Genomic DNA, 279,926 nt, shown 5'->3' on the forward strand with positions numbered 1-279,926 from the left:
GGCAGAAAACTACCTTTTCCACTAATAAGGTGGAGTAGATATACTGCTAAAGCAATGCTAAATAAAACATCTAAAAACATTGAATACAAAAACATTTATTTATTTATTTATTTATCTGAGATGGAGTCTCATTCTGTCACCCAGGCTGGGGTGCATGATCGCCACTCACTGAAACGTCCACCTCTGAGGTTTCAGCAATTCTCCTGCCTAAGCCTCCTGAGTAGCTGGGATTACAGGAGCCCACCACCACATCTGGATAATTTTTGTATTTTTAGTAGAGACAGGGCTTTCACCATGTTGGCCAGGTCCGTCTCAAACTCCTTACCTCAAGTGATCTACCCACCTCAGCCTCCCAAATTGCCGGGATTACAGGCTTGAGCCACCTCACCTGGACTGAATACAGTAATTTTTTAAACTTTTTTTTTTTTTTTTTTTTTTTTGAGACGGAGTTTCGCTCTTGTTACCCAGGCTGGAGTGCAATGGCGCGATCTCGGCTCACCGCAACCTCCGCCTCCTGGGTTCAGGCAATTCTCCTGCCTCAGCCTCCTGAGTAGCTGGGATTGCAGGCACGCGCCACCATGCCCAGCTAGTTTTTTGTATGTTTAGTAGAGACGGGGTTTCACCATGTTGACCAGGATGGTCTCGATCTCTTGACCTCGTGATCCACCCGCCTCGGCCTCCCAAAGTGCTGGGATTACAGGCCTGAACCACCACGCCTGACCTTTTTTTTTTTTTTAATTGACTGCCCTTTCAAGACAGCAGGGGCAATTCTCAGGAGTTGGAAATGAAGAGACCAGGACACTATGGCGGTAAGCAGGTCTGTCAGCCTCTGTCCGTAGACCCTATGAAGGAGTTTACCATTCTCAGTTTTCCAAGCCCTGAGTTTGAATGGCCTCATGAGGTAAGGAGACAAGGCCTTGGGTCCACACAATTTGGGAAGGTGGAAATGAGACGTAGCACATATATTTGCCACGCTCAGCGAAAAGGTGGGCCTGAAAACTCCACACCCTGAAACGACAGAGAAATGTATCTGCTTTGGCCTTGGCTCCAGGTGCAGGAGAAAAAGGGCCCCAAACATTTGCATAACCATAGCCTTCCGACACGTGGATTTGGGGAATGAATTTAAATCGCCTAGGCTGTCCAGAAACCCCAGAGCTAAGAACGACCTTAGAGGGGTCTTGGGTTGAGGGCAGCTAGCAGAAGGTAAAAGTAAATCCTTTTTGGAGGTTTGCACACTCAACCAAAGCTGCTCAAAATTCCACATTTAGAGCCCAAAGGCCACGAGCTCACAGCCCCAGTCACAAACACACAAGTGAACAAGCTACCATGAGCAAGAGGCAACAGAAATGACCGCCACCAAGCTAGGTCCCCAGGGGCAACAGATAGGGGACTTATCCCATACAGAATATAAAATAACCCTGCTTACACTGTTTAAAGAAATAAAAGGGATTCAAACACATATACAAAAAATCAGAGTTAGCCAGGCATGGTGGCACATACCTGTAGTCCCAGCTACTCGGCAGGCTGAAGCACAAGAACTGCTTGAGCCCAGGAGGCAGAGATTGCAGTGAGCTGAGATCGCACCACTGCACTCTAGCTTGGGCCACAAGCAAGACTCTGTCTCAAAAAAAAAAAAAAGAAGATGGTATCAAAAGGATCAGACAGACTTGGAAAAAGAAACATAGTGCTTCTAAAAATAATAAAATAAAATAAATAGTGGAAATTAAAACTCAATCGATAGGTTAAAAAAACAACTGAAAGAATTAGGCGATAATTTCCTGGGCCTGGAAAATTCAGGTTTTTGCCTTGAGAATGTTTAGGCTAAGAAGCACCCAGCTGGATCTGTGTCCCTTTGGAGCTGGGGTCCTGCAGCAGCACTGATTGTCTGCGGGACAGAAGGAACATCCACCCTGTGTCAAGCAGGACAGAAATGATGACCCCAGCCCTAGAGTTCCCATGGACTTCTAAGAGAAAAGTTTTTTTTTTTTTTTTTACTTTTTAAAATGTTTTTTTATTTAAAGCTGCTGAGAACAAAAGTCTTCAGAAGCCATCCACATAATTTTCTACTTAGGAGAAGATATCTTCCCCTTAACCGAATAAAAAACATCTGAAACTTGATGTGCACAAATGTTTAATGCTGAAGTCTGCAGGTGTGTGCGTGTGCATATGTGTGTATGTAAGTTTTAAAGTAAGACTTTACTACGCTTTAACAGAATATTTTGTTGAAAACAGAAGAGACAGGAAGAATTATGAACAGCAAAATACACGAAGATCTTACCCAGAATTCAACACAGAGACAAAATAAATGAAAAATATGGAAGAGAAAAGCAAATATGCTGATGGATGGAATGAGAAGATTGGAAGCACGGTGACTAGAAATTCCTTAAGAAAGAATCATCAAACATTCAATGGCAGGAAATTCTCCAGAGTTGATGAAAGATACAAATCCCCAGATTTAGGAAAGAAGTGAATCTCAAGCTAAACAGCAAAAAATGAAGCCCAGGTCACATCATTGTGAAACTAGATCCCCAAAACAAAGAGAAGGTCTTAGGAGTGGCCAGGGAGAAAAGACAGTTTATCTATAAGGGCATAAAAATCAGACTGTCAGCAGAGCTATCTCATTGACAGTCATAAGACAGAGGTACAATATTTTTCAAGTGTGAAAAAATAACTGTCAACCTAGACAACCTATCATTCAAGAACAAGGACAAAAATAAGATATTCTCCTCTCTCTCTCTCTCTCTCTCTTTCTCTCTTTCCCCATATATACACATATATGTCCTTGTTCTATGTCCTTATAGTTTATTGCGGCTCAAAATTAAAGCATTCCAAGGTCTTAGAGTATCGTGGAGCCGTGCAATATGGAAGACAGTTGACTATCTCCCAGAGTGTGCTCTGCTCTGCTCTTTGTCCTTCTAGTAATAGAATTCCCCCCACCCTGCATTTTAACTGGGCACAACAGTTAGAGACTACATTTTCCAATGCCCAGCTGGTATGGTTTAAGGGGTGAATGAGAAAGGAGAAATCTGAGACAGAGAATAAAGACAAACTATCAAGAAGAAATAGGAGACAATAGCTGGAAGGGAATATGTATTCCAGAAACAGTTTTGCTTTTTTTTTTTTTTTTTCCTTTTAAAGATGGGGTCTCACTGTGTCGCCCAGGTTAGTCTTGAACTCCTGGCTTCAAACAGTCTTCTTTTCTCAATCTCCTGAGTCGCTGAGATTACAGGCACAAGCCACCACACCTGGCTCAGTTTGGCTATTTTTAAAGACAATCGATACTAGAGCATGTTTGTGTGTATGATCTAATGAGAGAGAGAAAATGTTGCAAAATAGACAGGGGAAGCTGCAAGAGGGAAAGCTGAAAGAAGGAAGGTCTTGAAGGCAAGAAGAGGTCCGGAGCTTGTGTGGTAGCAGAGGCTGGCCTTTGACAGAGCTGGGGCCTACGCAATTAGATAACCAGATAATTTTCCAGCATCCATGCCATCTCATCACATTTTAATAATTCAATGAAACATCTTGAACATTAATTGCTTTTCCTAAAAGGAGAAACTCTGTATTCTTTCAGAGTAGACATCATTAGTGAGACTTAGAATCTCCAAGTAAAAGAAGATGATTCATGTTTAAGATGTAAACCAGAGTGATCCCAGACAACGGGGAATGTTGAAGGAACCCAAAATGTGTATGTGAAAGCATTTAAGCAAAGATGCCTAGGTTCATTGCTGGTTATTTTTCCTTGCTTTTCTATAATGCAGATCTGAGAATGAGTTCTCTGAAGGTCAGACAAAGGACTCACAGAAGAAAGTTGTTGAGGAGGTAACAGGACAAAGAGATAACTCTGTGAGGATGTCTCATGTGTGGGACCCTAGGAAAGACTGAATAAAAGGTAGAGGTGCTAACAGAGCCAGAAGTACCCACACCTTGAGCTGACAGAATGAGGCAAGGGACAGGGTGAGAGGGAATTATTCTGGTGCTATAATTTAGTAAGGACTTTCTGAAACTCCAGTTGTGTTGAGATTAAGTAGTTATGGCCTAGTGGCAACTTCATGGGAAAAAGCCAGAGGGAAAATTAACTTGCATTTGACATGAAACACATACTCTGTGAGTATTCATCAGAGTAAATTATATGCATTGGGGACGTTCAAAAGCACTTCCTTTTTTTTCCTTAATGAATATGTACTGTTGGATAACATTGTACTGCCCTCTTGGCTTTCAGTGACAATCAACAATTTCTGATGCCTATAATCTAGCGTTTAACTGTCTATACTTATGATTAAATTGAGGATACATACACATTACCATAATCCCCAGGAATTGCATATTATTTCCTACCAATCCTTAGTTCCTTGCTCCTCAGCAAAACGCAGGATTCCAGCCAGACTGGCGGGCAATGCCGTGGGAGAGCCCAGTGCTGGGAAGAAGACCCAGCCTCAGGGGGAGCCTGGGAGGCCGGGTGAGCTGGCCCAGCTGCCAACCAAGGAATGGAAGCGTCAGACTGGGAAAGTGCTGGGCCAGAGGGGTGGGAGAGGGCCAGGATGGGCATTTCCACGCCTCTCTCTGTCACCTTGAGAAGATGGGACGTTGGCTATTAATAACCGGCAGCTTCGTCCTGCCGTCCTGGGGAAACCATGACTAGGAAGGCAGCCGGGCTGGAGGGAGTGACGGTTGCAGCTTGGCCCCGGCCTTCCTCCTCTTCCTGCGGCGCCTCCCTTGGTGCTTTTCTCCATGGCTCTGTGAGCATGCAGAACACAGGCACGTGAGGCGCTCTGTTTACAAGATGGAAAGAGCCAGGTAGTTCTAAGAGGTCTTTTTTAAAGGAGGAGGCTGTAATCCCAGCACTTTGGGAGGCCGAAGTGGGTGGATTGCTTGAGCTCAGGAGTTCTCCACCACCCTGGGAATCATGACAAAACCCCATTTCAACAAAGGATACAAAAATTAGCCAGGTATGGTGGCATGTGCCTGTAATCCCAGCTACTTGGGAGGCTCAGGTGGGAGGATCACTTGAGCCCATGAGGTCGAGGCTGCCGTGAGCTATGATCTTGCCACTGCACTCCAGCCTGATGACAGAGTGAGACCCTGCCTCCAAAAAAAAAAAAAAAAAACTAAAAAAAAAGCAGGCAAAGGAGCACTGCCATGTACCCAGCTTCTGCTCACAGCAAAGCAGGGGGCAGGTGGCAGAGACGCAATCACTCACATTTCAGAGAAAGGGCACTGAAAGGGCACTCCCGGTCAGTGGCAAACAGGGATCAGGCTCCAGGTCTCTGGGGTCATCTCAAGGACTGGTTCCATCAGGGCTCAGAATTGGAAGTATCTTAATTAGCAGATGTGCCTTAATGAAGATGTGAAGGCAGGGACCTGACATTAATTGCTACCTCCTCAATTATGCTTTGATGAGCCAGCATCCAAGAGGGACGGACTACCTAACATAAGTAGTTTCCTAGAACTGTAACTGAAAATAGTCATTTTAATGTCCATCGCTTGACCAGCATAGGCCTAAAGCACTATCCAGGGTGGTTTATGAAAGCACTTCCCATTCTGTGTCCACAGACCTGGAAAGTGGGCAGCAGTCCTGAAAATTGTATATATTCTGCAGAATTAAGAGGATCTGACAGCAGCAGATCACACATACAGGAGCATCACACGTTATGACCTCATCACACGTTATGTTACTCAGGACTGTAACAGTTGTTACAGTCCTGAGTCTTAGCCCAAGCAGACACCAGTAACCACGATAAAAGTGGGCAGAGAGACACGGAACGGAGGAAGATTCCACAAATCCATTTCCCATCAACTGGTTCTGCCGCCACTTCTCCCTGGCTACAGACACTTTTGGCTTCTATTTCAAAAAGTGTGGAAGGGACGCAGAAAGAGCAAAGACCCAGCCTCTTCCCATGGGCCTGTGGGAGAAGTCTAGACACTGCTCCTGCGTCAACCTCCCATCCTGGCTGGAATGAAGGGAAGGAGCCCTCCAACCCTGGGTGGCCTATGCCCTCTTCCCCTTTCCACAATCCCAGCTCCTCCTGCCCAGATTGAAACTCCTACTGTTAGAAGCGGGGTAGGTCGAGGAAAGGGATCGCTGGGAATAAACTTGATGAGGAACGTCCAAGGCACCTCATGAACAGGCGTTGGTTTATTGTCATGAGCTAATAATTGCTTCTTTAACAAGTTTTTAATGAATTTCTGCTGCAGACTCGGTGTTATGGGAGGCACTGAGGGGCCACAGAACTTTCTAAAGGGCTTGCAGTGCAGTTAAGGACATGATATGCGTATGGCACAGGAAGCTTCAATGGATAACACCAAAAAATATAACTAAGGCACAGACTGCAACAGGAACCTTAAGAACAACTAGGGAATTAAAGAGAAAGGGACCAGCTGAGCCTGGTGGCTCACACCTGTAATCCCAGCACTTTGGGAGGCTGAGGTGGGCAAAATCACCTGAGGTCAGGAGTTTGAGACCAGCCTGGCCAACATGGTGAAACTCTGTCCCTACTAAAATTACAAAAATTAGCTGGCATGCTGGTGGACGCCTGTAATTTCGGCTCCTAGGGAAGTTGAGGCAGGAGAACTGCTTGAACCCAGCTGCAGTGAGCCAAGACCACACCACCGCACTCCAGCCTGAGTGACAAGAGCAAAACTCTGCCAAAAAAAAAAAAAAAAAAAGGCTGGGTGCAGTGGCTCACACCTGTAATCCCAGCACTCTGAGAGGCTGAAGTGGGCGGATCACCTGAGGTCAGGAGTTTGAGACCAGCCTGGCCAACATGGTAAAACGTCATCTCTACTAAAAATACAAAAATTATCTGGACGTGGTGGCGTGTGCCAGTAATCACAGCTGGTCAGGAGGCTGAGACAGGAGAATCACTTGAACCTGGGAGGCTGAGGTTGCAGTGAGCTGAGACTGTGCCACTGCATTCCCGCCTGGGCAACAGAGCGAGACTCAGTTTCAATATAAATAAATATAAATAAATAAGAGAGAGAGAGAGAGAGAGACCAAAGAGGGCTTCCTCACACCCGGGAGGAATTCACAAAAACATTTCCAGAGCAAAAAGTGAAAGTGTCTATAAACGGGTACATCCTCCCCTGGACTATGAATTGCTTACGGGCAGGAACCAGTAAAATGATAGACGGTTCACTGGGAGTGAAGGGAATGGTATAAATTTGACTACATCAGAATTTTGTCCAGAATCAACCTTGCCTACCTCCACCTGATTTAGTTAGAATACCGTAGTGTGAGTGGCGGTCTGGACAAATTTGCCTGAGTAAATCCTGAACAGGTAAGTATCCTGAAGTTTTTGGCTTAAACACAAACACAACTTCACAGTCTCTCTGGTGGCCCAGGAACAGTGACCTTTCTTGGTGTCTGCCGGAGATACACATGAAGCCAGTGTCGCCTGAGCCAGGGGCTTATTGGCAAGTTTCCAGGTGAAGGTGCGGGGCTAAACCCCAAGCACGGCTCCACCTCGGCACTACTAGGCTGGATCATTCTCTGTTGTTGGGGCTGCCCTGTGTGTTCTTAGTGGCATCCCTAACCTTTGCCACTCTGTGCCAGTAGCGCCAACCCCTCCCCAACCCGGTCCAACAATCATCAGTGTCTCTAGCAGCATCAACATCCCCCTGGCTCTAGGGATCAGGATCCCATACTACCATGCCACGAGAGGGTGTCTGCAACCAAAGGGTCTATGCCCTGCTCATCATTCACACAATCCCCTGACAAAGCCACTTTGCTTCTGCTGATAGCATTCCTTTAAATCTGAAGGGAACTTAGACTTCCTGTAATTCTAGGATCTCTTTTTAAGGAGATTAAGGCCCAGGAGGGACTTCCACGTGGAGCTGCCCTGTACGTGTGTGTGGGGGACAGACAGGGCCTGGAGATCCAGGGTGGGAATGGTGAAAGGAGAGTAGACAGATGTGGGGTGCATTCATGAAATGGGGTGACATCACAGCAGTTCATAGAGCAAAAACTGTAGAATCTGCCACCTGGCCCTTGCAAGGCTGCTCCCCACCACAAAGCAGGAAGTAGGGTGCCAGCTCCCCTCCCCTCCAGCGGTGCCCAGCAGGCCCCTTGCTGGAGATGGGCATATCACACTATGGATATTTGTTTTAGAAATAGTTCTTGAAGACCAAAAGGTAAGCTGAAGTCATTTATTCATCATTCAGGAAACATTTTTGATGTGCTTTTGTTGACTACTGAGGACACAAGTCTCTGTTCACAGGTAAGTGCATGCAGCAGGCATGAAGAGATCCTCCTAAAACAAGGACACATGTGAGGCGACAGGGCACGTTGTGGGGGCTGAGGGTGCAGTGGCGCTGCATCCAACCCAACAGGAAAGACAAGAACCACATTCAGCAGCTGCGAACCTCCGAGCTAAGTCTCAGAGGATGATTTCAGCAGTTACAGAGTGAGAAATCGAGGCTGGAGAAGGGCACGGGACGTGTAAGGGAAAGCTCACAAAAGCCTGTGGCCCATCAGGCACAGCAACCTCAGGCCTGTAATTCCAGCACTTTGGGAGGCCGAGACGGGTGGATCACCTGAGGTCAGGAGTTTGAGACCAACCTGACCAACATGGCAAAACCCCTTCTCTACTAAAAGTACAACAATTAGCTGGGCATGGTGGCGGGCGTGTGTAATCCCAGCTACTCAGGAGGCCGAGGCAGGGAAATCGATTGAACTTTGGTGGTAGAGGCTGCAGTGAGCTGAGATTGTGCCGCTGCACTCCAGCCCCGGCGACAGAGCAAGACTCTGTCTGGAAGCCATGCGGTGGGCGTGCAGAACCCCAGCACTCCACCTCAGCAGGATGTAAGAGTCGAGTCAGAAGACAGAAATCAGACTGAAAGGCCGTGACTGCGGTCTCGAAGAACTTGCATTTCATCTCTAAGGCAGTGAGGAGCCACTGAGGGATAGAATCAGGGAGCACAAGGTCAGGCCGGAGCAGCAGGTAGGAGAATGCTGCAGTGAGGGGAGACGGGGGAGACCCGCAGGCAGGGTGGAGAGAGGGGAGTCAGGGATGCATCTGAGGATGCCTAGAAGAGCTGAGAATGATGCTCAGGGCTGGGCGTGGTGGCTCAAGCCTGCAATCCCGACACTTTGGGAGGCCAAGTTGGGAGGATCACTTGAGGCTAAGAGTTCAAGATGTTCAAGATTGAGGTCTCGCTATGTTGACCAGGTTGTCAACATAGCGAGACCTCAATTCTATTTAAAAATACAAAAGCAGCCGGGCGCGGTGGCTCAAGCCTGTAATCCCAGCACTTTGGGAGGCCAAGGCAGGTGGATCACAAGGTCAAGAGATCGAGACCATCCTGGTCAACATGGTGAAACCCGGTCTCTACTAAAAATACAAAAACTAGCTGGGCATGGTGGCGCGTGCCTGTAATCCCAGCTACTCAGAAGACTGAGGCAGGAGAATTGCCTGAACCCAGGAGGCGGAGGTTGCGGTGAGCCGAGATCGCGCCACTGCACTCCAGCCTGGGTAACAAGAGTGAACTCAGTCTCAAAAAAAAAAAAAAGCAGATGCTCAGGTGTCTAGCTGTGACTTAAATGAGGCAGTGCACACAGAAGGAGCAGGTGAGCCACGGGAGCTCTGGACCTCCAGGTAGGACGCGTGACATCTGAAAGACTCCACATGGAGCTGCCCAGTACAGGTGTGTATGGGACAGATGGGACTGGAGATCTAGGGTGGGAATGGTACAGGGGGAGCAAACGGACAGAAGTGCGTTCATGAAATGGGGTGACATCATGACGGGCTGGGGTGTGGGCACAAGGAATAAAAGCAGGGAGCCAACTCTTCTAGGGAACAGTAGCAACATCTAAAAGAGGCACCCCCGACCAGAAACCAACTTCCTAATCAGCCCAGCCACTCTGTTAGGTAGGATCCTCTTGCGAGACCTGCCCCCTCACCCCCACCCTTGCCCCTACCTCCACCCCCCAGGCCAAAGCAGTGATGCTGGTCTCCTCTGAGCTGCAGAGGGAGCTGGAATCTGAACACAGAGGGGAAGTGCTCAGACTACTCGTCAACCTTTGTTTCCCAATTGCCCAGGCAGCTCCAAGACTTTCATTTCCCACCACCATACTCTCCCCAAGGCACCAGAATGTGAGCTGGCACCACGGTGAGGACTTGGGACCTACTAATGGACTGTGAACCTAACATTTGTGGAAAACGTTGCACAATTTCTAAGGTCTGTGGTCAGATGGGTTCATCCACAGCCTAATCGTAAATGTAGACGCTTAAGAACTAGATTATAGCTTACAGAAGCGGTTGGTTGCGAAGTGTGCTACCAGAGGGTAGTGCAGTTTTGCTACATATTTGCAGTCCTGTACATTTGTGGGGGGTGGGGGGGGTGGGGAATAAGGCTCTCTGAGCAGCCTCTCCGTGTGTCACGCCCTCTAATGAATACCCACAGTGTCCCCATTTCTCATGAACTAGGACTTGAAGTTTCCCCAAGGATAGCTCTCATAGACTGCACCCTCTCTGTAGGACAGAGACAAGAGCATTTACTCAAATCCTTCCTGAATTCTTTTCGACCCTTGGATATTTCAGTCCTTTTGACAGTAATCACACCTTTCAGCCACTGAGTTTTCAACCTGAGATTCAGAGGCCTGTCCTGGGAGGAAAACGATGGTTTAAATAAGGAGCATTTCCTAAAGCATTTTGCATTTTATTTCTTACTCCAATTTTCCAAGTACTTCTGTGTATAGAAATTTTTACTCTTTCCCTAAAGCTTTGTAGTCTCTCCTTTCTACTGAAGGGAAATGAAAGTGCAGCATTGGCGTCAGGGCCCAGAGCGTAGAATGTGCCTTCAGGTGGGTCCAGGCATGGGTGTGGCCCCAGGTCATGACCCCTGGTCCTGTCCATCCTCTGGTATTACTGCTTGGAGAAGGATTTTGTGGTAGCTGGAGTGCAAGGACAAAGAGGTTTGGTATTTTACCTGTTTAAAAATGAAATGCAGTTAGGCATGGTGGCTCACAACTGTAATCCCAGCATTTTGGGACGCAGAGGTGGGTGGGTCAACTGAGGTCAGGAGTTCGAGATCAGCCTAGCCAACATGGTGAAACCCCATCTCTATTAAAAATACAAAAATTAGGCTGGGCATGGTGGCTTGTGCCTGTAATCCCAGAACTTTGGGAGGCAGAGGCAAGTGGATCACAAGGTCAGGAAATCAAAACCATCCTGGCCAACACAGTGAAACCCTGTCTCTATTAAAAATGCAAAAAAATAGCCAGATGCGGTGGTGGGCACCTGTAGTCCCAGCTACTCAGGAGGCTGAGGCAGGGGAATCACTTGAACCTGGGAGGTGGAGGTTGCTGAGATCGCACCGCTGCACTCCAGCCTGACCGACTGAGCAAGATTCTGTCTCAAAAAAAAAAAAATGTATACACACACACACACACACACACACACACAAATTAGCCAGGCATAATGGCATGTGCCTGCGTCACTGCACTGTAGAGTGAGATTCTGTCTCAAAAAAAAGAACAAAATGCTTCCTGGCAGAATGAAGTCTCTCCTCCATCCACAGTAGACTCTCTTTATTATGACTGTGATGTGTTTGGGGTACACAAGCTGGTGTCTTCTCCAAGGTCAGCTGAGGAGCACTCTGTCAACACAAGTCCATTGTGAAATCCTCAGCAATTCCTCACAGCAGAATATCACCCTGTGAGAAACGTAGGAATCTAAACCCTGCAATTCACAGCCAGTCTGGTGAAGCATCCGGACAAGGAGACTAAGACTTAATCTTGATTCTCCACTAATTGGCACTGTAGTGTTCCCAGAAGTCACTTCTGCTCACTGAGTCTCAATTTTCTAATCTATAAAATGAAGGGTTGCAGTAGATCACTGTTTCTCACGCTGCAGGATATAGACACATTCTTGGGAGCTGTGAGCTCTCTATAAGAATTTTTTTTCCTGAAAAAAAAAAAAAAAAAAAACATTTTTCTTGAGAAAAAAAAAAAACATTCTTATCACTCTGTCACCCAGGCTGTAGCGCAGCTTACTGCAACCTCCGTCTCCCACATTCAAGCGACTCTCCAGCCTCATCCTCCCAAGTAGCTGGGATTACAGGCGCATGCCACCACATCTGGCTAATTTTTGTATTTTTAGTAGAGATGGGGTTTTGTCATGTTGGCCAGGCTAGTCCTGAACTCCTAACCTCAGGTGATCCACCTGCCTTGGTCTCTCTAAGTGCTGAGATTATAGGTGTGAGCCACTGTGCTCAACCTTTTTGTTTTCTAAATGTTTAATTTTATTTATTTATTATTTTCTTTAAACTATCTCCCCCAGGAAGGATTATTTATTTTTGATGTCTTGCTCTCACATCAAGGCTGAGTCATACGATCTTGTGGCGGCTCAAGCAATCCTCTTGCCTCAGCCTCCCGAGTAGGGGAGATTACACTGAGCTAATTTTTTATTTTAATTTTTTTTAGATATAGTGTCTCCCTGTGTTGCCGAGGCTGGTCCCAAACTCCTGGCCCCCAGTGATCCTCCTGCCTCAGCCTCTCAAAATGTTTAGAATTACAGGTGTGAGCCATCACACCCGGACAATCCAACTTTCTAATTCAAAACAGTTCAGACTTACAGAATAGTTGTAAAAATAAAATAAGAACATTCACACACCCTTCGCATGGATTCACTAATTAACAGCATTTTGCTACGCAAGTCTATTCCCTTCTACGGGTATTTTCATGTTGATGAAAATGGGCTGGGCATGGTGGCTCAGGCCTGTAATCCCAGCACTTTGGGAGGCCAAGGCAGGCAGATCATCTGAGGTCAGGAATTCGAGACCAGCCTGGTCAACATGGTGAAACCCCATCTCTACTAACTATACAAAAATCAGCCTTGCGTAGTGGTGCACACCTGTAATCCCAGCTACTCAGGTGGCTGAAGAAGGAGAATTGCTTGAATTCGGGAGGCAGAGGTTGCAGTGTGCCAAGATCACGTCACTGCTCTCCAGCCTGGGCATCAGAGCAAGACTCTGTCTCTAAATAAATAAATAGATAATAAACACATGTAAGCTTCTATCTAAATTATAACAGGGGCTACTGCCTACCCCAGGGCTTGGGGGTCTTGTGTCTACCTTCCCTTTGGCATCAGGCAATAGTGCTTTAATTTTTACGAGATATCCAGAAAAGAAATGAAGAGATCTCCACAATATCCACACCAAATGATACCATGAAGTCCCACATAATGAAGGTTGTTCAGTAATTTTAAAGGGAAAAGCGCATGGGAAATTCTTTCTCATTTCATACATTTGCAATATAGTAAAGGCGTGTCAAACACACACACAAACTTCTCCAGAAGGCATTTTCATATTGATGTTACCAGTAACAATTTAGTTTGAGCAAAACATCATTTGGCAAATTAAATTAATGTTACTAAATTAAATTTTTGTGGTTTGAAAGGAATGTTTTTACTGACTTTGTAAATTTGTCTTATTATAATTGTTCAAGAGCTATGAACATAAGGACTTTATTTATTTATTTATTTATTTTTAAGACGGAGTCTCGCTCTATTGCTAGGCTGGCATGCATGGCGTGATCTCGGCTCACTGCAACCTCCGCCTCCCAGGTTTAAGTGATTCTCCTGCCTCTCCCTCCTAAGTAGTTGGGACTACAGGCACGTACCACCGTGCCCAGATAATTTTTGTATTTTTAGTAGAGACGGGGGTTTCACCATGTTGGCCAAGATGGTCTAGATCTTTTGACCTTGTGATCCGCCTGCCTCGGCCTCCCAGAGTGCTGGGATTACGGGCGTGAGCCACTGTGCCCCACTGAGCATAAGGAATGTATCATGTTGGTGTAGACCTGAGCAGCACTATAATAAAAGTAAACTTGAGGTCATGCTAGAGTATCACTGGGGAGACTTGCATTCATCTTGTTTATAAACAATGGACCATAACAAGTTCAGATGTGCCTCAAGAGGATCAGGCAGTTAAGTAAGTATACCCATTTTGTTATATTGAGATTCTACATCGGATTTTGTTTGGAAAAAGTCTGAATATCACCTATCTAGATTAATTTGATGAATCCATTCATCTTTAGCAACTAAACCCATTTATTTTCACTCCGAAAGTACTGTTAGCTGCTGACCATCTTTCATCCCCATGCCTTTTGAGGTAACATTTTCTCTTTTCTTTTTTATTATTATTATTATTTTAGACAGGTTCTCAGTCTGTTGCCCAGGCTGGAATACAGTGGTGCGATCATAGCTCACTGCAGCCTTGACCTCCTGGGTTCAAGCAATCCTCCCACCTCAACCACCCAAGTAGCTCGGACTACCTGCCACCACACCTGGCTAATTTTTTAAACAATTTTTTTTTTTTTTTAGAGATAGGATCTTGCTATGTTGCCCAGGCTGGTCTTGAACCCCTGGCGTCAACTGATCCTCCCACCTTGGCCTCTCAAAGTGCTGAGATTACAAATATAAGCCACCACACCTGGCCTCTCTTCCTTTCTTGTGTATTACTCGGGAGGCTGAGGCAAGAGAATCTCTTGAACCTGGGAGGCAGTGGTTGCAATGAGCAGAGATCATGCCACTGCACTCCAGCCTGGGCGACAGAGCGAGACTGTCAAATAAAAAAAAAGAGAAGACTAACCTGAGAAATACGTAAAAGGTGTAAGTGTTCTCACCAAAAAATAAAGGTGACCATGTGAGGTGATGGATGTGTTAATCAATCTCCCAAGAAGCATAGCCCACAGGCCTGTACCACCACTCTTAGCTAAGTTCTGAAATTTTTCTAGAGACAGAGTTTCACTATGTTGCCTAGGCTGGCAGAACTTTAATTTTCTAAAAGCAATAGAATATCAAGGTGGCTGCCCCATCACACCCCTCAGCCAAGGCTGCTCCCAGAGGCGAGCAAGTGGAGTGAGTGAGGCTTAGGCACCAGTGCCTAAGGCCAGGCTTTGAGTCAAAGCTTGGGGTCTGCAGACCTTGTGATCAATTCTCATTTAGCTTTGATTACATTATTTTCCCAGAGCTTAGGATAAAAGCCATTTAAGAAACAAAAGGGAAATCTGGGTTGGGACCAGGACCACCAAGGAGCTCCTGAGCTGGCTTGGTGGCATCCCGAGCCCGTGCCAGGACCCGGCAGGGCTGGTTTCCATGGGCATGAATAGGCCCACATCAGAATTCCAGGGCACCGGCAAGGATTACAAACAGAAAGTGACCTTCTGAACAGAGGGCGAGCCTCTGAGTGTTCACATTTCTTCTCCATGCCCACACTCGGAAGTGCCTCTTAACCCTTTAATCACCGGCAAGCTTGCTCACTCGTATGGGGGGTGGGGGTCACACCTCTGCAGCCTGGTTTGCCTCCCATGTAACATCAAAAGGGGAGGGGTGTTTCTCCTGGGAACCTCAGCACCCTGTCCTGAGAGGAAACGAGTGTATGGTAACACGAAGCTACCACTCTGAGCCATCTTGTCTAGTTCTGATGTGTCGCATGAAATGAGACAGCCAGCAGTGCCTTGGCCCTTGGCCAGCCCTGAAGTTGGATTCAGCCAGCAGCTGAGGTTATAATTCCATGGGGAGGGAGTCAAAAGCACATTTCTTATTACACAATTATTCTCTAATTTAATTTTTTTGTTTGTTTGTTTCTGTAGAGAAGAGGGTTTTGCTATGTTGCCCGGGCTTGTCTTGAACTCCTGGCCTCAAGCAATTCTCTGGCCTCCCCAGGTGCTGGGATTATAGACATGAGCCACTGTGCCTGGCCCTCTAATTTAAATGTAAAGCAATTTGGTGAAAAAGACACCTCTTTTTCAGACACCTCTATCAGACTCTCCAAAGCTTCAGAATACCTTTTATTCCAGTCTACGGGGTCCAACCCAGATCACAAGACATATACAATTCACAAGGTCTACAGGGCTGCCCATTAATTCCTTTAGGTTTTGGTCTTTTCAAGAGAAAAGGTGAAATGTGACCGGGTGGGGTGGCTCACACCTGTAATCCCAGCACTTAGAGAGGCCAAGGCAGGTGGATCACCTGAGGTCAGGAGTTCGAGACCAGCCTGGCCAACAAGTCAAAACCCTGTCTCTACTAAAAATACGAAAATTAGCCAGCTGTGGTAGCACACACATGTAATCCCAGCTACTCAGGAGGCTGAGGCGGGAGAATCGCTTGAATCTGGGAGGCAGAGGTTGCCGTGAGTGGAGATCACGCCCCTGCACTCCAGCCTGGGCAACAGAGCAAGACTCTGTCTCAAAAAAAAAAAGAAAAGAAAAGAAAAAAGAAAAAGAAAAGGTGAAATGCCAAATGTATTAGTATTGAATGTACCATTTTCATGGATGAGGCACTAAAGGCTGCTTATATGACAAGCAACAATTTCTGAATAATATTTGGACAGCACTCTACTGTTTTCAAATCATATACGCACAGCCTCATTTGCTTGTTTTGATTTGCAGTGCTTACTGCCTGCTGGTGAGTTTCTCTCCATAGACGGCGACTCCTGGGCAGCTGCCCTGTTTCATCTCAGGTTGCTACACGCTGTGCAGAACGGTCTTGCTTCTGGCATTTCACAGCTGTGAAGTATAACCTCTAGGAGGATTAGTTTGAAACACATGAAATTGCCATTTTTTTAAGTAAAAAAAGGTTTGGTTAATGGTAACTCCATATGATCCAACCTAATATTTTGGTCTAAACAAAGTTTGTGACCAAAGATGCCATTCCATGAATGTTCACTTTGTCTGATTCCTATTTTTATGGATTCAGGGAACTGGCTCTAAATGCTTTAAATGGGCCGGGTGCGGTGGCTCACTCCTGTAATCCCAGCACTAAGGCTGAGGTGGGAGGATCACCTGAGGTCAGGAGTTCAAGACCAGCCTGGCCAAAATGGTGAAACCTTGTCTTTACAAAAAATACAAAAATTAGCCAGACATGGTGGTGAGCTCCTGTAATCCCAGCTACTTGGGAAACTGAGGCAGGAGAATCGCTTGAACCCAGGAGGTGGAGGTTGCGCTGAGCTGAGATCATGCCACTGCACTCCAGCCTGGACGAGAGAGCGAGACTGTCTCAAAAATAAAAAATAAAAGAAGCTTTAAATATATTAGTTCCGTTAGTCTGTCCTATCACCCTATGAAACAGTCCTCCTGTTAGCCACCGTTCACGAGTGAGGAAACCAAGACACAAAGAAGTTACACAAAGATAACTCAGCCGTTGCCCAGTCTCAACAGAGAGGATGCCGCTGAGCTCAGCCTTGGACCCATGCAGTCTGGATCTGAAGCCTATCTTCTTCACTCTGGCTTCCCACTCAAAAAAAACAAAACAAAACAAAAAAAAACAGAAAATGGAGAGCCAGATGGGAGTGGGAGGAGACAAAGAAAACTGATTTGTATTAATGTCCAGCGGGATTTGCATATTTTCATCTAAAGGTAAATGCAGACCCTCACTAAAATAGCTTAAGCTGTAGGAAATGCATTAGTTACCTAATAAGAAATATAGGCCAGGCACGGTGGCTCACGCCTGTAATCCCAGCACTTTCGGGGGCCACGGCAGGAGGATCACCTGAGGTCATGAGTTTGAGACCAGCCTGGACAACATGGCAAAACCTGTCTCTATTAAAAGTACAAAAATTAGCTGGGCGTAGTGGCGGGTGCCTGTAATCCCAGCTATTCAGGAGGCTGAAGCAGGATAATCACTTGAACCCCGTACGTGGAGGTTGCAGTGAGCTGAGATCATGCCACTGCACTCCAGCGTCGGTGACAAGTGTGATACTCCATCTCCAAAACAAAAAGAAGAAAGAAGGAAGGGAAGGGGAGGGTGAAGAGGGGAGGGGAGGGGAGAGGAGGGGAGGGGAGGGTAGAAGAGGGGAGTAGAAGGAAGGGGAGGGGGGAGGAGAAGGAAGGGGAGGGGAGGGGAGAGGAGGGGAGAGGAAGGGAGGGCAGGGTAGAAGAGGGGAGGAGAAGGAAGGGAAGGGGAGGGGAGAGGAGGGGAGAGGAGGGGAGGGTAGGGGAGGGTAGAAGAGGGGAGGAGAAGAAAGGGGAGGGGGCAGGAGAAGGAAGGGGAGGGGAGGGGAGAGAAGGGGAGAGGAGGGGAGGGTAGAAGAGGGGAGGAGAAGAAAGGGGAGGGGAGGGGAGAGGAGGGAAGAGGAGGGGAGGGGAGGGAAGGAAGGGAAGGGGAGGGGAGAGGAGGGGAGAGGAGGGGAGGGGAGGGGAGGGTAGAAGAGGGGAGGAGAAGAAAGGGGAGGGGAGGGGAGAGGAGGGGAGAGGAGGGAAGGAGAAGGGAGGAAAGGGGAGGAGAAGGGGGGAAGGGGAAGGGGGAAGGAGAGGGGAGGGATGGGGAGTGGAAGGAAGGAAGGAAGGATTAGTTGGGTGTGGTGGCAGGTGCCCATAATTCCAGCCACTCAGGAAGCTGGGGTGGGAGGATTGCTTTCCCTGTGGGAGGTTTTTTTTTGAGACAGAACCCTGTCTCAAAAAAAGAAAAGAACTCTAGAGCTTGGGCCTGGCAGGATTCATTGATTTCACAGAACAATGATGTCATCAAGGGACAGTTGCCTCTGTCTTTGTGCTCTGCGTCCTCCACACGCTGGTGTGTTTACCAGGCTGTTTCTCACACAGGCCCCAAATGACTGCCGCAGTCCAGCCTTCGTGTGCCAATAACAATAGCCGGTAGAAAGAGTGGATCAACCCTATTTTATGTCCCATTTTAAGACTGAAGAAAATCAGGACCGGGCACAGAGGCTCATGCCTGCAATCCCAACATTCTGGGAGGCTGGGGTGGGCAGATCATTTGAGGTCAGGAGTTTTAGACCAGCCTGGCCAACATGGTCAAACCCCAACTCCATTAAAAATACAAAAATATTTGCCAGGCATGGTGGTGAGTGCCTGTAGTCTCAGCTACTTGGGAGGCTGAGGCAGGAAAATTGCTTGAACCCAAGAGGTAGAGGTTGCAGTGAGCCAAGATTGCACCACTGCACTCTAGCCTGGGTGACAGAGTGAGACTGTCTCAAAATAAAATAAAATAAAATAAGAAATAACAATAATAGACCATTGCGCAATAACACAGATGGCATTCCTTAAACTATATATACATTTTTTTTAAATGTTACTTTAAGTTCTGGGGCTATATTTTCTCAAATAAAAGAAAATTTAGTAGAATAGTAGCTTTGTTTGCTATTTTTACAAATCTCTGTAATGTCTGAGCTAAAAAAAGATACCCTTCACATCCGCTTCTGCATTTAGTCTGTGGTGATGTGTTATTTTGGTTGAAGATGAAGAAAATTCACTGTCACACAGATAAATAGCTGGGAAAGGGAGGATCATTTAAATAGCCTTTCAAGATAATCGTGGATATTTTTCTTTAATTCTGCACTAACCATCAGCAAATGGTACCCCTTATTTGAAATGTCTGGAACCAGAAGCATTCAGATTTCAGACAGTTTCCATTTTGGAATATTTGCATATGCATAATGAGATACCTTGAGGATGAGATCCAAGTCTAAACATAAAATTTATTCGTTTCATATACAGCTTACTCATATAGTCTGAAAGTCATTTTTATATAATATTTTAGATAATTTTATATACAAAACAATTTTCACTGCATTGACTATGACCCGTCACATGAGGTCACACGAGGAATTTTTCCATGTGTGGCATCATGTTGGTTCTCAAAAAATTTCAGATCTTGGAGCATTCTGGATTTTGGATTTTTAGATTAGGGAAGTTCAATCTGTAGCATTTAATGGTTAGTTGCAAAGTGGAATCAGAAACCATAATAATGAACTTTTCATACTATAATATTAAAATCTATTCATCAGTCGGGTGCAGTAGCTCATGCCTGTAATCCCAGCACTTTGAGGGGCTGAAGCAGATGGATCATCCGAGGTCAAGAGTTCAAGACCAGCCTGGCCAACATGGTGAAACCCTGTCTCTACTAAAATGCAAAAATTAGCTGGGCATGTGGTGTGTGCCTGTAATCTCAGCTACTCATGAGGCTGAAGCAGGAGAATCATTTGAATCCAGGATGCAGAGGTAGCAGTGAGCCGAGATCACACTGCTGTGCTCCAGCCTGGATGACAGAGTGAGACTCTGTCTCAAAAAAAAAAAAATGCATTCAGCTATTTGAAATTTTATTTATGAATGTTTCTATAGCATCACACATTTTTCACTTAGAAAGTATTGGCTTGGGCTGGGCATGGTGGCTCATGCCTGTAATCCAAGCATTTTGGAGGCCAAGGCAGGTGGATCACCTGAGGTCGGGAGTTCAAGACCAGCCTGAGCAACATGGTGAAACCCCATCTTTTAAATAAAAAAAATATATATATATATGGGCCGGGCATGGTGGCTCAAGCCTGTAATCCCAGCACTTTGGGAGGCCGAGCCAGGTGGATCACGAGGTCAACAGATCAAGACCATCCTGGTCAACATGGCGAAACCCCATCTCTACTCAAAATACAAAAAAATTAGCTGGGCATGGTGGCACATGCCTGGAATCCCAGCTACTCAGGAGGCTGAGGCAGGAGAATTGCCTAAACCCAGGAAGCAGAGGTTGCGGTGAGCCGAGAATGCGCCATTGCACTCCAGTCTGGGTAACAAGAGCGAAACTCCGTCTCAAAAAAAAAAAAGATTACATATATATATGTATATATATATATACACACACACACACACACACACATATTGGCTTACTGAGTTATGCAGATCTTCCAAATATTGATATATTTCACAATACCAAAAAATTCATTCATGCCACTACCTATCTTTATAATGAAAGTATTAAGAAGCCATCAGACTTACAGTGGTGGATTCAAGTTTTACGGTATTCCAATTTTTCATGAAATGTTCAAATTTTATCATTGGCAAGGAAAACATATCCATTGTTTTCACTTAAATAAAATGTCCACTTTGTTCATTTTTAACAAAACACCTCCCCCAAATACCCAAGTCTAAATAATCATAATTTGTCCACCTGCTGTTCTTTCAAGTCAAATGGTGCTCCATGATCCAAGTAGCTTGTTTAGCTTATAATTCAAGTGGTTGCTGATATGGTTGGGCTGTGTCCCCACCCAAATCTCATCTTGTAGCTCTCTTAATTCCCATGTGTTGTGGGAGGGTCCTGGTTGGAGATGACGAATCATGGGGCGAGTCTTTCCTGTGGTGTTCTTGTGATAGTAAATGGGTCTCACGAGATCTGATGGTTTTAAAATGGGAGTTTCCCTGAACAAGCTCTCACTTTGCCTGCTGCCATCCATGAAAGATGTGACCTGCTCTTCCTTGCCTTCCGTTGTGGGAAGAAAGTTGCCCAGGTGCCATGGCAAGAGACTGAAGGCACAATCTGTCCCAGTATAATAAATAACTGATTACTTAGATATAGCAATGATAACAAATATATTTACTGATTACTTATAGCATAATAAATAACTGATTACTTAGATATAGCAATGATATCAAATATATTTACTGATTACTTAGTTATAGCATAATAAATAACTGATTACTCAGTTACAGCAATGACACCAATTAGACTTAGATACAATCACATAATCAATTATATGCTCAATCTTCTTACATTATTATTCTCTATTATTAACCTTTGCTTTAGTATTACAGTGTAGGAACATTTTTGGCCTTATAGTATAGAAATAATCTGGTGAAATATAATTTGGAACTGAAGGGACATTGTGAGAAGTGATCAGGAGGAGAGAGTAAATGCCTTAAGGTAGCGCCAGTGCCTGGGAAAGCTCCTGTTACCTAGCAGGCAGGTCTTGCTGGTAATGCCAGCGCCTGGGGAGGCGCCTGCCCATTGCTTAGCAGGCTGTGAGGGGGAATTTCCCTTTCACTGGTGAGTTCAGAGAACACTCGGCTTCTTCCAGCTCTCGAGGAAGGTCTGACACTAGCCAGGCCGGCCAGCAGACAGCCAGGGGCTTAAACACCTCTCCGTGGTGCTGTGCTCCAATGGTCACCATCCTTGTCCACTTTTATGTTCCACTTTCCCACCCAACGCTCCCTTGTAAATTCTTATAAGAATAGAGAAATTCTAAAAGCCTTTGATCTCTCTGATAAGTGCATAGAAAGATACTGACTTATGTGCCTCCCCTCCTTGCAGCGGCAACCTGAGAGGGAGGGGTCCTCTGTACTGTTCCCATGTGGCCCCCCATATTGTAAAAATGTGATTTGCTTGAGCGCTATCAATCAGGTCACTGTCCTGACCCTGCCCCCTGCCTTGTATACAATAAATATCAGCATGTCCAGGCATTCGGGGCCACTACTAGACTCCATGCCTTGGTAGTAGTGGTCCCCCGGGCCCCACTGAATTCTGTTACTCTGTGTCCTTGTGTCTTTCTTTCCTGTGATCTGTCATCTCCACACACAATAGAACACCCACTAGATCAGGCGTCCCCAGACTTTTTACACAGGGGGCCAGTTCACTGTCCCTCAGACCGTTGGAGGGCTGCCACATACTGTGCTCCTCTCACTGACCACCAATGAAAGAGGTGCCCCTTTCTGAAGTGCGGCGGAAGGCCGGATAAATGGCCTCAGGCGGCTGCATGCGGCGCGCGGGCCGTAGTTTGGGGACGCCTGCACTAGATCATGCAGGGCTGGACCCTGCATTCCACCATGATTGTGAAGCGTCCCCAGCCATGTGGAGCTGTAAGTCCCATAAACCTCCCTTGCAAATTGCCCAGTCTGGGTAATGTCTTCATTAGCAGCATGAAAATGGAGTAGTACAGTTGCACAGGTGCTTTTCCTGAGACAACCTTCATACTTCAGTATGCAGCAAAAGTACCTCATGTACACTTCCCATTTGGTCTAATAAAAAGGTATGTGTTCAAAATGTTAAGATTTGGCCAGGTACGGTAGCTCACGCCTGTAATTCCAGCACTTTGGGAGGTCAAGGCGGGTGGATCACCTGAGGTCAGGAGTTCCAGATCAGCCTGGACAACATGGTGAAACGTTGTCTCTATTAAAAATACAAAAAAGTTAGCCGGCATGATGGTGGGCACTTGTAGTCCCAGCTACTTGTGAGGCTGAGGGAGGAGAATCGCTCGAACTCAGGAGGTAGAGGTTGCAGTGAGCAGAAATCGTTCTACTGCCCTCCAACTTGGGCCACAAGAGTGAAACTCCATTTCAAAAAAAACAAAAGAAAATAAAGTTAAGATTTAACGGAATTATCTGCTTTTACAGCTTCATCAGGGACATTCTGAAGTGAAACTGTCTTGTCCTTTATTAACTGCACATATGGGCCGGTGGAGAACATACGGTACTTCTGGTACGGAGACAGCTGGATTCATGCTGAGGAGCCGGCCGTTGTATTCACCTCAGCTTTTGTATCATGCGTGCAAATGTCAATAGACTTGTTCCAGGATACAATGGGAGGTTCATATGAGGCTTTTCAAAGCTTTGTATTTCTTACTAAGCAGCAAATCGTTGTCAAAGGAGTTATTCCACGACTTGCATTTGTTGCCAAGTAATTCCCATGAAGGATCTTTGGTGATTATTAGTTGGGGCTGATACCGGTTGATTACATGCACAACAGCAAGCCCAGTCAAATTTCCAGATTCGTCCCAGTGGTAAGCAGAAGTACAATTCTGCAGAAGAGGTGTTGATTCACTTATTACTTTTATAGCCAAATCTTTAATGCAACAAGTTACCGGGTCATTGGAAAGTGGCATTACCGTAATTTCCTTTACTGACTTTTCATCTAGCAGACATCCAGCAATGTCATCTATAAAAGGCTTTGTAAGGCTTTCAAATACTATGTGCTGAAGGCACAATCTGTCCCAGCATAATAAATAACTGATTACTTAGATATAGCAATGATATCAAATATATTTACTGATTACTTATAGCATAATAAATAACTGATTACTTAGATATAGCAATGATACCAAATATATTTACGGATTACTTAGTTATAGCATAATAAATAAGTGATTACTTAGTTCTGCAGCCTGTGTAATAAAATCGCTTAACTCTGCAAGGTGCTTTGGACATTATCTCATTTCTAACAGGAAAAGCCGTGACAAACAACTTTTAGCTTTTAAACAACTCGTCATATCTGTATTTAATATATTTAATCTAGAGGATAAGGGGGTGGTGGGGATGGTTAATGAGTACTTAAAAATAGAAAAAATGAGTAAGACCTACTATTAAATAGTACAACAGGGTGACTACAGTGAATAATCATTGTACCTTTTAAAACAACTAATTGGATTTTTTGTAACACAAAGGATAAATGCTTGAGGGGAGATGTGATCATTAATATCTAGTATCTGATAGTACGATAGGGTGACTATAGTAAAAATATTTTAATTGTATATTTAAAAATAAAATCATCTGGTTGCGGTGGCTCACGCCTGTAATCCCAGCACTTTGGGAGGCTGAGGTGGGTGGATCACGAGGTCAAGAGATCAAGACCATCCTGGCCAACATGACAAAACCCCATCTCTACTAAAAACACAAAAAAATTAGCTAGGCATGGTGACAAGTGCCTGTAGTCCCAGCTACTTGGAAGGCTGAGGCAGGAGAATCGCTTGAACCCAGGACATGGAGATCACAGTGAGCTGAGATTGTGCCACTGCACTCCAGCCTGATTAAAGAGTGAGACTGTCTCCAAAAAAATAAATAAATAAAAATAGTATAATTGGATTGTTTGTAAGACAAATGAGAAATGCTTGAAGGGATGGATACTCCATTCTCCATGATGTGATTATTTCATATTTCATGCCTGTATCAAAACATCTCATTTACCCCATGAACTATGCACCTATGGCCAAGCATGTTGGCTCACGCCTATAATCCCAGCACTTTGGGAGGCCAAGGCAGGTGGATCACTTAAGGTTGGAAGTTCAAGACCAGTCTGACCAACATGGAGAAACCCTCTCTCTAATACAAAATTACAAATACAAAATTAGCCGGGCATGGTGGCGCATGCACCTGTAATCCCGGCTACAGGAGGCTGAGGCAGGAGAATTGCTTGAATGTGGGAAGCAGAGGCTGCACTGAGCCAAGACCACACCATTGCACTCCAGCCTGGGTAACAAGAGTGAAACTCCCTTGCAAAAAGAAACAAAAAACTATGTACCTACTGTCTACCCACAAAATTTAAAAATTAAAAACTTTTTAAAGAAAAAGAAAATAAAAGGAAAAAATAAAATAAAATAAATATTTAATTCATTTTTCTTTTTCTTTTCTTTTCTTTTTTTTTTTTGAGATGGAGTTTCGCTCTTGTTACCCAGGCTGGAGTGCAATGGCTCAACCTTGGCTCACCGCAACCTCTGCCTCCTGGGTTCAGGCAATTCTCCTGCCTCAGCCTCCTGAGTAGCTGGGATTATAGGCACATGCCACCGTGCCCAGCTAATTTTTTGTATTTTGAGTAGAGATGGGGTTTCACCATGTTGACCAGGATGGTCTCGATCTCTTCACCTCGTGATCCACCCGCCTCAGCCTCCCAAAGTGCTGGAATTACAGGCTTGAGCCACTGCACCTGGCTAATTCATTTTTCTTTAAATTCTGAGTGGTCTTCAAGTGATGCCACAACTTAATTGGCACCATAATACTTTATCTTGTCTTATTAATAAGCTTTATTTGTTAGAGAAGTTTTAGGTTCACAGCAGTGCTGGGGAAAAGTACTGAGAATTCCCACATACACACTGTCCCCTGACTTGAACAACCTTCCCCATTATCAACATCCCACACCACAGTGGTGCATTTGTTACAGTCAATGAACCTACACCGTGACACATCAGTATCACCCAAAGTCCATAGTTTCCATGAGGGTTCTCTCCTGGTGTTGCACATTCTGTGGGTTGGACAAGTGTATCATGACACGCATCTACCATTGTAGTATCATACGCAGTACTTTTACTGCCCTAACAATTCTCTGCGCTGTGTATTCATCCTTCCCCTCTCCCTAATCCCTGGCAACCACTGATCTTTTTCCCATCCCCCTAGTTTTCCCTTTTCCAGAATGTCACATAGTTGGAATCATACAGTATGGAGCCTTTTCAGATTGGCTTTGTTCTGTTATGCATTTAAGGGGGGAAGGGGTGGGGACCAAAAAAAAAAGTAATATGCATTTAAGTTTCCTCCATGTCATTTCATGGCTTGAAAGCTCATTTCTTTTTACCACTGAACAATATTCCATTGTCTGGATGTATAAAAGTTTATTTTTTCACTCCCCTATTAAAGGGCATCTTTATTGCTTCTAGGTTTTGTAAATGATGAATAAAGCTGCTGTCAACCTCCACGTATGAGTTTTTGTGACATTTTCAACTCCTGTGGGTAAATACCCATGAGTGCCATGATTGGATTATATGGTAAAAGTAGGTTTTCTTCTGTAAGCAACTGCCAAACGGTCTTCCAAAGTGGCTGTGTCATTTAGCATTGCCACTATCAGTGAATGAGAGTTCCTGTTGCTTCACATCCTTCCTGGCACTTGGTGGTGTCCCTGTTTTGGATTTTGGCCAATCTAATACACATGTAGTGGAATTTCATTTTAATTTGCAATTCCCTAATGATATGTGATATTGAATATCTTTTCAAATGTTTACTTGCCATTTACATATTTTCCTTAAGGAAGTATCTGTTCAGGTTTTTGGCCCATTTTTTAAGTTGTTCATTTTTTACCGTTGAGTTTAAGAGTTCTTAGATTTTTCGGCAACAGTTTTTCTTTATCAGTTGTCTATTTTGCAGAATTTCTATGGCTTGTCTTTTCATTCTCTTGATATTTTTTGTAGAGCATGAGTTTGTAACTTTCATGAAGTCCAGCTCATCAGTTACGTATTTCATGGATTGTAACCTTGGTATTGTGTCTAAAAAGTCGTTACCACATCCACAGTCATCTAGCTTTTCTCCTGTGTTATCTTCCAATAATTTTATCGTTTTGCATTTTACATTTAGGTCTAAGATTCATTTGGGGTTATTTTTGTGAATTTTCTTCTTTAAACCTTTGGATGTGGTAGATAATATTAATTGATTTTCAAATGTTGTGCCTTGTATACTGAAATAAATTCCACTAGGTTGTGGTATACAATTTGTTCTACACATTATTGGATTCTATTTGCTAACATTTTGTGGGGCATTTTACCAATCTATGTTCATGGTAGATATTGGTCTTATAATTTTGTTGTAATGTCTGTCTGTCTTTCATATGTCTATGTTGCACTCATAGAATGAGTTAGGAGATATTCCCTCTGCTTCTGTCTTCTGGAGGAGATTTTAGAGAATTGGTATAATTTCTTCCCTTAATGTTTGGTAGAATTCACCAAAAAAGGTTCCCACCCTGGTCTTGAACTCCTGACCTCAAGTGGTCCACCTGCCTCAGCCTCCCAAAGTGCTGCGATTACAGGCATGAGTCACCATGCTCAGACATCTTTTTCCTTTTTTTAAGAGGTAGTCTCCGTCACTCGGGCTGGAGTGCAGCGATGTGATCTTGGCTCACTGCAACCTGTCTCCTGGGTTTAAGTGATTCTCATGCCTCAGCCTCCCAAGTAGCTGGGAATACAGGTGCTGACTACACCTGGCTAATTGTTGTTTTGTATTTTTAGTAGAGACGGGGTTTCTTTTCTTTTTTTTTTTTTTGAGACGGAGTTTCACTCTTATTACCCAGGCTGGAGTGCAGTGGCGCGATCTCAGGTCACGGCAACCTCCGCCTCCTGGGTTCAGGCAATTCTCCTGCCTCAGCCTCCTGAGTAGCTGGGATTACAGGCACGCGCCACCATGCCCAGCTAATTTTTTATTTTTAGTAGAGTCGGGGTTTCACCATGTTGACCAGGATGGTCTCGATTTCTTGACCTCATGATCCACCCACCTCAGCCTCCCAAAGTGCTGGGATTACAGGCTTGAGCCATCGCGCCCAGCGGAGACGGGGTTTCACAATGTTGGTCAGGCTGGTCTCAAACTCCTGACCTCAGGTGATCCACCTGCCTTGGCCTCCCAAAGTGCTGGGATTACAAGGACAAGCCACCGCGCCTAGTCCATTTTTTACTTTCTCTTGAGATTTCCCTTTGAACTATATGTTACACAGAAGTGTGTTATTTAATCTCCATGTATTTTGGAATTTTTGAGTGTTCTTTCTGCTACTGATTTCTACTTTAATTCCACAGCAGATATTGCATGATTTCCATTATTAAATTTATTAAGACACATTTTATGGTCCAGAATGTGGTTCTAGCTTGATGAATGCTCTAGGTGAGCTTGAGAAGTGTAATCTGCTGTTATTAGGTAAAGTAATCTATACATGTAACTATATCCAGTTGATTTAGGATGCCATTTATTTCAAGAATGCCCTTACTGATATTCTGCCTGCTGGATCTGTTCATTTCTGATAGAGGAGCACTAAAGTCTCTAAGAATAATGGTCATCTATTTCTCCTTGTAGTTCTATCAGTTTGTGCCTCACATATTTTGATGCTCTGTTGTTAGATGCATATACATGAAGGATTATTATGTCTTCTTGGAGAATTAATCCCTTGGTCATTATGTACTCCACCATTTTATTCCTGTTAAGTTTCCTTGCTCTGAAGTCTGTTCCAACTTTCTTTTGATTAGTGTTAGCATGGTATATCTTTCCCCTCTCTTTACTTTCCATCTCTATGTGTCTGAATATTTAATGTGAGTTTCTTGTAGACAGCACATAGTTGAACCTTATTGATCCACTCTGACAATCTCTGTCTTTCAGTTGGTGTTTTTGGACCATTTGTCATTTAAAGTGATTCCTGCTGTGGTAGATATTGTATCTGTTAATGTTTTCTATTTGTTGCCCTTGCCTTTTGTTCCTATTTTTGCCCACCACTCTTTTTCCTGACTTTTGAGATTTCGTTCATTTCTTTAGACACAGGGTTTATTCTGTTGCCCAAGCTGGAATTCGGTGGAGCAATCATAGCTCACTGCAGCCTTGACCTTCTGGGTTCAAGCAATCCTCCCAACTTAGCCTCCCAAGTAAGCTGGGACTACAGATGTAAGCCATCATGCCTGGCTAATTTTTTTTTTTTTTTTTTTTTTTTTTTTTTTTTTTTTTTTTAAGTAGAGACAAGGTCTCGCTCTGTTGTCCTGGCTGGTCTTCAACTCCTGGGCTCAAGCAATCTTTCTGCCTACACCTCCCAAAGTGCTGGGATTACAGGTGTGAGCCACTGAGCCCAGCTGCCTTTTGAAGTTTTAAGTGAGCACTTTATACAATTCCATTATCTCTACTTTTTGAACATTATCAATAATGCTTCTTCAAAAAAAAATTTTAGTTGCTTCCCTGGTGTTTGCAATTCCACTTTGAAATAAAACTATACCACTTCACAAGTAATGCAAGTTACCTTTGTAATAACAAAATATTCCTAATTCCTCCCTCCTATCTTATGTCACTGCTGTCATTTAATTTCACTTACATGTAAGCATACATAAGCATTCATATTTTAATACATTATTGCTATTACATGAACTGTCATCTGTTAGACTAACCAGGAATAAGAAAAATAAAAGTTTTTTTTTTTTTTTTTTTTTTTTTTTGAGATGGAGTTTCGCTCTTGTTACCCAGGCTGGAGTGCAATGGCGCGATCTCGGCTCACGGCAACCTCCGCCTCCTAGGTTCAGGCAATTCTCCTGCCTCAGCCTCCTGAGTAGCTGGGATTACAGGCACACGCCACCATGCCCAGCTAATTTTTTGTATTTTGAGTAGAGACGGGGTTTCACCATGTTGACCAGGATGGTCTCGATCTCTTGACCTTGTGATCCACCTGCCTCGGCCTCCCAAAGTGCTGGGATTACAGGCTTGAGCCACCGCGCCTGGCCTAAAATAAAAGTATTTTACCTCAATTTCTTCCTTCTTCAAAACTCTTCCTTTATGTTGATCCAAATTTATGACTTATATTATTTTCCTTCTACTAAAGAATTTCTTTTAACATTTTATTGCAAGGCAGGTCTACTGGCTACAAATTGCCTTTTTGTTTGGCTGGAATGTTTTTATTTCTCCCTCCGTTTTTTTTTTTTTTTTTTTTTTGAGATGGAGTTTCATTCTGTCACCCAGGCTGGACTGCGGTGGCATGATCTTGACTCACTGCAACCTCTGCCTTCTGGGTTAAAGCAATTCTCCTGCCTCAGCCTCCCAAGTAGCTGGGATTACAGACATGCGCCACGATGCCTGGCTGCGTGGCTAATTTTTGTATTATTAGTAGAGATGGAGTTTTGCTATGTTGGCCAGACTGGTCTCGAACTCCTGACCTCGTGATCTGCCCACCTCTACCTCCCAAAGTGCTGGGATTGCAGGTGTGAGCCTCCATGCCCAACCCTTCTTCACTTTTAAAAGATAATTTGAGAATTCTAGGTTAATAGGGCTTCCCCCCCACCTTCTCAATACTTTAAATATTTCACCCCACTCCCTTCATGCTTACATAACTACTACGGAGAAGTCAGCTCTAATTCTTCATTTGCTGCTCTCTAGGTAAGGTGCTTTTTGCCTGTGGCTTCTTTCAGGATTTTTTATCTTTGATTTTTTGTAGTTTAAATATGATATGGCTACGTGTAGTGCAAGGTTTGTTTTGTTGTTGTTGTTGTTGTTTGTTTGTTTGTGTGGAGTCCTTTTGGCAGTTATTCTGGTTGGTACTCTCTGAGCTTCTTGGATCTGCAGTTTAGTGTCTATCATTAATTTTGGACAATTCTCAGTCATTGCTTAAAATATTTCCTCTGTTCCTTTCTTTTTCTCCTGTTATTCTCATTATGTGTATGTTATACCTTTTGCTGCTGTCCTGAAGTTCTCGAATATTACGGGGTTTTTTCCATTTTTTTCTGCTTGCTTTTCAGGGTTGGAGATTTCTATTTTTAGTTGTTGTTGTTGTTCCTGTTGAGATGGAGTCTCGCTCCGCCACCCAGGCTGGAGTGGAAGGCAGTGGCACACATCTCAGCTCACTGCAACCTCCGCCTCCTAGGTTCAAGCAATTCTCCTGCCTCAGCCTCCCTAGGAGCTGGGATTATAGGCATGCAGCACCACATCTGGCTAATTTTTGTATTTTTAGTAGAGATGGGGTTTCACCATATTGGTCAGGCTGGTCTCGAGATCCTGACCTTGTGATCTGCTAGCCTTGGCCTCCCAAAGTACTAGGATTACAGGTGTTAGCCACCGCGCCCAGCCAGAGGTTTCTATTATTTTATCCTTAAGCTTGGAGATTCTTTTATCAGCTGTGTCCAAGCTACTAATAAGCCCATCAAAGGCATTCTTCATTTCTGTTATGGTATTTTTATCTTTGGAATGATTTCTTCTTTCTTAGGATTTCCATCTCTCTGCTTACATTGTCCAACTGTTCTTGCATGCTGTCTACTTTATCCATTAGAGATCTTAGCAAACGAATCATAGTTGTTTTATTTTATTTCATTTTTTGTTTTTTTGAGAGGGAATCTCACTCTGTTGCTCAGGCTGGAGTGCAGTGGCACAATCTTGATTAATTGCAACCTCCACCTCCCAGGTTCGAGTGATTCTCCTACCTCAGCCTCCTGAGTAGCTGGGATTACAGGTGCCCAACACCATGCCCAACTAATTTTTATATTTTTAGTATAGATAGGGTTTCATCATGTTGGCCGGTCTGGTCTTAAACTCCTGACCTCAGGTGATCCACCCACCTTGGCCTTCCAAAGTGCTGGGATTACAGGTGTGACCCACTGTGCCCGGCCTCATTCTTTATTTTTTAACTGTAGGTGACATGTCTCTTCAACATGGCCTTCTTTACCTGCAAAATGAAAATTTTAAACCATATATATGATCTCAAAAGTCCCTTACTGTTCTAACCACTTCTAATTAATTAATGTGATGAAAGTGAAGTAATTTTAATACTCCAAGCACTGCACAGTTGTTTCAGTTCACAAAAGGGTACAAAAATATAGCCTTAGCAATTTTCATAGACTTGCACAATGACTTGCTCCAGTGGGTTCCTCGGAACAGATAACAGCACTGCCGCCCAGCACCCTGAGTGCTCAGTTTGGAGGCTTGATGAGATCAAACTCCAATTTTAACCCAAAATATCCCTACTATTTGGCCTGCAGAACAAAAGCATAAACAAAAACCTTGATTTGACTAAAATACCAGCAGAGAGGGACACCATCTGTGACCTTGCTAAGGAATTTTAGAACTGAGCTGCTAAGAGAGAAATCTGCAAGAGAGCTGAAGTACTGAATTCACTGTTTTTAAGACTGCTTGGGAAACCTACAAAGAAAAAAAAATAGCAAGAATAATAGTAGGACATTGGTCTGCCAATCGTTTAGTTCAAATATGCTCCCCCTTAAGAATCCAATGGAAAAATACTGTGTATTAGTCATAGCCAATTGGAAAATATAATGGAAGAAAAGACATATCTTGTCTCAAAAAAGATAAAAATAGCTAAAAATTAATTTATCAATAAATGTGCAGTTTCCATAAAAAATTTTTTATAATTTACTCTTGGACACAAAAGCTAATCACATAGAAAGATACACTATGTTCTTAGCTAGGAAGACTCCGTATCTGAAAGATATCAACTCTCACTAAGTTGATCTATAAATTTAACACAATTCCAGTAAGATTTTTAAATGGATTTTTAAATCACAGAAGTATAGTCTAAACCTTGAATGTAAAAATAAATGATTTGCCAATAAAATTCTGAAAAAAGAAGAGTAAGGAGAATTGGAACTAGAGCAAGCAGATATTTTTAAATATTAAAAACTTCAATAAATAATGCTACACATAAATCAGCAGAAAGGATTAGAAAGTTGATAAATAGAAATACATACAGAAATGGATAACATAATGAAGGTACATTAAAATCAATGAGAAAAAACAATATTTACAATCAATGGTCTTAGAACTACCGGGTAAAGAAACACATGGACATGTTCCAAAGAGGCCACTTTTTTTTTTTTTTTTTTTTTTTTAAACAGTCTCACTCTGTCACTCAGGCTGGAGTGCAGTGGTGCAATCTCTGCTCACTGCAACCTCCGCCTCCGGGGTTCAAGCAATTCTCTTGCTTCAGCCTCCAGAGTAGCTGGGATTACAGGCGCGTGCCACCACGCCCTGCTTTTTTTTTTGTATTTTTAGTAGAGACGGGTTTTGCCATATTAGCCAGGATGATCTCAATCTTCTGGTCTCGTGATCCGCCTGCCTTAGCCTCCTAAAGTGCTGAGATTATAGGCGTGAGCCGCTGCGCCTGGCCTGGGCCACATATTTAAACATAAAAATGTAAGCTGTACTTTGGGAGGCCAAGGCGGGTGAATCACTTGAGGTCAGGAGTTCGGCACCAGCCTGATCAACATGATGAAACCCTGTCTCTACTAAAAATACAAAATTAGCCAGGTGTGGTGATGTGTGCCTATAATCTCAGTTGCTTAGGCGGCTGAGGCAGGAGAATCGCTTGAACCCAGGAGATGGAGATTGCAGTGAGCCAAGATTGTGCCACTGCACTCCAGCATGGGTAACAAGAGCGAAACTCCGTCTCAAAAAAAAAAAAAAAAAAAAAAAATGAAAAAGTTCTACACAGCACGAAAACTACATGAAACAACAAAGAAAAAAAAAAAAAGAAGAAAAAGTTCTATTAACGTAAGTTTCCAAAAAATTGTGTCAATTGAGAAAGGGAGTTGAAACCAGTAGGTTTGAAAGAAGAAAGAAAATGTATTCTGATTTACTTGAATATGCATAAAATATCTCTGCATTATTAAGAAAGCCTTAATATTCATAGACTCCAGGAGGGAAAACAGCAGCTGAAGAAGAGGGGCCGAAAGAAGATATCCTTTCATTCCTACTAAATTTTGAGTCATATAAATTGATCTATTTTTTAATTAGTATATTTTTTTTGAAAAAAGGAAACTATCTAAAGAGTGTGTATTGGATATCCTAATGTATGCAGCACAGTGCTAGGTATTATCTAGTCACAGAGATAAATCCGACTTGGAACCTCTCTTGTCCTGAAGAAGCTTGGCATGTTCTAGCAGAGATGGGATTTTGTCATGTTGACCAGGCTGGTCTCTAACTCCTGACCTCAGGGGATTCGCCCACCTTGGCCTTCCAAAGTGCTGGGATTGCAGGCATGAGCCACTGCATATGGCCTCTTCTGGATTTTTCTTCCTCCATGTTCCTTAAATGTCAGTGTTCTGCAGGGTTCTGAGGACCACTTCTTTTCTCATTCCTGTGTAATCCCATCCACTCTAGTAAGTTTATTAATAACTATCATCAGCAAGCTGAGTTCTCTGACACGTATGTCTCAATCTCATCCCTACTGGGCTGCAGAACCATGCATGTGTATCCATCTCTAATTCATTTCCACAGAGTGTTCACACACGTATCAATATGTCTAAAATCAAATCATCATTTTCTCCACCTGCAAGGATAACGCCTAGAAGTCCCAATCCTGATATTCCTCCCAAATCTTTTAATCTCAATGGATTTTTCATCTTGTACTTCATTATTATTTACTATTTATTTACTGTTAATAAAACAAAAGGATTGGCCAGGCATGGTGGCTCACACCCGTAACCTCAGCACTTTGGGAGGTCGAGTCGGTTGGTTCACCTGAGGTCAGGGGTTTGAGACCCTGTCCCTACTAAAAAATACAAAAAATTAGCTGAGCATGGTGGACACCTGTAATCTCAGCTTCTTGGGAGGCTGCGGCAGGAGAATCACTTGGACCTGGCAGTCAGAGATTGCAGTGAGCAGTGATTGCACCACTGCACTCCAGCCTGAGCGACAGTGTGAGACTTCATCTCACACAAACAAAAACAACACACAGAAGGGTTAACTTTTTCCAAGTCTGTCTTTTTTGTTTGCTTGTTTTCTGCTTTTGCTGAATGCTAAGAAAAGCCTTTCCTACTCTCAAATCAGATAAAATTTTGTCCATACCTTTATTTATTCCCTTTACAGTTTAATTAAATCTTTCATTTTGCTGAAAGTTATTTTGGTATGAGGTAGGGATCTACTACTCTAATACCATTTGTTGGGAAAAAAATCCATCCTTCCTCTATTTGTTTGAATTAGTGTTCAGCTTATTCTCTGGGGTTTTCCAAGTAATAAATGTAATTAATAAAAGTTCCACTTTCCTTTCCAATGTTTATACTGCTTATATTTTTTTGGGTTGGCAGCAATAGAAATATAGAAACTGAGCCAGACACTGCAGCTCATACCTGTAATCCCAGCCCTTTGGGAGGCCGCTGTGGGAGGATCACCCGAGCACAGGAGTTCAAGGCCAGCCTGGGCAACATCATGAGATCTTGTCTCTACAAAAAATCAAAACAAAAACATTAGCCAGGTGTGGTGGGACATGCCTATAGTCCTAGCTACTTTGGAGGCTGAAGCAGGAGGATCCCTTGAGCCCAAAAGTTCAAGGCTGCAGTGAGCTTTGATTGCATTGTCGCACCCCAGCCTGGACGTCAGAGACCTTGTCATAAAGGAAGGAACGGAGGAGGGAGGGACGGAGAGGGAGGAATCCAACACTGATAGGATTTGGATATTTGTCTTCTCCAAATCTCATGCTCGTCTCCCCAGAACTGCAGGTGGGAGGTGACTGGACCATGGGGGCAGATCCCTCCTGAATGGTTTCACACCATCCCCTTGGTGGTAAGCTGGTTCTCACTCAGTTCATGTGAAAGCTGGTTGTTTAAGAGCCTGGGACCTCCCCCACTCACTCTCTGGCTCCCATCCTCACCATGGAAGGTGCCTGCTCCACTTCACCTTCTGCCAGGAGTAAAAACTCACCAGAAGCAGATGCCAGCACCATGCCTCCTGTACAGCCTGCAGAACTGTGAGCCAATTAAACCTCTTTTCTTTATGACTTACCCAGCCTCAGGTATTTCTTTATGCCAGCATAAGAATGAGTATAAGAATGGCCTAATACACTATCTTAAGCAGGAAACAATAGTACCGACTGGATGCAAGTCGCTTGAGTCATGACTGAATTGGGGAAGTCATATGACATCTTAGTTCATCTGCCTCACTATCCCGCCGCTCTTCTTACTGTGTGGTTCTCATTTTCAGACAGGTACATCATAAACAGAGGCAAGATATTTAAGTCCAACCACAGGTCCCACTTATCAGCCTCTTTTTTTTTTTTTTGAGTTGAGTTTCGCTCTTTTTGCCCAAGCTGGAGTGCGATGGCATGATCTTGGCTCACCGCAACCTCCGCCTCCCTGGTTCAAGTGATTCTCCTGCCTCAGCCTCCAAAGTAGCTGAGACTGCATGTGTGCACCACCACACCCAGCTATTTTTGTATTTCTAGTAGAGACGGGGTTTCTCTATGCTGGTCAAGCTGGTCTTGAACTCCCAACCTCAGGTGATCCACCCGCTTCAGACACCCAAAGTCATGGGATTACAGGCGTGAGCCACCTCGCCTGGCTATCAGCCTCTTTTTCCTAGTGACATAACTCCTTGGAGCCTAAGGAGGCTGCCTGGCAATGTTATTCGTGGTCACTTTTTTCACCACAATCCAAAACAGACATTATCATCTTGTCCTGCTGAGCCAGGCAGCTCTGTGAGTGACTTGAACACAGCTGGAGCGGAACCACACCTTGTCTAGTTTCTCGACAGAAATAGTTGGCTGAGCTCTGCTTCCCACCAAAATCCTGTAGTCTCAGGATATGGACAGGAAGAACTGACGGGGTAGTTTGCAAAAGGGGCCTTTCCTTTGCATAAATACCTGCTTAGGCTGTATTTCAACCCTGTCATCCAAAGAGATTTCCTAAAGTTTCCTCCCTGCATTTGTACAGCAGTGCTGCATGAGGGAAGTGCTCCAGCAAGACCCAGGCCTGGCTGCCCCAGGAATTTGGGTTTGCTCATCGCTCACGTTCCTACCATGGACCCTCCATTGCAATTGCCAGAGTTTAAATTGAAGGTTAAACCGCAGCCACATAGTTAGAAGCAAAGTACAGAATTCATTTATTGCAGGTCGGCGTGATTACGAAACTGGTTCTCATTTTCAGATATTTGGCTCAGTCTTTTCTGTTTCCAGCCAAGCCACCTTGGTCTGGAATCTGTCACTTTAATGATACGTTTTGCTGAAGGCTTTGATATCTGAGTTAGAGTTCCAGTTTAAGGGGCCTGTGATCCCGCAAAGCTCCGAGCATCCCAAGGGCCTTGATTGCTGACTTAATAGATTATGGGCTGCCTCCCTGCTGTGGGAGGAATCCACAGGAGCCCCCAACTTCACATTTTCCCTGAAAGCCTTTTCTCTGTAGAAACTCACTCTCTGTACCAATTTTTTTGTTTGCTTTGGTTTTTTTTTTTTTTTTTTGAGACAGTCTCCATCTGTCAGTCAGGCTGGAGTGTGGTAGCACAATCTTGGCTCACTACAGCCTCTGCCTCCTGGGTTCAAGCGAGATTCTCTTGCCTCTGCCTCTCGAGTAGCTGGGATTACAGGCATGCACCAGCACGCCCAGCTCATTTTTGTATTTTTAGTACAGTTGGAGTTTCACCTTGTTGGCCAGGCTGGTCTCGAACTCTTGACCTCAAGTGATTTCACCCACCTCGGCCTCCCAAACTGCTGAGAATACAGGCGTGAGCCACCGCACCCAACCTCTCTGTACCAATTTGTGCCTTCATGAAGGCCTTTCTCCTGAAGCCTAGTGGAGTTTTGTGCTCGCTGCACCATCTCCAGTTTCTTCAGTGGGCTGAGCTCCTGCCTCTTCTGCACTCCCCCAGCCAGGAACTCCACCTGAGGACTATCCTCCCCTATGACCTCATGAGGTGTCAATGTCACCTACAGGTTTACAGTTTTGGAAGTTATCACGGGGAAGCCAGATGGCAGCAGGGCAGACACCTGTGGCAGAGGCCGGTGGGGGGGGGGTCTCCCCGACCCTGTGGTCAGCTGATGAGGGTGGTCGTGGCAGATAAAGTGAGGTTTCTGCCTTTGTGAACATGGGCATCTGCCTGGCACAAGCTCTGAGTGCAGGCAATTTGAATTCTCTAACTGCATGGAGAAGCAGAGGCCACGGGGAAAAATAAGAGTGAGATCAGAGTGGGAGAAGATACTTGTAGCTTCTTAAAGCAAACGTGGACTAATATCTAGAGCATACAGGGAAAGAAAAGATAGGAATTTCAGATGAAAAACAGAGAGAAAGAGAAGGGTATGAACTCAAGCAAGTGCGACAGCAACAACAGCAGCAACCACGGGCCGTGACAGAAGAGGAAGCCCGAAAGGCGAATAGGCCCACGAAGATAAGCAGGGAAATAAAACTAAAACAAGAATATAGCCCTTCAGACTTGCTAGGGCATGACACGGAAAGCTGACAATGGCCGGGCACGGTGGCTCACGCCTGTAATCCCAGCACTTTGGGAGGCCGAAGCGGGTGGATCACTTGAGGTTAGGAGTTCAAAACCAGCCTGATCAACATGGTGAAACCCAGTCTCTAATAAAAATACAAAATTAGCTGGGTGTGGCAATGCATGCCTGTAGTCCCAGCTACTTGGAAGGCAGAAGCAGGAGAATAGATTGAACCCAGGAGGCAGAAGTTGCAGTGAGCTGAGATCGTTCCATTGCACTCCAGTCTGGGCAATAAGAGTGAAACTCCATCTAAAACAAACAAACACACACAACAACAATAACAACAAAAAAGCTCATAATATTGAGAGCCCAGGAAAGCCAGTGAGTACTGCAGCGAGACTGTGGACTGGAGCAGCTATTCTAGACAGCTACCTGGTGGAAGTTGGTCAAGTCAGGGATTAGCCTGTGCCTGGCAATTCCTCTCCAAAAGAGCAATTACTTCATCTTTCAGGTTCCTGCCACGGACCTGCCATTGTAATTGCCAGACTCCAACTCTCAGGTTAAACCTTATCTAGTTGTCCCACGGCAGAAATGAAACAGGTTGTTCACTGCAGCATTGGTGGTTACCATGGGAATGTGGAGACAGCCTAGGTGTCTGTCACAGAGGGAATGGATAAGAAAAACAGTGGCAGATGTACGCTATGGAATATTCCATAGCAGTTAGAAGCAATAAGCCAGATGCACATGCACTAGCATAAATTGACTTTAAAAATACAGCGATTGATGACAATCACAGGAAATAGAATGACAATACAGCACAATACCTTTATATAAATTAGTAATATGAGTACTGGCTAGCACGGTGGCTCATGCCTGTAATCCCAAGCACTTTAGGAGGCTGAGGCAGGAGGATCACTTGAGTCTAGGAGATCGAGGTCAGCCTTGGCAACATAGTGAGACCCTGTCTCCACCAGAAATAAAAAAAGTAGTCAGACATGGTTGTACGCACCTGTAGTCCCAGCTACTTGGGAGGCTGAGGTAGGCGAATCACTTGAGCCTGGGAGGTCGAGGCTGCAGTGAACTGTGATTTCAACACTGCACTCCAGTCTTGGTGACAGACGAGATCCTCTAGTCTCAAAAATAAATAGGCCAGGCGCAGTGGCTCATGCCTATAATCTCAGCACTTTGGGAGGCTGGGGCGGGTGGATCACCTGAGGTCAGGAGTTCAAGACCAGCCTGACCAATATGGTGAAACCAGGTCTCTACTAAAAATACAAGCACCTATAGTCCCAACTGCTCGGGAGGCTGAGATGAAAATGGCTTAAATCTGGAGGCAGAGGTTGCAGTGAGCCAAGATGGTGCCACTGCACTCCTGCCTAGGCAACAGAGCGATATTCTGTCTCAAAATTAAATTAAATTAAATTAAAATAAATCAATAAATAGTACATACATGATAGCAGTGATGTTTCCACAATAGAGTGAATATACTAAAAACCATTGAGTTGTACATGCTAAAATGGTAAATTATATGTTATGTGAATTATATATCTAAATTAAAAATGTGTCCTTTGCAGGGACATGGATGAACCTGGAAACCATCATTCTCAGCACACTGACACAAGAACTGAAAATCAACCGCCACATGTTCTCAGTCATAGACGGGTGTTGAACAATGACAACGCATGGACACAGGGAGGGGAGCATCACACACTAGGGTCTGTTGGGGGGGGCTAGGGGAGGGACGGTAGGGGGTGGGGAGGGATAACATGGGAGAAATGCCAGATATAGGTGATGGGGGTATGGAGGCAGCAAACCACCTTGCCATGTATGTACCTATGCAACAATCCTGCATGATCTGCACATGTACCTCAGAACCTGAAGTACAATAAGAAATAAAAATAAATTTTAAAAGTATGTATAGGCCAGGTGCGCTAGCTCACGCCTGTATTCCCAGCACTGGGAGGCCAAGGCGGGTGGCTCACGAGGTCAGGAGATCGAGACCATCTTGGCCAACATGGTGAAACCCCATCGCTACTAAAAAAAAAAAAAAATGCAAAAATAGCTGGGCATGGTGGCGCGTGCCTGTAGTCCCAGCTATTCGGGAGGCTGAGACAGGAGAATTGCTTGAACCCAGGAGGTGGAGGTTGCAGTGAGCCAAGATCGCGCCCCTGCACTCCAGCCTGGGCAACAGTGTGCGACTCTGTCTCAAAAAAAAAAAAAAAAGTAAATGGTTTAGTAAGAACAAATAAAAAGATATTTAATTTCAAATACATTAGGACAGTTTGGGGGTTAGGCAAAGGGGAGTAAGAAGCAAAAATAAATAAAAGAATAAAGCTTTGTGCAAGTCCGTAATTAAAAATAGGGGTTGTTGGCCGGGAACGGTGGCTCACGCCTATAATCGCAGCACTTTGGGAGCCCAAGGCAGGTAGATCATGAGGTCAAGAGTTCAAGACCAGCCTGGCCAAGATGGTGAAATCCTGTCTTTACTAGAAATACAAAAATTCCCCGGGCATGATGGCAGGTGCCTGTAATCCCAGCTACTTAGGAGGCTGAGGCAGAGAATCGCTTGCACCCGGGAGGCGGAGGTTGCAGTGAGCCGAGATCACGCCGCTGCACTCCAGCCTGGGCGACAGAATGAGACTCCGTCTCAAAAACAACAACTATCAAACACACACACAGACACACACAAAAAACCTGAGTTGTTGCCAGTGAGGTCTGTCTCTGACGCAGCACAGCTCCCAGAGGCCCGAGTCCTCCACCGGCGGAGGTCCCTCCATTCCCGCTTGCCTGGCGCTTCCCGGAACACAGCCCCATTTGAGAACCTCACCAGTTCCAACTTCTTTCCCAGCCTCCTCTAACTTTGAGCCCTAGTCTCTCTCCACACCAGAACGCCTTATTACCCTCTTTTCTTTTATACTAGCTCTTTTTTTTTTTTTTTGAGGCGGAGTTTCACTCTTGTTACCCAGGCTGTAGTGCAACCTCCGCCTCCTGGGTTCAGGCAATTCTCCTGCCTCAGCCTCCTGAGTAGCTGGGATTACAGGCACACGCCACCATGCCCAGCTAATTTTTTGTATTTTTAGTAGAGAAGGGGTTTCACCATGTTGACCAGGATGGTCTCGATCTCTTGACCTCGTGATCCACCCGCCTCGGCCTCCCAAAGTGCTGGGATTACAGGCGTGAGCCACCGCGCCCGGCCTATACTAGCTCTTGATTCTAAATTAGGAAAAGCCCTGATTGTCAAGAAAAATGGACTAGTTTTCCTCTTTGCCGTGGACAAAGAGGGCTCAGTATTTAGATACCACCGTTCTCTGATCGTCCCTGTCTGGCAGGGAGAGCCACTGTTGGCCCCCCTGCAGTGGAGCTCTCTCTCTTGCCTCTAATGAAGCAAAGACAAACAGTTTGGTTTTACGTCCAAATAGACTGAACCTTCAGACCTTGCTTACACAGGTAATGGAAATCTACTGAAACTATCTCTCTCGCTCTCCCTCTCTCTCTCTCTCTCTCTCTCTCCCCCTCCTCTCCTCGGCACAAGATATAATGTGGGTTCTCCCAATTTGCAGAGATCTGTATCAAGTCACTAAACCTCAACTCCCAATCCCTGAGAGTAAAAAACCTGATAGGCTCAGCTTGGGTGAGGCATCTCCCAATCCAGGTAGCCACTGGGGAGGTGGAGGCAGCTGTGATGTAGGGAGTGGAAAGCGGGGTGGCATGCTGCAGAAACCCGCCCTGAACAGAGTACAGTTCTCAAAGAAAGTGGGTCTAAGCAGACCAGAAGTCCCTGGGCGCCTACAAAACTCCAAAGATCCATTCTCCATTCATCAGAAATAAACACTTAATTTCAAAAACAACAACAACAACAAAAAAAAACACCAAAATTTTTTAGTCCACATTCTATTATCACAGTACAATATTAGAAATTAAAAGTAGGTCGGGTGCGGTGGCTGAAGCCTGTAATCCCAGCACTTTGGGAGGCTGAGGCGGGTGGATCATGAGGTCGAGAGATCTAGACCATCCTGGTCAACATGGTGAAACCCCATCTCTACGTAAAATGCAAAAAATTAGCTGGGCATGGTGGCGCGTGCCTGTAATCCCAGCTACTCAGGAGGCTGAGGCAGGAGAATTGCCTGAACCCAGGAGGCAGAGGTTGTGGTGGGTGGAGATCGCGCCATTGCACTCCAGCCTGGGTAACAAGAGCGAGAAACTCTGTCTCGAGAAAAAAAAAAAAAAGAAGAAGAAGAAATTAAAAATAAAAATGTAAATGAAAAGCAGTCAATAAACATTTAAGACCCTCCAATTATGGAATAAGATAAAACTATTCTAGAACACGACATGAAATGATTTTATTAATTAGGAAAAATTTAAAATAAATAATTTCCCTCAATTAGAAAAGAAACAGGAAAAAATTAAGTCTAAGGAAAGTAGAAGGAAAAAACCGAGAAAGATAAGAGGTAAAATAAATTTTTAAGTGCAAAAATGATATTAAATAAATTCAGGAGCTATCTCTCTGAAACAAAATAGTTGCATCCCTGGCAAATATAATTCATACAATACGAATATTTAACATTAAAAAAATAATAAATCAAACAGAAGTAATTTTCAAAAGTGTAGAAAATAAAAATAAAAGTTCCTCTTCAAAATTTTTCTCTTAGTTCATTATAAATAATAGCTTCTTTAAAAGTTAATTTGCTCTAGACCTTTTGCTAATACTCCTGAGTAGCTGTTAGTCTTAATAAAGAAATAAGTGTATCCAGTGTCCTTAGTTCTTACATTTTAACCTAGCTATTTGCCTTGATGTGCCTAGACAAGCCCAGGCAAGTCTTAGATCATGGCTTATTCCTCTTCCTTATTTGGAAGTAGTTACTTCCTCTTTTCTTTTGTTCTCCTCTGCCTTTACCTAGTCTGGAAAGTTTTAAGTTGTTAGCTAACCAGGTGCAGCCTGGACTGTGAGGTCCAGTTCCAGCCAAAGGAATCAGGACACAGCAGTAGGACGGATGTGTTCGATATAAATGGTCAGGCCTCCTTTGTTTCGGGTACTCTGGTGGGAAACCCTTGGCAAGTGTACCCTTTCTGCAGAAAGTAAAGTTGCCTTGCTGAAAAAAAATTTATATTCGAGTGCTACTTCTTTTGCAGCACCAAAAATTTACATATAACAAAAAGCAAAAAACAAAACAAATCCTGGGCTGAAGTCAAGTTATGTATTCAGATTAAAATTGTTCATTGGATTTAAGACAAAAGGCTTGTACTGTAATATAGTCTTGAAAACTCTGAATTGCAAGAATACTTTTTCTTTAATTAATTAATATAGCAAATTACGCTTTTTTTTTTTTTTTTGAAATGGAGTGTTGCTCTGTCATCCAGGCTGGAGTGCAGCGGAGCAATCTCGGCACATTGCGCTCGCCTCCTAGGTTCAAGTGATTCTGGTGTCTCAGCCTCCCAAGTAGCTGGGATTACAGGTGCCCACCACCACACCTGGTAACTTTAAGACTAACAGCTACTCAGGAGTATTAGCAAAAGGTCTAGAGTAAATTAACTTTTAAAGAAGCTATTATTTATAATGAACTAAGAGAAAAATTTTGAAGAGGAACTTTTATTTATTTTTATTTTCTACACTTTTGAAAATTACTTCTGTTTGATTTATTTATTTATTTATTTTCAGGAATACTGGTTATCCATATGTTGGATTTCCTGGCTGTCTAGCATAGCTGATGTTGAAATGACTCGGTTCTACTCCAGGCGTCACTCACCCTCTCCAAGGCAAGCCTGCACACGATCTCATGTCAAAGACAGAGGCGCAGTAAAGATGGAAAATGTTCAAGTCCCCGTGTAGGTGAAGGGACTTCAAAGTTACAGGACAAAGGGCAAGGATGGAGGAAGACTATTAATTAGTGCCATTAATGTGATCAGTCTACCACTTTTTTTTCTTTTCTTTTCTTTATTTATTTATTTTTTTTGAGACAGAGTTTTGCTCTTCTTGCCCAGGCTGGAATGCAATGGTTTGATCTCAGCTCACTGCAATCTCAACCTCCCGGGTTCAAGCAATTCTCCTGCCTCTGCTTCCCAAGTAGCTGGGACTACAGGCAAATGCCACCATGCCCAACTAATTTTTGTATTTTTAGTAGACACGGGGTTTCACCATGTTGGCCAGGTTGGTTTCAAACTCCTGACCTCAGGCGATCCACCTGCCTCGGCCTCTGAAAGTGCTGGGATTACAGGCATGAGCCACTGTGTCTGACCCACATTTTTTCTTTCTTTATTGATTTTTCTGCAGAATCAACTCTGTAGACTATATATTTTGTTACTATGTTTTCAGTTTCCACATTGTTGAAGGAGAACACGGTCAGAGGACTGACACCACCTGGCTTCAAGACATACTACAGTGCTACCGTAATCTAGACAGTGTGGTGTTGGTGACAGAATAGACAAATAAGTCAATGGAACAGAACAGAAAGCTCAGAAATAGTCCCACATAAATAAAATCAACTGATATTTGACAAAGGCTCAAGGGCAATGCAATGGAGAAAGACAGTCTTTTCAATGTTGGTGCTGGAAGCAACTGGGCATCCACATGGGGAAAAAAATGAATCCATACACAGCCTTTACACACTTCACAAACATTAACTCAAAATGGATCATGGAACTAAATGTAAAACGAAAAACAATGAAACTCCTAGAAGATAACATGGGAGAAAGCCTAGATAACTTTGGTTTGGAGATTATTTTTATTTATTTATTTGTGTATTTTTGAGACAGAGTCTCTCTTTGTTGCCCAGGCTGGAGTGCAGTGACATGATCTCAACTCGCTGTAACCTGGGCCTCCCTGCCTCAGCCTTATAAGTAGCTGCAACAACTGATGTGCGCCACATGCCCGGCTAATGTTTTTTGTATTTTTAGTAGAGACAGGCTTTCACCATATTGGCCAGGCTGGTCTTGAACTCCTGACTTCAAGTGATCCACCTGCCTCAGCCTCCCAAAGTGCTGGGATTACAGGCATGAGCCACGGTGGCTGGCCTTGGAGATGACTTTAGATATAACACTGAAGGCATGATCCATGAAAGAATTGCTAAGTTGGACATCACTAAAGTTAAAATTTTATCTCTGTGGAAGGTACTTTCAAGAGAGTGAAAAGACAAGCCAGAGACTGGGAGAAAATACCTGCAAAAGACATATCTGATAAAGGAATGTTATGTGAAACATGGGGAAAAGAAAAAACACCACTCTTAAAATACTACCACAATAAGGAAATGAACAGCCCAATTTAAAAATGGGCCAAGGACTTCAACAGACCTCTCACCAAGGAAAATACACAGAAAGCAAATAAGCAAATGCAAAGATGCTCCACATCACAGGTCATCATGGAAACGCAAATTAAAACAATGAGGTACCACTACACACCTATTAGAATTGCCTTAATTAAGCATACTGACAACATCACATGCTGATGAGAATGTGTAGTAACAGAAACTCATTCATTGCTGGTGGGAATGCAAAATGGTCCAGCCACTTTGAAAGACAATTTGGTAGTTTCTTAGAAAACGAAACTAACTACCACGTGATCCAGCAATCACACTCCTTGGCATTTACCCAAAGAAGTTGAAAACACAGGTTGACACCAGAATCTGCACTGATGTTTGTACCAGCCTTATTTGTAAACGCCAAAACTTGGAAGCAACTGAGGTGCCCTTTAGTGAGTGGGAAAATAAACTTGTGTACCTCCAGACAATGGAATATTATTAAGTGCTAAAGAGAAATTAGCTGTCAAGCCATGAAATGAAGTGGAAGAAACTTAAATCCATATTACTAAGTGAGGAAAGCCAATCTGAAATGCCTGCATAATGTATGATTCCAACTATATGACATTCTAAAAAAGGCAGAACTGTGGGACAGAAAAAAGATCAGTGATTGCTAGGGATTTGGGGAGGGAGGAATGAATAGGTGGAGCACAGAGGTTTAGGGCACTGAAAATGCTCTGTATGAAACTTATGGTGGATGCATGTCAATATATATTTGCCCAAACCCATAGAATGCACACCACCAAGTGTGAGCCCCAGTGCAAACTATGGACTTCCGTGGTAATGATTTGTCAATGTAATTTTCAACAGTTGTAACAAATGTATCAGCCTGATGACAAGAAGGAGGCTACCATGTGTGGGGGCAGAAGGTATATGGAAAATCTCTGTACTTTCTACTTAGCTGCAATCCTAAAACTGCTATATATATATATATATATATATATATATTTTTTTTTTTTTTTTTTTTTTTTTTTTTGAGATGGAGTCTTGCTCTGTTGCCCAGGCTGGAGTGCAGTGGCCCGATCTCAGCTCACTTCAACCTCTGCCTCCCGGGTTCCAGAGAATCTCTTCCCTCAGTCTCCCTGGGACATGCCACCACACCCGGCTAATATTTTGTATTTTTAATAGAGATGGGGTTTCACCATGTTGGCCAAGCTGGTCTTGAACTCCTGACCTCAAGTGATCTGCTCACCTTGGCCTCACAAAATGTTAGGATTACAGGCGTGAGCCAGCGCACCCAGCCCTAAAACTGCTATTTAAAATATCTGGTTTTTTTTTAATATATTTTTTTTAAAAGACGGGGTTTCACCATATTGGTCAGGCTGGTCTTGAACTCCTGACCTCAGGTGATCCGCCCACCTCAGCCTTCCAAAGTGCTGGAATTACAGGCATGAGCCACTGCGCCTGGCAAAATATCTTTTTTAAAAAGTCAACTAGTGCGTAAGAATTATTACAAAAAATAATACTCCTCCTTGCTACTGACCCCTAATCTTGCTATGGGAAATTACGTTCTATTCTTTTGTTTCTTCATCTATTTCTATTTCTCCATGTTTATAAACATTATAGTAAGTATTTAAATTCTTATTTCCATTATGAACATTATCCATTAAGTTTTTCTAACTCCCACATTTAGATGGCATACAAAGAGCTAGTGAATGAGATGGAGAAGGTCAGAGAAGTAGGAGGAGAATCAAGAGAGGGTAATTTTGGAAGACAAGGCCAAGTGCGAGTCTCAAGAAAAGGGAGTAACCAGTGTTGTCAGATGCTTGAAACTGATCAGGAGGTGAGCACCGAATGGAGCCTACTCTTGTCTACGTGTTGACTTGGACTTCTAGCTACATCAGTGTCAAGAAGTGTAGGGATTTCCTGTGAATAAACTGGACTGCTTCCCAGTAACTAAGGGAACTCATTCTAGGTCCTCCAGCTGCTGATGGCTCTCAACTGAGAGCTTGAATCTCTGGACCCGAGCTCAGCTTCCCATGGGACTTGGAACTTCCTTACCCCAGCAAGGTTGACTGTAACATTTCATGAGCCCCAGAGTCTCCCCAAGCTGGGCATCTGAAGTTCCCTGATAACTCGGTCACTCAGGCACCCAAATCCTTCAAACAAGACAGGTTTTCCTAACTTGCCCTCCAAAACCCATGGAGAGGGAATCCCTCACTTGGGACAAGGACCCCACTGGACTTCTCTGTATAGGATGATGGAAGAATCAGGACACCCACGTCTAGCCTTCTCTTCATTATCCTTGGCCTATGTAAGTTTCCCCAAGGAAGCATCTTTCAAAAATTCCTGCCGTGTGCTTTAACAGACATCATACTGTGTTCTTGTGAATGAATAGAGGGGACCAGCGGGGAGCATACTAGCATGACAGGGATTTTAGGAGGGAAGGACATGAGTGTCAGATTTCAGGAGGTTGAGGAGGAACTGGAAAGTATGAAAGTAGAGACTGAAAGCCAAGTCTAGTTGTTCAAGAAGTTGGTTGAGGCCAGGCGCGGTGGCTCATGCCTGTAATCCAAGCACTTTGGAGGCCAAGGCGAGCGGATCACCTGAGGTCGGGAGTTCAAGACCAGCCTGACCGACATGGTGAAACCCCATCTTAAAAACAAAAAAACAAACAAACAAACAAACAAACAAAGAAGTTGGTTGACAGTGGGATGAAGAGAATGGGAAAAGCTGAAAGAATAAGTTCCTGAGGGATTCAAGAGAGGACAAATAAAAAGTATTAGGCTGGGTGCAGTGGCTCAAGCCTGTAATCCCAGCACTTTGGAAGGCCAAGGTGGGCAGATCACGAGGTAAAGAGATCAAGACCATCCTGGCCAACATGGTGAAACCCTGTCTCTACTAAAAATACAAAAATTAGCTGGGCATGGTGGCATGCACCTGTAGTCCCAGCTACTCGGGAGGCTGAGGCAAGAGAATTGCTTGAAGCCAGGAGGCAGAGGTTGCAGTGAGCCGAGATCGCACCACTGCACTCCAGCCTGGCAACAGAGCGAGATTCTGTCTTAAAAAAAAAAAAGTATTGACTTTGTCAAATGACCAATCTAACTAGTGGGGAAATTTTTCTGTATGCTTCTTTTAAGGTTCAAGCCATCAGAACTCAAATCCAGCTCATCCCAGTTTCAGAATGGACCACACTGTCAGCCTCAGGAGTGAGGATCCCAACAGCCTGGATCCTGAAGGTGATTTGAAAATAAATTATTTAAATCAGAGATAATAAGGCATGCACTTTCAGATAGCCTTAGAAATGTGTACCATGCTTTGCTGCATCAAAGAAACTGTCTGCTGAAACAAGAGGAGAAAGTGTCAAGAGCAGAATGATGGTAGAGCACCTGAAATTAAAACAAGAGGTACTTCTTTTAAAAAAAATGTTTTTTTAGAACCTGCTCTTTTTTCTATTAATTTTTTTTTACAAATCAAAAAGACCTTATTAATATTAAATTATTAAGTGTGGTGTCTTAAATTAATTTTAAATTACCAAGCATGGTGTCTCACACCTGAAATCTCAGCACTTTGAAAGGCCAAGGCAGGACAATTGCTTGAGCTCAGAAGTTTGAGACCAGCCTGGGCAACATAGTGAGACTCTGTCTCCCTGAAATTCTTTTTTAATTAGCTGGGTGTGGTAGCACACACCTGTAGTCCTAGCTACTCAGTAGGCTGAGACGGGAGGATTGCTTGAATCCAGGAGTTCAAGGCTGCAGTGAGCTATGATCTCACCACTGGACTCCAGCTTGGGTGACAGAGCAAGACCCTGTCTGACTTGGATGTAAGAATACTTGGGCATGGGGGCAGATGGGTGCCTACATGCTGGGGATGGGGATGGAGGCTACCTGAGAGCAAAAATGATGAGCTTGCCTAGATCGCTTTTCTAGAAATCCTTTAAGTCCGCAGGGAGAACTCTTGTAGAAATCTCTCATCACAGATATTGCCTTCTTTAAAATATTCCTATAAGTATGATTTATTTCTTCTGATCCTGCAATGTGTAACATTATACTCTTGGAGCCTCAGAGAAAAATCCCTCCCACTGTCTCTACTCTTCAGGAAACTTACACACTTTACCTGAGTCTTGGCAAATCGGGCTGACAGTCATCTGAATGATGAAGTCACTCCATAAAGAAGAGCTTCTCCCTGGGCTAGCATTCTGGTTCTACTCTTGGGAACTGCACAGCATCAAGGGACTTACTGAACATCTCTAAGCCTCTGTAGCATGTCCTATCTGGACCTAGTTTTTTGGTTGCTGTGCGCGTGTGTGTGTGTGTGTTTTAATTTTTGAGATGGAGTCTTGCTGTCACCCAGGCTGGAGTGCAATGGCACAATCTCGGCTCACTGCAACCTTCACCTCCTGGGTGCAACCGATTCTCCTGCCTCAGCCTCCCGAGTACCTGGGATTACAGGCATGTGCCACCCTGCCCAGCTAATTTTTGTATTTTTTGTAGAGACAGGGTTTCACCACATTGGCCAGGCAGGTCTCAAACTCCTGACCTCAGGCGATCCGCCCGCCTCGGTCTCCCAGTGTTGGGATTACAGGTGTGAGCCGCCGCACCCGGCTCAACCTAGTTTTCTGCCAGGACTGTTGCAAAGCTGTCATGATGGGACTGTTCTTTGATACTTTCCTGGGTCACACTCACTGTATCCTAGATCCTGCTCCTTATTTTACCGGAAAACCTTCCCAAGCTTTTCCAGCAAAGGGATGGGCAAGAAATAAGTTTTCTGGGTATTGTCTGCCTAAGAGAGGCTTTATTCTGCCATCGCCCGAGCAGAATAACTGTCGTATAGACTTCTTCCTTTTTGTTTTACTCGCTTACCCTCAGAAAGAAGACCCATGGAGAGGGAGCGCCTCCCTTGGGATGAAGACCTCCACTGTACCTCTGTATGGAATCATGGAAGAATCAGGAGACCCATGAGGCTTTTACAATTTTTTTAATCTTGAAGGTTCTCAAATTTCACAGTGAAATTTCTAGATGTGGCTTTTTTTTTTTCTTATCTTCCTAGACATCCTGTAGTCTGTTTCTCTACAAGTTCCGAAGCTTATGTGTTTTTTTTTTTTTTTTTGGTGGGGGAGGGGTGTGTGTTTTTTTGAGATGGGGTCTCATCCAATAGCCCAGGCTGGAGTGCAGTGGCATGATCTCAGCTCACTGCAACCTCTGCCTCCTGGGTCCCAGTTCAAGCAATTCTCCTGCCTCAGCCTCTGGAGCAGCTGGGATTACAGACATGTGCCACCATGCCCAGTTAGTTTTTTTATCTTTAGTAGAGACAGCGTTTCACCATGTTATCCAAGCTGGTCTTGAACTCCTGACCTCATGATCTGCCCACCTCGGCCTCCCAAAGTGCTGGGATTACAGGCGTGAGCCACCGTGCCTGGCCACTTACGCTATTTTTAAAATAAATTCATCTCTTTCATTTTCTTTGTCCTAGAATTCTTATTTTTCTTTTCTTTCTTTCTTTCTTTTTTGAGACCAGTTTTGCTCCTGTCACCCAGGCTCAAGTGCCCAGAAATTCAAGACTAGCCTGGGCAACACAGGGAGACCCTGTCTCTACAGAAAGTTTAAAAATTGGCTGGGCGTGGTGGTGTGCACCTCTTGTCGTAGGTACTTGGGAGGCTTAGGTGGGAGGATCACTTGAGCCCGGGAGGTTGAAGCTACCGTGAGCCATAATGGCACCACTGCATTCCAGCCTGGGTGACAGAGCAAGAACCTGTCTCTAAGTAAATAAAGAAATAAAGAAACCTGGCTGGGCATGGTGGTTCACACCTGTAATCCCAGCACTTTGGGAGGCAGAGGTGAGCAGATCTCCTGAGGTCAGGAGTTCAAGACCAGCCTGGCCAACATGGTGAAATCCTGTCTCTACTAAAATTACAAAATAAAAAACATTAGCTGGGCATGGTAGAGAGTGCCTGTAATCCCAACTACTCAGGAGGCTGAGGCAGGAGAATCGCTTTAACCCAGGAGGTGGAGGTTGCAGTAAGCTGCAGTCATGCCACTGCACTCCAGCATGGGCAACAAGAAAGAAACACCATCTAAAAAAAAAAAAAAAAAAAAGCAGGATGTGGTGGCTGGCACCTCTAATCCCAGCTACTTTTGTGAGGCTGAGGCAGGAGAATTCCTTGAACCTGGGAGGCGGAGGTTGCAGTGAGCCGAGATCGCGCCATTGCACTAGCCTGGGGGGCAAGAGAGAGGCTTCGTCTCAAAAACATAGAAAAAATAAATAAAGAAATCCATGATAAATCCCCCTGAAAATGTGTACGAAGGCTTTCTAGGCTCTGCTCTCCAGGTCATGCGCAGCCCCAGCCCTGCAGTTTCAGCCCCGGCCAGCAGTAACTTAGGTTTCCACCCATCCCATCTCTTACTGCCACTTCTATTCAGTCTGTGTTCTACAGAAATTTGTTGAACTCTCTTGTTTGTTGATGATACTCCTTTCTATTCTCTTTATTGTTGGAGTTTTTAAAATATTAGTAATTAGCATTATAATAGAATTTCTAAATTTATGTATTCAGTCGGCCATCTGAGATGGAAAATCTTCCATTTCCTTTAGTAATCAAGAAATAATTTCATTGTGGTTTCTAAGGAAGAAAAGAAAGGATATTCTGAATCACAGGCAGTTTTGATGGCTAAGATGACTAGAGTTGAGGAAATCCATGAAAGCGGAGATTATCTTTCTTCTCATTTCCAAAACAGCTCTTTAAGATGTAAGAATGGGCAGAAATATTGGCCATTCCCAAGCCATGTTAGATGTATTTGGGTTCTTTTCTCTCACATCTATATAGACCTGAATTTGGCACTGATAGTTCCTTCAATGAATGCTTGTTATAGAACATGTATAATACACACATTATTTTATTTTAGCCACCCTACAAATTAGAGATTATCTTCATTTTGTAGTTGACCAAATAGAAACCCAGTGAGGTTAAGTATCGTATCCAAGCTCACACAGTAAGTGGTAGAGCAAGAGTTTCAGCCAAAATTGTTTGCCCTGAAGCCAATACTCTTCCACTTTGTACCACAATGGGAAAAAAACATATTAATGTGTAAGCGCTCATCTCCTCTTTCCTTCCCCACTCCCAAAGTCTCAGGTAGCTTGGTGCAGTAGAAAATGTACCCATTTATAAGTCAGAAAACATGGATTTTAGTTTTGCCTCTGTCATATTTGGTAATGTTGCCCATTGCTAAACTTTTCAGATCCTTAGCTTTCTCATCTACATAGAAAAGAACAATAAAATCAGTTCTCTGTCAACCACAGAGCTGCAAAAAGGATCACACAAGAATGTGTATATTAAAAGGCCCTTGGGTTGGGCGAGGTGGCTCACGCCTTAAATCCCCAGCGCTTTGGGAGGCCAAGGTGGGCAGATCACAAGGTCAGGAAATCACGACCATCCTGGCTAACACAGTGAAATCCCGTCTCTACTAAAAATACAAAAATTAACTGAGTGTGGTGGCAGGCGCCTGTAGTCCCAGCTATTCGGGAGGCTAAGGCAGGAGAATCGCTTGAATCTGGGAGGCAAAGGTTGCAGTGAGCCAAGATTGTCCCACTACACTCCAGCCTGGGTGACAGAATGAGACTCAGTCTCAAAAATAAAAATTAAAAAATAAAATAAAAGGCTCTGGGCCAGGTGTGGTGGCTCACGCCTGTAATCCTAACACTTCGAGAAGGCTGAGGCGAGTGGATCGCTTGAGGTCAGGAGTTCAAGACCAGATTGACCAAAATGGTGAAAACTCATATTTTTGGTATGAGTGTTTTTTGACACTCATATCAAAAATATAAAAATTAGCCAAGCCTGGTGATGGGTGCCTGTAATCCCAGGTACTTGGGAGGCAGATGCAGGAGAATCACTTGAACCTGGGAAGAGGAGACTGCAGTGAGTTGAGATTACATCATTGCACTCCAGCCTGGGCAACAAGAGCAGAACTCTGTCTCAAAAAAAAGGCTCTGCAGATCATTATGGCAGCAGCTCATACTTGCGTAGTACTTTATCATTTGCAAAGTGTTGTGAAATAATTATGGTTTTACAGATAAAAACTGTGGCTAAGACTGTTTAGATATAATCCAGCTCAACTTTGCAAAATCAGGGATGAAGCTTGGCTTTTACTTCTCCAAATCCCATTATTTCCCCCACTTTGTCATGCTGCCACCTTGTTTTACCAGATCAGTGTTTAATTATTAAATAATCAACAACAGAGTTCCTTCACAGAACTTAGTCAATTGAAGTTCTATTCTTCCTATTCAAAATTTTATTTATATTTCTTTTCTGGAACTCACCTATTAAGTAGAATGCAGCTATGTTCATTATTTATTGTTCAATTATTACTCAATTTTTTTTTTTTAAGATGGAGTCTCGCTCTGTCGGCAGGCTGGAGTGCAGTGGCACGATCTCGGCTCACTGTAACCTCCGCCACCTGGGTTTAAGCAGTTCTTCTGCCTCAGCCTCCCCAGTAGCTGGGACTACAGATATACACCACCATGCCCAGCTAATTTTTGTATTTTTAGTGGAGACAGGGTTTCACCATGTTGGCCAGGGTGATCTTGATCTCTTGACCTCGTGATCCACCTGCCTTGGCCTCCCAAAGTGCTGAGATTATAGGCGTGAGCCACTGTGCTCAGCCTACTTCAATATTTGAAGCTAATATATAATGACTGAAAACTATGAAGCAATTCTTTAAAAGTGCTTAAATTAAAACCAGTAAGAAAATTAGGCCTAATGCTGGGCATGGCGGCTCACGCCTATAATCTCACCATTTTGGGAGGCTGAGGCGGGCAGATTACCTGAGGTCAGGAGTTTCAGATGAGCCTGGCCAACATGATGAAACACGGTCTTTACTAAAAACACAAAAATTAGCTGAGCATATTGGCACACACCTGTAATTCCAGCTACTCGAAAGGCTGAAGCATGAGAATCTCTGGAACCTAGGAAGTAGAAGTTGCAGTGAGCCGAGATGGCACCGCTGCACTCCAGCCTGGACTCTGTCTCTAAAAAAAAAAAAAAGAAAGGAAGAAAAAGAAAATGAAGCCTGACGCAATGACACAATCTGGCACATATCATGATCCCTGGCACCACTGAATACCAGATAAAAAGCTAGCCTACATACTAAGCATCTGATTTTTTTTTTTTTCGGGTGCAGTGGCTCCCAGCACTTTGGGAGGCTGAGGTCAGGAGTTTGAGACCAGCCTGGCCAACATGGTGAAACTCCATCACTATTAAAAACACAAATTTAGCCAGGTGTGATGGCAAGCCCCTGTAATCCCAACTACGCTGGAGGCTTAGGCAGGAGAATCGCTTGAGCCCGGGAGGTGGAGGTTGCAGTGCGTCATGATTGTGCACTCCAGCCTGGGCAACAAGAGTGAAACACTCCATCTCAAAAGAAAAAAAAAAAAAAGTTATCTAATTTTTTTTTTAACATCCTAGCAAGTGACATCATGTGTGCATGGTCTTGGACATTTGTTCAAGTACTTCATTTTCAGATGAGCTGGATTATAGCCTCCAACCGGATCTCCTCATGAAGTCGGGTTGGAGATCTCAGGACATCCTTCTTTAGAGGGTCCGTTTGTCCGGACTGCATCTAGGTCTCCATGCATCCTGCTCGCGGATGAGTGAGGACATAGCCACTGAGCCTAGGACACAGGGTACAAAAGGAAAGACAGAGACTGGGGCTCACACAAAACAGGAACTGAGGCAGAGAGAGAAAGCGAAGTTAGAAAACTAGAAGCAAATAAGAAAAAGGACTTTGTGTTTTCTCGGTGTTGGCATTGCTCTGAGATGGGGAGATGTACCGGAAAGAGAATGGGATGCTAATTAATATTCAGGTTACAGAAGCCAAAATGAACATTTTTTAAGAGTAGAGGTAATTAAATCTCTGCACATACAAAGCAGAAACTAACAAGCACTTATTGGCAGTCTACTTCATCGGGCTGGTGAGCCTCATGCCTTTAAAATCACAAGAATTGCATAGGTGCCATCACTGCAGAGAACCTGCCCGTAGCTGGGGCCTCACTTTCCTCCCCTCCTCGGGGAGCCAGCTGCTCTGCCTACCCTGTGATTGGGCACCAGTGACATCAGCTGCCAGGTGGATAACCAGTTAGCGTCACAGAGAGACTGGGTACAGCTTAAGGGTAGAGATATAACTTCATTATAGACACCTTAGGAACTTTTTCAAAAGACATTTTGAAAAATTACCCATAATCTCATAAACTCAGAGCAGTTGCATTCTGTAAAGAGTGATTTATGTATAATTAGGCTTTACATTTTATTTATTTATTTATAAGACAAGGTCCTGCCGTGACTCAGGCTAGAATGTAGTGGTATGATTATGGCTCACTGCAGCCTCAAACTTTGGGGCTCAAGCGATCTGCTGACCTCAGCCTCCCAAGAAGCTAGGACCAGAGGTATGCCACCATGCTCAGCTAACTTTTTTATTTTTTGTAGAGATAGGGTCTCACTATGTTGCCCAGGCTGGAGTGCAATGGTGAGATGATAGCTCACTGCAGCCTCAAACTCCTGGCCTCAAGCAGTCCTCCCCCTTCAGCCTGCTGCGTAGCTAGGACTGCAGGCATACACCACCACTTCAGCTAATTTTTTAAAAATTTTTGTAGAGACAGCGTCCCACTATGTTGCCCAGGCTGATCTTGAGCTCCTGGCCTCAGGCAATCCTCCCACCTCGGCCTTCCAAAGCATTGGTATTACAGGCATGAACCATTATGCCTGGCTTAAATTTTCATAACTGTCATATAAAAAACAACTATCAGGGCCGCAATGGCTCATGTCTGTAATCCCAGCACTTTGGGAGGCTGAGGTGGGCAGATCACGTGAGGTCGGGAGGTCCAGACCAGCCTGACCAATATGGAGAAACCCTGTCTCTACTAAAAATACATAAATTAGCCAGGCCTGGTGGTACACCCCTGTAGTCCCAGCTACTTGGGAGACTGAGGCAGGAGAATTGCTCGAACCCGGGAGGTGGAGGTTGTAGTGAGTGGAAATCAAGCCGTTGCACTCCAGCCTGGGCAACAAGAGTGAAACTCCTTCTCAAAAAGTAATAATAATAATTGTCAGAAACCACCAAAGTCTGCGGAGCCTTCACCTGTCAGACAAGATCAAAGAGTAATAACTCTAGACTTAAGCTCTGTGTACTTTTTGTTTGTTTAAGTAACACTCTTAATGTTTAGGTCCCAGGATTCTAAACAGTATTTTGTACAATTAAAAAATATATATATAAACAGGCTGCTACCTGGGAAAAAAGAACCCTTTGAATGTTAAACATGATATTCTCGATTACAGATTCACTTCTGATCTTTAGTAAACACACTCTGCCAATCTTAACAATAATCACTAGTCTCTGCATACAATTTTGCATTCTTTATTCACGTATGTAATTCATTTCCTAAACAGCCACCCCTGTCTCCACTCTGTTTTTAACCCCGCGTTGCATCGGTTTTGTTCTGGTTGTGTCGCGGGTCTGCTGAGAATCTTCTCTTGATTTTCCATTGTCCTTGGAATCAAAACAAGCTTAGAAGTCAGAACACTCTTCTGAGCTGGTTCCTCGCCCTATCCTCGTCTTCCTTGAGAAGCCCTGCTAGGACAGACGGACTGGTCAGCCCTCCCCAGCCCAGAGCACAAGCCCTGCCCACACTGGGCGCCTGCAGCTTACTGGTTTTGCTGGTCTTGCTGGTGTAAAGTGATCGTGGATGAGTGTTATCATTTCTTCAGGCACCTGATGCTTTTTGTTCTCTCCTCTGCTGTGAACGTTACTTGTGCATAACGCATGCCCGTCTCCCAGTGGAGTGCCCATCATTTTCTTACTGATTTGCATTAAATCCCTGTCAGATTCAATGATTGGGAGAGTCTCTTCTTGCACCTATCATTTGTGGTCACTTTGTCCATAGTGTCCTTCATGGAAGAGCAATTCCAAAATTGATATAAGTGAACTCATGTTTAGCCTAATGTATGTGCTTTGCGAATTTATAATGCATTCTTCCAGATCTTTCTGCTGTTACACCCTCTATCAAATTAGTCATCAACTCCCCTAGAGTCCTGAGTGATTTTATTCATATTTCTTGTCAAGATTTTGTCCTCGTTCAAGTGATTCTTTAGTTGTCCTGTCTCGTTTTCTGAAGTCTGGCCTCCTCAAGGCTAGGGACTGGGAATTATTCATCCTTGAGTCCCCAGCCCAGCCTGACTCATGATAGTTAGGGCTGGTGGAAGGAAGGAAGGACCCATTTGTTTGGCCATGTCATTGTCTGTGTTGAATTCTAGGGAGTCATTTCCTCTCACCCCGACAATGCCTCAGCCAAGGACCCGCCACTCCCATGGTCTCTTGCTCACAGTAAATTGGACCATTTGTGGACACTTGAGAGAATTAGAATTTCTCTCCTAAGAATTTAGAACTGGGGCTCAGACAGTCAGTTTGCATCTGATGCTGGCCCCGAGGAGTCGAGTAGCATCAAGCAGCCAGGCAGGGACACCCGTGCCAATGGTCAGGGATTCAGACTGAGAGGGAGTATTCAGGGGGAAAACTGTCCTGCAGAGTAAAACAGAGCAAGAGCCCATGAGGGGAAGGGTAGAGAGACTGGTTGTTCCTTGGTTCCTGACAGGTTTCCAGTTCCTGGTTCTGATTCCTTGTGAAGCCTTGGAGTTCATACCTCTGTCTTCTTTGACCTTGAGAATGCTTTAATAGGTCTTTTTTTTCCTTATAAGCATAGAATCCCTACAATAGTGATTCATATATTTTCTACATAGAGAATACTTGCAATTTTCACATTGTTCACTGGAGACAGTATTAGCTTGTTCAATATATATTTATTATAGGTGAGGCATCTTGTCAGCTCTTATAGTCACACAAAAGTGGACTTACAGGCTGGGCAGTGGCTTACGTCTGTAATACTAGCACTTTGGGAGGCTGAGGCGAGCGGATCATCTGAGGCTGGAAGTTCGAGATCTCACCACTGCACTCCAGCTTGGGTGACAGAGTGAGACTCTGTCAAAAATAAACAGACACCAACAAGCACACAAAACAAATATATAGCTTAATGAGTGAATATAAGGCACACACCCTTGTAACTGTCACCTAGGTCAAGAAATAGCAGTTTACCACTCACTTCAGAGGCTACTGATTTGCTTAGATTTGCATTAGGTATAAGAAAATACCTGTCGTCCGGGCACGGTGGCTCAAGCCTGTAATCCCAGCACTTTGGGAGACCGAGGCGGGTGGATCACAAGGTTGAGAGATCGAGACCATCCTGGTCAACATGATGAAACCCCGTCTCTACTCAAAATACAAAAAAACTAGCTGGGCGTGGTGGCGCATGCCTGTAATCCCAGCTACTCAGGAGGCTGAGGCAGGAGAATTGCCTGAGCCCAGGAGGCGGAGGTTGTGGTGAGCCGAGATCGCGCCATTGCACTCCAGCCTGGGTAACAAGGGTGAAACTCCGTCTCAAAAAAAAAAGAAAATACCTGTCTGGACCTGTCATTTGCATGACTTTATCCATAGTATCTTCATTGAAGGAAATTCCCAATTTGAATGTGAGTAAATTAACCCATTCTGGTTTTATGCCTAAAGTGTGTGCTTTGTGACCTTTAGTACTCATTCTTCCAGATTGTTCTGCTGTTGCCCCTCTGTGACATTAGTCACCACCTCCCTTAGAATCCTGAATGACTCTAAGCCCCACCGCAATCACAAGCCCTAGAGGTTAAGTGTGAATTATATAAATGATAAAAGAATTAGGTAAGCAATAATGCAAAGAAGTTTGCAAAGTAAACGTTTATATATATATATATATATATATATATATATATATATATATATGATGAATTTTTACTTCTTAAAACAATTTTTGCAGGGCAATGGAGGAAATGGGGAGATATAGGTCAAAGGGTACAAAGATGCAGTTATCACAGGTGATTAAGTGGAGAGATACAGGCCAGGCACAGTGCTTGTAATCAAGCGAGCACGAAATCACCACTGAGACAAAGACTGGGCCAAATTACAGGGTCTTTATTGCCGGCGGCCATGGAGGACTCCCATCTCTCTAACCCGTGGCCCTGAAAGGAAGGTATCAAGACATTTTATGCCTGTAAACCACCTCCTGGGTGGGGGTGGGGGTGAGGGGCTTTGGACATCCGGAGGGCCAGGGGACTTTGGACATTCTATAAACCACCTCCTGGGCGGGGGTGAGGGCGAGAGGCTTTGGACATTCCAAGGGCCAGGGGACTTTGGACATTCTGATTGTTACTTAAGTGGTTCACAGAAGTCAAGATAAGCCTTAGTTTACATATTGTCTGGGTAGGATGGAAATTACAGATCTTAGTTACTTATTACAAGTCTTAAAATGGCGCAGGGGCCAAAATGGCACTGGTTTGGACTGCTTGCCTGTCACATTAGGGTTAGAGAGAGCAGTTTCAACAGAAAACTGAGGTATGGTTGAGGTATGCAGTTTATGGGACATTTACCGTGTCACACAGTGGCTCACAGCTGTAATCCAGCACTGTGGGAGGCGGGGTGGCAGGATCACTTGAGCTCAGGAGTTCGAGGCCAGCTTGGGCAACATAACAAGACTTCATCTCTACTAAAAATCAAGAACATTATCTTGGTGTGGTGGTGGATCCCTGTGGTCCCAGCTACTCAGGAGGCTGAAGTGGGAGGATTTTTCCAGCCCAGGAGGGAGAGGCTGTAGTGAGCCATGATCATACCACTGCACTCCAGCCTGGGTGACAGAGCAAGACTCTGTCTCAGAAAAGGAAAAAATAAAGGTCCACACCAGTCATCTCAGCACTTTGGGAGGCCGAGGCAGGTGGTGAAACCCCATCTCTACTAAAAATACAAAAACTTAGCTGGGTGTAGTGGCACGTGTCTGTAATCCCAGCTACTTGGGAGGCTTAGGCAGGAGAATCGCTTGAACCTGGGAGGTGGAGGTTGCAGTGAGCTGAGATCACACCATTGCACTCTAGCCTGGGCTACAAGAGCAAAACTCCGTCTCAAAGAAAGAAAAAAAAAGTCTAGAGATCTAATGTACAATATGAAGACTACAGTTAATAATAATATTGTATTGTATACCAGAAGTTTTCTAAGAGAGTAGATTTCAGGCACTCTAATAACACAAAAAAAGAGAGGAACTATGTAAGATGATGGATATGGTAATTTACTTGACTGTAGTAATCACTTCACTATGTGTGTGTGTATATACATGAATATATATTACATACACATATATGTATCAACATTATGTTGGACACAATAAAAATAAATAATTTTAAAACCTACCCACAGCCAAAGATTTATTGTAATGCTGGGATAATCACTATTCTACATAGTTCATTGTGTGAGACAGATAGGTCAGCTATAGGTAGAGCTACACACATGCAGTATTAATATGCAAGGTGTTAATATAAAAGGTGTTAATTTCTTTTCTTTTTTCTTTTTTTTTTTTTTTTTTTGAGATGGAGTCTCACTCTGTTGCCCAGTTCCCGAAAGGTGTTAATTTAACAAATAAGAAAGCCAAATGTCAGCGATAAAGAAATTGCAAAAGGGATAAAGCTAGACTTGAAATCAAGATCTGGGCCAGGCACAGTGGCTCATGCCTGTAATCCCAGCACTTTGGGAGGCTGAGGTGGGTGGATCACGAGGTCAGGCGTTGAAGACCAGACTGGCCAAGATGGTGAAACCCCATTTCTACTAAAAATACAAAAATTAGCCGGATGTGGTGGCGAGCACCTGTAACCCCAGCTACTTGGGAGGCTGAGGCAGGAGAATTGCTTGAACCCAGGCGGCAGAGGTTGTAGTGAGCCAAGATCATGCCACTGTACTCCAGCCTGGGCAACAGAGTAAGACTCTGTCTCCAAAAAAAAAAAAGAAAGAAAGAAAATCAAGATCTAACACCCTTTAAATCCTGCTATGGTAATTCTAAGGGGTTTTTAATCTATTCATTCAAGTAGCTTTGGCATAACATATACATGTTACTACATGCATATGTCATTGAAAGTATGAAACTTTATTATTTTTTAAATTATATAATACAAATATTTTACTCCTAAGAATGATTTTTTCCCTGATTTATCTTAGTAATGTCTTTCTCTTTTTTTGGAGATGGAGTCTTGCTCTGTGTCCCAGGCCGGAGTGCAGTGGCGTTATCTCAGTTCGCTGCAACCTCCACCTCCCAGGTTCAAGCAATTCTCCCGCCTCAGCCTCCCGAGTAGCTGGGATTACAAGTGCACACCACCACGCCTGGCTAATTTTTGTATTTTTTTAGTAGAGACAGGGTTTCACCATGTTGGCCAGGCTGATCTCGAACTCCTGACCCCAAGTGATCTGCCCGCCTTAGCCTCCCAAAGTGCTGGTATTACAGGCGTGAGCCACCATGGCCACCCTCTCCTGGTAATGTCTTATTTATTTATTTGCTTACTTTAAAGGCAGGGTCTTGGTCTGTCACCCAAGCTGGAGTGCAGTGGTGTGATCATAGCTCATTGCAGCCTCAAACTCCTGGGCTCAAGTGATCCCCCGACCTCAGCCTCCTGAGTAGCAGGCAGGCACCACCACATCTGGCTAATAAATTACTTTTTGAGATGGAGTCTCGCTGTGTTGCCCAGCCTGACCTCAAACTCCTGGCATCAATTGATTCTCCTGCCTTGACCTCCCAAAGAACTGGGATTACAGGCATGAGCCACTATGCCCACCTCTCACTATATTTTTTAGTATAATTTATGTAGAGTGGCTCAGAGCAAGTATAACACCAATAATAATATCTCTAATGGAATACATATTCTGTCAGACACTGTGCCAAGCAGTTAACATTGGGTATTTTATTTAATCCTGAAAATAATTCTTTATCATCTCCATTTTATAGATGAGGCCACAGGGCACTGCTGGTAAGAAAAAGCTGGGGCCAGGCATGGAGGCTCATGCCTCTAATCCTAGCACTTTGGGATGCCAAGGTGGGTGGATCACTTGAAGTCAGGAGTTCAAGACTACCCGGGCCAACATGGTGAAACTGTCTCTACTAAAAATACAAAAAATTAGCCAAGTGTGGTTGCAGGCACCTGTAATCCCAGCTACTCTGGAGACTGAGGCTCAAAAATTACTTGAATCCGGGAAGCGGAGGTTGCAGTGAGCCGAGATCGCACCACTGCACTCCAGCCTGGGTGACAGAGTGAAACTCTGATTCAAGAAAAAAGAAAAAAGAAAAAGAGCTGGGATTTAAATCCAGGTCCCCAGGGCTGTCTCTGGCCATAGCTTGCATTACTAATCCCTCCAATATATGCCTAGGGGATGTAGCTACTGACTTCAGTGCTCTGGCTTACTGCATATACTGCAGGGGAGTCTTTTTTTTTTTTTTTTTTTTCTCTTTTAACTTGGACATTCTTGAAACACTGAACTGAAGCTATAGTGAAAAGAGCCGTTAGTGGAAGAAAATGAACAAACTTCAAATCTTATCTGTGCTCCTATGGCTATGACTGTTGATTCTCTTTCTGTGATTTATAACGTGTCAGAGTAACTGCTTTAGAGGAAAAGCTAGACTTCATCCAGTCATGAGTTGGAACCCTGGGTGGCTGCAGACTCAGTGACTCACAGAAAGAATACACAGGAGAGAAGAAGAAGGTACTGAAATTTTCATGTCATACTTATAAATTATTGACAAAATACTTTCTGATATTTTTTTAAATATCAGAAAATATATGGTAGAGTGTCAGTAAAAGAATGACTTTTTCAGCATGAAGTTGTTCTGAATTCAGTTTATGCAACAATTTATGTAAACCTGCCTATCACTGGAAAAGAGTTTGCCTTCTTTTGTTCTCAGTCATAACCTAAATGACAACCAAGTATGTTAAGTAGCTTTTGTGAACTTGCTACAATCTTTTCCTGCCCAGACTTGCCTGGTACAAAGTGTACAAAATAGACCTGTGATTTCTAAACTGTGGGATAATCACGTGAACACAAAGGGAAAAAAAAATAATCCCTTGTCTTTGAGTGTTTGAAAATGATACTTTAAAAACATTGTAAGAAAAAATTACTTGCTGTCACTTGACTTTTTTTTTTTTTTTAATCTCAAAGGGACTTGAATAATAAGGTTGCTTTGTTATCTGATAAATTAGGCATGTTACATTATTCCCAAGGAAAAAATATCTGTGTGATTTTTCTCCTGAAACAATGCTTGGACCTCTAAATCTTTCTATTAGGAGAGTCACAGAGACATCGAGTAGAAAGGCTCTTAAGAGATGACCCAGTTCTAGTTTTGAATGTTGCCTCTCCTCTAACTTCTCTGCGCCTGTATTTCCATCTGAAAAACAGGGATATGAAGGATGATACAGAAGATTGAAAGCTTTTTATTTTATTTATTTATTTATTTATTTATTTTGCCTCGGAGTTTCACTCGTTACCCAGGCTAGAGTGCAATGGTACGATCTCGGCTCACCGCAACCTCCGCCTCCTGGGTTCAGGCAATTCTCCTGCCTCAGCCTCCTGAGTAGCTGGGATTACAGACACGTGCCACCATGCCCAGCTAATTTTTTGTATTTTTTTAGTAGAGACGGGGTTTCACCATGTTAACCAGGATGGTCTTGATCTCTTGACCTCGTGATCCACCTGCCTCGGCCTCCCAAAGTGCTGGGATTACAGGCTTGAGCCACCGCGCTAGGCCCCTGAAAGCTTTAAAAATGTGTTCAGAGTCAAGGATACCTGGCTATGTGTTCATACATGGCAGTTTGTTGAGATGGCTTGCTTCCTGAACTTCAGAAGATTTCATTTGCCAGTGCCTTTACCTAGGATGGCAGGGAAAGCTAGAAAATGCAAATTCTCACAGCCTGGAGGGATTAGAGACTCCACACATACCTGATTTTGCTCTTCCAGACTTCTGAGTATATACATTGGTAACCTATTAAAAACTACATTAAATAACAACAAAGGATTTTTGCATTGTCTTCCAAGGGGCTTAAATTGTGTATCGCTTGAATGAACATCTTTAGGGTAAAGATAGTCTTATTCTTACTTAGCAGATGAACAAAGTGAAGCCTACCAAGGTTAATGATATGCTCAAATTCAAACAGATACAGCATAGATTGGAACGTGCTGGAACTGTTTCTAGTCCTCTGTTCTATTAACTAAATCATTACCTAACTCATTTTCTACCTATATTGGTGCTTTTAAACTCATCCTATAAAACACAGAAATGTAGAGTTGCCTTTGATTGAATTAAATATATGAAATCAAACTGAGAAAAAGTCAAATTTTACTTTAATTCCTTAGGAGAAAGATAAACTCGATCCTTTCAGCTGGCCAGTAACGATAAGCAATAATAAGAGTTCAGAAGGAAAAAGATAATTTGGACCATGAAGTGATTTCCCTCCATTCAGAACTGTTTCAAGCTCAATTTACTCTCAAAGAGCTTGAAAAAGCAAATGTCAAGCTTCAGTCAAAGCTTTTAGCTTTGACTCAAAAAAAAAAAAGTAATAATAATTAGCCAGGCATGATGGTACACATCTGTAATCCCAGCTACTCACAAGACTGAGGTGGGAGGACTGCTTGAGCCCAGGAGGTTGAGGCTACAGTGAATTCTGATCATGCTACTATACTCCAGCCTGGTTGACAGAGCCAAACTTTATCTTTAAAAAATAAAAAATAGGCCAGGTGTGGTGGCTCACACCCATAATCTCAGCACTTTGGGAGGCAGAGGTGAGTGGATCAGGAGATCAGGAGTTCAAGACCAGCCTGGCCAACATGGTAAAATCTCATCTCTATTAAAAATACAAAGATTAGCTGGGCATGATGGTGGGCACCTGTAATCCCAGCTACTCAGGAGACTGAGGCAGAGAATTGCTTGAACCCGGGAGGCGAAGATTGCGGTGAGCTGAGATCATGCCACTGCATTCCAGCCTGGAGAGCAGAGACTCCGTCTCAAAATAAAATAAAACAAATAAACTATAAATTGTGGAAGATGGTGACTTAAATAAATTCAAAACATGATGTCATGACACTTGGACTAATGTGGTGATTTGCTAAGTCTGAATATAAAAATGGAAAAAATTAATGTGTAAAAATAATCACCTGCACCATTACTACTGTTTTTCTTTCTTTCTTTCCTTCCTTCCTTCCTTCCTTCCTTCCTTCCTTCCTTCCTTCCTTCCTTTCTTTTTTTGAGACAGAGTCTTGCTCTGTCACCAGGCTAGAGTGCTGTGGTCTGATCTCAGCTCACTGCAACTTTCACCTCCCGGGTTCAAGCCAGTCTCCTGCCTCAACCTCCCAAGAAGCTGGGATTATAGGCACCTGCCAACAAGCCCAGCTAATTTTTGTGTTTTTAGTAGAGATGGGTTTCACCATTTTGGCCAGGATGGTCTCGATCTCCTGACCTCATGATCCACCCGCCTTGGCCTCTGCAAGTGCTGGGATTACAGGTGTGAGCCACCACGCCCGGCCCTGGTTTCCATCAGTGTTAAAATGGGACATAGGATAGGGTTAAACATGTGATTGGTCCACCCAGCCTTGCCCAAATACCAGCTAGGAAGTTTCTAAATCACCTGCAACTGCTTTATAGTTCCTTCCCTTTGGAATGCAAATAGCTTTGTGTTCCATTATCATTAATTGTAAGTGTTTAGAGCTGACAAACCAATTAAAATACTGGTAGAGCAAACTAATTTGCAAAGGCAAATGTGTAATTTGGATTGTTTGCTTTTACAAGTTTTTCATGTAACCACTTTCATTGGCACGATAAATTGAGAATTTGTTGCTAAACTCTTTTGAAGAACAATTATATATATATATATATATATATATATGTACATATATATATATATTTTTAATTATAATTTCTAGCTGGGTGAGGTGACTCATGCCTGTAATCCCTACACTTTGGGAAGCTGAGGAAGATGGATCACTTGAGGTCGGGAGTTCGAGACCAGCCTGGCCAACATGGTGAAACCCCATCTCTACTAAAACTACAAAAAATTAGCCGGGCGTGGTGGCAGGCATCTGACATCCCAGCTACTCTGGAGGCTGAGGCAGGAGAATCGCTTGAACCCGAGAGGTGGAGGTTGCAGTGAGCTGAGATTGCACCACTGCACTTCAGTCTGGGCGACAGAGTGAGACTCCATCTCAAAAAAAAAAAAAGAAAACCCAAAAAAACCTATCCTATGAGAATAGAGTTATCCATAGACCCACTGCTTTCCGAGACAGCATGGCACTGGATTCAACCTGATTTGATTAAGTAAATATTTGTTAAACACCTACTATCTCAAGGTACTACAGTGGATCAAGGAAAAACTTGACATGAGAGGAAAGGAAATCATGTTTTATTTGTGTGTGTGTTTTTCTAAAAAACCATTCATATATATAATATTCTACCATATGTTTGTCAGAAACCATCTTTTTATATACCTGCCTTTGTAACTCTCCCATTTGCCCCTGGGCTAGCATTTCTTCCCTGTCTAATCTTCACATTTCTCAATATTGCAAAAGTTCAGGACTGGAAGAGTCACTCACACATTCACTTTTACTCATGTCTAACGTGGTGACCAAAAGGTTATCTGCTGTCCTCTGTCTTCCTGTCTCAAGGGGATGAGACAATAGAGTTGACAGCTCTGTTTTAAATGGATTCAAAACCATAGAATCACTTTTTTTTTTTTCTTTTTTTAGACAGAGTTTCGCTCTTGTTGCACAGGCTGGAGTGCAATGGTGCAATATCAGCTCACTGCCACCTTCGCCTCCTGGATTCAAGTGATTCTCCTGCTTCAGCTCCTGAGTAGCTGGAATTACAAGCAATGTGCCACCACACCCAGTTAATTTTGTATTTTTAGTAGAGACAGGGTTTCTCCATGTTGGTCAGGCTGGTCTTGAACTCCCGACCTCAGGTGATCTGCCTGCTTCGACCTCCCTAAGTGGTGGGATTACAGGCGTGAGCCACTGTGCCCAGCCAGAATCAATTTTTTTTAAAGGAGTTCCGGTGCATTTAATAATCTTGATGGGGAAGAGTTGACATTCTGATTGCTAATGTTTAAGATGATAGAGGAGGGCTGACTACGGTGGCTCACGCCTATAATCCCAGCACTTTGGGAGGTTGGGAGTTTGAGACCAGCTTGACCAATATAGTGAAATCCTGTCTCTACTAAAAAGGCAACAATTAGTCAGGCATGATGGTGCATGCCTGCAATCCCAGCTACTCAGGAGGTTGTGGCAGGAGAATCACTTAAACCTGGGAGGTGGAGGTTGCAGTGAGCCAAGATCGCCCCATTGCACTCCAGCCTGGGCAACAAGAGCAAAACTCCGTCTCGATTAAAAAAAAAAAAAAATGAGAGCGGAGCAGAATCGGAAGTGGTCACCAAACAAGAAGCTGGTGTTAAGTTAATTGCTTACCCGATGTGATTTCAGAGGCCATAAAGACTTTCTTATCTCTAAGAATGACCACTGCTCTCTAATGTCTAAAAACTTCATTTCCCTCCTATTGAAAGCTCTGTTAAAATACAGACCAAACACCCTGTAGGTGTAATGCTTTGACTGATATCGGTCATCCAGACTTTTGTGGAAGTGTTTTAGATTCCTTTTTGGAAGTAGATTTTGGTAGGGAACAGGAGGATATTGGATACTATGGGACTCAGTAGAGAAGAAAGGAGCGTAAGCTTGTCTAAGACACCTTAGGTACCTCACCTGTTTTTCAGTTTTATTGATGACTGGTATGAGAGGAAAAACAAAACCTGGTTTAATAAGAAATTGATTCACAAATGCTTTTTCTATAAATTAACAAACTTCAAGCTTATAGAAAAAGTTATTCCAGTGCAATAAACTCCTACACGATTTTAATCCCGCTTGGTAAACGCCCCTCTTGCTTTATCCGTGTTTTTCCTCATCTGTTCATTCATATGCCTGTAGTTGGCTAAGAACTGAGTTTCTTTTTATTTATTTATTTATTTATTTATTTATTTATTTAATTTTATTTTTAAGATGGGGTTTCACCACGTTGGTCAGGCTGGTCTTGAACTCCCAACCTCAGGTGATCCGCCCGCCTTGGCCTCCAAAGTTCTTGGATTACAGGCATGAGCCACCACACCCAGCCAAGAACTGAGTTTCTATCTGCTGTCACTTCTCTTTAAGCCAAATAGTTTTCTTGAGTATTTCTTGTATAACAGATCTGCTGCTGATAAATCCTTTCAATGATTATTTATCTAAAAGTATTTCATTTATCTGAACGTATTTGTAATAGCTGCTTTAAAGTTCTTATCTGTTGGACGGGCACAGTAGCACACATCTGAGAAGGGCAGATGGCTTGAGTCCAGGAATTGGAGACCAGCCTGGGCAACATGGCAAAACCCCATCTCTACTGAAAACACAAAAAATTAGCTTGGCATGGTGGTGTGTGACTGTAGTCCCAGCTACTTAAGAGGCAGAGTTGGGAGGATCACCTGAGCCCAGGAGGTCAAGGCTACAGTGAGCTGTGATTGTGCCACTGCACCCCAGCCTGGGTGACAGAGTGAGACTCTGACTCAAAAAAAAAAAAACAAAAAAACAAAAAACGAAAAATAAACATAAATTTCTTACCTGCTAATCCAATATCTGGGTCATTTTGACCTGGTTTTCTATTGACTGCTTTTTCTCGGCTATAATGGCATTGTCCCATTTTATTTCCTATCTTTGACTGTGGGTCTTATTTTCTGTTCTGATCTCATTTTCCTGTTCTTCTCAAATTCCTGTAATTTTTGATTGCATATTGGACATCGTGAATGATATAAAGTCTCTAGGTCAGGCGTCCCCAAACTTTCTACACAGGGAGCCAGTTCACTGTCCCTCAGACCGTTGGAGGGCCACCACATACTGTGCTCCTCTCACTGACCACCAATGAAAGAGGTTCCCCTTCCTGAAGTGCCTCGGGGGGCCGGATAAATGGCCTTAGGGGGCCGCATGCGGCCCGCGGGCCATAGTTTGGGGACGCCTGTGAGTCTAGATTCTGTTATCTTCTTCCGAAAAGTGCTGATTTTTGTTCTAGCAAGCAAAATTAATTTGGCAAGACTCAAATGGCAATTCCTATGGTGGAAGCAGCTGAAAACTGCTCAGTTCTTTCAGGTTTTTTTTTTTTTTTTTTTTTGAGATGGAGTCTTGCTCTGTCACCCATGCTAGGGTGCAAAGGTGCAATCTCGGCTCACTGCAACCTCAGCCTCTTTAGCGATTTGCTTCCTGCCAGGCTCCTGAGAGACTACAGATGCATAGTTCAAGGATCACCCAAAGACTTGCCCAAATTTACATGCATTTCTTCTGTGGTTCAGTTCTTTCTGGGATGTCCCTGTCACTGTCATCTCTCCAGAGTCCCTGAGCACTGACCTCAGACTCCTCCACCCATAGGACTGTGGCTTTCTGCCTGTATTCTCCCATATTCCTGAGCTGTGGACTGGGAAATGTCTTCAGGCAAAAAACCCATAGAAATGAGAATCTCAACCGGTGCCCTTACAAGGGTCATCTTCCTTCTGGTTTGTCTGCCTAGGGTTACCTCTGAATAGTTATTTTTTAAAAATATTTTGTCCTGAACTCACTGTCACTATCTCCAAGAGTCAGTGTGACACGATTACCTCTGCCATTATCAGCAGAGACTACACTTTTAAAAAACACCCAAAAAATCACCACTGTAAACTATTACAAGTAAGTTAATTAATTCAAGTAGTTACTGAGCACTTACTTTGGGCTAGTTACTATGCCAATACTAGGTACTAGAAATCCTTTCAGTTATAAAGAATTATGTTAAAGTCAACTTGAATGGGGTTAGTTCTTTAGACCTCAAAATAAAGATATTATTCAGAGACATTACAATCCCTTCTCCCTACCCACTGAAAAGGAATAACGCGCACGTTTACTTGCTTTCTCATAGGCATTTTACACTTACGTGGTTCACTTTCTCAAGAAATTCTGATTGCTGAGCCCAAAAGCATTCGCAGTTAACACCACCAAATCAGTTATAGTTAAAAATGCTCAATTTTCTTTGGCTAGTTTGAAATCTGTCAAAACATATATTCATATAAACCTCAGAGACAGAACATTCGTTGCTAACAGTAAGACCTCTGTCACGTCTCCATTTGAAAGAAAGGAAACTCTGGAGCTAGAAACATCACCCTGAAAGAGGTGAAAGCATAGTGCTTCTTCAGCATCAAAACTGGGGCCTGGGCGGGGCCTCCGCTTTGACTTTCCCAACTTCGTATCTGGATTGTAGAATGATACTCCCCTCCATAAATGGCCTTAGTTTCTTACTATATCTAAATAAAATAAAGGTAAGGCTGGGCTCGGTGGCTCATGCCTGTAATTTCAGCACTTCGGGAGGTGGAGGTGGGTGGATCATCCGAGGTCAGGAATTGGAGACCAGCCTGGCCAACACAGTGAAACCCCATCTCTATGAAAACTACAAAAGTTAGCCAGCTGTGGTGGCACATTCCAGTAATCCCAGCTACTCAGGAGGCTGAGGCAGAAAAATCGCTTGAACCCAGGAGGCAGAGCTTGCAGTGAACCGAGATTATGCCCATGCACTCCAGCCTGGGCGACAGAGTGAGACTCCGACTCAAACAAATAAATTAAAAGGGTAGAGGTTTCACTGATATAAGGTCCAATGCTGAATGCCACTTATTTAGGGTTAGAGGTCAAAGAAGGCTTGCATTTCTGCTATGGGAGTGTATAGGGTTCACCACCTTAGTTCCGAGTTCCTCATTCCCACTCTTAAATCTTTCTTCAAGACCTGTCTCACTCACACAGACGTATGGGATAAAGAGGGATGTAAAAAAGAGAGGTAGGACATTTTCCCAGCTTTATATCTTTGTCTACGTTTGGCGCTGGCTTCATTAGGGAGCCACACGGGAAATACACTCACTGAGCTCCTGCCCCCACCCTCTGGTCCTCACTATCTTGAACATGTTGGAGGTTGTTCGGTGTCCTATTTCCACTGGTTTTCTGGCACCTACTCAGCTATGAGAATAGCCTATGGAAGAGAATCACATACAGCAAGCAAAGGAGAAACACTCCAGAACCAACCCCTGAATGAATGACTTGCCTCTATACAATGTTCTTTTGTTCCTTCTCCCTTTCTTTTCTAGGTTAAATTTATTCTTATATCATCTTAACATTTGAAACTATGTTTTATTACTATTTTATCTGATTTCTAGTGAATACTTAAAATACTTCTGATGTTACAGCAGTTTTACCATAAACCTTGCATGTCATTTTCCGATGAATCATGAATAACTCAACCAGACACAGCGTGAGGTCAACAGCAAACATCTGTGCCCTTGGAGGCGGCCTTCTCCCCTTTGCGCAGCTGCCTGGCATCAGCTAAACAGCCAGTTACTTAACACACTCAAGCTGTGCACCAGGGCAGGCTGACCAGTGCTTACTACCGAGTATCTTACACATCAAAACGGGAAGATGAAACCAGAAAAAGAATACAAGGGTTAATTACTAGCTTATTAGTCGTTCCATTTTTCTTCCAAAGAAAACAGTTCCGTTGAGTCTCAGGTGGATGTGGGTAGAAGCAGGACAGCCAGGCAGCGCAGCTTTGAAGTGTGGCTCCAGAGCTTGCGCTCTCCCCAGTTCAGCTGTTGAAGCAAGGAACACTTCAAAGCCGGCTTCCTGTTGTTCCTGCCAGTGGGGTGTGTGCAATTCCCATCAGTTTGCTTTAAGGAAAAATCAGAGAGGAATTTATCCTCTCATTTGCCAGGGTTTGATACTCACCAAACAATCTACTAGAATTTGTAGTTATGACCATCTCTATCTAGTGGACACAAATAAATCAATTCATTTCATTGTGTGGCTTATATTTATGTACATTAATTGTATAAATCTGATAGCCAGTTTGTGTAATTTGTCCAGATTGTGCCTCATGTCAGTGACAAGGAAACCACTCCAGCTGCTGATTAAATTCACTGTTCATGGAAATATACAGTAATTCTAGGCAAAGGAAAGTTTAGAAGACTGTCCCCTTGCTGCTCTGCTACTCCAGCCCATAATTACAGCTGTTTATAATCCTTTAGTCAGATTTAAATTCTACATATAGGCAGTATACTCAAACTCCTTTGTGAGTTAAAAAGAATTATTCTATTTGGTCAATTCACCTTGTACAATATATTTTTGTACAACATATTTGTTCAAAAATGTTTTTGAACACATTTTTTAAAGTAAATGCCATTTCCCTGAATGATTTGATTTGGTCTAAACCTTAATTTTTATTTCAAATATATATTTCATTTTACAATAACAAAGGGAAAAAGAGATAATACTTGAAGTCATTAACTTTTTTTTGTGTGTGTGTGAGATGAAGTCTTGCTCTGTTGCCTAAGCTGGAGTGTAGCGGAACGATCTCGGCTCACTGCAACCTCCGCCTCTCGGGTTTAAGTAATTCTCCTGCCTCAGCTTCCCAAGTAGCTGGGATTACAGGTGTGAGCCACTGCACCCGGCCAACTAACTCTTATAATTGAAAATAGCTCTAGTTCAAAAACAGATTCTGTGAGTTACATGGACAATTAAACTTCCCCACCACTACCCAGTCAGCTTTTATTTAAATAAATATGAAAAATTAGGGAAAAACAGAATGGGAAAAGATATGAGGCTTTGGGAAAGTTTAGCGTGCTAAAAATGCAGAAGTAACCAGACAGCAACATTCACTAGTGGTAGTAATAACGCCTCGCCAGTGGTAGCACTACTACCGCAGAGTTGCTAACACCAATACAGAGGCATCCATTCATTCAACAGCAGGGCCCCAGTATGGCCTAAAATAGAGCTACCTGGTGGAAATGAAAGTTCTCACAGCATAATTAATAAGGAAAAAATCTAGTTACAGAAAGCTTGTAAAATTATCACAGGAATATGCATCATGATGTAGAAAGGACAGTCTACAAGTTCTGAAGAAGCAAAGATTATCAATTAAAAAGCTGTCAACAGCATCTTCAGGAGGCTGAGGCAAAAGAATCACTTAAACCCAGGAGGCGGAAGCTGCAGCGAGCTGAGATTGTGCCACTGCACTCCAGCCTGGGTGACAATGAGAGATTCAGTCTCAGAAAAAAAAAAACACACACACACACACAAACAACTGTTAACAACAATAACAAATTAATCTGTTATTAATATCACACCACAGAATATAATCAAAGAGGAAGTTATTCCAATGGCTGCATTTTTATTTTTTAATATTGCAAAATGTTCTAATCACAACAAATTAATCTGTTATTGATATCACACTTATCGCAGAATATAATCAAAGAGGAAGTTATTCCAATGGCTGCATTTTTATTTTTTAACATTGCAAAACGTTCTAATCACAGTGGCATAAACTCCAGGATTCCCGCTTCCCAAGATGTGTTTTTATTTCTGATTGTATCCTGAAGGAATCAGAGGTCTTTGCAAGGTAAAGTCATCATCACTGGTTACATAGATCCTTGATATGTGCAGGCTTCCTGTGTCAAGGCCTTCTGAGCCATTTGTATTTACCTAACAATGACTTGGAGACGCAATTTAAAAAAGCAAAAAGGACAAAACAGTTGGGAAAAAGTCACAAGTAAAATAATTTTATGCAGACAGAAGTTGTTTTTAAAGCTGTTCATGATTTAGTAGAAAGAATTAGGAGCTTGCAACAATTACTTATGTTGCTCATTTTCTGAGGTTTCATTCCAATGAGAGCTGCACACTGTCAGCCTGGTTTTGTGGCTGCTGACAGTCGTACTTCCTTGCTATTCACAAAAACAACAATAAGAAAAAGAGGCAACATTAATAAAACTGCAAAATGATTACTACCTAACATCATTAAATTACAGTAAAGTCATAGTTTCAATAAAGAATTCGTTTATGTTTGTTTGTTTTAGAGACAGAATCTCACTCCGATGTCCAGGGGTGCAGTGCAGTGGGGCCATCACAGCTCACTGCAGCCTCAACCTCTTGGGCTCAAGCAATCCACCCACCTCAATTCTCAAGTAGCTGGGACCACAGACAGACACCACCACATCCAGCTAATATTTTATCTTTTTTGCAAAGATAAGGTCTTGCCACGTTGCCTAGGCTGGTCTTGAACTCCTGGCCTCAAGTGATCCTCTCACCTCAGCTTCTTAAAGTGCTGCGATTACAGGTGTAAGCCACTGTGCCCAGCTAAGTAATTAGTTTTCTATCTTTCCATCAAAAACAAAAAACCAAAACTGTGGGTTTATAATTGTATCTGCTGTGTTACTGAGCATATTACTAACAGCAGATAACTTGTTTTGCATAGGTATCAACAAAAACTTAGTTCTTATAATTTTTCAGAGCTCCGGGCTCTGTATGTATGTATGTATGTATTTATGTACGTATGTATGTATCTATGTATGTATGTATTTGTAAGATGAAGTTTCGCTCTTGTCCCCCAGGCTGGAGTGCAATGGTGCAATCTTGGCTCACTGCAACCTGTCTCCTGGGCTCCAGCAATTCTCCTGCCTCAGCCTCCCGAGTAGCTGGGATTACAGGCATGTGCCACCACCCCTGGCTAAGTTTTGTATTTTTAGTAGAGACGGGGTTTCACCATGTTGGCCAGGCTGGTCTTGAACTCCTGACCTCAAGTGATCTGCCTGCCACGGCCTCCCAAAGTCCTAGGATTGCAGGTGTGAGCCACCACGCCTGGCCCCAGGCTCTGAATTTTTTTTTTTTTTTTAACAATACTTATTTTTTTTAAAAGGATGTTTTTTAATGTGGTAAAATATACATAACATAAACTTTACCATTTTAACCATTTGTAAGTGTAGAGTTCAGTGGCATTACACACATTCATGTTGCTGTGACCATCACTATCATCCATCCACAGAGCTGGATGAAATAAACTCCCTATTCCCCTCTTCTGTAACCCCTGGCAACCACCATTCTACTTCGAGTCTCTATGATTTGCCTCACATAAGTGAAATAACCCAACATTTGTCCTGTTGCGATTGGCTTATTTCACTTAGTATACTGTCTTCAAGGTTCTTCCACGTGTAGCAGCATGTCAGAATGTCCTTCCTTTTAGGGGCTGAATAACATTCTATGGTATGCACCATACTTTGTTTATTCATTCATCTGTTGAGGACATGAGAGTGATTTCCACCTTTTGGCTATTGTGAATAATGCTGCCATGTTGAATTAAGTTATATGTCTTATTTTGAGCCAGTAACAAATGAAATGGTGTAAAATACAAAAGGAACAAAGGATATCTGAAAAACATATTAAGTATCTGAAAATAGTACTAAATTTTCTTTTTTTTTTTTTTTTTTTGAGACAGAGTCACACTCTGTCACCCAGGCTGAAGTGCAGTGGCGTGATCCTGGCTCACTGCTACCTCTGCTGCCCAGGTTCAAGCAATTCTCCTGACTCAGCCTCCTGAGTAGTTGGGATTACAGGCACCTGCCACAGCACCTGGCTATTGAGTTTCATTACTTACAATTTTTAATAGTAACCTTTTGCTAAATGAACTCAATTCCACATGCATATGCATATCTTTCAGTACAGAATATACTTACAAATGGAATACATTTCCAGTTGTTGTCTTAAACGAATCTTGCTTATCGTGTCATAGAAGTTGGGCTCCGACAAAGTTTCTTCTGTAGGTGGCACGCTGAATATCCTCATAATTCTCCTTTTGTTCCTAAAACGCAAAATCCATGCAGAAGAGATATTTGTATTAATGTCATGTTGTAATATGCTCATGATCCTGGTCACCAGAAGTTCTGGTGAAAGGACTTAAATGACAACAAGCCCATTTTACTTTCCATTTTGTCTTTGGGAGCTGCTTCCTTGGCTCAAAGTATTTTTTCTTTCGCTAAAAAGTATGAGGCTATAAGTGAGAAAAGTAAGTAGCTGAACACATCCATTTAACACAACAAAATGAAGTTCCTCCAACTGTGATTCTCCTCAATCCCCCAAAAGCCAAATATCCTAAGAGAAAATCAGAAACAAGAAAACAGCTGATTTTTCCTCCCTCTCATGTCATCCAGATAAAGCTAAATTACTGCCCAAGGGAATAAACTGAATGTGAACACAACTTAATTTTGGAAAGTAATGAATAAACATATTTCTTAAATACAATAGCATGGCCTTAGTGGAGACGTCTTTTTAAAATTAAGAACAGCATGCCTCCGCTTTTAAAAGAAATGTGGGAAGGTGGCAGTGGCTGTTTTTAGAGGAAAGTGGTCACCAGCCTGGTGATCAGTGATGGTCAGGGAGTCTCTTCTCACCAGCCCGAGTTCAGGAGCCCACAGGCCAGCAGCTCCAGGAGGGTTCAGCTGAGATCTGGGCGCAAGTGCGGGCTCTGAACAATTCCTCAGACCAAACTTAAATTATTTCTGGATTACTAATTACCTTGAACTCTCTAATGCCTTTTTACCTTGGGAGAGGATACCTGTAAGCAAGTATCTGCAGAACCAATCCAATCTAACACTGCTCTTCCTCTTTAAAGCCTCCCCGTACCACCCCCTTTTTACTGTACTTCTGGGAAAGGAGCCAGGGAGTGTGGAAAAGCAGTTAAATTAAGCTACAACATCTGGAATTAAGGCAGGAAATAATATTTATTGAAGATTTACACTATGTGGCACACCAAGGACCCAAAGGTAAAAGACAAAAAAGACATGTCGTGGAATGGACAAGTCATCAGGTAAGACTAACACTGTTTAATAAGTGCTATGATAGAGTCATGCACAAAAAAACAAGGAAAAGCTTATACTGGCTGAAGGGAGACTTGCTAAGACACAGGAGTCAGTGCTTCTGCATTCAGGGACGTAAGCCAAAAAAATGTGCTCAACGTAGGGTGACAATGTTATCTATCATCCCAGGCTAGATGATAAAATTGGGCTATATTAGAAATTACAAAATTGAGGGTTTAGAGCAGCTGGCCTGGGGGCTGAGAGCGGTACTTAAGTCTCCATTTCGTAAAGCAATGGGTTGTTTTTTTTGTTTTTTTTTTTTGAAACGGAGTCTTAAACTTTGTCGCCCAGGCTGGAGTGCAGTGGCACAATCTCAGCTCACTCCATCCTCCTCCCAGGTTCAAGCAATTCTCCTGCCTCCGCCTCCCGAGTAGCTAGAGTCACAGGCTCATGCCATCACGCCCAGCTAATTGTATTTTTAGTAGAGATAGGGTTTCACCATGTTGACCCAGCTGGTCCTGAACTCCTGACCTCAGGTGATTCACCTGCCTTGGCCTCTCAAAATGATGGGAATACAGGTGTGAGCCACCATGCCCTGCCAGCAATGAGGTTTTCAGAGTCAAACTTTGGCCACCAATGCTTGAGACCACAGTGGACCATGTCTTTCAGCACTAGAACAAAAATGGTAATTTTTTTTTTTTTTTCAGATGGAGTCTCGTTCTGTTGCCAGGCTGGAGTGCAGTGGCGCAGTCTAGGCTCACTGCAACCTCCAACTCCCTGGTTCAAGCAATTCTTCTGCCTCAGCCTCCTGAGTAGCTGGGATTACAGGCATACGCCACCACGTCCAGCTAATTTTTGTATTTTTCGTAGAGACGGGGTTTCACCATGTTGGCCAGGAAGTTCTTAATCTCCTGACCTCATGATCTGCCTGCCTCAGCCTCCCAAAATGCTGGGATTACAGGCGTGAGCCACCTTGCCTGGCCTGATGAAATTATTTTTATGCATTCATTTCTTATTTCTTAAACTTGCAAAACTTGTAAATGCAGAGTTTTTATCTACCCTGAGAAACAAAAATTTACCTTTTGGCATACATGAAGAGACCGAAGCTAACAAGGATAACTATCAAGTAAACGTTGGTGGCTTCATTCCAGGCTTCGTGAACAGTATAATCAATAGAACCATCGTCACCCATCACTCCATAACCCCCAGCCATGGGGCTGTAAGAGAGAAAAGAAAGCAAGGTTTATTTTAATTAATGATGGTAACACTGTTTGGGGAAGGGCTGGCAAACATATGGCCTGCTGGCCAAATCCAGTCCACCACCTGTTTGTGTGTGGCCCATGAGCCAAGAATGGGATTTACATTCCTAAATGGCACATTTAAATGGTGCAGTTGGCCCTCTATATCTGAGGGTTCTGCATCCAAATAATCAACCAACTGTGGATGGAAAGTATTTGGAAAAAAAAAATACAAAATTTTAAAAGTACATTATACCAGCTATTTACATAACATTTACATTGTATTAGGTATTATAAATGCTTAGAGATGATTTAGAGTATACAGAGGATGTGCTTAGGTTACATGCAAATACTACGCCATTTTATATCAGGACTTGGGCATCCACAGATTTTGATTATCTGAGGGGGTCCTGGCACCAATCTCCCAAATACCAAGGAACAACTGCACCTACACAATATCGATTTTGTTTCACAGTCCACAAAACCTAAAATATTTAAAATCTGGCCCTTTAAGAAAAAGTTTAAGGCTGGGCATGGTGGCTCACGCCTATAATCCCAGCACTTTCGGAGTGCAGGGCGGGTGAATCAAGTGGTCAGGAGATCGAGACCATCCTGGCCAACGTGGTGAAGATCTGTCTCTAATAAAAATGCAAACATTAACTGGGTGTGGTGGCTCGAGCCTGTAATCTCAGTTTCTCAGGAGGCTGAGGCAGGAGAATCGCTTAAACTCAGGAGGCAGAGATTGCAGTGAGCCAAGATTGCACCACTGCACTCCAGCCTGGCGACAGAGGAAGACTCTGTTTCAAAAAAGAAAAAAAGAAAAAGTTTAACAATCAGAGGGCTACATAATTAGGGCACATTATGCATTTCCCCTTATGTTTGACTTTGATAGCTCCTATAGAATGCTTAAAATTTGGGATATAAAATAATATTATGAAAAGGACAGAGCTTGAAATGTTATTGCAGTTTCCAAAGTGTTACACCCAGAGGAAAGCAACAGAATACTTTAAAATAGAGACTTGGTCAGGCATAGTGGCACACACCTATAATCCCAAAACTCTAGGAGGCTGAGGCAGGCGGATCACCTGAGGTCAGGAGTTCAAGACCAGTCTGGCTAACTTGGTGAAACCCTATCTCTACTAAAAATACAAAAATTAGCTGGGCATGATGGTGGGTGCCTATAATCCCAGCTACTTGGCAGCTAAGGCAGAACTGAAACTGAGAGGTGGAGGTTACAGTGAGCCGAGATTGTGCCACTGCACTGCAGCCTGGGCAACAGAGCGAGACTCCATCTCAAAACAAACAAACAAAACACAGAGGCTCAACACCTGGCTGTGCTACTAGAACAGTGTTGCATAGCAGCCTAGCAAAAATGTGACAGCCAGAACACGGCTCTCTCACCCCCCATGCCTCCCACACTGGAAAACGTTTGGAGCTTTATCTAGTTTTGGCCTCCTGGCCAAATTTGGTTGAAAGCAGCTACGGGATGAAAAGACACATTTTGTTATTGACACAGCTGTGACATCTACCCTAGGAAAAGCATTCTCTGGACATTCCCACAGAAAGTTAGTGGTCACAGCAAGTGCATCAAACAGCAAGTAAAAGTAATGACTTCTTATTTGTGTTTGAGAAGCCAAGTGAATTTTTCCTTAAAGAGAAAGTTCCTATTGTGTGTTGGGACATAAAAGGTAAGTCTAAGTAAAATGACATAATACGTAATGAAAAGACACTCTATATACAAGAGAAAAATGGACAAATACCGGTGATAACTGCACTGTAGTTTCTGAGAACCAAGAAAAAAAGTCTAAAAAGTTCTTTGGCGATTTTTTTCTATGCTGCCTACTACAATAAAGGGATTGCAAAAATTCTTCTACTAAAATGGCCTGCAGGAGTCCAAGCTGTAAGCCTCCACAGTGTTCATTAGTGTAGATTTGGCCAGGTAGTTAATATGTATGTATTGGGGGCAGGGTTCTTTCTTCTAGTTTTGCCTATCTATAAAAAGAATAAAATTTCAGGAGAGGTCTATTCCTAAGCCATGTGGCGTGTTTCTGCCTTTCTGACAACTTGTCTTTGTCAGATGTTTAGGGACACACTGGACTCCTTTAGAATAAAGTGAGTATCATGAACAGCCATTTAACTTAAACTCTTCCCACTGAGGGCAGGAGTGATTTCACTGAAGTAACTATTGGTGTCTGTTGAATATAAAGACTGGTCTTGTGAAAATTAGCCAGGCAACAATAAAGACAGAACTTAAATTGTAAAAATTTGTAGAACGCAATATCTAAATATTATTTAAACACCACACTATATCCAATTCCTAGATACTGAAGACTGGCTGTGGATTTTTTTGGAGTTAGAGGTATTTGGCATATTGACAGTTTCAATTCTTATTCCTCAAAACTAAATTCTAGAGTTCCTCTCAATGTAACTTTATGATTTATAGTAAGTAATCAGCCTACTTTAGACATGGAAACTTTTGGAAGCCCAGACACTATAACTGTCTTTATAATTTATGGAATCTCAAACTTCATTGGTGCCAAAGTGTAAAATAGCAACAACCACCACCGGGTTTGGCAAAAATAAGATGACTTTATGTGTCTGATTTGAGATGCTCCAGAAGGCTCAGGACAATTATGCAGCAAGGGAAGCAGCTTTCAGGATTGGGACTTATTATCAAATTAGGCAAGAAACAGGGAGCCATACAGCACTAGCCACTAGAACATTTCACGGGTGCCATTTATCTGACAAATTACAAAATGCTTCCTATTTTTTAGTGACAAAAGGGATCTGAACCAGGTTAATTTCTTGATGTAATTTTTCACACGTTTCTGTTCATGTGCCACTCAGCAAACGGTATATTCCTACCCAAAGTGTGACTTCCTCCTGCCTCAAATATGCAGGCCTTTAATTACACTTAGGAAAAAATCTCTAATTACTGCTGACACAGAATGGTAAAATTTTAACGTGAATTATACAACCTCTTTATACAACATGATTGGTATGTCATGAGGTCACTCTTCCGTGCTTTCAGGGACAGGCACTTGAGTTATTTTTAGGAGTGTAGTTGTGAAAGATTTACAGGGGGGAGGCCTTTACCACCCAGTCCTCAATCATGACCAATGGCATGACTTGGTAAGGCTGCCAGGAGTAAGGAGTGGTCTGTTCCTGAGTCACAGGACAGACCCATGGCCCACATGCAGCCTGAACTACGACCCCGTCCCCTCCTCCCCGGCATGCCACAGTGTAACCAAGTGTACACATACACACCTGCTGCCTGCTTACTGCATACCACCACAGCCTTCCTTGGGAATCTAAAGCAAAACACCTTTTTTCGTACTTTCCTGTGAGGTAACGCTTAAACTATTTTAGCAAGGAGAGGCTAGGATGGGCTGAATTAAGTCCCAAGTAAACATCAGTATCTAATGTCACCAATACATGGCAACTAGGGGTTGGTTTTAGGCTGACAAACTTTTAAGATGAGAACGACCTTTTTCCTTTCATAGAAACAGGGTCTTGCTCTGTCACCCAGGCTGGAGGGCAGTGGTTCGATCTCAGCTTACTGCAGCCTCGACCTCCCGGAATCAAGCAATTCTCTTGTCTCAGCCTCCCAAGTGGTTGAGAATACAGGTGAATGCTACCAGGTCCGGCTATTTTTTTTTTTTTTTAAGACGGGAAGGGTGTTGGTTATGTTCGTCTCACTATGCTGCCCAGGCTGGTCTCGAGATCCTGAGCTCAGACGATCAGCCGCCTCAGCCTCCCAAAGTGCTGGGATTACAGGCGTGAGCCACCATGCGCAGCTGAGAGCTACTTTTTCTAGGGACTAAGTGAATGTATCAAAAGCTTTAAAATCTGTGTCGTGATTTTGGGATCCTGATGCCATGTCTAGGTGGTTCTAAAATTGATCACCGCTTGTCATCCTGCCTTGAATGTTAATCATTGTCTCTCACTTAGAACTTTGCGAATACACTGGAAGCACTTAGTTCCCAGAGTCCCTTACAACAAAACCCCCTGCATCAATAAATGGGACTTCCTTCTATCATCCCTCTGAAACACTAAAGGCTTGGGATCCTGAAGCAGAAGGGCACACGCTCACAGGCCTTCACCCAACATCGAGGAAAGCAATTCACATGTGCTGGGCAGTCAACAGAGTCACTGAATTATCCCAACAACCCTGCTGGGCGGCACTAAAGCTCCATTTCACAGGAGAAGAAACTGGGCTGAGGGCAGTGGTTATATAACCTGCCCAAAGCCACACGGGCCAGGGCGTGGAGGCGCGGAGCTGTTACACACGCGACTCCCAAACCTGAACTCTTCCAGCTTATGCCCCGATGCTGAGAAACACGCTCCTGCCGGAAGAAAGTCAAGTGGAGAGGAGAGAAAATGCAATCTTCTCCCAGGAAGCGGCCCGGGCTCGGGGCGGCTAGGCTCTGGGACGTTTCTGCCGCCCGCAGGCTGCGCGTGATTCAGCCTCAACCCTCCCGCTGAGCCCCCGCCGCCCCGGCAGATGGGTCGACGCGACTGGCCCGTGTGCGCTTCCGGAAGCGGGCGCCTGGCTGCTCCCCGCGACGCTGAGGGGCTCCGCGCCGGGGACAAGCAGGTGCTCGGAGCGTCGGGGACCGCGCGGGATCGGGGGCGGGCAGCGACCTCCTTCCCCCCGCGTCCGGGGCGGAGCGGGGCGGGGCCGGGTGACGCGGCCCCGTCGGGAACCGGGAGGCGCGGGGACGCGGGGCCACTCACGCTGCCGGCTCCGGAGGCGGCACGCGGCCAGTGCTGCTCGGCTCCGGGGCTCTTTCCCCCGGGGTCGGGGCCGGGCGCGCGGGAAACGGTTACCGAGCGGACCTGGACGCCCTCTGCCTTCGTCATTTCCTGCCGGCCGGTCGGTTTCCGGATGAAACGAAGAGCCAGGTCTTTTTTTTTTTTTTTTTTTTTTTTCCTCCCCCCCCCCCACCTTTCCCCTTTTCAGTTTTTTGAGCCGGAGAGACGCCGCGGCTGCACCGGTGCCGCCCCCGGGCGCGTGAGTGGAGCCGGGCTCGCTTCCCCTCCCCCGCCGCGACCCCCGCTCGGGTCGCGCGCGCCGCCCCCCCGCGAGCCCCCGGGCCGGACTCACAAGCTCCCGCGGGTGGGGGGCGGGCGCCGGCGGGGCTCGCGGTAGCGGCGGGTCGCGTACCCCGCGCCTGCTGGCCCACGTGGACCTGGCCGTCGCGTGCCGTGCGGCGCCTTTGCGAAAACCCGGCGGAAGTGGCGGGGACTCGGCTTTACCTGCGAGTGCAGTGCGCCTCGCGCTCGGCTGTGCGCGCGCGGGGTGGGACTCTGCGGGGGAGGGGTCGTGTGCGTTGTCCCACCAGGCGCGTTGAAGCCGGGCAGCGCAGAGGATTTCTTTTTTGATCTTGAGGGCATAGAGTCCCTTTTCATATTCACTTGTACTCTTAAGAAAGCGTCTGTTTTCCAAACTGGCTTTCCATTCTCCCCGTCCTGAATGGTGCGTGGCTGACACCGTAGTGTTTTAAAAACTGGATGTGGCCAGGATGCTATAGCATTGTCAGTGTAAGTGCCTTTTGGGTATTTTTATTTAATTGTCTAGTGACGTGACAGAAGTGTTTCCCGGCTTGACACAGGTAATGAATTTGCGTAGATTTCAGCAACAGTATGGAAATGAGATGTCAGTGGTTGGTGCCACTTTGCAAATAAATGGCCACTGGTCCACGTGCTTCAAGTATTAACTATACAATTTGAGTAAGTTCTCTAGGACCAGCTGACTGTTAATTTATAAGTCATGAAACCCTGCAGAAATGAGCGCTGACATTGAACACTTAACAAGTTTTCTGTTCTTTGTGGGTCATCTGTTAGAATTAAACTCACCTTTGTCTAGATTAAGACCATTACGCAATAACATACTAGCTTAATTTACAGTATATATATTTATGTATATTATATATACATAATCATATATATAATTGTATAGCGTTTAGTTTGATTCTAAAGTTGGAAAATTAGGAAAATAACAAGCAATGTTGAGTACTGATTGTGTGCCAAATGGTGTGCTTGCTTTATGTCACTTAATCGCAAAAAATTTGAATACGTGAGTTTGATTTCAGTGTGTCCAAATGTGAAACGTGTACATTATTGTTTTGTTTCGCTTTTGTTGCCCAGGCTGGAGTGCGCTGACACTATCTCGGTTCACTGCAACCTCCGCCTCCCGGGTTCAAGTGATTCTCCTGCCTCACCCTCCCAAGTAGCTGGGATTACAGACGCCCGGCAACACGCCCAGCTAATTTTTGTATTTTTAGTAGAGACGGGGTTTCACCATGTTGGCCAGGCTGGTATCGAATTCCTGACCCTAGGTGATCCTCCTGCCTCAGCCTCCCAAATTGTTGGGATTTCAGGCATGAGCCACCACGCCCATCAAACGTGTACATTAAATGCTTGTTTCTGCTTTTGTAAAATAAGAGTATGGGCAATATAAAATGACCCATAGAGTAAATTAATGTGCTTTTCAAGTTGGAAGATGGCTTTACAAATTCATAGAACTACAATTAGTCCCTTTATTTAGGTGCCGAATAGTTTCCAAAGCCCCGTGTCTCTTACTTATCCAAGTTTCCATTATATAACATTGTCACCCAGTGAACAGGCTATGCTAGGACATTGGAAAAAGGTAAATATTGAGAAAGCCCTAATGGCCTCCCTTTCCATATTTAATTTCTAAGTGACAGTCCTAATTAAGGGTAAACAAACATGAAACAAGGCTAGTTTTCCAATACCAAACTAAAGAAATAAAAAACAGTGGGCTGGCTGTTACTTTGTTGATGAGTCTAGCACAATTTTACTGGGCATTTGAATGTTAAGGATGTTATTTACATTGTAGGTAGTTGTGAAAGAGCTGTGTGCCTGTTTTTAGTTTGCCTTTAAATGTGTTGAACATATGCTTACTCTTGAGTCCAGTACTTTGTGCATTAATAAGTTTTTGATTGGATTTAATTGAATAGTTTTGGCTTCCTTAATAAGTTTGTTTTGGAGATAGAATTTAATGATCTGTGTAGCAGTTCCAACTAACAATGATTCTGAGATGAGCGTAGGGTCTAACAGTTCGAATCTTGTTGGGTGTTGAAAGGACTGGAGAGTTGGAGGTGTGTCTTTGTGATCAAAAAAGCATGCTGGAGGCGGGGCGCGGTGGCTCAAGCCTGTAATCCCAGCACTTTGGGAGGCTGAGGCGGGTGGATCACGAGGTCGAGAGATCGAGACCATCCTGGTCAACATGGTGAAACCCCGTCTCTACCAAAAATACAAAAAACTAGCTGGGCGTGGTGGCGCGTGCCTGTAATCCCAGCTACTCAGGAGGCTGAGGCAGGAGAATTGCCTGAACCCAGGAGGCGGAGGTTGCGGTGAGCCGAGATCGCGCCATTGTACTCCAGCCTGGGTAACAAGAGCGAAACTCCGTCTCAAAAAAAAAAAAAAAAAAAGCATGCTGGAACTTAGCTATCAGGTGATTCTGGTGGTCCATCTTTGGACCTAGGAAAAGATGAAGAATGCTTTGCTAGTCAGTATTTACAAGAGGGTTTCTTAAAGGCATTCTCTTTGGGGAGGGGAGGATTTGGGATTTGTCATCCATACAAGGATCTTAAAAAAGACGTACATGTTTTTCTTTTGGAGTGAATTTGTGACTGATTCTTGTCACCACATCCATCTTCAGGCACTTTCCCAACTTTGATATTTATGGGCAGTCACTGGTAAATGAAGTAAAGAAGGGGGAAAAAGTGGGGCTGGGTAGGTGGGGAGCAAAGCCTGCCGTATTAGGTTTTCATTTGGGCAAAGTTTAGAAACTGCACCTCCACAGGCCTCTGTTACGAAAACCATCCCAATAACATTGTATGCATTTATAAATCTCTTATGTGTTTCTTCGTATGAAGAAATATGGAGACTATTCTTTTATGTGCTTTTTAAAGATGGAACTGATTTAGAATACAATATATTACAGTACATGAAAAAATTCAAAATTTTTTTGTCATTTTTGGAAAACCATAGTGGATATAATAACAATATTGGCTCCTGTTCATAAGGCATTTAAATGGTTTCCTATGACAGGAAGACAGTCCTCTCTCAATCCTTCAAAATTTGGCTCTAGATGGAGTGCCCTTTCAGCGCCCTGAATGTGGGGACTTTTTCTGTCTCGCTCATTGTTTTTTCCCTGGGGCCTAGGACAGAACCTGGCATACTGAGAGTGCGACGTTAACCTTTGCAGAACGAGCACCTTCCCTGGGGAATCCTCTTTCCTCTTTCCGGTAGTGAAGATGACACCTGCCTTTAGGTGAGGGCCCTTCCAGCCTGACTGTCTGCAGAGCCTGCAGCCCACAATGACTCTTTGAACATTAACTGTGTATACCACACTGTGGCAGTTTATTTTTTATAGCTTTATATGAGTGTTTCATGTATTTTGTTTCCTCGCCCAAAATAAAAGCTCTTCAAGGTTAGGGGATGTCCTATTTTTGAGAATTCCTTTGGTATCCAGTATAATATATATGTATATATACAGAGCAGGTTTGTATTTACCTATTGAATGAATGTTACATACCATGGGGAAACATCAAAGATATTCAGAATGGTAGGTAATATTTTCGTTAGGCAAACCTAGTGTACACATGTGAAACAGTACTAGAATTTGGAACTAAATAAGACTTAATATTTATGTCATGCTTAAAATGTACAACAATCCTTTGAAGTAGGTACAATTATTTTCTCATTTTTCAGAGGGAAAAATGGAGACACAGCAAAGTAATTACCTTTCTTGCTCAAGATCGTACTGGAAGTCATAAGTAGACAGTCTGGCTCCAGACCCAGTGTGGTTTCTCTGGGGAGATTTCCTTTATACTTCGAAGAGAGATCTAAGCACTACTGTAGCAGCTGTAAGAGATGCTCTTTTAAAAACTTCAAAGTAGCCTAAGAGACTGCAGAAGCAATGCTGGATGTTCTATATAGAGGACGCTGGTAATGGAATGGTTAAGGGGACACTATCTGTAGACTGAAATGACTAAAGATGGGGCGGAGAAACTGAATTTTGAATCTCAGAGCTGAGGATTATAATTCTTTATAGTTGTTGAATTCTAGGACAGTGATTCACCAGGACATAGGACAATGACTGCTTCTTACTAATTTAGTATAAAAAAACTTAGGCCAAATAAAATAATACTGAATGATACTGGATATCTTACAGCATTTCCTTTTTTAAACACGTACTAGGTTTGAAGACCTAGTGGTAGTAATTTACCTTAATGTGGGTATTACTAAAGGTTTCCTGTACGCTTCTGTCCATTTGCTTTGTCTTTTTGTAGAATTTTTTTTTTTTTTTTTTGAGACAGGATCTCACTCTTGCCCAGGCTAGAGTGCAGTAATGCAATCTCACTGCAGCCTCTGCCTCAAGCAATCCTCCCACCTCAGCCTCTAGAGTAGCTGGCACTAGGCATGCACCACTGCGCTCAGCTATTTTTAAATTTTGTGTAGAGATAAGGTCATACTATACTTCCCAGGCCGGTCTTGAACTCCTGGGCTCAAGCAACCCTCTTCCTGCCTCAGCCTCCCAAGTTCTGGGTATGTCAGTGAGCCACTGTGCCTGGCCTTTTTGTAGAATCTTTTTTTTTTTTTTAGATGGAGTATGGCTCTCTTACCCAGGCTGGAGTGCCGTGGCGCAATCTTGATTCACTGCAGCCTCTGTCTCCCTGGTTCAAGCAATTCTCCTGCCTCAGCCTCCCGAGTAGTTGTGATTACAGGCGCCTACCACCACACACAGTTAATTTTTGTATTTTTAATAGAGACCATGTTGGCCAGGCTGGTCTTGAACTCCCGACCCAGGTGATCTGCCCATCTTGGCCTCCTAAAGTGCTGGGATTACAGATGTGAGCCGTTGTGCCCGGCCTTTATGTAGACTCTTGTTCCATTTTTCAGGTTGTATTGAGCTATAGAGAACACTGTTGGGGTCAAGAGGTTGCGTCAAACCAAGTAATTTTTTTTCTGTTGGAAAAAAATGTAAAATTGTGTAGTTGATTAAAGTCAGTTTGAAGCTGTTTAGAATTAGATGAGGGCCTACAAATTCCAGCAAGATGAAGAACAGTGGTATTCTCTGAAAGCTCCAGTATGTCTCCTTTTTGTTGGGAGCTGACAGTATGATTTTGGGGACATCGGGCATCAACAGTCACTGAATCTAAATGGCTCCACAGATAGGGGAGTATATACATCACCACACCAGCTGTCCAGGAATCAGGAGGAAGTGCCCTTGAATGAAGCATGGGCTGCAGGCCTGGTTAGCAGCAAGGGAGGACACACATACATGCTGCAGGTACAGTATTCTGTATTGCACAGATTGTTTGCACTGGGAAGGATGCCATGCCATTTATCTTGGGGGTAGCTTCAGAATTTGAGTCAGTGATGAAACCACGTACTACTTTCATTATGCTCCCATAAGAACATCATCACATATTTTGGGATAGCCTGCATAAAAAAAACTTGTAATAATGAATATTAACCTACACCTTGTGTTCTGTTTAAGTATCTGAGGAAGTAATTTGGAAAACTTGAGTTAAATAATCTATTTTGAAGTTTTTATCCAATTGACATGTTAGCCCTAATCTTCATTTCAGGCTCTTCCCTAAATGGAAGGCTTTTAGGGAAAGAGAAAATGATACATTGATTAATTTATTTTCAGCCGACGAAGCTAGGATAATTTAATGAAATCTCTACTGGCCCCATATTATGAACTTTAGTGTCAGAGAGCTTGATTCTGAACATGATCTATTTTTTTTTCTGTGACTGCTTTGGAAGTGATCTGTTCTTTAACTGGGCATGTACAGCAGAATGACCCAGGGCTTAGCCTGAAAGTAACAGATGTCTTCACTTAACCCCGGAGATGCATATTGGTAGAGCTGCTGCCGCAGGCCCCAGACATTAGTATTAAACTATCCTTAAGTGATTCTGGTGCCTCTTCCAGTAAGAAGAACCAGCCCTGTATTTTATATTTTAGAAAACCTGGGCAAACAAATGACTTGCCTAGGTTTAGTTCAGTGATATGAGGATTTAATCACCAGATAATACAGTTTCACATTAAGAAGTATAATAATACTTCTTCCTATGGCTGGAAGAAGTTTACTAAGTAGTCATCAATTCAGTAGTTCATTTTACAGATGAATATAAACCATGCTTGTCAATTATTCGCAGTACTTTTATTGTATACCCTGTGATGCCCTTTTTAATTTTTTTGAAAATATTGTATACTTAAACTCAAGTGAAACATTAAAATTCTTATTAGAATGATTTTTCAGTCTTAGCTAAAATATAATATTGTATGAAAATTTGCACTGCATTGTTAGTTTTTTTTTTTTTTTAATCTAGTTGATTTTCAACTTTTCTTTTTTTAAGGCATCTCCTTGGAAACAATGCCATCTCTGAATGTGAGAGATAATCCTAGTTTCAGCATGTCTGCAGCAGAGACCAGTGCATCAGGCTTATTCCCACAGGAAGTCTCCTAAAGCCTGTGGTGCAGCAACCATTTCCAGGACTAAATAATAATGTGTCAGATGCCTGTGAGTGGACTGCCTGGCCAAATGACTCATGAAGATATTCATGGAAGAATAGTCAAAAACCAAAGAAAAGGCACATTCTAGAAGCACCTTCAATTCCATCGAGGATTTTTGAACAGCTGAAGAAGAAAGTTCTGAAAATATGAGTGACAGGACTCCAACTTTCTTTAGTTGTTTCTTACATTATCTTTGTTAACCCATCCGTTTTTGTGTATAATATTTGAGTTAATTTCCACTACTGCAATGGCTGGTAATTTACTTAGGCTCAGAGTTTTACTCGGTAGGGACAGAAAAACCGGACGTAACAGCAGTGGGAGAACAAATAGGAACAGTTCATTGGGATGTCGGTCCCCAGAAACTGGCTTTCATTGACTAATTCCTACAGGATATGGCGTGTTGATGAACTGCTTTTTCATAGTGATTTGCGCTTCTTGTTCATACTCATATGACTTTAATTTCATCTTTCTTTATCTACTCCTAACCTCTGTATATGCCTGCTTTTTTTGGAATAATTTTTGGCACTGAAGATCTGATGACCTTATTTTTTCAGTTTAAAAATTATATCTTCAGAAATAGACCTTTGGCATAGTTGTATTCTACCATAGGTTATTTTCTAGGATCAAGAATAGAACAGTTTCCGTTCTCTCCAGCATTAATCTTTACTATCCGTCTGTTCTTTTTCAGCGTTTTGTTGTTGTTCTCATATTCTAGGTGGAAATGAATGGTAGTCTGTATGTTCTGTTCTGTTTTCAGTTTTCTGGGAGACCAGAAAAACTTGGGTAGTAGAAATGTATAGAAAATTTACAGTGTCTCTTAACCATGTGTTAAACTTGCATTAAGCTGCTTTTTTAGCAATATCGATGTCTGTTACCTCTTCTTTCCCTTTTATTTTATTTATTATTTTTGAGACAGAGTGTTGTTCTGTTGCCCAGACGAGTACGATGATGCGATCTTGGCTCACTGCAACCTCTGCTTCCCCGGTGTTTGGTAGAAAAACCCACAGTCCTCCATTTTGTCCCTCACTTCCTGGAGTCCGCCTGCAGACCCTATTCTGCCTGGTAGCGCAGGGCGGCCAATCACTGCTCAGCCTTAACCCGCCAAACCTAAAGCCAACCCCCATCCCCCACCCCTTGGCAGTTGCAGTAGTCCGCCTAGAAACAAGACAGCCAGTAAAATTCAAACCTAAGCCCGCCAAGAGGTGACCAATCCCCTTCTGGCACGCAGAAAACCCTCCTCTGCTCTCCCTTCCACCAACCAGCAGCTGACACCTCCGCCTAAACTCCGTCACCTTCCCGATATAAACCCATGTCTTCAGCCATTCGGTGCAGCTCTTCCCTCTCCCGCTCGAGTTGCCCACAAGCCCCAATAAACCTGGACTCGGCTTAACAACTCCTCGCTCTCATTTGCTTTGGGAAGGGTCTCTGCGGGTCGCACACCCGGTACAAGTAATTCTCATGCCTCAGACTTCCGAGTAGCTGGGATAACAGGTGTGCACCACCACATCCCACTAATTTTTGTGGTTTTTAGTAGACACGAGGTTTCACCATGTTGGCCAGGCTGGTCTTGAATGCCCAACCTTAAGTGTTGGGATTACAGGTGTAAGCCACCATGCCTGGCCTCTTTTGTTTTTTTTTTGAGGTGGAGGCAGTAAGAAGCAGGGATTTCTTCGAATGCTAGTAAGCAGAAAGTGAGAGGGGGGAATAAGTTTTTGTAATGAACAAATGAACAGTCCATCATTAAGGCCATTAATGTGCATGGACACTTTTTTTGAGACAGAGTCTCACTCTATTGCACAGGCTGGAGTGTGATGATATGATCTTGGCTCACTGCAATCTCTACCTCCTGGGCTCAAGCAATTCTTATGCTTCAGCCTCCCGAATAGCTGGGATCACAGGCATGGGCCATGAAGCCCAGCTAATTTTTGTATTTTTGGTAGAGGTGGGGTTTGCCATGTTGTCCAGGGTGGTCTTGCACGCCTGGCCTCAAGTGACGCACCCGCCTGGGCCTCCCAAAGTGCTGGTATTACAGATGTGAGCCTCTGCACCCAGCCTAATGGACACATTTTTAGTAAGTAGTTTGTTGATTAGACTGAAGAGCACTTGGTATAAGTACATGTTACTGTTTTCAGCTGTTATGGCTAAGTCAGTTAACCTTGTCAACCATTTTCTCTTCTGTAAATTGAGGACAATTTTTGCTTTTGTGAATGAAGCCTTACCCAACAGGGAGAAGTATAAACAAAGGAACATATTTTTAATTTAGTGAAGCAAAATTCCATACATCATTTTAAAAATATTGTTTCTTTCCCTTGTGGGCCTCTTCTGCATCATTATTTTAGCTTCCTTCTGCCCTGTTTGTCACTTGGTCCCACTTTTATATTTTTCCTCTTTGGTCCAGAATTTCTTGTTTTGTTTCTTGTGTTTTGCCCCCCCCCCCCACCCCCATGACTCAGCCTAGTCTCTCTTCCCTCTTTGGACTTGGGTGTGCCTCCTTCCTCGAGCGCCACCTCATCTTCGGCTGCTGTCAGCCCTCCCACCTGCACACTTGCCACTTCAGCCACTTCGCGTTCTGCGCAGCCGGGTCTGTGCTGCTCCGTTCCTCTTCACCACCTCGGTCTCCTATCTGTTTCATCTAGCTCTGGTTCCTTTTTGTCTCCACGTTTATGTTGTTTTCTTCCTGTGCTTGTTAATCCTTGTGTACTTGCTCCTTGAGCTCTTTTGGAATTTATAGGTATTACTAAATGGATTTGTTGTCTGCCTTTATATAGAACACACATCCTTACTGTGTATTTCCTGAGTAGCCAGGATGAATCAATTATTATTAACTTTCCTTGGAACATTGAGCTTACTGCGTTTTCTGCTTCTAAGAATTAGATTAGTATTCTAGAAGACTAATACTACTTTTAAGACAGTCATACAGCTGCCCTTTCAGCCCTTTTGTTCAAGAGGTTGCAACATATATCACTCCCTTGAAAGAGTAAACAACACCCAAAGCAAGTTTGGGGTGGAGGTGGGGGAGGGCAGGAAGAGTAAGGTAAGTGCTAGAAAAGGACTCATCAATAATTTCCAGAACTGGACTGAAATCTGAAAGCACAAACCTTAACATTTTTTAGGTAAAAGGTCCCTGGAAAGAATCAAATGCATCAGTACTTCCGTTAACTAGTTTTAGTAGAGGGTCATTTGTAGTTTACATTCTCCTTTAAGTTTTAGGACCTTCAGTGTTTAACAAAGCAGAGACTTCATCTTGTAAATATTCATTTTATTTTTGAGAGAGTTGATGTCTCCTTAAATGTTAACCTGTGTCATTTTGTAATTAATACTGTAATAGTCTTAGAATGCCATTAACAACCAACCCTGTTCGTTTCTTGTGTGGGAAAGCTTATAAATTGTGTGCTTGCCCCTCTGGACCCTGTAGTTGTATCATAGTAAAAATGAAGTTTTTGACAAAACTATATGTTAGGCTGTTGACTCACACTGTCTCATATATATATTTTTTTATTCTTCTATGAATATGGTGCTATCCTGTCATTTAATGTGTGTGAACTGCTAAAGGTAGACTGATGTGAGTGCAGTTCTTAAAAATTCCTATATATTACATTCATGGTGTTTAAGATACAAGAACGGCCTTACAAAGAGGGGATGATTGTATTGAATGTTCTTTCTGTTGAGCGTGGCTTAATTGTGAGGGTGGTTGTTTTGATATCTTAGAGCTAAAAGAATATTAAGGGTCCGCAAAGTCACATTAGGCTACTGACGAGGAATTTACATAGTTGTGCCAGGTCTGGCCTGTGTTCTGGAACTATAGAGATGAATAAGGTATGGTCCTTTTTCTCTGGAGGCTCACAATTCAATAGGGAATATTAATAAGTGAATGATTGCAATATAGCATGGCCAGTGCTAAAATATATGTGTATAGCCGCTGTTACAGGAACTGATTAGTAGGGAGAGTCTGGCTGGGCATGGTGGCTCATGCCTGTAATCCCAGCATTTTGGGAGGCCGAGGTGGGCAGATCCCTTGAGGTCAGGAGTTCGAGACTAGCCTGGCCGAAATGGTGAAACCCTGTCTCTACTAAAAATACACAAATACTAGCTGGGCATGGTTGCAGATGCCTGTAATCCTAGCTACTCCAGAGGCTGAGACAGGAGACTCTCATGAACCTGGTGGGTGGAGTTTGCAGTGAGCTGAGATTGTGCCACTACACTCTAGCCTGAGTAACAGAGTAAGATTCTGTCTCAAAAACAAAACAAAACCATATTACCTTATAGTCAGTGACTGCTACTCTCTTTAGTTAAAAGTTGTTTATTTAGTCCGATTGGTTTACCAGATGTCTTTTTCAGTCACTTTGATCTCTTCCATAAATCCGTTCTCAAAATTTGCAACAGTTGAGCATATTTGACCAAAATATACCACAGGCTTCTGAAACCTATTCAGAAAGAAGCCTGCCAACATGATTGGAGTGGGTCTTCACAATGACTGCTTTCAGGAAGGCTGGAGTAAAATTCATGGATACAGAAGTTTTGGAGTATGTTAGAAACTATCACTAAGTCTTTGTATAGTTATAATCCCAACACTGGGTTATGTATATTTAATACCAACCTGAGTATAGTTCCTGAATAATATCTGTTTTGGAGAGTTGGACAAAGTTAACCTTTTTGCTCTTTTAAAAGGTGTTGTTTAAATTAATTTCCTTTAACAGAACCAAACTAAACAATCTGCATTTCTAATGTAGAAAAAAAATGACACAATGATTTGATTATTATCTTCCTAAATTATCAGCTCTTCAAAATATGGGTCTCTGGCCTGTAGATTACCAGATAAATTAGGTTGGGTAAATTTTTTGCCTGAAAAATTTCATTCTTCTGACAGAGGTTGTTTGTCTTGGTTAAAAAAAAAAAAGGCTGGGCGCAGTGGCTTACACCTGTAATCCCAGCACTTTGGGAGGCCAATGCTGGTGGATCGCGAGGTCAAGACATTGAGACCATCCTGACCAACATGGTGAAACTCCATCTCTATTAAAAAAAAAAAAAAAATTAGTAGCTGGGCATGGTGGTGCATGCCTGTAGTCCTAGCTATGTCAGGGGCTGAGGCAGGAGAATCACTTGAACCCAGGAAGCAGAGGTTGCAGTGAACCAAAATTGCTCCACTGCACTCCAGCCTGGGTGACAGAGCAAGACTTTCTCTCAAAAAAAAATTACATATTCATCACAGGATTAAATTTGTCTATTAGATTGTGATTTTGTGTGTTATAAGGATTGTAACTAGGGTAATTTTAGATTTTCGGTATTTGCGTAGAACTATGAGCCCAGGATTTTGATAAAGATCAAAATATATATTGTATCTAAAGTCTCTTTTTAAAAAGTTTTATTTTGCTTATAATCAAAAGGTTTAAGTAAGGTTAGCATATATTTTATGATCAGTAACATTTTGTATTGACGTAATATTCAGAGATAGGAAAACTGTATTCCCATAGAAAGGGAGACTTGGTGTATTAATATTCCAAAGCTTAGTTTAAGCTGGTGGTGATTAGAAAAGTGGCTTTCATTTATGTTCTCTGGAAGATTCTCAGTAGGCCTGTGGGCATGTGAACAACAGCATGTGTAATCTCCGTAGTGAATGTCTTGTTAGCAGAAATGTCTGGGGCATTGCTGAGATGTTGAATGAGCTAAGGTACTGGTTTTTTGTCTTTCACTGGTCTCTATTATGTTTTTCGAGAAACTGAGATTTTCCTGACACTGTTTTAGTTTTTCTTGGATATTTATTAATGCTATTAACTGGTAATAGTTTCCATTAAGGACCCTCAGTAGGCTCTTAAAATACATTTAGCCCATTGCTATTACGTAATTTTCTAATAAAATTTAAAGTGATGAAATATATTTTCTGGAATATACTAATATAACAGAATATATCATATATACTAATAGAATAATATAAGTAATATTATTGCGATTTTTTTTGAGATGGAGTTTTGCTCTCGTTGCCCAGGCTGGAGTGCAATGGTGCGATCTTGACTCACCGCAACCTCTGTCTCCCAGGTTCAAGTTCTTCTCCTGCCTCAGCCTCCTGGGCAGCTGGGATTACAGGCATGCACCACCATGCCTGGCAGCTTTTGTATTTTTAGTAGAAATGGGGTCTCTCCATGTTAGTCAGGCTGGTCTCAAACTCTTGACCTCAAGTGGTCCACCTGCCTAAGCCTCCCAAAGTGCTGGGATTAGAGGCATGAGCCACTGTACCTGGCCGATAATATATTACTATAAGTAATATAGTAATATATATAATAGGATATGTAAGTAATATAAGTAATATATGAGTAACATTAATAATTATATTTCTATAAGTTACACTTAATATATTAATATAAGTGAATTAATATATCCTATTATTAATATAATGTTATTATATTATAAGTAAAATAGATGTTGGAGGAGCCCTTCAGAAATCAATAGATTGGTTGTATTACATTTTATTTTTTAATTAAAATTTTTTTTAATTTTAAAATTTCTTATTTATTACATTTAAAAAAATGAAGAAATGGGCCAGGTGTGGTGGCTCACACATGTGATTAGAGTGCTTTGAGAGGCTAAGGCAGGAGGATCACTTGAGCCCAGGAGTTCAAGACTAGCCTAGTTAACATGGCAAGACTCCATCTCTTCAAAAAACAAAATGAGCTGGGTGTGGTTGCACGTGCCTGTAGTCCCATATGGCTACTTGGGAAAGTGAAGTGGAAGGATTGCTTGAGCCGAGGAGTTTGAGGTTACAGCGGGCTATGATCATGCCACTGCCCTCCAGCCTGGTTGACAGGGTAAGACTCAGTCTCAAAAAAATAAAATAAAAAATAAAAAGGAAATTGAGAGGAGATACAATGGAATTGCCCAAGATCATGCAGAAAGTAAATGATGAAGCCAGGATTTTAATCTAAGTCTGGTTAAATCTTGTGCTTTCAACTACTTTTCTGTACTGCCTTTAAAAATATTTCCCCGTGAAAAAGTAAAATTTGGCTGTTTTATAAATGCATATTCTTTTAAGCCAAGGAGTACTCTGTCAACCCTGCACCTGTTTTTTTGTTTGTTTGTTTGTTTTTCAAAATAACTTATCTTTGTTCCTGGTTATAGAAGTAATGAGATTCAGTGTTAGAGTAATCAGTGCTTAGTGGTAATAGAAAATCAGATCATTCAGAAAGGTATAAAGAAGATAGTAGTGAAAATGACTAGTAATTCTACCACCCAGAGGTTAACATTGTGATGCATAGTCTTCCTTTTTGGTGTATAAATGCGTACACATAATGTTTTTAAAATATAAATAGATTTATAACAGGGATGTTATTTATTTATAATTCTAATTTCACTTATCATATGTTAGCCATTCTGTCATTATACATTTATATTTTCATTTAAAATTTTTTCTCCACTTTTTTTTTAATCTATTTTTAAAAGTAAACATTTTTTAAGAAAAGTTTTAGATTTACAGGAAAGTTGCAAAGATTAATAGAGTTCCCATATACTCTACATCCAGTTTCTTTCGTTTTTTTTTTTTTTTTTTTTTTTTTTTTTGAGACAGCGTGCTCTGTTGCCCACGCTGGAGTGCAGTGGTGCGATCTTGGCTCACTGCAGCCTCCGCCTCCTGGGTTCAAGTGATTCTCCTGCTTCACCCTCCTAAGTAGCTGGGACTACAGGCTTCTGCCTCCTGGGTTCAAGTGATTCTCCTGCCTCACCCTCCTAAGTAGCTGGGACTACAGGCACACAGCACCACACCTGGATAATTTTTGTATTTTTAGTAGAGACGGGGTTTCACCATGTTGATCAGGCTGGTCTCAAACTCCTGACCTCATGATTCGCCTACCTCAGCCTCCCAAAGTGCTGGAATTACAGGTGTGAGCCACTGTTCCTGGCCCACTTTTTTTTTTTTTTTTTTTTTTGAGACAGGATCTTGCTCTGTCACTCAGGCTGGAGTGCAGTGTTGCAATCTCAGCTCACGCGGTCCTTCCACCTCAGTCTCCCAAGTAGCTGATACTACAGGGGCACGCTGGGCAAATTTTTCCATTTTTTTTTGTAGAGGCAAGGTCTTGTTATGTTGCTCAGGCAGGTCTCAAACTCCTGGACTCAAGTGATCCACCCACGTTGACCCCCCCCACAAAGTGCTGAGACTATAGGCAGAAGCCACTGCATGCAGCACCAGTTTCTCCTGTTGTTAACATTTTACATTCATGTCATACATTTGCTAAAATTAATGAACAAAACTTCATACTTTATTAAGATTTCAGTCCTCGGCTGTGACAGTTTCTGAGACTTCTTTTTTTTTTTTTAAATGGCCTTGACAGTTTTCAGGTTCACCAGTCAGATATTTTGTAGAATGTCGCTCAATTGAGATTTGTCTGTTGTTTTTCTCATGGATAGACTGGGGTTAGGAGTTTCAGGGAGGGAGATCACAGAGGCAGCAGGCCATCATTTCAGAGGTATATACAGTTAACGTGACTCATCAGTGTTGATGTTGACCTTAGTCACCCTGCTAGGGTCGTGTTTGACTGATTTCTACACTGCAGAGTTCCTCATTCGTAACCTCTTTCTGTGCTTCCACCTTGGAAGGCAGCCCACACTTAAGGAATGGGAAGTTTTGCCTACCTCCTTGAGGACAGAAGATCTATGTAGATGATTTGGAGTTCTGTACAGGAGCTGAAGCTGTCTCTTCTATTTCTTTATTCAACATTTATATCCATATGTGCTCACAGATACTTATACCCTGGGTTATAATCCAATGCTACTTTATTTATTGCTCAGATTGTTCTAGCTTTTGTCACTGGGAGCTATTTCAGTTGGTTTCTGTGCCCCCTTGCTATATCCCTATCATCGTGGGTTTATATTTAATTTTTTAAATAGCTGCATGGTATTCCGTTGTAAGAATGTATTCTAATTGATGGTAATTTAGGTATCAGATCAGTTGTAAACAATACTGTGATAAGCAGTATTCAGAAGACATTTATGAAAATTGCCGATCATGTACTCAGAGAGGTCTGCCCATTTTACTTTTTTTTTTTTTTTTTGAGACAGAGGCTTGCTCTGTTGCCCAGGTTGGAGTGCAGTGGACTGATCTCGGCTTACTGCACTCTTCACGTCCCAGATGTAAGCAATTTTCCTGCCTCAGCCTCTCTAGTAGCTGGGACTGTAGGCACTCTCCACCATGTCCAGCTAATTTTTGTGTTTGTGGTGGAGACAGGGTTTCACCGTGTTGTTCGCTGGTCTGGAATTTCCGACCTCAAGTAATCCACTCGCTTCCATCATGAGCCACCATGCCCAGCCATTTTACATTTTATGTGATATGTGACTCTTAACAAACCTAAGTGGATTTCGGAGGCGTGAGCATTCTCACCTATGAAAAATAGAGGTGTATCTATCACCAGAGTTGCCTTCCTTCCTGTTTCTGTATTTTCTTCAACGAGGGATGATGGTGGATGTGGCACCAGCAGTCCTAAAGAGCTGCTGTGAGACACCTGTGCCTTCTCAATATACAGTTACCAGATGAATTAAAACTCAATTCAGAAAAAAACAGCGTTCTCAGAGTAAAAGTATTAGACCTTGAAGCAACCTTAGAAGTCATCATGCGTTAGCCCTAGATTTTAGAAACAGGAAACTTTTTATTAGGTGAGATGGTTTGCCTGGAATTATGCAATAGCAAAAACATTTAAGAATCTGGATTTCTGCCTAACAGAATTTCTTGTTACATGGGTATATTTTATATCTCATGCAAGGATATGCACACTTTTTTGATGTTGGAAAATTTCAAGCATGAAGAAGACAAAATAATGTAATCATTCATGTCCTGATCACCTAGCTTTATCTATCAGTTTGTGGCCAGTTGTGTTAAAACTTCTACCTACTCCTCCGACGACCATGTTATTTTGAAGTAAATCTCAGATATTAAATCACCACAAATATTTCAGTATATTCAAAAGGAAAAAACTTTTCAAAGAACTGTTTTCATACCTTACAAGCATTTCTACTTAAAAATATTTAGTCGTAAAAACTTCCAGAAGTTGTATTTACCTTGAATTAAAATGTGGCTTTAGTGAAAATGCAGTTCCCTGGTATATACTCTCCCAGCAGTTAGGGAGAGATTCTGTCCACCAAGCAGAATGGCCTAGGTTGCAGCTTTTATCAGAATCTGCTGTCTGGGGGTCCTAGTTGGAAGAAATAAATTGATCTCCTAATTGAGTTCTTCTGAGGCCGAAAAATTGATAAAGACTGTGTGACAGATCTCTCCTATTGTTGCGTTTTTACCTTAATTAACTCTTAAGCTTTGTGCGTGAGGAAGAAATTCCAAGGACATATCACAAGAAGAATTATTTTTCAGATTTCGTCACTTTAGCCGAAGCCACAGGTGGGAATGCGGTGGTGGAGCTGTTCCACTCAGATCTTCTGTGAGGAATTTCTGAAGATCAAGTAAGATTCTTACGTGTGATTTCCTGCACTGGGACTTTACAAAGCTTCTAAGAAAACCAACATGTTGATTTTGCATTTGTTTTAAGAAGATGACTTCAGAGGAAATACCCTTGATATCAGAGATGAACCTAAAAGCAGAATGGACAGTGATTATTCTGTTTCCTTCAAGCGGCACATAGTGGATTACTTGACTGTCTATGACCTAAAAGGATGATTAATACTCTCGATGTTTTAGGTATTGTCTTTTCCTGGAGTTTTACTTGATCTTTAAAATTAAGTGAGATGCTAGCCCTGTCTCAAAAGCTTTACAACCAGAAAAGCAAATTTCCTTTTAAATACCCATTGACTTGCATTGAATTTATCCTGTAATTGCCTTTGTTTGTTCACATGCTGTTAAAATATGCAATTTAAATGTCTAAATTGGAGATGAGGTGGAAAAAGGCAGAAATTTTCTTCTTGCTTTTTCTAAGCACAATGAAACCAATCTTAACTCCATGATTTTATTTAAAACTTTTGTTGCAAATAGGTACTCATTTGTTAGCCAGCATTGTTCATTATACACAGATTCGTGTTTTACTCTAACCTAAGGTTGGACTTTTCTGCCTTTTGCTTTTGACAACATTGCTGACTTTTCTCTTTTTTCTTTCGTGAACAGGCTTTGTTATTATACTCGCTTAGCTTTTTTCCCTCCCGTTTTGAGCACCCTCTTTGTATTATTTCTGAATTTTAGCTTTTATCTACTTGTTTCTATCCCGTGACTATCTTTTGAAAAGGATAAGTAAATGTTAGTTTTCTTTTTGTTTCCGAGTAAAATTTGAAAGATTAATAAAAATAACCACAGTTTCAAATGCATCCCTGGTCAAGTGTATTCAGTTATGGTAGGCTGAAGTATATTATGGATTTGTCTTGGGAGCCGGAGCCAGCGTTCAGCCTGTATGCTATATATGAATAGGTGGGCATATTTAAGATGCAGCTCTGTAGCATTTTTACCTACTCTGTCTGTTCTAAGCTACTTTTAAAACTCCTTTTTGCTGGGTGCAGTGGCACATGCCCAAAATCTGAGCACTTTGGGAGAGGCCAAGTTGGAATAACTGCTTGAGGCCAGGAGTTCAAGACTAACCTGGGCAACATAGTGAGACCTCCATCTCTACAAAAAAAAAAAAAAAAATTGTATTAGCTAGGTGTGGTGGTGTGCACCTATAGTCTCAGCTACTCAGGAGGTTGAGGCATGGCCCGAAAAATTCAAGGCTGCAGTAAGGTATGTTCGCACCACCACCCTCCAGCCTGGGACTACAGAGACAGAGCAAGTCTCTTTGAAAAGAAAAAAGAAAAGAAAAGAACCCTGTTTGCTACAATAATATTTTTTCTTTTTTGAGATAGAGTCATGCTCTGTCGCCCAGACTGGAGTGCAGTGGCACGATCTCGGCTCACTGCAACCTCCGCCTCCTGGGTTCAAGTGATTCTCCTGCCTCGGCCTCCCACGTAGTTGGGATTACAGGCACCTGCCACCACTCCTGGCTAATTTTTGTATTTTTAGCGGAGACAAGGTTTCACCATGTTGGCCAGGCTTGTCTTGAACTCCTGACCTCAGGTGATCCACCTGCCTTGAGCCACCATGGCTGGCCAATAATGCTTTTTCTTAATCCTTTTTGCTTTGAAATTGTCTTGCTTTTCTTAACTTTGATACCTTGGCTACTTACCAGCTGAGGTTGAATGAATTTCTTGTCTTCTCCATCCTTTGGTGTCCTTCTCTGAAAAGTCAGGATATTAATCAACAACCACCTCACTGTATTGTCTGTCGAGTTAAATGAGATAGGCTCTAGTACCCGGCACATGACAACTGCTGGCTCACTATAATTCCGGCCGTCTTTCCCTCTGCCCATCATTTGCATCTTTCCCCTTTAAATGTTTGTACCTTCACTTAGGTTAGGAGAAGTGGTTTATGTCTCCTAAATAGGTGACCCTCTTCACAAACTTAAAAAACTTTTTTTTTTTTTTTTTTAATGGTTACTGATGCACAGAAAGTTACAAAAGTAGTACGGAGAGATTCTGTTTTCCTTCTACTCAGTTTCCCTCCAAAACCCAGAAAATTGCCATAAATTTGAATAACCCACAGAGCTTATTCACATTTCCCTGTTTTACATGCACTCATTGGTGAAGTGTATGCCTAGTTTGGTGCAGTTTAATCATGAGTAGATTTGTGTCACCACCACCACGGTCAAGATACAGAATCGGCTGAGTGTGGTGGCTCACACCTAAAATCCCAACACTTTGGGAGGCCAAGGCAGGAGGATCACTTGAGACTAGGAGTTCGAGACCAGCTGGGGCAACATGGCAAAACGCCATCTCTACAAAAAGTACAAAAATTACCCAGGTGTGGTGGCATGCACCTGTAGTCCCAGCTACTCAGGAGGCTGAGGTGGGAGCATCACTTGAGCTCAGGAGGTTGAGGCTGCAGTGAATGGTGATGGTCTCACTATACTCTAGCCTGGACAACAGAAGGAGACCCTGTCTCAAGAAGAACAAAAATACATAATCTATTTATCACCCCAAGGCTTTCCCTTTGCTACAGCTCCTAACCTCTGGTAACCACTAGTCTGTTCTCTTCTCTGTAATTTTATCATTTTGAGAATACTATATAAAAGGAATCATATAATATGCAGCCTTTTGAGATTGGCTTTTTTCATTCAATATAATGCCTGTGAGATCCATTAAGTCCTGAGTATCGCCAGTTTCTTACTTTTATTGCTGAGTAGTATTCCATGATGCAGAGGTACCACAGCTTAGCCATTTGTCCATTGAAAGACATTTGGGTTATTTTCAGTTTTTACAAATAACGTTGCTATGAACATTTGTGTACAGGTTTTTCTGTGGACATAGGTTTTTTGTTTTTTTTCCCCCTGTGGGAGAAATGCTTATGAGTGTGATTGCTAGATCAAAATTTTTTAAGTGAAACGTGAGACTTTTTTGAATATACGTGCTTAATGCAGTCAGCAGTTGTAGATAAAGACAGTCATTTCTTAGCGGCAACCATTATAAATAATATACACTGCCCCTTGTTTTAAGATATCTTTCTGTATAATTTGCAGCTGAGTCCAAAATATGGAATCTCGTCTTACGTGTACTAAGATAACATGTATTCAAATATTATTTCCTTTTGTTAATGAATCCCCTTTTAATATTTTATTGAGCTTTTTATTGTGGGTTACAATTACTGTTCTCAATAATAAATTTGGATGGGGAAAATTTTTCAAGTAATAGGTTTTTTAAAAATCATTTTGTAATGTGGTAGAGGTTAATTTTTTTTTGTTTTTTTCGTGTTCCTGGGTGTACATGAAGAGTTTTTAAAATACTCATAAAGATTAGCATAAAGAGGCTGGGTGCAGTGGCTCATGCCTGTAGTCCCAGCACTTTGGGAGGCTGAGGAAGGTAGATTACTTGAGGTCAAGAGTTCGAGACCAGCCTCGCCAACATGGTGAAACCACATTTCTACTAAAAATACAATAATTAGCTGGGTGTGGTTGTGGGCGCCTGTAATCCCACCTGCTCGGGAGGCTGAGGCAGGAAAATTGCTTGCACGTGGGAGACAGAGGTTGCACTGAGCTGAGATCATGCCACTGCACTCCAGCCTGGGCAACATAGTAAGACTCTGTCAGACAAGAAAAAAAAAAAAAATTAACATTAAGAGTTGGGAAGCTCGTTAACTGACTAATGACCAACAGCATTTCAACTGATTGGTAGAGCAGCATTGACACTTTTGTTTTCCAAAAAGTTTGGGGTCCTAAGATGTTTTAGAAAATCATTGTCTCCCAGGCTAATAATACATGACAAATTATTAGAGTGAGGCTACAAATATTCTTTCCACATGTGAGAGGCTCCTAAATACGATAGCCATAAATTTAAGTCACTTTAAGTTGGGCATCAAAAGCCAACATAAGGACAGTCCAGGTTATGGATGGAGCACAGGCACGGGCTGGTCCATAGGTTTTGCCTTTCCCAGATGTATCTTGCTTAGCCTTTACATAGCTGATAAAGGAAGTGCTCTTTGTATGAAGTTGGAGTAAGAGAGGAAGAGTGAAATATAAAAAGCAGTAGTTCTTGACCTCAGCTACATATTCAAATCATCTAGATAGCTTTAAAAACAAAGCAAGTGTCTATGCTGGGCCAATTCAATTAAAATCTCTGAAAGGCCGGGCGCGGTGGCTCAAGCCTGTAATCCCAGCACTTTGGGAGGCCGAGGCGGGTGGATCACGAGGTCGAGAGATCAAGACCATCCTGGTCAACATGGTGAAACCCCGTCTCTACTTAAAATACAAAAAATTAGCTGGGCATGGTGGCACGTGCCTGTAATCCCAGCTACTCAGGAGGCTGAGGCAGGAGAATTGCCTGAACCCAGGAGGCGGAGGTTGCGGTGAGCCGAGATCGCGCCATTGCACTCCAGCCTGGGTAACAAGAGCGAAACTCTGTCTAAAAAAAAAAAAAAAAAAAAAAATCTCTGAAAGTGGACCCAGTATTTTTAAAAAATGCTTCCAAGGTGATACTTCTGTCAGCCAAGACTGAGAACCATTGAACTAACAGGAACAGCGTCTATGCTCAAATTTCAGCCCCCTACAGTTTGAGTGCACTGCCTGCATCTGTCCCCTGCTCTTTGGACTACTGTGTGTTCCACATAGCTTTTATTGATGGCTCTGCTGAGGTTAGTGTTTTCCTGAGGGTGGGGAAAATCACATTTGTGAATGGTGGAGACATTTAAACTTCAGACCACAAATTTAGTATGTATAGCAGCAGAGTGTTTATGTAGTGGAATCAAATACCCCAAACGGTGAGAAATTTAGAATCATTGAGTAGTCAAAAGGCGAGTGGGCTTCATCTAGAACATAGCAACATGGGTGGGAAATTTTTGGGAAATTGAGCATTTAGAAAACGTATGGGGCCAGGTGCAATGGCTCACGCCTGTCATCCCAGCACTTTGGGAGACCGAGGCAGGCAGATCATGAGGTCAGGAGATCAAGACCATCCTGGCCAACATGGTAAAACCCCGTCTCTACTGAAAATATAAAAATTAGCAGGGTGTGGTGGTGGGTGCCTGTAATTCCAGCTACTCAGGAGGCTGAGGCAGGAGAATCGCTTGAACCTGAGAGGCGGAGGTTACAGTGAGCCGAGATCACACCTCTGTACTCCAGCCTGGGTGACAGAGCGAGACTCTGTCTCAAAAACAAACAAACAAACAAAACCTGTGTGGAGTGGGGGCTGAGCGATCTGAGTACTGACTGACAGAGCCACGTTCTTCTCTCTTTTTTTTTTTTTACTTTGTAAAACAATATTTACTTGTAACAAGTGAAAGTACACACGGATGAATAAAAAACAAGAATTAGTGTCTCACCCATGTACATAGCCTGATGTAAATTCCTTCCCACCTGTTTCTGTACTCAAAAAGTATGTATAGTGACATAGGGTTTGTGAGATTTTTGTTTTTTAAATAGGCTCAGACTCTGAACATGATTCTGAAGCTGGATTTTCCTCCTCAATATATCATAGATATGCCTCCAGGTCAACAGATAGAGATTTAACTGTTGTTTCAAAAATGTGAATAAAACTCGATAATTATTATGAATAAAATATGAATAGCCATTTGGTATGGCTTTATGTAAAATAATATAGTCAACCATTTCCCTGTGAATGGACATTGAATAGACATTCAGGGTGTTTCCTTTCTTAAAAAAAAAAGAGTTTGCCACCACAAACAATGTTTTTGTACATATAATCTTAAGGACTTGTGCTTTTTTTTCCCTAAAGTATTCTTATAATCCATGATTTGATTTTGGTCAGATTTCTTAGTTTCTGGATGTCTTCTCTGTTAGAATAAATGAATTAGTGTCAGTTGATTTCCGGTTAATTGACTCCTTTTGGGTATTAAGTTGGGCATTAATAGGAGAATCAACTATTTTAGGAATATTTGGATACTAATGAAACCAGAATTTTTCCAGAGGCCCTAGAATCCCTAGGACGAAGCTCCTTAACAGAGGCCCATGGTGGGCTTTGTGGAGGTCCATGAATCACATGGTATTGATTGCAAAATTCTGTATACTTGTACGTTTTATGGCCTTCATCAGATTTTCAAAGGGACTGTTGCCTGGAAATGCTTAAAAATTGATAATATATTCATATTGTCAATTAGAGAATATTTCTAAGCCTAAAGAAACTATAAGGTACTGCGAGTACCCATCAATAGCTCTTATTTATTTATTTATTTATTTAGAGACAGGGTCTCACTCCAATTGCCTGGACTAAAGTGCAATGGCATGAACACGGCTCGCCGCAGCCTCAGCTTCCTAGGTTCAGGTGATCCTCCCAGCTCGCCCTCCCAGAGTTTGAGCCTATTTACAAAACAAAAATCACACAAACCCTATGTCGTTATACATACTTTTGAGTACAGAAACAGGTGGGGAGGAATTTACATCAGGCTATGTACATGGGTGAGACACTAATTGGGATTACAGGCATGAACCACCTCACCCAGCCTCAGTAGAACGTTTTAAATCACAGTATCCCCTTTCTTTAAAGACTTGGATCAAAATAAGTTTATCTAATTTCCAGGTCACATAAAATTAGGAGAGGTGACTAATACTGTAGATGGCAGATTCTAGTTTCAGAATCATCTGAATAGGCTGTAATAATGTTCTAAAATCAGCAAGATGAGATACTAAGGATAAATCATCTGCGGGAGTTGAGAAATGCTTGGGGGTGGTGGACAGTCTCAAGTGCATGAGATAAAAAATAGCTCAGAGTTTACTGGGGCACAGGCTTATATGAGCCATCTCTGTGATGTGGCTGCTAAAAACAGAGCAAGCTCAGGTTGCATTGATGCGTGCCTAGATTACCTGGAGTCTGTTGTCCTGTTTTGTGTGCTATATAGAGCACGCTTGATGAATCGTGTTTAAGTCTCTGAACCACAGTTTAAGTGAGATGTTGGCAAATGAGGGAGGCAGGACCAGTGGTAGATAGAGAAAGGAAGTCACGTCAGGAACTGCTGCTAAAGGAGTCTGTTGGATCTGAAGGACAGTATAAAAGAGTGGTAGCAGCCCTTATAGGTGGGGAATAGGAAGACCAGAGGGTGGTATGTGGATCTTCTGTGCTCAATAACTGAATGAATGAGTGGAGATTACAAGGCAAAGGATTTTGACTTGGTCTAAGACAATCTTGTGGTGGTGAGAGCTCTCCAGCAATGGGATACACTGTCCTGGAAAGCAGTGACCACCCAGGTGGGGGAAACCCTCCAAGCCCAGCCACGGATGAGTATTAGCTCCAGACCAGATTCCTGCTGTAAGTGAAAGGTTACACAACAGGACTTCAGAAGTTCTTAACTGGAGCTTTATATTTCTTCTCTCAGATACCTTAATTCTAAAACAGGAAAAAATTCTAGGATAATATCATATTCTCTTTAAAACTACTTTTACGAAAGGAGTGCTTTCGACTCAAAGGCTACGTAATTGTCAGTACAGGCATTTCAGAGGTGCTGAGAATTGAAATAGAACCGATTTTTATCTGAAACTTAAGTGCATAAGTTACTTTACTGTTTCACCTGAAGTAGCTAATCTGGACTTGCAAGATAGTGTCTAAGATTTTATTTTGGTTACTTTAGAGAGGAGAAGAATCACAATTTTCCAAATTATAAAAATGAGTAATAAAGGAAGTGTCACCATTTCCTGCCCTTGCCATGGCTTCAGGAAGCACAGGCACATTGTCTCCACTCAACCAGTTGCCCTGGCTTCTGACTTGCGTAGCAGCGTGTGGTGCTAGTGTCGTGCTGTGTCACGCCCATGGCTTTGCACCCAAGCTTGCATACCAACCTGTGGAACTGCACTGCCAATATTTGCTGAAGTTGGTTGAGACTAAGCTATCCCTTATGATTCTTTGATAATTGAAACGATATAAAAATCCTTGAGGTTGCGGAAATACATAAATATTGTCCAACATTTTTATATAAAACTTTTTTTTTTAACCCTGTATCCTAGAACCCTATTCTAAGACAGGCTAGCAGTCTTAGAACAGTTGGGGGGCCGCAGCCACTTACGACCCCAGGATTTCTACTTTATATAGTGCCAGGGGTGCGGGTTAGAGGTTAGGACGGTAGCCTGGTAGATTCAAATCTGGCTCCAGCACGTAGTGGCTGTGTGACCCTGGTTTCCCAGATCTGTTCTCTCACTTGCAGAAGAAAGATAGTGGTAAACTCTTGCCATTGTGAGTAAGCACTCAGCACAGGGCCGGCACTGGGAGAGAACTCAGAAATAATATGTTCTATTACCGTACCTTCGTCTCTCACCTCTTGATCTCTTTTCTATTTTTTCTGGTTTAACAGATACTATCATCTGTATATCTTGTATTATCTGAACACAGCATGTCTAAAACTCATTTTTTATATCCCCACTCCACCTTGCTCATCCTAAATCTACTCCTGCCCTACCCTCCTGTCACTCCTGTTTAATTCACAGGTGCCATTCATCAGAGGTAGCATGGGGAGAGAGGTTAATACCACCAGCTCTGGAGTCAAAACTGTCTGGGATTCAATTCCTGTTCCACTACTTATCTCCATGTCACCTTGGACAAGCTGATTTAATGTCTGTAAATCTCAGGTTCTTCAACTATGAAGCAGACGTGGTATCAATCTGTCCTGCAGAATTGGGAAAACACAGGGAGATCAATACATATTAAGTGCTTAGTACGGTTCCTGATACTTAGGTGCACAGTACATGATTACTGTGTGTACCTCTCATACTAGCAGTGGTAGTGTTCTCCTTAATACCTCTTCTTCCCCCCACCGGAGTCATCAGTGTTGTGATTATACCTCCAAAGTCTCTCTTTCCTCTTTTCCGTCACTTCCTTTACACCAGGCTTCCCTAAGCTGAATCCATCATTCACAGAGGTTCATCGGCCCCAGAAATTACATGTACATTTTTCGACATATATGCATGTTTCTTAGGGAAAGAGCTTTTTTTTCTTTCTTTTTTTTTTTTTTTTTGAGACAGAGTCTCACTCCATTGCCCAGGCTGGAGTGCAGTGGTATGATCTCGGCTCACTGCACTTTCCGCCTCCTCAATTCAAGCAATTCTCCTGCCTCAGCCTCCCACGTAGGTGGGATTACAGATGCGTACCACCATGCCCGGCTAATTTTGTATTTTTAGTAGAGATGGAGTTTCACCATGTTGGCCGGGCTGGTCTCAAACTCCTGACCTCAAACGATCCATCTGCCTAAGCCTCCCAAAGTGCTGGGATTACAGGCATGAGCCATCACGCCCAGCTGGGAAAGGGCTTTTTAACTCTTATCATTGGCATTCACGTACGTCTCTTGCCTGTTTCCAGTAGGCAATAAACTCACTGACGTTTCTCCCCTAGTCTCTATTTCCAATCTGCTCTTTACAACGTTACCTGGTTAACTATTGTTTTAATGTTTTCCTAATGGTATCCTAAGCTGCCTCAGGGTTGTTGTAGTTCTTACCCCTGACCACAGGTCAGAATTGCTACATGGGACGTTTTTAAAAATTACTGATGCCTGGACCCAACTATTAATAGTAACAAAGGATAGGCCATCAGCATTTTGTTTTAAAGCCTCCCAGGATTTTAATGTGTATCCAGAATTGAGAGCCTCAGAGCTACAGGATAATGGACCACCTCCTAGCGTGGTGCCTGTGGGCCCCAGCAATCTAGCACCAATCTACGTTTGCAACCTAATCTTCTACCTTTCCTCCCATTCATAGCCCATCACTTGGACTCAAATCACATACTTCTTCTTATTCCCAGAACATGCTACTTGGTTTTCTACCCCTGAGCCTTTGTCTGTACTGATTGCTCTTCCTAGAATGCCTTTCACTGTTTCTCTGCCTGGGTATTTTCATCGCAACCCCCACCCCCGCCAAGCCCCAGAGAGAATTGCATCCTTTACTTCCATTACAGAATTTACCTGTATTATAATTATTTATATATCTGTCTTCCAGTGTATACTGAACTCCTGGAAGATAAGATCCTATTCATTTATTTTTCTCAAGCACTTGGCACCAGGTTAGGCAGCTCCCTGAGAGCCTGGCGGATGAATGAACACATGAGAATGCACAACCAGTCAGGAAATCTATGGAGTTGGGGAATGCAAGTCAGTGTGGTGTAGGAGTGGTTAAAAGAAGTGGTCAGCAAAGTTTTACCCTCTTCTATTGCTTTTTCATGCTTTTATGAAAGGAAAGATCAAAATATATGAAGTTTATCTTCTAGGATGAGGAAAGTTAAGACCAGCTTTAAAAATACCCCCAAACATTGACTGTCTGACTATAGCAACATAAAGTCATGTCATATATATCTCCCGAGACTCCAGTGGTTTCTGAATGAGAGGTGGAGAAGCAGCCACTGTGATGGTGGCAGCAGTTAATTCTGCCCAGTGGATTATTCCAGCTGAGTTACTGATATGAAGATGCCCTTATATGGACAATTCTCCAGACATTATATGTTTCTAATTTTGATCTCACCCCTGGCCTTTGTGTTTTAGCTGCTGTCTAATCCTTCTCTTGGCTATTTTTAATACTTTTTTTTTTTCCCTCCATACATCTCAGAATTGTCCAGCATTCTAAAGAATGGCAAGTTATATGTGATTTATTCCTCCTGTTTTTTCAGTGCCTAGGATTAGGTTAAGTGTAAACGTGGTTTTGAGAGACGTTACTTTAGTAAATGATTTCAGAGATACTCTGTGGGATATTGTTTGAGGGGCGTTTTGTGTTATTCGTTCCTAATCTTAATTATTTTTTCCTGAGCACTGACTGCCAGAACACTCTTATGAGAAGAGATGGTGTATTTAAAGCTGATATGAAGAACAGTGGCTACTATTCTGATGTTGTGATTTGGGCTTACATAATTCTGATCTGCTGTATATGAACAACTTGAATGTTCTTTGTTTAACTAGCTGCTTATTAGTTTAATAATTTTAAATAAGAAGGTCAAGAGTTTTCTTTTTTTAAAGTCACAGTGTTGGTTGGAACTTATAAATATGCTGCCCTTTTACATTTCCATCCATCTTATTGAAAAAGCATTTTTTAGGCTGGGCGTGGTGGCTCAGGCCTGTATTCTCAGCAATTTGGGATGCCAAGGCAGGCAGATCACTTGAAGTCAGAGTTCTAGACCAGCCTGGCCAATATGGTGAAACCTCATCTGTACTAAAAATACAAATATTAGCCGAGTGTGCTAGTGTATGCCTATAGTCCCAGCTACTCGAGAGGCTGAGGCAGGAGAATCACTTGAACCCAGAAAGTGAAGGTTACGGTGAGGCAAGATTGTGCCACTGCATTCCAGCCTGGGCATCACAGTGAGACTCCATCTCAAAAAAGAAAGAAAAAGGGTTTGTTTTCTTTTTTTGCCTTAAAGAAATCTGGATCTATCCAGAGCTCTTCCTTTCAACGTGGTTTATATAAAAGTTTCTTAGTTTGGGAAACAGAAGGGATAATTTTCAGTCATTCTTAATGAGCATTTTTAAAAAACGGATCTGAGTCAAAGAAGTGGGAAATGCACCCTGTCCTGGCAATTGGAAAGGCAAGGATATAATGTCAAAAAGAAGAAACCAACTCTTACAATGTAAGCATTAATGTCTAAAATGGATAATTGTCTATTATTTCACAGTCTGCAATCAACCATGGCTATCCCGGTACTGTTTGCCTACTCCCCTTTTGTGAACCATGCCCCTGTATTATAAAGGAACTGGTCTCTGGTGTTTCTCAGAATGGTCTCTTGAATTATTATAATTATTGGGCTATTATAGTTCTGAGAGCTGAGTTGTTGATCCTTCTGTGTTTGGTTTTATGGTTTTTGGTGGGTTTTTGTTTGTTTTTTGCTTATCACAGCTGCTTTGAAAACAAACTATTTTTTTTTTTTTTTAGTACTTTTTAAATGAAAGACTTGGTACCTAAGGATACAGTCCTGTCCGTTTATCAAGAGACCTATTGGAAGTAGCCACCTGCTGGATTCTTACAGTCAAGTACAATTAGATCCTCTTATGAATATTTGTCTCTTAATTTGAGCTTAACTTTGAACTGCTTACCCTAAAAGTGACCACTTCTTAGTTTATCTGTTTGGAAATGGGTCATATCCATTTACAGCAAAACTTTTTTTTTTTTTTTTTTTTTTGAGATCAAGTCTTGTTCTGTCACCAGGCGCCAAGCTGGAGGCTCACTGCAACCTCTGCCTCCCAGGTTCAGGCAATTCTCCTGCCTCAGCCTCCTGAGTAGCTGGGACTACAGGCACATGCCACCATACCCAGCTAATTTTTGTATTTTTTAGTAGAGATGGGGTTTCAGCATTTTGGCCGAGATGGTCTCCATCTCTTGACCTCGTGATCCGCCCGCCGCAGCCTCCCAAAGTGCTGGGATTACAGGCGTGAGCCATGCGCCCAGCCGAAACTTAAAAATTAGAAAACAAATTCTTGATTTCCATGTCTCTTGGAAAATTGGTATCAGGTGTTGACTTCTACCACACTTGCGGGCATCTGCCCTTCAAGCGTATCTTACGGATGCTCAGAGACCTGATAGTGAAAAAACAGGAGCCTTGAGAATAGACTTGAAATTATTAACAGTGAAGCTGGTGGCTCCCGGCTGTCATTTTGAAGGTCCTTTCAGGCATACCCTGCACATTCCCTGTCTGTCTGAAATAGGTAGCAAGGGAACCTAAAACCTCAGAGCCCCAGAGCAGATTTTCTACCTACCATGGCCAGGTAGTTTAACTAGAAATTCTCCTTCATCGTTACTTTATATAGCTTACATATCAAACATATATATTATATTTATATTTTATTTTTAAAAATCCATGTATAAAATTTTTTTTTTCAAAAATCCAAGCCAAGCTCTGTTCTAAGTGATTTATGCGCATCAAGTCATTTTTGCAACAGTCCTAGAAGGTGGATGGATCCCTATCCTCATTTACAGATGGGCAGAGAGAACTCAACAGCTCGCCTACTGTCTCGAAGCTAGCAAGTGATTCAGTTTGATTGAACCCAGGAGTATGGCTCTATTAAAAGACTCCTACAGCCCTATTTTACTCAGAAAGTCTTAAATTTCAAGTGAAAAGTAGGGTAATCTTTACATAAAGACTGTTAAGAGCTCTTGAAACAGACTTGAATGATTGTGAAGCAGTATAGATTGAAATAACAAAAATTAGTATTTGCTACTATGTATCAAAAGACTTGGGCAATCAGTAGCTCCTTGCCTGATACTTAATAGTTTTCCAATTATTGGAGCAAATAAACTGAGAAGTAGATGTTTATGATAAGCAGTTTAGCACAGCTCATTATTTTACTTTCTATCCAATACAGGATTGGCAATAAGGTTTTGTTTGTGATGAGTGAAGTTTACCTTGGTGATACCTATGAAAAAATGGTTTCTAAACAAAGAAATAATATAAGATTGCAGGAAAATGTTACTTATTTCAACATAGCAGAATATTTTCAAGCACTTCTAGTGGGTTTTTTGTTTTTGTTTTTAGTATAATCCAGTAACTATCCTTAGTACTTTCCTTTTAAAAACAGAGGAAACTCAGTTTAACATTCTGTTGATTCAAGTAATGAAACTGCATTTTAAAGTATTTCAGTTTAGATATATAACTACTTCAAGCCAAATTAGTGTGGGATTAGTAAGATGTTTGTTAACCTAACTTTCAAATTACTGTGGCTTTAAAGCTGTTTGACTTTTCCCCCAAATCTTACTGCATTCAGGGTTTCTTGTTTTAGATTAGTTTGGATAGTAATAAATTACAGAAGTGAAAGTTGCACTTGATAAGCCTATGCTTTATTTTTCCATTTGAGGCGCATTCATAAGGTGATATTAGCACTCCTTTGTTTTGAAGCTAGTGGCTGTGTTGTATCTGTCTCTAGTAGTTTCAAGCCTAGCATCTTTTTGTTTTGTTTTGTTGAGACAGCTTCTCGCTCTGTTGCCCAAGCTGGAATGCAGTGGCACAATCGTAGCTCACTGTAGCCTCAAACTCCTGTACTCAAGAGATCCTACCACCTCAGCCTCCCAAGTAGCTGGGACTACAGGTGGGTACTACTGTACCCTGCTAATTCTTTTTATTTTATTTTTTATTTGCAGAGACAAAGTCTCACTATGTTGTCCAGGCTGATTTCAAATTCCTGGGCTCAAACAATCCTATGCCCTTGGCCTACCAAAGTGCTGGGATTATAGGCATGACACTGTGCCTGGCTAAGCCTCGCATCTTGCATCAGCAAGTACAGAATTGCTGCCCCCAAGAGAAAGGAGGAAGCTTCCAGCATCAAGGTAGAGGAAGGATAGCCTGTGTTCTTTTAACTGAGTGGAGGCAGATGTTGGGGTGCATGAAATGTGTCTGACCTTGTGCTCTAGATCTCTGCGAATGCTAGACAATGGAGGAGGAAGGGAAACATTTAAATATATTTAGCATCTTCTACATACCAGGTACTGTGCTTGGTAATAAAGCTGTATTTATATATCTACATTCATACATGCCTATCTATATCTGTGTATCTGTTTGCTGTGTATGCATAAACGTATGTTTATTTAACAAAACATTTACACCAGGTACTATTCTACATACTTTACAAATAAAAACTTATTTAGTCTTAAGAATAACCCCATAAGATGTGTAATTATTATTCCCATTTTAAAAGTGATGAAATCAAGGCACAGTGAGAAAGTAATTGCCCAAGACAACTACAAAGCGATGAAGCTGGCATTTGAACCAGGAACCTTGCTGTAGATGCCACTTTCATTGGATACTTTAGAGCGGAGTTGGAAAAATTAAGTACATTAGTTATCAAAGCAGCTATTACTTGACGGAGCTGGAATCTCAATCCAAGCTGTCCCCTAGACAAACATTGTAGCTTTCCTTTTCTTCATCTTTGCTTGTATGTTACTTCTTTAGTGTTCTTTCTACTCCTGCTGCTGTTGAGAACTTAGGAGTAAACTTCTTTCAAATGCCACTCCCAGGCCAGGTGCAGTGGCTCACAGCTGTAATCCCAGCACTTTAGGAGGCAGAGGCGGACTGATCACCTGAAGTCAGGACTTCAAGACCAGCCTGGCCAACATGGTGAAACCCCGTCTCTACTAAAAGTACAAAAATTACCCGAGCATGGTGGCGGGTGCCTGTAATCACAGCTACTTGGGAGGCTGAAGCAGGAGAATCACTTGAATGCAGGAGGTAGAGCCTGCAGTGAGATGAGATTGTGCTGCTGTACTCCAACCTGGGGTGACAGAGTGAGACTCAGTCTCAAACAAACAAAAACAAATGCCACTCCCTTCAAGATGCCTTTTCAAAAAATGGAGATGGGGTCTTGCTATGGTGCCAGGCTGGTCTTGAACTCCTGGCCTCAAGCAGTTCTCTCACCTCAGCCTCCCAATGTGCTGGGATTACATTATAGGTGTGAGCTACTGCTACTATACCTAGCTGAAGATGCCTTTTCTTTTCTTTCTTTCTTTTTTTTTTTTTTTTTTTTTTTTTGACAGAGTCTTGCTCTCTTGCCCAGGCTGGAGTGCAGTGGCGCAATCTTGGCTCACTGCAGCCTCTGCCTCCCAGTTCAAGCGATTCTCCTGCCTCAGTCTCCCGAGTAGCTGGGAATACAGGCAGGCGCCACCATGCCTGGCTAATCTTTTTGTATTTTTAGTAAAGACTGGGTTTCACAATGTTGACCAGGCTGGTCTCAAACTCCTGACCTCAGGTGATCCCCCCACCTCAGCCTCCCAAAGTGCTGGGATCACAGGCATGTGTCACTGTGCTGGGCCGACCTTTCTTGATTAACACAACTGGAAGCCTCTTCTTTGCTTGTGTTCCTATTGGAATGAACTTTTCACTTTTGGGATGCTTGCTAATTACTCCCTTACATGATAAGCTTATGGACAGTATCATGACTCTTATCACATTATGAGTCTCTTTTTTTTTTTTTTTTTTTTGAGACAGAGTCTTGCTTTGTCACCAAGCTGGAGTGTAGGTAGCAGTGCAATCTTGGCTCTCTCTAACCTCTCCCTCCTGGGTTCAAATGATTCCCCTGCCTCAGCCTCCCAAGTAGCTGGGATTACAGGCGCTCACTACCACGCCTGGCTAATTTTTTGTATTTTAGTAGAGATGGGGGTTTTACCATGTTTGCCAGGCCGGTCTTTATCTCCTGACCTCTTGATCCACCTGCCTCAGCCTCCCAGAGTGCTGGGATTACAGGCATGAACCACTGCACCTAGCCTTTTTTTTTTTTTGAGATGGAGTCTTGCTCTGTCACCCAGGCTGGAGTACAGTGGTGCCATCTTGGCTCACTGCAGCCTCTGCCTCCTGGTTTCAAGTGATTTTCCTGCTTCCCTCCCCAGTAGCTAGGACTACAGACACCTGCCACCATACCCAGCTAATTTTTTGTATTTTTAGTAGAGATGGGATTTCACCATGTTAGCCAGGATGGTCTCGATCTCCTGACCTCTTGATCTGCCTGCCTTGGCCTCCCAAAGTGCTGGGATTATAGGCGTAAGCCACCACACCTGGCCTATGAGCCTCTTAAGGGCAGAACTGTCATTGACACCACTTTCTGCTGTGGTCATGGGCATCCTGCCATTCATACAAATCTTGCAAATGCTTGGGAGTTAGTTTCCTGATGGTGCTTTAACCATCAGTTTGTTAAATCAATGGTTGTTCTGAATGTAGAGCAGTATGAAAGCCCCAAGAGAATTCCAATATAATTTTAAATATTAACTATGTTAAAATAAGTATTCAAACAACAGCAGTCATAGTGGTGCCTTTACTCTCACAATCCTGATAAAAACTATGTAATAAGATTATGCTGAATTAGCTGCTTATCAAGGTTTTTTTGAAGAACTGTCTTGAAGAGTTTGCTTCTATGTATCTATCTTTTTTGTTTTTTAGCTGAAAAAGATAACAATTTCTTCTTTGTAGAGTTAGAGCTCTCTGTTGGTATGTATGTGAGTTGAATCTGTTTGAGAATTGTGAAGACTGCATTGCTGTAGATCACACTGGAGTAACCCTCCTGAGCATGCAGCCTTTTTCAGGGATGTGTGTTAGTCAGCTTGTGCTCCATAACAAACCACCTGATACTAGTGGCTCAAAAAAAAAACAAAAAACAAAAAAAAACACAAACATTTCTTTCTGTACCTCACAGTTCTGTAGGGCACTGGCATCGTTCTGGCTTGAGTGAGCCTGGCTGGTTTTTGCAGTTAGCTGGCAGCTGGCTGGGCTGTGTGGTTTAGGATGGTCTGACCCACCCATCAGGTGCTCCATGGGCTGACCTGTGGCAGGGACTCAGCAGTGATGGCGCGTCCCCACTCCATGTGGTCTTCTGCAATCGGCCAGGCAGGGCAGGGCATTTTGAAGTTGCAAGAGAGGGAGAGCCCCCACGTGCCGGGGCTCAGCGTTATGTTTGCTGTTATCCTGCTGGCCAAGCCCAGAGTGCAGGAAGGGACTCCTTAGGGTAAGGACGGAATAGGGGACTTTACAGCAGTGATCTGCCCAGACACGCGATTTGCCTGTGTTCTTCAGTCAGTGTCCGTAAATCCTGTGCTAACCTCTGTCTGGGGACGTGAGGCCATATCATGGAGAAAATTAAACAGGCTGGCACAGCTACAGAGTTTTCCAAAGGAATTTACAGACCCTAGTTTTCCTGAAATACTTAACAACCATTTGAAGTTCCTTTCAACATTTTATTTTTTGAAGAAGCTTCATGCTGTAAAAACAGGGAGCCTTTAATCCACACTCAGTAAATATCCCAAATTGATCTTCAGCAAGTACACACTGGTGCTAGACCTGCTGTGGGCATAATGGCTCCAGTCATTTATTGAGACTCTTGTGTGCCTGTGCCATATACATCTCACTTCCTTCCAATACCGACCCTTGATGTCAGCATCATTATCCCCATTTTACAGACTAGGAAGCCGAGTCAGAGGTCAGCTGACTTGTTTGAGGTCAGACAGCTAGTAGGTGGTGGGCTGCATTTTGAACCCAGGTCTTTCTGAGTCCACAGCTACAATCCAAAGAATTCCTAACGTGGGGCAGGCACAGCAGCTCTTGCCTGTTATCCCAGTGCTTTGGGAGGCCAAGGCAGGTGGACTGCTTAAGAGACCAGCCTGGTCAACATGGCGAAACCCTGTCTCGACTAAAAATACAAAAATCAGCGAGGCGTGGTGGTAGGCGCCTGTAATCCCAGCTATTCAAGAGGTGGAGGTTGCGGTGAGCCAAGATCACACTGTGACAGAGTGAGACTTTGTCTCTAAATAAATAAATAAATAAAATACAGAGAATTCTTAATGAGTTGATAGGGTTTTTTTCTTCCATGTTCATTGTTTGATGGCTTTTTTTCTTTGAGATAAAGTCTTACTCTGTCACCCAGGCTGGAGTGCTGGCATGATCTCAGCTCACTGCGACCTCTGCCTCCCAGGTTCAATTGATTCTCATGCCTCAGCCTCCCAAGTAGCTGGGACTACAGGTGCGTGCCACCATGCCTGACTAGTTTTTTTTTGTAGAGACAGAGTTTCACCATGTTAGCCAGGCTGATCTTGAATTCCTGACCTCAAGTGATCCTCCTGCCTCCACCTTAAGTAGCTGGAGCAAATAGCTAGGTTCCATTTGATGATAAATAGCTCAGAATAGAAACTTCACAGCTATTTCCAGATGTCACTTTAAAATATTTTAGAATACCGGATTTCTCCATGAACTATCCAAACTAAAATTCACAGTCTTGAGTTATTCCAGGACATAGATTTAAAATTTAATCAGAAAATAACCTTCATTTAGGAAATGAGGGACCAGGCATGGTGGCTCCACACTTGTAATCCCAGCACTTTGGGAGGCTGAGGCGGGTAGATTGCTTGAGCCCAGGAGCTTGAGACTGGCCAGGGTGACATAGCAAAACACCATCTCTACAAAAAATATAAAAATTAACCAGTTGTGGTGGTGCATGCCCCAGCTACTTGGGAGGCTAAGGTGGGAGGATCCCTTGAGCCTGGGAGATGGAGATTGCAGTGAGCTGAGATTGTGCCACCGCACTCCAGCCTAGGTGACACAGCGAGATATCATCTCAAAAAAAAAAAAGAAAAGGAAATACACTGTATCCCACTGTGTGGCACCCCTTCCTCCTCTCCCCACTGCAGCCATAGCACATTGCACATAAACTGCGTCTTCATACTTATCCAGGTATTGCATCTGCCTGGATGAGTCTGTTCCTGTCGCTAAATGTGAACTCCTTGGACACAGACAGCTTGTCTTTCATCTCTGTATCTGTCCCCAGCACCTGGCATAGTAATTGGAACATGCCAATTTGTATCATATGATTTTATTTATTTATTCAGAACTGAAAAAGAACTTTATTTATTGAGGGCAAGGAGATGCAAACAATATAAAAATCAAAAGCCTGTCTGGCATTTAACTTTTCTTTCTCTGCTCGTCAAATGGGAGTTAGATTTTATGTGTACACTTGCTAAGTGTCCTGATCTGCTCATGGGGGAAGCTGTGGGGCGGATTCCTGAAGCGACCCTTTAGGACAGCTCTTATGAGGGCCTGGGGAATTGCTCGTTTCTGCCTACTTCTTTCCCTTCTGCTTTATGTGTACTACGAAATAGTCTTGTGTGCAATGGTGAAGCCCGCAATTAGGGAAAAGAAGCTCTGGAAGCCCACTTTGCCATCTCTGCACTGCTCCGGGTCCTTCATTATGTTGTTCACGGCCAGAGGGTCTTTTTGATTTTCCAAAAATCCAGGGAACCCCTTTTCCATGAGTAATCTCAGGTCCTCCTTTGTTAAGTAGCCTTTATTCCCAGCAAATTTGTGAAATGTAAACATCACAATTTCCATGGCATGTTCCATTCGAGATGGCATTTTGGTGTGGTCTGTTGAAGCCTTGGCAGAGGTGTGGTGGACGCTGGGCTAGCTAGACGCGGGGCAGCCAAGCGAGCGCGGCGGACTGTGCGCCCTCCTTAGTACGTGCGGCGGGTGCGCTATTTATTTATGTATTTATTTACTGAGATGGAGTCTTCCTCTGTTGCCCAGACTGGAGTACAATGGTATCGTCTCGGCTCACTGCAACCTCCACCTCCCGGGTGTAAGCAGTTCTCCTGCCTCAACCTCCTGAGCAGCTGGGCTTACAAACACATGCCACCATGCCGGCTAATTTTTTGTCTTTTTAGTAGAGACGGTTTTCACCATGTTGGACAGGCTGGTCGCAAGCTCCTGACTTCGAGATCCACCCCCTTCGGCCTCCCAAAGAGCTGGAGCTGGTGTGAGCCTCCATGCCCAGCCTATTATATGATTTTATAACTAAAATTTCAAGTCTAGCAATGCAATTCTTCTTCTTTCTTTTTGGTTTATTTTTCTTCCTTTTAGTCCTTTCTTCCCCCCCACCACCACCGTTTTTTTTTTTTTTTTGAGACGGAGTTTCCCTCTTGTTACCCAGGCTGGAGTGCAATGGCACGATCTCGGCTCACCGCAACCTCCGCCTCCTGGGTTCAGGCAATTCTCCTGCCTCAGCCTCCTGAGTAGCTGGGATTACAGGCACGTGCCACCATGCCCAGCTAATTTTCTGTATTTTTAGTAGAGACGGGGTTTCACCATGTTGACCAGGATGGTCTCGATCTGTTGACCTCGTGATCCACCCGCCTCGGCCTCCCAAAGTGCTGGGATTACAGGCGTGAGCTACCGCGCCCGGTCCCCCTTTTCTTTATCTGTCTCAGTTCCTTCCTCTTCTGTAGCTCTCCATTTCTCCCAGCATCTGCTGCTTGTCTATTCTCCTGGCTCTTAACCTTTTTGAGACACAGACTCCTTTAATAAAGTGATGAAGAAAGTTATCTCCCCAGAAGAATACACACAGAAAACACAGTCTATTTTGCTATTATTTCAGAGGTTAAGAATGTCAAGAAACCAGGCACAGTGGTTCATGCCTGTGATCTCAGCACTTTGGGAGGCTGAGGCAGAAGAATCACTTGAGCCCAGGAGTTCAAGACTGGCCTGGGTAACATGGTGAGACCCTGTCTCTACAAAAAATTTTAAAAATTAGCCAGGTGTGCTGGCACATGCCTGTAGTCCCAGCTACTCAGGAGGCTGAGGTGGGAGGGTTGCTTGAGCTAAGGAGGTCGAGGCTGCAGTCAGCCGTGATTGTGCAACTGCACTCCAGCCTGGGGTGACAGAGTGAGACCTAAAACAAAAAAAGAATGCCAAGTGTCTAAACTTTTAGCTCCTTGAGGATAAAAACTAGGCTTTTTTCATCCTCTATGCCCAGTGTCTTAGTTGATGTTTATTGAGTGTATATGAGTGTGCACATGCTCACAAACATATTAATATATGTTGTAGAAAAGCTGTTGTCAGGAAGGTATTTGTACACTCAGGCTTTCCACTCTGATAGTCACCAGGCACATGTGGGTCCTGAGCACTTGAAATGTGGATTGTCCAGATAGGAATGTACTAATTGTCAAATAGGCACAGGCTTGGGGCAGTACAAACAAAAGAATGTAAGATATCCCACTAATAGTTTTTATGATTATTACACATTAAAATGATCATATCTTGGATCTACTGCATTAAATATATTATTAAAATTAATTTTACCTCTTTATTCCTTTCTATAAACAGCTACTAGAAAATTTTAAATTATACACATAGCTGCTCATAGAAGGTTGGTATCGGGGTTAATTTATTAGTGTAGATTCATAAAAACAGTCATTTTCTTTAGTTTCAGGGATTTGTTGAACTAAAGATCCCATAGAGTTACCACCTTCCCTGTCCCTCCTCCCCTACCACCAAAAATTCATGAGAACAAATGGGAAGAATTGACTCTGCTTTTAAAGGTACAGATTTTTCTCTGTTGTCATAAGTATACCTGGAACAAAAGCATTGTTGACTCCAAGTAGTTTCACTAATGAAAAGGAATCAGCAGAATGACTCATGTAAGTTGGAGGAGACACTGTTTTCTTTGGAATGCTTTGGTTCTTGCATTTTGGGACAGGTGTGGCTGCTGTTGAACCAGCAGAGTCATCCTAGGCACATCTGACATGTAAGGAACCTGAGCATTGCTCAGGGGCCCCCGCCTTCCGACTAATGGATGTAGGATCCATCATACATCAGGTTGCCCCTCACCAATACAAACTCTGATACAGAAATGCACTTGGTATATTTGCTTTTTCTTTCTGGTTTAGGGCAGAAATAATATTTTGGCTTAGAGACTTTTCTACTGAACTATGACATAATAGGATAAGAATATTGTGTCAAAAATAGCCTCACAAGGTCTTTTTTGACATTAAGAGTTCTGGAGGCCGGGCACGGTGGCTCAAGCCTGTAATCCCAGCACTTTGGGAGGCCGAGGGGGGTGGATCACGAGGTCGAGAGATCGAGACCATCCTGGTCAACATGGTGAAACCCCGTCTCTACTAAAGGTGCAAAAAATTAGCTGGGCATGGTGGCACGTGCCTGTAATCCCAGCTACTCAGGAGGCTGAGGCAGGAGAATTGCCTGAGCCCAGGAGGCGGAGGTTGCAGTGAGCCGAGATCGCGCCATTGCACTCCAGCCTGGGTAACAAGAGCGAAACTCCGTCTCAAAAAAAAAAAAAAAAAAAAAAAAAGAGTTCTGGAGTGAGTTTGCGGTGGATTGTTAAGAATAATTCTGTTTATTAGTGGCTGGCCATCTTTGATGAGTGCTGACTTCTCTCCTTTCAGCACAGAGTGGGAATGCCTGCCTCCTGTGACTCTGGATTGGCATGATGGGGAGGGCACACCAGCCATCCTCTTGCAGAGGTGGGGCAGGTGCTGGCACAGAGCCTTAGGTTAGGCCGAAGGGATGCAATCTCAGACCGGCAGCCAGCAGTGTTTATAAACAACAGGAGGGAGATTGTGCTGGCGATTTCCAACTCACGCCAATGAAGATCAACCGGTTTGCGCTTTGGGCAGCAGGCTGCAGATGGACAGTGCCTCCTGAGGGCATCGCCATGTTCTAGGGATCCGTGTTGCAGGATACCTGCCTGCAAGAGAGAATTAAGGAGTGCTTTCTAAGCCCCTGGAGCTCAGGCCTGGCGTTAAGTAGAGTGGGTGTTAAGTAGAGTGAATCTCCTGTAGTCCAAACTAACATATGACATTTTTAAATTAGGAAAACAAATGGCTCTGAAAAGGTCTAAAGGATTATAGATAAGTATATAATACAGAAAATGTTATAGAGGGTTCAGGAGGGTCATCCAGGGTTGGTTGCATTGAAATTGAATTACCCTGTCTTTCACTCATCTGTGGCAAAAAAAAAAGAGGAAAATTATGTCTCCCAAAGATGCTTGGAGATTTGACTGGATGTTTGTAAAGTGCTTTGATATCTTCAATAGAGTGTCCGGTAAGAGCAAAGCAAACTAGTCTGAATCATCTTAAGTAGATACTAAGTGGTTCTGTGTCTTCGTTGTAAGTTGTACTTATATTTTCAAGAGAAAATTTCACGTTCTGATATTCTTTTAAGTTATCAGCTGTATGCTTGGGGTCTTTACCTGTTAACTTGAGCTCCAACATGCTTTGTAGAGGACAATTTTTCTAGCCAAGCAGTTAAATGCACCTTAAAATGCTTCTTGCCAAGGACAATGCCTTTGCAAATGTTTAAGATATTTATGCTTGGTTGTGACTTTTTACTGAACCTGTGTCTTCATAGCGACTCCTCGGGAGGTGCAGGAAGCGGAGGCAGAAAGCAAGTCCCTGCAATCAGTTCATGATAGAGAATGAAAAAGCTTTTATTTCAAGGTTCTGGTGGATAGACTTACCGATATGTGTATTCTGTGTCTATTTAATTTCACGTAGTGCTGCATCTAATCACGCTGTTTAAATAATAGGACAGAATGTCCTTTTGCTCTGCTTTTGCTTATGAAGAGCACACAAGCACTGCCACCTTGTTGCCAAAATTTGGTCTGATTTGAGTGTGCTTAAAAATCAAGTGAATGCCTGTTGGGAAAAAGCTTACTCCTTCTCTTTGTCAGTACTTGCAAAAACAACTTAAAAGAAGTTAGCATTATTGGACTGAATTCAGTAATTAGCATAATCACGATGCTATGTATTGTTCACCAGGGCACGCCCCTTGGCCACATTTCCCATTAAGAGGACACCGATGTTGTCCTAGTGAATAAATCCCGGCACACATGATGCAAATCAGCGTGTTCCTGCCTGCCGCTCGGCTGCGGTTAATTTTAGCCAGCGTTAGTTCTATGAGTTGTAAAAGTAGAAGTTAGCAAGCTGAAATGTGACTTCTCAGTCTAATGTGATAGGGTATCTATTTTAGATTTCAGATTGTGTGTATGATCAGGAGAGCAGTCTTCTGAAGAACTGTGGCTCAGTTTTCTTTGAAACTACTTGTAAGTACTGGGTGGAATTTTAAGACTTCTCTTTGTTCTTTTCTCCTTCTTAAATCTTCCTAGTGTTACTGTCATAGTAATGTTTACCTCTTGGGGAAACTGTAAGCTTTGAGGTCCGTACTTTAGAGAAAGCTAAGAAAGGTGGCAAAAGATTTTTCTTTAAATGTCTCCTACTGCAATAAATCTATCTTATTCAATTTTCCCAAGAAAAAGTTTGCGATTCTTATTTTTGCAAAAGCAATCTGTAGATTATTATTTTATGTTAAAATATTTGCTTAATGGACATGGTTTCTATAAATACAGAAACATTGTATTGTGTCATTGAGCCTTATTTTCTACTATGGTAACCTAACTCTTGAGAAAAAAATGTTAAAAGTTAATTCCTGTTGTACTCTGTGCTACAAGTTTATGCTGTAGAAATAATGGAGTGTCAAAATAATTTTCTTGACGATATAAATGGACATTTAAAAAAATTTTTTTAAGGAGAATTTTGTGCTTAAAAGATAAATCCGCATATGCCTAAAGAGAAGTACTTTTTAAAATTAGGAGGAAGGTTTTAGAGAATAATTTAAAGCATCCTCTTTTAGACTGAGTTAGTTATCAAAAGTAACTAAAGGCCATGGGATTCTGTAACCTTAACTGCTGTTCATCTAACATGTTATTGCCAACTTAAATTTGTACTGAAGAAAACCAAAGATTTTGATGTCAAATATTTTAAATTACACTTGAATCACCTTGCTCATTTAGAAGTGTGTTTTCACTGTGGACTGACTTCATGCCAAACATTGCTTACAGCAGGGAACCAGGCGGGAATTTCTTCATTAATTAGAAAGTAAATGTATCAGCTCTAGGAGTATTGATGTTCATGAAACAATTCTCCTAGGCGATACAGTAGGTGCTTACCAGCTATCTGTGCTTGTCAGCTCTAGAGTGAGGAAGGAGGCAGGCCTTCAGTAAGTATTATGAATGCCATTTTCCCATTTTGAAAAGATTTAAAGACTTCTTTGTTATTATGTATTGTCTGATTTTAAATGCAAATGACATAAAGTGTCAACAATGAAAGGAAATGTTTCAGTGTTCCATTTAGTAGAGAAAGAATGTAAGAAAGGAAAGTAATACTGAGTTCTTGGGCTATTTTTAGAAAGAAACTTTTTCATATTTAGTCTTTATTGAGCTGAAGAGAAATTTGCTGTCCGGATGAATTATAATTATAACAGAAGCTTCTAATGTCATCTTCAGCAGTGAAAGGGGTTTTGTTCCAGTAATCCTTCATAATATATACTTTTATCCAAAAAATTCTGACTTATTGCTGTTATTCTTTTAACTGTTAATAAGGCACCATCAGAATCTCAGTGGAGCGTTTTTGAAGGTACACTGTAGTTTGGTATTAGTTTTCAAGCCAGTATTCACTTGACCTATGGTAGTTTTTAGTCCTGCAAAAGAGAAAAGCTGATTCGAATTTATCCATTGTTTAATTTCACAGACGTTTCTATAGGTTTTTCTACTACTAGGAAGCATGTGCTTTATGACACGTCGCTAAAATGCGCATGTTTGTTTTAATGATTTACGTGCTGTGAGAGTGACAGCGGTGGCTGAGAGCCGAGATGGCTTTCATTACGTAAGTGTCCGTGCCGGGATTCCTCGCGTTTGCCGATGCTGCGATTCTCTTCGTCGCTTCTACCCCGTGTGCCTGGTGGAGTGATGCTGGCCGTGACCGGTTATGACCTTGGGTGACATCATGACTAGCTCTATGGAGAGTCACACACGGGGGGCCCAGGTGCCAAGAAACAGGGCAGCCTTGTAGCTGCAGGAGGAGTCCAGGAGCGGAGCCTGACGGCCCTTGCACTGCTGTCCCCACGCCTCAGGTGACCACACGTCTCCCCTGCAGCCCTGTTGGGGCCTCTCTTTCCATCTGCCTGTGCTCTCATCCTAGTCCTCCACCTCTTAAAATAGTTACAGAACCAGCGGCTCTCACAGAAACGCTGCCAGTTGCAGATTTATTTCACTGTTACTTTCTGCCTAGAGGATAGCCTTCTGCTCAGAAGCTTTAAGGGGTTTCTCAGGGACGCAGAGAAAGGGTCCCTTTTCTCTGGGACCCCTTCACTCACAAGGTTTTAATGGGTCCCTTGCCTGCATGGCTAAATGGGAACTGCGCTATGTAACAGGTTGCCTTTCGGCCTGGAGCCTGGGATACTCAGTGATCGATCACATCCCCAGAATGTTCTCTCTCTAAAGGAAATCTTGTCGGAAGAGGCTGTGTTCCCTGAGTTCCAGCTGTTGATCTAAAGTAGAAGGATCAGTGAGTGGAGGGAGGCCTTCGGCCTCCGCCCATCTTAAACACAAGTGTACCATAGTGGGATCTGGCCCCCAGGAGGAATGCTGATTTCTCGGGAGTACGGGGACTGCTGTCATTATTTTAGCATGTGTTAAGTACCTCACAGCACATGCAGTGGGCAAGGAAAGCGTAGGCCCAACCCACGTGCTACGAGTTAGGACACAGAAACTGGGCCCCTGACATTCAGTAACGACACTGGCAGAAAATATGTGCAAACGAAGAAAAGGGAAACAAGATGAGTGGGGTGGGTTGAGGATACTTCAGCACTCAGCTCCTCTGGGCTTTTGCCAAAGACGATTAGGACACACAGCTGTGCCGTCCCTTTCCCTCCCATACCTGGGAACTGATGGGGACAGATAACAAGACTGACCCCAGAAGCCTTGCCCCCAACTCGAGTTCTCCATTGCAATCCTCCTGCAAAGAGGAGACGCTTCCCACTTTCACTTGCACCTGAAACTATTATTATTATTATGTGGAGAGGGTAAACTTGTTATGAAGTCCAGTAAGTATCAAAGCATCTTTCTCCATGAAAGGGTGCTTAGATAGAAATCTCGAGTTCCAGATTCTCCCTTCCCGAACTGGTTTGCAATTCAGCAGTTTACTTAATCCCGCCCTGGTTTAGGGTATTGAGTCAACTGTCATATTAGTTAGGGAAATGCCTTCAGCTTCTCAGAAGGAAGGCGTTATGAAGATCTACTGAGCATTACTGCAGCTCGTAAAGGAGTTAGAAGTACATGAATCAGAAGAAGGGCTGATAGGCAGGCGTGGGTACTGGAGAGTAATAACATGAGTGGCCTGCATAGTTCTGTGAGTCACCCCCTTCTGCATAGTTCTGTGAGTCACTCCCTCCCTCCATGCCCAACCTCAGCCAGTCTCTAAGGTTCTCGGGTCTCGTTCGTGGCTCCACTATGAAAAGAGACTTGGAGGGGGCTCCACAAAGAACCTCAAAAAAAAAAATTGAAGGTTGGAAGGTGGTACCTATGATAAGAGAGTGGAGAACTTCTATTATTTAGCCTGGAAGAGGGAGCAAATGATGGGGAGACTCTTGAATTGTTCTTCAGGTGTATGTGTGTCTCTGCGCCAAAGGATGGTGACCCACTGGTATCTGTTTCCATCGGGAATAAAAGAGTCAGGTCCGGCAAGCGTTAGGCTGGAACAGAGGTGCTCGCAGTGGAGGCCTGGTTCCTTCAGCATTAGCTCCGGCTGGGAACATGTGAGAAATGCAGATTCTCAGGCTCCACTGAGGCCCTGCTGATCCAGAAACCATGGGGTGGGGCCTGGCAGTCTGTGTTAAAAAAGCCTCCCAAGTGATTCTGGTGCACCCTGACGTTTGCGGTCTGCCGGATGAGAGGCAAAGGAGGAAGGTATCATAAAATGGGGAATCTGGATGCCAGAAAATGTAACCCTTTTTCCTGAAGTCATCTAAACCTGGGATTATATTTGTTTTCAGTGTTTTCAATGTAATCTCTGAAGTCAGGAGATAAATGACCTCTCAGAGTCCCTTCCAGCCCTGACTTTGCTCTGGATTTCCTTTTCTCACTTAGAGAAGATTAATAATTAACCAGGAAAATTTTGTAATTACTTTTCTGAGCTAAGACAGTGTTCTCAAATGACGCTCACTTGAGATAATGTGAGAATAATAAGATTGTGTTAGCAGATGGATCTACTGCATGTTATCAGCGTTACTAGATAGACTGTCTCCTCTCCACCTGACGTCACAGCCACCTGAAGGGAATCTGCGCAGAGGTAGTGCGTAGCCTGCATGGGGCAGTGAGGAACTTGATGTTGGCTCATGAGTACTTTACATCACAGACTGTGGCCAGGTCGATCCCTGTCTTCACAGGGCCCATTTCAGAAGAGAGGGAGCTGGAGGGAAAGTTAGACCCTACCCACTACAGCCTAGGAGCAGGAAGCCACGTAGAAGGCCCTAACGAATCTAAGCACAGTGGAATGTGTTATCTGTGTGTCCGCCCTCCACTAGAGATGGAGGAGAGGGACACATTTTATCTCAGCATTTTTTGTATCTACAACAGATAGCCCAGTGACACACATAGGATGCACTTAATACAAATAAATTCTAATTACTCCATTGGAACGGCTAAGGCCACGGTGAGTGCTCTGCCTTCTCTGTAATGAGTTCTCTAGAGCCAGGAAGGTGGCCATTCTTATCTTTCCCAGTCAAAACAGTTACTCCTAGGAGTCCCCTATTCATCTCTCTGCTCTCTCTTCACCCCACTTTGTTTGCACGTAATAGAAATTCATCTGAATGTAGTTATACCTGTGCCCTTTTGTATATTTTCCTTTGTGCTTTCGATTGACAGACATGTCTCTGGTTGAAAACTCAGGCTGCCGAGTGTCTATTTGTTATACATTGTATAGCATTGAGGACAATAAAACCTTTTTGTGATCATAATGAAGTGCCCTCTGAGGACATGTTTTGCCAGTGCTCTTTAAAGAGTGTCACACTTCCTGCAGGAGCTAGATTTCTAAAAATAATAATAAAGATAAAAATAAAAACGGTCACACAACTAATGCACTGTCATGTCTGAAAAAGACCCGCCCTACCTTAGCCAGGGAATCGTGACCCTAATATTTCAGCACTTGAAAATGAGATCTGGCTGGGCGCGGTGGCTCACGCCTGTAATCCCAGCACTTTGGGAGGCCAAGGCAGGTGGATCACTTGGGGTCAGGAGTTTGAGACCAGCCTGACCAACATGGTGAAGCCCCGTCTCTACCAAAAATACAAAAATTAGGTGGCACACGCCTGTAATCCCATCTAATCCAGAAGCTGAGGCAGGAGAATTGCTGGAACCAGGAGGTGGAGGTTGCAGTGAGCCAAGATCGCACCACTGCACTCCAGCCTGGGCGACAGAGCAAGATTCTGTCTCAAAAAAAGATGGGGGGATCTGTAGAACCCTTGGCTTTTATAACATAGTTAATTACATGTTTGCAGAGTGTTAAAAATTGCTTGAGGTGAGAAAAGGCTGGTGAGGACAGTTTGACCCAAATTCTAGTTTGCCTATTCATAAGATACTGATGTTACTATTCAGTCTTTTAATCTTTCAACCTCATTATGTTTCAAAAAACTGACCTCTCAGACGTGAGGCTGCATGCACTGTTATTTTCTACATCTGTGTCTATTTTCAGAACATATGAAGCCCAATGAACATGGTGGCTGTACACAGATAAGACAGACGTGTCTTCCCTATCCAGAGGACACAGGGAGCTGATCTCAACCCTGGATGAGCCTTCCAATATACGTAGAGTCTGTGAAACCCATGAACTCCCAATAACTATATATCCAGCAGGGAACATTCTGAGTATCTGTTCAATTTGGTTCTTAATAATAGCAATCAAAAAGCTATTTTCATTTCCTTACAAAGAGGAATTACTAAATAGTCATTCTTTTCTCGAAATGTTGTTTCTAAAATCAATCTCTGGCTAATTCACAAATGTGTCATTAAAATTTAAAGTGGTTAAGTGGTTTGGAATAAACTTTGTCTCATTATAGCTGTTCAGTCAAAAAAAAATTAAACTTGAAGGAAAACGTTAAAAAAAAAAGTTTAATTATTATTAGACTGCACAAGATTTATGGACCTAATAATTGAATAAAACATCCCCAGAAACATTCTAATAAGTTACTGATTAAATAATTGATAGTGTTTCCATAGCATAGAACACTATGCAGCCATTTAAAATGATGGCGTTAGATGTATATCAAGTAAAAATTAGCAGGTTACAAAACATTATGTGTTTATGGCCCCATTTTTGTAAAAGCAAGGCACACGTATGTATATATGTACCTGAGAAAAGAATGCTGCACTTACTATAAGCAATAACTATCCCTAGGAGGTGGGCTTACATGTGATTTTTGCCCCTTCTTTTTGGTTACCTGTATGTTAATTTTTTTCTTCAATGAGCATAGATTACTTATGTAATAATGGAAAACTTTCTTTTTAAAAAATAACTATTGGCTGGGTGCAGTGTCTCATCCCTGTAATTCCAACACTTTGGAAGGCCAAGGCGGGCAAATCACCTGAGGTTGGGAGTTCAAGACCAGCCTGATCAACATGGAGAAACCCCATCTCTACTAAAAATACAAAATTAGCTGAGCCTGGTGGTACATGCCTGTAATCCCAGCTACTCTGGAGATTGAGGCAAGAGAATCACTTGAACCCGGGAGGTAGAGGTTGCGGTAAGCCGAGATCTCACAGTCCAGCCTGGGCAACAAGAGTGAAATTCGATCTCAAAAAAAAAAAAACAAAAAAAAACTATTTTATTTTAATTCATTTTATTTTGACTTTTATATTTTATTTAATTCGGCAGTGCCCTCTCAATTGGCTCATATAAGTAGTGCCTAGTCCAACTGATAAAACGAGTACACCAAAATGTTAACTATGGTGATTTTGCAGTACTGGGCCAGTAGCATTTTTTCTTGTTTTACTTTCTTGTTTTCTGTATTTACCAATTTTTTATGCACACATATTATTATTAGTAGTTTTGAGATAGGATCTCACTCTGTCATCCAGGCTGGAGTGAGAGGTGCCATCAGGGTTCATGGCAGTCTTGACTTCCCCAGCTCAAGCAATCCTCCCACCTCAGCCTGCCTAGTACCTGGACCTGAGACTACTGGCATGCACCACCACACCTAGCTAATTTTTTTAATGTTTTATAGAGACGGGATCTCACTATGTTGTCCAGGCTGGTCTTGAACTCCTGAACTGAAGCAATCCTCCTGCCTTGGCCTCCCTCCCAAAGTGCTGGGATTACAGGCATGAGCCACCATGCTCAGCCAATATTATTTTTACACTGAAAATATCGGACTCATTTTTAAGGCAGAGACTTGGGATCATGGCTTTTGGAAAGACACCCACACAAACTGATGTGTAGTGGTCATTGAAAAAGGTTCATTCTGCAGTATTACAGGCATCCAGCAAGTGTCTGCTTTCACTGCCACACTGGATCTTAACAGACTATAATCTGATCTGAAATTGGCAGGATCTCAGACTCAGTATTATTTAGAGAGCAATGGAAGGGAAGGGGACTTTAGCATATTGTTAAATCAATTAAAGTAACACTTCTGGTGTTATGATTATCCGTTAAAATTTCAGAAAGGCACGGAGTTCAAGTTGTTAAATTCAAAGCCGTGAACGGTGGAACCATGTGCAGTAGGCCTCAGCTAGTATTTTGAGTAACAGTGATGAAGATGATGGAAAGAATGACTCCCGTAGCCAGTGCTTCCAGGGCACTTATCTGTGTAGTATCACGGTGTATTTCACCAGTGTTCACTAAATGGGAGAGCGCTTTGAAAAAGTACTGGCTCCCTCAGTTACTTCTGCCGGACGCTGCCAGGATGTCCTCATGGCGTTAATCAGAAGGTTATTTTGGGTAACTGTTTTGGTGCTTGTGGCACTTAATTTAAGAAAATCTTGAACAAAGTGGGTCCCCCCACGAAAGCAGCCCCCCCCACCCCCACACCTGCTCATCCAGTGCCACATGAGAATAAGTACTTCTGATGACCATTGAGAGAGTCTCTCCTAAGCCTGGGCCTGGAGTAAAACGGCATCTGTCTTCCTTTGGGCATCGAGGCTGAAATTCAGACTGAATTGAATCTGTTTTCAACAGGACTAAGGCCTTAAACTTAATTGAAAACCAAGTACCTTGATAAGCTGAAAGGAATCTAGAATCATGCGCGACCATGTTTTTGCCTAGCCTTTGGTTTAGAACCTGTGTTACTCATAGACTTTCCTGGAATGCTCAGAACTCAGAAAGCTGGTTTTTCAAGTTTCCTCTTTACGCTTGTCATCCTTATGAGGAATGCTCTTCTGTTCATGCTCACCTTCCTTTCTTCATCATCTCATGTCTTTCTCCTGCAGTTATACCGAGAGGAGTAATCGTGACGTTCCTCTCTGCAGTATTACTTCCTTAGGAAGTGAAGACATGCCTCCCATGAGTGCATCTTCATTTTCTCTGTGGGGGAAGAAAGAGGTGTGGTGAACACCTTCACTCAATAGTCAGTATTGCTCCCAGTGAGAATTGCCGGGGGACAGTTTTCAGGACATCAGCATGTCCTGGCTGCCAGGTAGTTCCAACTGAGTTGAGTCCCAGAGCTCTCCTGCACACCATGCCAGTATAGACGTGCACAGTGCCACATCACAATGGAATGATAGGTGTTAAGATTTGGTTAATTTGCAAGTCGAATGCCTTAAAAGAAGAAAGAAAATGTCTTTTTACTTCTTTAGGACGGATATAGCAGATAAAAAGGGTTTTCTGAGACTAGGCTATTTGGACAAGGCAGAAAAACTAGTGGTCATCAAGAGAAAGAGGGTGACTTTTTTATTTTTTATTTTTTGAGATGGAGTATCGTTCTATCCCCCAGGCTGAATGGCACGATCTTGGCTCACTGCAACCTCCACCTCCCATGTTCAAGTCATTCTCCTGCCTCAGCCTCCTGAGTAGATGTGATTACAGGTGCTCACCACCATGCCCGGCTAATTTTTGTATTTTTAGTAGAGACAGGGTTTCTCCATCTTGGCCAGGCTGGTCTTGAACTCCTGACCTCATGATCCACCCACCTCGGCCTCCCAAAGTGCTGGGATTACAGGTGTGAGCCACTGTGCCTGGCCAATTTTTGTATTTTTAACAGAGACGAGGTTTCACTCTGTTGGTCAGGCTGGTCTTGACCTCCAGACTCCAAGTGATCCACCCTCCCCAGCCTCCCAAAGTGCTAAGATTACAGGCATGAGCCACCACACCAGCCTGAAAGAGGGTGACTTTTATAAGAGGAAGAAGAGAGTGGATCTCAGCTTAAAAACTTGAATTGAGTTGATTTTCCTCTTTTTTGTCTTGTTCTTTTTACTTGTTTTTTGTTTGTTTGTTTGCTTCTTTTTACCTTTACTCTGAAGACTAAAAGCAAAAGTAAGACAGATGAATGTAGTTAACATAGGTGTTCGGAGTTACACAAGAGCTCATCTGTTATAAAGGTTTTTAAAAGAGTGATTGCCTTAGACCTGACTTGAAATTAAAATGGCAGCTGTCACAGGAAGAGGGAATCGCTGGGATGTTCTGTCACTTTCTGCCTTGGCTGCTGTGTGGTTAAGTGTCCCTGGGGACTTAGAGGGCAGAGCGCCTGGCCACGCAGCTCCTTCTGTCAGGCCTGATTTTTGCCGTCTCTGCTTTTGTTTACATTGGTTTGGTTTCCCCCTGATCTTTAAGTCATAGTGTCTTCAGGCCTGTGAGGCATGTCAGCAACAATTAAATAAATCCAAAGTTTGGGGTTTTTTTGTTTTTTATTTTTGAAACAGAGTCTCGCTCTGTCTCCCAGGCTAGAGTGAAGTGGCATGATCTCTGCTCACTGCAACCTCCGCCTCCCAGGTTCAAACAATTCTCCCGCCTCAGCCTCCGGAGAAGCTGGGATTGCAGGTGTGTGCCACCATGCCTGGCTAATTTTTGTATTTTTAGTAGAGACCGGGTTTCACCGTGATGGCCAGGCTGGTCTTGAACTCCTGATCACAAGTGATCCACCGGCCTTGGCTTCCCAAAGTGCTGGGATTACAGGCGTGAGCCACTGCAACTGGCCAACAGAGTTTTTACTTGAAAAGACTCAAAGCCTCATCCCGAAGAAATGTCTCCTGATCAGATATAAAAGCTTGACGGCATCATATTATTAACTATTAGAATGATAATTTTTTAAGTTTAATTTTTACTGTATTCTGAGAAATTATCCTCAGCGACCAATGGTATAAGAAAGCTTTTATTTTCTATCTCTCTGCTAACTAGGAAGCAGTGAACTTCCAAGAACTCAAGTAATCAAATGGAATCCAGCGGTATAAGAGCAGTACAGATATAAAGAAGTGTATTTTTGGCTGGGCGCGGTGCCTCACGCCTGCAGTTCTAGCACTTTGGGAGGCTGAGGTGAGGAATCACTTGAGGTCAGGAGTTCGAGACCAGCCTGGCCAGCATGGTGAAACCCCATCTCTACTAAAAATACAAAAATTAACTGGGCGTGATGGTGGGTGCCTGTAATCCCAGCTACTCAGGAGTCTGAGGCAGGAGAATTGCTGGAACTCAAAAGGTGGAGGTTGCAGTGAGCTGAGATCGCGCCACTGTACTCTAGCCTGGGCAACAACAGCGAGACTCATCTCAAAAAAAAAGGGGGGGATATTTTTCTAATAGCAAATCTTGGTTATTTATTTTTTTTGCACACAGTAAAATTCACTTTTTCTGGTATACAGTTTTGTGAGTTTGTACACATACACAGATTTTTGTGAGCACCACCACAGACGGGATATAGAATAACTCTAGCTCCCTGAAGAACACTCTTGAGCTGCCCCCTTATTCAGACCCCACCTTCAACCCTTACTCCCTGACCTGCAAAAGGAGTCTCCAAGCCACACAATCCATGGTCAAGGGTGAAACTTTATGGGCTATGGGGGTTTAAGCACAGCCTCTGGTCACTAAGTGACTTGTGCCGTCCCACGGGTGATCCCTAGCAAGTTAGACTAACATATGAAAATAAGGGGAAAAGCTGAGTGGGGCTGGCAGCTGCACACCATAGGGGAATAGACTTCAGAGAATCATTAATAGTTCAGCCAGGTACCCACACAATTAAGTGACACCCGCAGGCCTCTGGGGAGTGGGAGTATCGGTGAGCAGAATTGTTACAGTTTATTATTTCAAAGATCCAGTTTTCAGTGAAAAGTTATAAGAGGTGTAAAGAAACTAGCTCATGTGCAGTGCACACGGGGCAGGGTGAGGGAGACAGTGGAGACTGCTCTGGAGGGGTCCCAGATACTGAACTTAGCACACAGTCTTTAGAGCAGCCCTTACGCATACATTCAAAGAACCATGTTTAAATAATTAAAAAGACAGGATGCAGGCAGACTCATCAAATAGAGAATATTCGTGAAGAGATAGAAATTATTTAAAAAAAAAAAAAAACCTGGCCGGACATGGTGGCTCATGCTTGTAATCCTAGTACTTTGGGAGGCTGAGGTGGGTGGATCATGAGGTCAGGAGTTTGAGACCAGCCTGATCAACATGGTGAAACCCCGTCTCTACTAAAAATACAAAAACTAGCCAGGTGTGGTGGCATGTGCCTGTAATCCCAGCTACTTGGGAGGCTGAGGCAGAAGAATCACTTGAATCCAGGAGGTGGAGGCTGCAGTGAGCTTAGATTGTGCCACTGCGCTCCAGCCTGGGTGACAGAGTCAGACTCTGTCTCAAAAAAAAAATAAAAAAATAAAAAAATAAACCCATTTGGAGACACCAAAAGCACAGGCAACAAAAGTAGAAATATTGGTCTATACAAAAATTAAAAGCTTATGTGCATCAAAGGATACCACAGAGTGAAGAGGCAACCTCGCACATGGGAGAAAATACGTACAAATTTATACCTGATAAGGATCCAGAATATGTAAAGAACTCCTCCAACTCAACAACAAAAAGCAAATGACCTGATTTTTAAAATGGGCACAGGACTGGAACAGACATTTCTCCAAAGAAAATAATGCAGATAGCCAACAAGCATGTGAACATATGCCCAATATCACAAATTATTTGGGAAATGAAAATCAAACCACAATGAGATACCACCTCCGCCCATTCGGATGGCTATCATATAAAAAGATAAAACCAACAAGGTAACAGATGTTGACAAGGATGTGGAGAAACTGGAACCCTTGTGCATTACTGGCGAGAACACTAAATGATGAGGCCGCTGTCAAACAGTACGACAGCGACAGTTCCTCAAAAGCTTAAAAACGGAATTAACCATATCCAGCAATTCCATTTCTGGGTATATATCTAAAAGGACTGAAAGTGTGGTCTTGGAGAGAGATTTTAATAGCTGTATTATTCACGGTCACTGAAAGGTGGAAGCAGCACACATGTCCACTGATGGATGAATGGATAAACACAGTGTGGTCTACACCTGCAAGGAAATATTACTCAGTCTCAAAAAGGAAGGAAATCCTCATACATGCTGCAACGTGGATGAACCCTAAGTGAAATAAGCCAGTCACCAAAGGACAAATGCTGTGTGATTTCACTCATCTGAGGTCCTTAGGCAGTGAGATTCATACAGCCCGAAGGTGGAATGTTGGTGGCAAGGGGCTGGGGAAAGGAGGGAATGGGGAGTTACTGTTTAAAGGGTACAGAGTTTCAGTTTTGCAAATGAAAGTTCTGTGACCGGATGGTGGCAATGATTGCACAGCAGTGTGAATATACCTAATGCCACTGAACCATACACTTTAAAATGGTTAAGATGGTAAATTTTATGCAATGTGTAATTTATAAATGTTGTTTGTTTTTTTTGTTTTTTTTTTTTTTGAGATGGAGTCTCACTCTGTTGCCTGAGCTAGAGTACAGTGGTGCGATCTTGACTCACTGCAACCTCCACCTCCCGGGTTCAAGCGATTCTCCTGCCTCAGCCTCCTGAGTAGCTGGGATTAAGGCGCCCACCACTGTGCTCAGCTCATTTTTTTGTATTTTTAGTAGAGATGGGGTTCCACCATGTTGGCCAGGCTGGTCTCAAACTCCTGACCTCGTGATTCACCCACCTTGGCCTCCAAAAATGCTGGGATTACAGGCATGAGCCACTGCATGCAGCCTAAAAACACTTTTTAAAAGAAACTCTGCAGTTGAAAAGTATAATAGCCAAGATTAAAAACCGGCTAGAGAGGCTCCATAGTAAATTATAGGTGCCAGAAGAAATATCCACAAGAATAAGATGTTGCCATCTGAAGAAAAGGGAAAAAAAGGAACGAAGAAAAATGAAGAGTGCCAAAGAAATGTAGGCCACCATTCAGTGCACCAGCAGGAGAACTGACAGAGAAGGGGCAGAAAACAATATTTAAACATTTAAAAATAATCACGGCTGGGCGCGGTGGCTCACACCTATAATCTCAGCACTTTAGTAGGCCAAGGTGGATGGATCACTTGAGGTCAGGAGTTCCAGACTAGCCTGGCCAACGTGGTGAAACTCCATTTCTACAAAAATACACAAATTAGCCAGGTGTGGTGGCTCATGTCCGTAGTCCCAGCTACTTGGGAAGCTGAAGCAGGAGAGTCGCTTGAACCCAGGAGGTGGAGGTTGCAGTGAGCTTAGATCACGTCAGTGTAATCCAGCCTGGGTGACAGAGTGAGGCTGTCTCAAAAAAAGATAATAATAATAATAATCTGTAGTCATTTATTGTAACTTCCCAAATTTGATGAAAAACACAGATCTTCACATCCAGACCACTTAGCCAACTCCAATTAGGATAAACACAAAAAGATCCACATCTAGAGATACCCCAGTCAGAAGTTTAAAGACAAAGAGAAACCCTTGGAAGCCACAAGAGAGAAGTGACTGTCAAGTCCGTTGGTACTCAAGTAAGACAGACAGCAGACTTCCATCAGAGACAGGGAAGCCGAGGCAGCGGATAGCATATTAAAGTGCCAGAAGAATCCTACATCCAGCAAAGCTGTCTTTCAAAAGCGAAGGCAAAATAAAAACGCTGCCACATAAATAACAACAGAGATTCCATCCATTGCTAGCAGACCTGCCTCACTAGAGGAAGGGAGGCACAGAATCCCAGCATTGTTGGAGGCCAAGGCTGGAGGATTGCTTGAGCCTAGGAGTTCTAGATCAGCCCGGGCAACATAGTGAAACCTCATCTCTACCAAAAACCTAGCCAGGCAGAATGGCGCATGCCTGGAGTCCCAGCTAGTTGGGAGGCTGAGGCAGGAGGATAAAGGCTGCAGTGAGCAAAAATCATGCCACTGCACTCCAGCTTCGGTGGCAGAATGAGACTTCGTCTCAAAAAAAAAAAAAGTTTAAAAATTAAAAAAATGCGCCAGGCGCGATGGCTCACACCTGTAATGCCAACACTTTGGGAGGCTGAGGTGAGTGGATTATAAGGTCAAGAGATCGAGACCATCCTGGCCAACGTGGTGAAACCCCATCTCTACTAAAAATACAAAAAAAAAAAAAAAAAAAAAAATTAGCCGAGCGTGGTGGTATGTGCCTGTACTCCCAGCTACTCGGGAGGTTGAGGCAGGAGAATTGCTTGAAACCGGAAAACGGAAGTTGCAGTGAGCCAGGATCATGCCACCGCCCTCCAGCCTGGCGATAGAGCGAGACTCTGTCTCAAAAAAAAAAAAAAAAAAAAAAATTTAAAACATGCTAAAGGAGGTTCTTCAGTATGAAAGGAATTGACACTAGACAGTGATTTGAGTCTACCACACATACATACACACACAAACAGCTTTGCTATAGATAAGTAGTTAATGATAAAAGGCAATACAATTACATATTCCTATTTCTTTCTTAACTAATTTAAAATATCATGAAATAGCAGCTTCTATCTGGTTGCCCTCCAGTTTATAAAAAAGCTCTATGTTGACCTCAAAACCATCTCTCTAGCTCCACGTTTTCTTTTTTCTTTCTTCCTTTTTTTGTTTTTTTGAGACAGAGTTTTGCTCTTGTCTCTCAGGCTGGAGTGCAATGGTATGGTCTCGGCTAACTGCAGCCTCCTCCTCGTGAGTTCAAGCGATTCTCCCGCTTCAGCCTCCTGAGTAACTGGGATTACAGGCACCTGCCATCATGCCGGCTAATTTTTGTATTTTTAGTAGAGACGGGTTTCACCACATTGGCCAGGCTGCTCTTGAACTCATGACCTCAGGCGATTTGCCCGCCTTGGCCTTCCAAAGTGCTGGGATTACAAGCGTGAGCCACCACGCCCAGCCTAGCCCCAAATTTTCTAAAGGAAAAACGCAGGTACAGGGAGCTTAGCATGCTCCCCTTTTTGGGGGGGTTGCTTTCTGGGTATTTTATTTGTATGCGTTGTGTCCATCACCCCATGAATGTACCTGGGAAATCAGCTGACATCTCTGAACATTCCATGCAGTGAGAGAAGGGGCGAGGAAAAAAATGAGAGACTCTGATGCTTGGGTCACTCAGCCCCCCTTTACAGGCACAGTGGGTGGGAGAAGGGAAGGGCTGTGATCGATCGTCCTGACCTCTGGGAAGGAGGAAAGGTGGGCTGGAGGCTGGGCTCTTAGCACCTCCCTCCCGCAGTTTTGAGGGCTCACTCCGGGCTTAGATTTGCCAGGGTGCCCTCTGGTCCAAATGCAGGCCTTTTGCTTAGTCCTGTGCCCTGTTCCACTCTTGGCCTGGAGGCCTTTTCGTGCTGCTGCCATCTCAGGCCCAGCTGCATGGCAGAGATGCTCAGTGGCCGCTTGTAGGCCAGCAAACAGAACACCCTGCTGGCTGGATGCCCTCAGGGTCTGGAAGGCCAGGCCAGGCGCTTCTGCATGATATGGTAGCAGCCTTCACGCTGCTACCTGGCTGCTCCCCGCAGGTCAGGCCCTCGTGGATCATGGTGGCTGCCAGCCATAGACCACACCCACCCAAAACTTCATCAGACTGCACACTGGATCTGTCAGGGGACATGGTGGGGCTGCACCCCATTCTGCCCCCATGGCCTCTCCTGCACAGAGTACAAGAAAAACGATCTTGATCTTGCATAAGGATTTAAGAGCCATGAGCATTCTCAGAGTGAGGAAATAGTTTTCAAAGAAATCTTATAAATTGTCATTTCTCTTTTTGTTTTTTTGTTTTTTGTCTTTTTTTGAGATGGAGGCTCACTCTGTTGCCTAGGCTGGAGTGCAGTGGTGCAATCTCAGCTCACTGCAACCTCCACTCCCAGATTCAAGTGATTCTCTTGCTTCAGCCTCCCAGGTAGCTGGGACTACAGATGCCCACCACCACGCCCAGCTGATTTTTCTATTTTTAGTAAAGATGGGCTTTCACTATGTCGGCCAGGCTGGTCTTGAACTCCTGACCTTGTGATCCACCTGTCTTGGCCTCCCAAAGTGCTAGGATTACAGGCATGAGCCACCATGCTGGGCCTCTTTTGTGTTTTTTAACTGCCATTCTGTGGTTCTTTGAAGGTATTGATAATATCAAGCCAGTGCTCATGGTTTCTTACTTTAGTAAGATTTCACTCCCAGTAGTCTCCATAGAAGAGGAGAGGAACTGCTGAATTTCTACCTGACTTCAAATCAAATGAGCACTCTTGGGACTACGTTGCCTGTGGTTTAGCGTGTTTATATTGCCAACTTGGCAAGTTACTGGTAGAGTGGAATCAGGTTTTCAGAGTTATGCTAAAGCACTTCAGAGACTTGAACAGATTCTCCCACATGGCAAAGAGGAAGAGACTGCCTGGATCAACTTAATAATCGTTTGTCCTCTGTTGCTTTTTCCACTGCCTAAGAACAATTGCTTAAGAATCTCTGGAATGATAACAAGCATTGTGGGACTGTAAGTTGAGCACGGAAAGGAGTTAAGATCATTTCTTTTGTCAGTTCCTCTATTTATATTAATGTTGCATTAACAGAAAGAATATGTGGTTGTACTGGCAATGACAGTTTTATAAGTACCATCCATACTTTTATTGAACCTCCAATAGAATCCAAACAGAGTTAGCAAATAAACATGTAAGAGCCATATCTATTTTCCTACAAGGTTCCATTTTAAACTGTCGCGGAAAGGAAAGTATTTCCCTAATATAGCTTTTGGAACTTAGCCGAACAGTCCAACATTTCAGGGCACAGAACTGGAACAAGTGATGCTAGGTTTGTCATTCGATAGAAGTTTCGTATGTTAAGCGATTTGCTCATGAATATCTATTTTTGGTTATGAGTGAAGAATATACCTAGAATACCTGGACGGGTGGGAAATCCATCTATAGGGCATACCGATAAGAAAGAAAGGAGAAAATGTTGAGAAGCCTTTTCTGTGTTAGAGAGTGGGAATAAACGCATAGAGCTGGCTATTCTTGTCCCTCACTCCCAGACAGTCGTGTGCCTCAGGCTCTTCAGCAAGGCAGTGATCTACTTTAAAAGTCTCTCCTGCCGAGGAGTCCACATTTCCAGTGGGAGCTCACTTTGGTGGGCTGCAGCCTATTCCATTATTAATGTGTTTCTCCTATCCCAATAACAGTTTTTTGTCGTTGTTGTTTTTAGAGATGGAGTTTTGCTCTTGTCTCCCAGGCTGGAGTATAGTGACGTGATCTTGGCTCACTGCAACCTCTGCTTCCTGGGTTCAAGCGACTCCCCTGCCTCAGCCTCCCGAGTAGCTGGGATTTACAGGGACCTGCTATCATGCCCAGCTAATTTTTATATATTTAGTAGAGATCAAGTCTAACCATGTTGGCCAGACTGGTCTCAAACTCCTGACCTCAGGTGATCCACCGCCTTAGCCTCCCAAAGTGCTGGGATTACAGGCGACAGCCACTGTGCCTGGTCCAGTTGTTTGTTTGTTTTTTTTTTTTTTTGAGACGGAGTTTTGTTCTTGTTGCCCAGGCTGGAGTGCAATGGCGCAGTCTATGCTCACTGCAACCTCTGCCTCCCTAGTTCAAGCAATTCTTCTACCTCAGCCTCCTGAGTAGCTGAGATTACAGGTGAGCACCACCATGCCTGGCTAATTTTTTTGTATTTTTAGTAGAGACGGATTTTTACAACGTAGAGTATTTTCACCAATGTTGGCCAGGCTGGTCTCAAACTCCTGACCTCAGGTGATCCACTGCCTTAGCCTCCCAAAGTTCTGGGATTATAGGCATGAGCCACTGTGCTCAGCCAAATACAGTTTTGTTGTTTTTTTTTTTAAAGACAGGGTCCTCCTTTGTCATCCAGTCTGGAGTGCAGTGGCAACACTCCAATCTCACTGTAGCCTCAACCCCCCAGGCTCAGGTGATCGTCCCACCTCAGCCTCCTGAGTAATTTTTGTATTTTTGGTAGAGATGGGGTTTCACCATGATGCCCAGGCTGGTCTGGAACCCCTGGGCTCAAGTGATCTGCCCACCTTGGCCTCCCAAAGTGCTGAGATTGCAGGTATGAACCACCTCACCTGGCTGGAATACCGTCCTCGTTAAATGAAAGACTGTTTCCTTGTGCTGTGTCCTCACATTCGGCAAAGAGAGGTTGATACACTTTGCCTTATAATAACTTTTTCATGGACTCATTGAATTGTAAATTTAAAATGAAAATAACAAAATCTTAAAATTACCCATCATACGATCATTCAGATTCCATAGGAACATCACCAAGGATGGCACTTACATGTCCTGAGGCAGTCTTTCCATTAAAAAAAATATATTTTCCGGCCGGGTGCGGTGGCTCAAGCCTGTAATCCCAGCACTTTGGGAGGCCGAGGCGGGTGGATCACGAGGTCAAGAGATCGAGACCATCCTGGCCAACATGGTGAAACCCCGTCTCTACTAAAAATACAAAAAACTAGCTGGGCGTGGTGGTGCGTGCCTGTAATCCCAGCTACTCAGGAGGCTGAGGCAGGAGAATTGTCTGAACCCAGGAGGCGAAGGTTGCAGTGAGCCGAGATCGCGCCATTGCACTCCAGCCTGGGTAACAAGAGCGAAACTCCGTCTCAAACAAACAAACAAACAAACAAAAATATTTTCCATGTAAGCCATGTTGGACCTTCGAAATCTTTTCTTCTTCAGGCCAAATCATCCTAACTCCTCTAACTTTATCTCATTTTAATTATTTTTGCTGTTTATTTCCATTTCCTTTAAAAATACATGTGCTTAGGCGGGGCACAGTGGCTCACGCCTATAATCCCAGCACTCTATGAGGCTGAGGCAGGTGGATCACAGGGTCAGGAGATCCAGACCATCCTGGCCAACATGGTGAAACCCTGTCTCTACTAAGAATAAAAAAAAAATTAGCTGGGCTTGGTGGTGGGCACCTGTAGTCCCAGCTACTCAGGAGGCTGAGGCAGGAGAATTGCTTGAACCTGGGAGGCAGAGGTGGCGGTGAGCTGAGATTGTGCCACTGCACTCCAGCCTGGCGACAGGGCGAGACTCCATCTAAAAAAATGTACTTAGATTTACTTATTGTAGATTTATGCAGTGCCTTCCCAGAAGGTAAGAGGCTGTGTAGAAAACATCTAAATATCACAGAAGCTTTACAGGCTGGGAAGAAACTTCCCTGTGGGAATGAGAAGAATGTGGCAGGAGCGTGGACAGAGCAGAAACGAGACCTGGAAGGAAAAAGGGCAGGGAAGGCCGAGCCCTCAGGGTCCGAAGCAGGAATCTTAGCTGGAGAATCAAACCCACGAAGGCCGTTGACTGCACTGCTCAAGGCAGGGTCGGAATTTTCCACCCCTCCCCACAGGACAATCTTGTGGCTCACAGTTCAGGCTAAAAGGCCTCTCCCTGGCCCTGTGGTCTCTGGTTGATATAGAATAATAGAGCTGGACAGGACCAGAAGATGTCATCTGATCTTGACAATTTCGAAGTCTGAGGGCCCTGCAGCATTCTTGGGAGTCCATTCTCTTTAGTAGCCTCCCTCCTTCCCACGTCTCTCCCCTCCCACCCCCAACTTAGGCCAGGACCCCCGGGAACCTCAGCGCCCAGAGTTGGACCTCGTAGCGTCAGGGGCTGGCGAGTGTCAGGCAGGAGCATCTCTTCCCAGTTTTTCAGCTTTGCTTTCATGTCAGTGCCTCCTACCGTGGTGTGGTGTGGACTCATGGGAAGGAGACAGTCATTTAGGGACTCATTGTTTAAAACTACTTTCAGTGATGCAGGCACATCTTTAAAATGCCCCAAATTGGACTCGATTACTGCTAAAGTCTCTTCAAACCCTAATGATCCTCTCACTCTGTAAACCAAAACAGGAATAAAAGAGTAATTATAGGTTGCTTCTTGTGAGCGTTAGCCTCAAATACTGTTTCAGGAGAAAACAGGCCAGCAGAGTTCTTGGCACCATCGAGACGTTTTCTATTCAGTTCAGTCCCGAGGGCCAAACCTCAAGAGAAGCATAAGGAAGATGAAGGAAGAATTCAGAGAAAGACTCTGTGTGACTGAGCATGGGGCCTTTGGAATATAAATGGAACCCAGGGCTGGGCACGGTGGCTCATGTCTGTAGTCCCAGCACTTTGGGAGGCTGAGGTGGGAGAATCAGCTGAGCCCAGGAGGTTGCGACCAGCCTGGGCAACATAATGAGACCATGTTTCTACCAAAAAGCAAACAAAATTAGCCAAGCATGATGGCGCGTGCCTGTAGTCCCAGCTGCCGGTGAGGCTGAGATAGGAGGATTGGTTGAGTCCAGGAGATTAAGACCATCCTGGGCGGCATAGGGAGAGCCCCCCACCCTGCCCCACCAACCTGTAAAAAAGTAAAATGAAAATTAGCTGGGTGTGCCTCTAGTCCCAGCTACTCAGGAGGCTGAGACAGGAGAATTGCTCGGGTCCAAGAGCTTGAGGCTGCAGTGAGCCATGATTGTACCACCGCCCTCCAGCCTACACAACAGACTGAGACTCTGTCTCAAAAATAAAACTGAAGGAACAAATAAATAATTGGAATATAGTAGAAGACTCCACACCATGCAGAGACCTTTTTACCAAGTGCTCCGATACTGAGACGAAAGGATACTCTTGACAGTGAAAAGCAAAGCTAAATAAAAGAAAAATATGATGTGTTCTATGTTTTACATTGTAGGTAGTAAGCCTGGAGAAAAATTGAGGCCCCGGCTGAAAACATAAATAGATTCATGGTAAATTCATTTTGTTTATTTAAGAAAACTAAGCCTATTTTTGTGATAAGTTCCTAACTTTTTTTTTTTTTTTTAATGTACTTTATAGTGTTTTGAATGGGGCTCCAGTGATAAAAGTAGTCATTGCACATGGTAGAAAATTTTGGAAGGCTGGGCGCGGTGGCTCAAGCCTGTAATCTCAGCACTTTGGGAGGCCGAGGCAGGTGGATCACGAGGTCAAGAGATCGAGACCATCCTGGTCAGCATGGTGAAACCCTGTCTCTACTAAAAATACAAAAAAGTAGCTGGGCATGGTGGTGTGCGCCTGTAGTCCCAGCTACTCAGGAGGCTGAGGTAGGAGAATTGCTTGAACCCAGGAGGCGGAGGTTGCGGTGAGCCGAGATCGCACTCCAGCCTGGGTAACAAGAGTGAAACTCCGTCTCAAAAAAAAAAAAAAGAAAGAAACTTTTGGATAACATCAAAAAATTAAAAAGAGACCTAATAAACGAGCAGCACTATTAGCCTTTGGGCTTATTTCCTGAAAGTCTTAGGTGGTGCTCTGTTAAACAAAGTGGAGGTCATATGGCTCATGTCACATGTTTCACTTAGGACCACTGTGTTCCAGTGGCATGAAAATCTCTCAAGTTAATCATTGGAGTGGCTACCTAACATTTCATCTTTTAGAAGAAAGTTGCCAGTATTTCCTTAGCCACACCCCTGACTGGAACATTTAGCTGTTTCCTCTTTTTTATGATCATAATGAAAGACACTAAAGTCCGTGTCTTTGTGCATTATTTGCCCGTATTTCAAAGTCTTTGCCTATTTTCTTAAGCAGTTGAGGTGGATGTCATAGGAGCACCCATACTTCTTAGTGCTCCTCACTCACAGTAGAGCCCTGGAGTTGTGCATCTGACCTGGCCTGGTGAGTTGACAAGAACCATTTTCTTTATTTTTTGAGACAAGGTCTTACTCCATCACCCAGGCTGGAGTGCAGTGGCTCAATATCACGTCACTGTAACCTCTGCCTCCCAGGTTCAAGTGATGCCTCTGCCTTAGCCTCTGGAATAGCTGGGATTACAGGCATACACAGCCATGCCTGGTTAATTTTTGTATTTTTAGCAGAGACGGGATTTTGCTATGTTGGCCAGGCTGGCCTCAAACTCCTGACCTCAAGTGATTCGCCTGCCTTGGCCTTTCAAAGTGCTGGGATTACAGGCATGAGCCACTGTGCCTGGCCAAGAAACATTTTCAATAAGAAGATTACTACTGTTTTTTGGTTTTGGTTTTTGGTTTAAAAAAAACTGTTTAAACCATTTCTAACTGTACTTACAGGAGATAATATTACAGAACCTTTCATCACAGATTCATGACAGCCTTGCAGAACTGATTTCAGAGTTGACTTTGGGGTTACAGATCAGAGTGACCCTGTGATTGTAGCTTGCCCACACTCAGACTTTCTCTGAGTGATGTCCTTGAAGCTCTTGGTCTATGAAGTGCCCAGAACTTCAGACTTAAAGGATTTTTAAAAGGATTTAAAGTCTGTGGTCCCCCATGGGAATGATTTTCAGCTGAAACGTTTTTATTTGCCATAAACTTAAATACTAATGAATGGGTTTCTACCATGAGATCCTCTAGAAGCCATCTGGAAGGCTTGTCTCCAGAAAGCTGGCTTTTCCTTTTCTTGAGGATTTGAAGGGAGGTCCGTAGGCTGGCTCCAGAGCAGGCGTTTCCTCTCTTCCCTGGCCCCGGAAGAGTCACGTCCTAGCCCCTCTCTGTGGGCTTTTATTTTATTTTATTTTATTTATTTATTTTGAGATGGAGTTTCGCTCTCATTACCCAGGCTGAAGTGCAATGGCTTGATCTCGGCTCACCGCAACCTCCACCTCCTGGGTTCAAGCAATTCTCCTTCTTCAGTCTCCCGAGTAGCTGGGACTACAGGTGTGCACCACCATGCCCGGCTAATTTTTTTTTGTATTTTTTAGTAGAGACGGGGTTTCACCATGTTAACCAGGATGGTCTCAATCTCTTGATGTTGTGATCCGCCTGCCTTGGCCTCCCAAAGTGTTGGGATTACAGGCATGAGCCACTGCGCCTGGCCAATTGGCAATTTCTTTCTTTCTTTCTTTCTTTCTTTCTTTCTTTCTTTCTTTCCCTTCCTTCCTTTCTTCCTTCCTTCCTTCCTTCCTTCCTTCCTTCCTTCCTTCCTTCCTTCTTCTTTCTTTTCTTTCTTTTTGAGATGTAGTCTCACTCTGTCGCCCAGGTTGGAGTGTAATGGTGCGATATCTGCTCACTACAATCTCTGCTTCCCAGGTTCAAGCGATTCTCTTGCCTCAGCCTCCCCAGTAGCCAGGATTACAGGCATGTGCCACCATGTCCAGCAAATTTTTGTATTTTTAGTAGAGACAGGATTCACCATGTTTTCCAGGTTGGTCTTGAACTCTTGACCTTAAGTGATCCACCCACCTTGGCCTCCCAAGTGCCAAGGGGAATATCAAGGTGATTAACAACCTCCCCAGGCGAAACCAGGCCAGAGCAAAGCTGCTGGGGGCTCATGCCAGCCGTGCTTCCCATCCACGGCGCTCCTGTGGCTCACCTATGTGAGTTTCATGAGTTTTGACAACACGTACAGTAGTATAGCCGCTGCCATATTCAAGGTGAACAGCAAGGGAATCCTGTAAGGCACAGTAAACCCAGCTAGTTTCACCCAGTCAAAAGCCCACCTGTGGTCAAATCCCGTCCTAGCCCCAAAAAACAAAACTAAAAGCAATGCGAAAGAGAAGAACAACCCACCCAGTTATTTTTCAGTTCAATTCCAGAAACCACGTATCCTCTCTCCACCCCCGTGTCTAATCCACCACCTGGTCCTGTTGGATTTTGCCGCTGTAGTTCTCTTAAATCATCGTATTCCCTCCCACCCATCACTGTCCACACCCTGGTCCCAGATGCCTCCTCTCAAGCCTAAACCATGCAACGGGCTTCTGACTCGTCCTCCATGTTCTGGCTTGCCTTCTATCTAATGTGGTCTCCACGCTGCAGCCAGAAGGATCTTCTGGGCCGGGTGTGGTGACTCACGCCTGTAATCCCAGCATTTTGGGAGGCCAAGGTGGGTGGATCACCTGAGGTCAAGAGTTCAAGACCAGCCTGGCCAACGTGGTAGAACCCTGTCTCTACAAAAATATAACAAAAGTAGCTGGGCATGGTGGTGTGCGCCTGTACTCCAAGCTACTCAGGAGGCTGAGGCAGGAGAATCACTTGAATGCAGGAGGCAGAGGTTGCATTGAGCCAAGATCGCACCGCTGTACTCCAACCTGGGTGACAGAGTGAAACTTTGTCTCAAAAACAAAAAAATTGCTAAGTCTGTGCTGGGCATGGTAGCTCACACCTGTGATCCCCACACTTTGGGAAGCTAAGGCAGGAGGATCACTTGACGATAGGAGTTTGAGACCAGCCTGGGCAGCACAGGACAACCCCATCTCTACAAAATATTTAAAAATTAGCAGGATATGGTGGCACATGGCTGTAGCCCCAGCTACTGAGAAGGCTGAGGTCAGAGGATTGCTTGAGCCTGGGAGGTTAAGGCTGCAGTGAGCCATGCTTATGCCACTGCATTCCAGCCTGGGTGACAGAGCAAGAAAAAAAAGAAAACAGGCCAAAACACCAAGTCTGGTCATGCCAACACCCCTCTCTGATTAAAACCCTTCAGTGGCACCCCACTGTCCACGTGGTGGCCAGTCTTTAACCAGACCCACCCAACCTTCATCCTGGTTCCCCACACCCTGGCCTGCCTCCGGGCCCCTCCTTCCCACCATGAGAACCATCTGGAATGAGTGCCCCCCCACACACACACCAGGCTCAGAGTGACTCTGGCTGTCTGAGGTCTCAGGTGAGCCTTTGCCGCCTGCTAGACCAGATCCCGCCAGCCGTGCTCTTACGACTCTGTGTGGCGCCGTCTCCTGCCTGCATAGTTCTTGTTACCAGTTTGTAGAGATTTGTATGTTGATATGATTCGTGTCTGTTTCCTTCAGTGGACTTCCCAGATGTGCCAGGACCACATCCATTTTTGTTCATTCCATATTTCTCAGTCAATAATTAAATATTATTCATGTTTGCCCTATTGGCAAGGTAGCCTGGCCAACAAGATTTTATCAATCATTTGTTTATATCTTGAGATAGATTATACTGGCCCCCAGTGTTTAAAGTTTTGGTTTTCATGCATAGATTTAGTGTGCCCGTCATATTAATAAAAAACTCTTTCAGTGGAATATTGTCTTTTGCCTTTAGAGTGGTCTTTTCATTTGTCTCACTTGAGAGCTGAATCTCCAAAATTGCACAGGCTAAAATATCTTAGCAACGATCAGAACTATCAGTGTATATTTTTTGTTTCATTGTGTGCCTGTAGCATTGCACATCAATGATGCTCAATACATTTGTAGATTTGTTTATTATATGTTATTTTCATTTGAAAAGCATATAACCACAGTATGCAGTTTAGGGAGGAAAGGGAGAAAGTCATCTATCACATTACTGTTCAACCTCTGTTATAATTTTGGTATATTTACCCTTTGGCATTTTTATTTGCATTATTATTTATTTGTTTATTTTCTAAGATGGAGTCTTGCTCTGTCGCCCAGGCTGGAGTGCAGTGGCATGATCTTGGCTCACTGCTACCTCTGCCTCCCAGGTTCAAGCAGTTCTGCTTCAGCCTCCCAAGTGGCTGGGATTACAAGCCTGTGCCGTGAGGCCCAGCTAGTTTTTGTATTTTTAGTAGAGATGGGGTTTCACCATGTTGACCAGGCTGGTCTCAAGCTTCTGACCTCAGGTGATCCACCCATCTCAGCCCCGCAAAGTTCTGAGATTACAGGCATGAGCCATCATGCCCGGTCTTTTATATGCATTTTCTTTTCTTTTTTTTTTTTTTTTAATATGCATTTTCAACATTGCCGCAATCACGGTGTACGTAAAATTGTGTGTCCTGTTTTTTCCCTTTAATAACCTTATTGATGGGTCCAATTATTATATTGTATATGGGGTGATATTTATTCAGTTTGACTCAAGAAGCATTTATGAAGAATATACCGCTCCATATGCCTGATGCCATTCAAAAAACATATACAGTGCCTTGACTCTCCAATAATAGAATACCATAATTATGAAGCATGCAGTGACATTTTTATTTCATGGATGTGTCTTGTGGCCTCTCCTCTCCCAGAAGCAGGAGCAGTAGTGTGGGGGAGGGACTGCTCCTTCTGGGATCAGGGAGGCCTCTCTTGATGGTGACATTTGAGCAGGGACCTGAATGCAGGGAGTGGGGAGCTGTGCAGCTGTGGGGGAAGATTCTTCCTGCAGAGGGATCCTCAGGTGCAAAAGCCCTGAGGTGAGAGTGTGCCTGGTGTTTTCAAGGGACTGCAAAAGGACAGTGACAGCAGGGCATCGTGAGGGAGGGGAGAGGAGCTGAGGCCAGTGAGCTGCCGGGAGGCCTACAGGGTCTTCCTGGCCCTGGTGGGGCACCTAGCTTTTCCTCCTAGTGGGATGAGATGGTGGCATCGTGACAGGATTGCCTCGCTGTCTAGGTTTCTCTGTTCCTCTGCGGGGCCCTTCAGTTCCTGCCTTTGTCACCCTGCAGATGAGTGACCTCTTGCCAGGCCTGTAAACTCTCCCAGACACATGCATGATAATACACTGTGTGCGCTGCTTACACGTAAATGTGCAGGTGGGTGGTTGGCCACACCCAGCGGTGTCGCAGGCTGATTTGGTTATCACTGTTTCAGGAAACTGGGCACGTTCCACCTATTTGAAAAACCTTGCAACTATAGTTCTCATTTCTTAATCTTTTGCTCATTTGAGACCGTTGTTCCTCTCTGAAAATAATGACCAAATATGTTTTTCCAATTGCGTAAAAAACATGACCTAGTAAGGATTACTATTAGTCTGTGATTATTAAGCATGCTTCAACTCCTGAAATTCTAGAAAGCAGGTTTTTCTGTTGATTTTGGTTGGGGGTTGGTGATCCTCATTATAAGCTTTCTTGAATTGTGTTAGGCCCGTCACATGCCAAAGTTAGATCCCATTAGCAGGCTTAAAACATTTATTTCTGAAAGAACAAACTGTTACAGGTTGCTGAGTCTAATTGATTTCTTTTGTTTCCTTTCTGCTACAGGAGGAGACATCACAGCTTTCCCAGATCGGGAGGAAAAATATGGAATGTGTTTTACTGCTGACTGAACACAACCAAATGAACTGTCCTGACAGTAGTTTGAAAACCAGCAGCTAGCAGTTTGTCCAGCCTCTAACACTGTCCAGCACTTTCCAGCACAAACTCACTGTTTACAAGAACTCTTGGCCTTACGAAGTTTATAACCTCAAGCTTTGTTTATTTAAAATCTTCCTGCAAAAGAAAAGTACCTGGCACCCACGTTCCAAAATGGCCATGGATGAATATTTGTGGATGGTCATTCTGGGTTTCATCATAGCTTTCATCTTGGCCTTTTCTGTTGGTGCAAACGACGTTGCCAACTCCTTTGGTACAGCCGTGGGCTCTGGTGTGGTAACATTGAGGCAGGCGTGCATTTTAGCTTCAATATTTGAAACTACCGGCTCCGTGTTACTAGGAGCCAAAGTAGGAGAAACGATTCGCAAAGGTATCATTGACGTGAACCTGTACAACGAGACGGTGGAGACGCTCATGGCTGGGGAAGTGAGTGCCATGGTTGGTGAGTAGCCTCTCCTCTACACCGATGGGACATCTGCCCGCTGACCCGCTTCCCTGCAGTACTTTGCCCATATCCATAAATGTGATTTTTCCTTTGGCTTTTCAAAACTGGGTTGGATGTTTCATATGTACTCTCTTATTTTTGCTTTCTGCATCCTAATTTATGATTTTGAAAGTTTTAAAGTGTTCAAATATCAGGCAACCATTTATTTTCTCAACTTTTTAGCAAACTTGGTTGGTAAAATAGATTTCAGCTAAGTGAATACGTTTCAGAAAGTATAAATGAGATCTTTGTAGAATAGCGCTTTAGTATTTTAGAGTTGTTTGAAGGTTATCTAAGTGAATGTGTTTTCAAGGTTGACATATGAAATTCACAGGAAAGTTGATTTAGATTTTTTTCTTAAGGTTTTTCATCAATTAGGAGATAATGTTTTGAAAACTTGGATGTCAAAGTTAATATTTATTCATCTAACTTTTATATTCTCAGTTTAAGTTCTAAAGAAGTTACCAAATAAATCTTAAGTGCTTGTGTTTCAAGAAATTCTGGTCTTTTATATTATTTGTCATCCTTTCGTTGGCTTTTGTTTTGATTTTCTGATTCTACCTCTGGGAACTCCATTTGGTATGTTTGTTTTGTTTTCCGCCCAAAAAAATAATGTGCGTGTCGCCTGTGATAGCATGACCTTTTATTACGGTTTTAAGTTGTCTAGATGAAGTGTGGAGATGCGTGAACTGTGTGAATAAGCAGAGTGGCTGGCTGGACAGAGTGATTTCCCCATGGCCTAGGCAGACACAGATCCCGGTCCCATAGATCCTCCCGTCACCGCGCTCGCTAGTACAGAAAACCTTCTGGGCAGGCGTGCGTTAAGTGCAGCTGACAGGATTCTTTCTCTGCTTGCCTCTAGGTAGAGATGACGGCACAACAGACAGCTGATGTATACGGGTAATTTGGTTAGGGAGAAGAGGGTTAGAGAGGAATTCTACCACCTTCTGCTTTCCACAGGACATATCCTCTTGTAGGAAGAGTCCTGCAGCAGGAGGTAAGATGCTGGTGTACTGAGAATACAGCCACATTCTACGACCCCAACTTCTTTATTTTGTAACCTGCGTTTCTTTCCTTTTTTTCCTTTTTTTTTTTTTTTTTTGAGGAGTCTTGCTCTGTGGCCCAGGCTAGAGTGCAGTGGTGTGATCTCAGCTCACTGCAACCTCCGCCTCCCAGATTCAAGGGATTCTCTCACCTCAGCCTCTAGAGTAGCTGCGACTACAGGCGCCTGCCATTATGCCTGGCTAATTTTTGTATTTTTAGTAGCGATGGGATTTCACTATGTTGGCCAGGCTGGTCTTGAACTCCTGACCTCAAGCAGTCCACCCATCTTGGCTTCCCAAAGTGCTGGAATTACAGGCATGAGCCACCATACCCAGCCTGTCACTTGCATTTCTTAAACACCCAGAATGTAGAGATTATTGACCACGTTTACAATGGCCCAATCTCCTTTTGTTAGAAGGCGTCTGATCAGAAGCAGCCTGGTGTACTATGGTGTATTATTCACCACACACTATAGGTCAGTAACACATGCCAGGGAGCTCCTATTTCTCCGCTTGACGATTTGTGCTGTAAAGATGTCATATTAAACTTTGGGAGGCCCCCAAGATGGGTGGACCACTTGAGCCCAGGAGTTCAGACCAGTCTGGGCAACATAGGGAAACCCTGTCTCCACAAAAAATTTATAACATGTCTACAGCCATACCACCCTGAACGCGCCTGATCTCGTCTGATCTTGGAAGCTAAGCAGGGTCGGTCCTGGTTAGTACTTGGGAGACCGCCTGGGAATACCAGGTGCTGTAGGCTTAAAAAAAAAAAATTTAGAACATTAGCTGGGCGTGATGGCTCATGCCTGTAGTCCTAGTTGCTTGGGAGGCTGAGGTGGGAGGATCGCTTGAGCCCAGGAGATTGAAGCTACAGTGAGCTGTGATTATGCCACTGCACTCCAGCATGGGTGACACAGTCAGACTCTGTCTCAAAAAATAATAATAATAATAATCAGATTCCAGATCACTTTTATTTTAACAAATACAGTCATTATTGAATTTTACTTACCTTCAGGAAACATAGATATCTCAGCATAGTCAGATATAATGGAAATTTCCCTTGGAAAAATAACCATTCTTTGTAAAATTCATCCTTGATAGTTGTGATAGATATCTAGTTCCATCAAGCAGAAATTAAGACTTTTCTAGTCAAGAAAACTTGACCAGATATGTTGAAAGTATGGAACAAATCAAGAAAAACACTGACAAAATTAAATCTTTTTTTTTTTTTTTTTTTCAAGACAAGAATGTCACTCTGTTGTCTAGGCTGCAGTGTAGTGGCGTGATCTTGGCTCACTGCAACCTCTGCCTCCCAGGTTCAAGTGATTCTCCTGCCTCAGCCTCCTGAGTAGCTGGGATTATAGGCTCCCACCACCACGCCCAGCTAATTTTTGTATTTTTAGTAGAGATGCAGTTTCACCATGTTGGTCAGGCTGGTCTCAAGCCCCTGACTTCATGATCCTCCCACCTTGGCCTCCCAAAAGGCTGGGATTACAGGGGTGAGGCACTGTACCTGGCCTAAAATTAAGTCTTTTTTTTTGAGACGGAGTCTTGCTCTGTCACTAGGGTGGTGTGCAGTGGCGTGATCTTGGCTCACTGCAAACTCCACCTCCCGGGTTCAGGCTATTCTCCTGCCTCAGCCTCCCAAGTAGCTGGGACTACAGGCACATGCCACCACACCCAGCTAATTTTTGTATTTTTAGTAGACGGGATTTCGCCATGTTAGCCGGATGGTCTTCATCTCTTGACCTCGTGATATGCCTGCCTCAGCCTCCCATAGTGCTAGGATTACAGGCGTGAGCTACCGTGCCCCAAAATTAAATCTTAACTAAAGTTTTTCCTTTTGATGGATAAACTTTAAAGGAACGGCACTGCTTATTAAAGAAATGTGTTAGTGAGGCTGCGCTGAAGACCTCTGTGGGACTAGAGGGCTCACTCTTCCTACAGACAGGATGACTTGTTTCGTTTCTCAGTTCCCCAGCCCAGGCCGTTGGCTCTTTACTGGAAGAATGAAGGACACTTACCTCAACTAGAATTGGGGTGTACCAAAGCAGTTTGGGGTTTTGCTTGAATAACTTGATTTTGTTTGCTTTGGGTTTTTAAACATTTTTGGGGGGTATGTGGTTAGATGAATCTCAAAGCCTATTTTCTTGGGAATTTGTATGAGTTACCTAGATTTGTAAAATCAGGTCCTTTGCCCTGGGAGCTACATAAATTTAAGATGGTGGTGTAATTACCCATTGGCCAAAACCACAGCCGACGCTGTCCAGATGCCTGAATTCTGCAGTCTTCCTCTCCTAAATCCAGCAGGCCTTTTTGCCTTCTCCCTCCCAGCCTGCACCCCCTTACCCCCCAAACCCCCCACCCCCTACCCCCCTACCCCCCTCACTGCCCCCCCTCCTTAATTCTATTCTACTGGCTTCTTCTATTTTCTCTTTCAGTGGCTTCTCCGCCAGCCCCTGGGCCTCTGTGCCCACTCACAGAGTCGTGTTTGAGTTAAGGTGGCTGAGCAGCCGCTGGAATCGTCCTGAGCAAGTCATCTTGCGGGACTAGCTCAGCCCTACAGCAGTAGTCTGTCCATTCTGTAAGAAACCACCAGTGGCTCCAAAAATCTGAGAATTCAAAACCCTGCAACTTCTTGTGGAAAGACCCACACTAGCACAAACGAGCCAGCTCCTCCAACCCCATAAGAAGCGCACGCCCCCCTTCAGCTCCCTCTGCCCAGCCACACTCTGCGCCACCTCACCCCTGCCCAGCTGCCTCGCTGGCGCCTGAACCTTTGCTCTGCCGCATCTTTCATCTGCACAGGAAAGGCGGCCCCCAAGATGCCCATCTCCCCACTTTCCCTAGGTCCCGTCTTGCAGCCTTATCCCGTGCTTCATCTCTTTCCTCCTTGTCAGATGCCATTACCGTACATTCAAGTGTGTCATTTTCCTGACACTAACGTGATCTCGTTTATCTTCAGACACCCCTGAGGCTAAGGCTCTCTCACCTATCCCAGGCCCTGGCCCCACCTGCCCTTCCCTCAGCTGCCCCCTCTCTCCTCCCCTCCCTGCTGTCCTCTCCCCTCTCACAGGTGGTCCCATTACTCCCTCCCTTTCTTTACAGACTCTCCTGCTCCAGGATATATTTTGTAAAGTCAAACACAGGAAATATAGCAGCTTTCAGGAAGGACAAATCTCATGATCTAAATTCAGTGGTGTGGGTTGATAGCATTGTCTCACATCATGAGATTCTTTTAATTGTCAGGATAGAAACCATATCATATCTTTTCTAAGCTATGAATCTGTGCTATGAAACATGCTCCAAACCCTGGCTTTTTTTTTTTTTTTTTTTTAAACCACTAGTCCCCGAGGAGCCCAGGGCTCAGATGTGGAGGCTTAAGGACGTGTCCGCGGGTTAGGCCTGGCGCTGTCATAGAGCCCGATACGGGTTTGGCAGCACAAGGCTGGCCCCTACTCCTCCCAACGCACGCCCCAGGGATTGACACAGGGTCACAGCTGGCCTCAGCTCAAAGGTCAGCACGCCCAGCACGCATGGGAGCAGCTGCATGTATTGCTTCATAGACTGGGACCTACACAGCCCTAAATGATCCTCCTGCAACTTAGATGCCTCTGAAGGAAATGCCAGGGGTCCCCTGAATGGTGCTGCTGCTGCTGCCAGGCAACCCGGTTTCCAGAATTAACGTTTGGGATTAATAACATGCCCAGCTTATCAGCCAGGCCGTTTGTTCCCCTGCAGTTCCATGGGAGCTTTTCAGCAACTGCTTCTGAAAGTGATCTCTCCCGGCCGATGCTTTTAATACTCACTGCAAAATCTGATCTGCTTATGAAAATATCTGAAGTGAACTGTAGCCTAGAAAAACATTAAACCTAGAAAAGAGTTGGTGAAATTGAGGTCAAAGGACACAAAGCCAACACTAATGGGATCCTCGTAACAACGAGGAATCAGACACACAAATAAAAGGTCCAGCATTCTGGGCAGGGGCTGACAGCAGATGCCCAAATTTGGATTAAATATCTTGGTTATTTCTCACAGGAGAGGCACCATCAAAAAGCAGTATGGGCTGGGTGCAGTGGCTCATGCCTGTCATCCTAGCGCTTTGGAACGCTGTGGCGGGAGAATGGCTTGAGCCCAGGAGTTCGAGACCATCCTGGGCAACAAAGCAAGACCCCATCTCTGCAAAAATTTTAAAAATTAGCTGAGTGTCACAGCTCATGCCTGTAATCCTAGGGCTTTGGGAGGCCGAGGCAGGAGAATTGCTTAAGGCCAGGAGTTCAAGACCATCCTGGGTAACAGCAAGATCCTATCTCTGCAAAAAAAATTTAAAAATTAGCCAGGTGTGGTCATGCACACTTCTAGTCCCAGCTACTTGGGAGGCTGAGGCAGGAGGATCATTTGAGTCCAGGAGTTTAAGGCTGCAGTGAGCCATGATCATGCCACTATACTGCAGCCTGGGCAAGAGTGTGACCCTGTCTCTAAAAAAGAAAAAAAGCAACATGGTATTACACTCTCTTACATAGATAATATGACCTACCCAATATGTAGTCCTTTTCATTATGTGACCGTAAGTCATAACTATAACAAAATGGTTTCCCGGTACGTTGCCTTTCTTGCCTTTCTGTGTTCATTCGAGTCTTTAATCTCTTGCTTGGTTTTGGCCAAACTTCACCCCAAAACGAGTTCCTCTGCAACACCCTCACTGAAAACTGACACAGGCAGTCAGTGTGGAGCACCAGGAAACTTGCCTTTAAATGCATAATCAGGCCAGGCGCAGTGCCTCACGTCTATAATCACAGCAGCACTTTGGGAGGCAAAGGCAGGCGGATCACTTGAGGTTAGGAGTTCAAGACCTGCCTGGCTAACATAGTGAAACCCCGTCTCTACTAAAAATACGAAAATTAGCCAGATGGGTTCGCTTGAACCCAGGAGGCGGAAGTTGCAGTGAGCCAAGATCAGGCCACTGCACTCCAGCCTGGGCAACACAGCAGACCTGCCTCAAAAAATTAAAAAATTAAATGAAAAAATAATCATCATCCCTGTCCTCTCTGTGTTGAAGAAGACAGAAGTATTCCTTTAACTAAAGTAATTGAGTGACTTTTGTCCAGGCTGTAGCACTTTGTGAAGAAACAATTCACAGAAAATGAAACTCAGAGAGATGTTATGGAGAACATTTGGATTTCTTTCCTTGGCGTTTGCACCTCTGTACTGTGCGTCTGATGATTTTTGTCCTTCAATCCATAGGTTCTGCTGTGTGGCAACTGATCGCATCCTTCCTGAGGCTTCCGATCTCAGGAACTCACTGCATTGTGGGTTCTACTATAGGATTCTCACTGGTCGCAATCGGTACCAAAGGTGTGCAGTGGATGGAGCTCGTCAAGATTGGTAATTGCCATTTTCTTTTACCTGTAAGAAGGAAAATTGACATTTTCTTTTTTTTTTTTTTTAAGGCAGAGTTTCGCTCTTGTTACCCAGGCTGGAGTGCAATGGCGCAATCTTGGCTCACCGCAACCTCCGTCTCCTGGGTTCAGGCAATTCTCCTGCCTCAGCCTCCTGAGTAGCTGGGATTACAGGCATGCGCCACCATGCCCAGCTAATTTTTTGTATTTTTGGTAGAGACGGGGTTTCACCATGTTGGCCTGGAAGGTCTCGATCTCTTGACCTCGTGATCCACCCGCCTCGGCCTCCCAAAGTGCTGGGATTACAGGCTTGAGCCACCGCGCCCGGCCGAAAATTGACATTTTCTAGAGTAAGTTTTATTGCATGTTACCTTTATATCTTTTTCTTCAAATGTTAAGGTTTAAAAGACCTAGATGGGGCTGGGCGTGGTGGCCCACGCCTGTAATCTCAACACTTTAGGAGGCTGAGGCAGGCAAATCACAAGGTCAGGAGTTCAAGAGCAACCTGGGCAAGATGATGAAACCCCGTCTCTACTAAAAATACAAAAATTAACCAGGCGTGGTGGCTAGCACCTGTAATCCCAGCTACCTGGAAGGATGAGGCAGGAGAATTGCTTGAACCCGAGTGGCAGAGGTTTCAGTGAGCCGAGATCACACTACTGCACTCCAGCCTGTGAGATAGAGTGAGACTCCATGTCAAAAAAAAAAAAAAAAAAGACCTAGATAGGCTAGGTATGGTGGCTCATGCATGTATTCCCAGCACTTTGGAAGACCAAGGTGGGCAGATCACCTGAGGTCAAGGGTTCAAGATCAGCCCGGCCAACATGCAAAACCCCATCTCTACAAAAATTAACCGGGCATGATGGCAGGTTCCTGTAACCCCAGCTACTCGGGAGGCTGAGGCAGGAAAATCACTTGAACCCAGGAGGCAGAATTTGCAGTGAGCTGAGATGGTGCTACAGCATTTCAGCCTGGGTGAGAGAGTGCGACTGTGTCTCAAAAACAACAACAACAACAACAACAACAACAACACCTAGATAGTATGAGTAATGCATTTTCCCTTAAAATTCCTGTTAATGGAGATAGTGAACTATTATCTGCTAGACAATTGTTTACTCTTTTTTTTCTTTTTTTTTGAGACAGAGACTTGCTCTGTCGCCCAGGCTGGAGTGCAATGGCACAATCTTGGCTCACTGCAACCTCCACCTCCTGGGTTCAAGTGATTCTCTTGCCTCAGCCCCCTGAGTGTTGGGATTACAGGCGCCTACCACCGCGCCCGGCTAATTTTTGTACTTTTAGTAGAGATAGGGTTTCGGCATATTGGTCAGGCTGGTCTTGAACTCCTGACCTCAGGTGATCCGCCCCGCCTTGGCCTCCTAAAGTGCTGGGATTACAGGCGTGAGACACCGCACCTGGCCCAACTCTAATCTTTTAAAATGTTACTGTGTCATCCAGCTTTGGAAATCACCCTCTGTTCTTCCCAGGCAGGTAAGAAATGTATTTGACTGAAGTCAGTCTGTAGGTCAGAGAAAGACTGGGCGCAAGTGAGGAAGGTGCCTGGAATCCAGGAGTTCGGAGTCTTGGGGAAGCCTCAGAGTGAGCCCCGTGTTATGTCCCTCCCTGCGTTCAACAGATCATCCAGGCCAGGCGTAGTGGCTCAGGCCCGTAATCTCTACACTTTGGGAGGCCAAGGCAAGAGGATTGCTTTAGCCCAGGAGTTCAAGACCAACCTGAGCAACATAGCAAGACCCCATCTTTATTTAAAAAAAAGAAAAGGAAAGAAAATTAGCCTGGTGTGATGGTGCACACTTGTAGTCCCAGGTACTCAGAAGGCTGAGGTGAGAGGATCACTTGAGCCTGGGAGGTTGAGACTGCACTGAGCCATGATTGTGCCACTGCATTCTAGCCCCTGGGTGACAGAGTGAGCCCCTGTCTCAAAAAAAAAAAAAAAAAAAAGAAAGAAAGAAAAGAAAATAAGTCATCCAGCTTGCCCTTAGGGAAGAAACGCTCTACCGAGTATCCTCTCTACCTTGTAAGCCTGCCCGGCAGGGACCAGCACATAAGCCTGTACCTATTCTCAGGGGTCCAACGAGTTAGTGCCTGGCTCTGCTTTTAGCAAGAGGTGAATCTAATCAACTCCACGAGTACCGACCCATCCATTGTGAAAAATACTCTTTTATTCCGTCTCCATCTTCTGGGTTACTCAGTTTTTTACAAGAATCATGATGACCTTAGGAGTTCTGGGTCAAACTGGACCCCTGACCTGGCAGACAGGGGCACAGACCACAGGGGAACCCACCTTCCACCCCAGGCTTCTAGGAGAGTGGTTCTCAACTCTGGCTGCACTTTAGAACGACCTGGGGAAGTGATTTTAAAACACCAGTGCCCAGACCCCATTCCCAACCTTTTAAATCAGAATTCTGGGAGTCCAGCCAGAGCCAAACTAGTTTTTGAAAACACCCCAGATGGTTCCACTGTGCAGTCAGAGGTGGGAGCTACTTAGCTAGAGGCTAAAAGTTTCAGAGTTTCAGTAGTTAGATGGCAGGAGTGAAAGTACCAGGCTGGCCTTGGCAAAGGAAGTGGAAGTTGGCCCAGCTCTTAAATAACCCTTACTGTTGGAACAGCGACCGAGTCTCCATGTATGTTGATAAGAAGGGCAGGCAGAAAGACTCCATGGGCGGCAGCACTCAGGACGCTGCCTTCTGAGGCCAGAGCTCAGGGCCGGGGTTCCTTGGCTCTGCACTGGGGGTGTGGTCAGTGGTGCGTGACTGTGTGTTGGTGTCTGAGTGTGGCCATAGATGGATACAGGTTAGCTCTGCAAAGTCACAGGGTTCATTAGGTTCTGAGTTAAAGGTAAATAATTCTGGAGATATTTATGAATGTATGTAATACATTTTGTTTATCATTGTGTTCTATGAATATGACCATAATTATGGATGAATTTTAACATTCATTAGATTTTTTTTTAATTATTCAGTTGCTTCTTGGTTTATATCTCCACTGTTGTCTGGTTTCATGTCTGGCCTGCTGTTTGTACTCATCAGAATTTTCATCTTAAAAAAGGTAAGTGGGGCTTCCACTTTTAATTAATCTTAAGAACTGGTTTTGGCTCTACTCAGTAGAAATTAATAATGAGAGGCGTTAGAGGAATAATTGTATTTATACATTGTTCAGGCGCAGCACCCTGCAGTTAGCATCGGATATTATTATAAATAACCAGAAAGAGCCAAGGTAAATTACCCAGAGATTTCCCCAGAATGAAGCACTGCAAATAGTGTTTCTTGGCTCTGTGCTTTAGTTCATTAGTCAGCCCTCCCAGGAATTGTGCTGAGACCTCAAAAAGGAAAGGCAATTATTTCCTGAATGTTAAACAGAATAGAATGAGATAGTGTTAAGATTTTGAAACTGTCGTTAAAAAACAGCTGGAGAGTTTCCTTATCCAAATGTAAAGGTGTTTTTCTATTTTTCTTTTAATGGAGAAAGCAAGCTTGAAACACCAACTCCATTTGAGGAAAGGATAAAAAGAAGGAAATATACCAATTGGGTGCATCTTACCTAAAAAAAAAGTTAGCGCTTACTGAGATCAGTGTTCTAGACACGAAACGTGGCTCTCTTTTTTTGTTTGGGAGTCAGGAGGCTGCTGCGGTGTTTGCTAACCATCGCTTCCTCTGCAGGCAGGGACGTGCCCTCCAGGCTGTACCTTGCTTGGAAGCAAGCTCAGCCCTTTTCCCACAGCCTTGCTTGTCCGTCTATTGAAGGGCTCATTCTCTCAGAGAACACGAAGTTGCCGTCACCATTTCTCACCCTTCCTTCTCCTGGGACCAGCTACACTCAGATGCACGTCTTGGAAGGCACGCCCCTCTCTAGCCTGCCAGCCTTCACCCCTCCCCTCCTGTCCCTGGAATCCGTGCTCACCTGTCAAGCCCTACTCAGCCCTCATGTGTCACTTCCTAGGAAGCTGCTCCTCTCCTCCCCTTCCCCAGACTCACTTGATGCCCTCTCTTTTGCGTTCCTGCCTCAGTCTACCTTCCCATGGCGGCACTTAGCATGTCATATGGTGCTGCGTTTCTTGCTTATTACCTGTTCACTATTTGACTGTAAGACCTGTGAGAGCAGAAACTATGACTGTCTTGGCCACTTTTGTATTCCAGGGCCCGGCACTGTGCTTGGCATTTATAAGACACTTGGTAAATATTTAGGAGGAGGGAATAATAGATGCTTGGATGGGTAGCAGGTGATGGAGGGATGGATAGATGCAAAAAAGGAAAGGAGAGAGAGGAAGTAGAAGGTAGAAAGGAGACAGGTCAAATAAGAAGTCTGTCAAGGACTTTGAGGAATAAGTTATTTTAGGCCTGGTATGGTGGCTCACATCTATAATCCCAGAACTTTGGGAGGCCAAGGCGGGTAGATAAGTTGAGTTTGAGACCAGCCTGGTCAGCGTGGGGAAACCCCATCTCTACTAAAAATACACAAATTAGCTGGGTGTGGTGGTGCATACCTGTAGTCCCAGCTAGTCAGGAGGCTGCGGCAGGAGAATCGCTTGAACATGGGCGGGCGGAGGTTGCAGTGAGTCAAGATCATGCCACTGTACTCCAGCCTGGGCAACAGAGTGAGACTCCATCTCAAAAAAAAAAAAAAAAAAAAAAAACAAGTTATTTGAGAAAACACACAGTGATTTAATTAAAAACACAGACTCAGGGCGCCTACCTGCAGAAGCTGTTGGTTGGGAATCTCTCTTTAGCAGCTGTTGTCCCTAAGGAAACAATGCTTTGGAAACCAAAGGCTGTAGGCATTGAGCCTCCAGCATTTTGTTTTCAGTTCAGCCTGGGTTCTTTTCACTTGATACATCACAGATGATCATAACTGGCTGTATCGCTCACGCCGGGCTCCGTTTCATTCATCTCGATGTTTGACACTTGTCTTTCTCTCCCGCCTGGTCCAGTGTGACACTCCCACACTTGAGTCTCATTCTGTCCTGCTCTTACTGTACCTCACGCCTCACTGCATTCAACTCCAGCCTCTTGACAAGTGCTCTTGGCTCCTTGAGACATTCCAGAACAGCTCCTCGATGGGCTCTGATGTTCTGCAAACATACCTGACTTCCATGTGTGTTTGCATTTGGCAGTAGCAGTCTTTGAGATGCTTATCCGTACTTCCGAAGCTCTTACCGGTTTTTAGACCTAATTTTCCTTTGATCACAGCAGGTAGCCTGTTCATGTAAGTGTGTCCTTTGTGGTTACTAGAAGTTAGTCCCTTTTTGAATTATTTGAGCCACATCTGTGTGCCAGAGCTACATTGATGGGAGTTCCTGGCCCATATTTTTACTTCAAAATTCTCTGCGTATCTGCTAAAAACTCTAAATTTCTCATATTCTCTCAGATGTTGTTTAACCTAAAACATGCACAACACCATTCTTGTTGAAGTTACTATATTTAGGGAGTGTTGTAGCAGAAGCCTAAATTAGTAAATAAATGTCGAATGTCGAATAAATTATTTGACAAGGAACCACAGTTCTTTTTAACTTCTAATAGTTGAAGGCTAAATATTGTACTTGTGAAAAGACTCAGAAAATCATAGCACATAGTAACATAGCTGACATGGCGTTGTGTAATAGAGTGTTGTAAAATCTAATGGTAATGCAGGGATGCTGAAGTCATCTGACTCTGTTAGAGGATCCTTGGAGGTTAAATCTCATTATTTGTTGAATGTAGCCAGTTAGGGCCAAAGCTGGACTCCGCGTAGCGAACGCTGTGGGTTTTGAAGAAGGAGATGCTCAGCTCTGGGCTTTGGTCCTCCGGAACCGGCTTAACCTAATAGTTTTTTTTCTGTTTTGAAGTCTGACATCAGCTCATGTGATTCCAGTGCTTAATGTGTCTGCTGGCCACAACAGTGGCCTCTTTGACACTGCGTCTGTGTGGGAGAGACGGCCCCAGCCAATGCTGTTTCTATAGAAGTGGAGCAGATCTCAGGCGGAGACAACGTCTGCCCTTTTGGCCACTCTGGGGTTTGGGAAGACTTTCTTGTAGCAGTATTTTGTATCATTTTGTCTGTGTTGGCTCCAAATGCTGCTGGGATCCTGACCTCCCACTCTGTCCTTGTCCCACAGGAAGACCCTGTTCCCAACGGCCTCCGGGCATTGCCAGTATTCTATGCTGCTACCATAGCAATCAATGTCTTTTCCATCATGTACACGGGAGCACCAGGTAAGATTCCCTTGGAAGCATACTCCAGGGGCAAAGTGCATTGTATTCTAACAGTATCAGTTTATTTGGTGCTGGCCTTGTTGGCTGACAATAAAAAACATTACTCACGGTCATTATGAAATAGTAAAAAGAGTGATAAATGCATTTACTCGTCTTAATTAAATACCCAAGAGATACATAGAGTACAAAAGCAGCAGCCTTTCAAGTTAGAAAAAAAAATTAAATCCCCACTCAGCTTGCTCAGCATCTCTGAGGATTTTTTGTGGAGGGGGTTAAAAATTATTTTTCTTTCTTTTCTTTTTTTTTTTTTTTTTAGCGAAGACGGGGGATCTCACTCTGTCGCCCAGGCTGGAGTGCAGTGGTGCAATCATAGCTCACTGCAGCTTTGACCTCATGAGTCCAAGCAGTCCTCGCACCTCAGCCCCCTGAGTAGCTGGGACCACAGGTGTGCGCCACCACACCCAGCTTTTTATTTTTCACAGCAGTGGGGTCTCTCTATATTGCCTAGGCTGGCGTCAAACTCTTGGCCTCAAGTAACCCTCCTGCCTCAGCTTCCCAAAGTGCTGGGATGACAGGTGTGAGCCACACGGTGCCTGGCCTAATGCTTTTCTTTTAGACCTTGTATAGGAAAAGAAATAAACTTACGCATGGTATTCTTATTTGCACCCATTTCAACATTGATGAGCCGGCAGCATTCTGTTAAATATTTCTGTACATGTCGGGGAGAGAACATTCCTCCTCTATTTGTGAGATGCGCCTCCTACAGCCAGACTGTGGGATGTGGCGTCAACAGATGTGTTATTTGTGTTGGTTTTTATCTTGTTAATGTCCTTTATGGATGAGGATTCAGTTATTAGCCATATCTGACAGAAAAGGCTCCCTCTCTGTTTTAAAGATGAAATTTCTGCTAAATAACATGTCCTATCATAATCAAAAAGTGCCCTCTTCCAAAATACTGGAAATCTTTATCACTTTCTGAAACTAGTTCTTCTCAATGTAATGTTTCTCACATTTTATTGCACATATCTAATTATATTTTATATGTTTCAGTATTGGAAATAAATTATTTCTAAATGATTCTAACATTATATAACCTTCTTGTGGCATCTGTGCAGCATTCAGAACATTGATCTTAAGGTTTAAATACTCACTGTGGGGCTTCCAGACTTTGGGAGATTTGGGGATGAGGAAGAGGGAGCGTCACAGCTGCTTCAGGTGCTAGGAAAGCAGGAAGCAAAGGTTGTAGGGGTGAGGAGAGCAGGAGGAAGGTGAAATCCCAGTCACAGGGAACAGCAGCCTGCTGCCTCTTTCAGGTTTATAATTCATGGACTAGGAAGTGTGTTTGTCACTGCTTTTTGAAATATGTGCCCCATGATAAGTTTTTTTTTTTAAAGTGAGGCCAGGTGTGGTGGCTCACGCCTGTAATCCCAGCACTTTGGGAGGCCGAGGAAGGCAGATCACTTGAACCAGGTCAAGAGTTCGAAACCAGTCTGGCCAACATAGTGAAACTCTGTCTCTACTAAAAATACAAAACTTAGCCAGGCATGGTGATGCACACCTGTTATCCCAGCTACCCGGGAGGCTGAGGCAGGAGAATCGCTTGAACGCACTCCCACCACTGCACTCCAGCCTAGGTGACAGAGCAAGACTCTGTCTCAAAAACAAAACAACAAAAAAACAATTTTTCAAGTGAGTGACAGAGAAAAACCCGTTCCATACCACGGAGTTGAGCACGCCACCTAGTGTGTGAATCCTTCAGGCATCTCTTAGTGCCAGGCACTTGGAAGGCCCGGAGCGCTGGATTGGAAGTGAACTCTATAGCGAGAGATATCTTAGACCTTGTTCTTATTTTATATGGGCTTTTAGAGCTGAAGTTAGCTGAGCAGAAAGCAAAGCATCCACATTCACCAGACGCCTCCTTGCTTGGTGACTTAGGAGCCTGAGCCAGTGAAAGCTGAGGATGCCTTCTGTGGTGCCAAGTCCCGAACATGGGAATTGGCATCGATATGGATGGGGTTTCTTTCTGCATTTTATTTTTTCCACCCTCTATTCTTTTTGCTTCCTGGCTCTTCTTCCAACTGTCAGAAGAAGACACTTCTGATTTTTAATACAAGTCTGACTTTTTCTATACATGGCCCTTTTTCCCCATCTCTTCTTGTCCCCATCTTTCGGCTGCAGTTGGCACATTTGCTAAAAGTGTCATCTTACCGGGAGAGTAAATTACCCTAGGGGAAATTAAAGTATGTGATGATTGGGACTCTAAGAATAATATAAATCCTTTATGTGGTTGTTGTGAGAAATAAATAATGTAAATGTATCGAACTGAGCTTTACGTGGATTAATTCTTTAGTCCTCCCAGCTACTCTTGGAGATTGGTAATACAAATAACCTCACGTTACAGGTTGGAAATGGAGGCAGGGCAATGCTGAGTACCCAAGATCCTGTAACTGATAGGATGTAAAACCAGGATTTGAGCCAGGCGTCTAGTCCTGAGCCCCAGTGTCTTAGTTGTGACATTATACAGATACAGATAGCTTCAAACACCACGTATAATGCCTGGTATGTAATGTTGCTGTTCATGACAATAAAAATTGCATCAACCTTAACAAATTCTTTCTCTTCTCTTAACTCCCTTTAAAAATGTCTTCCAGTATATTTGGAAACCTGGCTAATGCACACACACATACACACACACGAAGATGGAGTCTTGCTCTGTCTCCCAGGCTGGGGTGCAGTGGTGTGATCTCGGCTCACTGCAGTCTCCGTCTCCTGGGTTCAGGGATTCCCCTGCCTCAGCCTCCCGAGCAGCTGGAACTACAGGCACGTGCCACCACAACCAGCTAATTTTTTTATTTTTAGTAGAGACAGGGTTTCACCATGTTGGCCAGGCTGGTCTTGAACTCCTGACCTCAGGTGATTAGCCTGCCTTGGCCTCCCAAAGCACTGAGATTACAGGCAGTATTCCTGGCAATTTTTATATATATTTAATATATGTATTTTTGTATATATTTAATATATATATTTTTGTATATATTTAATATACTAGTTAAAAGAAGCCTCTACCTCCTTAACTAGGAATATAAAAAATCTGGGCTGGTGATGGTGGTTCACACCTGTAATCCCAGCACTTAAGAAGGCTGAGGAGGGAGGATCACCTGAGGCCGTGTGTTCAAGACCAGCCTCGGCAACATAGCAAGACCCATCTCTACAAAAATAACAATAATAATAATAGTAATTGTAAAATCTGTATGGGGGAGTAAAGGCTATTATGAACTATGATCATGCCACTGCACTCAAGCCAGATGACAGAGAGAGACCCTATCTCAAAAAAAAAAAAAAAGGCCGGGCATGGTGGCTCAAGCTTGTAATCCCAGCACTTTGGGAGGCCAAGGCGGGTGGATCACGAGGTCGAGAGATCGAGACCATCCTGGTCAACATGGTGAAACCCCGTCTCTACTAAAAATACAAAAAATTAGCTGGGCGTGGTGGCACATGCCTGTAATCCCAGCTACTCAGGAGGCTGAGGCAGGAGAATTGCCTGAACCCAGGAGGCGGAGGTTGCGGTGAGCCGAGATCGCGCCATTGCACTCCAGCCTGGGTAACAAGAGCGAAACTCCGTCTCAAAAAAAAAAAAAAAATCAGTGTAAGGATCTTGAAGTTCATTATTCCCTCAAAGCACAAGCAGTATTCACAGTCCTGAAGTTGGCGTTGGGTTCTGTAGTTGGGTGGCTGTTCTGTGGGAATGTGGCATCACCTCCCCTCCCTAAGTCTTATTCCTGATTATGAAGTAAGGCCAGGAGTAGCATCTCTGCTCAAGGGACACTACAGTCCCTGAGATAATGCAGGCAGGGCGCCTGGCACAGTGCCCGGCACATCATCAGTGCTTCATGCAGTCATTTGTCCCTTCCTCTCCTCAGAGGCTGGTTCCAGGACCTCCATGGATACTAAAATCCACGGATACTCAAGTTCCTTAAGTTGGCCACCAGTAGTATCACTGGACCCATGGATGCAGAAGGCCAACTGTGCCTGTTAGAGGCTATTTTGTTACCATCAGTCATAATTACCTAACCCAGTCTTTAGGCCTTAACTTGCCAGAAACCCCTGAGTCATCCTGGTCTTTCTGTTTTCCACACATCTCTGTATGGAAAAACTCTTACTTGAAGTTTTTAAGGGGCTTGCCTAGAGGAGAAGAAGGTCATGGCTCTGAAGTCCAACCGTTTTATTCTTGCAATGAGTCAAAAGGACTTTGCTTGGGAGGCTGAGGCAGGCGGATCACAAGGTCAAGAGATCGAGACCATCCTGGGCAACATGGTGAAACCCCATCTCTACTAAACCCCATCTCTGCTAAAAAAAAAAAAAAAAAAAACATACAAAAATTAGCTGGGCATGGTGGCATGTGCCTGTAGTCCCAGCTACTCCGGAGGCTGAGGCAGGAGAATTGCTTGAACCCGGGAGGCGGAGGTTGCAGTGAGCCGAGATCGCACCACTGCACTCCAGCCTGGCGACAGAGCAAGACTCTGTCTCAAAAAAAAAAAAAAAAAAAAAAAAAAAGGACTTTGCTAATATTTTGATTCCTAGATAATGTTTCTAGAATGTCCTTTTACCCTTTAATCTAGACTTGAATTACGTGCTGTTTCTTCAGTATGGGTTATCTCTGCAAATCCAGCTGTGCCATCAGTAATCATGGTGTCTTATTTTGTGTTTTTGGTGATTTAATTTCTCTGCTCTCTACTCTAAATTATTGTGAAGTGGATATTTCTTAGGCTTAGTTTGATTTCTTGCAACCTCTGCTTCCCGGTTTCAAGTGATTCTCCTGCCTAAGCCTCCTGAGTAGTTGTGACTACAGACGCGTGCTACCACGCCCAGCTAATTTTTGTGTTTTTAGTAGAGATAGGGTTTCACCACTTTTCCTCAAATAAAAGTCATTCTTGCACTTCAAAGATTAAGTTCACACTTTGAAAAAATTGTCTTTGAGTTTTTGTTCTTAAAAACATTATTTGCAAGGATTTAAAAAATTAACTTTAGGAAATGAAATGCTTACTTGGGTTGGATACAAGCCTAAGGTTCAATTTTAATGAAAACGTCTTCAGTTGTGTGGGGCCTGGTTTTTGTTCAGTGTTGAAACAGTGAATGCTAAAGTTCATGGCATGCCCCTTTGAACAGTCAAAGCAGGTACCCAGTTAAGCCTCCGGTAGGCACCTTCTAAGGCAGCGTGTGGTCCCAGCCAGCAGCAGCATGTGGAACTTGTCATAATGCAGATTCTGAGGCCTGGCCCTGGACCCACTGATGGGAGACACGGCAGCCCAGTGCTCTGTGCCTTTAATAGGGGAGCCTCGGTGATTCAGACGCATGTTTACAGTTTGAGAACTCCTGCTCTAGGCACGTCTCTTATCAGAAACATGGCTTCCTCATTACAGTTCTCATGGAATGGGCCGCTCCAAAAATTCTAACCCTAACCCTAACCCAACCTTTGCTCACTCTTTTCCACCAGCAAAGGAATTCCCACCTCACCAGCCTGGGTCCTGACTTCCCCAGAGCAGACTGTATGTGAGGACGTGCCTGCCCTGCCTCTGTTGGCCTCCTCCCCCTCCTCCTCTCCTCCCTCCTTTCCTCCTCTATCTCTTCCTCTTACTTTTCATCTTCCCTCTCCATCCTTCTCCTCCTCCTCCATCTCTTCCTCCCTCCATCTCTTCCATCCTCCTCCATCTCTTCTTCCTCCTCCATCTCTTCTTCCTCCTCCTCCATCTCTTCCTCCTCCTCCTCCATCTCTTCCTCCTCCTCCATCTTTCCTCATTCTCCTCCATCTCTTCCTCCTCCTCCATCTCTCCTCCTCCATCTCTTCTTCTTCCTCCTCCATCTCTTCTCTTCCTCCTTCTCTTCTTCCCCTCCTCCATCTCTTCCTCCTCCTCCATCTCTTCCTCCTCCTCCATCTCTTCCTCTTCCTCCATCTCTTCTTCTTCCTCCTCCATCTCTTCCTCCTCCTCCGGCTCTTCCTCCTTCATCTCTTCTTCCTCCTCCTTCCTCTCCTCCCCTCCTCTCTCTCTTTCCTCATTCTCCTCCTCTCTTCTTCTCCTCCTCCATCTCTTCTTGCTTCTTGCCTCTGCATTCTTCTCTCCTTCCTCTCATTCCTTTTTCCCTTTCTTCCCATCTCTCCGATTCTTCTTCTTCCTCTTCCTCCTCTCATTCTTCTCCATCTTCCTCTCCTTCTTCTTCTTCCTCTCATTTCTACACCCTCCATATACACACACACCCCCCCCCCCCCTTCTTCTTCTTCCCTCTCTCCCCCACACGAGCCTACACCACCATCCCCACCTCCTACTCCCAACACACACACCCCCTCCTCCCCACCCCCCACCCCTCTTCCCCCACTCTACTCCTCCTCCATCTCTTCCTCCTCCACCGTCTCATCCCATCTCCTCCATCTCTTCTTCCTCCACCTCCCCACTTCTCCTCCTCCTCCCCCTCCTCCTCCTCCATCTCTTCATCCTCCTCCTCCTCCTCTTCCTCCTCCTCCATCTTCCATCTCTCCTCTCCCCTCTCTTCACCTCCTCCATCTCTTCCTCCTCCTCCTCCTTCTCCTCCTCCATCTCTTCCTCTCCTCCTTCTCTTCCTCCTCCTCCTCTTCTTCCCTCCTCCATCTCTCTCCTCCTCCTTCTCTTCCTCCTCCTCCTCGTCTCCTCCTCCTCCTCCATCTCTTTCTCTTCCTCCTCCTCCATCTCTCCTCCTCCTCCATCTCTTCCTCCTCCTCCATCTCTTCCTCCTCCTCCATCTCTTCCTCTTCCTCCATCTCTTCTTCTTCCTCCTCCATCTCTTCCTCCTCCTCCGGCTCTTCCTCCTCCATCTCTTCCTCCTCCTCCATCTCTTCCTCCTCCTCCGTCTCTTCCTCATTCTCCTCCATCTCTTCTTCCTCCTCCTCCATCTCTTCCTCCTCCTCCATCTCTTCCTCCTCCTCCTTCTCTTCCTCCTCCTCCACTCTCTTCCTCCTCCTCCTCCGTCTCTTCCTCCTCCTCCTCCATCTCTTCCTCCTTCTCCATCTCTTCTTCTTCCTCCTCCATCTCTTCCTCCTCCACCTCCTCCTCCGTCTCTTCCTCCTCCATCTCTTCTTCTTCCTCCTCCATCTCTTCTTCTTCCTCCTCCATCTCTTCTTCTTCCTCCTCCATCTCTTCCTCCTCCTCCATCTCTTCCTCATTCTCCTCCATCTCTTCTTCTTCCTCCTCCATCTCTTCCTCCTCCTCCATCTCTTCCTCCTCCTCCGTCTCTTCCTCATTCTCCTCCATCTCTTCCTCCTCCTCCATCTCTTCCTCCTCCTCCATCTCTTCCTCCTCCTCCGTCTCTTCCTCCTCCTCCTCCGTCTCTTCCTCCTCCTCCTCCATCTCTTCCTCCTTCTCCATCTCTTCTTCTTCCTCCTCCATCTCTTCCTCCTCCTCCTCCGTCTCTTCCTCCTCCCGCTGTTCTTCCTCCAATTGCAGCTGCTTCTGTCCAGTTTTTAGGAAACCAAGACATCAGAACCTCTCAGGCCCCCGGTTGGCTTTGTGAGGACCCCTGCTCTCAGAGGGCCTCTTTCTTCCATGCCGTGATTGTGATGTGCAGGCTGTGGGGAAGCCAGAAATTGCAGCCACGGTGATTCCTAGTCTTGGATTGGGGAAACCCTGGGGTGAGAAGAGTCTCCAGTTATCACCAAGAGCTGGATTCAACACAGGGTCATTTAGATTCACTTTCTTTCCAGAATTATTACAAGTGAACCAACCCTGGTTTGAAAAAGTTGGAACCAGCCAGGCACAGTGGCTCACACCTGCAATCCCAGCACTTGTGGGAGTCAGAGGCAGGCAGATCACCTGAGGTCAGGAGTTTGAGACCAGCCTGGCCAACATGGAGAAACCCTGTCTCTACTAAAAATACAAAAATTAGCCAGGTGTGGTGGTGGGTGCCTGTAGTCCCAGCTACTTGGGAGGCTGAGGCGGGAGAACTGCTTGATCCTGGGAGGTGCAGGCTGCAGTGAGCCAAGATTGAGCTGCTGCATTCCCTGGGCGACAGAGCGAGACTCCATCTCAAAAAAAAAAAGAAAAGAAAAAGAGGCCAGGTGTGGTGGCTCACACCTGTAATTCCAGCACTTTGGGGGACCAAGGCGTGTGGATCGCCTGAGGTCAGGAGTTTGAGACCAGCCTGGCCAACATGGCGAAACCCCGTCTCCACTAAAAATACAAAAATTAGCTGGGCATGATGGCACATGCCTGTAATCCCAGCTACTTGGGAGGCTGAGACAGGAGAATCTCTTGAACTTGGGAGGCTGGTCAGGAGAACCTCTTGAATCTGGGAGGGGGAGGTTGCAGTGATCCCGGATGGCCGCACTGCACTCCAGCCTGGGCAACAGAATGAGACTCTGTCTTACAAAAATAAAATAAACAACAACAACAGCAAAAAACTTGGTAACGTGCAAAAAATCATTTTTTTTAACTTATAGAGCAAATTAATGCTTTGAACATGTTGATCTAGAACAAAAGACAAAGCTCAGTTTATAAGATAAGGCGGCCGGGCGCGGTGGCTCAAGCCTGTAATCCCAGCACTTTGGGAGGCCAAGGCGGGCAGATCACAAGGTCAAGAGATCGAGACCATCCTGGTCAACATGCTGAAACCCCGTCTCTACTAAAAATACAAAAAATTAGCTGGGCATGGTGGCGCGTGCCTGTAATCCCAGCTACTCAGGAGGCTGAGGCAGGAGAATTGCCTGAACCCAGGAGGCGGAGGTTGCGGTGAGCCGAGATCGCGCCATTGCACTGCAGCCTGGGTAACAAGAGCGAAACTCCGTCTCACAAAAAATAAAATAAAATAAAATAAAATAAGGCAAGATATTAGAGCAGTTCTGCAAAGGAGGTAGTGTGTGTGTGTGTGTGTGTGTGTGTGTGTGTACACATGAGTGTGAATGTTTACTGTGAGACGATATCTGTAGCACATTGTTATGTGATCAACAAAAGCACAGAGTAGTATATAGTGGGAATGCTGCTTCTGTTTAAAAAAAAAGGAAAGAAGAAACACAAATGTTCCACATGGTGTCCATGCTTACCTAGAAAATGCCTGGAAAGATACACACCAAATAGTTCCTACTGTCTTGGTGTGAAGTGAGTTGAAGAGGGGAGGATAAGGAGGAAGGTTCATATTTGTACATCATGCAGTTTTGTGGGTACTACTGACATTTTTACAATAAGCGTGGATTATCTATATAATGGAGTTGGGAGAATCTGAGCAGTGAGTCCACAAGAAGGAGTGTTGTAGGGAGGTCATGATGGCTCATGATATAAGGAACCTGATACAGATGAAAGCCTCACTGGTCCTGTCTAAGTTTTGTTTAGAGATCCTTAGTCATGAGTGTTAGCTGTGAAAAACACGAAGTACAACAAGGTAATAACAGTGAAGACTGAGCTTATATAAAAGGTCTATGTCCTTCTTCCTAAGTGGCTAGAATATTTGTCTGATCTTTTGGGGATTTGGAACAGAATTGTAAAGATGGTTGAGGTTAGAGCTAAATCACTGTTCATGGTATCTTTGCTGCTCCGCAAATGAAAGGCGCTTGACATGAAAGGCCATTTAGTGGCTGGAGCGGAGAATGGAGACCCAGAGCTCCCAGCGCTGGTTCCTGGCAGCCACTTTTGGCTGAGTGAACATGAACCACTGAAGCTGTGCCCTGCCATGCTCATCCGCAGGGGGAAATGACAGCCGTGTCTTACTGCCCGCTGAAGGCATAATTGTTTAGAAACAATTTGAGATCCATACCAGGAAGACAATTTAATAGAAAGAATTTTTGTCAAAAATGTTGTGTAGAAGTCAGTCTTGCGTTTTGTTGTTGTTGTTGTTGTTGTTTTGACACGGTATCTTGCTCTGTTGCCAGGCTGGAGTGCAGTGGTGCGATCTCAGCTCACTGCAACCTCTGCCCCCCCGGGTTCAAGCGATTCTCCTGCCTCAGCTTCCTTAGTAGCTGGGACTACAGGCACGCGCCACCATGCCCAGCTAATTTTTTGTATTTTTAGTAGAGACAGGGTTTCACCATGTTGACCAGGATGGTCTCAATCTCTTAACCTCGTGATCCACCCTCCTTAGCCACCCAAAGTGCTGGGATTACAGGCATGAGCCACCATGCCCAGTGAGTTTTTAGGAGAAAAAACGTTTGCCTTGGGTGTGCATTGATTCAGGTGCTATCCTGTGCTGAATCTTGTTTTTTGTTTATTTTTTATTTTTTTATTTTATTTTTTGAGACAGAGTCTCTCTCTTGTTGCTCAGGCTGGAGTGCAGTGGTGCGATCTCAGCTCACTGAAACCTCTGCCTCCCAGGTTCACATGATTCTCCTGCCTCAGCCTCTGGAGTAGCTGCGATTACAGGCACACACCACCACGCCTGGCTAATTTTTTTTTTTTTTTTTTTTTGTATTTTTAGTAGAGATGGGGTTTCACTATGTTGGCCAGGCTGGTCTCAAGCTCCTGACCTCATGATCCACCCGGCTCAGCCTCCCAAAGTGCTAGGCTTACAGGCATGAGCCACCGCACCCAGCCTGAATCTTTGTATTGAATTTTTATCCATGAAACTGGATTTTACAACTGGATTTGGAGATTTGTAACACAGAAAACTGTCGGTTTACTTTTTCACATGCAGGCTTTAAACGTAAATCCTCGTGCTCGTCTAATTCTCTGCTAAATCAACAAACCGCTGGAATACTTTAGTAAGATCCTGTCTGCATTCTGCTCCCCTCCTTACCAACTGTGAACAGCTTCCCCATTTTCCCAGATTCCGTCTCTCTTCTTCCTCCTCTGTGACAAGTTACTCTGTTTCTGCATCACTTCCCCTGGGGGATGTGTTTCTCTCCTGCTTCCCCTGCGGGTTTCTCATGACGAGAAGTGATTTCAGAGTTTTCTGGCTATTTCCCAGGCCACACCAATGATAGAGGCAAAGATACAAAGGGCAGGTGATACTGTCTTGGGTCTAAGCACAAGATGAGGAGTCTCATGCCCAACCTCAGGTTTGCCCCTTTGGTGTTGGTCCTGACACCATCTGGGACCCTACATGACCCTGCTGGGAACCTGGCATAGTCCTAGAAGGAGCCCATCAAGTCACCTTTCTTGACTTCTCTTCTGGACCCTGCTCAGCATGGGGATGATAAAAATATGGCCTGATAGCAAAAATGTTCTCTCATTTTTAAAATATGTATCCAAAAAAAAAAAATGTATCCCATATTGTTTCTCTTTCCCTGTGGTCTGCGGGGTTTGCCTCTCTTAGATCAGTTTAGCTGCAGCAAAGCCAAAAGTAGCACAATTAGCAATTTTATCATCAGTGAAACCACAGAAGAAACAGGGAAACCTCCTGAGGAACCATCCTTTGAAGCTGTGTGTGGGATCGGTGTTGGCGTCAGCTGTTAGGTTGAGGTTGGTAAAGAGCAGTTACCATTTGGGTTGGCAAGAACCGGCTTTGGCACAATCCTTTGCCACATGTAAGAACCACGACATGAAGGTGGACAGCAGACGCTGGGAAGCTTGGCCCCAGACACTATCCAGTGCAGTCTACCAAGGGGTTGCACAGGCGGCTCTCAGCTTTGGGTGCAGGGGCAGCGCCGGTGTGGGATGGGGTGGCTAGATGTGGGTGCAGCGCACAGCAGGGCCGAGTCCACGCCTTCCGATGTAACCAGCGGGGTGGGAGCCCAGCAATTAAGTACCTGTCCTCCTGCAGTGACCTTAGCCATCCCTGAGCTAGGCGAATCTGGGTTTTTGTTTTTAATACTTACATACATTAATTCTGACTATTTGTAGTATTCGCTACCTATTCTATTAATACAACCTCTTACAATTATAAAAAAAAAATTTTTTTTTTCCTAAGATGAGTCTGGCCCTGTCACCCAGGCTGGAGTGCAGTGGTACAATCTTGGCTCACTGCAACCTCAGCCTCCTAGGTTCAAGCGATTTTTTCGCCTCAGCCTCCCAAGAAGCTGGGATTACAGGTGTGTGCCACCATACCCAACTAATTATTTTTTATTTTATTTTTTTTTTGAGACAGAGTCTGGCTCTGTGACCCAGGCTGGAGTACAGTGGTGCAATCTTGTCTCGCCACAACCTCTGCCTCTGAGGTTCAAGGGATTCTCCTGCTTCAGCCTCCCAACTAGCTGGGACTACAGGCACAGCCACCATGCCCAGCTAATTTTTGTATTTTTAGTAGAGACAGGATTTCACCATGTTGGCCAGGCTCGTCTCAAACTCCTGACCTCAGGTGAGCTGCCCACCTCAACCTCCCAAAGTGCTGGGATTACAGGTGTGAGCCAATGCACCCAGCCAAAATGTTTAATAGTACTTTTTTTTTTTTTTGAGGCAGTATCTCATTCTGTTGCCCTCACTGGAGTTGAGTGGTGCTATCATAGCTCACTGCAGCCTCAAACTCCTGGACCTGAGAGATTCTCCCACCTCAGCCTCCCAAGTAGTTGGGACTACAGGCTTGCACCACCACTCCCAGTAATCTTTTTAGTTTTATTTTGTAAAGACAGAGTCTTGTTATGTGGCTCAGGCTGGTCTTGAACTCCTGGCTTCAAGTGATCCCCCAACCTCAGCCTCCCAAAGTGCTGGGATTACAGCCGTAAGCCACCCTGCCCAACCTAATAGTACTTCAGCTGAATAACTTTGTGCTGATTTGTATGTATAAAATGGTCAACAACGTTGCAAAGACTGCAGGTTTATTTTAGAGCAAAGTGTTAGCTAACCCCTTTAGATTTTTTTTTTTTTTTTTTTTTTTTTTAGATGGAATTGCGCTCTTGTTACCCAGGCTAGAGTGCAGTGGCGCAATCTCGGCTCACTGCAACCTCCACCTCCTGGGTTCAAGCAATTCTCCTGCCTCAGCCTCCCGAGTAGCTGGGACTACAGGCACACGCCACCATGCCCAGCTAATTTTCGTATTTTTATTAGAGACAGGGTTTCACCATGTTGACCAGGATGGTCTCGATCTCTTGACCTCATGATCCACCTGCCTCGGGCTCCCAAAGTGCTGGGATTATAGACGTAAGCCACTGTGCCTGTCCCCCTTTAAATTTTTTTAACAAACAAAAGTGCATTTGTATTATATACATGTATTTATTTATTTTTCTTTTTTACATACTTTTTAACCTTTTTTTAGTAAATTCTCTCAGATCCTTATCTTATTATAGATATTTTAAAGTTATCACTATAAAAGTATGTATAATAAAAAGTGAAATTCCCACTCCGATCTCCCGTGTCTCCATATAGAAGTTGGAAACCACTGTTTCTTTCCAGAACTTTTGCCATAGATTCACAGACATGGCAGGAGTGTGGAAGGGGGGATGCTTTATTTTTCAAACATAAATCACCTCATGCTCTGTGTCTATCATACAGCTAGCCTGCGTTACTCATTGAATCTGGGGCCTCTTTCCTTATCACTACATATAGACCTGCCTAATTCTTAAGACTGTCTACAGTAATTATTTCATGTTCTCATAATGACGCATATATTAGTTGTTCTACAAATTCTTACTGTTCAAAATAATGCTGTGGTGAGTATTCTTGCATATGTACCTGTGGGTTCATGTATGAGCATGAGTGTTTAAGCTGTGCACATATGAATGTATGTGAATGTGCCTGTTGTCAACCATTGATAGCAGATGGATAAAATTCAGTGATGAGTGCTGGAGACATCAGTGCTATGAAAAGACGACAATCTCAAACCATGTGCACTTCCACCCTTAGACTGGCTGATGTTATTAGTTAGTGTGCATTATGGGATTTGAATGAAAAGTTTCTCTGCACTGTGATTTCATAAGTTGACGGTTCAAAGAGTCAAGTGTGAAGGTCAGTGGTCTTTTAAAAAACTCTTATTCCTTTGGCCAGGCATGGTGGCTCATGCCTGTAATCCCAGCACTTTGGGAGGTCAAAGCAGGAATGTCCTTTGAGGATAGGAGTTTGAGACCAGCCTGGGCAACATCACAAGGCCTCATCTCTTAAATAAATAAATAAATAAATAAACAAAATCAAACAACAACAAAAATCCTTTTATTTTTCAAACGATTTCAAAGAAGTTCTGTGTATGTGGCCAGGACCCATGTCCGTTTAAAGTAGGGCTGCTGGCTGCTGGTGAACTAGGAGAGGCCTCAGTCGCGGGAGCCAGGCAGCGTCCAGATGGCAGCTTTCTGCCCCAGATGGGTTGGGCTGGGATGGGCATCAGGACGGAAGACAGCTGACTCTTTTCTCAGCCATAGTTGCGCATGCAGCCATTTAGATATGGAAATAATATGTAAATGGCTTTCATCTCAACTTAATATGCTGTTTGTGCCCAGTTGATTGTTTATTTATTTATTTTTGAGATGGAGTCTTGCTCTTTTGCCCAGGCTAGAGTGCAGTGGTGCAATCTCAGCTCACTGAAACCTCCACCTCCCAGTTTCAAGCAGTTCTCCTGCCCCAGCCTCCCAAATAGCTGGGACTACAGGCACGTACCGCCACACCTGGCTGATTTTTATATTTTTAGTAAAGACAGGGTTTCACCATGTTGGCCAGGCTGGTCTTGAACTCCTGACCTCAGGTAATCCTCCCACCTCGGCCTCCCAAAGTGCTGGGATTACATGCCTGGGCCCCAGTTGGTAAAATTTTAATAATTAGCTTACTAATTAGTTTAAGCACATATTCACAAGATACAGGCTTTCTACACCAAAAAGCATAGCATGTTTTTTTTTGGTTCAGAGTTTTATTCACTACAAAATCCAGGTGATTCATTCTCGATTTGGGGAGTGGGAAGTACACTGCTCTGAGGCCTGACCGTCAGAAATTTCCAGTAACAACACTGCTTCTCATTTTCCTTCCCAGTGCTCGGCCTGGTTCTCCCCATGTGGGCCATAGCCCTGATTTCCTCTGGTGTCGCTCTCCTGTTCGCCTTTTTTGTGTGGCTCTTCGTGTGTCCGTGGATGCGGAGGAAAATAACAGGTATGGGGTTTTTGATTCTTCTGATTTACAGAAATGCTCCTGATTCCTGAAATCTCACATATAACGCGCCACGATCCTTACTAACGGAGAAAATGGAAGTGTGGGTGACTCCAAAACATACCACATCTTGTGTCTCTCGGCTCCTGAGCGCTTTGTGGCTCGGACGTTTTCTTGATAACTTGTAACCCAGGTGGGCAGGAAGGTCCCAGCTGCCAGGAGTAACTGGAAGTTAACCGTGGAGTTCAGTTCTGCCAGCCTGTGGGAAAACATTAGCCTTCATGGAAATGCAAACTAACACCACAAGGAGGTTTTGTTTCTCACCCACAAGAATGGCCAAGAGTAAAAGGTTCTAGTAATTCCAAATGTGGGTGAAGAAGTGAAATAATTGGAACTCTCCTAGGTTTATGCTGAAATGTAAAATGATGCAACCACTTTGAAAGTTAGGTTTACAGTTTCTTTATAAAGTTAACCTTATACTTACCATGTGGGCCAGTAATTTTATTCCTAGCTATTTATCCAAAGAAATGAAAACATGCATTCATAAAAAGACTTGTATACAAATCTTTTCATCATAATAGCCCAAACAGGCAAATGGGTAACCAAACTGAGTAAATGCATGTGCTGGACCACCACGCAGCAATAGAGAATGAACTGCTGGAGACCTGACAGCTTAAGGCATCCCACAGCTGTGATACTGAGCAGAAGCCGGTGATCCAGAAGGGCACCTATCCTGCACACTGGCATTTTTCATAATATTTTCATACATTTTCATTTAAAAGTTGTATGGATCTTTCTACTAAATTTAAGAATAGGAAAAATTCATCTGTAGCAACAGAGAGCGCTGATCACCTAGAAAGGGTAGGGGTTGGAAAAGGCAGCTCGGGAACTTATCAGGGACATGAAATTATTTTCATCAGCGAAGGGGCTTTAGGGTCTGACCACTTGCCACAGGTCATCACCTATGTGCTTAAAATGTGTGCATTTTGTTATATGTGTATATATAACCTATAATAATAATTGTATTATTATAGTACCATAATAATGATACTATGGTATAATACAATTTTTATACAAAAACTGTTTAGTACTATCATAATTGTACTAATATGTTATAGTAATCATAACATAAATTACATGTAATGAAACAAAATGAAAATAAAACCAATTTTATTAAAAGGAAAATGATTTTTAAAGAGAAGAATATGGCTTAGGAAGTCAGCCAGGGCTGTTTTCCTATTCCCAGGAACATATTTGAATTCCAAGCCTTGAAGTCACATGCTTTTTACAGGGCTCTCAAAAAAACAGATATTTACATTTGGTCTCAGCATGTACCATAGGGTCACGTTTTAGTATGGATGGATCTGGATTTTATGTTTTGAAGAAGACCAAAATACGTGAGGAGACAGAGCGTGCTCCTAAATTGGAAGACAGTATAGTAGAGATGCCAGTTCTTCTCAGATTCATCTCTAGACTTCAGACAATGTAAATAGAAATTCCAGCAGGATATTTTGTAGATTTAGACAACCCACTTTTAAAGTTCACGTAGAATATCAAAGGAGCTAGATGAGCTGGAATAATTTTGGAAAACAAAAAGTTGGAGGATTCATATTAACTTGGCTTCAAGACTTTTTTTTTTTTTTTTAATTTTTTATTTTGAGACAGGGCTTCACTCTGCTGCCCAGGCTGGAGTGCAATGGCACCATCTCAGCCCACTGCAACCTCCACCTCCCAGGTTCAAGTGATTCTTGTGCCTCAGCCTCCCAAAATAGCTGGGATTACAGGCGCGTGCCATCGTGCCTGGCTAATTTTTATATTTTTAGTGGAGGCAAGGTTTCACCATGTTAGCCAGGCTGTTCTCGAACTCCTGACCTCAGGTGATCCGGCCGCCTCTGCCTCCCAAAGTGCTGGGATCACAGGCATGAGCCACCACACCCAGTTCAAGAATTCTTATGAAGGCACAAGGCAGTGTGAAATTCGGGAAGAGAGAGAGACGCATAGATTAATGGAACAAGAATAGAGTCTATAAATAGACCCACACTAATATAGCAAATGGATTTTTGATGAAGATACAGAAACAGTTCAATGGAGAAAGGACAGTCTTTTCAACAAATGGTTTTGGAGCACTAGACATCCATATGCCAAAATAAGAACCTTCAACTAATCCTTACTTTAAAAATTAACTTAAAGTGCATCATAAATCTAAATATAAAATTTAAAAACAGTAAGACTTTTAGGAAAAAATATAAGGGAAAACTTTTATGACCTTGGGTTGAGAAAATTGTTTAGATATGACACCAAAAACATGATCTGTACAAGAAAAAGTTAGGCCAGGCACGGTGGCTCACACCTGTAATCCCAGAACTTTGAGAGGCTGAGGCGAGCAGATCACCTGAGGTCAGGAGTTTGAGACCAGCCTGACCAATATGGAGAAAGCTGTCTCTACTAAAAATACAAAATTAGTTGGGTGTGCTGGTGCATGCCTGTAATCCCAGCTACTCAAGAGCATGAAGCAGGAGATTCACTTGAACCAGGAGGTGGAAGTTGCATTGAGCTGAGATCGTACCATTGCACTCCAGCCTGGGCAACAAGAGTGAAACTCCATCTCAAAAAAAAAAAAAAAGAAAGATCAAGTTGGTAAGTTGTACTTCATCAAAATTTGAAACTATTGCTCTGTGAGATGTATTATGAACAGAATGGGAGAAAATGTTTGTAAATCCCATACCCGACAAAGGACTTGTATTAAAAATATATAAAGAAATTTTAGAAAGTAAACAACTCAGTCAAAAAATGAGCAAGATAGGCCTGGCACTGTGGCTCACTGCAACCTCCACCTTAGAGGCCTATTACAATCGGCCTGTAATCCCAGCACTTTGGGAGGCTGGGGCGGGCAAATCACGAGGTGAGGAGTTCAAGATCAGCCTGGCCAACATGGTGAAACCCCATCTCTACTAAAAATACAATATTAGTCAGGTATGGTGGCGGGCGCCTATAATCCCAGCTACTTGAGAGGCTGAGTTAGGAGAATCCCTTCAACCTGGGAGACAGGTTGCAGTGAACCGAGATCATGCCACTGCACTCCAGCCTGGGCAAAAAGAGTGAAACTCCATCTCAAAAATAAAAATCTTTAGACACTTCACCAAAGAAGATAGATGGATAGCAGATGAGTCCCTGAAAAAGTGCTCAACATCACTAGTCATCGGGAAGTGCAAATTCACATGACAGTGAGATACTGCTACCACCTACTTAAATGGCTTTTAAAAAATACTGACAGTAGATTGGGTGTGGTGGCTCGCACCTATAATCTCAGCACTTTGGTAGGCCAAGGTGGGTGGATCACGAGGTCAAGAGATCAAGACCATCCTGGCCAAAACGGTGAAACCTCATCTCTACTAAAAATTTAAAAATCAGCTGGGCGTGGTGGCGCATGCTTGTAGTCCCAGCTGCTCAGGAGACTGAGGCAGGAGAATTGCTTGAACCTGGAAGGTGGAGGTTGCAGTGAGCCGAGATCGCTCCACTGCACTCCAGCCTGGGCAACAGAGCAAGACTCCATCTGAAAGATAAATAAAACATTTAAAATTTTTTAAAAAAATAGTAATAGTAAATACTAACAGTACTAAATGCTGTCAGTATTTAGAAGAATGAAGAGCAACTGGAACTCATACACTGCTGGTGGGAATGTCAGATGGAACAGGGAAACTGTTTGGCAACTTCTTAAATGGATAACACTTGCCATAAATATACCCTTAACCACTCATAGATATTTCCCTAGAAAAGTGAAAACTTAAATTCACACAAAAATCTGCACGTGAACGTTTATAGCACCTTTATTTCCAATTACCCAAAACTGGAAACAATCTACATGATCCACAGAATAAACAAACTGTGGTGCCTTTGTACATTTGAATACCACTCAGCAATTAGAGGGAACAAATTATCGATCCATGTAACAATGTGGATGCATTTCAAAGGCATTATGCTGAGTAGAAGCCAGTCTCAAAAGATTACCTATTTTATGATTTTATTTATGTGACTTTATGAAAAAGGAAATTTTTCAGAAATTGAAATTTCTAATTCTGAGGTTAGTTTAAGAAAACAGAAGGCCAGTCCAGGTGGCTATAGATTTACAGAGCATTAGCGCTGGAAGGAACTATGGTATTTGGATCTGGCCCTTTTTCAGTTGTTTTTGCATATGATAACTCAGGCCCTAAATTTCCGTCTTTTCCTCAATTGCTGAATTTTCTAGCTAGAGTTTTCCAGGTAGTTAATTGGACTTTTGACTTCTCTTTTCTTTACTTTTTTTGAGACAGAGTTTCTCTCTGTTGCCCAGGCTGGAGTGCAGTGGGGCAATCTTGGCTTACTGCAACCTCCGCCTCCCGGGTTCAAGTGATTCTCCTGCTTCAGCCTCCTGAGTAGCTGCGATTACAGTTGCCTGCCACCATACCTGGCTGATTTTTGTATTTTTAGTAGAGACGGGGTTTCACCATATTGGCCAGGCTGGTCTCAGACTCCTGACCTCATTATCCGCCCACTTCGGCCTCATAAAGTGCTGGGATTACAGGTGTGAGCCACCATGCCCAGCCTCGACTTTCTTTTCTCTATCTAGCTATAACTTATTTTTTTGGTTTTCAAAGTAAGTGCTAAAGCATAAAGATATAGATTCACTTTTTAGTATTCATGTTTCAATAATATGAGCTCTCTTATAGAATGTTCCATATGACTCTGTTTTCTTTAGGCAAATTACAAAAAGAAGGTGCTTTATCACGCGTATCTGACGAAAGTCTCAGTAAAGTTCAGGAAGCAGAATCCCCAGTATTTAAAGAGCTACCTGGTGCCAAGGCTAATGATGACAGCACCATCCCCCTCACTGGGGCAGCAGGGGAGACGTCAGGGGCCTTGGAAGGCACCTCCACGGGCAGCCACCCTCGGGCTGCATATGGTAAGATGTGCCTGGAGAGCTGGGGTTCTGTGGCGGCACAGACATGTTCCTCCAGGGAGGACCAGCTGGGCCTGGCTGTGGGCAGTCTGGTTTTAATGCACAAAAGCATCCCTTGCTTTTATGATTTGAGAAAACCCAGAGGCTAGGGTGGCCTCAGGAAACCATTCCACAGTCAGCAGAGCAGTCTTAATCTGGGCCTGTGATTTCCTCCAAGAGCAGTTTATAGTGGCGCTGGGGCCACATACCACATGTCTCACCAGAGGGGCTGGGGCCATGCACTGTATGTCTATGCTGCACCCACTCAGTACACATGCAGATCTCCATGCCCTAGGAGTTACCGAATTGCTGAATGCTGGTTAACCCAGCTTACCATGGAAGTTGCAAAGAGGAAGCTAAATTTGTAACCAAGAAGGTGGTCTCGCCATTGAATCACAGAAACCAGAAACCTTAGAAAACGTCCAGACTGGCACAGTGGCTCACGCTTGTAATTCCCAGCACTTTGGGAGGCCAAGGCAGGTGGATCACCTGAGGTCAGGAGTTCGAGACCAGCCTGACTAACATGGTGAAACCTGGTCTCTACTAAAAGTACAAAAATTAGCTGGGCATGGTGGCAGGTGCCTGTAATCCCTGCTACTCGGGAGGCTGAGGCAGGAGAATTGCTTGAACCCGGGAGGTGGAGGTTGCAGTGAGCCAAGATTGCGCCATTGCACTCCAGCCTGGGTAACAGAGCAAGATTCCGTCTCAAAAAAGAAAAGAAAAGAAAAAAGAGAACATCCAGACCATTCTGTGTCCTTTAGACTCTTAATGTTTTATGGACAGTGCCAGGGAAGCACAGCTTTGTCCAAGCCTGCCCCGGTGGCTGCCACCTCTGCAAGGTGGGTTCTGGCACCTGCCTGCCACAGGTATATTCTCAGATGTGGCCCAGAGAAAGCAAATTTGTTTTGCCTGATTTATCTCAGATACTGCCTTTGGCAGTATGACTGACCATTTAAGATGCACCTAGAAAATTAGCCAGGATGATGGTGCACATCTGTATGTAGTCCCAGATGCTTGGGAGGCTGAGGCAGGAGAACCACTTGAGCCCAGGAGTTGGAGTGAGCTATGATTGCACCACTGCACTCCAGCCTGGGTGACATAGCTGAGATTCTGCCTCCAAAGACAAAACCGAAACAGAAGCAGCTGGAATATCCACCTCACATGAAGTGGGTTTTGTCTTATGTATGAAGTTTTTCTAAGATGAATTTCTTAGTGCCAAGTGCCCTAGTAATTTCTGGAAGACACTTTTTAGGAGAAGTTAACATGTTTTGAAAATACCACATTATTAGTTTTGCCCTTTTGTTGTATGTTTTCACGTTTATTATTTTTTTAATGGTAACCATAGTACGTGTCCTTTACGGCCAACTTAGAAAAGATAGTGTATGTTAATAAGTCATCCCCAGCCTTCCAGAGATAAGTGCCATGAAACAGTGGGGAGTGTTTCCTTACTTTATATTGGCAAGGCTGGAAAATGAGACCTTCTCTAACCCTTTTCAGGAAGGGCCCTGTCCATGACCCATGGCTCTGTGAAATCGCCTGTCTCTAACGGCACCTTCGGCTTCGACGGCCACACCAGGAGCGACGGTCACGTGTACCACACCGTGCACAAAGACTCGGGGCTCTACAAAGACCTGCTGCATAAAATCCACATCGACAGGGGCCCCGAGGAGAAGCCAGCCCAGGAGAGCAGCTACCGGCTGCTGCGCCGGAACAACAGCTACACCTGCTACACGGCGGCCATCTGCGGGCTGCCGGTGCACACCACCTTCCGAGCCGCGGACTCGTCGGCCCCGGAGGACAGCGAGAAGTTGGTGGGCGACACCGTGTCCTACTCCAAGAAGAGGCTGCGCTACGACAGCTACTCGAGCTACTGCAACGCGGTGGCGGAGGCGGAGATCGAGGCGGAGGAGGGCGGAGTGGAGATGAAGCTGGCGTCGGAGCTGGCCGACCCGGATCAGCCGCGGGAGGACCCTGCGGAGGAGGAGAAGGAGGAGAAGGACGCGCCCGAGGTGCACCTCCTGTTCCATTTCCTGCAGGTCCTCACCGCCTGTTTTGGGTCCTTTGCTCACGGCGGCAATGATGTGAGGTGGGTGCATTCATTCGTTCATTCAGCAAGGGTCCCGGAGGCTCCGCCAGGCGCCAGCGCTGTGCGAGTGCCGGGATCCAGCCGTGAATGGCACCGATGGAAGCCCCTGCCTGGGGTAGGGCGCGCAGGCGGTGGACAGACCCATAAGTCAGCGTTGCGTACGGGACCGCGACAGCATTAGCAGGAAAGTAAAGTAGACGCAGGGCAGGAGCTGCAGGGGTGGCCGTGCGACCTGGGCTACTCAGGGAAGGGCGGGCCAGTGACAGAGCTGCAGGGATGGTCACGTGGCGTCCGCAGGAAGGAAAATGGCAGGTACAGGGGCTTGAGGCAGACACACACCTCTGCCCTCCAGGATGAGCTAGGAGGTCGCGCAAGGGGCCGAGCGGAGACCGTGCGTCTGCAGTTCGTGGATGCAGAGCGCGTGGCTAGTGGACACAGGAAGGTCTCACCCCAAGAGGGGAGCCGTGGAGCTGTGAGCTGGGGCCACGCAGGGTACGTTTGACAGGGGCACTGGCTTTTGGGCGATGGGCTGGACGTGGATGTGAGAGAAGAAGGAAAGAGGCTGATGCCGGACCGGAGCCGTGGCCTCGGCAAAGGCAAGAGTGGAGCTGCCGCCTTTTAGGGACGACGCAGGCCCTGGACACGGCCAGTGCGCTATGCTGCTGTTCAGGCTGAGCAGGCAGCGGGCATGTGCGCCCGAGTTCAGGTCAGGCCAGGCTGGGTGCAGAGCAGGTGATTTGGCTGGAGGACTGATGGGGCAAGCAGCAGGAGGCAGAGCACCCGGACTGAGGAAACAGCAAGAAAGAAGGTATGCCAAACCAGGACGTGAGGAGAACTCACTAGGAGGTGATTTTATTTAAATTATTATTTCTTTTATAACGGAGTCTTGCTCTGTTCCCCAGCCTGGAGTGCAGTGGTGTGATCTCAGCTCACTGCAACCTCCTCCCCCCAACTTCAAGTGATTCTCCTGTCTCAGCCTCCCAAAGCAGCTGGGACTACAGGAGTGTGCCACCGCGCCCAGCTAATTTTTGTATTTTTAGTAGAGACAGGGTTTCCCATGTTGGCCAGGCTGGTCTTGAACTCCTGAACTCAGGTGATCCACCAGCCTTGGCCTCCCTAAGTGCTGGAATTACAGGCATGAGCCACCGCGCCTGGCCATCCTTCAGTAGCATCTTTAACCCCAGTGAGAAGGCTCCGCCCCACTCATGGGCTCTAGTTCTCCCCACTGAATGGCGCAGCCGCTGGAGCTGCCGCCAGAGCCTGCAGGTCACTCCACATATAATGTCACAGACATCCTGCAAATAAGTGTGTAGGGACAGGGGCGGATATGACTCTCTAACCTTGACCCCACCCGCCCCACCCCACGCCCAGGCCCAGATGTAGGAAGCAGGGCAGCCTCCTAGGGCCCGAGAGCCCCAAGTTTGGGTCTCTGCTGTCTTCCTACAGCTGTGTAGACAAGTCACTTGCTTTTCTGAAGTCTCAGTTTCCCAATCTGTAAAATAGGGGAAAACAATTCCTAACCCTTCAGGCTTCCCCTGCGTAATGTGATGAGAATGGTGCTCCCAACTCGCTTGGTTTCTGTGCGTTTCTGCTCGTGGTCATGGTCAGCCCACTGACGTTTCAGGGGACCCTGCTGTTGTCATCTTCTGTTGCAAGCAGTGACTCCCCGTGGGCCGCGCACGCTGCCTCCCCACGTGCAGCTGCGTCTCTGCTCTTCATAAAAGAAATCTCGCTGCAGACGAGTGCACCTTTTATTCTGCTCAGCATCACATGGGCATTTCTGTGGTATTTTATTTGGTGTTTTCTTGGACACAGCGTGCTCTGTCCTATGTTAGTAACTTGGTCTGCCCCCACGCTGTCCCACTTCCTCCTCCTCAGCAAGCATTCTTTACAGAAGGCCTGGTACTGGCAGAGCGCTAGGAACTGGGTCCCTGTCCATTAGGAGTTTAAACACAGGGAGATGAGAAAAACATATCCATGGAAAAGTAACAACACAGCCTCACATTCACGCATTCAAACACACTCACATGTGTGCTCACACGGGCACACACACACATGTACTCACACACAACAGTGTTTCAGTTCAAAGAAAGCAACTAGGCAGTGGCTGCTCAGGGTGATTGTAGAATTCCGAGCAGTTGCTTGCAGCATGGGGACTGTTCTGGCTTTGGAGCAGGGAGGGCGTCTGGTAAAAGCACCATTCTAGAAGCCATCTGAGTGAGAAGAGGTGTCCATGCATTCAGCACGAGGCTGAGCCCCGAGGCCTCAGCACTGAGCTGCAGTGGCCTATCCCACCCTCCCTCTAACACCCCTCTAAGCCAGGGGCGGGCATCTGTCAGAAATGGAATCTGACAGGGTCACACAGAGAGACCGAAACCGACTTGGAAGCCAGTTCCAGTGACTCAGTGACACCCGGTCTACACAGCTCGCTGCGGGAGGAGAAAAGAGGCAGGGAAGCTCTTAAGAGCACCTTGGAGTCTCATGGGCTCTGGGGGCCTGACAGACATGATCAATGTAGGCACACACGGCAAGAGGGCCTGAAGGAGCCTGGGCCGTGCCCACTCTGCCACCTCAGAGGTGGAACCCTGGCCTCGGTTTCCTTGTCAGTAAGACGGGAGCCACAGTGCCCGCTGTGCAGGGTGGCTGTGGAGATGGATGCTTAGCAAAATATGGCACCCCATAGTATGGGGCCTGACAGTCTGTCCAAAACTGGCAGCTCATGTTAGCAGTACCAGCAGCAGGGGGTGACAGAGAAAATGGAAATTTGAGGAAAAAAGGAGAAAAAATGAACTTGGTTGTTGTGTTGTGAACTTGGTTGTTTAAAAAATTAATTTTGGCCAGGCGCAGTGGCTCACCACACCTGTAATCCCAGCACTTTGAGAGGCCGACGTGGGTGGATCATTTGAGGTCAGGAGTTCAAGATCAGCCTGGCCAACATGGTGAAACCCCACCTCTACTAAAAATATTTAGTTGGGTGTGGTGGTGCGTGCCTGTAGTCCTAGCTACTGGGGAAGCTGAGGCAGGAGAATCCCTTGAACTCCAGAGGTGGAGGTTGCAGTGATCTGAGATCTCGCCACTGCACTCCAGCCTGGGCGACAGAGCAAGACTCTGTCTCAAAAAAAAAGACAAATTAAATTAATTTAATAGGCTGGGCATGGTGGTTCATGCCTGTAGTCTCAGCACTTTGGGAGGCCAAGGTGGACAGATCATCTAAGGTTGGGTGTTCAAGACCAGCCTAGCCTGGACAACATGGTGAAACCCCACCTCTACTAAAAATACAAAAAATAGCTGGGCCTGGTGGTGGGCCCCTGTGGTCCCAGTTACTCGGGAGGATGCGGCAGGAGAATCGCTTCAACCCAGGAGGCAGAGGTTGCAGTGAGCCGAGATTGGACCACTGCACTCCAGCCTGGGCAACAGAGGAAGATTCTGTCTCATTATGATAATAATAATAATAACAAATTACACACCTATTAGGATGGTTGCCATTTTTAAAAAAAAGTAACAAGTGTTGTCAAGGACAGAGAAATTGTTACCCTGCGTGCTGTTACTGGGAAGTAAAATGGTGTAACCACTATGGAAACCAGGATGGAGGCACCTCAGAAAATTAAACAGACCTCCCACCTCCCCCATGACCCAGCATTCCTGCTTCTGGGTATACATCCAGAAAAATTGAAAACAGTTTCTCAAAGAGACATTTGTACCCTATGTTCAAAGCACCACTATTCGCAATAGGCAAGAGGGGAGAGCAACCCAGATGTCCACTGGCAGGTGAATAGAAACAAAATGTGCCTGTGCATGCAGTGGAATATTATTCAGCCTTAAAAAAGAAGGAAGTCCTGTCACCTGCTGTAACATGGATGAACCTGGAGGACATTATGCTAAGTGAAATAAACCATCACAGAAAGAAAAATACTGTATGGTTCCCCTTTTGTGAGTTGTCTGCAGCAATCAAATTCATAGAACTAGAAAGTGGTTGCCAGTTGCTGTGGGGAGGGGCCATGGGAATTTGTTTGAAGAGTGCAGCTTCGCATTTGCAAGATGAACAAGTTCTGGAGATCTGTTTTACAACAATGTAAATATACTTAACACTTCTAAACTATAAATAAGAATGATTATGATGGTAAAGTTTATGATGCTTTTTACCAAAATTTTTTTTTAAATCATTTTGATCATGACTGTATTATATAGGTGAACCTCAAATACACTAAGATGAGCTATGCTCAAGACAAAAGTCACCATGTACAGGAATACTTGGGAGACACTGCGGGTTCTGGAACATTTCAGACTACTACAATAAAACAAGTATCACAATACAGTGAGACACAAGATTTCTGGTGTCCCAGTGCATAGAAAAGTTATGTTTGTATATTACCATACTGTAGTGTGTTAAATGTGCAACAGTATTATCTCTAAAAAGCAATGTACATATCTTAATTTGAAAATACTTTATTGCTGAAAATAATGCTAGCAACCCTCTGAACATTCAGTGAATCATAATCCTTTTGCTGATGGAAGGTCTGGCCTTGATATTGATGGCTGCTGACTGATCAGGGTGGTGGTGATTAACTGCTGGGGTGGCTGTGGCCATTTCTTAAATTAAGACAACAGTGAAATTTGCCACATCAATTAACTCTTCCTTTCACAAAAGATTTCTTTGTAGCACACAATGCACTTTGATAACATTTTACCTAATGTAGAATTTCTTTCAAAATTGGAGTCAATCCCATCACACCCTGCCTCTGCTCTATCAACTGAGTTTATAGAATATTCTAAGTCCTTTGTTGTCATCTCAGCAACGTTCACAACATCTTCACCAGGAGTAGATTCCATCTCAAGGAGCTTCCTTTGCTTATCCATAAGAAGCACCTCCTCATCTCCTAAAGTTCTGTCATGAGGTTGCAGTTTGGTCACATCGCCAGGCTCTACTTCTAGTTCTCTTGCTATTTCCACCACATCTGCAGTGACTTCTGTCATTAAAGTTTTGAACCCCTCAAAGTCATCCACGAGGGTTGGAATCAACTTCTTCCAAACTTCTGTTAATGTTGGTATTTTTACTTCCTCCCATGAATCACAGATGTTCTAATGGCATCTAGAATGGGGGATCCTTTCCAGAAGGTTTCAGTGGATGTCTCAGACTCATCAGAGGAATCACTATCTATGGCAGCTATAGCCCTACGAAGTGTGTTTCTTAAGTAATAAGACTTGAAAGTCAAATTACTCCTTGATCCATGGGCTGCAGAATGGATGCTGTGTTCACAGGCAGGAACACAACATTCATCTCCTTACACATCTCCATCAGAGCTCTCTGGTGACCAGGTGCATTGTCAATGAGAAGTAATATTTTAAAATATTAATATTTTTTCTGAGCAGTAGGTCTCAACAGTGGGCTTAAAATATTCAGTAAACCACGTGTAAACAGACAGATTTACTTTGCTACATTTCTAGAGCACAGGCAGAGCAGATTTAGCATCATTCCTAAGAGCAAGAGGATTTTTGGAATGGTAAATGAACATTGGCTTCAACTAAAGTTAGCCTCTGAGAAGAGAGTCAGCCTGTCTTTTGAAGCTTTGAAGTCAGGCATTGCCTTCTCTCTGGCTCTAGAAGTCCCAGCTGGCATCATCTTCCAATGAAAGACTGTTTCTTCTATATTGGAAATCTGCTGTTAGTGTAGCCACCTTCATCGATGATCTTAGCTGGATCTTCTGGGGAACTCACTGCAGCTTCTCCATCAGCACCTGATGCTTCACCTTGTACTTTTATGCTACAAAGATGGCTTCTTTCCTTAAATCTCCTGAACTGATCTCTGCTATCTTCCGGCTTTTCTTCTGCAGCTTCCTGAGTTCTCTCAGCCTTCACAGAATTGAAGAGGACTAGGGCCTTGCTCTGGATTAGGCTGTGGCTTAAGGGAATGTCGTGGCTGGTTTGATCTTCTATCCAGACCACTCAAACTTTCTCCATATCAGCAATATGGCTGTTTTGCTTTCTTATTATTCATGTGTTCATTGGAATAGCACTTTTAATTTCCTTCAAGATGCTTTCCCTTGGCACTCACAACTTGGCTAACTGTTTGGCCCAAGGGGCCTAGCTTTTGGCCTGTCTCTGATTTTGACATGCCTCCTTCACTAAGCTTAATCATTTCTAGCTTTTGATTTAAACTGAGAGACATGCAACTCTTCCTTTCAATTGAACACTTAGAGGCCACTGTAGGGTAATTTATTGGCTTAATTTCAATATTGCAATATCTCAGGAAATAGGGAGGCCGGAGGAAGTGGAGAGAGATGGGGGAGTGGCAGGGCGGTGGAGCAGGGAGAACACATCATTCATCAGTGAAGCTCACCGTCTCATACGGGAATAGTTCACGGTACCCCAAAACAATTACAGTAGTAACTTAAAAGGATCACTGATCACAGATCACTGCAACATATGTGATAGTAATGAAAAAGTTTGGGGTACTGTGAGGATTACCAAAATGTTACAGAGACATGACGTGAGCACACACTGCTGGAAAATCACGCTAGTGGACTTGCTTGATGTGGGGATGCCACAAACCTCCAATTTGTAAAAAATATCATACCTGAAGGCCGGGCACAGTGGCTCACGCCTGCAATTCCAGCACAGTGGGAGGCCAAGGTGGGCAGATCACGAGGTCAGGAGTTCGAGACCAGCCTGGCCAATATGGCGAAAACCCGTCTCTACTAAAAATACAAAAATTAGCTGGGCATGGTGGTGCATACTTGTAGTCCTAACTACTCGGGAGAGAGGCTGAGGCAGGAGAATTGCTTGAACCCAGGAGGCGGAGGTTGCAGTGAGCCGAGATCATGCCACTGCACTCCAGCCTGGATGACACAGCAAGACTCCATCTCCAAAAAAATTAAAAAAGAAAGAAAGAAGGAAGAAACATCATATCTGTGGAGTGTGATAAAGTGAAACAATAAAACAAAGTCACCTGTATCGTGTACGGTGCCGCTTGCATGTGTAGTTAATCTTTTTTCTTTTTATTTTTCCCAGTAATGCCATCGGTCCCCTGGTAGCCTTGTGGCTGATTTACAGACAAGGTGGGGTAATGCAAGAAGCAGCTACGCCCGTCTGGCTGCTGTTTTATGGAGGAGTTGGAATCTGCACAGGTCTCTGGGTCTGGGGGAGAAGAGTGATCCAGACCATGGGGAAGGACCTCACTCCCATCACGCCATCCAGGTAAGCCCGGGCCGGTGGACAGGGAGGGCAGGCTTGTCATCCGAGGCCTGGGTGGAGCTGCCCAGCTGTATCTGAATGGCCAGCTCAGCATTGGGTCCCTCCATGTGTCCCAGGCTCCGGCCACAGGGTCCCTGAGTGGGAAGGGACCCTGAGAGGGAAGGGCAGACGAGCATGGGTAGCAGAGCGGAGCAGGCAGGGAGGAGAGGAGAAGCCCACCCTCAGCCAGCTTGGGGGCCAAAGGCAGGTGGGCAGGGAGGGCACAGACTGCGGCAGGCCCAGGAGCCGATCCTTCCTGAACGTTCTCTGGCCATGCCAGCTCTCAGCGGCCACTCTGCTGGGGTTACCTTAGCTCTTGCTCTGCCAGACAGGGAGGCATCCCCTGCCATCGTGGGTGAGCTCTGGAGGCTTTAAATGTGGTCTGTCAACCACATAAGCCTTCAGCTGCATCAGGGGTTAAAGGAACTTCCAGAACTTTTAGAATACGACCAAAATTTGGAGCCATCTGTGATGGGAAATCTCTCTTGTTAAAGCATATGGGCCGGGCCCGGTGGCTCACGCCTGTAATCCCAGCACTTTGGGAGGCCGAGGCGGGTGGATCACGAGGTCGGGAGATCGAAACCATCCTGGTCAACATGGTGAAACCCCGTCTCTACTAAAAACACAAAAAAGTAGCTGGGCATGGTGGCGCGTGCCTGTAATCCCAGCTACTCAGGAGGCTGAGGCAGGAGAATTGCTTGAACCCAGGAGGCGGAGGTTGCGGTGAGCCGAGATCGCGCCATTGCACTCCAGCCTGGGTAACAAGAGCGAAACTCCGTCTCAACAACAACAACAAAAAAAGCATATGGGAGTTTCCTTTCCCTACAGGCTCGGGAGTTAAAGGAAGGGGACCAAGGGCAGCTGGGTGGGGAGGATCAGCACCCAAATCCCATCACACAGCTCTGCTCGACATCTGCAGAGAAAGCTAAAATAGCTCCAGGGAGCCTCCTATATACACACAGACTTTAAATTTCTAATTTTTGGTTCTCACTTGAAATTCATTTTAATAAAAGATAATTTGGAAGATTGGTTTGAAGAACAATTAGTAATCCGAGAGAAATACACTCTTTTGTAATAAGTGCGCATTTTAAAAATGAGAGCATAGCTTTTCCTTTTCCGTTTTAGAAATGGCTATCTTACTGCACAGCAGGAATGTCTGGCCACGTGACTGCCCTGCGTGGGCTTTAAAAAGATATCAGAAAGCCAGGCCGCTGGGGACCGTGGCAGGAAAGCGCAGCCTTGGTGCTGATTGAGCAGCCTCTTGTTCTGTTAAAGTCGATCTTGCCCAGTCAGCAGTCGGCAGTCATCCCCCAGAATGTCCTGGCGAGCCCCTGGCGCCCGCGGGGTGTCAGGGAGGCTGATAAAAGGGCGCCCGTGACGTGTCTCATGCTCCCCCCGCAGCGGCTTCACGATCGAGCTGGCCTCCGCCTTCACCGTGGTGATCGCCTCCAACATCGGGCTTCCGGTCAGCACCACGCACTGCAAGGTAGGCCCCTGCCAGCCGGGAGCCCTTCCCCAAGCCGTTAGGATGGGTCCAAAGCCACCGAGCGCGCGTGAGGGAGGCGGTAGGGCTCTGAAGGTGGTTGTGCAAAGCACATCTCCAGGTTCTCCGCTTCCGCCGGGACCTTGTTTTCCTCCATCTGCCCCTCCAACGTCCTCCTGTCAGCAGGACGACACCATACCTCGTTCAGACCTAGTTTTTCCAAGGCAAAATGCCAGGGCTGGCCCACCTGGGACTGGCCTGCTGCCCTCCTGATTTCCACAGTGGAGTTTGATTGGCCCCCTGTGTGCTCTGAGCATACCCATGTGCTCACCTGGGAGCCTGCCACTCAGTCCGACCATTGAGGGGACTGGGGGTTGACAGTGGAAATAGAAATTAACAAAAATCATTTCCGTGGAATAGTTTCTGGTTTTGTTCCTTGTATGATGTTCAAAGTGACTCTATCGCCCTTATTTCCCCATGAGGGGTAATTGCTGATACTGACCACTGTGCCATGCTCTGAAACCTGGAGCTGGACAAGAGAGGGCTCCTGGCGGTGGTGAGGAAAGTTGGTGGTGAGGAACTCTGGGAGTTCCAGGGAGTGATCCACAGGCGGCCAGGGTGGGGAGGACCAGAACCCGGGTGTCACCACCCAGCTCTGCCCAGTATCTACAGATAGACACACTTCTCAAATAGCTCCAGTGAGCCTCTGTATACAGACACACTCACCAGTCTCAACTAAGCAAAAGTTCCTTCCAGATGTTTCCTAGGTTCATTTATTTGCATCATTCAAGAAAAACTCACTGGTGTTTGCTGCGTAGGGGCAGAGCTCTTGGCAGCAGGTGGAATACATGAGCCCTCATGACAGACACAGCCACCCACATTTATATTTACTCACAATTTTAAGATTCCAGCCATAAGTTTAAAAAAAAAAAAAAAAGCCTCCAAGCAAAGGCAGGCAGCTTCGTCCTTCAAACACCCAGGTCAGGTAGCCCTCCCAAGAGCATCTGGAATGCCCCAACAGTGTGTTTCAAAGCTGGGGCTCTGTGCATAAAGAATCAGCCTCAGTGGAAAGAGGTTTTGTTTTTTTCCTTTTTTGCTATAATAAATGGCAACACTTCCATTTCCACAAAGCGTCTGTATTCATATCCTCCCACTTACTGATCATCAGGAAGTGCTGGGTACTATGCTCAGCACCACATGCATGGTGCGCCGTTCCCTCTCCACAGCAAGCCTCTGGGGTTGGAACTGTCAACTCCCAGTCCACAGGTGAGGAGACTGGGTTCCCTCAGAGCTGGGCCGCTTCCCACGGGCACACAGCCACATGTGATAGATGTAGGATTCAGATCTTTACCTCAGACCACACACCTCCTCATTCAGGTCCCCATCAAGCACCATCGTGGTGCCCAACAATGGCCAGGGTGGCTGAGGCAAGCACTCCACTGGCGCCGTGAACTCATGTTCTCCCCAAGAACCTTCCCCAGCTTCACAGATGAGGAAACTGAAGCAGAGGAAAGTTAAGTAACATGCCTGAAGTTACACAGCCAGGGAGCCGCCCAGCCGAGGCACCCACATGGGCGGCGTGGGCAGCGCCCTCCTCCCCGGCTCCACCTGGCAAGCACGGGGGAGGCAGGCAGGAAGAGGTGCGCCCACTACCCATTCATTGTGAGTTTCCTAAAGTGGGTTATTTAAAACTTACCAGAGAAGCACATATTCACTGAAATAAACAATACAAGACTATAGGGAATGAAAAGTGACATCTTCCCCGAACTCCTTATCAGTTCCATTCACTATGGTATGTAGGAGCATGGAGGAGACCCATGTCACTAAATACATTCTTTCCAAGGACACGGGCTTGTGACTTTCGTCAGTTGTCTTTTGGAATTGTTTTAAACAGGTGTAATGCCATCTTTTTAATGATTAACCCACCCTTAAGCAAGACTGCTGAAGGTAGGCAGACTCTTCCACACCAGTTGAAAGAGCTTTTCTTTTTTTTTGAGATGGAGTCTTGCTCTGTCACCCAGGCTGGAGTTCAGTGGCGTGGTCCTGGCTCACTGCAGCCTTTGCCTCCTGGGTTCAAGCAATTCTCCTGCCTAAGCATCCAGGGTAGCTGAGATTACAGGCATGTGCCACCACACCCAGCTAATTTTTATATTTTTAGTAGAGACGCGGATTCACCATGTTGGCCAGGCTGGTCTCGAACTCCTGACTTCACGTGATCTGCTCGCCTCAGACTCCCAAAGTGCTAGGATTACAGGCATGAGCTGCTGTGCTCGGCCTGAAAGAGCTTTTGAAAAACCAGCACACGTTTGGTTTTTCCAGCTTGCTGCTATTTCGCTGACTGTATGAGCAGTCTAATCCGTACGGATGTTTACTGTATACAGTGTTGGAATGGACAATACTGATTTCGCTAATAACACTAAACTATAGGAGTAGATGAGAAGTATAAAATGCTTATTTAAAAAGCCAAACTCTTAAATTCTCTTGACATGTGATTTCCCCAATGCTGTATTGATATTTATACTATAATAATGTGTAACTAAGAGATTTATATCCAGTGTTTACAGCGAATAGATATATATGTTATCATTATCCTAAGATATATGTACAAGCATGTGATACGTTTTGGTTTGGTTTTTTTTTTTTTTTTTTTTTTTTTTTTTGAGCTGGTGATAGGTAGTATTAGGATAGCTTGTTGGCACAAAAAGCAGGTCTTCCTGACATGGACCTGCAGTGGGGTGCCATATGTAATAGGTCACAACTTGGATTCTAGTCAGTTTGTCTGATATCACTGATCTCAGACTTCTGGATAAAGTCCAGAGCTAGTCCCTGTGAGCACTAAAGACACAGTCTTAGCTCTCAGGAGCTAGCAGTGCAGTTGGAGAGCAGATGGCTCTCGTCAGAGTCCAAATAATAGAAGTGCCGGGGAGAGTTCACAGTTGTCATTACCCGGTAATGCTTACTCTCTCATATCACATATTTCCCCTGCACACAACAGTCCCCAAATGGCAAATGTGGGATGAACTATGAGAGCCGTGGGATGGTGTGAAGAATGGGGCCCTCTGTGAGTGAGGCCATGAATCTGGAAACATTCAAAGGGTATTGATGTCCACATAGAGTCATAGTTGAATTGGATCAGTTTCAGGATAATTATCCCGTGTTTGACTTTTAAGTTTCTTGCTTAGAGCCATCAAACAGAAGGTAGGGAAAAACTGGGGACTTGGCAGGAAATAAGATGAAAACTATTGTTTAAAATGAGTTTTTGAATTTATCTAGGTAGATGTTATCGATGTAGGCCTCCTTCTAAGTGTAGATGGCTAAGTGCATAGATTTGTTTGAGACAGAGTCTTGCTTTGTCTCCCAGGCTGGAGTGCAGTGACGCAATCTTGGCTCACTGCAACCTGTCTCCTGGGTTCAAGCAATTCTCCTGCCTCAGTCTCCTAAGTAGGTAGGGTTACAGGTGTGCACGACCACGCTCGGCTAATTTTTGTATTTTTAGTAGAAATGGGGTTTTGCCATGCGAAATGGTGGCTCATGGCTGTAATCCCAGCACTTTGGGAGGCTGAGGTGGGTGGCTCACTGGAGGTCAGGAGTTCGAGACCAGCCTGACCAATATGGTGAAAACTCGTCTCTACTGAAAATACAAAAATTAGCCTGGTGTGGTGGCAACTGCCTGTAGTCCCAGCTACTCAGGAGGCTGAGACAGGAGAATTGCTTGAACCTGGGAGGCAGAGGTTGCAGTGAGCCAAGATCACACCACTGCACTCCAGCCTGGGTGACAGAGCAAGACTGTCAAAAAAAGAAAAAAAGAAAAGAAAGAAAAAAGGTATGTGGGAGTATGAAGAATTTGAACAGTTATTTAGAGCATCATAATTAATGAGTATGTACAAGTTTTTACCCTACTGATAATATGTCTTCCAGTCAAGCATCATGAAACATTTATAAATCCAAAAATCAGAAGACCATGGTAAAAATCCTGTAAAACTTTAAAAACAGGCCTGGTGTGGTGGCTCACACCTGTAACCCCAGCATTTTCGGAGGCTGAGGTGGGAGGATTGAGCCCAGAAGTACGAAACCAGCCTGGGCAACATCTTGACCTTGTCTGTATTTTATAAAAATTAAAATTTAAATTAAAAAAAAAATTTAAACATAGAAGTTTTTACTAACCATGATCTCTAATTACAATAAAATCAAACTAGAAATTAATTATATAACTGAAATAAGAATGTATCCCAGTGGAGACTTTTTAATGCTTTTTTAAGGTAACAATTGAATTAAGGAGTTTTAAAAAATACAATGATAGCTTTCTTGAAAAATAATAAAAACCACATGTGCGTGTCTGTGAGTGGATACAAATAGCAGAACCTGTGGCAAACCGAAGCTGTGCTAAGATGAAAATTCATATATATTTTTTTGGGGGGAGACAGAGTTTCGCTCTTGTCACCCAGGCTAGAGTGCAGTGGTGTGATCCCAGCGCACTGCAGCCTCTGCCTCCCGGGTTCAAGTGAGTCTCCTGCCTCAGCCTCCTAAGTAGCTGGGATTACAGGCCACCACCACGCCCAGCTAAATTTTGTATGTTTGGTAGAAATGGGGTTTCACCATGTTGGCCAGGTTGGTCTCAAACCCCTGACCTCAGGTGATCCACCAGCCTCAGCCTCCCAAAATGCTAGGATTACAGGTGTAAGCCACCATGCCCGGCTGAAAATTGATATCTTTAAATGGCTTAATTGATAAAAGAGAAAATAGAATAACCAAGTATTAAAATTAGGATTTTGTAAAAAGTCCAGGACAATAAAAACTGAGAAAACAGCTTGTAAGAAATATACTGTAAAAGCAAAATGAATTAAAAACAAAATAAGAAGGGGAGAGGACAGCGGCTACTAATAAAATATCAGATCACATCAAGGAAAAGAGGGAGGGAATTAAGTTAGGAAGGAGGAAGACATTGTAACAACAGATAGAGAAGAAAACTGTGGGGCCGGGCGCGGTGGCTCACGCCTGTAATCCCAGCACTTTGGGAGGCCGAGGCGGGTGGATCACGAGGTCAAGAGATCGAGACCATCCTGGCCAACATGGTGAAACCCCGTCTCTACCAAAAACACAAAAAATTAGCTGGGCATGGTGGCGCGTGCCTGTAATCCCAGCTACTCAGGAGGCTGAGGCAGGAGAATTGCCTGAACCCAGGAGGCGGAGGTTGCGATGAGCCGAGATTGCGCCATTGCACTCCAGCCTGGGTAACAAGAGCGAATCTCCGTCTCAAAAAAAAAAAAAGAAAAAGAAAATTGTTTCCATTGGTAAAGAAACCACACAGCTGTTTGCTAAGAATTTGAAAACCCCTGTGAATTATTTTCTGCAACAGCATACATGACAAAAGAAATACTGACCTGAGAAGTAGAAAAAAGTGGAAAATCTGACCCAGGACAATAGGGTGAAATTAAGGGAGTTCTCCAAAAACAATTGTTTTCACCTAAAAAAGCAAAAGGTGCTAGGGGTGGGGCGGGGGAAGATACTGCTGACTAGATGAATTCATTAGGATCTTTTTGATTTAAACAAACAAACAAAAAAACAGCTCTTACACGATATAAACATAATATATAACATAAGAGGAAAAAACAAAACTAGAAAACCTCTCCCATTTGTGCTATAGCATTCACTGAATAATCCTAATACCAACCTAATTTAAAATATTACAAACAATGAAATCTATGTTTACCTATGAATATTAATTGTAAAAATCTTCAAGCAAGATGCTGATAAATGGCATCAACAATATTTGGCCAGGCAGAGTGGCTCATGCCTGTAATTCCAGCCTTTTGGGAGACCAAGGCGGACAGATCACCTGAGCTCAGGAGTTCAAGACCAGTCTGGCCAACCTGGCGAAACTCTGTCTCCACTAAAAATACAAAAATTATCCGGGAGTGGTGGCAGGTGCCTGTAATCCCAGCTACTAGGGAGGCTGAGGCAGAAGAATCGCTTGAACCGTGGAGTAGGAGGTTGCAGTGAGCTGAGATTGCACCACCGTACTCCAGCACTTTGGGAGGCCGAGGAGGGTGGGTTGCTTGAGGTGAGGAGTTTGAGACTAGCCTGGCCAACATGGTGAAACCCTGTCTCTACTAAAAATATGAAAATTACCCAAGGGTGGTGGCGTGTGCCTGTAATCCCAGCTACTTGGGAGGCTGAGGCCGGAGAATCACTTGAACCTCAGAGACAGAGGATGCACGATCTCTCACTTGAGCGGAGACCATGCCACTGCGCTCTAGCCTGGGCGACACGGCAAGACTCTGTCTTGGGGGGGTGGGGGGGAAACTATGTAAAGAGCTATATGCTGACGAGAAGAATCCGCAAACAATTCTACCTAAAATCTAAGCTATTTTAAAAGCTGTAACAAATGTAGGGGACCGGGTAATGCCATACTAGAGCTTGTTTCTGAGACTAGCCTGTGTACATTGGTTGAGTGTAGACTTTGTGGCTCACCTGTTTTTACTTTGCAATGTCTGTGCTCCCACAGGTGGGTTCGGTGGTGGCGGTGGGCTGGATCCGCTCCCGCAAGGCTGTGGACTGGCGCCTCTTTCGGAACATCTTCGTGGCCTGGTTTGTGACTGTCCCTGTGGCCGGGTTGTTCAGTGCTGCTGTCATGGCTCTTCTCATGTATGGGATCCTTCCATATGTGTGATTTGTCTTCTTCCAGCTGCAAACAGCTAAAGGGATGGTCTGGTGTGGGCATGTGGGAGACACACGTGCCCTCTTGCCGCACACACACATCCTGGCCGTGCATGGCTCTCTCCTGACCAGCTCTCCACCTCCCTTCCGGGAGGCTCCATCCCACACTGTTCACCCAGGCTGCGGAGACTCACCTTCCCGAGCTAACTTAACTACTGTACATAATAATATGTATTAAACTGGTATCGTGGTGATATAATGTGGTGCAATTACTTATATATTAAATATCTATTGTATCCATAGAATAGGTAGCGTTATTTCAAGAGTGGAGATCATTGCCTAGAAGTCAATATTCAATAAATCTTGTACATAGCTATTTCAATAGCAAATGTTAAGCCTTTAAAAGGAAAGTGTAGATTGGAAAATAATTTTTTTCCAAATGATGTTTTTCCCTTCTAATATACTGTAAGGTAACGAGCTTCAGGACAGATGACACGACCCATCAGAGGCCACATGCTGTGGGATGACAGCAGGACGGGAGGTCACAAGTGCTTTCACTGAAGATTTGTTCATATACTGTGTATTGATTCTTGTGTAATATATCATCATTGCTTTTGTAAATACGTAAAACTGTAATTTTTTAATGGTGTGCTTCCCTTATACTTTTTTGATCAGAGAATTTTGGAAAGTACCAAAGAAGCAGGGGAATCGTTGGCCAGTGTTACATTTTCACGTTGTCTGTCTCACCCTCACTGATCATACCCGCCCCGGAGCAGCGTGTGGCGGCGGCACCGTCACCCAGCATGCGCCACACCGTGGCTCCCACCAGCAGTGCCGCTGCCGCCACCACCACACACCAGATCCCGCCCACCCTGCAGTGGCCTTTCCTTGTCATCAGAGTAGAGAATGCACAGGTGTCAGTGAGGGCGTGCGGCTGAGCACTACATGTCAAGTCCAGTGTCAGTTTCCATCCCAGTTCTCCTTGCAGCCCGAAGAACGGATCCTCGTCTCAAATGTCAGTGCAAAGGAGGCTTTTTCAGTGCATTGACATTCTAGCAGTTCAGGGACAGGAGGGAGGGGGAATGTTGGACACTGATGGAACATTTCTCTGAGGCCCACGCAAAGCTGGACACCAGGCTCTACTCTAGCCCATTGGAGTCTTCTTTTTTGATAGCGGGAGGGAGGAGGTGCGACTAATGTTGGAGCCTGAAACTATGGAAATGCTGCTAAAATTTTTATATTGACAAACATTTTCTTGGTACTTCATTGTGATTTTTCATTAATCAACCATATTAAATTTATAATAAAAAATGCCCCTCAGAAGTTTGCCTCTGAAGCATTTTTCTCAATACTGATATTTTTTTCTTTCAGAGTTTCCACAAAAAACAGAAGCTACCTAATTTGGTCGTTGTATCCTTTGTTGGTTTCCCTTATTTGACTACTGTTATGGGTTTGTACAGAAAACACACGTGAGGAGGAAATGGAGGCACGGTGTCCCCACACCACACTCAGAAACCCGCAGTCTTGGGAGGCCGAGGTGGGTGGATCACGAGGTCAAGAGATCGAGACCATCCTGGTCAACATAGTGAAACCTCGTCTCTACTAAAACTACCAAAAAAAATTAGCTGGGCATGGTGGCGCGTGCCTGTAATCCCAGCTACTCAGGAGGCTGAGGCAGGAGAATTGCTTGAACCCAGGAGGCGGAGGTTGCGGTGAGCCGAGATCGCACCATTGCACTCCAGCCTGGGTAACAAGAACGAAACTCTGTCTCAAAAAAAGAAAAAAGAAACCCTCAGTCAGTAGCTTATGGAGTAGTGGGTTGCCATGTTCTGGGCTGAGGACTGAGTGGGGAAGTGCAGGTCTTATCCTTTGCTCAAGCAGCCAGAAACACCTCGACTTGCAGCTTCTGGAGGCCCCGAGGGAAACCTCTTAATCCTCTGCAGCAGCCACGGCTCAACCTCTGACTCCCTTACGAGCTGGGAAGGAAATGGATGAGGCAAAGTGGCAGGTGCAAAAAATGCATCTCCACTAAGAGCACAGCCCTTTCTGGTGTTTAAATGGCACCTTAAGCCCTCCAGTGCCCCACTTCAAGAAAAGATCGATTTTCCTCCCAAATCTATGTAAGTAACAGCACAACACAATGCAGGCGAACTTTGTGCAGCCCAGTCTGCGGGATTCAGGCAGAGATGCACTCACCACCCGTCCTGGGAGGAGGGCTGCCACCTGGGAGCCCCGCCCGGCTCCTCAGGCAGGACGCTTCCCGGGGTGAGAGGGGGCTTCCCGGGGTGAGAGGGGAACGGGCCACACTCACCACGTTGAGCACTCCTGTGACTGAACACAGGCGCCCAGTCCACCTGGCCGGCCAATCCCCCACAAGGGGAGTCACGCCAGCTGGGACCCCTGCCCCTGAAAAGAGGCCCCCGTGGGTGGTTGAGGGTGCTGCAAGACACAGGCAGGGAAGCAGAGTGCCCGGGAGCCAAGTGAGGTGGTGGGAGGGTTTGGTCTGCAGAAGCCGAGCATGGAGCATCTCCAAGCCAGAAGGAATGCTGGCAGGGGCTCCCTGTCTTGGGCCACCAGCCCACAGTTCTACCCAGAGAATCTTGCCTGAGTTCACCAGCCTCTTCCTCTAATAATGCAGAGTCCTCAGAGGGAACCTGGCCTGTTGCCATGAGATTCTGTTCACGAGACCCTTTTACTCCACCTGAGAGAACTGCCAGGGAGGCCTGGAGACTCCTCCCTCTCCTGCTGTCTGGGCTCTTCTGAGTGGGCAAAGTCTGGATGCTATCAGAGGAGTTTGAGCATGCTCAAGCGATTTCTACACCGCAGCCTCCCCAGTAGCTGGGATTACAGGCACCCGCCGCCACGCCCAGCTATTTTTTTTTTTGGATTTTAGTAGAGATGGGATTTCACCATTTTGCCCAGGGTGGTCTCAAACTCCTGAGCTCAGGTGATTCACCTGCCTCAGCCTCCCAAAGTGCTGGGATTACAGGCGTTAGCCACTGTTCCTGGCCATTAGTAAACTTTTGAGCAAATATCTAAACACAACAGATTCATTTTCAACAAGATAATTTTTAAGCTCTCCCCACATCCCCTTCTTAAAAGAAGCTGAATTTGAATTCTGAAGCAGTAGTGATCTCAAGCTGCAGAATAAAAATGTTAAATCAGCATCGTTAGGATGACAAGTAAAGACCTCTGGCCTCTGGGTTTATTTGATGACAAAGCGAGGTGGTGAAAAGGGCCTCTGAGGAGCTCTCGCAGTGAGTTTTGAGGCGTCCCGGGCGAGGCTGTTGCTGGACTGCCCTCACCCATGGGAGACCACGCTTGCTGGTGCCTTTCAGGCTTCTGGAGTCTGGCAGGACCAGGTTCAGAGTTCAGCTCCTGCTTTACTGACCCTGGGCCACTTCCATCGCTCCTATTAGAGCCAATTTTCCTGTGTTCAAAATGGGCAAAGGGACCCTCTCCCAGGAGTGTGAGGATCGGGACATCGGCATGAAAAAGGGATCACCCCAGGGCCTGGCCCCAGACAGGGGCTCCCCAAGCAAGCATTTGTCCCTCTCTTGTGGGTGAATCCCTTATTTTTATGGGTGATTCCCCCCAGGAGGATGGCTCTCAGGAGAGCATTAATGGGATGATGAGCAAAGGGAACAGAAAACAGACCACAGTTGAACAAAACCACTAGAGACAAGGTCGCTAGTGAATGGGTTCTCTGCATGCTTGATGGGGGACCAGGAGACCTGGAGAACGTGTGGGCAGTGGAGCTCTGCTCTTGGATTAACTGTCACCCTCTTAAATATTTTTATCCTTTATTGTGTTGAAAAAAAAAAAAATAGGCCAGCCGCAGAGGCTCATGCCTGTAACCCCAGAATTTTGGGAGGCCTAGGTGGGCATATCACTTGAGGTCAGAAGTTCAAGACCAGCCTGAACAATATGGTAAAACCCTGTCTCTACTAAAAATACAAAAAAAAAAAAAAAAAAAAAAAAAAAATTAGCCGGATGTGGTGGTGTGCGCCTGTAGTCCCAGCTACTGGGGAGGTTGAGGCAGGAGAACCGCTTGAAACAGGGAAGCAGAGATTGCAGTAAACCAAGGTAGAACCATTGGACTCCAGCCTAGGTAACAAGAGTGAAAAACAAAAACCCAAAACAGTAAAAGCATGACTCATATTTTGAAAAAAAAAGTCACCTATATCCCACCATCCCGCCACCACCCTTCTGAAACATTTTCATTTCCCCTCCTTTTTTTTGAGACCCAGTTTCTCTCTGGTTGCTCAGGCTGGAGTGCAGTGGCGCCATCTCGGCTCAACGCAACCTTCGCCTCCTGGGTTCAAGCGATTCTCCTACCTCAGCTTCCTGAGTAGCTGGGATTACAGGCATGCGCCACCACGCTCAGCTAATTTTGTGTACTTTTAGTAGAGACGGGGTTTCTCCATGTTGGTCAGGCTGGTCTCAAACTCCCGACCTCAGGTGATCCACCCGCCTCAGCCTCCCAAAGTGCTGGGACTACAGGTGTGAGCCACCATGTCCAGCCTGCATTTCCCTTATTTCACTGGATCTTTGAAACACCTGGAGCTGGCTGGCCACGGCAGGCACAAAAGCCCAGAATGAGAAAATGCTTCGGGGCCAACCCATACGGGGCCAGGGCAGGCCCCAGGCTTCCTGACCTTATCTGGAGGCTTCCAGTTCAGCAGCGGCCAGGCTGGTCCACAGCTGTGGTGTCCATAAAAGGGGCTGTGCGTAGGCCCGTGAGGAAGTTCCAGGAAGGAGAGCTGTGAGAGGTGATTAGGAGCTTGGAAAGGAAGCCTAGGAAGAGAGGGTGAGGGCTCATTCCACCTGTTTCTATAAAGGAAACACGAGAATTCAATACGATTTTACATGAAGAGTTTCAGACTCAACAAGGATGACCATCTGCTCTCAGTGTGGCTAGAACAAAATCTACTTACACAGCAAAAGGGATTTTGGACGGAGTAACATTGTTCCTTGCTTTTCCCAACACTTGCCATTTAGAGGTTAAACCAGACCCTGAATTTAGAGACTGCAATGAATGGTGGGGAGTAGGGCAAAGAGGTCAAAGCGGGGCTTAAAGGGCTCCAGGCAGAGAGCACGACCAGGAAGCTGTGGGCATCTCTGTTTGGCAGCAGTAACAGCGGCACCTGGTGGGGTCGAGTTTAATTGCAACTCCACTACCCCATTTCCAGGCCTGGACGCTCTCCCCAGGTGGACCGCCAGATCCCAGGGAGGAGCCGGGCCGACGGTGCCTACACAGCGCGGGAATGCTGTGCCCCGTCTTTAACGTTTCCTTCCACGTGACTGGATCCCATTTGGGATCTACTTTTGCTTCCTACACCCTTTAATCCTCTCCGCCAGACAAAGGAGTGTATTTCATAAGTGCGTTGGGGAAGAAGGAACTGGGCTGTTGGAGTCAGCCCCCATCAGAGCACAGGGACCCCCAACCTCCCACCCACCCCGCGCCGTCTCCTCCAGGCCAGCCAACCTTGGCGGGAGGGAAGGCCTGCCTGGCCCGACTCTGCCAGTGACTCACTCTAAGCCACAGCCTCACCAGGCCTTTCCCAGTAGGAAAGGCCATATTCATGACGGTCTATCCAGTCACACCCTAATTTACATTTTTTTTTTGTTTGTTTTGTTGTTTTTTTAAGAAATGGGGGTGTCTTTAGCCCAGGCTGGTCTCGAACTCCTAGGCTTAAGGGCTCCTCCGGTCTCGGACTCCTGAAGTTTTAGTATTCCCAGCGTGAGCCACCACGCAGCCACAATTTGTTCAAAGCTTGGCAGGGCCTGCAGCACGAGGAAGGGCGCGCGGGGTCTGAAAACACCCCTCACGCTAACACACACGCCTGCACCCAGAAACGGGCTGTGGGTTACAAGGGAGGTAGTACCTGAGCGCCAGCACTGGTGTGGTGGGCAAAGGAAAAGGGGCTCTGCTTCTCAAGGGCAGCCAAGGAAGCTGCATGCGGAAGGCCGGGCTTGGCGTGGGGACCACGTGTGTTTACAGAGAACGCTCAGGGCGCCGCTCAGCTCCAGCCCTTTCCGGCGTTAGAAGCTGAGGCTCAGAAAGGTAACAGGGAGCCTCGGAGGACAGGCACAGGAAGCCAGACGGAACCGCAGGACAGCACCATCCTCCTCCGTCCCTCGAGCAGACCCTCCGCATAGGACAACGGTCAGCGAACCGCTACAACATCCCAGTCACTTGCGGGGTAATTCGTATGTAAAATAAGATGCATTTACTTAACATTTGGCTCACGCCTGTAATCCCAGCACTCTGGTAGGCCAAGGCGGGTGGATCACCTGAGGTCAGGAGTTCGAGACCAGCCTGGCCAACATGGAGAAACCCCGTCTCTATTAAAAATACAAAAATTAGCCAGGTGTGGTGGGGCATGCCTGTAATCCCAGCTACTGGGGAGATTGAGACAGGAGAATCGCTTGAACCTGGGAGGCAGAGGTTGCAGTGAGCCAAGATCACACCACTGCTCTCCACCTGGGTGACAGAGGGAGACTCCTCAAAAAGAGAAAAACCCCATGCTTGTTAGTCTCTTACCACAAGCAACTCCCGTCCTCCTGTGTCACTCTCCATGGGGGGAGCCTCGCTAAGGGCGGAAGCCGGGACTTCTAACCCGGCCCAGAACCAGCTCCACGTGGGACGCTGGCCTGCCGTGCAGCGGTTGGGCCTCCACCTCCTCCAAACCACCAGTCCTAAGAGCTTTAGCCTGGTTACAGAAATAATGCGAAACTTGCTTTAGAAACCTGGAAAAGTATACAGTAAATAAGGATGTTTATAATTCCACCTTCCTGAGATTATGAATATTAACATTTCAGAACACTTTCTTCTGTATTTGCATTCACATTTAAAAAAATAATATATTAATACAAACCTAGAGGGATATCCTTTTCGTCCACTTCAGGCCATCAATACAAATAACTTTGCCCAAGAAACAATGAGGCCTCAGGGTTTCCCTGCTGCCCCTTCCTGTATGTCTTAAGAGTCTCACTCTTGTCACCCAGGCTGGAGTGCGATGGCAGATCTCGGCTCACCGCAACCTCCACCTCCCAGGTTCAAGTGATTCTCCTGCCTCTGCTTCCTGAGTAACTGGGATTACAGGCACCCGCCACCATGCCCCGCTAATTTTTGTATTTTTAGTAAAGATGGGATTTCACCATGTTGGCCAGGCTTGTCTCGAACTCCTGACCTCAGGTGATCCGCTCACCTCTGCCTCCTAAAGTACTGGGATTACAGGCATGAGCCACTGCGCCTGGCCAAGATACCCGTTTTAACGTTTTGTTTATATAAATAGATATTTACGTAATCTCTAACGACACTGAAACATATCTTAAAGGACATATCAAACTGTCAGTGGCAAAAGAAACAGGAATTAGAAAAATGAGAATTTTCAATTTACTTCTAAATTGAATTTGTTTAGAAACAAATTCAAACAGCAAACTGCATTGCTGTATTTTTTTGAAAAGAGAGTTTGAGGGAAAACCCACTCAGGAGCCCCTCTCTCCAGGAGAGAGCTTTTCTTTCCTCTTTTTCTCTTGCCTATTCAACCTCCACTCTTAAACTCATGTTTTGTGTGTCCACATCCTCGATTTCCTAGGCATAAGACAAGGAACCTCGGGTATTTACTCGAGGCAACAACACAGGTTCATTTCGGGGCCCCGTCCAGGATTGGAAAGTACATTCATCGGAAAGAACGTTGCTGCAGATGGAGCTACGCATGGACACACCTATTCTCCGAGGACCCTTCAATCAACCCCAGGAGGAGCCTTAACTGCTGTTCCCCACATGACACTCCTCTTCAGCAGGAAGTAGCCAGAAAGACTCATCTCCCAACACCCCCTAACATCAGTTAGAATTACCACTCCTCATAGGGGAAATGATACCGGAGCCTTATTTAGGCAGATAGTGAGGGTAAGAGAGTCCTTGGTAAGGATTCCTTTTAATAAAAAGCAGCCCCCAAATCCTTTCTAACAAAAAGCAGCTTGAAAACTCAAGCTGCAAGCACAGATAAGCAAGCTGGCAGTTTGCACAGGTAAATGCTGGCAGCTGTGCCAATAGGAAAAGACTACCTGGGGGCCACGCATGTTCAACATGGAGGCTCCCTCTTCCTTTCTGTCACATGTGCAGTAAAAAGGCAGGCAACATGGCACCAGCCAGGTAGAGACTCCATCAGCATGATAAAAGATCACAGTGGGACGGCCAGCTTCTTCGTGCAAACAGCACCTGGTCCCTTCAATCTCTCAGGCGCCATGTAAATCAGACACCACCTCCTCAGGCTAGCCTATACACCCTGTGCGTTTCATCATGAAACCGGAAGACCCACTCAGGAGCCCACTAGCTCTCTGCAAAAAAGATAGCTTTTCTCTGACCTATTAAACCTCTGCTCTTAAACTCAGGGGAAAGAAAAAAAAAAAAAAAACTTTCAAAAGTTCTACTTTTAGGAAGATGATTTACCAGCGAGTCTGAGGATATTATAGTCTGCTCATTTCTCTAAACTCGTACTTAATTCCTTGGTTATCATTTTTCTATTCTAGTAATCAAAATCATGTTTCTGAAGCCCAGGAGGAGCCCGGGAAGTGTCCAACCAACTCTGGCCTCCTCCCACTGTCTCTCCTCCCATGCTCCCCAAATGGACTCTTCCCTCAACCATCTTTCCACATGCTCACACCCATCATTTCTCAGCAGCTGCACAGAACTCCCAGGGTGATGCAACCTGTCACACCATAAGCACAAGTGTGCTGCTCTCCAGCACAACCCCGCTCACTGCTTCCTCCCTCAGCCTGCCCATGAGAGCAAGAGAAGAGAAGGGGTCAGCAAACTGAGAGGGACAGGCAGCAGCCCCAATCATTTAGATACAAATCTCACCTGTGAAAGTGCTCCTTAAAACAAATCACATCAGGCTGGGTGTGGTGGCTCATCCCTGTAATGCCAGCACTTTGAGAGGCCAAGGCAGGTGGATCACGAGGTCAGGATATCGAGACCATCCTGGCCAACATGGTGAAACTCTGTCTCTACTAAAAATACAAAAATTAGCCGGGCATGGTGGCGCACACCTATAATCCCAGCTACTCAGGAGGCTGAGGTAGGAGAATCACTTGAACCCAGGAGGTGGAGGCTGCAGTGAGCCAAGAGCGCAGCACTGCACTCCAACCTGGGCGACAGAGCGAGACTCCATCTCAAACAAAACAGAACAAAATCACATCAAAGGTAAGAAAACCACCAGCAAGTCGGAGGAGCAGTTATGTTCCAAATGTGATGGGTTTATTTTATTTTACTCTAATGCAAAAACCAAAGATTGCACTATAGCAAAGAGACCAGTATATTACAAGGTCATGAAAAAATGGTGTGGGACATGCAGGACGTGATGTACAAATTGGAGGGTCAGAGCATCTCCTCTAACATGACACTACGCTGTCACTGAGGAACACATTTAGTAACACTGCAGAACTGAACTGAAACGTGGCACAAACATGACAACTTCCAAGCATGCCTTCAAGAGCCTCCCTCAGGATGGACTCACAATCCCTAGACTTCAGTGTGGGGAGGATTACAATTCTTTGGAAGAATAAAAAGTTCACACTTTTGAAATTTCACAGAAGAATTTTAAGGCCAAAACATAGTGGGTTTTCTCTTCACTTCCAGGGACAAATCTGATGCTTTCTTCAAACCACATTAAGCTTCCAGTTCAAATCCCAAGCCAACCTTGTGACCTCCTGCACTGAAGTTCTTTCCATCAATTAAAGCTGATAAGGTCAATTTGACTCCTAGGAAGAAGAAAACACCACAATCACTTCTAACAAGTATTACAATTAGATCTGAATGTTCTAGAAACAACAGATGGAATCAATGGCATGGACTGTAGCTGGGTATAAGAGTTATGAGCAAACAACTATTACTCAATCAGTTATTTATAACCATCGAATGTGTAATAAGGAAAGCATGATCATGGCAAACTTTCTCTGAAGTTCAGGGTTAAGGACAATGGGTGATCAACCAAATTCAAAGGCCAGAGTGACCACATTATAGTCAGAAATACACATTTTTTAAAATGCAAAAGTATTTGATTGTTTTGTTTCCTCTCTGAATAACCAAATGTTACAAAATGGTCTGAATCAACCTATAGTGACTAGTTTTGCAGGTCATTTTCATTTTTCCTCTATCACTTTCCACCCCAACCCCTGTGTTACTAATGCCTTTACTTACCTGGTCGAAGAGTCTGAGTATAACCCAGTCCAATCAGGCTGGCATTATTTACTTTAGCCTAAGATTGAGAAAGAATAACAGAAAACAGTGAATTACTTTGTGCATCAGGTTTCCAATGTTAAAAACACCCTAGATGCTAAAAGCCAATCTAGAAGTGCTGATTTTTTTTTTTTTAAGATGAAGTTTCATTCTTGTCACCCAGGCTGGAGTGCAGTGGCACAATCTCGGCTCACTGCAACCTCCGCCTCTGGATCCAAGCGATTCTCCTGCCTCAGCCTCCTGAGTAGCTGGGACTACAGGCATGTGCCCCCACACCTGGCTAATTTTGTATTTTTGATAGAGACAGGGTTTTACCATGTTGGCCAGGCTGGTCTCAAACTCCTGACCACAGGTGATCCGCCCACCTCGGCCTCCCAAAGTATTGGGATTACAGGCGTGAGCCACTGCACCCAGCCAGAATTATGGATCTTTTAAGAAGTCAGTAAGATTGGTAGGGGTGGGAGGTACCTTGAGAATACATGCTTCAAGGCCTCAAGCAAAATTTTTAAACACTACGCAACCAAACACCCTGAATTCTCTGAGATACCAGCTGACAATCTCTCACAGTGGTTACAGAATGCACTCACTCAGGTGACAGAAAAAACAGATCTAGGTTCAAATTGTGGCACTGCCAGTTCCTGTGTGACCTTAGGCAAGTTAGCAGACCTTTCTAAGGCTCAGTTTTCTCATCTGTAAAACAGGGATGAGGGTAACACTACTTGCCAAATGGAGTGGGTGTGAGGATTAAATGAGATAATATATATAAAGCCCTTAGCACAGTAACTGAAATTAAGAGCTCAGTGTTGTTTTCAGTAAGAGTTACTATAGGAAAAGAAACAGTCATCTAATTCCAGGAATTTCCAAATAAGAATATTGAGGCCAAAGTGATAAAATGACTTGAGAAGGTCAGACAACAGATACATAGGAAGAGGTAGGACTAGAACCCCTATTTCCTGATTTCAAGCATAATATTCTTTTTTTTTTTTTTTTTTTGAGATTAGCATCTTGCTCTGTCACCCAGGTTGGAGTACATTAGCATGATCTTGGCTCACTGCAATCTCTGCTTCCCAGGTTTCCGCAATTCTCCTGCCTCAGCCTCTCCAGTAGCTGGGACTACAGGCGTCTACCATCACACCCAGCTAATTTTTGTATTTTTAGTAGAGACAGGGTTTCACCATCTTGGCAAGGCTGGTCTTGAACTTCTGACTTACAGGTGATCCACCCGCCTCAGCCTCCCAAAGTGCTGGGATTAAAGGCGTGAGCCACCGTGCCTGGCGCATAATATTCTCACTACACAATTAGCTGGCTTACTAAATAAAGAACAAACAAACTACACTCATATCACAACATTCACTGAAAACTTAAGACACAAACACAAGAGCAGATCCAATCTGGCAGCACATTCTTACAGAGAGAGAAGTTCTACAATCCAGCTTGTATTTAGCAGCAATGCCAAAACGAGTGTTGTTACTCCCAGCCGTCCAAGCAAGGTTTATTGACGTTTCAATCTTCTCATTAACCTTCTGGTAGATAGAACCTCCAAATTCAGTGCCATCATTCCTGTTTTCATAGATAAGAAAACATCATAAATATCTAGTTTGTACCATTGTTATTATGGTATAAAAACAAATTCTAAGACTACCTAAACAAGGATCCCACTTTGTAACTACAGATTTCGGCAAACTTCTAGCATAAATGACTAATAAACAAAACACAGAACTAAATCCAGCTATGCCAGTAATGTCCGCTTAATTAAAACGTAACATTTGATTCATTTACTTGGTTCCTCCACATGATGTGAATTTCTTAAGACAATTCAATTAAGCACAAAGGCAGACACCTCAGGTAAGTATAATCTATAGGTCTCTGAGAAGAAGTTCATAGAACTTAGAAACTTCAAAGTAGAGTTCAATAAAGATTCTGCAAAAAATAAAAAGGTAGAGGGGTACAGGAATAAAACCAATTCTGAATTTCCTTTAAAACACAATCCTACAGTTACAAAGCACCCTCCCTACAATACCTAGGGTGCACTGCTCCAGAAAAGCACCTCAGTTATTGCTTCCAAGCATGCCAGAGGTGAGTCCTTGGGTTTTCATGTTTTCCCGATAATACTGTTTCATCAATTTCAGTAACTGTGTATACACTGCTTGCCTTTGTTTTAGCCATCATAAGTGAATTAGAGTATCTAGCAGAGAGGAATCTGCAATAGTTTAAAAACACATAATTTGCCCTTTGTTTTTTCTTCCTGGTATAGTAGCAGTGTCCAGTAGGCCCAACATAAAGTATCATGTAAAATTTCCAATTCATCCCGCCACACGGTAGAGCCTACATAACTGAATCCCAGGACTCTTTTTCAGAGCTCCTGTTACTTCTGAATGCATTAGCGGTACCTGGGTTCCAACTGAGAATACCTGAAACCTCAACAGAATTACTGGGCTATTCCAGGATGCTCAAATCAATTTGGTGGTTGTAACTGGTGACCCAAACAGACCTATTTCCAGATACTACCAAGATGAGAGGACAGCAGAGTAAGCAGGAACATCTCCAAAGGGTCATCTTACCACGAGGTAAGCCAGGCTCTGGGCTTTCTCTATCCCAGTGGTTCTTCTACAGAGGCTAGAGCTTCCTGAATTTTGGGGTACAGGCTGAGGGGACAGTGACCACCAGCAGCACAGCATTGCACACCATGTGCACCAGCCTCCTGGTAAGGTTTTGCTTACACTGCAAGGATAGGTGTTCACCAAGGCATGTTAAATCTAAGTATGACCACTTCTAGCCTTCTCAGCATGCTAATGGCTACAATCTTTTGTGCAAAGACACTAAGGAATAAATTATAAACACTCACACATGTGTGTGCAGCTGGAAGTCTGCAGCCTTGTAACCCAGGGCGAAGTTATTCTGTGACAGTTTGGATTTGGCTGTGTCAAAACTCATCTGATAGCCAGCAAGCCACCCTTCAAAGGCCAACACAGCCCAGCCATAGATGGTTGGTCCAGAAAAATCTATATCAACATTACTGCCAATACTAAAACAATCCCGTTTATAGGAGGCCTTCAATTTTCCACTCTTCTTTCTGCAACAAACAAACAATGAAAACAACATGAGTTTTTACTACTGTCTAGGAATTTTTAGAGTAAGTTCCACTCTCTCTTCTCTCAATGTAAATATTGGTACATGCCACATACATAGTAAAAACATTTCAAATGACCTAGTTCTACAAATATAATGTTGTTAGGATTAGACATGTATAGACTATGATCATCTATTACTCATTATAAGTTCAAATGATGGGATACTTCATGATTTATTTCATAAAAGCATGAACAAAAGTGTAAGATATTTCGGTGCCAAATTAATAACCTGAAGATTTATGTATAGAGATGTATGAGAAGCCAGATCTCTTTAAACGTTTCCAAATGCCAAATGACACAAAGAGTTAACACCCAATACACATTATTAACCTATCATGGAGAGAAGTGTGCCTTTCTGAAGGACAATACTGAAAAAATGAAATTAGTTCTTAGTAGCCCTTATTCTATTCCAATCAAGCCTCTTATGAGAATATTTGTCCTAAAGATAACTGAAGTGTGTGGCAGAAAGAACACACTTGCTGTTACGGCTGAGACAGAGGTCACTTTGCATTCATCTAGCACCTCTGTCCTTCAGAAAACAAGGACCCACATTAGGCAGGTAGGAAATGACACAATCTCCCTTTTTTTTACATGAGGAAATTGAGGCCAAGAAGTTGGGGGATTTACAGAGGTTAAGAAATCAAGGCCGGGCGCGGTGGCTCAAGCCTGTAATCCCAGCATTTTGGGAGGCCGAGGCGGGTGGATCACAAGGTCAAGAGATCAAGACCATCCTGGTCAACATGGTGAAACCCCGTCTCTACTAAAAATACTAAAAAAAAATTAGCTGGGCATGGTGGCGTGTGCCTGTAATCCCAGCTACTCAGGAGGCCGAGGCAGGAGAATTGCCTGAACCCAGGAGGCGGAGGTTGCAGTGAGCCGAGATCGCGCCATTGCACTCCAGCCTGGGCAACAAGAGCGAAAGTCCGTCTCAAAAAAAAAAAAAAGAAATCAAATAGGCAGCAGAACTAATCATTATAGCATTTGAGAGCCAGGGGATCACCCTCTTAAGAAATTAACTTTGCAGCACGATAAGGCAGGGTGAGCGGAAGAAGAAAAGAAACTAACTTTCTCAGCAGAATACTATGTTCATCAATGTTTAGAACTGTTTAAGATTCATCTATGGTTTCAAGACCCTTCTAGCTCCTAAATTTTTTCTATATGTGCCTCTCTGAAATAGATTTATACATTTTTGTTCATCTATTCAGTTTTCAAATTCTTCATCCTGCCGCGGAGGGGAGGGATCTTCCTTTATCTTTACTACATACATGTGGTCTCCAATATTCTTTATAGCAACCTCCTAAGTTCTTCCTGCCTCTGAACTTTGCACTGTATCTCCTTCTTCTAAAGTTCTCTACCCCTTCAGACTCCAAAAACGTTTCAGGAAATAGGGTTCGAATAATTACCCTGTGTTCGGTACAAACATGGTATCAAGAGTCAGTTTCAACCCTTCAGCCAACTGAAAAACAAAGATTTAAAATAAATAATTAGTAATTTTCAATCCTTTATCCGACTCAAGAAACCAATTCTAAAGTTTCCTCTAAGTTCTTTAAAAAAAAAAGAAATCATTCAAGAGGGTGAAATATTAAATTATGTAACAAGTGAGCTCTCCATCCTCCTGTCCCCTCAACCCAGCCTTCATGATGGTTCTCCCACCAAAAATGAGGCAAATCCTATCTTAGCAAGTTACAGAAAATACAGTTCAAAACCAAACAGAATTCCCATACAACAAAATCACCTTGATACTCTCTTCAAAGTGTGGTAATGCGATAACCTAACGTTTAACAAGCAATCTAAGTAATTTACTCAGCTTTGCATATATATTATCTATACATGGTAGCTATACCAAAAACAGTGCCCTGCACATATTGGGCACTAGACAAATATTTAATAGATTATCATCCTTGAAAACATGAGAAAATTTTAGAAAAAGTTTCTTGTAAAGCCAATTTTGGAACAATTACAAAACTAAACCAAATTTCCACAAATAATTTGTTCTACCCAGGAGCAGCTCAGCTGTTTAACAGAGAACCAGTCAAAACGAAGATGTAATATAATAACTAGAGTACTCACAAACAAAGCCTTATTTTCTAGAAATATAAGACATCAAAAAAGGCCACATGCAAAGAAAAAATATGGCTACTAGATAGGCTGTATAAGATCTCTTTTGATTATATTTGGGGTTTGTTCATCATTCAATCTATAAGATAAATTGAACCTATTAATAACTTCTAATGTTTTCTCTTACCTTATTTTCCCAAGAGATTTCTGTCCCTAGAGTATTGTCTGTGTTCCATTTTTGGGTGAAGGTAAGTCCATAGTTACAGACCTTATATTTGGTTTCTAGGTTGCCTGATGCTTTCCCTGTATCAGTGTAAGCATGACCAGAAGTAGAAAATTCCTGGTAAGCAAGAAAAAATAATTATTTTAAAATTAGCTCATCAAATAGAAAACACTGAGTGTGGAAAGCAGTGTTCAATGCATCAGAAAGAGTACCATTCACTGTTTGCCACAGCCCTACTCGACAGCAACTCATTTCCTCCTTTCCCTTGTTTTTCTAGTCTCTAAATCTTTTAACCAGTTTTGCCAAGCACAGTGGCTGACGCCTGTAATCTCAGCACGCTAGGAGGCCAAGGTGAGTGATCGCTTGAGTCCAGGAGCTCGAGACCAGTCTGTGCAACATGGCGAAACCTATCTCTACCAGAAATACAAAACACTGTCTGGGCATGATGGCACGAGACTGTAGTCACACTCTGAGCCCAGGAGGTGGAGGTTACAGTGAGCCGAGATCGTGCTACCTCACTCTAGCCTGGGCAACAGAGTGAGATCTGTCTCAAATATAAAAATATATATATGTTTCAGATCTTTCCATTATTCTACCTCTCTTATTGATATTTCTTATTCCATATAGTCTCTTACTAAATGGGAATCCTAAATTCTCTCCTTTAAAAAAGTAATATTTTTACTGAAAACAAATGTCTTTACTAAAAAGACAAAAAATATTACATCTTAAACATTTTACTTTCATGCCCTAAAAAAGATTATCCGTTCTCTGCTATATACTTCAAAGTATTAGTTAATTTAAAGGTGCTTAAAAATCCCAAAATACTGCCCTCCTCCCTTTTAACAGAGTCAACATTTTACTACTTCCTTTTAAAAAAACATATATTTTTTATTGTGGTAAATACATTTAACATAAAATTTACCATTTTAATAATGTTTAAGTGTACAGTGAAGTGGCATTAAGTACAGTCACACTGCGGTGAAGACTTTAATGCTTGTGTGCAAAACTGCCAAACAGCTGCTTAAACAATTTCAATATTTCAAAGTACTACCCATTTTTCAAAATAAAGTGGAGTGCTGTAATTTATCCTTCTTTGCCCCTTTCTATCCTGTCTACCTTTAAGAGTGCTTCTACCAAATCGTATGAATGATTTCAAATATATCCTTCACCCTAGTTCAGTGCCCTTTAAATCATATGACAATAAGCAATTAGAAACAAACCTCCTTCTGGAGAAAGCAGTCAGCACCTGTCACTGACAATCTATGAACTGTCAAGAAAAAACATTCTGATTGGTCCTGTTTTAGGGAGCATTTCTGAAGTCCTGCCAACAGTAATGAGATGCTGCCAACTCTGACCAGTCTGTTTCACTGCCTGCAACATGAATCCTCTCCTTAACAAATACCCTGCCTCCTAACTCTAGTTCTACAGGCGGATGAGACAACTGGGAAGCTATGATCTGTTTATCAACACCATACAGACTGCTTTCAAAGAGAGTATCATGCTGCATATTTAAGGGAAGGCCTTAGTAAAAAATGATAATGTATTAATCATGTTTAACAGTTCATACAATTATTTTAATGTGACAATCGTTTTTCTTTTAGTAGATCCAACTATCTAGTGTTTTATTTTTCACATTTACTTTTCACAAACTTGACAAGTATGTCACAAACTTGACAAATGCAAATCTTAATTTTGGTGTTAGAAAAACTTTATGCACAAAATTAAGGTAGGGGGTAGTCTACATTTCTCCCCTGTCATCCAATTCTTAGTTTGAAGGTCTGTCATGAAAATGCCACAGGTACAAATCTCAAAGAAAAGGCTAGAATGTTCTACGTTCGAGTTCCAGGCTCACAGTTCACAATTCAGTTTGTGTCTAATTTCATAATTTGGTCAAACAAGTGCAAAATACATTTGTATCATGCATATAACATGCCTACAGCTCTACATTAAATCCTTAGTAAGCAACAAAACAAACAAAAATGTTACTGTTAAGTAGAGGCATATGAGAAAAATATCAAGCCACAGTCTAAGAAATTTGGAACAATGATTGAAATTTATCCTAAATCAATACCAGAAACCAAAAGCAGCCACAAAAACAAGCATACAAATAAGCTTTTTTTCTTACCATCTGAATGAATATTACCACACAACAGCAGCATGAAAGGGAGATAAAATTTTAGTTGATGATTTTTGCAACACAAACCTAATGAGCAAATTCTGGAACCTACACGAAATGAGTATGATTCTTCTATTTTAACAGAACTATACATATATCTTAGTAAGGGAGGTGTATATAAAAACCCAGGAAAGAATGATGATCACAAACCATGATCATACAAAGTATAATTAAAATTCCACATGGCTTTGTCCTTCTAATTAAATTATACATCCAGAAGTAAAATTTGCATGGGTTTGAATGGATAAATAACAAAAATGATGCAGCCAGTGAAGAGAAATCAGAGCATAAGGTGAATGAAAAGTTAACCTACTTGCTGAGATTCAGAATAAAAGCTTTTTTTTTTTTTTTTTTTTTTTTTTGACAGAGTCTGTCTCTGTCACCCAGGCTGGATTGCAATGGCATGGTCTTGGCTCACTGCAGCCTCTGCCTCCTGGGTTCAAGCATTCTCCTGCCTCAGCCTCCCAAGTAGCTGGGACTACAGGCATGTGCTACCATATCCGGCTAATTTTTGTATTTTTAGTAGAAACAGGGTTTCACTATGTTGGCCAGGCTTGTCTCGAACTCCTGACCTTGGGTGATTTGCCTGCCTCGGGCCTCCCAAAGTGCTGGGATTATAGGCATGAGCCGCTATGGCCGGCCAAAAGCTATTGTTAACGATACTCTGAAAATATGCCAACATAGCCTTTACTGTAGTCTTAACTTCCAATAAAAAATACTTTATAAACATCAGCTAAAAACTGTAGAATAATCTACATGCAGAAACACATTTTATTTGTATATTTTGTTTCAACTAATCATGAAGGGGCAGAGTAAAGTCAATTTGTTTTTGCAAAAGCATAATAAAACTTCCATGAACCCATTATCATGGAAGTAAGGTTTTTAGTGCCCATATACATACATATTCATGAAAGTATAAAAATATGGCACGGGTCAAAAAATATATATTTTCTATCTTCTGAGTAAAAACTGTATTATACTCTTTTTTTTTTTTCTTTAAGATGGGGTTTCTCCATGTTGGTCAGGCTGGTCTCGAACTCCTGACCTCAAGTGATCCACCCATCTCGGCCTCCCAAAGCACTGGGATTACAAGCGTGAGCCACCATGCCCGGCCAACTGTATTATACTCTTATTATGAGAAACACAAAAGGTGTCTTCAAAAATTCAATTTGGTTGTTTATTTTAATTGGTAAGAAGGCTGTTTGGAATCTGAAAGGACAAAGCTGTGGGGAAGACAGCTGGTGCTGGTTCACGTAACTAGACTGTCATGATTTTTACACAGGTTCCTTTAAGTTAATTATGCTACATCCATTAAAAATATATTAGGTACTCACCACTCCACTACAAGACTTGGTTTTCAGGTCTATCTTGACCATGCCAAAGCCTACACAAACACACACACACACACACAAAATAAATAAATAAATAAATAAATAATGTACAAAATGTGACATTCACTATAGTTTTGGCAACTCAGAAATTACTTAGCCCATAGTACCTTCCATATTAAAAATGCATAGTATTTTCATTAGATCAGAGTTCCACAAGAAATCGAAGCATAACCAAATAAATTCAGTATAATTTTCAAGCCTTCAAAGTGAATATACTTTTAAAATATAAGTTAAAAAAAATAAAGAAATAAGCACTATTCCAAAAACCAAAATTACTGAAAATAGTGTGCTGCTGTATATATAAGCTTAAAATATACAATTAACATCACTAGGTAGTAAGAAAAAATCAAATATATACAGCAAAAAAAATTAAATTTTAAAACCTAAAAAGAAATGTTTATTTAGGATCAGAATATACATTACTCCAAAGAAGTCAAAAGTTACGTTGTCACTTTTCTTTTTATTTTTTTGAGACGGAGTCTCACTCTGTCACCAGGCTGAACTGCAGTGGAGTGATCTTGGCTCACTGCAACCTCCGCCTCCTGGGTTCAAGCGCTTCTCCTGCCTCAGCTTCCTGAGTAGGTGGGATGACAAGAGCGCCACCACGCCCAGCTAATTTTTGTATTTTTAGTAGAGATGGGGTTTCACCATGCTGGCCAGGATGGTCTTAATCTCCTGACCTCATGATCTGCCTGCCTCGGCCTCCCAAAGTGCTGGGATTACAGGCGTGAGCCACCGCACCTGGCCTACATTGTCACTTTCATAAAAACAATGCCATTGTTTGGAAGGAGAAAAAGTACTACCCCCGTACTTTAACTGTCCCCAGGGCCAGAAAAGAAGACATAAATGTTATAGATTTACATTATTTTGCATTACATATAACATTAAATATGGACATATATATACATTTGTGTTATGTATATAATTGCTTTTAATGCTTGTAAGAGGTTCTACCACTAAAGAATGAGATCTGATAGCCTGTTAATAGTTATCCCCTTAAATCTTGTGAAGTGGATTAATGCTGATTTGTCCTTACTTTTCCAGCACAGTACTTATACAGTAGGCATTCAACACTAACCTTTACCCAAAATTGGAAAGTTACAATAGCATGCTTACCATATCCTTTGTTGAAGACATCCTTAGCAGCCTTTCCTAGGTCACAGTAAGTTGGTGTGTTACACATATCTTATAAAGAAAAATGGGGGCAAAGATAACCATTTAGTATTTATTCACCCACAGTTCCTCCGCTGTTTCATCCTGTGAGAATGGGTATACAGTTTTCCCTTCCTTTGTATCATTAATGCTTCAACTCTAATGCAATCAAAGGTATGAGACGGTATTCTGCTCCTTAAAAAAAAGAACTTCACAGAATACTGAGAATAAAATGGTTTTCCTGTGAGATTCAGAGGTCATCTTTCTGACTGCATTTCAAAGAAAAGCAAGTTCTTACAGGATGGTAAAGATGCTACGTTAAACTGGACTTCTTAAAAAAAAAAAAATGCAAAATTTACCTTAGAAAAATGTCTCTCAGGCTCTTATGAAACCAAAGACCTGTACAAGACAACAACAGAAAATTTTAAAGAAACTGTTAAAAGATGGAATCAAAATCCTCAGAGTCAATATTTTTCTCCTCAGAAATTCAGTTCTTAAAATAAGAATTACCATACTAAATGAAGTGTATTCATCTAGAATATACATTCTCTCAAAGCTCTTCTTAAAAGTGCTATAATTTTACCCATTAACCAGAAATATGATAGATTCTACCTACAGCAACCTGCTTACCAAAAGTTAGTGCAAACTCTGAAATTAAAGCCTTCAAAAATCACAGGTGCCTTGATTTTTCACCTTGCCTATTAAAAATTTGCCCAGCTTTGCTACTGGTAAAATGACCTTCACATCAAATTCTCAGAGCTACCAACCATGCTGAACGTCTCATTCCTTTGCCCTCTTTGTATCATGGGAAATCTTCCTGCAGCAGGTTCTTCTGTATTCCTCTCGCAGACTCAAAAGCTATGTTTAACGACTACAGACCCACCTCTAGCAGTGCCATTAGCCCAGCGACTATGTCAGAAAAATCCAGAGTATCAGCTAGCCCTTGCAATTGCTATGCCTGAATAATCTACACATTTAAGTTTATATTTATTTATATATAGCCCAGCTCTTAATCTAGGCTTCTGCTAAGCTTCTGCCTGTCCCATCATACCAAATACATAGATATGACGCACTTAAATGGTAATGCATTTAAATTTTGTTCCTTAACATAAATCTGTCAAATATGACAGACACTATGATATGAAGAAAGAGAATAGTATAAAAAAATTAAAAAGGAAAGGGTAATATAAATGTACTGACTCATTCCACAGTAAAACTTTGCTCTAAGCTACAAGGTTTCATAGTGCACTTTCAGAACGATTATTTTACAATTCAATCCCTTGTACTAAAATGATCAATTCTAGACTTTTTATATTATCTCAATTCTAATTTGATATTACTCTTTATGATCACAATTGATGTTGATGTTTGTTGAAATTTCCCCAGAAGTCTATTAATTTGGGAGGTAAGTATAGAAATGGAGTCAGTATATACTGAAATAGAAATGTTAAAGCTTTACAGTCTGATTTTTCATACTGCCGAAGAAGATACACTTAAATGTTTAGAAGCACCATATATATGTCTAGGGACTACTTTAAATATTTTACTATTTTGCTTTGTTATTTTTCAAAACCAGTACCAGACACTATGCAAAAGCCACGTAGCTGGTTTAGTTTACTAACTGACCTCAATTCTGCCTAGAGCAAGCTGACTTTTTCAGACCCATGATTCTGATGGGACACGCACTGCTAGTATGATCAAGCAAAAATCGAGAACAGAAACTTCATGTTCCTCAAGAGTAAAGCTACGACCACACGTCTCCACCAGCTCTACAGAATGCACCTGCCCGCACATTTGCACACCGGACAGAGGTTGCAGGAGACGCAGATGGGGAAAGGCGTTAGCCGGGGCTACTGCTTCACAAAGCCACTAACTTGACAGCCAGGACAGCGCCCGTTTCGTTCCTCGTTTCTCCGTTTTGACTTGCACGCAGGGCACCCTCCCTCGGCCGTAAGGAGGGGAGGGCTGGCCTGATGCTCTACAGCAATTCCGGAGGGCAGGGGCGGCCGGAGAACGGGAGTGGGGTTTGACGATCCAACTTCCCTAGAACCGATCTCCTTTCTAGCTCACCCGTGGGAGGAAAGTGCGGTCCGCACTCCGGTGGGGGAGGTCGCGGCCTGCGCCCGTAGGCCACTTGCCCGCCGCGCTGCGGCTCCATCGCCTGAGGCGGCCCGGGAGAGTCCCGGCGGGAGCCAGCGGCCCCAGCCCCCCGCTCCCCGCCCGGCCCGCGCCCCGGTAGCCTGCTCCCTGCCCGCGGAGCCTCTGTTAGGCCCGCCTCCCGCCTGGCGCCCTGTTCGGCCGTGGCCCACCGCTCTCCCGGCCTGGAGCCCGCGCGGCCTCGGCTCTCCTCACCTCCACCCCGAGGGCCTGTCTCCGCTCCGCCAGGGCAACGCTGAAGGTCTTCAAACCAACGCCGTCCGCGCCTGCGCGGCCTCGCTCCCTCAGCCGCGCCTGCGCGCCGCGCCTCCCCGAGCTCCTGTGCGCCGGCGTGTCGCCCCGCGGTCGCGCGCTACCGGGCAAGGTGCGCAGACGAACAGCCGGGCGGAGCCAGCACCACCAACTGTCCGGCTCCGCGGCGCGCGTGCGCAGGAGGGCCCAGTGTGCACAGTGGGGTTGACTGGGGGTCCGAGAGGCCGGGGACTGCACCTGTGTCCACGGGGGACTCATTCTCGCGAGAATGCGCGAGGTTGCTAGTTACTGTTGCCAAAAACAACCAGACAAATCCAAACTGAGAGACCTGCAAGACAACTGCCCAGTCTTCAAAAATGTCAATTTCATGAAAGATTAAGAAAAAGGCTAGAGAACTGCTCTAGACTAAAGGAGACGAAAGATAATGGCACTAAAAGCATTGTGTGATCCTAAATGACAGCCTGGATAAAAACCTAACAGGCAGACAAAACCAGCTACTGAGGATCGTTATTGGGACAATCGGGAAAATTTGAAAGGGGAGTAGGTTAGTATGGCAACAATGTGAAATTTTCTGAAGTTGGGGGCGGTGGCTCACACCTGTAATCCTAGCACTTTGAGAGGCCGAGGGGGTCGGATCACTTGAAGTCGAGAGTTCGAGACCAGCCTGGCCAACATGGTGAAACCTCATCTCTACTAAATATACAAAAATTAGACTGAGCATAGTGGCTTACGCCTATAATACCAGCACTCTGGGACGCTGAGGCAGGTGGATCACCTGAGATCAGGAGCTCAACACCAAACTGGCCAACTCGTGAAACCCCTTCTCTACTAAAAAATACGAAACTCAGCCAGGTGTGGTGGCACAGTGCCTGTAATTCCAGCTCCTTGGGAGGCAGAGACAGGAGAGTTGCTAGAACCTGGGAGGCGGAGATTGCAGTGAGCCAAGATCATGCCACTGCACTCCAGCCAGGGCTACAGAGCAAGACTCAGTCTCAAAACAAAGCAAAACAAACAAAAAGAAAAAATTAGCCGGGTTTGATGGCGCGTGCCTGTAATCCCAGCTACTTGGAGGCTGCGGTAGGAGAATTGCTTGAACCCAGGGGTTGGAGATTGCAGTGAGCCGAGATCGCGCCATTGTACTCCAGCCTGGGTGACAGAGTGAGACTCGGTCTCAAAAAAAAAAAAAAAAATTATAAGGGTAGTGTACCTTGGTTATGCGGAAATGGCCTTGCATTTAGGAAGTGCATGCTGAAGTATTTAAAAGTGAAATATCATGTGTCTGCAAGTAACCCTCAAATGGTCCGGAAAAAAGAAAAAACAAATATGACAAAATGTTAACAATGGTTAATCTAGGTGGAACATATATGTGTGTTCATTGCACTGTTCTTGAAATTTTCCACTGAGTTTTAATTTTTTTGAAATAAAAAGAGAGAGAAAAACCCCATAAAGTCTGATGCTCCACAGTACACCATACCAGGTTGCTGCTTGAATCAAAAGGCAAATATCAGATTTGCCTCCTGTGTGAAAATTTTAAGTTAATAAGAGATACATGTCCCCAGCAGACTCATAATGTAAGACTTGGACAAATATCTGCTGAATGAGGCTAAATATGATCAATGCCATAAGCAAAGTAGTATAACCTAGTAGCCTAAGTAAAGTGAGCTTACAAGTCCAAAGAGCTGGATTTGTGTCTCAGCTCTGCCAACTCTGTGGTCTTAGGCAAGCATTAACCTCTCTCTGCCTCAGTTTCCACATCTGTGAAACAGAACCAACTAATATCAACTCAGAGGATTATAGTGGATATTAAATAATGTATCCAGGCTGGGCGCCATGGCTCACTCCCATAATCCTAGCAGTTTAGAAGACTGAGGCTTATTCTAAGAAGAATTCCTTGAGCCCAGGAGTTAGACAAGTTTGGGCAATATATTGAAACCCCATATCTACAAAAAAAAATAAATAAAAATTAGCCAGGGATGGATGGCATGTGCCTGTAGTCCCAGCTACTTGGGAGGCTGAGGTAGAGGATCCCTTGAGCCCAGGGAGGTCAAGGCTGCTTGTGAGTTGTGATTATGCCATTGCACTCCAGCCTGGGTAACAGAGGGAGGCACTGTCTTCAAAAACAAACAAAAAAGTAATATATCCATTGGACATAATTTACCTGGCGTAGAGAAAATGTTCATCAGTTAGTAACACATGAAAATAAAGGAGTTGGCCGGGTGCAGTGGCTCACACCTGGTAATCCCAGCACTTTGGGAGGCCAAGGCAGGTGGCTTACCTGAGGTCAGGAGTTCAAGACCAGCCTGGTCAACATGGTGAAACCCCATCTCTACTAAAAATACAAAAACTAGCCAGGCGTGGTGGCTCATGCCTGTAGTCCCAGCTATTCGGGAGGCTGGGAGCGGGAGAATTGCTTAAACCCGGGAGGCAGCAATTGCAGTGAACAGAGATTGTGCCATTGCACTCCAGCCTAGGGAACAAGAGTGAAACTCTGTCTCAAAAAAAAGGAAAGAAAGAAAAAGAGAGAGAGAGAGAAAGAAAGAAGAAAAAGACTGGCCTTCACCGTTTCAGAACTAGAACTAAATAATGCACTCATTCTCTCATTCTCATTCCCTACCCACACTGTGATCTAAACTCTCCAGAAGTGTGGAAAGGACTTTATCAATCTGAATCCTGATACTAATACCATGGCATTCTCCTGCGAAATTGATAGAATCAGAATTTTAGAGCTGGAAGGGACTCTCCACGCCTTCCTTTGAAGGACATTTGCCAAGTGCTTATCGTGTCCAGGGCATGATGACAGTACTCGGAGCTGCATCCAGGGAAACACCCAGAGCATCCCATTGCAGAGGTCGATGGAGATGCCGTACCGAGGGAGGAGGCTCCCAGCACAGGCCACTCGCCCAGCCAAGGTTACCTGCTGATCTGCCCCTATGGCCTTGCTCAGAGAAAAATCTTGGAAAGTTTATACTATATGATTTAAACTTTACTGTTTTACTCTCAGAGATGGAAAAACCAGCTGAGAACAGAAGCTTTTCTATAAAGATTTCATAGCTTAATTGCCCTGACGGTAGGATATGAGAAGATTCTGAAGCCAGCTGTGTAATTTAACTCCATTTCTTTAAAGAATAAGGGCCGGCCAGGCATGGTGGCTCATGCCTTTAATCCCATCACGTTAGGAGGCTGAAGCAGGAAGATCACTTGAGGCCGGCAGTTCAAGACCAGCCTGAAAAACATAGTGAGATTCCGTTTCTGCAAAAAATAAAAAATTAGCTGAGCATGGTAGCGCATGCCTGTGTTCCCAGCTACTCAGGAGTGTGTGGGAAGATTACTTCAGACCAGGAAGCTGAGGCTACAGTGAGCCAAGATGGCGCTACTGCACTCCAACCTGGGTGACACAGTGAGACACCATCTCAAAACAAAAACAAAAACAAAACCACAAAAGACAAGCCAAATAGCCAACATTTAGAGGATTTTAAATAAACTATAATACACCCATATTCTGGGTTGTGGTATAGCCATGGGTTCTGATAATATTTGATGAAAGCTCAGTGGAAAAAGAAAAAGGAGGAAACAAAAGTGTATGTACAGTGTAATCCCAACTGTGTTTGTGTGTGTGTTGTAATTTTACTTTAAGAAGCAAGAGGGCAATAAACATAAACATCAAGCTGGGCGCAGTGGTGCACACCTATATCTCAGCTACTCCAGAGGCTGGGGCGGGAGGATCCCTTTCGCACAGGAGTTCCAGGCTATAGCGCACTTGAGCCTGTCTGTAAATGGCTAGTGCACTCCAGCCCAGGCAATGTAGTGAGACCTGGTGTCTAAAAACAACACCCTCAGTGTAGACCTCCAATGGGGAGGCAGACAGAGGGACTGGGAAGAAGAGGCGCACGTGAGCGGATGTAGGCATTAGTAATGGCTAGTTCTGGAGCTGGCGATAGATTAATTATGTTGCATATTAAACAAATAGATATGGCTGGGCTCGGTGGCTCACGCCTGTAATCCCAGCACTTTAGGAGGTCAATGCGGGCAGATCACCTAAGGTCGGGAGTTCGAGACCAGCCTGACCAACATGGAGAAACCCCATCTCTACTAAAAATACAAAATTAGCCAGGCATGGTGGCACATACCTGTAATCCCAGCTACTCGGGAGGCTGAGGCAAGAGAATCACTTGAACCCGGGAGGCAGAGGTTGCGGTGAACGGAGATTTCAACATTGCACTCCAGCCTGGGCAACAAGAGCAAAACTCTGTCTCAAAAACAAACAAACGAACAAACAAAACAAAACAAATAAATGCTGCCTGTACATGTGTATACATGGCTGCCTAGAAAAAGATTGGGAAAATTTTATGAAAATTTCTAGACATCTGATTTTTACTTTATGCTTCATACTTTTCTGTATTTTCCCACATTTCTAAGATTTGGGAATATATTTATTTTATCATTGAGAAAGTGAGGCTAATTTGCATAAGGTGGGGTAGTACCTAGATGTATGAGAATGACAGTACTATTCAATGGGGAATTCTCATCAGAAATTGGGAAATGCTCCTGGAATCACCAGCCTGGACTTTGCGCTGTGCCTTCTGAGTGTGCACCTCACTCTTTACCACAAGGAGGAGCAAGGAAACAACGTAAAAGAGAAGCCGGACAGGGAGGGGAGGAGTGGGGAGGAGGAGGAAGAAGTGGGGGGGTAGGGGGAAGGGTGTGGGGGATGGGAGGAGAGCCCAAGGCGACAACTTCCCCTCTCACCTAAGAGCTTCATGAGGTTATGAATGTAACTATGAATTAGGATCTGAGCTGTGTCTGGGGACTTTCTGGCAAAGTCAGAATCTAATTTGTATTTTGTTTTTAGATTTTTTTTTCTCTTTTTTTGAGACAGGGTGTCACTGTCTTGCCCAGGCTGGAGTGCAACAATGCCATCTTGGTTCACTGCAGCCTCAACCTCCCAGGGTCAAGCAATCCTCCCACCTCAGCCTACTGAGGGACCACAGGAGTGCATCACCACACCCGACTAATTTTTCTATTTTTTGTAGAGATGGGGTCTCACTATGTTGGCCAGGCTGGTCTCAAACTACTGGGGTCAAGCAATCATCTTGCCTTGTCCTCCCAAGGTGCTGGAATTAGAACTCCTGGCCACAAATCCAATTTGAATGTCAGAAGGGCAGCAAGTAATTACTCAGTTGTTTTATGGGGAAACCAATGTTGTCACTGTACCACACACAGCTCCGTTACAGCCTGATGACACAGCCTGCAAGTCATTTAGTCTCAGTCACTTCCTTGTGAAGCTCTCGCCTCCCATTTAATCAGAGACAGTTTGGGAAAGAAGGAGGTGACATACACCCGTAGTTGTAATTGGAAAATAGCCCAGGCAGTGTTCCTTGTGATTTTATTTTGTTTCCATCAACTTGGTGTTTGGAAGTAGACGTCAGTTAATGAGCTGTGTAGCAGGCGTAGAGGAAAGCATGAACCTTGAAACCAGAATTCTTACATTCAGATCCCAGGTCTGCAGCCCCCTCGTTGTGGGCCTGTGGCAGATTACTGGGCCCTCTGAGTCTCCGAGTCTTCATTTTTAACCTGGAGATGCCCAGAAGGAAATTCCTGCTGGGTGAGGTCCCCCAGAGGGAGGCTTCAGCCACAGGCAGCTTTCTGTGGCCAAAGTCTTGGTAAGGCCTGGATGACACTTGGTCTAGGAGCTTGAGACAGAGGGGCCAAGATCACACCCGTGGAGTCGGATACACCCCAGCATCCAGAAACACTGGGTTTCCTAATGCAGCAGGATTCACCACTTACATCTAAGGAAAAGAATCAGACCTAGCCAGGCACTGTGGCTCATGCCTGTAATCCCAACACTTTGGGAGGCCAAGGTGGGAGGATCACTTGAGCCCAACAGTTCAAGAACAGCCTTGGCAACATAGCAACATCCCATCTCTACCAACAAAAAATTAAAATTTAGCTGTTGTGGTGGCATGTGCCTGTAGTCCCAGCTACTCGGGGAGCTGAGCCCAGGAGTTTGAGGCTATAGTGAGCTGTGCTTGCATCACTGCACTCCAGCTCGGGTGACAAAATGAGACCCTGACCCTAAAAATAAAATAACTGAAGAATGAGACCCAGTTCGGTCTGCATCTTAGGGTCCAAATCCAAAGATGACAGAACTCCTCATGTTTTGTGTACCATGAACATGCCAGCGGCGGCGTTGCACAGAGGAAGGGAAGCGGGTCAGTACGCAGGAACAGGACAGGGTGGGTGAGGCGCTTAGGAACTAGGAAGGCACAAATAGACACAACTTGATTTTTTTTTTTTTTTTTCCTCTCTTTTGAGACTGTCTTGCTCTGTCGCCCAGGCTGGAGGGCAGTGGTGCCATCTTGGCTCACTGCAACCTCTGCCTCCCAGGTTCGTGACTCTTCTGTCTCAGCCTCCTGAGAACCTGGGATTACAAGCGCACACCACCATGCCTGGCTAATTTTTTTGTATTTTTAGTAGAGACAGGGTTTCACCACGTTGGCTAGGCTGGTATCGAACTCTTGATCTCAAGGGATCCACCCGCCTGGGACTCATAAAGTGCTGGGATTATGGGTGTGAGCCACAGCACCCAGCCAACCTGATTTTTTTTTAAACAAAACAATGGGCCAGGCGTGATGGCTCATGCCTGTAATCCCAGCACTTTGGGAGGCTGAGATGGGTGGATTGCCTGAACTCAGTAGTTCATGATCAGGCTGGGCAACATGGTGAAACCCCATCTCTGCTAAAAAAAATACAAAAAATTAGCCGACTGTGGTGGCATGCGCCTGTAGTCCCAGCTACTCAGGAGGCTAAGACAAGAGAATTGCTTGAACCCGGGAGGCAGAGGTTGCATTGAGTCAAGATCGTGCCACTGCACTCCAGTATGGGCGACAGAACAAGACTCCATTTCAAACAAACAAAACAAATAGTGGTAGAGCCTATCCTTGAGGAAGGAGGGTCCAGAGAGCCTGGTGCTATTCCCAGCCAGGTGCCTGGTGTGAAGTCAGGACAACGCCAAAGCTGTTGCTGCTGGAAAGGGAGGTTCCCTGCACCAACACATTGCACAGCTCCAAAGGCGTTGGCCACGTGCACTGATCACGGTCCGAAGGTGCCTCCTGGAGCTGAGCAACTCCAGGGCCTTGGCAGATGTCAGCCGAAGCTCCCAGAAGACTGGTGTGTAAAATGCCCTCAAGACCAGGAGGAACTGAGACTGCACGTGACGTGATCTGCCCCAGGCCACACCGTCTGCAAAAGATGCTGGCACCAGCCGCCCTGGCATCCAGCCTGTGCTGTCCCTGGGTGCTGCACTTCACTCCCCAGCCTTGTGGAGGGCTGGGCTTACCTTCTGACCTCAGGGAACCAAACGGCAACGTTTCTGTCGTCTCTGTGATCACATCCTGCGGTCTGTCTGCCCCATCAACATGCCCCTTCTCATCTTTTATTTTATGGAACATTTCCTGTGAGATTCTGCCAAAGACCTGCTTGTTTCCGTTACTTTGATTTTCTTTTAAGGAAAGCAAAATTTATGGAAATCAAACTGGTTTTGACACAGGAGCCATAACAAATCAAACTTTCCATTCCTGAGTAAGTATAAATAATCGGTTCTGACGCATGCCTCTGACGTGACCCACAGCAGCTGTCGTGCAGGAGGACACGGGTGGCAGGTCTCAAACACGAGTGCGCAACTTTTACCCGAAGAGTGGAGTCAGTGCGGAAACTGGGACCTCTGGAAATTTCTTTTTGAGAAATTTCATTTCCTCTAAGCTTAGTGAATATTACTTAATTTTAGTGTTCCCTCGGCCCAGGTGCTCACTGCAAAACAGGGAGCATCAGCCTGAGATTTTCAGTTAACCCGTAATCCTTGCCAGGGGGCGTCAGGATGGCAGTGTCTTGACCAGAACTGTGCAGGACGGCTTCCTTTGTTCTGTGGCTACAGGAGTGCCTTGTGGTGTCGCTTTGCCAAAGACAACCACGGCTCCAAGTGCCACTCGGGAGGGCTTGTGGAATGGGTTCTGTGAAGTTGCTGCTGTCGTGGCCTGTGCCGTGAAGCTTGTGGCCTGACCTGAGAGCAGAGAGGATGTCCTTTAAACAGAAGCGTTTTTAAAGTTTTCCTGTCCCTACTTAATTCTCCCTGCCATCCTCTCCCTACTGCCCCGTCATCTCTAATCCCCAAATAATGGAGATGCGGGCTGCTGGCAGTAAACGGTGCCACAGGGCATCTCATTTCAGTTGTTGGCATCCTCGTGGAGGGACGCTGGGCTGATTAGTAGTGGCGGAGCAGCCTTGGGAAATCTGAAAATATACCAAAAGTCATTTTCCAGAAACTACCTCACATGCATACTTTCCTCCACTTGCTCCGGCTTTTTAGAGACCGAAATCCTAGTCTTTCTGCAAAATGAGTCCTCAGATTAAGGGAGATTTTTCTTTGATGAGCTATATGAAACACATGTCCATTGGCAGCCTACAGAGGTTGGTCCGTGGAGGATGCTAGGCACTAAAATCTATGGAAGATGGAAAGTTCTGGCCTAGAAAATGGATGAGAGACATTTGTTTAGAGGGTTTTTGTTTTGTTTTGTTTTGTTTTGAGTCTTGCTCTGTTGCCCAGGCTGGAGTGCAGCAGTGCAATTTTGGCTCACTGCAACCTCCGCCTCCTGGGTTCAAGCAATTCTCCTGCCTCAGCCTCCTGAGTAGCTGGGATTACCCGCATGAGCCACCACGCCCAGCTAATTTTTGTATTTTAGTAGAGACAGGGTTTCGCCATGCACGCTGGTCTCAAACTCCTGACCTCAAGTGATCCGCCTCCCTTAGCCTCCCAAAGTACTGGGATTATAGGCGTGAGCCACCGCGCCCAGCCCCAGCTCATGGTCTGGTTGTAGAGACAAAGACGTAGGCGATGGCAGTGGGGTTTTGGAAGCGTTGTGGCCAGTTGGTGGCTGGGGTATGCAGAGCAGGGCTGACAGGGCAGGGGAGGGGAGGCCCACCGGTGATGGAGTCAGGCCCAGCCCCAAAGCCCACACTCTCTCAGTGCTGAGACAGAGACAGAGACAGAGATGGACAGACACAGACAGACAGAGGGTCACTTTTCAGTGTTGTTCGCCCCTGTTGGCGACCCTCTGGCGCCTGCACCTGCCCCTTCCTTCTGTCTCTCAAAGGCAAAACGAAGAGCCTCGTTGGTGGGAGACACGCTACTCATATCTCCATAGTAGATACCCCGCACACAGTTGACTGTGTGGACAGCTTTTCTCGAGGCACACTCTCATTCTGCTCCCCCAAGCTGATTTGCATCCTGACTTCTCTGTCTCTAGGCCCACCTCTACCCACCCAGTGCACCAAACCGGAGAGGGTAGGATCATCCCAGCTCCCCGCAACTCCACTCCCACGTCCAGTGATGCAGCTTTGACTTCAGACTCCCCTCCTTTGCTTGGTTCCCACTGTCACTGTATCACTGCCACAGATTGGACCTCTTCATTGTCAGCTGGGCAATGACAAGCTGAGTCCTAAGTGGCCCCAGGCTCTCCTCTCTCTCACTGCGACCCAAGCACCACACTGCCACCAGCATTGTGCCCAGGAAGCAAATTAGATTACACCAGGGTCTTCCTTCCTTCCTTTCTCTTTTTCTTTCTTTCCCTCCCTCCCTCCCTCCCTTCCTTCCTTCCATTCTTCCTTCCTTCCTTCCTTTCTTCCTTCCCTCCTTCCTTTTTTTGGTGGGAGGACAGGGTCTCACTCCATCACCTAGGCTCGAGTACAATGGTATGATCATGCAGTCTTGACTTCTTAGGCTCAAGCAATCTTCTTACCTCGGCCTCCTGAATAGCCAGGACTACAGACACGTGCCATCACACCAGGGTCATTTTTATATTTTTTGTAGAGGTGGGGTGTTATGTTGTCCAGGCTTGGTCTTGAACTCCTTCCTTCAAGTGATCCTCCCACCTCAGCCTCCCAAGTAGCAGGGACTATAGGCTGGTGCTGGTGTGCCCAGCTGATGTTTTTTTCTTTTTTGTGGAGACAGGGTCTCGCTATATTGCTTGGGCTGCTCTCATGCCGTGGCCGAAAGGGGTCCTCTTGCCTTACCCTCCTCACAAAGTGCTGGGTACAAGTGTGAGCCACTGCACCCAGTGGACCGTGCCATTCTCAGTCTGAAATATCTCCAACAACTTCACATTGTGTAGAGAATAGAATCTGATTTTCTTAGCGTGGCATAGCAGGGTCTGCATCTTGCTTCATCTCGTCCTTCCATCATCTGCCGCAGCCACACGATCTCTCACTAGCGCCTAAATGCACCTCTTGGCTTTGCACACACTCCACCCTCTAAGCCCAGGCGAGAACATTGCCGACTTCCCAACCTAGGAAGCTCTTATGCAACCCACTAAACTCAGCTCAAATATTACCTCCTCTGTAAACATACTCCTTTATTTCTTTAGAAAGTCTAAATCATGCCTTCCTCTGTATTTATATCTTTGTAAGTCCTCTGGCCTTAGGTTTATATCTTTATATAAGTGCTCATCATAATATATTGAAATCATCCATATGTACATGTCTTCTGTCTGGATATTTCTCTTTCTGTCACCCAGGCTCTGTCATCCATATATACATGTTTCTGTCTGTTTTAGATAGAGACAGATAGATAGATGGATAGATAGATAAGATAAGCAGATAGATAGAGGCTGGAGTGCAGGGGCACAATTATAGCTCACCATGCTGAGTGCTCATTGGTTGTTCGTACCTTGTTACAGGAGTTCCCAACGGTCCTTTCATCTGTGTATATTGCCAGGGGCCTTTGGTAACCTGAAATTCCCTTACGGTGAGGCAGCAGGAAGCAGAGACACCCAGCAGAGACAGAACCCTGGGGCTCTCTCCTTTATCTTTGGTCATAATTGTCCAACTTCAAAATAAATACTGCAACACCACTAGTCACCAGGGTTATCATTCTATCAAAGGGGGTTTGATGTTGTCAGTTTAAGGGATTAAAATAAGTAACTTCCACACAAGAAATAGACAAGCAATACCAACCTGAGGACGAGAGCCAAGTACTGGGAAAGCTCAAATCACCTCCATCACCTTCGGAACCGCACTGCATTACTCAAAATTGAGAATGTTCTTGTGCCCAGAATGCTGAGATTCATGTCAATGAACTGATGTTAGGTTGTTCTGCAGGAAAACGTAGTAAATATTATCATTTATGGCATAGAAAAAAATATGTTTTCAGATGACTCTAGGCTAAAAGCAATGAAACAATAAAGAGAAAAAATGATCTTTTGACCCAGATCTAGATTGTTCTACCCTTAAAGTATTTAAGACGGTGATAAGCACATGTCTAAATTACCTGACTTCTCTAATAGTCAAATGGGAAAAAGAAATCAGACGGGAAAGGGATAAAGCCGAAGTTTTTAAAAAATTCATATTAGGAAAATTCGAAAGACATGAAATTTCATCTGAAATCAACCAGAGACTTGGATCCTGTTCTGCTTAAGTGAGTTTTACATAATGCAGCACAAATTAAATACGTTGCTGATAAAATGGACCCAAAGCTTCCTACTGAATTGTAGAAAACGAGCGTTCTATCATTGTCCCCACCATTGAAAAATAGGATTTTCATAAATCACACTATTTTCCTAATAACCCTAACTTCAAACAGTTCAATTTTTATTTAAAGGAAAGTAATTTCCCAAATGGCATTTAGTCAGAACAGGTGCTGTTCCATTGACAACTTTTAAACGGTTGGAATTAGCTTTGACATCTGGATGCCAGAGCTAATCAGGGGGCATTTTCTCTTTTTCTATCTGTACTCACTATCTAAAGCCCAGTTTACAACTTCTGAGTGTATTTTGTACCTCATTAAATGTTTTTGGCATCCTCTATAGCATATTGGCCAGTATGATTCATCCTTTCTTTGAGCACAATTAGCTGTGAAAACAGATCTTAGGACAGACTACCTCCCCCGCCCCAAAGGATTACTGAAGGTAGGAAATGCAGGTGATTATCAGAGTTTGCCTTTGATACAGACATCCTGCTCTGCCTTGGCCCTTTGAACTAACTTTGATATGCAATAATTAAGAGGGATTCAACCCCTGGAGGAGAAGCCGCATGGCCCTGCCTCTTCTCTCCTTCTATTGAGTCCTTGTTTTGAACTATTGATCAAACAGATTTGAAGGGATTTGTTGAAGCCTGTGTGGGGTAGGAGGAAGGAACAGAGCGGGGAGGAGGCATATCTGGTTATAAATAGTTTCAGGACGAACCTGCTGGTCAGACTTGGCTCAGCTGATTTCAAGCACCTTACTCAGACTAAGTTTTGCTTCTTTTTCAGAAAAGGCAGTGACAAACTGACGACGTGCTGAGCTGCCAGCTTGGTGGAAGCTCCGCTGTGGGTGGAGAGCAGCCTCGCTTCGGGGACGCACAGTGCTGGGACCCTCTGGGAGCCTGGGGATTGAAGGATGGTGGCAGCCGTCCTGCTGGGACTGAGCTGGCTCTGCTCTCCCCTGGGAGCTCTGGTCCTGGACTTCAACAACATCAGGAGCTCTGCCGATCTGCACGGGGCCCGGAAGGTAAGGCTGCTAGGGAAGGGCCCGAGGTACCGGGCTGCTGACAGCTGGGTGTTCTGTTTAGGCTTTAGTAAGTCATTTTGATTCATGTGTGAAATGTCTTACCTAGCAGGGAAATTGAATTGGTTTCGGATGTGGAGGGTACCCTGGTAAGACCCAGTGGCCTTAGCATGAACGTATGAAATAAACGCAGTGGCTTTATGCATCATTCGTTTGTAGGTCAGGGAATAAATGAACACTTTGGAAGCTCTGCTCTGTGCCAGCTCTTTTACATGTAATACCTCATTTACTCTTCCTCACAACTTGAGACAGGTGAAACATCCCCTAATTCCAGATGCGGAAATAAGACTCAGAGATGCTGAGGAGCTTACCCAAGCTCACACAGCCAGCAAACATGGGAGCAAGGATTTAAACGGAGGGCCGTGATGCATTGCCTTGTCACTAACTTCAAAGAGAGCTGTTTTAGGGATCGCTTTATATATGTGTATGTTATTATATGTCTTATATATTACTATATATATCATATATACTATACCTACATTACATATCCATGTAAAAGCATCAACTGTTGACGGGAACAATTGATCTTCAGTATCTCTTTCTCTGTGTAAATGAGGCATCATTGAAAATCAAAGGACAGTTCACTTAGGGAAGGCTCTTCAAGTTAAATTTGATTCACTAGAGTGAAAAATCAAATAGGAATGCCACAAACATCAGTAATATGTTTAATTAAACTGCAGCCAGCTTCTAGAGTTAAGATCTATTGAGTATCTCGTAATCACCTGTTAAGACACACATAGGAAAACATTTTCTCCCATTTTCACAAAGAGCACAGGAAAATGAAATTCTGAGTTAAGAAAATTTTTCAAACTCAAATAGCCCTTGCAGCATCCAGGTCTCTCTCCAGGTGATCTGAGCTTCCCTTCGTGGGAGAAAACCATTTCCACTGAAAAATAAGATGCTGCCCAGGGTTTGTCACAGTGCCACTGTCATTTGGTTCCCTCCGCCTCCTGCCTTGAATAAAAAGTCATCTTCCATTGTGTTGGGTTTTCTAGCCTTGTGACAGCAGCTTCCCTCCACAGGACTCACAGTGCCTGTCTGACAGGGACTGCAATACCAGAAAGTTCTGCCTCCAGCCCCGCGATGAGATGCCGTTCTGTGCTACGTGTCGTGGGTTGCGGAGGAGGTGCCAGCGAGATGCCATGTGCTGCCCCGGGACATTCTGCATGAATGGTGAGTGACCGTAATGCCGACAGTGGTTTTTAAACCAAAGGCAGTGTCTAAGCCGTATGGACAAGAATATTCCAGGGCAGGCACTCTCTAACGGCGTTTCCTAGATTCATGCTTGAAGTAAATTTATGCAGCTGCCTTTCTCTTCCTTTCTCTTTTCTTTTTCTTTCTTTGGTTTTTTTTTTTTTTTTTTTTTTTTTTGAGACAGAGTCTTGCTCTTGTTGCCCAGACTGGAGTGCAATGGCATGATCTTGGCTAACTGCAACGTCTGCCTCCTGGGTTCAAGACATTCTCCTGCCTCAGCCTCTGGAAAAACTGGGATTACAGGTGTGCACCACCATGCCCAGCTAATTTTTGTATTTTTAGTAGAGATGGGATTTTGCCATGTTGGTCAGGCTAATCTCGAACCCCTGGCCTCAGGTGATCCACCCACCTCAGCCTCACAAAGTGCTGAGATTATAGGTGTGAACCACCGCGCCTGGCCTGCCTTTTCTTAATGAAACAGAATAATTTATTTCCCGGCAACAGCTCTTGCTAATGACTTGGAGATAATGATTTTGAAGAAAAGATTCAAGTTGGAATCATTCAAATACTTTCATTTCCACTTGGATTCTATTAGCTCCTTTTATTGGAATCCGATTTCCATTTAGCTACCTTCTCTGCCATATGTGAGCATGCAAATATTTAGTTCATGTCCCAGAAATCTAGAAAGTTATATATAAACTGAAGGCAGACGTGCTGCCAAACCAAGTAACGGTAGGCTAATGAGCATGGCTGTGGTTCTCCTTCTTGAAGTTAGTAATTCCAGTTACACCTGGTTGTCTCTCAGATGTTTGTACTACAATGGAAGATGCAACCCCAATATTGGAAAGACAGCCCGAGGAACAAGATGGCACAGATGCAGAAGAAACAACTGGGCACCCAGTTCAGGAAAACCAACCCAAGAGGAAGCCAAGTATTAAGAAATCACAGGGCAGGAAGGGTAAGAGCAGCATTCTGAGCACATTTTATTTCAGAAATGCGTTTTCTCCTCTCAGCCTCTTAAGGATAGGCTGACTGACTTTATTATTCTCCAGCAAAGAAACACTTAGGCAGCATGTGCTGTTGTAATCTCTTTCCATAAGAAGCTGTGGGGGTCACATAGAGAGTGGCCTAAGGTAATCTGCAGGTTGAGAGAACAAGGGAATGGCCAGTAACAATAAATCAATTCCGTTGGGTAGGGGTGGAATTGCCATTGCATTACTCCTTTTAGCCTAAGACCTAGCTCTGTGAGACCTGCATGCTGTGTCTATTTTCACTTTGTGGCCGTCAGTCGTAGGTCCCATCCCCTTATCCCAGTAGCAGTGCCCGGGCAGGCCACTTTTCCCGTTTATCACTGAAGCCCACATTAACCTTGTTACAGGACAAGAGGGAGAAAGTTGTCTGAGAACTTTTGACTGTGGCCCTGGACTTTGCTGTGCTCGTCATTTTTGGACGAAAATCTGTAAGCCAGTCCTTTTGGAGGGACAGGTCTGCTCCAGGAGAGGGCATAAAGACACTGCTCAAGCTCCAGAAATCTTCCAGCGTTGCGACTGTGGTCCTGGACTACTGTGTCGAAGCCAACCGGCCAGCAATGGGCAGCATGCACGGTTAAGAGTATGCCAAAAAATCGAAAAGCTGTAAATATCTCAACATGAAGAAGAATCCTCATTGCATTCGGGCTCAGTCTTGGACATGAACTTTCAAATGCCTCCATACTGATTTCTCCTGAAATCAAATCTTGCAGCAAGCAAAATAGCCTGAAACTAGAGAACTGAGATGATGGCCCTGTGACGAATGAGACTAGCATTAGCTTTTTGTCTGTTTTTCCAGAAAACCAATGAGATTCTGTAATAAAAAAAAAAAAAAAATTATTTCTCATCTAGAGACTCAATTAATTCAAATCTCTGAGAATTGAAATTGTATATATTTAAGGTATACAGCGTGATGTCTGGAAATACATATACTATAGTTGAGCTACAGCTCTCTCTCCAAATAAATCTTTAAGCAATTTCTGGTAAAGGCTGGTGCCTGACAGTATCCTAGGGGGGAAAAGTGATGGCATCTGAAGTTAAAAGTAAATTAATTCTTTTATCTTACCAGGGAAAATTACCACAGCAAATACTGTATTTTTTCTTAAAAACCCTATTGTTTATTTCCATTCATTTCTTGGAAAGGAAATGGCATTTCACTACAAAATAATTTGGTTAATAAAGAAGTTTCAAAAAGTATTATCTTATGTCTGTATAGTCCTTTGCAAGTTATAAAGCATTTTTACATGTTTTCGGGAGCTTTACTTACCATTTGATAACTTTTTATATTTATATAATTTTAATATTTGAAAGGCAGGGCTTCCAAGGAGTGTTACTTATGCATTTTGGCCACTTGCACTTAAAAGTTAGCCCAGAGGAAAAGTCAGGCAAAAAAGTGAAATTTTTCTATTAAGGCTTTTAAGGCTAGATTTTTGTGCTTAGGAAAGCTCTTTCTAGTGAATTTCAAGCAAGTGCTACAGATTCCATTTCAGAGATAAACCATATATCTGTTTTTCTATTCAGATTATAAGTATATATTACAAGATCAATGATATGGTTTGGACGTTTGTCCCCTCTCTATCTCATGTCGAAATGTGACCTCCAGGGTTGGAGGTGGGGCGTGGTGGGAGGTGACTAGACCATGGGGGTGGATTCCTCACAAATGGCTCAGCACCATCCTCTTGGTGATAAGTGAGTTTAGTTCACACAAGATCTGATTGTTTCAGAGGGTGTGGCACCTCCTCTCTCTCATTCCTGCTTTCGCCATGTGAAGTGCCTGCTCCTGCTTCATCTCCCACCACGAGCAAAAACTTCCTGAGGCCTCCCAAGAAGCTTAGCAGATGCCAGTGCCATGCTTCCTATAGTCTACAGAACCACGAGCCAATTAAACCTTTTCCTTCTTTTTTTTTTTGAGACAGAGTCTCACTCTGTCCCAGGTTGGAGTGCAATGGTGCAATCTCGGCTCACTGCAACCTCTGCCTCCCGGGTTCAAGGAATTCTCCTGCCTCAGTCTAACAAGTAGCTGGGATTACAGGTGTGTGCCACCACGCCCAGCTAATTTTTGTATTTTTAGTAGAGACAGGGTTTCACCATATTGGCCAGGCTGGTCTTGAACTCCTGACCTCATGGTCCACTGGACTCAGCCTCCCAAAGTGCTAGGATTACAGGCAAGAGCCACCACGCCTGGCCAATTAAACCTTTTTGTTTCATAAACTACCCAGTCTCCAGTATTCTTTTATAGCAATGAGAGAATGGACTAATACAACCAAATATGGGCCCAACAAAAAATTACACTTACAAAGGTCCCTAGTTACTGTATTTTTCTTTGAGATGGAGTCTCACTCTGTCAACAAGGCTGGAGTGTAGTGGTGCGATCTCAGCTCACTGCAACCTCCACCTCCAAATTCAAGCAATTTTCCCACCTCAGACTTCTAAGTAGCTGGGATTATAGACATGTGCCACCACTCCCAGCTAGTTTTCGTATTTTTGGTAGAAATGGGGTTTCACCATGTTGGCCAGGCTGGTCTCCAACTGCTGACCTCAGGCTATCTGCCTGCCCCAGCCACCCAAAGTACTGGGATTACAGGCATGAGCCACCGCACCTGGTTTCTAGAAAATACTGAACAATCTTCCCGAGGCTAGCTTCTGGTTGTACCTTAATTAACCAATTTGTGATCAGTAAGTAGGAGTAACATGGTTTACAGCATAGAGCAGAATGTGAGAAAATAAAAACTTCCATTCAAGATCTGCTATGATCTCATATTTCTCTCTACCAAACCCATAGTCAAGTATGATCATGAATATGAAAATTTAAACATATTTGCTAAATAAGAACATCATCATCCAGTAACAGTACAAGAGATTTTATTGACTACATTGCAAGCTAAAGCATGAAGAAGAAACGATCATTTAAAAACACCAAAGACCCTTACATAGCAAAGGTTAAGAAATAAATTAAGACTCCTATTGGGCTTTGTCTGCCAGGGAAGCTACAGGCCTCATTCGCTCCGGTCCTTGGGTTCTCGGTATTTCCACTGGATGTAATCAAAGATGTCTTTCTCACTATCCACTGGCAGTGGTTCTCCAGCAACTCCTGCAAGTACAGAGGGAAGAAACTTACTGGAAGTACCAGTTTTGTAATTTAGTTATAGAGGGGTTCAGGATTAAGAGCTGTGTGGGACGGGCCAGGCGCAGTGGCTCACGCCTGTAAACCTAGCACTTTGGGAGGCTGAGGTGGGTGGATCACGAGGTCAAGAGATCAAGACAATCGTGGCCGACATGGTGAAACCCTGTCTCAACTAAAAATACAAAAATTAGCCGGACGTGGTGGCACATGTCTGTGGTCCCAGCTACTCGGGAGGCTGAGGCGGAAGAATCACTTGAACCCAGCAGGCAGAGGTTGCAGTGAGCCAAGATTGGCCACTGCACTCCAGTCTGGCAATAGAGCAAGACTCTGTCTGGGAAAAAAAAAAAAAAAAAAAAAAAAAAAGAGTTGTGTGGGATTTGCTTTCAGAAGAAAAAAGAAAATGGTAACCAAGTCAAAAAAAAAAAAAGACACTGGCCGGGCATGGTGGCTCACACCTGTAATCCCAGCACTTTAGGAGGCCAAGGCAGATGGATCACCTGAGGTCAGGAGTGTGAGACCAGCTTGACCAAAACGGAGAAACCCCATCTCTACTAAAAATACAAAATTAGTGGGCACGGTAGCGCATGCCTGTAATCCCAGCTACTCAGGAGGCTGAGGCAGGAGAACTGCTTGAACCCAGGAGGCGGAGGTTGTGGTGAGCTGAGATTGCGCCACTGCACTCCAGCCTGGGTAACAACAGTGAAACTCCGTCTCAAAAAAAGACACTGACCACGTCCGTCCTCTCCCAGGAGCCTGTGCTGAACCTTTGTCTCGTGTGTCACCAGTGCCACAAAGGGAAACTGGGGATCCCAGCTAGGGTCACTCAAGTCATCCTGACTCATAATTATCCTCTCTGCTGGAGCCACTATGTATTATATAAAATAGTCTAGTGAGTTCTTTTGCAACTCAGTTCTTGAACTAGCAGCACTGGCATTATCTAGAACAAGTTTATCCAGACCACGGCCCACACGTGGCCCAGCATGACTTTGAATATGGCCTAACACAAATTCGTAAACTTTCTTAAAACATGATGAGATGTTTTTGTGATTTTTTTTAAAAAAAGCTCATCAGCTATCGTGTTAGTGTATTTTATGTGTGGCCCAAGACAATTTTCTTCCAATGTGGCCCAGGGAAGCCAAAATATTGGAAACCCTTGATCTAGAAGCTTACTAGAAATGCAGAATTCTGAGCCCCACTGCAAGCCCAAGGAATTAGAATCCGAATTTAGTGAGGTCCCCGTGTTACTGGTATGCAAAGTTAATTGTGAGAAGTACTGCTCTTGTTTACCAGAGATGAAAGCCTTATTTTACACTTTGAGGACAAAATGACAAAAATTCATTCTCCTATAGTAAACCACACGGTATACTGTGAAATGTTAACAGGACCCATTAAGCACAGATTCTTTGAAAATTCTTTAAAAGCATGGGGCCAAAGATATTGTGAATGCAAAGTGTGTGGCACTGAAAACAATGATACTTGAGTTCTACACTAACTGGCCCAGAAACTACACTAACTGGCATAGTTACTAGAAGGCTTTTAGGGGAACTACATTTGCTAAACCAAAGTATCTTTGAAAATAACCTTCTCTCCAGATGAGAGATGATCTCTAATACAGACATGGATACTCACCAGTGACTCCCAAGGGACGGATGGTATACTCATTGATTGTGAAGCCCTTTTCTAGGGCATAAGCCCTCATATTCTTATTGAAAATATCACTTCCAGTGAAATAGAGAACACCACAGTAATACTGATCTTTGGGTATCAACCTAAAAAAAATGGACAGTAGATACATTTTTTTTACTATGCTTTTCGAGTTTAGCAAACACAGGACTCCTAAAATTAACAAGGAACAAAATACCTAAAATAAGCCTAAGTGGTCTAATAACTTGGAGAAGTCTATCATTAGGTAGGCTGCTCAAATCACTTCAACCTTGTAATTTGTTTAGGTTTCAGTAAACTTTGTTTTGAAAGAGGTGTGGAGAAATGAAATTGCATTATCACTTATTACAACTAACTTAGCTCAGGCAGGAAATGACTTTTGAGCTGTGGAAGGCATCATGGTGAGGTGCCAATCTAGAGAAAATAAATCAGATTCTGTAGACAGTCGTTATTCTTTACATACTTTGGAGCTAAACATTGCATTTGGCAAGAACATATGGCTCTTGAGGCTAAAAAGAGGCTCTAGATATGAATCTAAACTCTAACATACAAACAGGGAGAAAACGAGACACGTTGGGAAAAATTAACAGGTCAGCAACAAAGTCTGAACAATACCTGATATCAATTCTTCTGTGTGGATATTCCTTTTCATCATTTTTACTGGGAAGTTGGCAAACACCCTAAAATGAATATTTTAAATCATGTTTAAAGATTTTCTAAACTTAAGGCTTAATTTTAATCAAGTAAAACGCAAGGTCATTTTTGTTTTTAGTGTTGGCAGCTCTAGAATTCCGAGCACTTTTAACTTAGCAGCTTCTGTGAGCAATACACTATCACCACCTGTCTATTACACTTCATGAAAATTAGAGAACTACACAAAACGCAAACAAGGATTCTCATTATGAGGATTTGGCCTTTGCATGATTCTAAACAAGAAACTCATCAAAGAAAACACTGAAGATGAAACACAGAGATCAAGATAAACAGAAGACAGCAACGTGGAAGAAACAATCATTATGCAGGAAGAAGAAAACAAAAAACAGCTACCAGTCATAGTCTCAGATAACCAGAGATACTCTATTCATGAAATAACAGAATACTACAGAAATCCCTTGGGGAAAGGTTTAACTCAAAATTTAAAATGATACGTAGCAGAAGTAAAAGAGTTTGAAATTAAAGACATCTCTCAGACACTACAAGGGAGAAAGACATGGAAAATAAGAAAAAAAAAAAAAAATAAGAAAATGAGAGGATCACTTTCTTCCTTCTCCATAGGTGAGTTTGCATTATATGTCTACAATTTTCAAATAAAAGTTATCCAAGTCTGTTTTATCTTTTCCCGTTCCAGAAAGACGGGCAAAAAAATCTGGACTGGTCAGTAACCCATACATACGTAAAACGAGCTATAAACACCACCAAATTTCCAATTAAAAGTGTCAAATGCTACATTCTAAGAAAAATACACAAGTGACAGGCTTCTGGTCCCCAAGAGTGGTCAAGTTAACACACATGCCACTAAAAGTCATACTTTTTCACTCAGTAAAATAGGAAAATTAAAATCTAAACTAATTCTTTAGCTGTTCTTATGCAAGAAAGATTAATGAAACACATTTACCTTCAAAATATGAAACCGACCTTCTTAGGCACTAACAAGTTCCAACTCAACTTCTACCTTCAAGTGGATCAGAAGTCATTTCCACCTGGAATTACCAGGAGGTATTACCTTGCGGATGCGGATGTCTAGATGCCACAGGGAATGATCTCGTTGTTTGTCACATCAGTAATAGGATTTTATCTCATGGCTTTGTTTCTTTCCTCAAGGCTAATTTTATTTCCTGCACTTTTTTTTGAAGTGCTAACGTTAAAGAATTTCTCTGTTTTACTGTAAATTCTTTATTAGATTGAGTGGATTAGCTTTGTTTGGCATTTCATTTGGGCAGCTTCATGCTGAGTATCTGAAATAAAGCCTCTTTCATTTCCTTGGGGTAGCCATGGTATCTCCTATTGTTCCTTGAACTCTTCCTGCAGATATTTCACAGAAAATCACCCAAGGCCAAACTTAACACAAAATACTGAAATTTGGAATGGCACTCACCTTATATAAAACCAACAGTTAAATGCAGAGGAAACTTTTTTTCTTTTGAATGTTTTTATATTCACAGGAAGACAGCTCAATTACCTAAAGACTGTGCCTGGTACATGACGACCTGGAGAAACCATGGCTTTCCTATGGTTTGATTACGATTAGCTTAAAGGAATGTGTGTCTTGAAGATAACTTGAAAAACACATGGATAGGCATACCTTTAAGACTAGTCAGTGGTGATAGCAAGAAGAGGTTTTGCAAAAAACGGGATATGGAATGAGAATGGTTTATTTCACTATGTAAGTTGAATTCATTTTGCAGCCAATTTCCTTTCAGAAGCCTAAAGCTCTTAGCTTCTTTGGATACCTTGCTCATGCTCATTTCCACAGGCTAGCTACCTCTTCCCTCAGATACCTGCTTAGCTAACTCCGTCTGTCTTTTTCTAAGTCTCATGTTCTCAATGAGGCTGCCTCCAACCACATTATTCAATACTGACTCCTGCACTCCCCTCTTCACTACATTCTGTTCTTCCTTTTTTTTTTTTTTTTTTGATCTCGGCTCACCGCAACCTCCGCCTCCTGGGTTCAGGCAATTCTCCTGCCTCAGCCTCCTGAGTAGCTGGGATTACAGGCACATGCCACCACGCCCAGCTAATTTTTTGTATTTTTAGTAGAGACAGGGTTTCACCATGCTGACCGGGATGGTCTCAATCTCTTGACCTCGTGATCCACCCGCCTCGGCCTCCCAAAATGCTGGGATTACAGGCGTGAGCCACTGCACCCGGCCGGGTGTTCTTCCTTTTTAAAAAATACCACCACCCTAACCTATAATTCACATATTTATGTTCACTGTTAACTATCAGTCCCTTCCCATAATCCTCAAATATGAGTTTTACTTAAATTCATGGATACATCCCAAGCTTTGAGAACAGTGCCTGGAATGTAGGAGATGCTTGTACGGATTTGCTGAGGTGACTGAATACAACCTCCCGCCCTGGGGAAGCTCACTTTCCTCATTTCGTTCTCCTTTCATGTTGCGATCCTCTCTCTCTATCCCTTCTTCTGTGTCCCAACCTAATCCTTATCAGGTCACCTTCCTCTCCAGATCCAGTTCCACACAGATGGTATCTTACATTTGTGCAGCTCTTTGTGCAACTCTTAGAAGATCCAGTATCTCTGAAATTGTGCAACTGATTTGTACATCAAATATTTGTACAAATTCCTCAAAGTTTCCACATATATTATTTAACTTTTATCTGCACAATGGTCTTCTGATGCAGGGCAAATATCAATTTTAAAGGTAAAACTCAGGCCTTCTAGAAGTAAATCCACCTCCCCAATGCCACACAGTAATGGAGCCAGAAGAAGACCCCCATCTTCTGTATCCAAATCTATTTTTCTACAATGAAAGATACAAATCACCTCTTAACTGTCTCCAAAACTGACCTGAAAGTTGACCTAGAGTGCTTCTCTTCCTAACAATGATTACAAATGTCAAAATAGCACACTCAAATATGGTATTTTTTAAGTTCCAGGGAATAAAAACCACAGGTATAACATCCAAACTTTGTCAAAAACCACCTGCTAAGATGGATTCCTATGTGGCAACATAAAGGTCTTAGTTTCTTGTTCTTATTGTCACCCGAGTCTTCTATACTTTGAAAACAAATAAACAAAGGCAGTCTTCTTGTTTTTAACCTGTTTTCTTCTGGAAATATGTCTGGGGGATGCCTTTCCTGGCAATATCTCTAGATGTGCTGCCAGATATATGACTGAAAGACTGGAAGGCAAGATAGGGAGGGCATGGTTCCTACAATCCCAGCTCTATCCTACAGTGAGTGGGTGGCTTAGTCTTTTCTGTGGCACATGTACAGTGAGATCTGAACTGCCCTAATGTCTAGCAGTCACTGGCATTTGGCTGCCCTTGCACTTCCCAGGCAAAGGGTTTCCTTTCTTTGATTGAGCAACTACTGGGATAATCCAAGTCCACCACTATCAACAAGATCACACAGACTTGGCTACCCACCTTTCCTTTTCAGGTTATACCCAGTCCACTAGCTTATACTTCTTCCTTTGTTTTTGTTTTGTTTTGTTTTGTTTTGTTTTGTTTTTGAGAGGGAGTCTTTGTTTTGTCGCCTAGGCTGTATGGAGCATGGTAGCAAGATCTCAGCTCACTGCAACCACTGACTTTCACAGAGATGATACTGGAGGAAGAGATTTAGGCCAGAGAGGTCCAAAGAACATGCCCAGACATAGCAAGACACTTTTCTACTGTGCAAACCATCCAACTTGTCTAGTAGATATTGTTTTTAGGATTTCATCTGACTGAATATTCCTTAAATTTAAGATTCATGCACATTCATTTTGAGTGAATTAAAATCCATCTAAATATGAAAAGGCTGTTCATGGGGCATACACAAGCCTTATTTTTAATACCATCTCATGTATGTATATACTTTTGGGCACAGAGTAAGACTACAAAACCTGACAGAGTCAAGAGAACAAATCAGAGATTTAATTTCCAAAGACTGACTAGAACCTTTACTTTACTTTAATCTTTCCAAAGTTCATTTGGAAGCATTGTTAAAGTGTGACCAGCTTAGAAAATACACTTTCACAGCCTACTAATATCACCATGTTGAACTTAATGGTATGATTTTGTGTACATGTGTGGGTTAAATATACACAACACACACTTTACCATCTAATTTTTTTTTTTTTTTTTTTTTTGAGATGAGGTCTTGCTCTGTCACCCACGCTAGAGTGCAGTGGTGCAATGGCTCACTATAACCTCGAACTCCTAGGCTCAAGCCATTCTCCCACCTTGGCCTCCCAAGTCCCTGGGATGTGAGCCACTGGGGCTGACTGCTATTTTAACCATTTTTAAATATACCATTCTGTGGCATTAAGTACATTCACATTGTTGTACAACCATCACCACCATCCATCTCCAGAACTTGTCATCCTCCCCAACTGAAACTCTGTGTCATTTAAACACCAACTCCCTATTACCCTCTCCTTCCAGGCCCCGGCAAACACCCCTCTACTTTCTGAACGACATGATAATTTAATTATCTTTCTCAACTATATTCTATTTTTGGCTAAAAGTCTTGTCAAACCTATGCACTCAGACTTAGTAATTGCAGCATGTCCACTCTTCAAAAGCACAGTCTTTTTCCTTTCAGTCATATAACCGAAGAAAAGTAGAACGTGGAGAAAAATGGACTCAAATGAAGTATATAAGTGACCAGAACACTTAACGACACCTTAAAAAAAGACGTAAGAGGCCGGGCACAGTGGCTCATGCATGTAATCCTAGTACTTTGGGAGGCCAAGAAGGGTGGATCACTTGAGCTGAGGAGTGTAAGACCAGTCTGAGCAATATGGTGAAACCCCATCTCTACAAAAAATACAAAAATTAGCTGGGCATGGTGGTGCGCACCTGTAGTCCCAGCTACTCAGGAGGATGAGGTGAGAAGATTGCTTGAACCCCAGAGGCTGAGGCTGCAGTAAGCTATGTTTTCACCACTGTGCTACAGCTTAGGTGACAGGGAAAGACCTTGTCTCCAAAAAAAAAAGTAGTAAGAATCTTAATTCTAGGCTGGGCATGGTGACTCATGCCTGTGATCCCAGCATTTTGAGAGGCCACGGCAGGCAGATCACCTGAGGTCAGGAGTTCGAGACCAGCCTGGCCAACACAGTGAAACCTGGTTTCTAATAAAAATTAAAAAATTAGCTGGGCGTGGTAGCAGGAGCCTGAAATCCTGCTACTCCAGAGGCTGAGACAGGAGACTCACTGGAACCTGGGTGGCAGAGGTTGCAGTAAGCTGAGATCACCCCGCTACACTCAGGCCTGGGTGATGAGAATGAAACTCCATCTCAAAACAAATAAACAAAATCTTAATTTTAGATTTCTATCTGCCTTCCTGTTAGTGTTCATATAGGACCATTTATTAATCTGTTTTTAATCTACTAGCCATTCATCTTGAATTATTAAGTCTTAATTCCTCCCTAATCAACTTCCCTGATTATCATTCCATGTAACATGTTTCTTCCCCTGAGTATTTTATCACAGACCCTGATGACTTTTCTTTCTTTGGTGTTGAAATAGATTAATACTTTTCATGATGACTTTTCTTTCTTTGGTGTTGAAATAGATTAATACTTTTCAATCAATTCTAACTTAACTTACTGAAGAATTCCGAGTCAGAGAATATGAGAACCATTTGCTATTTTAGGGAAAAACTTACTTTGTGTCAAAGTCATTACCGATACTTTCAAAAAGCAGATTATGCCTAATTAACTATTATGATAACATAGGTTATTTACAAGTGGAGAATTAAAAGAAAATTCTTTCCTAAAATATTCTGAGTAGTTATGAAAATCAGGCATACTGCTCATGATTTTTCTTTCAGGTCTCATGGATAGTCTATTTGTTGACTGTAATTCAAAGCTACCATGAGGTCATACACTCAGAAGGGTTACTGAACAGTCTCCAAGGTTTTTTCAGATGTGCTAACTCTAACAAGTACTTACCATGAACTTTGTCTCACCCTTCGACAGGGTATCTGTGATAAAATGAACTTTTTGTAACTGCTCCACAACTTGATGTAATAATTTTGGCTGTAGAATCATAATTAGGGAATAAGAAAAAGAGTAATTACTTTGTAACGGCAAAAAACATTTAACAATATTTTTAGAGACAGAGTCTTGTTATATTGCACAGGATGGAGACTGTGCTATTCACAGGTACAGTCATGGCAAACTATAGCCTTGAATTCCTGGACCTAAGTGATCCTCCCACCTCAGCATCCAGAGTACCAGAAACAACATCTTGCCTGGCTAAGAAAACTTTTTTTTTTTTTTTTTTTTTTCAGGGAATCGAACCTGGCAAGAAAACATGTATTTTTATTTATTTATTTATTTAAAGATGGGGTTTCACCTTGGTTAGGCTGGTCTGGAACTCCCAACCTCAGGTGATCCACCCACCTTGGCCTCCAAAGTGCTTGGATTACAGGCTTGAGCCACTGCGCCCAGCCGAAAACATTTTTAAAATGAGTTTTCTAATTATTTGTGGAGAAATCTCTATGTTTTTAATGTTCTGACCAAGTACCTTTTCCCTCTAATAGAAAATTCATCTTATCAAATAAAACACATTTTTAGAAACCACTGTTTAAGGTACTATGATTGTTAAAACAATTATTGTGTTTATCTGTTTCCTTAAATCAAAGAGTTTTGCTGTTCTTGAAATGGCTCATGGGAAAAAAATTAATCAAAGAGTCAGCTGTTTCATCTTTCAAAGGCATATGTTCTCAAATAAAAAATGTTTTGCCTTCGCAGGTTTTCTAATAGAAGTAAGGTTTCTCAATATTCCATTTTTTAAGAGAAAATATTCCTTTAATGCAAACCTGATTATAGTACTTCTAAAGTATTTATGACAGACAGTAAATCATTCTAAAACTATTATATCAAACATCATCTCTTTCGGCTGGGCATGGTGGCTCACGCCTGTAATCCCAGCACTTTGAGAGGCTGAGGCAGGCAGATCACAAGGTCAGGAGTTTGAGACCAGCCTGGCCAATATGGTAAAACCCTGTTTCTACCAAAAAATACAAAAATTAGCTGGGCATAGTGGTAGGCGCCTATAGTCCCAGCTACTCAGGAAGCTGAGGCAAGAGAATTGCTTGAACCCAGGAGGCAGAGGTTGCAGTGAGCCGACATTGTGCCACTGCACTCCAGCCTGGGAAACACAGTGAGAATCCATCTCAAAAAAAAAAAAATGTCATCTCTTTCAAATGTCAGACTGTCCTTTGAGCTCCTCATGGAAGAACAATAGGTATCCCTTTTGAGAACTTCGCCTTTCACAGAATTCAATCAGTACAAAGCTCTTCAGCAGATTTTTCAGGAAGGCGAAAACAAAACTTATTCTGAAAATATGCAACTATCATTTAAAAAGTGAAAAACAGCGCTGTGTAAGACTGATTGCATTGATTATAAACTGAGGCACCTGTTTGGTTGATTCTGAAGTGAAGCTTGGATGGGTCAGGAGAACATCCATGTCACCACTGGACTCTGCACCTGTGATGACAGAAAACACATATGAGATTGTCCACATAAATGTATCAGTTGGGCAAATGGAACCAAGCTGATGACACACACAGAAAAGCCTTACTTCTTACAGCCTAACTTTCTATTTCACTGTGCTTCACAGTCAGAATTAGTTAAAAGATTTCAATTTTCTGTCCAACTATTCAGGTGTATTGATGCAGACAGCAGAATCTGTGATGACAACAGTAATCGGCATTAGATATACATTGCATACAAAGGGTTAATTTAATGTGTTAAAAATGCACCTAAGTAACTACTCACTAATGAATTAAAGCAATACTTTAAAAAACACCTATGAACAATCCTATTTGTAAAAATCTCAAATTAAACAATATACCCTAACTCTACAAAGGATAATCAGAAAACACATTTTGGCCGGGCACGGTGACTCATGCCTGTAATCTTAGCACTTTGGGAGGCTGAGGTCAGAGGATCACTGAGCCCAAGAGTTCGAGACCAACCAAGTCAACACAGAGAGACCCAGGTTCTTTCTCTCTCTCTCTCTTTTTTTTTTAAAGAAAACTCCTTTCGATTCTTATAACTGAACTCAATTAATAAATGTTATTACTATTACGGTATCATGGATACACAGCACTTTATAATGATTTAGGTTTTGGTCTTGATCTATACTCTACAACCACATAGCTTTAGGCAAGTTATATACAGCTATTTAAACCTTTCTTTTACTACATTCTATGAAATTATGCCTCCACTTAGATGGAATTTTTTCATTTTACTTTCTTTTTTTCAGTGTTGCAAATGAGGACTCTTCATTCCTCTAGACCTCAGTTTCCTTATATGTAAACTACTAAAAACTACTTCATATGCTATTGTGTAAGTAAGTAAGAACATATGTAAAAACATCGACTATTGTGCCTGGCATATAGCATAAAATAATCCAATCTCTCTCCTCGCTTTCGTTTTGGTTAAGTACAACAATATAGGCCAAACATACTTTTGGTGACTAAAGATCTTGCAGTGTCTTTGTGATCCTCGCACTTTTGGCCTCCCAAAATGCTGAGATTAAAAGCATGAGCCACAGCACCTTAACCAAATATTTAAATATAAAGACTAGGCCGGGCACAGTAGCTCATTGCCTGTAGTCCTAGCACTTTGGGAGGCCAAAGTTGGTGGATCACTTGAGGTCAGGCGTTCAAGACCAGCCTGGACAACATGGTGAAACTCCTTTACTACTAAAAAAACAAATACAAAAATTAGCTTGGTATTGTGGTGCATGCCTGTAATTTCAGCTACTCAGGAGGTTGAGGCAGAAGAATTGCTTGAACCCAGGAGGCGGAGGTTGCAGTGAGCCAAAACCGCACCACCATACTCCAGCCTGGGTAACAGAACGAAACTCCATCTCAAAAAATAAGAACAAGACTAGACTCAGTGTGTACTGGACATACATGGAAGCTATTTTAATAAAGAAAAATTATATTGTCTTCTCTTCATCTCACTTCCTTCTCCTAAAAGCTGCATGTCTTTCACCATCCACCAACAAAAATGTTTCACTTTATTTAAAAAAATCAAACACAAACTGTTTGAGCAAAAGAAGAGAAACAACCCAAGAGTCCATTAATAGGGGACTAAATAAATAAATGAGTATGATACATGTATACAATTGAATGTTATGCAGCTACAAAAAAAAAAAATAAGGGGCCGGGAGCGGTGGCTCATGGCTGTAATCTCAGTACGTTGGGAGGCTGATATGGGGAGTTCGAGACCAGCCCAGGCAACATACTGAAACCACATCTCTACCAAAAATAAAAAAAATTAGCCCGGGATGGTGGCATATGCCTGTGGTCCCAGCTACTCTGGAGGCTTAAGAGGGAGGAACACTTCAGCCCAGGAGGCATAGGTTGCGGTGAGCCGAGATCACGCCACTATACTCCAGCCTGGGCAACAGAGCGAGACCCCATCTCAAAAAAATAAATAAGGAATTTTTCTATATATTGATATGGAAAAATCTCCAGGAAATATATATATATATATATATTTTTTTTTTTTTTTTTTTTTTTTGAGACGGAGTTTCACTCTTGTTACCCAGGCTGGAGTGCAATGGCACGATCTCGGCTCACCGCAACCTCCGCCTCCTGGGTTCAAGCAATTCTCCTGCCTCAGCCTCCTGAGTAGCTGGGATTACAGGCACGTGCCACCATGCCCAGCTAATTTTTTTTTATTTTTTTATTTTTAGTAGAGACGGGGTTTCACCATGTTGACGAGGATGGTCTCGATCTCTCGACCTCGTGATCCACCCGCCTCGGCCTCCCAAAGTGCTGGGATTACAGGCTTGAGCCACTGTGCCCGGCCTCCAGGATATATTTTTAAGTGAAAATGGCAAAGTATAGTATTGTATATATATTATGTTACTTTATGAAAGAAAGGGAGGAGAATGAAGTCAAGATGGTATACTAACATTCAGTTGTATTTTCATGAAGAAACATTGCAAGAATCCACAGGAAGGTGGTTCTTAATGGGACAGTAGTAGGGGGGTGCATAGAGAAAGTGAGACACAGTACAGCTTTTTATATGAAAGCATGTAACCATACAATATACCACAAAAAAGTAAAAATAAAATAGAAATAAATAAATCCAGGAAGGTTGTCATAGCCAACAGAACATGCATTTGGCTTGCTGTGCCTCCAAATCTACATTCTGAAAATACAGAATCCCAGCTCCCACCCAAGGAGATTCTTATTTAGTAGATTTGTAGCAGGCTAAAACGTGTATTTTTTTCTTTTTGTTTAAGTCCTAGGTATTTCTGATGCAGACATACTTGAACAACTGGATAACTTCATTTCTCTCATTTTGCAAGTATGGAATCCAAGACCAGGAGAGACATAATACTGGTAGATTTGGCCTCAGACCCCAGGTCTTTTGACCCCAGTCCAACATTCTTTCTATTGATCAGTGAGTATGGATTAGGTTTTCACTCTCCAACTCTAGATTCTTGCAGCAGCTACCCGGAGTATTTCTGATAGGCCGTCATCTACTTCCCAGACAAAACTCCATAGGTGGCCAAAGATTCAGTTCAGGTATCTACTCTGAAATGTTTTAAATAAGGTCCTTCTACTCCAATTTTAAAAGTTAGTATTTTTAAGCATATATGAGCTTTTCAAAATTTTAAACCAGCAAGACACCAGGATTGTGTGGTTCTTAGTTTGCTCACATTCACATAGTAAGTAGAATAGAACTCTTCTGAAGAACTTGGTTGTTATAAGAACTGGTTTTGAATTGGTACTTCTAAGACATCATTCTTAGCTCTATTACAGAAAACTTGGGCAGGTGGGCGTGGTGGCTCACACCTGTAATCCCAGTACTTTGGGAGGCCAAGGTGGGTGAATCACAAGGTCAAGAGATGGAGACCATCCTGGCCAGCATGGCGAAACCCCATTTCTACTAAAAATACAAAAATTAGCTGGGCGTGGTGGTGCACGTCTATAGTCCCAGCTACTTGGGAGGTTGAGGCAAGAGAATCTCTTGAACTCAGAAGGTGGAGGTTGTAGTGAGCCAAGATCACACCACTGCACTCTAGCCTGGTGACAGGGTGAGACTCTGTCTCAAAAAAAAAAAAAAAAAAGAAAAAACCAACTTGGAAAATAAGGTAAATAAACAAAACTGCCCACAACTTCACAATTATCTAGCTAGACAACCATTACTAGCATTTCAATATACTTAAATCCATTTAATAAATTTTGTTATAACTAGTCATTAAGATATCATTCTGTAATAAAATCAGGATGAATTTCCCCTAGCTACATATTCCCATCTACAAATAAATACCCTTAACTAATGGGTCTTAGTGAGTCTATAAAGTACCACAAATTACATCTTTTTAATCCAAGTTCTTAACATACATTAGGCAATTTTAACATCAGGGCATAAATAACCCAAGATTAGGAAGCAGGTTACCTCTTCTGAAACTGCCACAGACCGTAGCAATGTATTCAGAATCCACTTTTTTAACTTCATTTAGTACAATATCCTAATAGAAGAAAAATTAAGTCAGTATTCCGAAAATGGCTTTTCACCAAGTGACACTCTCAATTCTAATCAAAGAATATAATTTGACACATCTTACTTGCATTTGTAACATCTCTTCACGAGGAATTCTTTTTTCAAAGTCTCCAAAATATCTATAAAGACAGAATAAGTAGACAAAAGATTTTTGTAAAATCTATTCAGTGCTGGCTATGCAGCAGGTCTTTTTTTTTTTTTGAGACTGAGTCTTGCTCTGTTACCTAGGCTAGAGTGCAATAGTGCAATCTTGGCTCACTGCAACCTCCACTTTCCGGGTTCAAGAGATTCTCCTGCCTCAGCCTCCCAAGTAACTGGGATTACAGGTGCATGCCACCACACTCAGCTAATTTTTGTATTTTTAGTAGACACAGGGTTTCACCATTTTGGTCAGGCTGGTCTCAAACTCCTGACCTTGTGATCTGCCCACCTCAAAGTGCTTCTCAAAGTGCTGGGATTACAGGTGTGAGCCACCACACCCAGCTGATTTTTGTAAAATTTAAATCTCCTTAAAAATTAAATTGCCTCAGCCGGGTGCGGTAGCTCACACCCGTAGTCCCAGCACTTTGGGAGGCCAAGGCAGGCGGATCACGAGATCAGGAGATCGAGACCATCCTGGCTAACCTTGTCTCTACTAAAAATACAAAATTTAGCTGGGCATGGTGGCATGCGCCTGTAGTCCCAGCTACTTGGGAGGCTGAGGCAAGAGAATCACTTGAACCTGGTAGGCAGAGGTTGCCGTGAGCCAAGATTGTTCCATTGCACTCCAGCCTGGGTGACAGAGTGAGACTCTGTCTCAAAAAAAAAAAAAATAAATAATAATAATAAAAAAATTGCCTCTTATAACAATTGTTCATGTCATACCAGCAGATCATTCTCATGAATCAAAGCTAGAATGAATTCACTGAGACTATAACAGCAAAATTGGGGGTAGGGTAAATGGGGAAAGGTTTATTCCTAAATTGGATCAAAATCCTTAAGTGTCATTCTTTGTAATATTCCAAAGACCCCATCTAAACTCATTTGTAAATAAGCTACATATTCATGTAACAAGTAAATAGTAAATAAATATATTTAAGTTAGGGCATATTTTCAAAGTAGACTGCTCTCTACTGACAAGGCAAGGGGTTACGATTTACCACTCTTACATCCTGCAAAATTCTATTTTCAAATACTATCTTGCAACATGGATGAACTCAGGCAACAATATGCTTAGTGAAAGAAGTCGGTCACAAAAGACACATATTGTATGACTTCATTTACATTCAGTGCCCAGAATAGGCAAATCTGTAGAAACGAAAGTAGATGAGTAGTCGCCCAGGTCTCAGGTGCGGGTACGGGAAGCGATGGCGGAATGACTAGTAATAGGTACAGGGTTCTTTTTGAGATAATAAAAATATCCTAAAACTGACTGTAGTGATGGTTGCACAACTCTGTGAATATACTAAAAGTCACTGAATTGTATATTTTAGGAGTTGCACAAAATACTAAAAGTCACTGAATTGTATATTTTAAATGGATAGATTATAGGACATATGAATTACTAAAGGTCATTGGATTGTATATTTTAAATAAATGATTATCGGATATATGAATTACATCTCAATAAGGCTGTTAGACAAGTATTAACTAAGTTTGAAACAACGTCTAAGCATATGCTTCAGCATGATGAAGCGCTTGTTCAGACAAGTCTTAACCAAACCAGTTCTTCAGAAGACCTCCATTTACTACAGAAATGCCAGGAAAGCAAGAACCATACCATCCTGGTCTCTTTCTGGCTCAAGATTTTGGAATGGTAGTATAAGTTTAAAATACTATGGTAGGTTGGGTGTGGTGGCTGACGCCTGTAATCCCAACATGCTGGGAGGCTGAGGTGGGCGGATCAACGGGTCAGGAGATCAAGACCAGCCTGACTAACATGGTGAAACCCCATCTCCACTAAAAATACAAAAATTAGCTGGGCGTGGTGGCACGTGCCTGTAATCCCAGCTACTCAGGAGGCTGAGGCAGGAGAGTCACTTGAACCTGGGGGGCAGAGGTTGCAGTGAGCCAAGATCATGCCACTGCACTCCAACCTGGGCAACAGAGTGAGATTCCATCTCAAAAAAAAAAAAAAAAAAAAAAAAAAAAAAAAATTATGATAAAGCATCAATAGGAAAATTCAAAAGGTTATTAGGACTGAATCACCAACAACACTATAAAATGCCAGAAGAGATACATAGAGTGCTCATGTATTGTAACTATAAATAATTAGAAAGCAGGTTCCCAAACTGTATCTGGCATACAAAACAATTATTGATGCTGATATAGAAACATGCCTAATAGTTATTCCTGTATAGTTATTTAGGTGGGAGGTTTTTCTTTTTTTTAAATTTAGTTTTTCACAGTCATGTCCTATCTTCAGGTGGATTATAAACTCCTTAAAATCTACACTGAACCTCTCTGTATCTTTACCCCAGACCTAGTGCAGTGCTTTGTACAATGTGAGCATGAAATAAACACCTGCTGACTGGCTGATACCCTCAGTCCTCGATACTTTAAAAGGAAGTTCCCTGTTACAGCAAAATAAATAAATAAATAAATAAATAAATAAATAAATAAGAGAAATCCTTAAAACAAGTAAACTAGAAAGCAAAAGCGAAAGCACTGTGAACACAGGCAGATACTCCAAAAAATTCCACAAATCTTAGCACTTCTGAATAGAAAAATGGTTTGGTTTATCTAAGTTAGAAGAGTCCTTGTGGTGTATAAAAGAATATCTATAAACATTTTACTTTTATATCTCAAGAATCAAAAGAAAATTTGCTGTCTTACTTCAGCCCAATTCGCTGATGATGGTTCAATTTGTCTTCGTTTTTTCTGAGATCTGTATAGAAGATAAATAAAGTTGACATGTTAATTCAAATGCTTTTGGGGGAAAATGCTAAACTCAATGACCCTTTTTTACAAAGAACCACCTGGGGAACAAATACACCGAAATGTCTGAAAACACAATGAGACAAAAATTTCAGATATGAAGAGCTAGATAAAAGTGACTCTTCAGGCCGGGCGCGGTGGCTCAAGCCTGTAATCCCAGCATTTTGGGAGGCCGAGGCGGGTGGATCACGAGGTCGAGAGATCGAGACCATCCTGGTCAACATGGTGAAAACCCGTCTCTACTAAAAATACAAAAAATTAGCTGGGCATGGTGGCACGAGCCTGTAATCGCAGCTACTCAGTAGGCTGAGGCAGGAGAATCGCCTGAACCCAGGAGGCGGAGGTTGCGGTGAGCCGAGATCGCGCCATTGCACTCCAGCCTGGGTAACAAGAGCGAAACTCCGTCTCGGGAAAAAAAAAAAAAAAAAAAAAATGCCATCATTTAGGCCGGGCGCGGTGGATCAAGCCTGTAATCCCAGCACTTTGGGAGGCCGAGGCGGGTGGGTCACAAGGTCAAGAGATCGAGACCATCTTGGTCAACATGGTGAAACCCCGTCTCTACTAAAAATACAAAAAAAATAGCTGGGCATGGTGGTGCGTGCCTGTAATCCCAGCTACTTAGGAGGCTGAGGCAGGAGAATTGCCTGAACCTAGGAGACGGAGGTTGCGGTGAGCCGAGATCGCGCCATTGCACTCCAGCCTGGGTAACAAGAGTGAAACTCCGTCTCAAAAAAAAAAAAAAAAAAAAAAGTGACTCTTCAAATCAATGTAGTAAAACCTAAAGGCTGATTTCATGGTCCTTTTTATTTACTGAACAAAATTTTAACTAGCGTTACATAACAAAATAGTAGATAAAACATAATAGAATCAGGCCAGGCACAACAGCTCACGCCGGTAATCCCAGCACTTTGGGAGGCTGAGGTAGGTGGATCGCCTGAGGTCAGGAGTTCGAGACCAGCCTGGCCAACATGGTGAAACCCCGTCTCTACTAAAAACGCAAAAAATTAGCCAGGTGTGGTGGTGCGCCCCTGTAATCCCAGCTACTCGGGAGGCTGGGACAAGAAAATCACTTGAATCTGGGAGGCAGAAACTGCAGTGAGCCAAGATCATGCCATTGTACTCCAGCCTGGGTGACAGAGTGAGACGTCATCTCAAAAAAACAAAAACAAAAACAAACAAACAAAAAATAATCACATCAAACTTTACTGACTATAGCAAAAAACAACCTTATAAGAATCAATATGGTTTAATTTATTGTTAAGAGCAGTAACCATAACTTCTAAATATTTTCTGATTAACTAGGTTTATTTATATTGTTCATTTGTTCATGCACCCGTTCATTCCATTAGTACTGAGTACTAGATTTGTGCAGTCATTGTGCTAAAAATCCTGTTGAAAGGAAAACTATTACTATATCTTCATTTTTTTAACTTAAAAATTGTCAGAACATCCCATATTAAGTCTAAAAAGTGACTCGGTTCCATTCAGGTGTTCCTTTACTGGGCATGAGTCCAGCTGGGAGCCTCATTAAAGAAATAGCAAGGGGGAAGCGCGAGGAGGAAAAAAAAAAAAATAGCAAAGATAAGCATGCTTCAAAAGCAATGTCTATAAGCTCCCTTATATTCACAAATACACATATTCCCTCTGGAGATATAAATTGCAGAAAAATAAGCATCTTCATGAAACATAAAGCAATTGATATTTCCTATGGTTCTATGCACACAGAAAACACTAAAGTATATGACTAAACCTGAAGTGGAAATACTGAGTGTATTATATAGATATATATATAGTTACAGATATCAATAGTTGTATTACCTATCAGTGAATTATGAAATATAAAAACCGCAACAGTAGATCCTTGACACTCCCAAAAGATGCAACTCAATACCTCCAAGAAACCCATAGATTCGTGACCCCTTTAGCCAATCATTTCTCTCATGATTGCAGCTGTCTACACCACAAGCAGCAAAGTATAAACCCTCTAGAGATACATATGTAGAGTTCATTCTCCAGCAATGTGGCTCACACAAATTCTTAACTTAGTACTATTACTAATCATGCCACATAAGAGTTGGTTACCATTTCTAAGTAGTACTTACTACGTACCAAGAGCTCTGCTAACTGCTTTACATGTATTATTGCATTTAATCATATGAAGCGCAAATACCCATTCTGTAGGTGTGAAACTGAAGCAACACGGTCATCCCACTCTAATAAAGTAGTGGAGGTGGGATTCAAAGCCAGGTCAGTCTCCAAAACCTGTCTACCTAAACATTGGGCTGCCTGCAAATAGCTGAACTCACAAATACTGAATCCCAAATGCTGTGGATTCGCTGTAATGAATTTGTATGTCTACATACACCCACAAAAAGCATGAAGAGTTGCTAAAGGATTTTACATGGAATTACGTGTAAAGGATTGCTATAGGAAAATATTTTATAATTACTTGTTAAGGCTCTATTTTTATCACTTCTTTGAAAGCAAAAATTTCTTTAATAACCATTACATTCATGCCTGTAATCCCAGCACTTTGGAAGGCCAAGGCAGAGGGATTGCCTGAGCTCAGGAGTTCCCAACCAGCCTGGGCAACATGGTGAAACCAGTCTCTACTAAAATACAAAAAAAAATTAGTCGGGTTGTGGTAGTGAGTGCCAGTAGTCCCAGCTACTTGGGAGGCTGAGGCAGGAGAAGTGCTTGAACCCGGGAGGTGGAGGCTGCAGTGAGCCAAGATTGCACCTCTGCACTCCAGCCTAGGTGACAGAGCAAAACTCCATCTCAAAAAAATTTTAAAAAGTTTAAAAAATTACGAATACACATCTCTTACAGAATCTTTCTCAATAACATATAACAGCTTTTAATCTGATGTAAGATTTTATTGCCTAAAATTTTATTAAAGAAACAAAGGCAATTTATATATTTGAAAAATCAGCAGATGATAACTATTTCATTGCTTTTAAGCCAAGAGGTTGGTTGTTGTTCATCTTCTTCTTCTTTATTTTTTTTTGAGATGGAGTTGCACTCCAGCCTATGCGACAGGGTAAGACTCTGCCTCCAGGGTTCAAGCAATTCTCCTGCCTCAGCCTCCCAAGTAGCTGGGATTGCAGGCACCCACCATGCCTGGCTAATTTTGCATTTTTAGTAGAGACGCGGTTTCACCATGTTGGCCAGGCTGGTCATGAACTCCTCACCTCAAGTGATCTGCCCACCGCAACCTCCCAAAGTGCTGGGATTACAGGCTTCAGCCACCATGCTTGGCACTGGGTCTTGGTCTTCTTAGTTTTCTCTGAGTTATTTACAAACCTAAAAATGTTTATGATGGTTATATAAACTATACCCTATATCTATTCTACTAGAGAGTTAAAAAGAAAATCTTATCATTTGTATCTACTGATTGAGAATGTGTTTTTCAAGTTGAAGTTTGTTAGAGTGTTAATGGTCCTTCTGGAATTAATGATCTACAGTCATACTCACCTTCTAGTGTTTTAATTCCTTCATCTACAAACTTCCTTGCAGCAGATGGACTACAAAAAGAGAAGCATTATCTTAATATTGGGGGAAACTTGGGATACTTGTAACAACCATGTCTTAATTGTAAGAACAGTTGCTATTAAGCTAAACAAGACCTGCTAAAATGTTGCATGGCTACTTTGGTAATATTCAACTTTATCCAAAGTATTAATTCTTGAAACTTCAATTTTTAGGAAGACAACTATGAACTCACACATGAAAAAGATGTCTAAGCAGCTGCTGTCATAGGGCTCATGTATGGACGGCATTTGAAAACTGTTCATTCATTGAACTAAGATTTACTGAGGGCCACTATGTGCCACATAGTCTCCTGGGCACTGAAAATATAGCAGGAATAAGAATGTAAGTGGGTAGATAGAGACAACAGATACACAAACAAGAATAATATTAGGTGGATAAATTAAAATCGGATGATATAACAGTGTGGCTGTCCTACTTTAGACTGCGTGGTAGAAGGTCTTTGAGATGATATCTAAGCTGAGGTCTGAATTACTAAAGAGCCAGCTACACAGGGGATCAATGGGAAAAACATTTCAGGCAACGGAAACAATTAGTGCAAGGGCCTAAGGCTGGCATGAGCTTGGCCTATTCAAGAGAAGAGAAGGCCGGGCGCGGTGGCTCAAGCCTGTAATCCCAGCACTTTGGGAGGCCGAGGCGGGTGGATCACGAGGTCAAGAGATCGAGACCATCCTGGTCAACATGGTGAAACCCCGTCTCTACTAAAAATACAAAAAATCAGCTGGGCATGGTGGCACGTGCCTGTAATCCCAGCTACTCAGGAGGCTGAGGCAGGAGAATTGCCTGAACCCGGGAGGCGGAGGTTGTGGTGAGGCGAGATCGCGCCATTGCACTCCAGCCTCGGTAACAAGAAGCGAAACTCTGTCTCAACAACAACAACAACAAAAAAAAAAAAAAAAAAAAGAGAAGAGAAAAACTAGGATGCATAGATTTAAGTGATGGTATGAGGAGCTATGGAGCAGTAGACAGGTGTTACATTCTACTGTGCTGTTGGAACTGTAGCGGTAGGTTTGGATTTTATTGAGTGCAATGGAAAGCTATTAGAGGACACTGCACCAAGCAATGATAAAATCTGATTTAGGTTTCTTAAAGATCACTTTGTTCATATAAATAAATCAGAACGTCAGAAATAATTGAAGATATAGGAGGGGGGCACAAGGAACTTTAGCGATTAGCCCAACTTCTCTCTCATTTCATAAGGAAGGACACTGAAACCTAGAAAGATATTGCGACTTGCTAAGGTTACAAATAAAGCTGGTGGTAGCATTGGGACCAGTACCCAGATTTCCTGACTCTCTTCTCACTGTATCAGTTTACAGCATAATAAAGCAGGATCAAGGAACAGAAAGAAAAGCATACACACATATATAAATACACAAGCACAATAGTCTAAGTGTTTCGGGACAAATAAACCTCTATCATTCAGAAAGCTATGCAAACGCCACTGCATTGTGATACAGAAACTGATACTGATGTCAGGAAGACAAAGCAGCATAGAAAAAACAAAACTGAACTGGGAGTCAGAAGATATGAGTTCAAATCTGGCTCTGCCATGGTTACTCATATTCTATGTTCAACTTTCAGTTCTCTCGCCTAGAAAAAAAAGGATAATGGATGCTCTGTAAAACATCTAGCTTTTCACACCTATAATCCCAGCACTTCTGGGAGGCCGAAGTGGGAGGACTGCTTGAGGCCAGGAGTTCAAGACCAGCCTAGGTAATATAGAGAGACCTCTTCTCTACAAAAAAAAATACAAAAATTGGCCACACATGGTGGTGCAAGCCTGCAGTCTCAGCTACTTGAAAGAGTACTAAGGCGGGAGAGTCACTTTACCCCAAAAGTTCAAGGTTATAGTGAACTATAACAGCACCACTGCACTCTAGCCTGTATGACAGAAGGCTATCTCCAGGAAGAAAAAAAATTTTTTTTTAATTCTTATAATAAAAATTGTATAATGGCCTTTAGTCCCCAAGGAGTCATGCTCATTTTTTCTGTTTTTTGTTTTTTTGTTTTTTTTGTTTTTTTTTTTTCAGATGGAATTTCACTCTTTCACCCTGGCTGGAATGTAGTGGCACGATCTTGGCTCACTGCAACCTTTGCCTTCTGGTTTTGAGCGAGTCTTCTGCCTCAGCCTCCTGAGTAGCAGGGATTACACGCTCTTGCCACCACGCCTGTCTGATTTTTGTATTTTTAGTAGAGACTAGGTTTCCCATATTGGCCTGGCTGGTCTCAAACTCTTGACCTTGTAATCCGTGCTCAGCTTGGCCTCCCAAAGTGCTGGGATTACAGGCGTGAACCACCGCGCCCGGCCATCATTTTCAATATACTAGGTTTAAGAATTTAGTATGTTGACTGGGTGCAGTGGCTCATGCCTGTAATCCCAGCACTTTGGGAGGCTGAGACGGACAGATTACCTGAGGTCAGGGGTTCGAGACCAGCCTGACCAACATGGAGAAACTCTGTCTCTACTAAAAATACAAAAAATTAGCTGGGTGTGGTGGCACATGCTGGTAATCCCAGCTACTTGGGAGACTGAGACAGGAGAATCACTTGAACCTAGGAGGTAGAGGTTGCGGTGACCTGAGATTGCACCATTGCACTCCAGCCTGGGCAACAAGAGCAAAATACCGTCTCAAAATATATATATATATGTTTAGAATAACTTTCGTGAAAATGCTGCCACTTAAAGAACGAATCATTATATTCAAAGGAATGCACCATTCCATAAAGATGAGAGCACTACAGTCTTAATATTTCAATGTTAATCTTTACTTCAGCCAGTGTCAAAAAAGGCCCCCTTGGTGCTAACTCAAATTTTAAGATAGTAATCTCTTCATTATAAAACGTTTGAAGCCAGGCAAGGTGGTGTGCACCTATAATCCAAGCTACTTGGGAGGCTGAGGAGGAAGAATCACTTGAGCCCATGAGTTTGAGACCAGCAAGGGTGACATAGCGACCCTGTCTCAATAAAAAATAATAAAATATAAAAAGCTTGAGGGCTTGTCCCAATTTCATGAGGTGCTATGATAAACATGCTAAGAGAAATGAAAGAGGCCAAGCTGGAGCAGGCAACAGATGCACACAGAGCAAGCGGCAGCCCAGTTTAGAGGAAGGAGAGGTTCTCGGGGCTGGGGAATCAAACTGGTTTCATGAAGGAGGTAACATATCCCTTGGATGGGGCTTTTACAGTAGAAAGCATTGTCTGAAGAACTGACCTCAGATCATAAGCTATGGAAGGATGAACCGTATGGCTAAGGTACAGAGGTGGAGAAGTACAGGTTTTGAGAAATAGCATGTAAAGCATGTAATTTACTTGGCTAACATGAAAAATAAAACCAACCAATGACTGTGTCTGCTTAAAAAACAGTTCTTACCCAATGCCACTAACTCGAGTCAGGAAATTGATGGATGAACTCGTATCATCTTGCCGAATCTTTAAGAAAAAAAAGTCTAACTATAATTCTTTGAGGACTTAAATGATCTTATTGGAAACATACCAGTGTGCTAAAAGACATGAAGGACCATCTACATTTGCCTGGATGATCCACACAAAGTTATTCACAGGTAACCTAGGGAGTTATAGGTGAATAAGAGTAACTGAAGATGTCTCTTCTCTAATTTATCCAGTACTTTTAAAAAGGTCTATTCATAACAGATCAGAAGTGATATAATTATATCATAGGGGTGAAATAAAACCATAAAAATGCTTGGGAGAGTTTTTATGCATAGAAAATCCTAAAAGATAATAATCTTTTAGTTAAAGTTTATAATCTCTTTTCTGAATAGTACTGAAAATGATGAACTAACACTCTCTTGAATGCCACATAAAACAAGTGGACATTTTATAGAACCATATTCAAAATTTTAAAGATAGAAGAGTTAAAGCCATCGACTCCACTCATCTCTTTTCTTGTGAGTCTCACTAGAGTGAGTGGCATCAGTCACCCTGCAATGATGTTACATAGTGGTCATAAAGGCAGACACTATAATCAATGAAGTAAACAAGTTAAAATTTTACCTTTTCCAGTTTACGTAATTTTCCAGTTGCTAAAAACTCATCAATTTTTTCAGCAATTTTTGTTCCTACTCCAGGCTACATGGAAAATTAGAAATATAACAGACATATGAATATAATGCTTACCAAATCACTAAAAGATAAAAGTAAAAAGCAGAAAATGAAAAAGAAATGAATATCACATGACAAGGTTTGAAATAATGAACATGGAAAACTGAACCCCAGTAAAAATTAAATTCTCCCAGAGACAGAATCCTACATGACTGGCAAAAGGGAAACCCTAACAAAATAATTATAAATATCTCTTATTTATTTAAAATTAACTTTTGTTGTAGAAAAATTAGAAAATACAGAGTTACATAAAGAAGAGTATTCACTTGTCAGTTTCATTATCCTGAAATGTCAAATTATCTGTAACCTCATTCCCCAACATTTGGTATATATTACTTGACATCTTTTCTGCTTATATATATAGGCAGAATTAGATGTGTGATGTACATACTTTGTTCTTAATACATCGTGAGCAAATTTCCATACCAATAAATAAATACAATAGTATCTTTAACAGATGCACAGTATATCATTGTATAAATACATAATAATTTAATTAGCAAATACCCTACAGGTAAACATGCAGATTGTTTCCAATTATTTGACAGTATAACAATATTCATAAATTTCCTTTAGAACAGAGGTTGTCAAGCTTCTGCATACATTAGCATCACATGGTAGAACTTGTTAATAACAACACAGAATGTCAAGTCCCACCCGAGAGTTTCTCATTCACCACGTCTAGGGCAGGGCCAAGAATATGCCTAAGTTCTCAGGGGATGCTTGATGCTGCTGGTCCAGACACTTTATTCTAAGAATCACTGCTCTGGAACTGCACATTCCAACATAGTATACTAGCTACATATGACAATTTAAGTTTGGATTGATTACAATTTAAAATTCCATTCTTCAGTCATGACATCCATATTTCAAGAACTCAATGGCCAAATGTGGCTCATGGTTGCTGTATTGGGCAGCACTTCTCTAGAATCTAAGTTCTAGGAGAGCAGAGATCTTGTCTTTTCACTGCTTTATCCCTAGTAACTGACATAGAAGTGATCAAAAATTATGAACGAATGAATCCTAGTAGATACATATCTCTTATTAGTTTCCTTAGGAAAAATACTTCAAAGTGGAATTGCTAGGTCAAAGGATACATACATTTTGACAAAGCAGACTTCGGAAAGGCTGTAACAACCAACACTTTCATGGGCAGCAAATGAGTATCCTTTTTTACACAGCTTTCTCCACATTGCCTGTATTTGATGGGCACTATAGAGTGTCTTGTTTACTTTGCAACTTTGGTATTTGTAAAACTGAACTTTCTAAAATGTGTACTGGTCCTTTTTAGTTAAACTTCTTGCTTACTAATAGGTGTGCCAGTATTTCCTACTGCCTCTTAGACCTAAGTTCACTCATTTATATTCTTGAACGTTTAATAAATGTCCCCAAATTACTGAAAGCATATTTGAGCTTGGAAAAAAAGCAATTACCAGATAGAAATGAACAAAAGATTTAGGAAGCAGAACAGATTAGAAAAAAGAAACTGCTCAGGCTCATTTCCTGTATCAGAAGATTCTTTTAAAAGGCAATTATTTTTCCCTTTACAGGTAGTGCTACAATAATTTTACTCAATAACATACTGACTTCAAGCAATTCAGGCCCAAGCTACTTTCTATATATAACATTAAGGAAGAAAAGGCAAAGTAGTCATTCTGAAAATTTCAGTTTTCTAGAATTACTGAGAAGTAATAGATTAGATAATCTAAGAAGAAAGAATCTATTATTTCTATTACTAAGAAGTAATAATCTAGAATAATTCCTAGAATTACTGAGACGTTACTTTCCTTAGGAAAAATACGTCAAAATTACTGAGAAGTAATTCTAGAAATGGGCTAGGTAGATCTGTGATTCTTTTTTTTTTTTTTTTCGAGACAGAGTCTCACTCTGTCGCCAGGCACAAGGCTGCAGTGCAGTGGCGCAATCTCGGCTCACTGCAACCTCTGCCTCCCAGGTTCAAGCAATTCTCCTGCCTCAGCCTCCCAAGTAGCTGGGACTACAAGTGCACACCACCATGCCCAGCTAATTTTTGTATTTTTTTAGTAGAGACGGGGTTTCACCATATTGGCCAGAATGGTGTTCATCTCTTGACCTCGTGATCCGCCTGCCTCGGCCTCCCAAAATGCTGGGATTACAGGCGTGAGCCACCACGCCCGGCCAGATCTGTGATTCTTAAAATAATTGTGAAAAGGAATAATGATGAGATTTTTACATTATTCCCAGTCTTATGCAGAAGGAATTTTGGATACTTTTGTATTCTTTATATGCTCAGATTTGAAATGAAGTGTTTCAGAGCTTATCAGGAGTTTTTCTCTATGAAATAAGCAGGCTATTTGCAACAAACATAAAAAAGGAAGTACTGTATGAATAAAAGAGGAAGTTAATGGAAGCAGGAGTGGTTCCTGAGAGTAACAATGGGTCAGTTCACCAAGACAGAAACTCAGAATTAAAGTCCAATGTATTTATAACTTATTTACTTAGTTTATTTCAGGAGGATATATTGATGCTGAGAACTGTCTATGCCACAAGGATTTAAAGTCTATATATCAGAGCGTGATTTGTACTGAGTAACAAAGTCAAAGTTAAGATGTGGCATGTTGAATGTGGACAATTTGCCACTAAATCATAAGATGTACAAGATTTTGGTAATGTTACGACTCTAAAGGGCAAAAATATAAGGGCAATTACGGGCCAGCACTTTGGGTAGCTGAGGCAAGAGGATTGCTTGAGCCCAAGAGTTTAAGACTAGCCTAGGCAACATAAGGAGATCCAATTTCTACAAAAGAAATTTTTTAAAAAACCATCAGAGTGTGGTGGTGTACACCTATAGTCCCAGATACTCAGGAGCCTGAGGTGGGAGGATTTGTTGGGACTGGGGGGTCAAGGCTGCAGCAGTGAGCTGTGATTGTGCCACCACTGCACTCCAGCCTGAGTGACAGTGAGATTCTGTCTCAAAAAAAAAAAAAAAAAGGACAATTATGGCTCATCTCCTGAGAAGCTTAAAGATAATCATATATTAATATTTAAATTCCAGAGGACATTTGTGAAACATTAATAGGTAAAGAACAAAAAGAAGTGATAACTATCAAGACCTGGACTAATCAAAAGCCATGTCAGGCCAGGTGCAGAGTGGCTCACACCTATAATCCCTGCACTTTGGGAGGCTCAAGGCAGTGGATCATCTGAGGTCAGGAGTTGGAGACCAGCCTGGACAACATCGTGAAACCCTGTCTCTACTAAAAATACAAAAATTAGCCAGGCATGGTGGTACACACCTGTATTCCCAGCTACCTGGGAGGCTGAGGCAGGAGAATCACTTGAACCCTGGAGGCAGAGGTTGCAGTGACCCAAGATTGCACCACTGCACTCTAGGCTGGGTGACAGAGTGAGACTATGTCCCCACCCCACCAAAAAAAAAAAAAGCCATGTTAATTTGGCATCCTTCACACTCAAGTAGAAATTCAATGTGAGTACATGTATATATTGTAACAGAGAGAAAGAAAACTGTAATTACATATATTTTTAAAAATTTTAACCCATCTTCTCCCAAATAAAAACATTTTGAGATTGAAACAGTTTGTATGAAACAGCATATTATTCCAAGAAATCAGGGGCAGCAAAATCAGCCTGTGCAGGTCAAGGCCACTTCAGACAGGCAAGTTTGGTTTGCTGGGAACCCATCAAATTCGTACACCTGCAAACTCTTCAATCAACATGCTAACTAAACTTACCAATTTCTTAGCTTCAGCTCCACTCTTTATTTTATATGGGTATTTTGCTATAACAGATGCTGCTTTTCTATGAGGAAAGAAAAAAAGGAAAACCAATTAGAAATCCAGCGGGGCCTTAATTTTTTGTAAACTGGAATATACATACAAGCAAATATCTATGCTTATGCTTTCACCAAGATAACTAATTTTCTACCACCATATAAAACTTTTAACTCAGATGAGCTGACAGACTACTTACTATATGTCTAACTTTTACAATATCTTGAAAAGCCCCACATTTGAGAATAAATGAATTTAAACCCTACACATCAACGTATGATTTGTACTGAGTAATTAAGTGATTTGTTTTGATTTGTACTGAGCAACAAAGTGATTTTAACTGTATAAACAATACTAAAGGAATGGGGAGACCAACTGTCTTTTTTTCTTTAGGAGTAAGTAGAAAATATCATTGGCCCCTTTTTAAAATAGCCGGTTTTTAGAAATTGTTCATAACTCCCTCATAAAAATGTGCCACATCTGAATTACTAGATACCAGATCTTCTTATGGATAGCTATTTTATTTTATTTTTTGAGACAGAGTCTTGTTCTGTCGCCCAGGCTGGAGTGCAGTGGTGCAATCTAGACTCAGCCTCCACCTCCCGGCTTCAAGCCAACCTCCTGCCTTAACCTCCTGAGTAGCTGGGATTACAGGTGTGTGCCACCACATTCAGCTAATTTTTCTATTTTTAGTAGAGATGGGTTTTCACCATGTAGGCAAGGCTGGTTTCCAAACCCTGACCTCAAATGACCCACCAGCCTTGGTCTCCCAAAGTGCTGGGATTACAAGCGTGAGCCACCATGCCCAGCCCTTGGATAGCTATTTTAAAATTCATAGTTTCAACTGTGTTCCTTATGTCCCTATATCAGTTTATTTATTTTTTTAATGGAGATGGGGTGTTGCTATGTTGCCCAGGCTGGTCTTGAACTCCTGGGCTCAAGCCATCAACTCGCCTTGGCCTCTCAAAGTGTTGGGATTACAGATGTGAGCCACCTTGCCTCGCCCCATAAGAGTTTAAAAAAACTGCTTCCATTTCAGTTCAGCATAAGACAGTGATGTGTAATTCTTGCCCGCCTCCACACATATCTAGTTTGTTAATCTGGGTGACAGACTGGATACACCCTGGGGGCTTGCCGAAGGTATTCTGTCTAAAATTTCAATGCAAAATGTAATTTAGAGTTGATGCTGATGAGAAGTGATAGTACAGCTAAGTCAAAAGCATAAATACTGGATAGTCTTTGGAACCTTGGATATTCATTCTATTATAGCACAAATAACCCTTTAGATTTGGATCTGAACTCTCTAAGCACATGACGGATGATGAGTCTGAAAAGACATATTTATAAGCAAAGGAGCAGGCAAGCACAGTTTATGCAGGGGATCATTTCAGGAAAGGCAAGGAGTTCCAGGTCATTGGTCCTGTGAGGCAAAGCCTAAAAGGGAAAAAGAATCAGATGAAAGCCCTTTTGTATGCTATGATGTATTTGGGTTTTATCAAGGTAAAGAGAAAACTTTATTTAATTATTTAATATGGGAGAATGACAAGATCAGATAACTATTTTCAAAAGAATACTTTGGCCGCAATAAAGAGAAATGTCTATTGAGGTAGGGAGGAGCATGCAGGGGTGGTAGGGAATTACCTGCTTTTCCAGACTTATTTTCCACTCACACCATACCCCTTAAGCAAACTGAGTTTCTGACTTCTAGAAAACTTTATGCCCCTTTGGAGGCCAAGGCGGGCGGATCACCTGAGGTTGAGAGTTCAAGACCAGCCTGACCAACATGGTGAAACCCCGTCTAAAAAAAAAAAAAAAAAAAGTTATACCCTTCATGTTTCAATGCCTTCGCACATTTTATTTGTCTACACTGATGGTCCTCTCACTCCCTCATGAGCTTCTTCAAAACTAAACACCTCCTTTCTGAGGCCTGCTGTGATTCAAATAGAATACAAAGTTGAATATTAGTATGATTTTAAATCAGCAAATATATGGATGATAATACAATTATTTTACTTTACATAGGAAGTCACAGAAGTAAGGAAAGGAGGGAGCACAATCAGCTCTGAACTGTGTGGAATGGGAATGGAAGAAGTGAGCTGACTTGGGATAGACAATATAGGGCTAAAAATGTGGAGAAAAGTCCAGTGAGACACAGATTTGGAGTCACTGACATAAGTAGCATCTCAAAGTCAAGAATGGCAAGATTGCCAGGGAAACTACAGAAGAAAAGAGGGCTAAGGGCAGGCAGACTTGTCAGAACCACAAGTTGACTATCCCTTATCTGAAATGCCTGGGACCAGCACTCTTTCAGATTTTGAATTTTTTTCAGGTTTTAGAATATTTGTGGCTGGGTACGGTGGCTCATGCTTGTAATCCCAGAACTTTGGGAGGCCGAGGCAGGCAGATCACGAGGTCAGGAGTTTGAGACCAACCTGGCCAGCATGGTGAAACTGTCTCTACTAAAAACACAAAAAAATTACCTGAGCAGCTACCAGGGAGGCTCAGGCAAGAGAACTGCTTGAACCCAGCAGGCAGAAGTTGCAGTGGGTTGAGATTGCACCACTGCACTCCAGCCTGGCGACAGAGCAAGACTCCATCTCAAAAAAAAAAAAAAAAAAAAAGGAAAGAAAAGGAATATTTGAATATACATAATATCTTAGGGATGAGACCCAAGTCTAAACACAAAATTCATTTACGTTTCTCATACAGCTTATACACATACCATGAAGGTAATTTATATAATCATTTTAATAATTTTGTGCATGAAACAAAGTTTTGACTGCCACCTATTACATGAGATCGGAGGTGGAATTTTCCACTTGCGTCATGTCGGCAATCATCCAGATTTTACAGCATTTCAAATTTTCAGATTAGGGATGCTCAACCTATACCAACATTGAAAAGTAAGACAGAAGAGATGAAAGAACAGGGAGAGTGCCATTACAGAAATCAAGAGACTTCCACAGAATGAGCTAGGGGTGAATACCACTGAGAGTCCAGTAAGATGAGATGTAGGCGAGAGGATTTTCAGAGCAGGGGTAGGTCCAGGCAAGGACTGAGACTTCTTAATGACTAAATGACTAGGGATTAAGAAATCCAGGCAAGAAATGAAGATTTTTCAAGAAGATTAACTGTAAAGTGAGAAAAGAGATAAGGTGCTAACTAGAGGGAAGTTAAGATTGTTTTGGTTTTGGTTTTAAGAGCTGAAGGACTTGGACATATTTATAGGCTAAGGAGGGCTGGCACGGCTGATGCCTAGAATCCCAGCACTTTGGGAGGCTGAGGCAGGTAGACCATTTGAGCTCAGGAGTTGAAGACCACCCTGGGCAACATAGCAAAACCCCATCTCTACAAAAAAAAAAAAAGAAAGAAAGAAAAAAAGAAAAAAAATGAATAAAAAAAAAATTAGCTGGGTGTGGTGGCATGCACCTGTAGTTCCAGACTCTCAGGAGGATGAGGTGGGAAGATCGCTTGAGCCTGGGAGGTTGAAGCCGCAGTGAGCCATGATCATGCCACAGGGAGAACCTGTCTCATAAATAAATAAATAAATAAAGGCTAATGAGCAGAAGCAGGTGGATGTGGAAAGAATGAATAGGTTAAGGCCCCTGGTGAAATGGATAAGGAAAGGACCCCATGAAGGTGAGATGAAGATGCTACAGGATCAGCTTCAGACCAACCAGAAGAAAAAATGTGATTCCTTGAACCACATATATTTCATAGTGTGGACTTCATCTGCTGTGTTTCAATATGGTTAAAATTACACGGCATTTCTAGTAATTCATGTATGATAATGAGAAAAATACATATCAGGCTACAGCTATCTACAATCAGAATTGGGAACTTATCTGAATTGATCCTATAAAGAACTGCCCACGCTCTTCAAGAAATACTGAGTAAGGTACCAGCCTCGGTGCTTGCTTTTTTCCCCTTCTTGTAGATGGACCAAATATCCACTGGGCCCTCAGTCTTGTTAACTGCCACTCTAAACAGGGCATCCCAGAACGTAACGCTACCCGAGAACGCTGCACTGTCCCACCTGTAAGCATTGTACTTGTGGATAGCTTGGCTCACGTTCTTCTCAAAGTTTGCGAGTTCTGAAAAGGCAACAAGAGGCTCGGTGAACAAGAACCATGAATAACAAACAAGAACTGTTTTCTGGAAAGGGATGTGGCAGCCTCCAAGAGACAGTGACCACCTGTTTCCCACACGGGCCAGAACAAAAGCAGTCGATGCGATGGCCCAGGTGTCCCCGACAGGACTGACAACAATCCAGAGGCGCCGGAGAAAGATCCCCACCGACTACCCGCTGCAAGGGGTCGACGCCACCCACTGGACTGTCGGGGTGGGAGAGAAGGAAGGGAGTGGAAGGGGTTGAAAGGAAAGAAGAAAGCCAGCAGGGCCCGGCCCGGTGCTAACCTGTGAGCATGTCGGTGATTCCCGCGTTGAGAGTCTCCTGAGGCGCCTTCCGTTTACTCATGGCGGCCTGCACCCGAGAACCCCAGAGTGTTCAGAACCAGGGACTGGAGCCGTCTCCCAGCTTGACGGAGGTACCAGACTTGGAGAGGAGTGCAGGAACCCAGCTCCGGCGCGACCTGCGCTACCGGCACGACCTGCGGAACAATGGCTGCCCCTGACAGGGGGCGCGGCGCACGGCGCCTGTGGTGACGTCACGCGCCCTGGGTGGGGCGGGGCTAGGCGGGCGGGGCGGGGCTAGGGGGGGCGTGTCCGCGGCGGAAGGTGATAGGGACCCGGGAGACGGAGAGTTAGTGGACTCGTGCACTCGTGGACTCGTGGATGTGGACGCGGGGCGGGGGAAATAGGTGCCTCAGAATGACACCCCAGGGGCCTTCCTATGGGAAGACCCGGAGTTTTGACCTAAGAGATTACATCTGTTTTCCCAGTGTTTCTCTGGAATCCTTTCCCTAGAAGGGGAAAAAGGAGTGCGATCTTGATTCTGAAATACTTGCGCTGGTGGTGTGGCTTCCTGCACATACATGTGCTCTGTAACAGCGACCCAATGCATGGCGCGTTTTTTATGTGGTCAGAGGCGACAATGGCGTCACACTTACTGTCAAAACTTTCTCTAAGGATACCCGGCAGTCCACACTGCAGTGCGCCCCGTACTAGGGCGCTGTCGGAGCCGGGCGTGAACCCTGCAGAGAACAGGAAGCCTCCCGCACACAACGTGTGAGCACACCTGCAACCCGTGTCAGAAGATATTTTATTTTTAATCCCCCTGCCTTTGCGGTAGAGGCCAAATTGATGAAGGGACCACAAGAAAGAGAGAAGTGTTTTATTTAGATCATGAATAATGGAACCCGCATTATAACATGATGACCTACATCCGAGAAATTTACAATCTGCTTGAGAAATGGAAACGTGACATCAGCAATAGTTTATTTTACAACCGTAACTCCTGGGTTCATAACGAACTGCAATTCCAGGCAACTGCTTTGTGCATCAATAAAATTAAAATCTTATTACAAAATGATATGTAGTTGCTGTAGAGAAATCTGGAGAATGTATAAAAGGAGAAAATATTAAAATCGGTGATCTCATCATACGGCTGAATAATTATTAATATTTTCGGACATGCACCTCTAGTCTTCTAACCCAGTCTATTTTTTTTTTTTTTTTTTTTTGAGACGGAGTTTTGCTCTTGTTACCCAGGCTGGAGTGCAATGGAGCGATCTCGGCTCACCGCAACCTCCGCCTCCTGGTTTCAGGCAATTCTCCTGCTTCAGCCTCCTGAGTGGCTGGGATTACAGGCACGAGCCACCATGCCCAGCTAATTTTTTGTATTTTTAGTAGAGACGGGGTTTCACCTTGTTGACCAGGATGGTCTCGATCTCTTGACCTCCTGATCCACCCGCCTCGGCCTCCCAAAGTGCTGGGATTACAGGCGTGAGCCACCGCGCCCGGCCTCTAACCCAGTCTATTAAAGATTTCCATTATTTTCCAATATGTGTCATTAGTTTCTTTGATTAGCAAAGTTGTAGTGGTTGTGTTTTCTTACAGTATAGTGCATATCTTAAGTTATGCTTATTGGAAATTTGTAATTTATGTTTTTGAATTTCCTATTCATATCATTTACTCATTTTTCTAATGGGGGTAGTTTGTTATTAATCTAGTGGATATTTTATATACATTACTACTTGCCCTTTTTTGTATATCTTTTGTAAAAATTTTGTAAATATTTGTATTTTATTCTATTCCTTGCTTTTTAACTTTACGCCTGCAGCTTCTTAACACCTTTATTGTCACTTCCATTTACGTATATGACTTCTCCTAGTTTTTCCTGTTCAAATTTTTTCCTGTCCAATCTCCATAACAAGCTATATTCACATAATTTTGCTCTGAAGAACTATTTCTCCTTAAATAAAAATGTATTGACCTCTGAATTTTAAAAGTTACAAATGTGGGGAACTATGGGATCACTTTTACAATTTTTTTTTTTTTTTTTTTTTTTGAGATAGAGTTTTGCTCTTATCCCCCAGGCCGTGCAATGGCATTGTCTCGGCCCACTGCAGCCTGTGTTTCCTGGGTTTAAGTGATTCTCCTGTCTCAGCACCCCCACCCCGACCCAGTAGTTGGGATTGCAGGAGCCCACCACAACACCTGGCTAATTTTTGTATTTTTAGTAGAAAACATAGTTTAACCATGTTGGCCAGGCTGGTCTCAAACGTCTGACCTCAAGTGATCTGCCCACCTTGGCCTCCCGAAGTGCTAGGATTACAGGCGTGAGCCACCACACCCAGCCCATTTTTACAAATATTCTATTTTTAAAATTAGTACCAGAGAATCCAAGGAAAATAATCCATTACCTATCATTATCATCTTAGAAAAACCTACATTGGATCTACTTCATGACTTTCTTCTTGAAATAACTTGTTTCAATTGGCTTCTTAGATTCCACATGCTCTGGGTTCCCTTTCCTCATTGGCCATGCCTCAGTGGGGTGTGTGTGTGTGTGTGTGTGTGTGTGTGTGTGTGTTCGTGCATGCCCAAGCTGCTTCCCAGCTCCTCCTCCACTCTCCAGCTTTTATGGGAAATGGGTTCACACTTCAGTTTTCTAACCAGCTTTTCCACTTTGTCCAGTTTTACCTGTTTAAATGGCATGTCTAGCTTGAAGTCTCCTGAACTCAGAGTTCAATTCCTGACCTCTCACTTGATCTCCAGTCTCATATATCTGGCTGTCTGCTGGATAGCTCTAGCCAATAATAGGCATCTCAAAGATAAAATGTCCTAAAGAACTCCTAACTCTTGCCCCACAAGCTTCTCCTTCACTTTCCCGCATCTCGGTTAATAGCATTTTAATCCACCCTGCTATCAGGTCATTCTACTTTTTTTTTTTTGAGACAGAGTCTCGCTCTGTTGCCCAGGATGGAGTGCAATGGTGCGATCTCAGCTCACTATAATCTCTGCCTCCCGGATTCAAGTGATTCTCCTGCTTCAGCCTCCCGAGTATCTGGGATTACAGGCACACACCAACACACCCGGCTAATGTTTGTATTTGTAGCAGAGATGGGGTTTCACCATGTTGGCCAGGCTGGTCTAGAAATTCTGACCTCAGGTGATTCGCCTGCTTCAGCCTCCCAAAGTGCTGGGATTATACGTATGAGCTACCGTGCTCGGCAAGGAGACATTCTTAATTGCCCTTTTCACACCCCACATCCCATCAGCCAGCGGATCTTGACTATTCTGTCTCAGGAGTATGCGCTGAATTGGATGACCTCTCCCTCTCAGCTGCCACTGCCCTAGCTCAAGCTCCCAGGACCTCCTGAACTATTGCCCCAAGCCTCTTCAGCGGGTTTTCTGCTTCTGCTCTTGTCCTCTTAGAGAACATTCTCCAAAGAGGATGCATGATATTTTTAGGATGTAATATCAAATATGTCCCTATTTATTTATATACCCTTCCACTGCACTTAGGACAAAATCCAAGCTCCTGGCGGGGTGCAGTGGTTCACACCTGTAATCCCAGCACTTTGGGAGGCTGAGGCAGGTGGATCACCTGAGGTCAGGAGTTCCAGACCAGCTTGGCCAACGTGGTGAAACCCCATCTCTACTAAAAATACAAAAATTAGCCAGGCGTGGCGGTGGGCGCCTGTAATCCCAGCTACGCCAGAGGCTGAGGAAGGAGAATCGTTTGAACTCCGGAGGCGGAGGTTGCAGTGAGCCGAAATTGCACCACTGCACTCCAGCCTGGGAGACAAGAGCCAGACTGCATCTCAACAACAACAACAAAATAACCCAAGCTCCTTTTCATGGCCCACAAGGCCTAGTGTGATCCACCTCCTGCCTGCTCTCTATTGCATTTCTTGCCATGTTTCTCATTGCTTCGGACACACACACTGCCCTATTTCATACATACATGTGCCTGCTCAGTGTTGTCCCCTCATTGTATGGGTCTTTCCCTGGCTGCCTTCTTCTCATCATTCAGGTCCCAGCCTAGCAGTCACACCCTTGTCACATTCCTGAACCAGGCCCAGGCTTTTACCATGTTTTTATTTCTTTCACAGCACTAAGAACGGCTGGAAACTTTCCCACGTGGCTTGCACATTATGCACTCCCTGCTCATTCCTCCTCCCACCAATGTGGAATGCCAGCTCCATGGGAGAAGGGACTTAATTTTTGTTTCCACATAGTAAGTACTCAACAAATATAGTTAATATCTTACAGTTTTGCTGAAGTGTCAAACATGGCTGGGTAAAGTGGCTCACACCTGTAATCCAGCCCTCTGAGAGGCAGAGGCAGGAGGATTGAGCACAGGAGTTTGTTCAAGACCAGTCTGGGCAATATAGTGA

At 43.6% G+C, this 279,926-nt stretch overlaps 6 protein-coding genes and 1 pseudogene across 16 annotated transcripts; 3 read left to right on the top strand and 4 right to left on the bottom strand.

Moving 5' to 3' along the window:
* Positions 1-73,478: 73,478 nt before the first annotated feature.
* Positions 73,479-83,499, bottom strand: SMIM19 (small integral membrane protein 19). Of its 4 annotated transcripts, none has more exons than XM_003942382.4 (4): positions 83,450-83,499; positions 78,032-78,169; positions 75,834-75,958; positions 73,479-74,048 (listed from the first exon to the last, which is right to left on the bottom strand). In XM_003942382.4, exons 2-4 carry the CDS (start codon positions 78,163-78,165, stop codon positions 73,984-73,986), a joined length of 324 nt encoding a protein of 107 aa, XP_003942431.1. In that variant the 5' UTR covers positions 78,166-78,169; positions 83,450-83,499; the 3' UTR covers positions 73,479-73,983. The 4 variants fall into 4 exon arrangements, with proteins under 4 accessions (XP_003942431.1, XP_039319284.1, XP_039319282.1 ...); XM_039463350.2 differs by lacking the exon at positions 83,450-83,499 and adding an exon at positions 83,298-83,352; XM_039463348.2 differs by lacking the exon at positions 83,450-83,499 and adding an exon at positions 82,928-83,012.
* On the top strand, positions 82,704-203,486 carry SLC20A2 (solute carrier family 20 member 2). 6 transcript variants are annotated; one of them, XM_039463344.2, is made up of 11 exons: positions 82,704-82,787; positions 151,539-152,091; positions 158,424-158,564; positions 161,556-161,641; positions 164,685-164,781; positions 179,616-179,732; positions 184,465-184,668; positions 186,202-186,790; positions 193,799-193,984; positions 195,422-195,506; positions 202,009-203,486. In XM_039463344.2, exons 2-11 carry the CDS (start codon positions 151,803-151,805, stop codon positions 202,171-202,173), a joined length of 1,959 nt encoding a protein of 652 aa, XP_039319278.1. In that variant the 5' UTR covers positions 82,704-82,787; positions 151,539-151,802; the 3' UTR covers positions 202,174-203,486. The 6 variants fall into 6 exon arrangements, with proteins under 6 accessions (XP_039319278.1, XP_039319279.1, XP_039319280.1 ...); XM_039463345.2 differs by lacking the exon at positions 82,704-82,787 and adding an exon at positions 83,117-83,204; XM_039463346.2 differs by lacking the exon at positions 82,704-82,787 and adding an exon at positions 83,646-83,734.
* Positions 119,766-120,029, bottom strand: LOC101044362 (protein S100-A10-like). Its single transcript, XM_039463351.2, has one exon. It carries the CDS (start codon positions 120,027-120,029, stop codon positions 119,766-119,768), a length of 264 nt encoding a protein of 87 aa, XP_039319285.2.
* On the top strand, positions 153,825-153,939 carry LOC120361550 (5S ribosomal RNA; annotated as a pseudogene).
* Positions 203,487-211,406: 7,920 nt separating the features above from the next.
* Positions 211,407-225,009, bottom strand: VDAC3 (voltage dependent anion channel 3). 2 transcript variants are annotated; one of them, XM_003942384.3, is made up of 10 exons: positions 224,893-225,009; positions 222,900-222,939; positions 222,505-222,573; positions 221,332-221,381; positions 217,786-217,938; positions 216,944-216,996; positions 215,255-215,482; positions 213,819-213,969; positions 212,371-212,428; positions 211,407-211,931 (listed from the first exon to the last, which is right to left on the bottom strand). In XM_003942384.3, the coding sequence occupies exons 3-10, from the start codon at positions 222,569-222,571 to the stop codon at positions 211,840-211,842; spliced, it is 852 nt and encodes a 283-aa protein (XP_003942433.1). In that variant the 5' UTR covers positions 222,572-222,573; positions 222,900-222,939; positions 224,893-225,009; the 3' UTR covers positions 211,407-211,839. The 2 variants fall into 2 exon arrangements, with proteins under 2 accessions (XP_003942433.1, XP_074239918.1); XM_074383817.1 differs by lacking the exon at positions 224,893-225,009 and adding an exon at positions 224,611-224,681.
* A 12,229-nt stretch (positions 225,010-237,238) lies between these two features.
* Positions 237,239-240,417, top strand: DKK4 (dickkopf WNT signaling pathway inhibitor 4). The gene is made up of 4 exons (XM_003942387.4): positions 237,239-237,488; positions 238,568-238,718; positions 239,545-239,697; positions 240,118-240,417. The coding sequence occupies exons 1-4, from the start codon at positions 237,378-237,380 to the stop codon at positions 240,375-240,377; spliced, it is 675 nt and encodes a 224-aa protein (XP_003942436.2). The 5' UTR covers positions 237,239-237,377; the 3' UTR covers positions 240,378-240,417.
* Positions 240,418-242,612: 2,195 nt separating this feature from the next.
* POLB (DNA polymerase beta) lies at positions 242,613-275,768 on the bottom strand. Of its 2 annotated transcripts, XM_074383818.1 has the most exons (15): positions 275,539-275,768; positions 275,159-275,216; positions 274,552-274,647; positions 271,084-271,150; positions 267,245-267,319; positions 266,601-266,659; positions 263,152-263,201; positions 259,576-259,627; positions 256,826-256,880; positions 256,657-256,729; positions 252,644-252,714; positions 251,173-251,259; positions 245,169-245,233; positions 244,521-244,660; positions 242,613-242,858 (listed from the first exon to the last, which is right to left on the bottom strand). In XM_074383818.1, the coding sequence occupies exons 1-15, from the start codon at positions 275,597-275,599 to the stop codon at positions 242,764-242,766; spliced, it is 1,104 nt and encodes a 367-aa protein (XP_074239919.1). In that variant the 5' UTR covers positions 275,600-275,768; the 3' UTR covers positions 242,613-242,763. The 2 variants fall into 2 exon arrangements, with proteins under 2 accessions (XP_074239919.1, XP_003942437.1); XM_003942388.3 differs by lacking the exon at positions 274,552-274,647.
* Positions 275,769-279,926: the final 4,158 nt, after the last annotated feature.

Source organism: Saimiri boliviensis, chromosome 13 (assembly GCF_048565385.1).
Source record: "Saimiri boliviensis isolate mSaiBol1 chromosome 13, mSaiBol1.pri, whole genome shotgun sequence".
Lineage (NCBI taxonomy): Eukaryota > Metazoa > Chordata > Mammalia > Primates > Cebidae > Saimiri > Saimiri boliviensis.

What these genes read in the sequence shown, in the direction of transcription:
- SMIM19 (XM_003942382.4), bottom strand. Translation starts at nt 78,165, where the DNA reads ATGGCTGGGGGTTATGGAGTGATGGGTGACGATGGTTCTATTGATTAT. An exon ending in CTCTTCATGTATGCCAAAAG is followed by an intron (nt 75,959 to 78,031) that starts GTAAATTTTTGT and finishes TTTGCGTTTTAG; the next exon opens with GAACAAAAGGAGAATTATGA. An exon ending in ACTGGAAATGTATTCCATTT is followed by an intron (nt 74,049 to 75,833) that starts GTAAGTATATTC and finishes TTTTGTGAATAG; the next exon opens with CAAGGAAGTACGACTGTCAG.
- POLB (XM_074383818.1), bottom strand. Translation starts at nt 275,599, where the DNA reads ATGAGTAAACGGAAGGCGCCTCAGGAGACTCTCAACGCGGGAATCACC. An exon ending in AATTACGTAAACTGGAAAAG is followed by an intron (nt 266,660 to 267,244) that starts GTAAAATTTTAA and finishes TTTTTCTTAAAG; the next exon opens with ATTCGGCAAGATGATACGAG. An exon ending in AAGAGATGTTACAAATGCAA is followed by an intron (nt 256,730 to 256,825) that starts GTAAGATGTGTC and finishes TTCTTCTATTAG; the next exon opens with GATATTGTACTAAATGAAGT.
- SLC20A2 (XM_039463344.2), top strand. Translation starts at nt 151,803, where the DNA reads ATGGCCATGGATGAATATTTGTGGATGGTCATTCTGGGTTTCATCATA. An exon ending in GAATTTTCATCTTAAAAAAG is followed by an intron (nt 161,642 to 164,684) that starts GTAAGTGGGGCT and finishes CTTGTCCCACAG; the next exon opens with GAAGACCCTGTTCCCAACGG. An exon ending in CACGGCGGCAATGATGTGAG is followed by an intron (nt 186,791 to 193,798) that starts GTGGGTGCATTC and finishes TATTTTTCCCAG; the next exon opens with TAATGCCATCGGTCCCCTGG.
- LOC101044362 (XM_039463351.2), bottom strand. Translation starts at nt 120,029, where the DNA reads ATGCCATCTCGAATGGAACATGCCATGGAAATTGTGATGTTTACATTT.
- DKK4 (XM_003942387.4), top strand. Translation starts at nt 237,378, where the DNA reads ATGGTGGCAGCCGTCCTGCTGGGACTGAGCTGGCTCTGCTCTCCCCTG. An exon ending in ATCTGCACGGGGCCCGGAAG is followed by an intron (nt 237,489 to 238,567) that starts GTAAGGCTGCTA and finishes TTCCCTCCACAG; the next exon opens with GACTCACAGTGCCTGTCTGA. An exon ending in CGGGACATTCTGCATGAATG is followed by an intron (nt 238,719 to 239,544) that starts GTGAGTGACCGT and finishes GTTGTCTCTCAG; the next exon opens with ATGTTTGTACTACAATGGAA.
- VDAC3 (XM_003942384.3), bottom strand. Translation starts at nt 222,571, where the DNA reads ATGTGTAACACACCAACTTACTGTGACCTAGGAAAGGCTGCTAAGGAT. An exon ending in AAATCTCTTGGGAAAATAAG is followed by an intron (nt 216,997 to 217,785) that starts GTAAGAGAAAAC and finishes TTTGTTTTTCAG; the next exon opens with TTGGCTGAAGGGTTGAAACT. An exon ending in ATTGTAGAACTTCTCTCTCT is followed by an intron (nt 212,429 to 213,818) that starts GTAAGAATGTGC and finishes TCTCAATCTTAG; the next exon opens with GCTAAAGTAAATAATGCCAG.